General features: G+C 39.3%; 5 protein-coding genes across 7 annotated transcripts; 2 read left to right on the top strand and 3 right to left on the bottom strand.

The window, feature by feature from the left end:
- Positions 1-10,559: 10,559 nt before the first annotated feature.
- On the bottom strand, positions 10,560-32,552 carry LOC103177797 (snake venom 5'-nucleotidase). The gene is made up of 8 exons (XM_042331783.1): positions 32,413-32,552; positions 29,521-29,672; positions 24,077-24,660; positions 20,612-20,759; positions 18,940-19,105; positions 15,259-15,406; positions 12,284-12,467; positions 10,560-10,886 (listed from the first exon to the last, which is right to left on the bottom strand). The coding sequence occupies exons 1-8, from the start codon at positions 32,550-32,552 to the stop codon at positions 10,693-10,695; spliced, it is 1,716 nt and encodes a 571-aa protein (XP_042187717.1). The 3' UTR covers positions 10,560-10,692.
- A 7,106-nt stretch (positions 32,553-39,658) lies between these two features.
- Positions 39,659-65,729, top strand: rgs7bpa (regulator of G protein signaling 7 binding protein a). Of its 2 annotated transcripts, none has more exons than XM_007892128.1 (6): positions 39,659-39,866; positions 40,861-41,027; positions 57,409-57,539; positions 58,877-59,018; positions 59,464-59,534; positions 65,491-65,729. In XM_007892128.1, the coding sequence occupies exons 1-6, from the start codon at positions 39,690-39,692 to the stop codon at positions 65,580-65,582; spliced, it is 780 nt and encodes a 259-aa protein (XP_007890319.1). In that variant the 5' UTR covers positions 39,659-39,689; the 3' UTR covers positions 65,583-65,729. The 2 variants fall into 2 exon arrangements, with proteins under 2 accessions (XP_007890319.1, XP_007890320.1); XM_007892129.2 differs by lacking the exon at positions 39,659-39,866 and adding an exon at positions 40,307-40,525.
- A 10,186-nt stretch (positions 65,730-75,915) lies between these two features.
- On the bottom strand, positions 75,916-86,990 carry srek1ip1 (SREK1-interacting protein 1). The gene is made up of 5 exons (XM_007892127.2): positions 86,684-86,990; positions 82,623-82,670; positions 81,157-81,300; positions 78,177-78,249; positions 75,916-76,246 (listed from the first exon to the last, which is right to left on the bottom strand). The coding sequence occupies exons 1-5, from the start codon at positions 86,694-86,696 to the stop codon at positions 76,054-76,056; spliced, it is 471 nt and encodes a 156-aa protein (XP_007890318.1). The 5' UTR covers positions 86,697-86,990; the 3' UTR covers positions 75,916-76,053.
- Positions 86,991-87,107: 117 nt separating this feature from the next.
- On the top strand, positions 87,108-206,605 carry cwc27 (CWC27 spliceosome associated cyclophilin). Of its 2 annotated transcripts, NM_001292337.1 has the most exon segments (15): positions 87,112-87,460; positions 93,163-93,259; positions 94,744-94,856; positions 96,892-97,035; positions 97,510-97,608; positions 99,378-99,481; positions 100,748-100,849; positions 102,593-102,662; positions 103,734-103,813; positions 107,585-107,624; positions 108,052-108,188; positions 162,984-163,090; positions 178,506-178,615; positions 187,451-187,551; positions 206,258-206,605. In NM_001292337.1, coding segments are annotated over 15 exon segments (1,509 nt in total). In that variant the 5' UTR covers positions 87,112-87,418; the 3' UTR covers positions 206,421-206,605.
- Positions 206,606-238,334: 31,729 nt separating this feature from the next.
- Positions 238,335-274,454, bottom strand: LOC103177863 (A disintegrin and metalloproteinase with thrombospondin motifs 6). The gene is made up of 13 exons (XM_042331774.1): positions 274,447-274,454; positions 272,862-272,925; positions 270,144-270,246; positions 267,820-267,953; positions 261,823-261,946; positions 257,193-257,273; positions 256,742-256,905; positions 252,707-252,845; positions 251,391-251,520; positions 249,292-249,496; positions 247,584-247,760; positions 243,358-243,514; positions 238,335-241,686 (listed from the first exon to the last, which is right to left on the bottom strand). Exons 1-13 carry the CDS (start codon positions 274,452-274,454, stop codon positions 241,577-241,579), a joined length of 1,596 nt encoding a protein of 531 aa, XP_042187708.1. The 3' UTR covers positions 238,335-241,576.
- Positions 274,455-281,968: the final 7,514 nt, after the last annotated feature.

The raw sequence follows: 281,968 nt of genomic DNA, 5'->3' as shown, positions 1-281,968 counted from the left end.
CGGAGCCGGGCGATGTTGAGGTGGGGGAAGGCAGAGTGGGTCATGGCACAGAGGTGGGCTAGAAAGAATAGTTGAGGGTCAAACAAGATGCCAAGGTTTCTGACTGGCTCAGTGAGGTGGAGTGTGCATCCATGGATGGTGATGCTGTCAGCGCCTGAGGTGTGGAGGTGCTGACGTGAGCCAATCAGGAGAGCTTCGGTCAGAAAGTTCGCTCTTATCCAGGATTTGATGTCTGGCAGACATTCTGTCAGGACAGCAGTGGTCCTGGAGTCAAGGCTGGGGGCAGAGAGATAGCTGACCCCATGTCTGCGTATAATGTCACGGGAGCATATAAAGCATATAAAAGAATGTTTTTCTGATGTGCTTAGTGAGTGACAAAACCCCAACTTGAATACCAAACTGGAACCAAATTGCAGGCAGATTGTGACTTGTTTAAGATCTGCTCTCTTCGGCCAATGGTTACAGAGCACTTTTGTTTGTGAACTTCACATGTCAGCTGTCAGTCACTCCATGGGATGAGACTTACAAATGTGTTGATGAAGCCTTTTTTTAAAATATTGGTATCAAAAGCCATGGAATTTGCAATATTTAGTGAAACGGTTATTTGTGATTCATCTTTTTAATTTTCAGCAATTTAAGGTGCAGGAAATCCTTGTGGTTTGCCTTAATAAGAACTATAAACTGGACAGAAGTTGCCAATATTTGTTCTCTGATGTTCACTATGCTTACCTGTAATGAGGTACCTGAGCTATTTTTTATTAACAAGGCTAGGCATAGGTACATGGTGCAGGACACCATCAAGGTCCAAAGAAGAGGAAAGGTAAGTCAAGTGTAGGGGTTAAGTGACATGAAACTAGAGTTTTGGAAGTGTGTTTGAAGGAGCAGGAAAAGATTGAGGGAAACTAGGAAAGTTTTCCTAAATGAGGTACTAATGAGTTAAAGCAGAAGACAGTTCAATACAGTAAGGATATAGAAAGGAGGAGAAAGATTGGGTAGGATGATGCATTTGGAAATTAGAAGGAATAAGAAAGGAATGTTCAGAGAAGCAATAATCTGGAGTATTGATAAAGAGAGTAAGACTTGTGAACAGAGAGAAAAATACTAATCCATGAATGGCAAACCCCTTTTTGCACCTATATTTTTGGATCAACAAACTATGCCAATCTCAATCCAGCACTCCAAGCTTTCAGCGGTGAATGAAAAGAGCATTTTATTTCAATAGCATAACAACAACAACTTGCATTTATATAGCGCCCTTCACATAGGTTTGAAACTTCAAGGCTCGACCACGGAAACTCCCCAACTCTTCCCTCCACAAGCTGCAGATCATCCAGAAATTTGCAGCTCGTGTCCTCTCCCACACCAGGCTCTGTGACCCCATCACCCCCACCCTCACCCGGCTCCACTGGCTCCCCATCCCTCAAAGGATTGAGTTCAAAATCCTCATCCTCACATTCAAGGCCCTCCACGGCCTCGCCCCCTCCTACATTTCTGACTTGCTGACCTCCTATCAATCTGTCCGCTCCCTCCACTCACCAGGCTCCGGCCTGCTCCAGGTCTCCCGACCCACCCTACCATCGGCAGCCGGACTTTCAGCCTCTCTCCCCCCTCTTTGGAACTCCATCCCACAATCCCTTCGCCTTGCTCCCTCTCTTTCCTCCTTCAAGGCATGACTCAAGGCTCTCCTTTTCGACCGTGCCTTCCGCCACACTCTTATTCCCTCTGCCCTCCCTAATCCCAACCCTGTCCCCCACGCATGGGTCATGATCCCTGACTGTTCAGCACCTTGGGACGTCCTCCCAACATGAAAGGCACTTTACAAATGTAATCTTGTGGTTGTTGTAGTGCCCCAGAGCGCTTACTACCACTTACAGCATACTGCCTGCCCAGTGAACAATGTAAAAGGACGGCCTGCCTAGTAATTCAGGGTTTTCCATTTACTTGTTGAATCTGTTCTCTCAAGGTTTGCTTGAGCTGGTTATTGTTTTGCAAGATTGTAATTGAAGACTTTAAAACCAGGGTTGCAATTATCCTCTCTCAGAATCTGATTTGATGCCTTTTGTGTCTTGGAGTTATTAGTCTTCTCAGCAACAGTGAAAGGTTCCTCTGATCTGGAAGCAAGAGAAACTTGAAAACAAATGTGGAAATAAAGCTTTGATTTTATTATTTAAAAAAACTATTGATTGATAAAAAGGAGTGCTGAAGCTGCTGTTTACCTGGTAGAATATTTAAGAATGCTGTGTAAAAGATGCATTTTTTTTATTTGTGGGAATTTCTTGAATGCCAATGTATTCTTTTCATTAAAAATAACTTTCAGAACATCTTCTCTGTTTGACTCATAGAGGAAGGTATCTCATACAGGGTGACCAAAATGTTGTGAAAACTACCCTATAATCAAAAAAATAATAATTTCTTTAAGACTTATTAGATATTGTAAGGGTATCATAACATTTTGGTCACCCTGTACTTCACAATGTAGAAAAATTATTTAAACATCCTTTATTGTGAAGTCACCAGGTTACAAAACCTTTCTAAGATAAAGAATCCAGTTCTGATAATATTCTCAGGAAATATTCTTCAAACACATAATTCACATAATTCAAACAGATAAATGTAATGTGAGCTATATGTGAGCTATATTTCAATCAATGTTTTGTACTCTCAATTGAAACCCATTCATTTCTGCATTTTATTGATTCCATTGTATAATACATCTGGTACATATTGTTGAAGGAAGTGTTTCGCATGTTCCTCATATACTTTGGTTTGGAAGAAATAGTGTTGAATATCCAAATAAACAGCTGCAAACATCCTCATCGGGCTGCAGCTGTTGCATTGAACTCTCAAGAGAATAGTACAAATGCAGTGTTGATTTTCTCTGTCACAGTAGCAAATCATTGCTCTTTTGTTCACACAAATGACTGAAGAATTCTGTTCACTGAGTTAATTTGAGTGCTGTTTATACTTTCATTGTAACCTGTAGAGTTTCAATAAATATGTTTTGCATAAATAGATACCTGCTTTTAACTATTGGGGGCCTTTTGTTTTTAAATTAATTTTATAACCTTCCTCAAAGTTCAATGTGATTATGAACAGCATTAGATTGATTCTTAATCTGTGCTTAGTTAACTATGTCCACTTGGGTTTACAGAGAGGCGATATTATAATTATCCTTAGTGTCTTCAGGGGAAGAACCAGTGGTTATTCCTAATGGGAGAAAATCAGTAAAAAAAAATTAAATGTAATAAAATGAATGAATGCCATAATGAAATGTTTAGCTAGTGATGGGAATGATTGTGACATTATTAACGGTATCTCTTTCACTACATAGTGTTATTGTGGTAATTGCAGGTAGTATTGTCCATTTTGCTGCTCTGTAATTTTCATTGAATTATTCTTAAGGGAGCAATAGAAATACAGAATTGTGCTTATCATATCCTTTTTCAATTCACAATCACCTATTCTCACCCAGCTGTTGGCACAGTAGGATTTTTGAATGTGAAAGCCAGTCCCTGTTTAATAACTGATCTCCCTGTTCACCTCAACTCAAAGCTCCCCAACTCAAAACTGTGCTCTACTTGGGAATGATCCAAATTCTCTCTCACAGACTCTAAAATTAGAATTATCTATATTTCTAAATTGGAATTGAACAACAAAAAATACAAATTTAAAATGAGTATCAGAACTCAGAAGTGCTATCATACAAAAATATTATAGAAATGAGTTGAACAAGAGGTGCTAAAATTACATTCAATGATTTTAACCAATGTCAAAATATATCTCTAGTCACATCACACTCTTGAGATAGGAGGTTGGAAAAGCCTACAAAACTTTAGACAAACAGCAAACCTAAGCATTCCAGAATGAAAATGAGTCAGATTTGTTATGCATCAATTTTTGATAATAATTATAATTACATTTATATAACATCTAACTGTCGCAAATAATTTAAAGTAGTTACGGATAAGAAAGGTGACTTTGTATTTGTAGCAAAAACATTCAATTTTTGCACACCAATACCTCCCACCAAAAGCTAGAAGGTGAATGACCAAGTTATGCGGAGGAGTGTCATACAGGACTTTAGGACTAATTTTTTTTCGAATAGTGTCATGGGTTTTTCAACTGCCACTTGAACAGACAGACAGAACTTTATTTTACATCTCATCCAAATGATGACACCTCTGACAGCTATCTCCCAACTGAAATGTCAGCCCAGACTGTCATCTCAAAATCCTGAGCAAAGGCCTTGAACCCACAAACTTTTCAACCAGAAATGAGACAGCTACCATTTGAACCATGATACCATTGATATTGCAGATGGATGAGTGGGTATCCAACAACTGTTAGTTGTGTTGTCAAAATGTTGGAATCAGCACAAGTCAAGTTAAAGCGAAATCACTAAAAGGCTGTGGTTTGTTAAATCCAGCTAATCCAATAATCTGCCACACGTATTCTCACCCACAACAAACTCCACATCCCCAATCCGTCCCTGGCTCCCTGATCCACTTGAACAGATCCACTTGTAGGTCCTGATCCTCACAAATAAATCCCTTCACACCCAAGCATCTCCCTATCTCTCTGACTTGCTTGTACCCCAGTCCTTTGCCTGCCCCTTCTGCTCAACTAATTGCTGATGTCCACTGCCCCTTCCACGCCACCATTGGTGGCCAAGGCCTGAGTCATTATGCCCCACCCTTTGGAACTCTCTGCCTCTATTCCTCCACTCCAGCCTCTAATTTCACCACTTTGAAGCACTCCAAGATGTTATTCCAAGTGAAGGGCACTATATAACTTGTTGCTGATACACTACAGCACTTGCTTGCACACTTAATTTGCTGTCTTTCGTCTCAAAGACACTGGGTGAAATTCAACTGATCTGATGAAATATTGATCTCAAACTGAGCTCTTCAACCACAATTAATTCCATACTAGCAAAGCAGTTTAGCTCAGTAGACAGAAATATATTTCGTAAAATTATGTTAAATTTTATAATGTTGCATGAGGCGCTCACAGAGCAGAGGATTAAAGGTTTGAAGAAGGGATTTGTCATCTATTGTAGGAGATTCAAAACCGGGATCCCATTTCCAAGGTATCCATTAACAATTCTGCTATATCCTTCCTGTACCATCAATCACCTAGATTTAGAATTAGCAAGATACTACCAATACAGGAATGAATTCCAATTCCAGTTGAGCGGCATTGCACTCTGTTTGCTCCATAAAATTCAAGGAAAGTACTACCAAAGCTGCAGCAGATGTTGCCTGAAGCCATCTATGAAACCAATACATTATCAAGAAATAATTTCTAAAATGGAGAGATTGAACTGAATCGGATGATAGCAATGTTCCTCAGTTTGATTAGCTTGTTACTTGTTTCTTAATAAACAAGAACAGTTTGCATTTATATTACGCCCTTCACGTGGGTTAAAATCTCAGCAAGACCCAAGTCATAGATTACCAAACAATAAGATTACATTTGTATAGCGCCTTTCACGTCGGGAGGACGTCCCAAGGCGCCAACAGGAAATAAGTTGTCCCATTGTTATTACACAAATAGGGTTCATATCTTGTGGTTATCTGTCAGGATTTTTAAATATCACAGGACAGAAATTGAAAATTAGGAATAGGTAAGAAACTAGGGTGGAATATTTTTATGCATAGGATAATAGATTTTTGGAATAAATCACCAGGGAAGATCACTGATATGGATTGTTCAAGCAGGTAGATGCATTGTTTGAGTAAGAAGGGATTGAGGGACATAGTGAGAAGGTAGAGATGAGACCAATTATAGAAAGAAACTCAATTGTCAGGCCAAATGGAGTTTTCATGTCCCTTAAAAAATCCTATGTCCCTTTAGGATTTTACGTCTATAATTAGAGCTTAATTTATATTTTTGAATCTTGTGGGAAATTAGATGGATAGTTTATAAATGGGTTGATAATGCTCTACTGCCTGAAATTCTTCCTCAGTTATATTTACTTGACTCCAACTCAATTTTGGGAGAAAATTTTATTAACATGCTTTTTCTTTTGGACTCTTCAATGATAGATGAGCATCATGAATCATTTTTGGTGCAATATAAATAAGGTTGGGTAAGGGATCACACAGAGTTGGACAGTTACATAGTGATTTGAGATAAAATATACGAACAATCCTTGCATTTGATACAGCAATTTATCACATCAAAAAGCATTTCAAAGAGTTTTCTATAAAGTGTAGTGATTGTAAGCAAATGCAGTGTCCCACAAATGTTGAGAAGGTGAATAATAATCATAATAATGATCAATTAACCAGACGATTCTAGGCCAGCACCCCAGCAAAATAGTGTCATTAACAATCTGCAGTGAATAGATGATACTATTATGAAGGCCTTTGGGATTTTAGTTATATCCCAGAGAAGAAGAGAAGAGAAGAACAGCCTCTTCTCGCTCATTGCACAACGTTGTTAGGTTTTAGTGGAACCCTCTTAAGCAATTAATTTCTCAAAAGTCTTTCAAGATACTTGTGTAATTTCTATCGACAACAACAACAAAATTACATTTGTATAGCTCCTTTCATGTCGGGAGGAAGTCCTTAGGCGCTGGACAGAGTTACGGACCCGAGCTGAGGGTTGGGGTGGGGGAGGGGGAGGGCAGGGGCGAAGCTGTGAGATCGAAAGCATGGTCGAAGAGGAGGGTCTTGAAGGTGACGAGGGAGGGAATGAGACGGAGGGACTGCGGAATGGAGTTCCAGAGGTTGGGGGCAGAGTGACGGAAGGCCCAGCTGCCGATAATGGGGCGAGCAAAGCGGGGGACGTGAAGCAGGCCAGAGCCCGCTGAGCGGAGGGAGCGAACAGGGTGGTAGGGTTTAGGAGGTTGGAGAAGTAGTGGGGAGCAAGACCGTGGAAGGCTTTGAAGGTGAGGACCAGGATCTTGAACTGTATCTCTGTGATGGAAAGCCAGTGCAGTTGGGCAAGGATGGGGGTGATAGGGTCGTGGAGCTTAGTATTATCCTGCAAAGCGTTATTATTGAATGTTCAAACCACAGAATTTCATTTTTGTTCACAATAATCAAAAAAGTATAAAGCATTGTAATATTATTCTTGTGAAAGTAAATGTGATGAGGGTTCAAGCACCAGAGGACATATGTTAAGAATAAGAACAGAAACCAGACAACACAATTTTTACACAAAGGTTAGTAAAGTGCCTGAAAAAGTTAACAGGCGGACCATTAAAGTAGACGGTATACAGTAAAGGGGTTCAAAAGGCAACTAGATATCTTTCTGGAAAGGGTTTGAGGGATATTGTGAGAGGCAAGTTTCTTAGGATAGTAAATATCCTATTGGGCCTATTGACCTTATCCAGTTCTAAATAAGATCATGTCTGTTACATAATTATATATGCTGGTAAACGTGATGAAGCAGAGATATCAAGAGAAGCAAGAGAAACGATATTATTTACTTTCTATAGCTTCCTGTTTATTCTGAGTTAAGTGTTGCCAATAAATCCACATTCTGACACATTTTCCCCAAGAAGCAGTGAATAGATGATACTATTATGAAGGCCTTTGGGATTTTAGTTATATCCCATTGGGAGCTTATAAGATAATTTCTGAATGATAAAGTCACAAGGAAGTCACGCTCAATGTCACTTTGTGGGATGTAAATCACACCCAATAGGTCTTGATAATCTAATGTTTTATAACACAATAAATGTTTATTCAGGTAAAAAAAAACTGGATACAGTTAATTAGATGAGGATGCTAAAGGGTTTTTATGATGGTCCTTAGGGGATTGATTCTGAGAGTATATAACTGACAATTATTTCACTTTTCCACTGAGGGTTTGGAATATTCAGTCCTTTATGCTTTATTCTGTTTTATTGGTCAGCCAGGCACCTAATATTGGCCTAGACCATTTAATCGTAAAAGAAGACATATTTTTAAGTACAGTACTTCAGAAAAGAGGTTTCCAAATTAGATTGAATTTCAGAATGTTCCAGAATCCTTTGCAATCTTAAATTTTAAAGCTACATGATTTTTTTTATATGTGTCTAATACTAGGTGGAAATTTGGACATCAGAGGAGACAATTGGGAGAATCATGTTCATTCTAGGAATGTTACCTGATGTTGATATCAGATTAGCTTCTTTGCACACTAAAATTGTTTTTGCCAAATGTTTAAACTTTAATCTCCAAACAAATTTGTAATTAAAGAATCGATTAAAATCGCTAAAAAGAAAAAAAAAAATGGAAATGCTAAAATCAAAACAGAAAATGCTGCAGGCAGTTCTTGGTATCTGGCACCCACATAATGAATCCTTGCATTTCTTTCAATCCTTGCATTTGATATAGCGCTTTTCACGTCGGGAGGGCGTCACAAAGCGCTTCACAGAACACACTGTAAAGTGAATTGACTGTATATTTGTGGGCGAACGTGACAGCCAATTGCGCACAGCAATGTCCCACAAAGAGTCATAGATTGAAAATGAAGGCTCAAACCTGCACTCCAAGGCGCCATCCAGCATGAAGGGTATTATGTAAATGCAAGTTGTTGTTATTGTACTTGTTGGATATCAAACAACTCCTGACTATCCTTAGAGGGGGCGGTGGCGGTGGGGGGGAAGTAGGCTGTCCTTAGACTGAACTACATTTGTTTCACTAAATATAAAGTATTGTGATACTTAGTACAAAGCATTGATTACTTAGGTCTTAGTCTAGCCACAAATATTTTATGCCAAGAAAACAATTACTGAATATTTCTGGTAATTTCAATGAAAACTTAATTGTTTCACTCCAGGCTGCTAAAAAAAAGGGCAAGATCATGTTTGCTTATTTGTAATTAATTTTTTGCACAAAAATCCACTCATTTTACACACCACAGCAGATGCTATTACAAATAACAAAATTTGTTCTTGAGGCAGATGTCAAATTCACTTATATCTAGCTCATCTGTCGTTCATCATTTATATTTTGTTATACAATGTCTCCACATTATGGTGCAGATGTCCACATTAAAATTCATCTGCCACTCTGACCGCTATGCTTAATTTACTGAAATCTATGTGAACGTTAAATACCCTCATACATTATTCACTTACAAAACGTCATCAAAAAGGTTAATGGAGTGTTGGCCTTTATCTCAAGGATGCTGGAATATAAAGGAGAGGAAATGATGCTTCAGCTGTATAGAGCCTTGGTCAGACCCCATCTGGAGTACTGCATTCAATTTGGGGCACCACACCTCAGGAAGGATATATTGGCTCTGGAGGGGGCTCTGGAGAAAATGCAGCGCAGATTCATCAGAATGATCCCAGGGCTAAAAGATTGAAAGATTAAAAATTGCTTCCTTTTGCTAAGATAATTTTGAATCAATCAAGACAAAAATGTTTAATAAATTATTAGAAACAAAGTTACCACATTTTGCTAAGGGTACATTTTGTCTGACCAACCGCAGTTTCTTTGAGGTGTAATTTCAAATTTCATGTGGGAAGCCATATTGCAAAGGTGTTGGACAAAGTATCCCATGGAAGACTCTTTCACAAACTTATGCCTGTAAATATTAAGGGAAATCCAGTTGTATGGATTTGGAATTGGCTGAAAGTAACAAAGCATAGTTGTCAGGGGAACTAGGTCAAAATGTGAGGGGTTTTTAGGCAGGTTACCCACCTGTTCATCTTATTTCCATTAATGACCTGGATTCACAAACCCAATGTAACACAATTCATTTTGCAGATAGCACCAAGTTGAGGTCAAGGGGAAAGGAGGTAGGGGAACTGTGGAACCAGAGTGGGCAGCAAAGAGCACACAAAGAGAACTTGATAAGGAATGCATATGGGCTGATATGTGGCAAATGAAGTTCAATACAGATGCTTCAAGGTACTACATATAGCAATGATTAGACAAGTTAGTTTTCTTCAATCTTGAAACATACATTTCAGAAGAGACCTTGTAGAGATACAAGATCTTAAATGGGATTGAGAAAGTAAACTCAGTACTTGCAGATGCAACCAAGACTGCAGAATAAGAGAACTGGTTTGAAAGTGCAAAGGGCAACTTCAAGGCAGGTACCAAAAAGTGTTAATTACCTGGAGGGTAATTAATGACTGCAGCAAATTTACAAGGTAGGGTAGTTAAGGTAAAACAATGGGTTAATTAAAAAAAACAATAATTATTCTGGAAGGATGAGATCAAATAAACTAAAGGGCCTTCTCCATCTAAACCTCTTTTCTGAAAAGTGCACAGATATATCAAAGAAGGTAGACAACAGACAAGTGACACAGGATGTCACTAGATTCAGTAAGAGCCAAGCCCTTCTAAACAGATAATGTTGTGATCAGCCATTATGCTGTTATCAGGCACTTTGCCATTACATACTGCTTCTCCCAGAATCTACAATGGATGAAGAGACAGTAATTTAAACACCTAGAAATGAGGGTGCAATGCTTTCAGATGCACCACACACGAGAGAAATTGTCACAAAGGAAAATGGTAAAGAGTAAAATGTGTTTATTAGACTTTTGCTAAGTCTAAAAGAAGNAAAAACATCCAACTGGCAAACATTTTTTTAACCTTTAGGTTTTTAAAAATGTTTCAGCTAGTTTTATATACAAAAGAACCATTTACGAAGTTTATTAGTTTACAAAATACAAAGGAATATTTTAAATTTTGGTACATAAGTGAACAAATTGAGAATACAGTGCTTTGAGAACTATTCTTATTGCTTGAAATCACAATCAAGGGAGTCGTCGGCATTTGATAAACCCAATGGAAATGTTCTTTGGCCTTGTTCTCGCACAGATCGTAGTTGACTGAGATGTTGTTTCATTTCCTCAGTTACATGATATATTCTTCCTTCCACATCAGGGACAGCAGCAACTGCAAGCGTATCATCTGTTTTCTGTTCAAAATCTAGTGATTAATTATAATTAATTATCATCTTAAGAAAAAAAGCCCTGAAATGTCTCTACTCAATAAGTAGACAGAATATCATTCTACAATAGAGAACTATCCATAGGACCAGCCGTATAGTGGCGCCCGACTCCGCCACTACCTCACCCCTCAGGTCGCTGGGAATACTTAGCAAGTCAGGCAGCATCTATGGAGAAAGGAAAGTAAGTAAACGTTTTGGATCCACGACCCTTCGTCAGAACTCAACAAAATCAACTTCTTCAGTTCTGACGAAGGACCCGAAAGGTTGACTTACTTTCCTTTCTCCATAGATACTCGCTGACCTGCTGAGTGTTCTCAGTGACTTCTTTTTGTTTCAGATTTCCAGCATCTGCAGTATTTTGCGTTTTGTTTATATTAACTAAAACACATTCATTCAAGTTCAAAATCCTCATCCTCACCTTCAAGGCCATCCACGGCCTTACCCCTCTTACGTCTCTGATCTGCTAACCCCTTATCAACCTATCTGCTCCCTCCGCTCAGCTGGCTCCGGCCTGCTCCATGTCCCCCGCCCGGCCTGCCCCACCGTTGGTGGTCGGACCTTCAGCCTCTCTGCCCTACCCTCTGGAACTCCATCCCAGATTCCCTTCGCGTCGCTCCCTCCCTTGCCTCCTTCAAGGCACGCTTCCAGATCCTCTTCTTAGACCGTGTCTTCGGCCACCATCCTATCCTCTCTGACACTATTCGAAATGACAAAGGGGTTTCTCTTGGTGTCCAAGCCAACAATTCCACCAAATAAAATTGGTTACTTGCTTCTTAGGTGTTTGTAGGACATTACTGTGTTCAAACCAGCTGCTGTGTTTGACTGCAAATGCAAAGTCATTATACTTTACAGTAATATCCTGTGAAGTGTTTTGAGGCATTTCGACGACATAAAATATATAGAATTGAAGTATTATTATTAATAATAAATAATTAGTACAAAACTCCTCAACTTAGAAGTTTCATCAAAAAGTGAATTTCTAATCAGGTTAAATCTAGAGTTGGTGAGGATTATTATTATATATTATTATGATAAAAGTAGTGCAGGGAGTTTTGTGTGTTTAATGTCTGCCTGAACAGATAGATCGGTCCTCAGTTTAACATCTCATCGGAAAGACATCACCTCCAATAACGTAGTATTCCCCCGGTACTTTATTAGTTTGTTACTTTAGATTATAAGCTCCCAAATCCTGAACTGAGGCTCAAATTTATGTCTGACCCAAAGTCTATCAACTGTGCCAATATCAAACACTTTTGCACAGGTTATGTGTGTAAATCACAGGTTCATCATTAAATTAATGGCATAATTACATTTAGGCAGAACAACTTTAACTTGACAAAATAAAATTTAACAAAGTTCCATGTGAAATATATACCTGTGACCGATGCAGATTTGGAGATCTTGATTAAACTCATCCGATGTCCTGATTTACATTTCTTCAGCCCCTGAACAATTTTTACTGATTCAAAATGGTTAATGACAACACTGGAGAGACTGGGGGCAGTTTCTGTATCAATCAGCCAATGACAATTCCGGAGCATCACATAACCATCCTTTCCCTGTACAAACAAAACAAAGTTTGTTCATTGTAAATAAGAAAACTGTGGAATATTACGTCACTACAATGTAAAGTATGAACCCCAAAAATGTTTCACTGATTTATATTGTCAAATTGTACTGCATTGTCAGGAGTTTGCTCTCTCCTTTCCCCCGAAAGCTGTTCTCCACTCCCCGCAGTGTGGAAGGAAGATGAATTTTTCTTGTTTGAATCCTCCAGAAACTCTGTAGCTTCTATGCCATTTCAATGCCAAAGTGCTATATTATATTCCAAATATGGTCTGATCAACGATTTTCATAAGGTAGAATGACGAATTTATCAAATGACTTTCAATGAAGGAACAATAATCAATCACATGCACATACGTCTACCTCTGCTAATCAACATCCATTTATTGTTTACGGTTTCTTTTCAATTATACATTATCTCACATTTATCTACATTAAAATCCATGTAATTTGTTCATCCAACTATTAAATTGGATCGTCCAGATCTTCTGAATGTTATTTATATCACTAATATTATTCACCTGTCCATACATCTTGATACCCGCTGAAAAGCTACACCAGGAGATGTAATAATAACCTTTGCATTCAATGTCATGCCTTAATACATCGTTGAGATGTATCAGAGCACTTCTCAGAATATATTGTAACATGGATTGACTCTTCAGCAGCCAATTGTGTGGATGAATGACCCAATTTTTTTTAAGCGATTATTATCCCCGGAAATCGACCTGCTAATCAACTAACAACCGGGTTCCTACTTATTGTGAGGGAAATAGAGGCGGGTGGAGTAAGGTTTCGGCCCCCGGGAATTGAACCCGGGTCCTCTCGCTTGCGAGGTGAGCTCACTAACCAATACGCTACAGGACTCCAATGTTCTCTCCTACATTACTTACAAACAATGAAAAAAACAGGGAACATGCAAATAACCCGCAGAGGGTAATGAGATTGTAGCATTCACATAGTGAAGTGGTGGTTGAATCAGATATTGTAGATGCATTCAATAGAAAGCTAGACCTTCACATGAGGGAGAAAGGAACAGAAGGGTATGAGAGGGAATAAGAAATGGATGAAGATTCATGTGGAGTATAAACACCGGCATGGATTGGTTGGACTACATGGTCTGTTTCTATGCTGTACATACTTTGTCATTTGGAGTCCTGCAGCTCAGCGGTTAGAGCACTCGGTTCGCAAGTGAGAGACCTGGGTTCAATTCCTGGCAGGGTGAAACATTGAGCAAATTTCCTTATTCCACAATCCTCTGTTTACCTAGCAGTAAGAAGGAACCTGGCTATTAGTCGATTGGTGGGTCGCTTTTCCGGGGATAATAATGCCTCAAAAAAAATAGTAATTGTTTGTGGGACACGACTATTTGTGGGACACTGCTGTGCGCAACTGGATGTCGAATTTCGCCCAGATATAGTCAATTCACTTTACAGTATATTCTGAGAAGCACTTTGAGATGTCTAGAAGACGTGATAAGGTACTATATCAAAAATGTAAGGATTGTTATTATTATTAACATTGAAAACTGAAAAATTTTAGAATGCCTGTTGACATCCTGAGTTTAGAAATGCTTCATACAACATCTACATATCTATTACGTCATTATTCCTTAAACAGCAGTTTAGTTACCATCAACATCAGACCCTTTCATATTTAAAAGCTATTATGCAATAATAAATCAGCTCTCCATAGCAACATCATAGCTCAAGTACATGATCTGTTTTTATTTCTAAGTTTATTACTCCCAAATCTTTAGTAATTCAATTAATTCAAATGCATGGGACAGTCAGCATCATTCATGCTGCTATGATTTTTGTTGCGCAATTGCAAATAAGCAGAAATCCAGACACAATAATCGTAATGATGGTCCAGAATCATGCAGAATTACCCATAGCGGAAAGTCAGTGGTTGAATAATCCTATCTTGATTACTGATGTACCCTGATTTAAAGGCATTAGAAACATAACACTATGCTGTTTGAAGCAACTGCTTTTGTGATAAACATTAAAAGACTCAACTGATATATTTAAAAGCTTATTAGATTTGGGAGAAAATCCCAGCAAACTAGAAAGTAGAAAACATAATTTTATCATAAAGAAACCTGAAAGATATCTGGAAACTATACACTAGTCGCCACCCATTTCTAACAAAAATCTTAAATATTAAAGGCTGAGGTAGAGGAATACTAGAAAATACTACTAATAATCACTCTTGCATTTGATAAGCTCTTTATCACATCATCAGAACACCTCGAAGCACTTCACAAAGTAAAATGACTGTATTTTTGTCAGAGAACACTGCAGACAATTTAAGTACAGCAGCAACATCCCACAAGAAAAGTGAATAAATTGTTTCCAGAGAATTGTTGACAGGAACATGGTGAGAAACTGCATTGTCATTTTGTCGAATAGTGTCATTGGATATTTAACAACCACATAAAATCACATAAATGACAGACAGTCTACTGTCTCAACTGAAGGACTACATCTCCAACTGCACTAGAGGGTCAATCTAGACTCTGCACTCAACTCCTGACATGGGGCTTCAGCTCACAACTTTCTGACTGAAAGGCAAGATCTGCAAGATTAATAAACGACCAATTCAGGAATGGTTAGTTGTGTTTCGTTTTACTTTTTTTTAGATTTATTAGCTTTATAACCCAAATAAAGATCTAAGCATGAAGTATACATTAATACTTAAAGTTCAAATCGTATAATTTTCTCACAAATCAACATTTAGACTTTTCTCTAGAACAATAAATGGTATATGATTGCAGCTTACTTTTGCTAGATATTCTTTAATTGCAAGTAAGTAGATTCTATTCGAGTCTGGGTACTGTCCCTGTATCTTCACCGAGTCTACAACAATCCTGTGGCCTGGTTGTGCGCTTGGGTCAAATCCAAACTCTAATCCTGCCACCTGAGGAAACCTTTAAAAGTTGCAAACAGAATTCGCTTTTAAACATCTAAGTGGATATTGTAATAAATTATGAAAAACTTCTTATATTTGAATACAAAATGTTTTATTTTGATTAGCTGAGTTTCTGACACACATGTAATCCATCACCACGCTTAAAAGTATCCAAACCAAACAGCATTCCTTGCATACATGGAAATTCCCTTGTGCTGGAATGGAGTGTGCACTCTCTCCCTGTAGGTACGCATCCTGTTTGCCGAATTCCTTAGAGTATTAAGCATAGCCTGGCAAGAGCCAAGATTTGGGGACCATAGAGTATGTATTTAGTTTTGCTGGAATCTAGCCAGCTAAAACCACATAGTTTGCTATTGAAAGCACTGTCTGCAAGCTTTTCCACTGCTTCTCCAGCTAGGACCACCCTATCAGTTAGGGCTTTAACTTGAAGGGTTAACAGAAGCTGAGTGGGAAGAATCCCTGCCCCCAGTGACTGGTCTGCCCCTGCAAGTCTGCCCGATGAGCTAGTCTGGCTGGGCTGTCATCAGCAATGCCTTGGTGTAAGAAACCGCCAGGCTCAGGAACCAGACTACTGAGATCGCCTCAGAAGGTTCAATTCCGACATTCCATTGCCAAGAATGTCACGTTGGAGTCAATTCAGTTTGAAGAAGACCCCACTTACCCCACTTATGAAAGACATATAATCACAGCTATAACATGGGATTGTTCCAGTCAAATCTATCTGAATATAAACAAACTATTTTTAATAGACTAGAACAATGGTGTGTACATACTAAATTGACATCACTAATATCAGATTAGATATTTAAAGAAAATAAAACAAGTTTGACATGATATCAAGATAAAGCATGTTATAAATTTAATTTATTCAATCTGTATGGTTGCGTATGTGCAAAAGAGACACGGCACACAAGGAGGCGAGGGGAATGTGGGATGGTGTTCCAAAGGGTGGGGCAGAAATGCCATTGAAGGCTGTTATAATGGGGTTTCCCGTGTATTAAATAAAGTAGTTTATTGCCTCAATATTTCAGCTTGCTGATTTGCCCATATAATACTTAAATTCTAATCAATAAAATGGTTTGTTAGAATCCACAAAATGCAAACAAATTTGCAAGGAGAAATACTATTAGATGGCCAAAGCAGCTATTTGATTCTCCAATTAATGTATTATTATGCATGCAAACATTGCTAACCAGAATGACTTTGAGGATGTAAAAATGATGGTAAGCAAAATTACATCAACTTTGAAGAAATATTTTCTACTTAAATCTACAAAGTTTCCAGAATGGACAGAGGGAATGAAATGCAGCAATTCAGCATTACCACTCAGCACATTACGGACATTTTCATTCTGAAACCGCACATCGACCCATCCAGAAATGAATGGAAATCAGCCAACACATAATTGACTAGTACTGATATATACTTAAGTGATGTCAGTAAGTACGTACATATTCATAATTCCTAATTAGCTGGCAACAAGTTGATGGACTGAGTAACAGCTTTGTAACACTTAAGAATGCTTACTGTGTGACAAATTAAGAAAACACTTAGCAGTGCAGATTCCAGTCTGCTTTTGGAACAGCAATGACCCCGCCCCCCCCCATTTGTTTTCTCAGATTAAGAGATTTTGAGATTAAATTAATATGGGTCTTCATTTCATATTCTCATTAAATACTGAATGGCACATACAAAAATTGGTGGTAAACAGTTATATAAATTGCAAAGGGATTTGTGGCCAATGTGCACTGGGCAATTCTGCCTCACTTGCCATGTTTAGCATATTTGTCTGTGTTTGTAAATACCTAATTAAAATTAAACATATAAAATTCTATCAGTGATTTATAAACGCGGAAACAAAACAAATGTAAAACAAACATTGATAAATTTGTTATATTTAGCAAACTAAAATGAACAGTATAACCTCCCCCAATACTGACATCAGAAACTATTCACGATTTTTTTTCATACCTTGCCAAAAAAAGTTTCAATTAACAGAAATATCTCATAAAATATAATTTCCTGAGTTATAATTAGAGGCTAGAGGCTAGGAACAGATAAAGAAACATCTCAGGGGAAATATTATTCAAGTACTCAAGATCCTAAAAGTTAGATAAACTAAACTCCAATAGCATATTGGTCAAATAAATTAGCACAAGGGTTCAAAAGAGGGAAAGTGAACATATAGTTCAGTTTTATTGATTTAAATACACAGAGAGAAGCTGAATATGTGGAATAACTACTCAGGAGGCAAATAAGGTGGATTTGTCAGCAAATTCAAGAGGGAATGACATGTAGCCAGAGGAACCAAGAAATTAAAAAGAAAAGGGAGCAGTGATAGTTACAAGGAAGAAGATGAAGGAATTCAATTCTCCCAGCCATCAATGTGCCTCAAACAAGGAATGAGACAGAGGCAGGCATGCAAAGGATATTGTTGATGTACACTTATTTATCTTCTTTATTATTGATAATGTTTACACACACAATAACAAAACTACATCTGTATAGCGCCCTTCACGTTGGGAGGATGCCCAAGGAGCTGGACAATCAGTGTTTTGGACTGTGTACGCAGCACAGGAAATGCTAAATACACAAATTTAACACAACCAGAATTTCCCCCCCTTAAAGATTTAGTCAAGGTTAGAATAATTTCTTTCAATTTACAAACAAATGACAATTAGGGTTAGGTTATACAACCTAATATTTGATAAGCTTTCACAGCAGCTTAACATTTGTGGAGCCCTGTAGCTCAGTGGTTAGAGCACTCGCTTTGCAAGCAAGAGACCTGAGTTCAATTCCAGGCAGGTCAGGGCCAAACCTTGGGCAAGTTTCCTTACTCCACACAAAGCGCCTAATAATAACCCTCCAAAACCCAAAACAATAATAAATTGGTCATTTTCAATCCACGACTGTTTGTGGGACATTGCTGTGCGCAATTGGCTGCCGCGTTCGCCCACAAATATACAGTCAATTCACTTTACAGTGTGTTCTGTGAAGCGCTTTGGGACGTCCTCCTGATGTGAAAAGCGCTATATCAAATGCAAGGATTATTTTTATTTTTATTGACCAGAAACTTTCAATGAGCAATCACAGTAGACAGGGGCTGCTGGATAAGAATCATGAGTAGGAACCATGGCTGATTTCTCTCTCACAAACCTGGGGCACTTATCCACATGACCACAATTTATGTGTTCACCTGGACAAGTAAGGGTCAGCAGGCTATTTAACTATGGGACCACTTCACCTGGGCCCAGTACCGTCCTTATCTGTGACCACACTTGTAAGTGTCTGACAGGTGGTCTTAGGTAATACTCATAAACCTTGGCTGATTTCCTCCTCACTAACTTGGGCACTGAGTTAGGTTGTAGTGTCCCTGGAGTGCAGGCTTAGCACAGTTAATTCAATGCAGACTGTGGATCAAATTTGGGATTATTCTAATGTGGGATTTTCAGATAAGCTACTTGATGGACCATTTTTTAAAATTACTTTTTCCACTGGCTAAATCTAGAACAAAGACTCAATAAGTGTTACCTTCCATCAGGTTCTGGATACATGCTGACTCCATTTTCTAAAGCTTCTAATAACTGTTGAGTTGTCACCTGGACCACGAGAAGTGGATCGACAATAGGTAGAACTAACAAAAGATCGTGCATGGTAAAATCACCTGGTGGGTGTAACCGATCTGAGCGTAGTGTACCTAAGAATTTAAAAATGTTTAGATTCATTTCCAAATCATTTTCTTCTTACAGTTGCATAAATTCCTCCCTCAAGCTAATCTGATTTACTTTGAATCCACTCATAATATTTACCAAAAAAAAATGTGTTATTACCTAGAGAAACAACTGCAGGGAGAGGTGGGTAGAGATATGGTCCACTGAGGAATTTCAGTCTAAGTGTAATTACAATGTCGGTACCGTGAATCCCATGAGCAGAAGGTAGCGGATAACTGTCTAAGTGAGTCATTTTTGTTTGAGAAGTGTAAGTCGATATCCCTGGCCACTGAATGCCAGCAAGATGATGATGCAGGGATGCAGACTAGGAAAGTTGGACCAGTGGGAGTCTACACACGTGGGCCCAAGAAACTATTTTTTAATTTCCATTTCGGGCTCAATTGGCAAGGTACAAATTTTGGGTAACCAGAATCCAATAACACTTAGTATAGTGAAAATGAATCAAAAGAGCATTACTTCTGCAAAGCCTCATTCAACTGCAGCCGGAATATTGCCAATGGGTGAGTATTCACTTAAGACTCTGAATTTAGATTTAGTTTAATACAGAAATTAAGTCCAACAATAAAGTACAAATCAGATGGCTACAGGACACAAATCAGCATGGTGTACTTAATGATAGTGAGGAGGGTCATTAATTTGTCTAATTCCTGATAGACAGTGTGTGATGAACAGGGATTTAAAATTTAAAATGATTGCAGTTCTTACCCACGCTCCTTAGACAGATGAAACAGCTCCATAACCTTACACAGTGGCCTTTCATATACAAACAACAACAAAATTACATTTGTAAAGCGCCTTCGTATAGGGAGGATGTCTCAAGGCGCTGGACAGTTCAAGCTGGGGGTCGGGTTTGGGGAAGGTGGAGGGTAGGGAGGGTAGCTCAAGCTGTGATCGAAGAGGAGAGTTTTGAGATGCGCCTTGAAGGAGGTAAGGGAGGGAGCGAGGCGAGGGGAACGTGGGATGGTGTTCCAAAGGGTGGGGCAGAAATGCTGAAGGCCCAACCAGCGATGGTGGAGCAGGACACAGCCTGCTGAGCAAGAGGGTCTGGACAGGTTGAAATGGAGTCAGCAGGTCGCAGAGGTAAGAAGGAGCTAGGCTGTGGAGGGCCTTGAAGGTGAAGGCGAGGATTTTGAACTCCAACTTCTGGGGGATGGGGAACCAGTGGTGAGGGTGGGGGAGATGGGGTCATGGAACCTGGTGCGGGAGAGGATACGAGCTGCAGAGTTCTGGATGATCTGCAACTTGTGGAGCGAAGAGTTGGGAAGGCAGACAAGCAGGGAGTTGGTGTCGTCAAGCTTAGATGTGATTAATGCGTGGATGAAGGTTTTGGCGACCTGAGGAGTGAAGCAGTGCCAGAATAATAATGGGGAAGAGTGGAAAAGAAACGCCACTCTAACAACCCTGTAAATCTTACCTTGAGTGACTTATTTTTAGAATTGAGCGTGTTGCAAACAAGATGAATTAGAACATACCTGAATTAAGCAATGCCACATCAGCATGAGTAGCTTCCAACATGGCATTTGTAACGAGATTTCCTAAACTGCTCTCTGATTTTCGCACGGTGGTAAAGCGTCCATCCAATTCTACATCTATTTGACAGAGCACTTCTGCGAATTGGTGCTGGACAAATAAAACAAAAGTCTATTTGTAGCAAGTTTAGACAATTGTTCCTTATGTTATTTATTGTCAAGGACTATTCAAGAAAACAAGTTTACTTCAATGTTTATTATTGACAGAAAGTATGAAATAAACAAATAATAGGAAAAAACATTTATGTTGGTGTTTGAGACAACCCAATGGAAATGGCTCTAAGTTAATTTACTTAATATATGTTCCACTTGCAGCAACTCTTCAGTTGTATACTCAATAGTCTCTTTAGTGAAATTTTACTTAAGATTTTTTCCAAGAATATTTTACATCAGTAGCAGATAGTATTCAAGGATCTTCCGACCACTTTATCAACAACTTCAATTATGGATTACTTACATCTCTTTTTATTCAAAACCAAAATAAAAATAACCAGCATGAACAACATGATCCTATATACCCAAAGTAGATAAGAAAACATAAAAATGCCATAAAAACACCAGATAAATGGGTTCCACTTGCATCTTTTTGGATAACAGTAATTGCAGTTTTCCTGCATGACCTGTTTGTAGGAAAAAGGGTCATCTACCCATTTGATCCAATGCACTTCACTATGAACCATAGACAGAATCAGATAATCAATTAAGATGTTTAAATTGTTTTGATCAGCTCGTTGTGCGACATGTAAAACCCCATCACAGTACGTAAAAGCATCCAAACTGGATAGAATTTCATAGAATTCCACATATGTATACGATCCTCACATAGAAATTTCTGTGTGCCTTGCAAGGAGTTTCACTTTCTCCTTGAAGGGACACACCCTGCTTACCTAATTACAGTGAATATTAGGTGCACAATGGCTAGAGCCAAGGCTTGCGAGCCCCAGAGTGTGGGTTGGGGTATTGGTGGAATTGAAGCAATTAAAACTGCATTGCTTGTCATTGAGAACACTCAGGTAAGTTATTCTCTGCTTGACCACTTGACTCACTAGGACTTTGGCTTGCAGGGCTATCAAGAGCCAAGTTGGAAGAATCCCCATTCCCATTGATTGTCTGGAATTCTGTCCCTCTAAACCTTGAATGATGAGCCGAGTTGGCTGCTCTGCCAACAGCAATGCCTTGGAGTTCTGTTAACCCACCTGGCTCAGGAACTAGACTTGCGAGCACCAAGAAGGTTGACTCAATTCCAACATTCTGTTCCAAGTATATCATATTACAGCTGTCTCAACACCAAGGATATTGCCACCATTCGGCTCAGACACTCATCCGTACCCATTGAAAGAACAGGTTAGAATTGCAGAATTTGTGCAACGGCTACTTGCCTCTCTGCATACCAATCAAGATGGATGCCAAGCCCAAGAGTGTATGTCACAAATCCAGATTTATAACATGAGTCACACCCTAAATATGTTCTTCCATAACACAAATGGATAATATGCACAAAATGTAACAAAATACTTGGATCTTTCGGAATTCTCAAATTGGATACAAAATTTGTCAAATATAATTAAAAAAATACATTCCTATCTTTCTCTTTCATTATATCATGGTATTAACACATTGAAGTTAGTGATCATTCCCATTAGTTCATTAAATCCTTTGTGGTTTCAAGAACCATTCAATTAATTGACAATCATTTGTTAATAAATAATCTTAATTACAAGATAATAATACTATTTGACAGTTAATCCTTCTTTGTATTACTGTATATTTAAAGATAAAAAACAAGCTTAATTTCTCATTCCAGTTCCAAATGGTCTTAATTTTAACTGACAAGTTGGGCTATACATCGATTATGATGTAAGAGTCAACTGAGCTCACAATTAAATGCTCAAGTGAAATTTTCAAAGCAATAATCAAACCAAATGAAAGATAATCACTGCAATGCTACAATTATATGGGTGCTGGAGAGTGGTGCTATGTTGTCGACTGTGTCTATGGTTATCTCCCTCTTCCCCATTGCTCAGTATCCAATCCAGCTACTTTCCAGTACTCCAAGACTCTTATCTGAGTGAGTGAAACTGAGGTACTGAATAGTACTGAGTGATACTATTCAAAAAGTGAAGGGAGTTTGTCCTGTTGTTGTGGACAATAATCCCCCAAATATTAGAATTGGTCATTCACCTCATGGCTGTATGTGAGAAATTGTTGTGGGCAAATTGTAGGTATTAGCCTATAAATTATGCAGTTGTTACACTTTATTCTAATCCTTATAGAATATGAACCCTAAATTGCCTTTCCATTACAGCAAGAATACTCAAAAGATTTTATTTTAGTGAACTATTTACTTGGTTACTATGGATTCTGTGCGGCACAATTAATTACAACAAAATACAGTGCCTATTGATAATGACCTGCTTCATGATCTGCCTCCATTACCCTCAAGGAGAAGGAGCTGAGGAGATAGGGAGAAAGGTGGCTAAAAGCACAGTCGAAAAGGATGTGTCTTTAGGCGAGTTTTTGAAGGTGGTGAGGCAGTAAAGTGCGCTTTATCCTAAACTATGATGCACCTCTTAGGAATGAGCTTGAACTTAAACGAAGCAAGGCAAGGTTGAACCTTCAATTTTATTCAAATTCCTTTTTGAAGGAAAATAGACATCTTCTGATATCCTGGCCATCCTCCAAGTAAAATTGTCATTCACTTCATGGCTGTTTCTGGAAACAGTGCCTGGCACATTTGCCTACAAATACAGTCACTGAACTTTATAGTAAAATCCTTAAAGCATATTGGGATATTGAGATCTGGTAAGCTTAATATCAAATATAAAGGTTCTTATCTGGTTAATATGACTTCCCATTATATAAGCGCACTATAGAAGTACTCATTGTCAAACTGTGTCCAGGTTTCTAACGTTGTTAAAAAGGTATCAAATCATATTTTATTTAAAACATTTTTAAAAACAGTAATGTTTTCATTTTGTGGCATAAATTGCTGATGGTTTGAGCTACTGTGCCATGACAGATTTATTTACCTATAATGTTTTTAATTAATCCAAAAAAGCAAGAAGTGTCATTATAACACTAAATCATAACTTGATGTTACATTTCTAATGTGAGTTTTTACTACTACTAATAATAATATATTATTAATAATATAATCGCTCAAGAAAAAAAAATTGGTCACTTCAATCCATGACTGTTTGTGGGACACTGCTGTGTGTAATTGGCTGCCTTGTTTTGCCCACAAATATACAGTCAATTAACTTTATTGTATATTCTGTGAAGCGCTTTGAGACGTCTAGAAGACATGAAAAGCGCTATATCAAATGCAAGGATAATAAACTAAAAAAATTAGGATAAGATAGTGTGAAGAAAGGATACAACTGATACTTAAAATTGTTACTAACGTACCTCAAGATTGAAGGTAAACTCTTCGACAATGCTTTTCACAAAATCATCTTCTTCCAAATCTTTTGTAATAACTATCTTCTGTGTTGTGTATTTGAAACTGTTTACGGGAGTTCTTGCAATGTCAATTTTAGTTAGAGTTCTAAAATCTGATCCACTTTTCACAATAAGAATTCCATTAACCTCTTTGATGCCATAGTCATGATCGTGACCTCCAAGCACCAAATCCAAACCCTGGGAATGCTTTGCAAGTCTTATATCATTACTCCATTTCATGTGCGTCAAAGCAATCACAAGTTCTGCTCCTTTGACTCGAAGTTCTTTGGAAAGTTGGTCAGCAACACGAACATAATCAATGTAATTCACATTTGACTTATCAACAGTTGGTAGGGTATCAAGCCATTCTTCTTCCACTAAGCCTATTAGGCCTACTTTTACACCATTCCATTCAATTATCCTGTTCTCCAAACCATGTCCTAATGGCCGCAAAGTAAATAAGTCAAATACATTGCTGAGCAACCAGGGGAAATTCATCTGCGATGCAGATTCTTCCAGCAGATCGACTCCAAAGTCAAATTCATGATTTCCTGTAATTGAAAAAATTGTCTCTGAAATTTTCGAAAGTATATCAACACAGTATTTCTATCAATAACACCGAAATAAATACCGTAATCTTTACATTAATATCAAAGTTTGCAAGCAATGGGAAATCAAGACACATGCAAAGTGAATAGGGAATACTGCTGGATATTCAATAGACCATCCACATAATTCAGTTGAAAATGTACTTTTAAATATTTACAGAAGAAAATAAGCTCTACAGGAGAGATTACTTACCTTTATACGGTATTTTTAAAAAACAATTTGTTGGGTTAAGGTCCTGCTAAGAATCAAAACGTCAGAAATAAAAATCATGTGAATGATCCCTTGAGTATCTCCACATAATAGGGACTGTCAAAAGATTACATCTAAAAAGTTAGTTCACTTTATCCTTAAACAATAAAGATGTATTCTCACAATTCCAAAAACCTGGGTAAATGATAGGATGACGAGGGGTGTTTCAAAGATATCCTCTAAAGTGGTGACATTTAATATGAGAACTTTGCTTCTTGTGGGTCTATAAGACCTCAGCTGTCAAAACTGACATAACAAAGGCAACATCATCCATGCTGTCAAGTCCGAGCAATACTGTTTGATGAAGGTATGAGAACTGCATAATAATCCCTCCAAAAAAAAAACAATAATAAATTGGTCATTTTCAATCCACGACTGTTTGTGGGACAGTGCTGTGCGCAATTGGCTGCCGCGTTCGCCCACAAATATGCAGTCAATTCACTTTACAGTATATTCTGTGAAGCGCTTTGGGACGTCTAGAAGACGTGAAAAGCGCTATATCAAATGCAAGAATTATTATTATTAAGGTATAAGAACTGCAGCCGATCAACAGAAACATACAATTAAAAGGTGCTCAAGAGGCAGCAGTAAACCTTGTACAAGGGTCCATCACTGAGCCAAAAGGCTTCCTCACTGCAAGACGGTAGCAGTGATGAATGAAATTAATTATTCAGACATTGTTTGTTAATGGCTTTGCTAAGAGCAAAAATTAGGTTGTTCAGCTCATTAACTACATTTCACAGTAAAACCCTATGAAGTGCTTTGGGACATCTTAATGTCATAATAAAATGATATCAAAACCAAGGATTATTATAAAAGCAGAATCCACGAATGACTAGCTAAAAATTGGCTCTTCTTTCCTCTCTCCCATTCAACTCCTCTCACCCCTCCCATAACTGAGTTGATATCTTGTGTTTTGATTTTAAAAAATAAAAATTAACTTCATGCATATATTGTTTCGGTTTAAGATTATCATTATTTTGTTAATTTTTATGGATATTAAATTATGTGCATTTTAATTCACTTAATTCTTTCACTCTCATTGTTTTCTCACTATGTGCAACATTGCTTTAAAATTTGTATGAATTTTTACATTGCTTAAAGTTTGCATTGCAACTAAAATATAGTGAAATTAAGTATACCATTACACAATTTAAACCAAAGGATTTCTATGTGATTCTTACAGGTTACATTCAGGAAGGGAAACACAAAATTATTGCTTATGTGTCCAGCAGACGTTTCTCAAATCTAATATCTGGCCTTCAGCAATCAACAGATTGGATCACCCTGACATATACCGATTAACATTCACATTCTGATTTATAGTACAAATCATCACACTAATTGATCCATTTGCCTGTTGACAACCATTTCACATTTATTATATGCCATCAAGGTTTCAATAATAACATCCTGGTAGATATCCTTGTTTTTTTTACCATTTCCTCTTTCTATGTGCATTAGTTTTCATTTATCCACATTAGAAACTATCTACCATATCTCAGCTCATCCACTTATGAATCTTAACCTCTCTTTTACTTGCCATTTTGCCAAAAAAACTCTTTACCATCAGCAAATGCTAGAATACTTTCCATAGGCATCCTCTGCCAAACAACTGACAATTAAAGAGTAAAAATAAAGGCCACCCAGAACATAACCTTACAGAAGTCCATCCTTGTCTCCCATTGCTGCACTACTTTTCAATCAATCTGAATAATCTGATATATATTCTGTGAATCTTAACCCTTCCTTACTTGAAGACATTTGTCAAATTGCTTCTGAGAATCCAATTAAACCATCAGTTGAATAGCCTTCATCCATTATCTTAAATTACTGCCTCGTAAAATTCCAGTAAGTCTGTCAGACATCAACAATTGCTTCAAAACCATGCCAACTGTTCCTTACATCAATTGTCTTCAGATGATCTCTGATTACATCCCATTTATGATCTCAAATTATTCCATTTATTCCTTCAGCATTGTTAATGTTCTAATTAATGCAATTTCCAAATCTGTACTTTACTCCATCTTTAAAATTGGAATAATATTTTCTGCTCTCCCATTACTAATCTAATGTACTGCAAATTGATCTCCTAAAGTAATATCCAGTGAAGCACTAATCTCCTTGTTGTTATTGTTTGAACATCAGGCCTAGGTGTCTTGTAATCATTTAAACCTTTAGAATTTTGCACAACATATGTAGAACTAACTTTCATATACACTAGTTTCCTTATTCACACTTTCTGTATTAGGATACGAAAATCAAAAATCAAATCCATTGCATTTGATATAGCACCTTATCACGTTTTTGAGATGTCTCAAAGTGCTTCACAGGTTATAACAACAACAAGATTACATTTGTATAGTGCCTTTCACGTCGGAAGGACGTCCCAACTATATTTATATTGGAAAGTGTAATGACTGTATATTTTGTGGGTGAAACATGGCAGCCAACTGCACATTCATGGATTGAGTGACCAAATTATTGTTATTGTTTTTAATTATTTATTTTTTTGAAGGGATTATCACCCCTGGAAAAGTGATATGACAATTAACTAACAACCGGGTTCCTACTTACTGCTAGGTAAACAGAGGCTAAATCCAATCACTAAATCGGCATAAGTCATATACAAATTTTACTTAATTGATTCCTCATAGATCTGTGTGCTTTAACACTCACATTCTACTACAGTATTTATATAACCTGAAAACTCTTTAGGGTCTTTCTTGCCATCACATGCAATTTATCTTTCATTTGCATTCATACCTTTGCCATTTTTATTAACTAATCTCAACTGTTTTTGTATCAATCCAATATGTAAGATTATTCCAGCAGTAAGTAGGCACCAATTGTTAGTTAATTGGCGGATTGCTTTCCAGGGATAATAATCCCTCCCCCAAAACAATTTGGTCACTCAATCCACGATTGTTCATGGGAAATTGCTGTGTGTAATTGGCTGCTGCGTTTCACCCACAAAATACAGTCAATCCAATTTACAATATATTCTGTAAAGCACTTTGAGACATCTTAATGACATGATAAGGCACGATATCAAATGCAGATATTATTATTATTCTCATAGCTCCAAATTTTCTCTATTAAAATCCATGCACCGTAATATTGTTGTTGATTTACCTAATCTATAATGATACAACAACCACTAGATCCCAGGTGCTTCTGAACTTCCAGGTCATTAATCAACCCTGTGCATTACTAAATGCTAAATCTAGTACAGCTGCTGCTCCAGTTGCCTGCTTCACACATTGTGTCAAGTAGCAATCAATGATTGCCTCAGTGAAAATGTATTTTCAAACCTCCTCCCAGTTGTCACTAATCTATCCACTTAACCTTTAGGGTGTTGAAATTCCTCATGATGAGCTTATTATGACTCCAATACTTTATAAAGCATTGGCACAACCATAAGTGAGGCAGTAACGGAATGCTAATGGCTTCCACACATCTACATATTTAAATAATGACATTTCATGGAGGTGGATAAATGATAGAATAACCAACTTTTGGTAAAAGTGTTGTGTACAAACAGGGATTTTGATGAACTACCATCCAATCAAGCTGATTGAAGGCAAGTAGCTACATTTCATGAAGACTCCTTGCTGAATGCAAAGCTATAATAGGAAGTATTTCCATGAGAGAAGCTTTAAGATCACACAAAGCAAGAGGTTTGAAGAGCAACTGTATCAATTTGTGCACAATTAAATATAAGATTCCATCCATGGAATTAAGGAAAAAGAAAAATTTTTGAACAGAAACAGTTTCCAAGAAAAGTCATTTCCACACTCCTTAAGAAAAAATATGAATTTTGTCAGTTTCTCAGCAATTGTGACATGATTGACTTGCAGATAACCCAAGTTTGTAAGACATCTTGGCCAAACTTCAACAACCACAACAACTTGCACTTAAATAGCGCCCTCCGTGCAGGGTGGCGTCTCAAGAGCAGTTAACAGTGGCGGAGCCTGACTCCGAGGCGGGGGGGAAAGGTGGCCGTAAGCATGGTTAAAGAGGAAGGTTTTCAGGTTGGACTTGAGAAAGAGGAGACAGTGGCCAAGGATTGAGGAAGAGTGTTCCAGCAGGATCTTCCAATTATGAAGTCAAACCATCTGGTGGCTCACGTGGCTGAGTTGTTTAGGATAAGTGAGCTTGTGCTAAGAGCCAACTCATGGATTCATGCAACAATCCATGACATCCAAACAAAATGACATCTAGGCAGAGGGAAGATGTACCAATTGATGTGCCATGCTGATTCTGTCATCCACTACTTGGACCCAATTTTTCTGATGCTGACCTCTTTAATCACAAAGTATTGAATCCATGACCAAAGTCAGGTAAGAAGGCAGCGGTACTCACTCAAATTCATTATTTTCCTGTGCCCACTGAACTAAATCTACAGCCAAGGCCTGATCTATTTCTATCAGGTGCTTTTGGTATCATACAGTAAGAAAATAGACCATTGGTGGATCTTGTGGGATTCATAAATAGCTTCTAGTTTTCTACTAGAGTCATAAAGTTAAATAAGTTGTTCAATATTTACTCACCAAATACTGCACACTGTACTCCAAAAGCATTAAGAATTGGTATCATGTGTTGTCCTTTTGTTGTTGTGCTTAACAGTGAGGGGTTTAAACAGTCACCACTAAAAAGAATCAGGGGATCCTGTTGATTAAATTGTCGTAAAGCTGTAGCAAATCTGTTTTTTAAAAAAAAGTTTGCTCAGTTTATGAAAGTAACACAATGCACACCATCAATACATTATTTTACTACATTTAAAACATATTCTCAAAATTAAACAGCAATAATAAACTTAAGAATTTTCCTTTATTACCTATAAAAGAGGACAGTACCGTGTCCATTTCCTATTCCTATTCAAAGTTTAGAAGAGTAAAACAAACTACACAAAAATCAAAGCTTGCAAGCAAGAACCATAAAACTAAAAAAAATACAATTCCAAAAAAGTAAAAGTTAATAAAAGTTCAAATAATTATTCTGCATGTTGAATTTCAGTAATAATAGAAACTTCTCCCATCTGTTTTCAATGGTTTGCATGTTTTGGGTCTGTTCATATTTAGGCTACATTCATCATCAAGATCATATATCTCATACTGTTAATTTAATTATGACCTTAATTAATTTTATTCCAAATCGACATCCACCATAACATAATGAATAGTAATTATTACATGTTATTTAGTACCTTATTACATAATTGAAATGTTTCAAAGCATTTCACAGAACATTTTACAGTAAAGTGTATTTTGTAAGCTCATGCGCCAGCCAATTTGCAAACAATGTCAGATAGCCAATTAAGTGAATGACCGAAACTAAAATAATACTAATTCTTGCATTTGATATAGCACCTTATCACATTGGTGAGATATCTCAAAGCGTTTTACAGGATATACTGTAATATAAATTGACTGTACATTTTGCAGGTGAAATGTGGCAACCAATTGCGCGCAGCAGTGCCCCACAAATGGCCGTAGATTGAGTGACCAAATTATTTGAAGGATTATTACCCCAGGAAACTGATCCGCCAATCGACTAACAACCAGGTTTCTACTTATTGCTTAAAGACTTCCCCCCCACCTCATCATAAGACTTTACCCTGATATTCCCTAGAATCAACAAGTGATTCTATTTTTCTAAGTCCTGCCCTTCACTAAGAATGCCACACACAATAACAAGTTTTGAAGACATTGGCTGTGGCCAGCGTTCATATAAAGAGCTCTCACGCATTTAACATAATAGCTTTAATCCAAGGTAACTTTAAACATCTATTTTTGATTTTAAGGGTAATGAACACAACAAAGTTGCAAGAAAAGGGAAGCAGTGAATAAATCATTCACACAGATAAAATAGGGAGTGCTCAGGGCCACAGATTGGGAAAGAAAAATTAAAGCATCAGCCAGAGGAGTGCTGAAGCAAGAAGGGAAGATTGAACGGGAGATGTTGAGACATTAAATAGTCTTATGCCACTTTTTTCTCATTTTGTTGATAGTAAATTGTAATGAAAAAAAATAGAATTTTCCCAGCGGTTAACTTACTTGTTACCTTTTTTGCAGTTGGATCTTCCAATTACTTCAGAAGTAAGTTGTCATCAGCAAACAAGGAGCTATTGGCCTATATATATGTGGTGTGCTGCAGGTACCAAAAGTAGTAGGTAGCAAACATACGCTTGTATTGGTATTGCTGCATGTTGTTGTTGACAATTTTGTAAATATGATTTTGGTTCCAACCATATCTGGTTTCAACTGTTGTTTCCCAACAACTCCTCTACAAATTGTTCTTCACGTGCATGGGGAAAAAATTCCAAATGTAAAGCGACAGCTCCCTTACAGGGCATCGCTTCCTCTTAAGTGTCACTTCGGCACACTAACAGTGTGATTTAAGGAAATGCTTCCTCTATGATATCCTTTGTTGTCACAAGAGATGAAGATCCTTCAACCAATTTGATCTCATCCTTCCAGAATACCCATCCAACCATCAAACTGTGTCTAAAATGAGTCTAATCTTCTCTCTCCTTCCCTGTGACCTGATTCAGTCATTAATTACCTACTAGGTAAATAAAATACTTCCTGAAGTCTGACCTGAAATTGCCTTTTGCGAACCTGAAGCCTGTGCTATGTTTTCTCAGTGCATCTGCAAGTATCGGTTTCGGTTTACTTTCTCAATCTCATCAAAATTCTTATGTTCCTCCATAAGGTCCCCTTGAGGCTGCATTAATGTAACTTGCGGTCATTAATGTGACACCAGCAAGTAAGTAAGTGCATCTACGGGAGGTGGTATCCTTACGATAGTTATATCGTGTCCTAAATTGTGTTTGTGAGACACCGATGTGCGTAGTGAGCTGCCGCTTTTCGCCAACAAAACACAGTCAATTCACTTTACAGTATCATTTCCGTGAGGCGCGTCAAGACATTCTCAACGATGTGATAAGGTGCTATATTAACTGCGTGGATTATTATTATTATTATTATTATTTGTTATTTATGGGCCTGCAGTTAAGTACCGATGGCCCGGATGGGTTTTCTTCTCGACGACTCCAGGTGCAGGAGGGCAAGTTATTAAACTCGGGAGTGAAATCCGCGCGGCCTGTCAGACCCTGGGAGAGAAGGTGGCGCCTTCCCTCCTCTCCTCTCTCCCTCCATCCCTCCCACTCCCCCCTCCCTCTCTCTCTCTCCCTCCCTCCTCCCCTCCCTCTCTCCCTCCCCTCCTTCCCTCCCTCTCACTCCTCCCCTCCCTCCCCTCCTTCCCGCCCTCTCACTCCCCCCCTCCCTCCCCTCCTTCCCGCCCTCTCACTCTCCCCTCCCTCCCTCCCCTCCTTCCCTCCCTCTCACTCCCCATTTGGGGTCCTTTTATTTCCAGGGAAAAAAAATGGCTCCCTTTCGAAACCTGTACGCGGCAATTCGCGCAAGAAGTGGGATCGTCACCTCGCCGCGCCTCCCACGGGTTCCTCCGAACGCGACTGGACCTCGTAGACATCGTTGAAGTGGAGGATGGTCAGCAGCGGCGGCGGCGGCGGGGGCGCCTCGCACGACGCCGGAGGCAGGTCGGCTCCCCTGGTCGCCATCTTGGATCGCTGCCCTTCGGCGCCTCGCGCGACGGCCAACCGTCCCTCCGGCCGTCGCGAGGGCAACGCGCCTGCGCTCGAGGCGCCCCGCCCGGCATCAAAATGTAGCCCGAAGCCCGCCCAAACGCTAGCCCAAAATAGCCCGATGTGAGGTGTGGCAGGAGGGGATGTCCCCCATGGCGCTCCACAGTCAGGGGGTCCACATCCGAGCTGGTGGCCGGGATCAGGAGGGTGAAGGGAGGGCAGAGGGGGGGGGGGGGGGAAGGAGGTTGACCAAAGGCGCGGTGGAAGAGGAGGGTCGTCAGACGGGTCTTGAAGGAGCCGAGGAAGGGGGGCGAGTTGGAGGGACTGCGGGAAGGAGTGCCGGTGGGCGCGGGGTGGTGGTGGTGGGTGGGGGGGTGCAGAGAGGCTTACGAATTAGGCAACCTGCACCCTCCCCCACGCGGTGCAACAATAAAACACCCAACTGGATCTGAATCCGCCCCTAAACGTTGACCAGGAGCCCAGGGCCAGCCAAGCAGGAACGTTTATTCTTCTATTAATGTTCTTTTTTAACCTGTAGTTATTTTGACGGTTTCATATTAAACGCAAAATACGCGTGACGGTCGTGTCGATGTCAACCCCCACCTTTTCACCAACCGCACCGGCATTGCACGTTTAATAACGATCCTTACTTTTTGTTTTTACATTTATTCCAGAAGGGAGTTTTTCTCCTGGTGTCCCCGGTGGACGGGAATCCTCCAAATAAAATTGGCCGTTCAATTCCTGGCTGTTTGTGGGGCAAATTGGCTGCCATGTTCGAAAACATACAGAGTCACTACGCTTCATAGTATTTCCAATGAAGCACTTTGAGGCAGAAGGTGCTATATCAAATGCAAGGATTATTATTGTTGTCTACTAGTTTTTATAGGTTTTGCAGAATGACAGTCAAGCCCAGGAGATTGTCAATCATGCAACCATTTGTAGTGGTGTAATGAGCAGCCTAAGCATTTTGAAGAATGGTCCAAAGGGACCTATTCATCTGAACCTATAGTAATCTTACATTTTATTCCAACACCAATTGACACCAATCGATTTGTATACTCCTATCACAATGGAATTGAATTCCAAAAGTCATCAATACATAAAAGACCTTATCAGTACCTGCGGCCCTGCAACATTTATATCATGACGTATGCACAACTTAACAGTTACTTTAGACAGAGAGAGGCAAGGTTCACAACGGTGATTGCTTTTAGACCAAAGATATAGGACGAGAGTGAAAATAACAGCAATCTGAAGAAAGTTGCAACAGGAACATGGATGCGAGATAATTGTTTTTGTGGTGGTGTGCTTAATGGGTGAGCATGGTGTTATAATCATAATAAGTGGGGGGGAGAAGCTTTCTGTCAAGAGATGCATTGCTCAGCTTGAGTCAAACAACGCATGCAAAGTACTATTTCCAGGGAGATTTTTTTGTTTCAAGTATGACCAAAAGGAGTTTGTTTTCTTTGTAAATTTGTCTGCACTTCACCAGGCACCTTAATCAACAAGCATTTCCCTGGGCCCAACAAACATCACACAGCCCATAATGAACAAGAATCCTGAGGCAATCAATTAAGATGTTCTCTACAGCGTTTTAAGACATCTTGTCCTGATAAGGTGCTGCAAAAGTGCAACTTTTGATAACCATTATGATTGAAGGATAAGGGAATGGGAGACCAAAACCAGAGGCCATCAATATGAAATAGTCATAAATTGATCAAATAGGGAAGTTAGAAGAAATTTCTTCACGCAGAGAGTAGTGGGAATGTGGAACGTGCTACCACAAGGAGTTGTTGAGGCAAATAGCATAGATGTATTTAAGGGAAAGTTAAATAGGTACATGAGGGAGAGAGGAATAGAAGGTTATGCTTGAGGGCTTAGTTGAGGAAAGGCAGGAGGAGGCTCATGTGGAGCATAAACACTGGCATAGACCAGTTGGGCCGAATGACCTGTTTCTGTGCTGTATATTCTAATGTATTCTGATGTATTCTAATGTTACAGATCTATCAGTTGCAGCAGTTTCTGCAAAATAAAGTGTTTCTTAAGTAGAAATTTAATATTGGATATTAAATGAGGTTAAGTGATGTTAAATGATCGTTTTTGTTTATTTTCTCATTTCTTTTCACTTTTGTTGCAAAACTGAGACTATGTTTTATTGGAAAATTGTGAAACATAATGAATACTTTTGTGAACCATATAAATATTTGTCAATAGCCTTCATAGGCCGCAGATCATCCAGAACTCTGCAGCCCGGGTCCTCTCCATGACCCTATCACCCCCATCCTCGCCTGACTCCACTGGCTTTCCGTCACACAGTTCAAGATCCTGGTTCTCACCTTCAAAGCCCTCCAGGGTCTTGCTCCCCCCACATCTGTGACCTCCTAAACCCTACCAACCTGCTCGCTCCCTCCACTCAGCAGGCTCCGGCCTCGCTCCCCCACTATTGGCGGGCGGGCCTTCTGCTACTCTGCCCCCACCCTCCGGAACTCCATCCCGCAGTCCCTCTGCCTCACCCCCTCCCTTGCCTCCTTCAAGACCTATCTCAAGACCCTCCTTTTCAACTGTGCTTTCGATCTCCCTGCTTCCCCCCCTGCCCTTCCCCTCCCCAACCCCGACCTCCAGCTCGGGTCTGAAACTCTGTCTGTTTCATGCCTGTTGTATAGCGTATTGTATTTCTCGTCTGTTGTGAAAGGCATTATACGAATGTAATTTTGTTGTTGTTGTTATAAACACGGTGTTCCTTTTGATTTATTCATAGTAAGAAAGATATGTAGAAAGCACATTTTATCACAAAGTTAGATGTATCAGAGTTAAAGATTACTTTTTTTGCATGTGGACAGTTGTAAGATCAATAATAATAATCCTTGCATTGATATAGTGCCTTATCACATCTTTGAGACATCTCAAAGCGCTTCACAGAATACACTGTAAAGTGAACTGACTGTATATTTTGTGGGTGAAATAATAAATGTATTTAATAAGTAAAATCATTCATGGAACATGTACTTTCTGACAGATTATCCTTTCAATTTTGATTATCCACTCAGCATTAATGATCAGTGATAATTCTTGCTGCCAGAGCAATTAAGAGTCAATCATTTGCAAATTGTACTTACAAATTCTAGCACTAAACATCGGTGTTATTGTTTTTGATCCTATCGGAAGCGAGCAATACTCACAAAAGTGCATGCCACACATAATAGCAAAGTAAATATATGGAACAGGCTCCCTTGGGAGACAGTGGAAGACGAAAGTGTTGATTCTTTCAAATTAGATAGATTCCTTTTAGGAAATAATATCTTGGCATACAGTATATAGTTTGGGACATGACATGTGCATGTGACTGCCAGGATGGAAGACAATAGCTTGGACGTCCAGCAATCCTTAGGTCCTTCTGTTCTTAAGAACATAACAATGAGAATTTATTCCAGAAAGAGGTGAAAAGCACCAATGTTGCAAACGCTCCCCTTCATCCTATCCCCCTGTAACTGCTACACCTTCCATTGAGCAGCAGTCTAATCCAGAAAGCCTTCAGAAGAAGGTTTAGCAAAAAATTATAAATTAAATAGTGTGTGCAGAGTACCATTAGAGATTCCATTGGGCTATCGGATGCTTTTTTGTGACATTATTTCCATCAATAAATTGACTAATCGAGCAGTTTCATGCCCTTACATAGACAAGTGAATCAGAAAAGAGCAGATCAGAACCTGATAGAGAAAGCACAGCAGCCAAACCTTGGGGTGAAAACAAATGAACAGTGTTACAGTGCTGCACTTCAGAGCACTTCTAGATTCTTATCTATAGAAGAAGTTACTGAGAAGTTACTAAAGAAAGCTTTGTTACACTCTATGAATAAAACAAAAGTCGCAAAAAAAATTAATCGCCATCCAATACCAAAAAAGGCAAATAATATGAACACTTCAATATGTGACCAGTCCATTCTGTTGCAATTGCAAACAATATTGGTTGTTAGGTCCAGAGTGCCCGATATCAAGGAAATATTCCAGTATTGTAACCAAGGTAGCATTTAATGCACAATAAATAATAATAATAATAACCCTTGCATTTGATTTAGCGTTTTTCATGTCGGGAGGACGTCCCAAAGCGCTTCACAGAATAGACTGTAAAGTGAATTGACTGTATATTTGTGGGCGAACGCGGCAGCCAATTGCGCACAGCAGTGTCCCACAAACAGTCGTAGATTGAAAATGACCAATTTATTATTGTTTTGTTTTGGAGGGATTATTATTAGGCGTGTGGAGTAAGGAAACTTGCCCAAGGTTTCGCCCTGCCTGGAATTGAACTCTGGTCTCTCGCTTGCAAAATACTCCCTAACATTCCCTGAGACAAGATTTACTTCTCTTGAATTCTCATCCCATCCAGCTGCTTGTTCACCACATTCCTCACCCTCGCTTCTCTCCAGAAACCCATAACGTTATCTTTTATACCTTGTACCCAAAATTGGTATTATTTGTCGGTGCATCTAACATGGCTATAGGTCGTCCCAACATATTCCAAAGTCAGTGGATGTTAAAGTTATCCTGTTGAATGCAGAAGTACAGTATTAAATCGGACTAACTCCATCCAATCTTGCTGAATATTCTTAAGTTTACAATTGCAAGTGGTAAATGCCTGCATGACTGTGGATGAGCACTAACGTTTAAAGAGATTAAAGCCTAACCATTTACTTGGCGACATATATCTTTCCATGTGCAGCACTGTGATCACCAGGAACAGCGGGTTTTAATGTGCGCCTATGTGTGTGTGTGTGTGTATCTGCTGTTGTTCAGTGAAAAGGATGAGCCATATCTCAGAAACCAGTGCTCAGCGGATTCTCATGGGATAAACCTTCATAGCAGTCGATTTACATTCTTAAATAGGGAACATCTTCGGAGAATGCCGACAAATGCAATGTGCTGGTCTTCAAATGAACTCTTTATCGTTGTCAAGTTATCAAGCAACGCCCCGCATATCTATACATATATACTCTCTCTCTATATATATATAATATAAAAACACCCATCGAAACAGAATCTTGGATTAAAACGATCGCAAGCATTTTTACAAGAAAATAATAACGATTCCAGATAGTTACCTCTGTCGAAATCACGTACTGTGCATATATATATATGTGTATATATAAAAACACACCCCAGCAGATCAAACGCATTCTCCTGCAAATTGCTGCAGTAACTAATAAGGGCGAAGACGTGGCTTTTGATGCTGTGAGAGTGTGCGGTAACCGCGGACGTCGCTTGATGCGGCGTCGGATGAATCGATCAGCAGCAAAAGCGTGACCGAAATGGGATCGCCTGTGGTATTCCTGTCCCTGTGGAGAGGCGGTGGGGAGTGGTTCCCACCGCGTCAGCTCTCGGCACAGCTTCCCTGCGCCTCGCGTTTCCAGCCAAGTTCCAGCGGCCACAGGGCCGGCGGTGGGGCACCAGCGGGCAAAGGCACCAACAACAACAACAACAAGATTCCATTTATAGAGCGCCTTTCACGTCGGGAGGACGTCCCAAGGCGCTGTACAGTTGGGTCAGCTTTGGGAGGGAAATGGTCAGGGTGAGGGGAGGGAAGGGAGCGAGGAGGGGGGAAATGGTCAGGGTGAGGGGAGGGAAGGGAGGGAGCGAGGAGGGGGTAGAGAGTCGGGAGGGGAGCTGAAGGCACGGTCAAAGAGAAGGGGCAAAGGCACCAGCGGGGCAAAGGCAACACTTTGCCCGACCACCCAGCCCGGCAGGTGATTTGTGTCTCTCTCTCTCCTCTCTCTCTCTCTTTGTGTTGTGGTTGAAAGAAAGTTGTGCAAAAATATATATATATATGATAAAATAAAAATAAAAGTGGCAATAAAAAGAGTGGCTCCGGCGAGAGAGAGAGAGGGATGGCTCCCGGTGTGGGATTTCTGGAGCTGTGTCACGTTCTTAATGGAAGCTCCCGAGTCCCCGAGATGTCGGTTTCTCGCCGGTGGCATCGGTGTCTTCAGGAGCACGGGGCAGGGCAGCAGGGGGGGGGGGGCAGCGGGGGGGGGGGGGGGGGCAGCGGGGGGCAGGGCAGCGGGGGGCAGGGCAGCGGGGGGGGGGCAGGGCAGTGTGGGGGCAGGGCAGGCAGGGCAGTGTGGGGGGGCAGGGCAGTGTGGGGGGGCAGGGCAGTGTGGGGGGCAGGGCAGCAGGGCAGTGTGGGGGCAGGGCAGGGAGGGCAGGGCAGTGTGGGGGGGCAGGGCAGTGTGGGGGCAGGGCAGCAGGGCAGTGTGGGGGGGCAAGGCAGGGGGGGGCAGGGCAGTGTGGGGGGGCAGGGCAGGGCAGTGTGGGGGGGCAGGGCAGTGTGGAGGGGGGCAGGGCAGTGTGGGGGGGCAGGGCAGTGTGGGGGGGCAGGGCAGTGTGGAGGGGGGCAGGGCAGTGTGGAGGGGGGCAGGGCAGTGTGGGGGGGCAGGGCAGTGTGGAGGGGGCAGGGCAGTGTGGAGGGGGGCAGGGCAGTGTGGGGGGGCAGGGCAGTGTGGGGGGGGCAGGGCAGTGTGGGGGGGGCAGGGCAGTGTGGGGGGGGCAGGGCAGTGTGGGGGGCAGGGCAGCAGGGCAGTGTGGGGGGCAGGGCAGTGTGGGGGGCAGGGCAGTGTGGGGGGGGGCAGGGCAGTGTGGGGGCAGGGCAGTGTGGGGGGCAGGGCAGTGTGGGGGGGCAGGGCAGCAGGGCAGTGTGGGGGGGCAGGGCAGGGGGGGCAGGGCAGGGGGGTGGGGTGCGGGGGTCTTCAGCTGTGCTTTGGGCAGTGGGGACTGTTTTGAAGCTGAGGGGCAAAAGCCAGTGTCCGCTCTACAGACTGAAGGTCATGTAGAGTCACCACCACCATCACCACCACCACCACCACCACCACCATCATCATCATCACCACCACAGGCAACAACACAAAGGATTATTAACTTCTTTATTTGGAAGGCGAGATTTTTGCTTCCCTTTCCCCCTCCCCATCACCACACACAATCCTGCAGCCCTCTCCCCCCCCCACTCCCTCTCTCCCTCTCTCTCTCCCCCTCCCTCTCTCCCTCTCTCCCCCTCCCTCTCCCCCCTCTCTCTACCCGCTCACCCGGCCCCGCAGCGAGGAGCAGCTGATAAGCGGATGTGTTTTGCATGAGTTCTGCACCGAATGGGCGCAAAAAACGCCCCAAATCGTCTGGCTCCATCTTCCAGATCGGCGAGACGACGAAGCGGCAGCAGCTGCTGCAGCTGCAACTCACAGAGGCTGAACCCACCGACAGCTCCGGGAGCATCGCTCAGCCCCTCAGAGCACTCGGGGAGTGCAAGATGGTATGTTGCAAAAAAGGGGCGGGTGGAAGAGGAGGGGAGTGGGGGGGGTGTAGGGTGGTGGGGAGGGGGATAACGATTGCTTTGATTAATTCTTAGATTGATTGATGCGCACACACACACTCACACACACTCACACAGAGAGACACACTGCACACACACACACTGCACACACACCCATCACCAAACCTCTTCCATTTCTAATCGCGTGCAAACTGCACCCCCACCCCCCCCCCCCCACCCCCCCCCCTTGACTTGCAATGGGGTTCGGCGGCCTGAGCGATGATGAGTGAATTGCAATGTTAATCTGACGTGTCTATTTATGGACGGACTTATCTGGGGTTGTGGATTGCGAGTTCGGTGGTTGCACATTGAATGAAGCGCTGGAACACTGAGCGGAGTGAGCTCCTGGGGAGGAGAGGACACCATAGACTCCCCTCTCTCTCTCTCTCTCTGTCTCACACACCCTCTCTCTCTCCCTGACTGTGATCGATCTTCGTGGTTTTGCAAAGGGGGTTAGCAGTGTAAACAGAAGTCCGAGGGTTCAGGAGAGTGGGACGTGCGAACATGTTGCTATTTTGCACATTTGTTGCCGCTTGACTCGTCCCCAACCCGTTTGCATTGGTTGCATTTGACGTGAAACTCAGATGGAAGCTGAACAGGTATATCTATATATCTATATATATATATCTATATATATGCATAAGTTACATTATAAAGCATTCTGCGATCTTCATTTTGTTTGCTGGTGTAAAGTTGATTTGATTTGTTATTATCGTGTTGGGTGTATATCATTCTTTACGTGTGTGTGTGTGTGTGTGTGTACATCACAGTTGGATCTCAAGCTGTTTCCCCCAAACCATTTGCTTTGAATTCATTTTTCCTCTTATGCATTGCAAAGCGTATCCAGAAAAAAAATAAAACCCTAAACCCGTTCCCTCTTTGATTTCTTTAAAACAACTGGTAATTCCACAGTGACCGGAATCTGTTCTTACAGCTGGTGCAAGACTTCAACACACAAGTGGCTCTGTACCGTGAGCTGGTCATTTCCATTGGAGATGCCTCTGTGGACTGTCCCTCTCTTCGAGCCCAGATGCAAAAGACACGGATCAAGGGTTGTGAGATGGCACAAAACGCACACCAGAAGCTCTCAGCTATCTCAGGGTGAGTGTGTGAGTGTGTGAGTGAGTGTGTGAGTGTGTGAGTGAGTGAGTGAGTGAGTGCCTTTGGGTTTGATTGAGCGACATGGGAACCCGAAAGAGCAATTTGTTTTACTGTACTGTACTGTACAGCAACTCTGGGAATCTCCATTCGCTGCGACCCCCAACTCTGGACAACATTGTCCATCGGATTTTTAGTATTTGTGCTGCAAAGATGAACGTTTTTAGTGCATCCGTGTAATCCCTGTGCAGATGGAGAACTTGAATCGTTTCTAAGGGCTGAAATGATGCATTATACTGTAGAAGAGTGGGGCGTTTCAACAAACCCACATCCCTACCCTGGTCACTTGCTCTGTGCTCTGCTCAGCTTGTTCAGGTTTGTATAGGTTTACACAAAGGGTTTCTGCATTAATGATAATTGTTTTGTTACAACCAGTCGTAATGCATTGCAATGCTTTATTTCTACGAAATACTAAGCACGAATACCTTAATTAGTTATTCTTTGTTAAACCCCGAATGATAGAAAATTGATTTTATTTCAGCAATGAAGTTGAGTCTTTCTCACTTCCCCACCTCTCAATTCACCTTTGCGCCATGTACTATTACTCAGAAGGGGAAAAATGTTCACAATCGACTCGAGTTTTTATAAGATAAATGCACGAGAATAAATGGAGATTTCAATGACAGCAAGGTGGGGTTACTTTTACATTAGTAAAAATGAAATCTATTTAGAGTGAGTAAATCAGGACTGTAGCAGAGGTTCCAGCTTGAACCAACCCTCAGATTTTATAAACATTTCTTAAAGTGGGATGTTCTATCTTTCAGGTTTTATTGTGCTGCAGTGTTTTGTTAAACATCATTCTTGCATTTACAGCACACACACCGGTGCCCTCATTTTATTCTGAAACTGATGTTAACGTACCCATCTATGAAGATTTTCAGAATCAAATTAAATGGAATATTATTACTCTAAGAAACAACCGAAATTTATTTTGTTTCTGTTTCGAACAGTAAATTTCCCTAAATGTAGAGGACAATTGAGCTCAGTGGGAGCGTATTTTATTAACCCTAGATTTACAGTGCTATTTAAATTTCATTAGTTTAAGATAACAATTAATTTTCATAAGTGTACAACAAGTGCTGAAAAAATAACTTTTGAAGAATTACTTATAAAGTTGTAGGAAATACCAAGTGTGAATACCTTAATAGCTATTCTTTGTTGAACCCAAAACAATAGAAAATCCATTTCTATCAATGAGGAAGTTGAGTCTTTTTCATTTTCCCATTTATCAGTTCACTACATGTTGGAGGAGAACATGTTTGTGGAGTCCTGTAGTTCAGTAGTTAGAGCACTCGACTTGCAAGCGAGAGACCTGGATTCTATTCCCAGCAGCGTGAAATGTTGGGCAAGTTTCCTTACTCCACAAGCCTCAGTTTACCGAGCAGTAAGTAGGAACCCGGTTGTTAGTCAATTGGTGGATCACTTTTCTGGGCATAATAATCCCTCAAAAAAAATGTGGTCACGCAGTCCAACACTGTTTGTGGGACATTGCTGTGCGCAATTAGCTGCCACGTTTCGCCCCACAAATATACAGTCAATTCACTTTACAGTATATTCTGTGAAGCACTTTGAGACATCTAGAAGACATGAAAAGTGCTATATCAAATCGAAAGATTATTTTATGTACATTATATTTCATGTTACAGTTGATTTGGTGCAAATTACCTTATTGCCAAACATAAAATATAATGGGCTTCCTGCTTCTGAAAAGTCATCCCTTGGCATTTGAAGCTAGACAACTTGGAGAATCACATCACTAGTGCTGCTCATTATCATCAGGATAACTGTATTTACACTGGAACTTACTTAACCAAAGCATTTTAAAAGAACTCAGGCAGTCTGCTCAACGACTTTTAAGTTCAAAGTGGGAAAAAAAGACCTAACTATTTCATTGCCTCTTTGCTAACATTACAAATGTCACTGTCAGTCAAAAGCTGGTGAGCAGAACCTAACAGATGCGTGTATAATGATCCACTGTTTCCTTTCCCTGATCCAAGAACAATGAAAGTAGGCGGCATAACACAAATGCACGCTTCCATTGCTCACAGAAATGGCCCAGCGTATAACTCAACAATATGACAGGCATAAAAAGTAATCAAAACAATCTGGGAGTAACAGATATCACATCTGGATAGTGAGAGTGCTGAACTGTTTCAAATAATAGGTGCTGTCTTTCAAAATGTTTGTGGTTAAAATTGTAGACATTTCATGCATTATTTCTGAACAAATCTCAGTATCCTGATTTGTTACTGTACTGAATTCTCTTCGCAATAATGTTTGTGTGTTGAGGGAGTTGAAGTGTTTATGTTACCACTCTAAAAGGTATCCGAGAATCAGAAGTGAAGACCAGAAAAGCATATTCATTTTAAAGCTGTTCTTTTATATATAAAAAAGTTTTACTGCTCTATATGTTGCACCACTTTACAGGGCATTAAAAACCTGTGTGAAGGTTTTACATTAAGTGCTGTGATACTTTTTATTGGACCAGTGTAGGTATTCATGCAAACAAGCTTTCAGATCGGCTTCACTAGATGGGTGACACATCTGACTAAGTCAAGAATTAGAAAATGCAGAATTCCATTGGTCTTTCATAAATTGTTTAAATATTTTCCATTCTTTCTTGATTTGGTAAACTATAACTTTTTAAAAAATGTGTATTTTAACTTTCCTGATTTGTGACCTAATGCAAAGAAATACAATATATATATATATAAATTTATATATTCACAATATATATCACCCATAAAATGCACAGTCACTACACTTTACAGTATTTCCTCTGAAGCGCTTGAGACATCTCAATGCCAATTTGTACTTAATTATGAAGAGTTTTGTGGTGTAATTCTGCCCCCACTGAGAGTTGACACAACCAGAATTAATTCTTCAAAGAACCTTCACTGCCAGCAGGAAGAGAAGACTTTCCAAAAAGCTTCCGTTGAATTTATATTCATTTATTTTTGGTCAGCCGGGTGTCCTTACACATGCGGAAACCCATCACTATGCTTAAGAGTATTCAAACCAAACAGAGAATTCCACGCATCCCACCTGCACATGGAAATCCCAGCGATAGATTATTGGAATGGAATGCACACTCTCAGTTACATTCAGATCCCAGAAGTGAAAGGACAGTGTAGTCAATCCACTAGGAAATTCAAGGCCCTTTTTATTTAAAGTTACATTTTTTAAAAAAAAAATCTGTTATAATTAATATTTCAGAAAATATACACCTGTAAAAATATACCTTTAACAAATGATTAATTTCTTGCATATATGAGGTTACGAAAATAACATTTGAATTGTGAAAGAACACAGAATTTTAAAAAAATCTTTTATTTGAGAGCTAAAATATTCAGGAGATAATTCAACATTTAGCAGAGCAATGATAATTGAATGTAACCATATACCACTCTTATTTATTGTGAACTTGAGACTGGTAAGTGGTTTTACTTATCCAGACTTGATCTTAACAAGGCTTTGGTGACTCTTATGGCTGCAATAGAATTTGAGCCATGGATTTTTTTTCAGACTACATGGCAGTGTCATGCGTTTTAAAAAGGAAAGGTGTTAAGTGCGGTTCCTGAGATCTGTTGCTTGCCAATCACAATACACTGTATCACACTCCTGAACATGAACAATATTTTTAATAGTTGTAAAATCTGTTCAAATAAAATGGATTTTTTTAATGATTGTGTGGTAGATTCTGTAGCCTCAAAAAATCAATTTAAGCTGTTCTTTGAGTTTGCGATCATTGTGATGTGGAAGTATAATTAGTTATTTCCACAATTATGTCTCCATAAGACATAAAAATAGAAAGTCTCAAATAGAAACCCGTAATAACAGGAGTTAGGAAGGCCTTGTAATTATGAAGGTCTTTCGCTTGTGCAGAAAATAAATGATATTTTTAGCTCTATTTTATGCCTTCTAAATCCCAGTATTTTATGTAATAAAACATCTAAAATGAAATGTTGAATTAAGGCAGAATACATGATATTTCATTTATCTAATATATGTAGGACGGCAAAACTGTATTACACCACCTCTACAGGTACAATTGAGAGGTTACATTTCCAGGATAAAGCTACTATGGTAAGGGGTGTCGCTTAAGGTGCTACTAAACAACCAGTAAACCTTCTTCATGTTGTTTTTCTTTAAAAGATTTTACTGCTGGTGTAAGAGCTCCATCTATAGGGAGGTATTAAATTAAGCAACAGGGTACAGATAGAAAATATGCTATCAGTATTTCTAAAGCAACAACACACTACCCCAGTTTCTAAAACATGAACAAGTTACCCCAATCCAAATAATTACAAGTTCAATTTTAAAACAAATTTCTTCCATGAATTCCATTAGTTAGCATTACTGATATTCACAGTAACAGTAAACATTTTAGGCGTTAGTAAGATTTTGGCCCATTTCGCCTACCCATTGAATTTGTTACACTGTTTGTTCAATATGTCTAATTATCTTTAGATTGAATAAATGTGAATGTTTTTAGATCACAGTAACTTGTCTGCTTTAAGACTATTTTGTCTTAAGATTTAAGATTGCTCAGAATTGTGTCTAATTCTTAAATTCAGCGCTAATTTGAAAGTTGGATCTTTAAGAACTGGAAAAACGCAACTTCCAAATGAAGGCTGATTTTTTTCATAAGTTTGTGACGATCTTATATTTTAAGATAAAATAATCATATGGTTGAGAGTAGATGGAATTTCAGACCTCAGGACTGGCAGCAGAGATCAGAATGCTGGAATAAGGTAGGATTGATATTCCAGAAGAATGATTTTAAATGGGCCAAAGTTCCTCTTTATAATTTCTTGTTCCACCATCTGTGCTGCTATTTTGCCCAGCACCATGGTACGTCCTTCCAACATGAAAGGCGCTATACAAATGTAATTTGTTGTTGTTATTGTTCCACAAGTCTATCACCCATGTCTCCTGCATTTCCTATACTCTTTTGAAGATATGATTTGATGTTCTTGAACTTTGTACATGTCAGAAAAAATTACCTGACTTCAAATTTTCTAAACCCTTAATGAACTCAAATTTTTCTATCAAAACCCCCACCCCTCTGCAGTTTATTTACAAGTTACTTTTCTGTGCTTTAAAGTTTTCTAAAATTCAAAGCAAGTGTATGCAGCTTCGTAGCACTTTTATACATACTTTATGGGAAAAATGCCAACTTGTTTTTTGATTATTCCGGTATCTGACTCGTGCAAAAAGCCATCACCATGCTTAAGAGTCTACAACTCAAACTATTTAGAGTTTCTCTTATGTAAAGTTTTATTTATCTGGTGTAGAATATGCACTCTTTCCAAAAGGACATCCCCTGCTTCCCTAAGCCTGGAGTGTTGTGGCATAGGATGGCAACAAAGGTTTGCAGACCCCAAAGTGTGCATTGAGGTACTGCTAGAGTTTAACCAGCTAAATGTGTAGTGTTTCATTGCAAATGTCATTTCTATTTACCTAATTCCAGAGAGCATGAGGGGCACAATGGTGAGAGCCAAAGCTTGGGGACACTAGAATGTTCATTTAGGGTACTGCTGGAGTTTAACCAGCTAAAACTACATAGTTTCCCACTGTCTGGTGAGCTTCCCACTGCTTTTCCAGATAGGATCACCTACTTTTGGGGCTTTAGCTTGCAGGGTTAATTGGTGAGAAGAATCCTGCCATCACTAAATTGTCTGCTCCCCGTAGTCCTGCTGATGAACTAAGTAGGAGGTCAGTCAACAGTGAACTGAAGATCTGGCTGGCTCAGATGTCAGACTTCTGAGACAGAGGATTAATTCCAATATTTCATTGTCAGGCACATTAACATGAAGCCAACCAACCTCAAACAAATAAACAAAGAAACTCTGCATATTTTATTCTGAAAGAGGAAAGTGTGGAAAGGTAAATTTGTGATTAAAAGGAGTACCTGATGTAAGAAAGCTTTCCCTTGGGGTATTCAATCTCCCTTATTAAATAAAAGGACATGCAAAGTTATTTTCTTTGCTGTGCTTTACCAGAATAATTTCCATTTTCAGTATACCTTATGGAATAAAATGTAAATATGTTTTAGGCTACAGCACAATTGTGTTCTGAAGATGGTGTAACACAGGTATTGTGTCAAAGCTGCAGAATGTGGATATTTGTGGAAAGTAAGACTGTCCCTGCTGGTCACATCTGTGAGAAGTGCTTGTGTCTTGAGTCACTCTGGCTCAGGGTTTTTGACCTGGAGTGCGCATTAGAGACCCTCTTCGACGCCTAAGGGAGGGGGAGGAATATTTGGACAGTTTACTACAGAACATAGCCACGCCACATAGCAAGGTACAGGAACAGGAATGTGAGATTGATAGCCAGGAGGGTAGCATTTACTTAGTAGAGGCAGAGAAGGAGGCACTGGTACTTGCTATATTGGATGAGGGAGAAGTCTGTGAGGAAGGAGGCCTGAATACAAATCAAAACACCTTAGAGCAGAGGGCAGTGTAAGTGGGGGAGGAGCAGAATAGAAACGTTGTAGTTTTTGGGCATGAAATAATTAAGGAGATCGAGGGTATCCTTTGCAGTCGAGATTGAGAGTCCCAGAGGACGTGTTTTCTTCCCGGTGCCAGGGAAGGGATATTTCAAAGCAGCTGGAAAGGAACTTGGAAAGTGAGGGGAAAGAACCAGTTGTTGTCCATGCTGGAACCAATAACATAGGAAAAAGCAAAAAGGAGATCCTGCCAAGGGGGTATCAAGAGCAAGGGGTTAAATAAAAAACAGGACCTCGAAGGTGGTAATCTCTGGATTGCTACCCGAGCCATGTGCAAATTGCCATAGAGATAAACAGATCAGGGAAATGAATGTGTGGCTGAAAGATTGGTGTGAGAAGGAGGGGTTCCATTGTATGGGACCTGGCACCAGTACCGGGACAGGAATGAGCTGAACTGCTGGGATGGGCTGCACCTGAACAGGGCTGGGATCAAGATACTAGCGAAAAGGATAAATAGGACTGAATAAAAACCTTTAAACCAGTGGGTGGGTGGGGGGGGTGTTGGTGGTTGGAAACCAAAACATAAGGCAAAAAGAGGATATGAGCAACGGTCAGAATACAAATAGTGATAAAGATAACATAAATACTAAAGGAAAGAAAAAGCTAATAGGAAGTTATCACAAAAGGTCTAACAAATCAAAAAGTGTGAGAAGAACATCGTCAGGGAGTATAGGCATGTTGGGGACAGTTATCTAATTAAGAGTTATGTATACAAATGCATAAGAAATAAACCAAGTGAGCGAGAAGCACAAATTCAGCTTAAAGGGTATGATGGAGTAGCGATTACAGAGATCTGGTTACAAGCTGGGCAGGACTGGGAGCAAAATATTCCAGGCTATAAGATCTTTAGAAAAGACAAGGACATTGGGAAAGGAGGAGGAATAGCAATATTGATAAAAGACACTATTACAGCAGTGGAAAGCAAAAATTTCAGTAAGGGCGAACAGGTAGTGGAAACTCAAAGGGTAGAATTAAGGAACAGCAAATGAGGTAAAACTCTGGAATAGAAAGGAAGGAATGGAAAGTTTTATATCCAAGTTTGCAGATGACACTAAGCTAGGAGGCTCAGTAAGTTGTATGGGTGGGAATAGGAAATAGGAGTCTGAAATGCTGTACACTGTCCAGCGTCTTGGGACATCCTCCCAACGTGAAAGGCGCTATACAAATATGTTGTTGTTGTTGTAGGAAGTTACAAAGGGACTTAAACAGATTAAATTAATGGGCAAAGCTGTGGCAGATGGAGTTCAATGTAGAGAAGTGTGAGGTCGTCCACTGTGGACCAAAATAAGATGAAGCAGAATATTTTCTTAATGGGGAGAAATTAAAAACTGTATAGGAGCAAAGAGATTTGGGTGTCCATATTCACAAATCACTAAAAACTAGTTCTCAGGTGCAAAAAGTAATCAAAAAGGCAGATGGAATGTTTGCCTTTATCTCAAGGGGCCTGGAATACAAAGGGGAAGAAATGATACCTTAGCTGTATAGAGAGTTAGTCAGACCCCCCATCTGGAGATTGCATTCAGTTTTGGGCATCTCAGGAAAGATATATTGGCCCTGGAGGGGGTGAAGCGCAGGTTCACCAGAATGTTACCAGGCCAAAACGGGGTTAAGTTACGAGGAAAGGCTGCGTAAACTGGGATTGTATTCTCTTGAGTTTAGAAGGTTGAGTTGTGATTTGATTGAGGTATTTAAGATAATAAAGGAATTTGACAGGATAGATAAAGAGAATCTATCCCTCTGGTGGGGGATTCCAAAACAAGGGGCCATAGACCTAAACCAGGCCATTTAAGAGTGAAATCAGGAAGCATTTTTTAACTCAAAGGGTGGTAGAAATCTGGAATTCTCTCCCCCAAAATGCTGTGGATGATGGATCCATCCACACCTTCAAGAGTGAAACTCCGCTCCCCGATCACCCCAGTCCTTGCCAGACTGCACTGGCTGCCTATCCCAGAGAGGATTGATTTCAAGGTCCTCACCCTCGTATTTCAAGTCCCTGCACTCCTCTGCACCCCCCTACCTCTCTGACCTCCTCTCTCCTCAGCACAGTACTCGTTGCCTTTGTTCCTCCGGGTCCACCGCTCCACCCTCGGCGGCCGTGCCTTTAGCCACTATGCCCCGAGGCTCTGGAACTGCCTTCCTCACTCCCTTCGTCTCGCTCCCTCCCTTCCTATTTTCAGGTCTCTACTGAAGACCTTTCTTTTTGACCGCGCCTTTGGTCACCTTCCCACCCCTCCCCCTGGCTCGGTCCCGGGATCCTAAACTGTAAAGCGCTCTGAGACGCGTTCCGGCGTGGAGGGCGCTATATAAATCCAAGTTGTTGTTATTGTAGTGAGGTTGATAGATTTTTGTTAGGTCAGGGTATGACGGGATATGGGGAGAAAGTGGGAAATTGGAATTGAAAGGATTAGTTGAGGTATAGATCAGCCATGATCTAATTAAATGGCAGAACAGGCTTGAAGCCTCCTCATGTTCCTATGTTCCTAATCGAAGGGTATGGTGGAAGGGAAAGTTAGGAATAGGTGTGGAATATAAACACCAGCACCAACTGGTTAGACCAACTGGCCTGGTTCTGTGCTTTACATTCTTTGTAACTTTTGTAGAGACACAACAAAAACAAAATTACATTTGTAAAGCGCTTTGCACATCGGGAGGATGTCCCAAGGCTCTGAATAGTCAGGGATCAGGACCCGAGCGTGGGGAGTGGGGCAGGGTTGGGATCAGGGAGGGCAGAGAGGTAGGAGATCGGCTGAAGGCACGGTCGAAAAGGAGAGTCTATATTATGCCTTGAAGTAGGCAAGAGAGGGGGCAAGGTGAAGGGATTGTGTGGTGGTGAACAGTAACTAGTAAGCTGTACCTAAGCAACAACTATTGCAGTAGTTAGAACATTAGTGTTCTGAAATACCCAAGTGCTGTAATAATATATACAAAAGTCAACATCTGGTATATTTAAATATGTTGCCACATGTAAATAGTAGCAATGCCTTTACTATATTCACATAGTAAACAGTCAATTGTAATATACAAGAGAATGAATTAAGAACTTATTATGAAAGAAAGGCTATAAAGATGTTTGTAGAATATATTGTATACAGGATTGCTCTGTACATAAAAGTGTTAGCATGTTATAAACATATCACACTAAGTTGTGTTTTAAACATCATGGTAATTGAAGAAAAATCAGTACCCATTTAGCAGAGATTTACATCTTTTTCTCAGTAAACAATATAGAACCATCAGATTAGTAAGAATACAGACTGTTTAAAACCTGTGATCTTCTCGTTTCTTCATTATCTCATTCAATGAACCAAGTAAGTCAATGATTGCATAGCTTTTACTTATATGAATAGTCTTCAGTCTTGAATTGTTGCACTTATAATAATAATCCTTGCATTTGATATAGCGCTTTTTACGTCTTTGAGACGTCTCAAAGCTCTTCACAGAATATGCTGTAGCAGCCAATTGCGCACAGCAGTGTCCCACAAACAGTCGTTTGCACATCATTTTATTGTTTCCACCCCGAGCTTGGGTGCTTTTCACAGAGTCTGTAGCTCAGTGGTTAGAGCGCTCGCCTTGCAAGCGAAACACCTGGGTTCAATTCTAGGCAGGGCGAAACCTTGGACAAGTTTCCTTACTCCACACTCCTAATAATAAGTCATGTGGAGTCCTGTAGCTCAGTGGTTAGAGCACTTGCTTTGCAAGCGAGAGACCTGAGTTCAATTCCAGGCAGGGCGAAACCTTGGGCAAGTTTCCTTACTCCACACACCTAATAATAATCCCTCCAAAAACAATAATAAATTGGTCATTTTCAATCTACGACTGTTTGTGGGACATTGCTGTGCGCAATAGGCTGCTGCGTTCGCCCACAAATATACAGTCAATTCACTTTACAGTGTGTTCTGCGAAGCGCTTTGAGACGTCCTCCCGACGTGAAAAGTGCTATATCAAATGCGAGGATTATTATTATTATAATCCCTCCAAAAAAACAATAATAAATTGGTCATTTTCAATCCACAACTGTTTGTGGGACACTGCTGTGTGCAATTGGCTGCCGCGTTTCACCCACAAATATACGGTCAATTCACTTTACAGTATATTCTGTGAAGCGCTTTGAGACGTCTAGAAGACGTGAAAAGCGCAATATAAAATGCAAGGATTATTATTACTATTATTAGAGCGAGGATGTCCCAAAGCTCTTAAGAGTTTTTGTACATCCTCCCTACGTAAAAGGCGCTATGTAAATGTGTATTGTATTTATATATAGAGAGAGAATCTTTGTAAAGGGCGATAACAGAGTGCTATTCACAATCGAGATTGAAAAGAGTAGAAGAGAAATAAATCAAGAAGTGAGTACATGAGGGAGAGGGGAATAGGAGAGGAGATTAGGAGAGCTGGAGGCTTATAAGGAGAATAAATCTTGGCATGGACTATTGCACCCAATAGCATGTTTTTGTGCTGTAATATTCTAGGGGATTTTATGTCATTGATGCCAAACTTGGTTTTCAAAAACCTGTAGATTGTGGGTGGAAGATTACAGATAATCATTTTTTTTGGGTGGGTTGGGATTTGTTGGCCAGGACACCAAGAGAAACTCCCTTCTCTTTTTCGGAAAGTGCCATGGGATCTTTAACATCCACCTGAATTAGACAAATATTTGGAAAGGGAAAGTATAAAAGGGAAAGACTTGGTGATATTAAACAAATCGCTCTCGCAGAGAGCTGGTATAGGCACAAAGGGTCATGGGCTTCTTCTGTCCTGAAAAAAATCTTTGATGAGCTGAAGCAGCAGTTCAGATGCTGCAAATTGGCTTTAAATTTATAAACACAAAATAAAAACAAAAAGCTAAACATTAATGATCATCATATTACATAATATTCCCACTGTCCAATCTCACACATGAAGAATGGCCATTTGGGTTAGATATCCCAGCATATGTTCATACCTTCAGGACAAGAGGAAAGAAAGGAGGGCAACCAAAATGATTGAGTGGATGGCAGGACTAGACTACAAGGAGCGATTAGTCAAACTGGTCATGTTCACACTGGAGAAGAGAAGGTCGCAGGGTGATATGATTACGGTCTTTAGGATTCTGAAGGGACAAGATAACTTAGACCATGATAAGCTGTTTTATCTTGCACTGAACAGTAGAACCAGTGTACACGGCCTCTGATTGAAAGGGGGGTAAATTCAGAACAAATCTGTGGAAACTACTTCTTTGAGCGAGTAGTAAATGTGTGGAACAGGTTCCCTAGGAAGATGGTGGAAGCAGAAACTGTTGTTTGTTTCAAGAATAAGTTAGATTTCTGTTAGAAAATAATATCTCGGTATACAATATATATAGATTGGGACATGGCATGTCAAGCGACTGCCAGGATGGTGGAAGGTGAACTGGATGGACTTCTTTTACCTAGCAAATTTTTATGTTAGGAGAAAATTGGCCAAAATAAATTTGATTATAAATAGATTTCAGGTCTCATTGTTTAGCATATTTCTCAATATCCTCTTTCCAGTTATTCAAATTATTGATTTAATTAGCTTACTTCAGAGCAAGTTTGTCCCATGTTTTAGAATTATTCATATGGTTACCCCCTTTACACTTTTGTCCATCCTTAGTGATAACGTAAATAATTCAGCTAGTCAGAATATTGTATAATATCTGGAAAATGTCTGAGAACCTGCCAAATGGATCACGTACATAATTAATGGAAAACTTTGAGGTAAAAAGAAAAACGGAATCTACTTAAAAGAGGAGCTATCACAGCCCAAGATTTCAAGATTGTATTATGGATAGATACTCATGCAAATTGTATTCTATAAAGTAACATAAAAGCAAAGATGTCACAGAGACAATTATTTACATTGTATTATGTTCATTACACCTAATGTAAAATTCATGACATTATTATTTAAAGCAATCTACTTTCTAACAATAGCTGGAACTTGAATAACCTATAAGATTCTTGTTAATTGGAAGCTCACAAGCCATGATATTTTACAGTGAACGTTGGGGAGAAAAAACCTTTAATTATATTCTGGAAAATCTCTTAGAGCGTTTTCATAGTGTCTTAGAACATTTGTTTGATCAGTTCACGTTTAATTTAGGTTTAATAAGAAATTAGCTAATCTTCTAAGCTTTTTCAGACTGATGACTGTTAACAGCAGTGAGTGAACAAGGGTGCATACCAAACTAAAATTATGTAAAATAAATGCCTCTACATTTGTCACTGTTGTACATGGGGCAAGCTTATGGTTTCCAGAAACTGGTCAATTTACAGAGAGATAATAATGTATTTCACAGAATTATAGAATTATACAGCCCAGAAGGAGGCAATTCGGCCCATCCTGTCTGTGTCCGCTCTTTGAAAAGAGCTATCCAAATCATTCCCGCTCCCCTGTTCTCTCACCATAGCCCTGCAAACTTGTCCTCCCCAAATAATTATCTACTTCTCTCTTAAAAGTTGTTGTTGAATGCATTCCAGATCCGAACAACTCACTGTGTGAAAAAAATTCTCCTCACCTCCCCTCTGTTTCTTTTAATGACTATTTTAAATCAGTGTCCTCAGGTTACGACCCACCCGCCAGTGGAAATAGTTTCTCCTAGTTAACCCTGTCGAATCCTCTCATAATTTTGAAAACTTCTATTAAGTCTCCTCTTAACCTTCTCTGCTCCAAGGAGAATAATCCTAGCTTCTCCAGCCTCTCCTCATAACTGAAGTCCCTCATTTCTGGTACGATCCTGGTAAATCTCCTTTGCACCTTCTCCAATGCCTTGACATCCTTCCTAAAGTGTGCTGCCCAGACTAAACACATTACTCTGAGGCCTAACCAGTGTTATATAAAGGTTCACCATATCTTCCTGACGTGTGTATTCTATGCCCCTATTTATAAAGCATAGTATTCCATATACTTTTTTAACAGTTTTATCTACCTATCCTGCCACCTTCAAAGATTTACTGATATGAACCCCCAGGTCTCTCTGTTCCGTCATCCCCTTTAAGATTGTATCATCAGCTTATATCGCCTCTCCTCATTCTTCCTCCAAAAATGTATCACTTTGCATTTCTCCACATTAAACTTCATCTGCCACGTGTCTACCCATTTTACCAGTCTGTCTATGTCCTCTTGCAGTCTTCTTCTATTCTCCTCATCTATTATTACTCTTCCTAGCTTAGTATCATTTGCAAACTTGGAAATTGTATACAATAATAATAATCATCCTTGCATTTGATATAGCATCTTATCACGTCATTGAGACATCTCAAAGTGCTTCACAATGTACTATAAAGTGAATTGACTGTATATTTTGTGGGCAAAACTAGGGGCAAGTTTTCCTACTCTACACGCCTCTGTTCACCTAGCAGTACGTAGGAACCCAGTTGTAAGTTGATTGGTGGATCACTTTTACGGGGGTAATAATCCCTTTAAAAAAATGATAAATAATAATAATGTGGTCACTCAATCCACTACTTTGCGGGAAACAGCTGTGTGCAATTGGCTGCTGCATTTTGCCTAAAAAATATATATATTCATTTTACAGTATGTTTTGTGAATCGCTTTGAATCGTCTCAAAGACATGATAAGGTGCTATATCAAATGCAAGGTTATTATTATTATATACTAGCAAAACATTTTTACTTTTTGGTGCACAAGAGAGATGCAGATGAAGGATTTTTCACCCATTTAATCTCAGCTTCAGAATATCTGCTTTAGATGACTCAATACGGTAACAAACTGTTTCTTAAATAAGTCCAGTACCCTAATCTCTACCACATTTCCTAGCAACCTGAGTTACTTTAAGTTTGCAAAGACGAGCCCAGTTTTAGTTTACCTTATTTTTATTACTGCGTTCTGTAAATATTTATTTATTATCCTATATTCTTCTGGAACTCCTGTCAGTTTGATGTTATTTCTACAAAATACCCAGTCACTATGCTTTACAGTGTTTCCTGTGGGCACATCCTCCTGATGTAAAGGCTCTATAGTAAACTTAAGGATTATTATTTTAATGGGTCTGATTCTCAAGACTTTTGCTTTTAGAATTGTGGTCTTTTTTGTTGCCACTTAAGGAGTAAGCTCCTCCACTTGGCTTACTCAGATTCCATGTCAAAGTTAATGCCTGTTTAATATCTACCTGTTATTCAGAGTTCCATTGTTTTCTGAATGTAAGAACAAAATAACTCCTTTAGGATTATCAATTATTATTTGAAGACCATTGCCTTAGCAAATTGTAGCTACAGGATTACTGGATGGCATCTTTGGCTCCATTCCATTGTCAACAGGGCGGGTTCTTAATACTGATATCTGCAAATGGTATAATTTTACTTTGCATTTCATCAGAAGTATATTGCTGTTTAGGTTGAATGTTTTTAGTAAAAAAAATTGTTAACATGTATCAGCTCAGCAGAGCGTAAACTCACATAAACTTCTAACAGTTGGGACTGCATCCAGTTAGAGGATTGGGAAATCTTGACTGAAATGGAGATGAAGTTAAAGAACAGTTAAAGATAGGAAACAAAAACAAAAGTCACTGGGAACACTCAGCAGGTCAGGCAGCATCTATAGGTTCTGATGAGGGTCATGGACCTGAAACGTTGACTTTCCTTTCTTCATAGATGCTGCCCAACCTGCTGAGTGTTCCCAACGACTTCTGTTTTTGTTTCAAATTTCCAGCATCTGAGTATTTTGTGTTTTTTTTAAAGATAGGGTTTGTTCTTGTTACCCTATGCGATTGCAGTTGAAAGCTCTACCACATATTCCATACTGAAATAAAATAAATATTTTCAATAACTACACAATTAAGTGACTATCTTGTAAATCTTTGTAAAATCATTAAAATGCAGTCCCAAATACTTGGATACATTTTCTCACATATTCCTTTTTCTACAATAATTACATTCGTTTCATGAGAGTTAGATTCTGGATAAAGAGCTAAACAAAAAAGATGTGCTTTGTGCTGATGCCAAGAAAGGCCTGTCTGTGCCTGTGCCTTGCGCTTTGTATTCTAACCTGATATGACCGATGGAGATTGTTGACGTTGCTTCAGCAGCACTCTTACGTTGCTGATTTAAATGCTCCCGTTAAAATGTTTTGCTGTTTGATTTTTTTAACAAATATTTGAATACATGATTTGTAGGGTCAGCAAATCTTAGGGGAGCAATCCCTAAATATAGATTTACTCTAATTTCTTACTTTTAGAAGATCTACAATTTGGCAAATTGTTGAATTCAATCGTAAATTGAAGCCTGTTTTCTGTTATTCTTAAATTTAGGCTATATTTAAGAATTTGCCAAATACCTAATATTCTGAAATGCCAAGAAAATATAATAAATTCTACCTGGAATTTCTCTATTTTAGAGAGATTTACTCAATTTTCTTGAAATTTGGCAAATTCTTAAATACAGCCTTAATTTAAGAATGACAGAATCAGGCTTCAATTTTCAACTGAGTTCAACAATTTGCCAAATTATAGATGTTCTAAAAAGTAAGAAAACAGTATATCTACAACCAGGTGGGATTTTTCTCCCACTGTATGCTCTACCATTTTAATTGTGAATTTACTTTTATTTAACTTACCAGAATAAATGTTCTGTCATTCCATAAATATACATTTTATTTTATTTAAAAAATGCAGTATGCATCCTTTTTTTAATGAAAATTAGCAATTAGCTAATCCAATTAGCAATGTTACAAGTTCAGAACTTGGCCTTTAGTGAACCACAATATAGACAGGGAATCCGTCGCATATCATTCAAGTACAACTCACTTTTTCAAACTAGAAACTTATTCATGATATGCACTGTTAATCTTGTGTTGCAGACCTGAAGATGGGGAAATCCATCCAGAAATTTGCAGGCTTTATATCCAGCTCCAGTGCTGCCTAGAAATGTATACAACAGAGATGCTGAAATCCGTCTGCCTGCTGGGGTCCCTTCAGCTTCATCGGAAAGGTAATATAATCTTTCAACACTTTGTTAAGGTCTACATAGGAGCTAGCCTGCATCAGTAAATTTACCAAGATTGGTGGCTGAGTATATCTTATTCTCTACACGCTGGCTTGTTCCCTCCTGCTGCTCTGTAAGATAGTGACAATGCTCTGTCCTTCATTGCAGCTCTCAATTCTTCAACTCAGTCGTTCTCTATGCCATTCAGTATAAATTGAGATGATTTGATGAAACCGTTCCTACATGATCAGGACTGCAGTCCTGCTAATTCACTCATTAGGATTGACAATCACTGATTGTGAGTCTTCTTTGATGCACGTTACTCTTTGATTGAAGATAACTCTGGATGTTCAATGGATTTGAAATCTGTGTCATTTGCTGATTTTAAATCCTTTCAGTCCTTTTAGTTCCATGATGTTCACAGATCTGGTGCTACTGTGCTATTTGCTACATTACGGGTATATACGGTATCTGATGTGCTACTTATCACCTATTATAGCAATCGGATACCACATATTGCCCCTCATCTAAATAACATCTACTATGACAGATTATGAAATGAAAGCAATGTATATAGTGCATAATTCTCGTCAATGTGCATGTCACAAATTTATGATTGTCTGCCTTACCCTATCAGTGGCCCCTTTGTTTTGCCTTATTCTTACCTGTTTGTCCCTCATCCCCTCCGGTCCACCATTAGCAGCCATGCTTTCAACCACTAAGCCCTGAAGATTATGGAACTCAATCCCTCTGTCTTGCCCCATTCTTTCCCTCATTTAGATCAAGACTGAAGACCTTCCTCTTCGACCGTGCTTACGGTCAATTCCCCCCCTCCCCCCCCCCGGCTCGGTGTCAGGCTCCGCCAATGTTAAGTACTCCAAGACTCTATCCACGTAAAGGGTGCTATATAAATGCAAGTTGTTATTATTCTTTCCCCATAACATATATTTGGGGGAAAATTCAACCCAGCTCTAGATTTACTCTATTTATGCAGCATTTTGGAACATTCAGAATTTGGCAAATTTGGGTGTTCAGTCTTAATTTTGAAGTCGGGTTTCTGTAGTTATGAAAAGAATTCACGGAAAACATGCTTCAATATTAAGGCTGTATTTAAGAATCTGCCAGATTTGAGACGTTCAAAAACTCTATATAAATAGAGAAAATCTAGACCCAGGTGGAATTTCTCCCCAGTTATTGCTTGACTATATTCAAATAATCTTGAACTTTATTTAAAGTGTTACTATAAATTGTAATCTTCAGTTATTTCTTTAACAATGTTTAAATTCTATAGTTAAAATGAGTATGAATTACTTTCATTGCATCCACTTTTTTTAATTTTAAAGGAAAGGATTCTTCAGCAGTATTAGACAGTAAAATGGAAGAAAGTTCCCAGGCTCCAATTTTAGAAGAAGCATCATCATCAACTCTGCAAGATCTACAACAGTATTCTTGGCATGTTTCCACAGATATAGAAAACACTGAAAGGTTAGTGAAGGGTATTGTTCTGTTATCATTGCAATTTGTCCTGTAGATTAGTGTGGAGTTCTGTAGCTTAGTGGTTAGAGAACTCACCTCGCAAGGAAGAAGACCTGGGTTCGATTTCCAGCAAGGCGAAACATTGGGTAAGTTTCCTTACTCCACATGCCTCTGTTTATCTAGCAATAAGTAGGAACCTGATTGTTAGTCAATTGACAGATTGCTTTTATGGGGATAATAGTCCCATCAAAAAAATAATAATAATTTGGTCACTCAATCCATGAATGTTTGCGGGACAATGCTGTGCGCAATTAGCTGCCGCATTTCAAAAATTATATTTTGTGAAGTGCTCTGAGACGTCTCGAAGATGTGATAAGGCGCTATATCAAATGCAAAGATTATTATTGTTACTATTATACTTTCTATATTTGCATTATTTCATTTTGTTTTCCAGAGACATACGAGAAATGAAAAATCTTGTGAGCAAACTCAGGGAGACTATGCCTTTACCATTAAAGACCCAAGGTAAGGAGCATCTTGCTTCAAGCTTTACTCACAGTATATTTTAAGATACTTCTGAACAGATTAATTGCGATTGCACAATCAAGAACAACTTGCATTTATATAGAGTACCATCTACCTGCCTGTGAATACCTGAAACTGACATGGCTGACAACTATAGTTAGAGCCCCGTGAAATTATTTTTATTTCAAATAATTTTTAATTTTATTTTTGGGGAACTTTGTGCGGTTTCAATTTATCCTTAAAAGATGTGTTATTTCTTTTTATTACATTTACCTTAATACCTCCACTCCGCGTCAATGCTTTTCCATCTCCAGCTGGTTCTTGCTCCGCCTACAGAGCCTTCCTTAAGCTGCTCGCGACAACATGCCCACCCCCCTTCCCTCCGCAATTCCCACTGCCATAACACCGCCCGCCATTGGCTCTCTCACCCTCAATCCACATGACAAGATCCACTGTAATGCAGCCACTGGTTGATCACAGCGACAGGCAACCACGTCACCTCAAATTAGTCCACCCTTCAACCCGTGATCTTGCATACAAAGACCAATGAGAGAGCGGGAGAGAGGTCACGGGGGGAGGGGGAGCAGAACTGAACAATTTAAGATTGCTTTGTTGTGCCCAGTGCTGTGAGCAACCATGGCGGACCCTTCCGTGTGGATTGGAGGTCAGCCATTGGGGGTAGTCTTATGCCTGTTGTTGTGTATTGTTACAGTGGCGTGAGCCCCAGTGGCTGGTGCGTGCTTTTTTTTAGTTTTAAGTTATTTTACTACTGAGCTAAACTGTGTGTCAGCCTGGTATAGTGGTTGCACTCTCGCCTCTGAGTCAGAAGGTTATGGGTTCAAATCCCATGTCAGAACTTAAACTCACATAGTCTAAACTGACACTTCAATGCAGCACTAGGGATGTGCTACATTGTCTGAGGTGCCGTCCTTCAGAAGAGATGTTAAACTGAGGATCCGTGTGTTCAGATGGGCATTAAAGAACCCATGCCATTATTCGAAAAGAGAATGGAGTTTCCCCTGGTGTCCTGACGAATAAATACCCTCAAAATAAATCAGTCAATCACTCAATGGCTGATTATGGGACTTTGCCATGCATTACAGTATATCCTGTGATGCGCTTTGAGACATCTCAATAAACCATAGTGCGGCAGCAGAGTTGTAAACGGTGTAAATGCTTGGAACCCAGGCACTTGTCTATTAACGTAAAGGAAAGCTCAAGGTTTTGTCAACTAAAATGTTTCAGGGCTATTAGATTTAAAAATAGATGCTAATGGGTTATCAGATAGAGTAGAAGAACCAGCAATTCTATATAAAATGCAAGGATTATTATACAATTTGTTTTTTTATTTTGTATTTACAAAAATACAGGACTCTAACTATAGCGTCTCAACAAGACAGATAGTATTTGGTGAAACGATAGATCAATAGAAGCAAAATACCAACTTTGAATGACAAAAAGCAGATGTCTTTCAAAGATGTACCTAGTCTTAAACTCTGGTCTATTTGGGGCTCTGTTAGCTCCAAGGTTACTGCCAAACAATGGATGATTGAAATCGATTCAATCCTTTGCGGTGACCAGTTTCCTGAGTCAAGAAGGTTCGCAGTACAACAAGGCTTTGTTGCTGACAGACGAGAAAGCTTGACTCCTTAGCAGAACTTGGAAAGAGCAGACCAGCCATTAGGGGACAAGATTCTTCTCACTCAGCAGCCTGTTAACTGTGTAAGCCAAAGCTCTAATGAATAGGGTAATCCTAGCTGAACAAACAGTAGGAAGTTGGCAGTGGCAATTTAACTGGCTAAATTCCAGCAGTATATTCAATATTTTACTTACTGGGATGTATAGAATGTGACTTTATACATTATAAGGGAGTGATGAAATAAACTTAATTCACATTTTGCATGGGAGCATGATGACATAAACCATGTGATGATATAAGCCAGAGTCTCATTATCAGGAATTCATTGTATTTATTTTCCGTGAAAGGTACTGTATAATTGCAAATTATTATTACATAGACTGAGAGGCAATTATATTATTATCTAGGTTGTTCATGTTTTTCCTCTTTTTCATTGTTCCCCTATAAGAATAATATAATAATAATGCTTGCATTTGACATATCAAGCACCTTATCACGTTGTTGAGATGTTTCAAAGCATTTCATACGATTTTTACTGCAAAGTTTAGTCACTGTAATTGTTGGCAAACATGGCAGCCAATTTGTACAGAGCACTATCTCACGAGCAGCCATAAGGCGATTGACCAAAACTGTATTCACTTCCACGCATCTTAATTCCATAGTGACAATACAGGAGTAGAATTGCTGGTTCATTTACTCTATCTGATAACCCATTCGCATCTATTTTTAAATCTAATAGCCCTGAAACATTTTAGTTGACAAAACCTTGAGCTTTCCTTTACATTTGTAGACAAGTGCCTGGGTTCCAAACATTTGCACTATTTGCAACTCTACTGCCACACTATGGTTTAGGCATAAAGAGGAGTGAGAAACAGGCAGCTTCAGCCTTGATACCCTAAACCTTCTAAGAGTTGAAAAGTATTAAAACTGTTTAACGCATACAGTAATATTGTGTATTACACCTGAATCTCAAACCCACAATCAGAATGGTGGTAAATTGATAATTTAACTAATTTAGAAGATATTTACTAAGCATTATTTTCTCATGTAGTTTAGAGAGCATAAAATCAATTAACATGTATAACTTGAATCCCATTGATAATTTTGTGATTGTTTACTGTTATAGTAAGGCCGTAAATAAGAATAAAATTTGCAATATGAATTGGAATAGAATTATCTGCATGAAGATTTTCTTCAACAGCACAGTAGTGTTGCCAAGTCAGTCAGATGTACTAATTGATTTTTTTTCTCTCTCCGTTGAGTACTGAATGTTCTTGGCAGATTGCAAAATATGCACATCTTTTCTTTTATTGTGCTTTAGAACATCTGCAAAATAGATTTTCTGAAGTACTTATAAGAGTGACTATCATCAAGTCAATTCAATATGAATGCAACATACAGTAAACCAGACAATTTGAATTCAATTCAGCAGGCTATTCAATATTCATAGGAATGAATGGGCCCGGATGTACATGTCAAATCCTTTTCTTTCTCCTCGCAATGCCTTTATTGAGATGGTGATGTCTGAAAAGCTAGGTCCCACAGCATTGGACTTCCGGCTTTTTAGGAAACAAAGTACTCAAAAGTTGGTGCGCTTCCAATGTTTGGAGAGCAAAGCTCTACAAACCAGCAGCAGTGCTATTCTGTAGGACCAAGCTTCTCAAACACTGCCTTTGAAAATCGCATCAGGAGTGAGTGGAGAGCTCTGAAAGCGACACATGCATTCAGATGCACACAATGAGCTAAATATTAAGGAGTCCCCTAGTGTAGTGGTTAGCCTGCATTTACACATTTGCATTAGAAAGGATCTCAGCGGAAACAGTGAGTGAAGTGAAACACTTTCCTAGTTCAGAACCATCTCCAGCTGCTGTTTGTAAAAATCAGGTGCAGTGTTTTAGATACGGATTAAATCTACTCTGGCCTTAAGGATGTGCTTCAGCCTCAATATCGGATCACGCCTGTTGCAGTGGAGTGACATTTTCCATTTCTCATACTAACCATGTTATAGCTCACAGAGTGTGATGAGCAATGATTGCTAAATTATAAGGATAGTTTCAGATCCACAATGTACATTGAATCCTTGTACCACTTTTGAAGCATGGGTTTATCAACAATGACACATCTGCCATTGTGGGCAGACAGCAATAAAAAAACTACAGAGTTATCTTGAGTCACTTACAGCACTGCTGGATCTCTTATTCACCCCACCTCGCCAGGTGCCACTGTCTCTTAGCACATTGACGTCAAGATCCTTGCTCTCAACTACAATTCCTTATACACTCTCACCCCTCCCTACCTCTACGACCTTCCGAAGCCTAACCCTCCTTCTCGCCCTCTTCTCTCAACTAACTTGGGCCTGCTGCGCATTCTTTGCCCAATTCATCCTATCTTTGGTAACCGAGCCTTCAAACACTATGTCTTTACCCTCAGGAACTCCCTTCCTAAATCCCTCTGTCTTGCCCCCTCTCTATCTGTCTATAAATGCCTCCTGAAAATTCACTTCTTTGACTGGACCTACCGTCACCTACCTCCTCCTTTCCCCCAACCTCCTTGTTTGGTGTCTAGCACTGTCTGTGTAAAGTGCTTTGGGACATTACAATAAGTGAGATCTCCTGAAACTCCACTGAACCAGCTGCTCCCTCCACTCAACAGGCACCAGCCTGCTTCGTGCCCTATCCAATTCACCCCACTTGAGCTTTCAGCCATTCTTTCTGGAACTGCATCTCAGAGTCCCTCCGAATTATCCCCTCCCTTCACACTTTTAAACCCTACCTTAAAACTTACATCTTCGACTCCCTTTTCTGTCATCTACCCCCCCCCCCCCAGCCCCCACTTCCACCACCAGCTCAGGTGTCCTGTCAGCTCTATGAAGCTTTTTGAGATGTTCTCCTGACGTGAAAGACACTATAATAAATATAATAATCCTTGCATTTGCTATAGCGTCTTAGCACGTCGTTAAGATGTCTCAAAGCGCTTAACAGGATATATTGTGAAGTGGATTGATTGTGTATTTTGTGGGCAAAATGTGGCAGACAGTTGGGCATTGTTGGCCAGGATACTGGGAGAGGGAAACTCTCTTCTCTTTTTGAACATGAGATCCTTATTATCCAACTGAACAGCCTGGCGGGACCTTGGTTTAACATCTCATCTAAAGAACGGCATCTCCAGCAATGCAGAACACTCCTAGCACTGCATTGGAGTGCCAGCTTAGAGCGTGTGATTCGAAATCGTGACATGGGGCTTAAACCCATAACCTTCTGACACAGAGGCGAGAGTACTACCACTGCACCAGGCTGACACATTCAACCTGGCGCAGTATGATATTGTAGAGGAGCTATATACATCCAAGTTGTTTATTCTGCTGTCCTCTCAAGTAGATAAATGCTCAGTGTCATAACTTCATGCTTGCAGGGAATCATTGAGCTGCTTTTGTCCCTACCCATTACTGCTACCTAAATAACAAGCAGCACAACTGAGGCAAAAGGTGCAGGAGCAAAATTATCTGATATTCAGTACCAGCATTACTCCTATACCAGCATTACTCCTATACCAGCCAGCATTGATACAAAAACAACAACAACAAAATTACATTTACAGAGCGCCTTTCACATCGGGAGGATGTCCCAAAGCGCTTGATATTTGATATAAAACATTGATTCTAACACAATAATTGGTGATTCATAATCATGGTCAATAAATGCATCGGTAACAAACATGCATTATATTAATCTGCGGGAACATAATCTAATTCTGGAGAGTTCTCACATAAATGCCATTGAAAGTAAAATGGTGGGAGAGCAGAAATTATATTATTCTTGTAATTCATTTTGCAGAATAATCCTTGGGTTTCTCTTTCCTCAACTAGTATGAATGACAGTTGAATATATAGTGAGATTTTCTTTTGAGTTTGCAGTGTCTTGTAGGTATTGTTTAAGTAATTTGGTCTGAGACCCAAGCTCCTGCTTAAGTTGTCTCTTTAGTGCATGAAGTCACCAGAAATCCAAAAGGAACATTTTCAAAATAATAAATAATAATAGTATGCAGTTTGGGACATGACATGTGCAAGTGACTGCCAGGATGGTGGAAGACGAACTGGATGGACCTCTGCCTTCTTTTGTCTGTTCTAATAATCTAATAATGTAATAATCCTTGCATTTGGTATAGCTCCTTTCCTGTCAGGGGAACAACTAAAGTGCTTCAATTTAGCCAATAGTTAATCAAAAAAACATTTGCTTCTCGATTCGTGTGGTACTCTGGAATGATTTGATTCATGATTCAAGAACACATTGAAACCGCAGTTGTTACTTTCTGTTACAGATGATAGCAGTCTCCTAAATCTGACTCCATACCCACTCGTGAGAAGGAGGAAAAGAAGATTTTTTGGACTTTGTTGCCTTGTGTCAAGTTAGGATAGTGAATGCAAAATGGAAAGTGGACAAGATTGTCAGAATAAATTCATCACAATACTTATGGTGAAAAGATATATCCCCCACTCTTTTACTTACTCCTATTGTTTTGTGTCAATATTTGTTTTAATTTTTGCTGTACAGAATGGTCAATTTTGTATTTTTATTTTTCTCCAAAGACTTTTTTTGAAGATTGTTGCAAATATTCATAGGTATGGTAGCAGTGTTTTGCCTGAACCACATTTAAGTCTGAATTACATAAACAGATCTTCTATCAGTTCCTTTTTTGTATGATTTAAATTTAATGGATGTTTCTCTTGTAGCGTTATGAATACCTGAATAAATGCTTTTTAAGAACACAACTCTGTTGAGACGAAACAGTACACATGTTATTTTAACAGATGTAGAGGGGTTTAATATGCGGGTTGTGCTAACTATGTGTAAACAGATGTGTAAAGAAAGAATTACCTTGCCCTTAATTATGTAATAATAATAATAATCCTTGCATTTGATGTAGCACCTTATCATGTCGTTGGGCCATCTCAAAGCGCTTCACATAATATACTGTAAAGTGAATTGACGGTTTATTTTTGTGGATGAAACAGACAGCCAATTGATTAACAACATTGTTAATTACATAATTAAGGGCACATGTAATTCTCCCTTTACACATAGCTTTAGACATAGTTTACTTCATTTAGTCTTCCAAATAATCAGTAATGAATTTTATTTATATTTTTAAGAGCAGTTTTATTTCATGCACGAGCATTTAAATTAAGGACTAGCTCAAATTGTAAACAGGTAACCAACATCACTCACTCCCACCTCAATGTATTCTCTCTTTAATTCCTTACTGTATTTTCCCTTTGCTGGTTTCTTCAAATGAAAAGGAGTGGTCAAATCTAGAGTGCAATATATTTAAATGTAAAGTGTATCTATAAATATATATATTATCTTACAACAACAATGGCATTTTGTTAATATCAGAAAATAAAAGCATGTTACCTGCATATTAAAAAGTTGTGTTTAATGTTCTTTGGCATGCCAAAGTTAGCTCTAACTGTAAAAATCAAAGCTATTTTACATTGTTTTAATTAAATACATTTTTATGTTAATTCACTCTTGTGGCATTGTCATTGTTGATTATTGTTGTCTACTCCCAAATAATAATAATAATCCTTGCCTTTAATTACAGAACCTTATCACATCATTGAGACGTCTCAAAGCGCTTCACAGAATATACTGTAACGTGAATTGACTATAAATTTTGTGGACGAAATGCGGCAGCCAAATGCGCACAGCAGTGTCCCACAAATAGTCAGGGTGGAAACTGGACCTTCAGGGTGGTTTAAGGAAGAAGTTACATTGACTGTGTTTGACTATTATTTAAAGCAAGGACAAATAATCTGCCAACCTCATTCAAAAAGACATACTTCTGCCACCAATCTAAATTCAACAAATAGAGACAGACAGGTCTGTCCTTTTCTTGCACAAATGACATTCTGGGAACGTGCTCTCCTGCTCTTTCTGCCATAACACAAATTTATTCCCTTATTTGTGCTTATTTACATCACCAAAGTGTACTTATATAGTGCCCTCCACGTAGGGTTGGATCTCAGAGAGCTTAACTGTAGCAGAGCCTGACTCCGAGCAGGAGGTGGATGGAGGGGAGAGGTGGCCGTGAGCACGGTGAAGAGGAAGGTTTTCAGGCAGGACTTGAAAAAGGGGAAAGAGGGGGCAAGGTGGAGGAATTGAGGGAGAGTGTGCCAGAGTTTCAGGGTGAAGTGGCTGAAAGCGTGACCTCCGATGGTGGGGCGGAAGGTGTGAGTGACGAGCAGGAAGCCGGTGCCAGTCGAGTGGAGGCGCTGGATTGTGGTTGAGGATTGAGGAGGTCAGAAAGATAGGGAGGTGCCAGAGAGTGAAGGGATTTGAACACGAGTATGAGGATTTTTATAAATGTAGTGCAATTTAAAATTATTGTTACTTTTACAGTTAATCTTATTCTTATAAAGGCACTTTATAAATTAAGATTGCATTACAGATATTTACAACTGCTTAGGGGCAAATCTGCAAAGGTCCTAGAGCAGCAAAGAATAGCTCAAAACTCACAGCATCAAATTTGGTACTTGGACAGTGTGGAGCAGCATAATCTCCTGTGCCCACCCTGCCCCACCCATATCATCCTGTAGCACATTCAACATCAAGAAATTGAGCTTCTCAATGCATCTCACTTTTTATTTCAATTGATGTTATGAGTGCAGCAACACAGCAAAAGACTGTTTTTTGGATAAGTGTAAATCTCTCTAAAAGACAGGTACTCTGTTCTGCTGCAGGAAATTAAGTAGAGCTACAGGGAAGTCCTACTTTAGCTCAAAGTTCACAATGAATGTGGCAGCTTCTCTGCATAAATTGTTCCCAATTCTCCATGCATTTGACTGGTGTTTAGGCAAGTCGATTAACAACATTAAAGCCTGAGCGTTTGAAATCTGGATGCCCTCCAGGCTTGTCAAGGCAGTGCAGATAGTGATGGGCTTAAGGAAAGAAAAATTACTGTGATTTTCAACTACTTTCAGGGCTCCTGCTAATAATAGTTTTGCACAGGAAATTGTTTTTAATCCCCTGCAGGTCACAGATTGCTTGTAATGCATAAAAACATATGGTGCACACACAGGTGAAATGTTATTTGTAGAGTTTATTTTTGATTGCAGTGGAGAACAGCAGGGAAAAGTGGCTTAAGTTCAAAAGAGATAATTATATGTGGTGGTAATCAATGTGCAATAGAGATAATCTCCCACAGAGAGAGAGAAGCATGTAAAATAAGATGAAAAAGGTCATTGCAAAACAATGGGAGAAAGCAAAGGATGCGAGGAGTGAGAGACAGGAAGATTGGGCCTTAAAGAAAAAAACAAGATTTATAGAATCCTACAATCATAGAATTTACAGCACAGAAGTAGGCCATTTGGTCCATAGTCTCCGCACTGGCTCTGTGGAAGATAATAATAATCTCTTTAATTTGATACAAGTCTTTTACGAGGAAAGACACTCACTTCACAGGATACACCATAAAGTGTAGTGACTATGCACTTTGTAGGATAACAGAGCTACCAATTGAGCACAGCAATGTCCCACAAACAGCCATGAAGTGAATGACCAGTTCTGTGGGGATTGTTGACCATACCACCAGGAAAAACTCTTCTTTGTTCGAATAGTGCCACTGGATCTTTAAACAGACAGGTGGAGCATCGATTTAACTCCTCATCAAAGATAGCACACCACTAGCCCTGCATTGGAGTGTCAGCCTAGACTATATGAGTTCAAAGTCACATTTGACTTAACTCACAGCCTTCTGACTCGGAGGTGAAAATGCTACCAACTGTGTCAGGCTGAATGCACCATCACAAATCCTTGCATTTGAAATTGCAATTTATGATGTTTTCGATTTCATCTGGAGGATTGACAGACAGGATTCTGCTTCAAACATAATGTTTGTTAGGCCATGTGCTAACAACTCTGAGTAAAGCACCTCTCCCTTAGTAGGAGATGTTTGTGCCTGGAATTAAAGATATTCTCAGCGCCTTGGGCACTGTACAAATGTAACTTGTTGTTGGAATTGAAACTGTATGAGATAGGCAAAGAATGTGAATGAACAAAGAAATGGGAGACATGAAAGAAACAGAATAAAATGATGTTGAAACAAAATAGAAATATGTTCAATACAGACAGACACATGCTCTCTCTCTCCTTAAAGTCTTTTTAAAGTAATTGAGTTGCATTTTGTTAACATTTGTTTTAAATTAATTATCTAACACTAGTATATAGTATATCCATTTAAAAAATATTGTTTCATATCTTTATATAAACTCTGAAGAATTCTTGCAGAAGGATTTCTTATTGTTTAATATTTTACATTTCCAACGTAATCTAAATTGGCAGTAAAATCATTAAGTAATTTAATTAAGAAGTATTTAGAAACCTTTCCAAACTAAATTAAAGGATCAAATATGTTTATTCATCATCATAGACAAGGCTAAAACACAAAATACTGCAGATGCTGGAAATCTGAAACAAAAACAGAGAGAGTTGGGAAAACTCAGCAGGTCAGGCAGAAAGGAAAGTGAGTCAAAGTTTCGGGTCCAAAACTGAAGAAGGGTCATGGACCTGAAATGTTGACTCCTTTCCTTTCTCCATAGATGCTGCCTGACCTGCTGAGTTTTCCCAACTCTTTCTGTTTTTACAACTGACAAGGCAGTCATTTGTTATCAGCAATTTTAAATTATCAAACATACTAAAATCAGGCTGTAGATGCATCTGGTCATTTTTTGGGGGCACTTTAGAGTCAAAATGTCTTTAGTGATACAATTTACAGGAAGTAGGAATCAGGTTGTTAGTTAATTGACAGGTTACTTTCTGGAGGTAATAAACCCTAAAAAAAATTGGTGACTCGATGCAATTGGCTGTCAAGTTTTGCCCACAAAATACACAGACAATTCACTTTACAATAAATTGTGTGAAGCACTTTGAGACGTCTCAATGACATGATAAGGCGCTATATCAAACGTAAGCATTATCATATTTATTATTAGAATTTGTCACATTTTTACTGAAAAAAAATTGCTGGTAGTTTTCAGAATTCTATCTTGAACCAGTAGGGGTCACCAATGCAACAATCAACACAGAGCAATCATGGAAGAGTCAGTGTAAATATAATGATTAAGTCTTTGTGCAGGTGACGTTTCTTCCTGCAGTTTAATCCTGTTGCCATCTTATGTCCTATACATCTCTAGCCAATCGTTTCAGATCTGATGACAATATTATCCAAAGTGTTAACCTATCTTTCTCTTTCAGAGAAATGCTGTGTATTTCTAACATTTTCAATTTTAATTTTATTTTGGGAGAACTCAGTGAGAGGACTCGGCGCTTTAAAAATGGAATTTTGTTGTTGCTGCGGCTTAGCTTCATCTGTTCTTTATTTTGTTCCCGCTGTGCGTGCTCTGTGACGCACAATACCACAGTGCCAATTTGACTCGGCGGCCACCAGGTGTAACTGAAACACAAAACTGAAAATAACCCATGAACGATAGGAGATACCTGAAAACAAATATGCCCTTGTCACTCCCAGTTGCAAGACCTTTGCGATGAGGTATAAATCATGTCCCTACGTCAATCAGTTATTGAGATCCTTCTTGGGAGTGCAGACAGACATTGTCATTTTATTAGTATAGAAGAAGATAGAAAATAGAAGATTCGGACATTGCTGTGTGCAAATTGGCCACCGCATTCACCTACAAAACACATAGTCATTACACTTTACAGTAAATCCTGTGAAGGTTTCTAGATATCCTCCTGACATGATAGGCACTGTATCAAATACAAGGATTTTTCTTACTACTATTATTTTAGATATAAGATTCTATTTAATTAATGGTACTGGAGTAAAGGGGTGGTGACAGGAGTGCCATAACTCTTTTGTGCCAAAATGTTAACAGTGTAATATTCCTCTTTTTGAGTGTTAATATCTGTTAGTAATCCCCCAAAACAGGCTAAAGATAAAACAATTAATGCATTGTTCCTGCTTAACTCCCCAAATTACGCTCACCATCTTACTCTACATCAGTAATGGTTTGTAAGTAATTTTGAACACTGAACATTCAAAAAAAACAAAATCTTGATTCATAACCGGAAAAACATGACAACTTATTGCTGGGTTGGGATACATCATTATTTGCTGTTAAAATGTCAAACCTCTGCACTATGATATCCTTTGCATTATGCTGTCATCTGCAGTGTAGTTTCCTCTCGATAATGGTGCTAAAGTACAATCCTGAAAACAAGTTATTTCACTGACAAAGGAGGAATACTGTATTGCAGTAAAAGATAAAGTAGAAAGTGGTTTAATGACCAATGTAAAAAAGTACAATTTGTTTCTCCTAATAATACTAATAGTAATTCTTGAAATAATATGTCTTTTGATAAATCAAGCATATAGTTAGACTAAAATAATAATAACGATAATAATCCTCGCATTTGGCAAAGCACCTTTCAGGCTTGGAGGATGTTTCAAAGAGCTTTACAGGATTTACTATGAATGGACTGTATTTGTAGGTGAACACAGCAGCCCAATTGGGCACAGCAATGTCTCACAAACAGCTGTGAAATGAATGACCAATTTTATTTGGGAGATTGTTGGCCAGGATACTGGGAGAAACTAAGGTTTTGCATCTCCAGAAATACTGTGTCCTGCATGGTCGTTTCTTTCTAGCTTCCCCCACCCACTCTGAAAGTGAGGTGTTACTTGTAGGATTTGGTTTATGTAGAAGTGGCCTGAGCCCTGATAAAGGCGGTGGTGAATCTGTGCAGTTGCCACACTTCAGGTGACTTGGAAGCAGTAAGCAGGCACATCACAAAGGCAATACTGGAAGCAGCACAACCATTGAGAAAGGAAAATAGTGGGAGAGTACCTGAAATTCCCCAGCACATTGTCAAACTAATAAAGTTAAAGAACAAGCTGTGGCAGGAATACATCAAATCTGGCCTCAAGGAAACAGACTATTGACTTCAGATCCAAATATGCCAGCTACTGAAAGCGGAGGATGAAAAACAATAACAACAATGGGATCTCTTCTGCAAGATCGAGCAAGAGAGATATCTCAAGTGTTTCTGGTCCGCAGTGCAACCATACAAGCACAGGAAAAAACACACCAGCACTGCATGAGGCTGGGTAATGCTGAAACAGACTGAGAAAGATGAACTCTTCAAAGAGCACCTCCACACCAAACTGACCCATAAAGACTTCAACAAACCCTGGGAAAGAGGAGTGGATGGGGATTTAGGAACCCATCCCGAACTCCTCCAACCAGTACACACAGCTTCAAGATGATTAAAATGTTAAGGATAATTTTTATTGAATTACATTTTAATTTAATAATTTTAAAATTACACTATCATATTTTTGCTTCACGGAAATAAACCTTTCCGTTTAACAAAAAGAATTTAGAGAAACACTATAATTTCTTCTATTTAGTAGGAATCGAAAGATAGATTTTGTTTTTGATGTTCTTACAATGGGTTAGATCTATTTAAAAAGTCACATAGGACATTTTATACTCAAAGGCATATAATAAGATATAGTTAATTTGAAATTTACTGTTTTCCTGGAATATCTATTATCAAATTCACAAAGGTCCAGTGGTTTAAAAGCATTTGAACACAGAGTGGATATGAATAGGATCATAAGATTCAAATGGGAGTGAATCCTTGAGTGATTTAAGCTTTAGGAATATGAGATAAAAGTTCAGAAAAAAATGTTTTATTAAAAACTTGTTCTTAAATCAATTTTAATTTGGTAACAATTGCTTCATGATAAAATAATCTTTTCATTTGATTTAGTGCCTTATCACATCAAAACATCTCTAAGCATTTCTAGAGTTGTCACAAATGTCATTTACCAATAATTTTTAGCAGAGAAATCTAGTACAAACCTCAAAATTGTTAAAAAAAAGCAATCTGTCTATAGTAAAAGCTGAAAAAACAGCTTTTCACAGCTGCTGAATAGAATAGCAAATAATGAAAGGAATGACTTGTCAAGTCTAGATTCCTCCTTGAAAAGGACAAATATGTATTGGGTATCTCAATGGTATAGATTACATTTTTTTTTATCAGTATCACAAACCAAACAGAAATTACATACACAAAGACTCAAGTATGAAAGACATCAAAAAATGCAGCTGTTGGTAAGGAATGAACATTTCAGTGGCCACAGAAGTTCTGACACTTTTCTCTTGAATACTAGGGGCAAGAAATTCCTCTTGTTAAATATAGTGACTTTGATGTTACACCTTTACACAGTATTTGATTTTCTTAGTGACAAGATGATTTTCAGCCCCAAGATATTACAGATGCAAAATAACAAATATAACATTTCATGTTCACTACAGCTCCAATGTTAAGACACCATAACAATCAACATATGTGATTAAACCACGGTTTAATTAGGAAAACAAATAGAATATGTGCATTTTCTGAAAATACAAACAATAGAGGATCAATTTTTCTCTACCAAATGAGTTTCACTAGTCTGAACAGACCAGTGTTCCTTCAAATACGATTTTAACACACACTTCTGAAAATGCTTTAGAGCAGCGCTGTCCAATAAAAATTGCTGACAAGCTACATATGTGGCGACACCATTTTAGCCACATGTACTAACTTTAGTAGAAAATGCCTTGAAATACACAGTACAGGTAAACATACTTCACATGTATAGTTGTTTAACAAACATCTTCTACTTAATAAACATCTATCACCATTCAATGCAAAACTTTGCAAGTCTCTTTTTCCCTCCCTGCTCTCCATCCAGCATGTGGTTGGATGCTGTTTGCCCTTTACCATGATGTGCCCTGCTGCTTGTTATTAGCTGGGCTGGGCTTTCTTTTGCTGACCTGGAGCAGTTATTCATGTTCACCATGATTGACATCTCCCCTCTCCACACAATATTGCTGATGTTGCAATCATTTTTAGCAGAAAACCAATAAGCAGTAATCAAGGAAGCACACACAACAATCCCAAAACTCACACATGCTGCTTTATGTCTTTCCATTTTACCAACAGATGCACAAAATTTCAAAGTACACATGTATACACTGTGTGAATTTGAATATTGAGATCACATACCCAATGATGGTGTCTATTACTGATTTTTTATTTACTAATCAAAAATGCAATTTTGCTATGTCTGGATTCTCAATTTGCCACAAGTGGCTGTTGACTAACATATTGGACAACTCTGCTTTTGAGTAATTACTGTCTAGGAGAGATTTTTATCTCCCACAAACAAACATGAGGTGAATAACCAGCTTATCTGGAGGATTGTTGGCCAGGTCACAGGAGAAACTGCCTTCTCTTTCCGATTCATGTCTTGGCATCTTTAACTTCCACCAAGACAGATGGGCCTGTTACTAATCTGAAGAATGGCACCTCAGGCAATGCAGTGCTCCCCCATATGCACTGGATTGTCAACTCAGACCATGGCTCAAGTCCCAAAGTGGACATCTCCGATTGAGAAGAGGGAGCTACAAACTGAGCCATGGTGCCCATAAGTAGAAGTACTCCTTGTGGTGACTTCAGGAATGAGGTCAATTCCCTCTGTAGAACATCGCTTGTCTTATTTTCCCACCCATTTTCAACTGATAATGAAAACCTCACGAATGATGGCACCTCACTATTAAGGGCTGATCTATTGCTAGCAAGCTTCCATTGTATTTTTCATTTGAAAACAAAATCCTTCTTTTGTGTTCTAAAATTGACTGAACAGTTCTAGGCTGACACAATAATGCAACTGAATAAATGTTATCTACAATATATGGCCTAAAACTGAACTGCTGAACGATGGGACATTCTCAGAATAAATTAGATAGACTTGACAAGTAGTTTATGTTACTAACGGGATGTGATGTTTTACACATTATTCTTAGATCAGTACCTGAGATTTATGAATGGTCCAGTTAAAATATGTATACAAATCAGGCCACAACATTTTTATCATAGCAGCTTTGAAAGAAAACAATCGTGATCTACTCATCCATTAACTATATTTCTACTTGCAAAGATAAATGAAACAGCAGTTCTATAACTTGCTTTACAGAAGATTGCACTATAATTCCCCTTAGCTCAGTGCTATAATTGTAGCACTTGAATTCCATGTTGAATTGATGTTAAAATTGCAATCTAATTGTATTTAAGGGAATCCATTTGACTCTCGAGTTTTGTTCCTGCAAGCACCTTCAGAATTGAATCAATGTCATTGCCTGTGTATAAAATCGTGTTTTATTGTGGGTGATTCCAAGCAAACTAAAAATGAAGTTTACAAGATCATGGTGGGCCACTGAAGTGCTCTAAGGTTACTGTTATTAGAGTTGAAGGTGCAGCTCTTTAATAACCTTAAAGGATTAACCAAGATTCAGTGCTGGTCAGAAGAGGTCTGCGTGTATAAAATCTAGGCAATCCTTTACTGCTTTGGTAGTACAAAAAGGAGCATAAAAGAATGCTAAAAATTCTCCAGTTTAAATAGAGTATTTTTTAAATGTGTGGCTACAAGTTCATTGTTTCCACAACTTGATAACATAATTGATCAAAAAGTGATTTATGAAATAAATGTCATCAAAACCACTAAATATCTGCTACCAGAAAGCACCAGAAAGCACTTCTATCAGTTGTTGTATTAGTGCCATTACAAAGGGTCAAAACATTTTCTGAGTAACAATCTGGTCTGAAAATTGCTTTAGTTTCAAACAAAATATCATAATTTGCTTAAACATACATTCTGTCACATAGTCAAATACAGTGTTTACACATTCACTCTTTTTATATTGAAAAGAGAACATCCATTGAATGCATGAGCAATCGACTTTATATACAGAACAGCTCTTTCTAAAAATTGTCTTGTGGCACAAATTCAAGATTGTAACATAGCATAGAATTAATCACTGTCTGAAGTGGGGCTAGGACTTTCTGATGATGAAGAGGAGTCATTTTTTGTTTTTGTTTTCTTAACTTTGTGGTGATGCTTGCTCTTTTGGTGTTTGCTTTTCTTCTCAGTTTTCTTTTTCTTTTTAATAACTTTTTGTTTCTTACTCTTTTTCTCACTTTCTTCCTCACTGGTTGAATAAGATCTGAAAGGAAAATCCGTATCTAATTACATTCCAAGGACACCGCACCATTTGAAGTATATCATAAATACATGAAAAATTTGAACTTATCTTTTCAGTATACTTTCTAAGATCTGTCTTAAAATTGTCCATCAAAAACTTGAAAAATCTGAGCCCTATTGACTCTGGAAGAACTGCTTTGGGACTAATATCTCTATTCCACTGGGAATTTATATACCCCTACAAATGTCCTCTGAGAATAATACTCATCCTTGCATTTGATATAGCACCTTATCACATCTTCAAGGAGTCTCAAAGCGCTTCAGAGTATACTGTAAAGTGTGTGAACATCGAATTTGCTAGGTCTCTGACAAAGAAATATACAATTAATGTTCAATCGACAGGACATACTGAAAAGGTTCATAAGTTGAAATTACTCTTAAGGACTAGTAATACAAGATTAATGTCCTTCATGGCACAAGCATATGGAGTCCTATAGCTCAGTGGTTAGAGCACTCGATTTGCAAGTAAGAGACCCGAGTTCAATTCCAGGCAGGGCGAAACCTTGGGCAAGTTTCCTTACTCCACACGTCTAATAATAATCCCTCCAAAAAAACAAAAACAATAATAAATTGGTCATTTTCAATCTACGACTGTTTGTGGGACATTGCTGTGTGCAATTAGCTGCCGCGTTCGCCCACAAATATACAGTCAATTCACTTTACAGTGTGTTCTGTGAAGCGCTTTGGGACGTCCTCCCGACGTGAAAAGCGCTATATCAAATGCAAGGATTATTATTATTATAAGCAGCTCTCCACAGCAATATCTGTGCTTTTTGTTTCAATTATGATATATTGCCCAAGATTTATTTAGCTTTTGGAAATAAACCACATTCCCACAGCAGTATGAATATGCAAGACAGTACCATTACACCTCCACATTCCAAGAAACAGTACAACATTGGAAGGATACAAATTTACATACATCTCTAGTTTAGAATACTAATGTGATGCATAAAATCACTTTAGCATGAAATGTAGTAACAGCTGTTAGATGGAATAAACTGAGCAAAGATAGAATTCATCACATAAAGTAACACTGTGACACCATTTTAATCACAACAGAACACAGATATTCTAACACTATCTTGTAACAACTACAACCAATACACTATCACCACATGTGGTGCTGTTTAATGCTACTGCTGTGATATGCATATTTATCTTTATTCTTGATACCCTTGACGGTAACTCTGATCTTCAATTGTCAAGTGTAAGAAAAACTCCTATTACACATCAGCCAAATGTAGTTTTGGCACTAAAAGCTAGTGTATAATCTTAGAATTGTGGAGAGGACGGTACTCTTGTTCTTTTAACTAATGTCTACTCTTAATTGCTGCTGGACAATGCTCTGATTTTGCAACAGCTGAAGTATTCGATACAGTTCGGGACACGGTGACTTAAAGGGGTTGCCTAAGCTCTAGAAGAAGACAATCCTGAGCTCAAACCCCCATTCAGACAGGATCTTGGACTTTGTAATTCAATTTAGTAGAATCATAGAAACGTACTCTTGTGCTCCTTGCAAGACTTCATTCAATATATACACTATTCAGTTTTTTTCCCCCACCAAAATGAATCACCTCACATTTCGCTTCATTAAACTTCATCCAACCATTGTGCTGAATCTATTTAAGCGTTCCTCACTATTCACTATACCTCCTAACTTGTTATCATCTGCAAACTTTGATACTCTACCCCCTATATACAAGACAAAGTCTTTAATATACAGTACATAAATAAATGCAGCTAGGATATTGACTGCATGATGATTTAGGTGCCAGTGACATGTTAAGCCACGATCAAGTTATCAGGACTTTACTCTATTAAGGATATTTGTTTGAAACTATCTATGGCTTACATTACATTTCATTTTCACTTGAGGCCACAAGTTTTACCTTTTTCTGTGTTTTTTAGTTCCAGACTTTTTGATTTTCTTTTTAGGAAGCTCGCTCTTTTCAGGTTTTATTTCTGGAAGCAAAAAACAAAATTGCACATCGTCTTTTAAAACAAATACAGCAGTTAAAGCAGTACCCCCAACGTGAGAGTAAATGAACAAAAATGCTAAGAATATTATTAAGCTTATATAAAAGCAACTACACTATAACAGTCCAAGTCAAATAAAGGGCTAATAAATAAAATTGATATTTGGTTAAGATTTATCTACATCAGGTTGACATAACTCCAAGGAGTTATGGGGTTATTTTTATTTTTAAATTTAGCAAACCTGGCTGGTGAGTGCACATTGTTCTCCACTTCTCAATACATTTACTCACCTTTAGTGGTTCAGACGATTATGACGGATAGAATAATAGATTCTTAGTAGGATAGATCAGGGATGGCCAACTTGCGGCCCGTGTGACTATATTACGCTTGTGTAATGTTGTCTGCAGGCTGCAAATTGGCCATTCTGGGATAAATCATGAAATATTATTTGCACTGCTTGCAAAAATCACTGAAGAGGGATATAACAGAATTGTTACTGGAAGCATCAAGGGGAAGATTAGAATAAAGTTTTTGTTCCACACGCAGTTTTATCAATCAAAATATGATTGGTTATTGCGGCTGAGAATGCAACATTTACAAGAGATTTCAATACATAAATTAGAGAAAACATATCAAAGGACGTGGGAAAAGATTAGGAAATTAGATTAAAGTAGACAGCTTCAGCTAGCACTATTTTAAGATCATGGATTTAGCCCTAGTTTAGTACTTAACGAATAGTTCATAAAAGTGGCCAAAAGGTACCCTTGCAACTTAGGCAAATGCTGGAATTTCTGATCTTGATATAGTATTTTCCCAAAATAATTTAAAATTTATAAGTCATCCTTGTACATTGTTATGTATTCGCTGACCTTAATTCCAAGGACGTGAAATCATTATGAATAAGTCATTCATAATTCATCCTCGCCAACTGATCTTTAAAACAAGAGTTTTAAAGATATTAAGTATAAAATTCCCAGACCCAGACTCCCTCACTGACAGAATTCCAATTCTCTAAATCCCTTTGCCTTGCTCTTCCTTCTCTCCTCCTTCAAAACCTCTCCTTGATCGTGTCTTTAAGCAAAACTCTTCTTAGAGTCATAAACATTTACAGGGCAGAAGGAGACCCTTTGGCCCACTGATTCTGCACTGGCTTTGAGTACTTCCAATCCCACTACTCTGCCCTATCCCAAAATCTCTTCAAAGCCCAACTTTAATTTACCTGTCCAAGACCCTTAAACCCTTCCTCTCTTCTCTGCCTCTTATTGTATCTGACACACTACATGACATTCACCCTAGGTAAAAGGAGCTATATAAATGAAAATTATTGTTACTGTGCATCCTTGCCAACTAATATAGTCTAACTCAGCAACGACCAAGAAGAGAAGCTTTGACCATTTGTCTGTGTGGGTCAGTGCTACACCAGGTGATCCCTTTGCCAACAAGACGATCAACAAAATTTCAAATTTAAAGTTCCTAAGGAAGGTTTGGAGAATCTTTTCATTAGATTTCATGTCCCTGGAATTAAGGTCAGCAAATACATAACAATATACAATAGACAGCAATAACTGCTATGTGCACTTTAATGGTGCACTTGTATTTGTATCTTGCATCTCTTCCTAGACACAAATTAAGTCTTCCCAGATGCCATAGCTGATTTTGAGAAATCATAGGGTGGCAAATTTGTATGCATTATCCACATTTCAGCCACCACCTATATCAACCAGTTGCTTAGTCCAGCTCAAAGTACTGTACAGAATCTCATTTTATTTAATCCTCCTCTACTTAAGCCTTTCATCTGAATAAAGTCCACTTCCCTCCATCGCAACAGCATCGCCTACCTCTGCGACTTCACTCCAAAGAAGCTGAAACCTTCATCCATGCCTTTGTCACTGCCAGACTGGATTTCTTGCCAACCCCATTTTGCTAATCACCCCATCTCCACCGTCCATAAGCTTCAGATCACGCAGAATTCCCAGCCCACATCCTCTTCTATATATGTATATGTACTCGTGTTGAGATTCCTTCACAAGTTTATTACCCATATTCTCTCTGGGGTTTACAGGCTTTCAATTCCCTAGCGGATCAACATTATGATTCTTTACCTTCAAATGCCTCCACAAACTAACCACACTCTGCAACCTTCTGCAGGTCCATTCCCATGCTTACACCTCCACTCTGGCTTGCTACATGCTTGTTCACCATCAGCAGGCAAAATTTCAGCCATTTTGCCCCTGTTATCTGGAAGTTTCTGCAGCAATCACGCCATCTCACTTCCCCCCTCTTCTATCCCAAAAATCTCTTCAAAGAGGTTCAAACCTTGGCACCTCTGTACCTCTGCGACTTGCTTTTTCCACTCCACTACCCACTGCGTCCGATCAGCTGACTCTGGCCTCGTCTCCTTCACCATCGGCAGCCGTTCTTGCAGCCGTTTTGCAGCCAGTGTCCCCCAAAGTGTTGGAACTCTCTTCCTCAAAACCTCCCCCTTACCCCCTCCTTCCCTTCTTTTAGATCACGACTGAAGACCTTCTTTGACTGTGCATACAGTCACCTCCCCTCGGCATCAGGCTCAACCACAGTTATGTGCTCCATGCGAAGGGTGCTATATAAATGAAAGTTGTTGTTGTTGAATCCTTTTAAGATGCCTAAAAACCTCTCCAACTGAGCATTCTGCCACATTTTCCCTAGCTCATGCTCCCACTGAGCCATTGATATATTCTCCTATGTGAAAGAAACTATATAAATGCAAATTATTGCAGTTATGTATATGTACTCATGTTGAAATTCTTTACAAATGTAGGAATTTACAGACTAAGTTTAATATTTAAGTTTTCATTTATAAACATTTTAATAGCAAAGGAAAATAGGAATCCATGAATAAGTAAAACAGTTTACCTTTTTTGTCAATCATGGCCCGCAGCTGCTCAATTTCCTCTTCCTCCTCAGTCTCCTCACTGCTGGTACTACTGACATCTAATACAATGTCTTTTTGAGGGTCCACTCGAACAAAATTTCGACATTCAAAGGTCAAATGGCCAGCTGAAATGTTATTAAAAGTTTATTATTCAAGAAAGAATAGAAAAACTGATTAGACCAACAAAATAACTCCAACATATTTAACAATACTTATGTCAAATGTGTATAAGCACTTCACAGTAATTACTGATAATGAAACAACTTTATATTTGTGGCAGGCAGTTAATTTGTACACAACAATATCTCCAAAACAGCAAAAAGGTAAATCACTAATTTATCTTACACTTGAGATCCCATGATATTATTCAAAAAGAGAAGGCAGCTTCTCCCAGTGTTCCTGCCAACAATTACCCAGAAAAAAAGTCATTCATTTCCTATCTGTTTTTGTGACACTGCTGTGTGCAAATTTGCACACACAAAAATACACATCACTCCACTTTGCATTACTGTGTCAGACTGGCTCAATAGGAAGAAAAATCACAGAAGTCACTGGGAACACTCAGCAGATCAGGCAGCTTCTATGGAGAAAGGAAAGTGAGTCAATGTTTCGGGTCCACGACCCTTCGTCAGAACCCTTCGACCGTCCTGACGAAGGGTCGTGGACCCGAAACATTGACTCACTTCCCTTTCTCCATAGATGCTGCCTGACCTGCTGAGTGTTCCCAGTGACTTCTGTTTTTGTTTTCAGATTTCCAGCATCTGCAATATTTTGTGTCTGGGAGAAAAATTAGTTTGAAGAACAATAAAAAAAACAGTAATCAAATTTATACTCCAGAAAGTTTATCACAACACAGCTATGTTTTACTTAGCATTGTGGGATTCCATAAAACATTTTAAAATACAAACAAATAAGGTGGCTAGCTCCCCAAAGATTCCAAATACAGATGTTTCAGAAACTTTGCAAACAGGTTACAAAAAGCATTGCTTGAAGTGCTAGGTTGTAAATATGTATATAACATTTTCCGAAAACTAAATCACTTAGGGACTGAATTGGAATAAGTTAATTATTGCTCCGAACTGAATGTTGAATGTTCAGGTGCACATTTCTACCAGAAACTATATTTAAATTCATTAATTTTGCACATCTCCGTATATACTTGCTCTACAGTACATACAGAGATAAGTAATTTGTTTAAGGACAAATCTTGTATGTGGATACAATAGTCATTAAAACATTACCTTCAGAAAATAGGGAACAAAACAATATCAAGGATCAGAAATACCCCACAAAACACTGAAATGTACTAAAAATCGTGACGGTGCAATTTGTGAAACTTTACTTGGTTGGAAAATGCATAACTCAGTTAGTATGGTTCTATTGAGCTGCTACAATATTTTAAACTGTAATTAATGATATAGATACATTTGTTATGTACACTACTTACGATATCCACACTTCTTGCATCCTGCCCGGATGCTGTCCTTATTTGGTCCTGGAAAAAAATAGAATTACTGTAGATTGTAGCATACTTTTACAATATTATGACAAATGGTAACATTCAGTTCATTTTTAAAATTGGTTCAGAAAACAAATTTCAGTTCACATCCATCACAGTAACACTCAATATTAATGTATGAGCATTGTAAACAGTTAAAACAAAATAAGCTTTCTATATTAAATATTTCAAAAATATAATAAAATAATAATATATTATTTCAAAAATATCCACATATTAGATATATTCTTTTGTTATAATGTAAGCATTGATGCTCTTCCCAGGAACTTTTTATTCTTTTCTTTTGCCCTTTCTTCTCCAATACGGTCTTTATCACGAAGCATTCTTTCTATGCAAGATTTATCATTTATGATTTAAAATCTCTTAAAACAGTTTAACTGCTTATGAAGGGGCCTTTTCTATCTGGTGAGGTCTATTCAAAGTCTCAGCTGTTTGTAAGTACACTGATCTCAACCTCCCATGTGACCATTTCCCCTATGACTTTGCTGAACTTCTAGACTTATTCAGTAGCCAGATATTTTATTTTTCATTCCTCAGGCAGTAGATCTGAACAAACCCACAACCTGTAGGATTATTATAATAATATCTTCAACCATAGCTGTCTTATTGTCCCACCCAATTCATTTTTTAAAAAAATGGGGATATAATTTCCTTATACTGTCTCACTCAATTGTACTTGTGTCTTTGTTTTATTAATGCTCAACCATTAGCATCCCAATTTAGAACGTATTAATGATCTATTAGCTTCTTCCTTGTCCACATAACTTCAAGTTTATTTTTACCAGATATTGGTTTCAGTCTTATGATCACTCATCTGCTCTATGTAGGTATTTCTACAGCCCAAATGGTCTAATATTGATGAAGCATCAAAGCCAAAAAATTCTAAAAGGAAAGTGTCGGAGCCAAAACTATCTTTCTCTTGATCTTTCTCGAGATGTTGATTTACCTGTTGTCCATTTCTAACTTTTTTTAAAAAAAGATATGACCTCATCTTAACAAAGACGGCTCTGACATTTTACATTTAGAATTTATATTAAAAAAAAGGAGTCCAGTCCATCCGTCAGCTTTGCATTTCAGAGTTTCGCTGTGGGAATTCAACACTCTGTTATTGAGACTTCTATTGCTCACAACGGTTCCAAACTGCCAATGACATCAACGGATGCTGGGAGCAGAGGTTCAGCAATGGAAACCTGCATTTCTGCAGCCGACCACTAGAAATACAGATACGACAGTCAATTGATTGGAACTAAGTACTCTCTATAAGTTTAGAAAAATAATTAAAATGTTTCTTTCAAACAATAACATTTTGAATAATGAGCTCAAGTCTTCTCCAGGATCCTGGCATGAACAGTTTGATTCTTTTTCTCTACTCTGCACTGATGCATAGCAGCCAGGTGGAATCAAACAGTACTGCCAAAATATACTCTATTCGGATCCAAATCTTCTGGAAAGTATATTAATCAGCCTACACAACATATTTGGTTACATCACAACAATTTACCTCAGTCGAAATACCTTTTCTAGACTACTGCAAGGCATGAAAACCTTTCTGGGGTAAATATACTATTTATAGACAGAGAAACAAGGAGCACAACAAAACTCCATGGTCATACTCCATATGAGAGGAGAAAAACATTTGGATAAATAAACTGCTTATATCTATCTTCATGTGAAATCATCAATTTTTTTTATACTTGGATTATTTCCTTCTTCCCCCTTTCTCCAATGAAAACTATGTTTAACTTTGGATTTCTGCCAGAACCACACAATTCAGCTCCAAGTCTCTTGTACTAGCATTGAACACAGGTCCTGAATTTATTCTCACAATTCTTCCCTTAAGACTACTAACACAGGACTTGTCTGAGTGATTATTCATGTGTTGCTGGACAATAAAACTTATTCAATTCATATTTAATGGTAAAAATGTCTAGAGTTTTATTAGAAAAAATATAGATGAAATAAGTCCTGTAGCTCAGTGGTTAGAGCACTCGCTTTGCAAGCGAGAGACCTGAGTTCAATTCCAGGCAGGGCGAAACCTTGGGCAAGTTTTCTTACTCCACACGCCTAATGATAATCCCTCCAAAAAAACAAAACAATAATAAATTGGTCATTTTCAATCTACGAGTGTTTGTGGGACATTGCTGTGCGCAATTGGCTGCCGCGTTTGTCCACACATATACAGTCAATTCACTTTGCAGTGTGTTCTGTGAAGTGCTTTGGGACGTCCTCCCGACGTGAAAAACGCTATATCAAATGCAAGGATTATTATTATTATTATTATAAACATTTCCAATGATGATCCTCTGTGAACTCAGCTGACATGAACGTGATTATACAAAAAAATGCTGCAATTTACTTTTGTATTTGATAGAAATAAAATGTAGTTTAACAAATTATAGCTTTCTTATTATCATAGCTCTGATAATTGCTTATCTTTAATATACTATGTGTCTGACTACACCTACGGTCACCCCACCCCAGTTTGGAGTCAGGCCCTGCCGCTGTCCAGTAGGAACCCGCTTGTTAGTCGTTTGGCGGATCACTTTCTTGAGGTAATAATCCCTTCAAAAGAAAATAATAATAATAATGTGGTCACTCAATGCACGACTGTGTGTGGGACACTGCTGTGCACAATTGGCTGCTATGTTTCGCCGACAAAACACAGTCACTGCACTTTATAGTGTGTCCCGTGAAGTGCTTTGAAACATATCAAAGACGCTGTATCAAATGTAAGGATTACTATTATTATACGGTAATTTTCCCATTTCAATGGAAGCCAGGACTTTTAGTTCCAATTATAATTTACATTTCCTGCACACATGAAATTTTATCTGACTTATACATAACTTTACATAAGTCATATTCGAAACAACTTGTGTAATTTTCACATAGCCATACTTTGCATAAGTCATATTAAATGTACAGTCCCAACTGATACGTTTACCTGTAAAACCTGCGAAGTGCTTTGGGACATCCTCTCAAATTGAAAGGCGGTAAACGATTCGCAACAACAGTAAGAATTACTATTAATAAACTTTTGTTTTAAAACCAATTTACACAAACTTTCACTTTGGGCCGAGAGTTGCCGCGTACAGCTTGCAAGTTTCATCATCAAAACCACAGGCGCTTTTGCTAAAGGTACTTCGCACGACCAACTGTACGGCGCCTCGGGACGTCCTCTCGACCTGAAAGGCGCTCTATAAATGGAATCTTGTTGTTGTTGTTCTTACCTGAGTGACTTATACCTTAGACCTTAGTGACTTATGCCACAAGGTACGACATGTTCATTTGGTACTGTATTTATCACGAGGTTACTTTGGTGACTTGTGGCACTCGTTGAAATATCAGAGCACACGAACGTGTAATATATAATATAATATAATAATATAATATATAATAGATAATAATAATCCCTCCAAAAAAACCAAAAAACAATAATAAAAAAAAAATTGGTCATTTTCAATCTACGACTGTTTGTGGGACATTGCTGTGCGCAATTGGCTGCCGCGTTCGCCCACAAATATACAGTCAATTCACTTTACAGTGTGTTCTGTGAAGCGCTTTGGGACGTCCTCCCGACGTGAAAAGCGCTATATCAAATGCAAGGATTATTATTATTATTATTATTATAACGTCAGAGCCCCAGTGCAGCCACACAAACCCAAACCAAGGAGGACATGACAGGGCCCCTCACCACCCACCGTCATTCTTCACCACCCACCCCCTCTGCCTTCCTTTAAGGTGTTGAACACGAATGTGCGCGGAGCCGCTCTCGACACCAGGGCAACGGGACCGCTCTCTTCGAGGCACTTTCCCCGAGTTTTAGGAACATTTCTGCTGCTGCTCTCAACCGACGCTCGTTTTCCTCTCGGTCCCCATGTTCCTTGTGGAGGACAGCAGTGGGGAGGGGAGTAGTGGGGGGGTGTGGGGGGGGAGGAAGAGAACGAATTTAGCAACAGACCAGACCCGAGACGGTGCGAGTTATTTACCTGCAGAAGTCATTTAAAACACAAAAATCGGGGTCCAACGAAGGAATGACCCAAACGCAGCCAAAAAAGGGCCGTCTTGTCTGTCGGCCGCCGCTCGGGGGCGGTTTGTAAATCGGGTGCACCGATCAATGCCGTCCCCCCCGTCCCCCCCCACCCGCCTCGGCTACAACACGCAAAACAGGGCTGCGACCATTGTAAAGAGCCACTTAAGCCGCTGGTGGATGTGGAACTGTCCACAGTTAGTCCGAAGTAAATAAAAACAAATAACTGCCGTCTTTATGGCTGTTGTTGGCCGCCGCCGCCGCCTCTGCCCTCACCCCCCAATGCTGTTGAGCGGCCGCGCGCGCGGCGCCAGTTGGCCTTCGGGACGCTTTTGAGCCGCGCACCCGCGGGTCAGCTCACTGCGGCTCCCAGCGGGGGGGGGATTCGCTCGAGAGTAACACGCGCGGTCTTGGAAGTTGGATATTCGGAGCAGACACATCGACTTTGTGAAGATATTAAATCTGGTGACTCGGGGGGGCGGGGGGAAACCACACACACACACACACAGGGCTTTTTATTCCCTTTTCGCGGGTCCTATCGAGAGCCGCTCTCTCCCCCCACCTCCCCTCTGCCTTTGCGCGGAATGAGAACGCTCCACAACATGGCGGTAAATTCAGGCCGTCGCTGAGGAAGGGGCGCGCGCTGAGCGGCGGGGGCCCAGGTTCAAACCGGTAAACGTTCTCAACCGCCGCCATGAGCAACATCTACATCCAGGAGCCGCCGAGCAGCGGCAAGGTGAGCGCCCCCCACCCCCACCGAGGCTCCCCCACCCCGAGGCTCTCCGTGGAGCTCAGTGCTTCCCGGCGTCAGGAATGGTGCGTTTCTGGGAGAAGGGAGTGGGAGGGAGAGAGGGATGGAGCGAGAGAGAGGAGGGAAAGGAGGAGAGAGAGAGAGAGGAGGGAAAAAGGGGAGAGAGGAGGGAAAAGGGGGAGAGAGGAGGGAAAAGGGGGAGAGAGAGGAGGGAAAAGGGGAGAGAGAGGAGGGAAAGGGGAGAGAGAGGAGGGAAAATGGGGAGAGAGAGGAGGGAAAGGGGAGAAAGGAGGGAAAGGGGAGAGAGGAGAGAAAGGGGAGAGAGGAGGGAAAATGGGGAGAGAGAGGAGGGAAAGGGGAGAGAGAGGAGGGAAAATGGGGAGAGAGAGGAGGGAAAATGGGGAGAGAGAGGAGGGAAAATGGGGAGAGAGAGGAGGGAAAGGGGAGAGAGAGAGAAGATGGAGGGAGAACAGAGAAAGAAGGAACGGTGTGAGGGAGAGGATAGGGGGGAGTGGAAGGGATAGGAGGTCAGACGGGGGAGAGGGGATTCAATTGCATTTTAATGCATTCAAACGTGTTGCGTCAATCTCTTTAGATGGGGGTGGATTCATTCAGTAATATACAGTGCTGGTGAGGAGTAATGCAATTTGTGTTGTGTCAAATGAACGGCAGTGACTGATGCTGCGTCTGGTTCGGTGGTAAATGTGCAGCTGATTGATTTTTGCTGTGCAGTTGAACTGCTTTGTGAATGGCTTTCATCAGTCAGAGCAAATGAAAAAAACAGTGGTACATGTAGAGACGACTGGACATAACACAGCATCTCAAAGAGAAGTAGGTTAATGTTTTGGTTCGAACCCTTCCTTGGATCTGCGTAATGAATTCTGTGCAATTACAACTGAAATGTTTGCCTATCTGGTATGGGCTTGAGGTGTTGTCCTATCTTTAGCATTTTCTGTTTTAACTTTAGAATTCCAGCATCTTTTTTTCCAAATCTCTATGCCCTAAAACATAAAAGAGAATAGAAACGCCCTTTTGCCCACCCAAGCAACTGGTTCCTTTCACGGATACTGATGTGCAGTTCAACTTTTGGTCATAGCCTTGAACCAACTTATCCAATACAAGAATAGTTTGCATTTATAGGCGGTGGTGTCCCGAAGCGCTTTACAGTGGCAGAGTCTGACACAGAGACAGGGGGAGGGGGGAGGTGATCGTAAGCACAATCAAAAAGGAAGGTCTTTAGGTGGGATTTGAAAGGGGAGGGAGGGGGCAAGGCGGTGGGATGGAGGGAGGGGGCAAGGCGGTGGGATGGAGGGAGGGGGCAAGGCGGTGGGATGGAGGGAGGGGGAAGGCGGTGGGATGGAGGGATAGAGTTCCAGAGTTTTGGGGTGGAAGTGGAATGGAGTGGTAGAGGTGGAAAAAAGCAGTTCTGGTGAGGGAACGGATGGGGGGTAAAAAGGAAAGCTGGGGATCGAACCTGAAGTCTAAGTTGCACACACGTTCAGTGAGTCTGAGGCAGAGCCCGGGGAGTTTGAGAAGTTCAGACCTGCAGGAGTGAAGACATTGACGGGAGCCAAAGAGTATGGCTTCCATCTTACTGACATTCAGTTGCAGGAAATTTGAGCTCACCCAGGCCTTGATATTCGTCAAACAAGTTGAGAGGACATCAGCAGACTGGGAGTTGCAGCTGGAGGAGAAGTAGATTTGGGTGTCATCCGCATACGTGTGGAAGTTGACCTCATGTCTGCGGATGACATTGCCGAGAGGTAGCATGTAGATAAAGAAAAGAATGGGGTCAAGGATGGAGCCTTGGGGTATCTTGCAAGTGACTGGGCGGTGGTGGGAGGAAAAAACATTTGCCGAGATTTATTGTTGGCGGTTTGTTAAATAGGACACAAACCATGTGAATGCGGTCTCACTAAGGTGGATGAGGGAGTAGAGGCATTGGAGGAGGATGGCGTGATCGATTGTGTCGAATGCGGCAGAGAGATCCAGGAAAACGATAAGGCAGAGGGAGCCCTGGTCACAGAGAGAGAGGATGTCACTTGTTACTTTTCATTACAATCTTCTAATAGAAAGTGGTGTAAAGTTCCTCTTGTAATAAACAAACATATAATAAACAAACCAGAATGTTTGTCACCTTACACACTTACAATATTCATCTCTGACTAGTTGCTGACCATGGCCTAGGCCTATGGCATAGAGGAGCACCTTTAGCTCTCTTGTCTCTCCCCAGCCTCTCTTACCCTTACAGCCATCAATCCTGTTTAATACCAGATATTGTCCCACTGTTTTCAGAATCACTACCTTTACTATCCTCTGGGGAAATGAGACAAGGTGATCATGGAGGTAGGGATAAAGGTAATTGGGGTAACTTTGGTGCCCTCCACCCTGCAGCTGCCGTTAGCTGCAAAACTCTGCTGCAATATTTCATGGTTGTCACTAAAGGCTCACATATAAGTACAAGAACGACAACTTGCATTTATGTAGCAAGCTTCACATAGGGTAAGGTCTTCAAGCTCTTTACAGGAACAGGATTGGATGCCAATTAAGGTAGAGAAGGAGAGGAAGGCGGCCGTAGGTGTGTTGGAAGAGGAAGGATTTGAGGCAGGACTTAAGGACAGAGAACATGTGAGATGGAATGGTAGAAAGAGGGAATTCCAGAGGTTGAGGGCATAGGAACTGAAAGTTCAGCCATGATGGTGGTGTGGAGAAGACGGGGTGCAGTGAGCCAGAGTTAGCTGAGTGGAGGATATGATGGCTTGCATCAGTAAGCTCATAAGAAATGAGGCTAGGAGAAAGTTGGAGAGAGAAAGCTACCCATCTGCTGGGAGCCAGTGGAGATTGGCGAGGACTGGGGTAATCAGCATGCAGAGGTTGTTGTGGGTGAGGATCTGGGCCTTGGAGGTTCAAATGAGTTGCAGCTTGTTGATGATGGAGTTAGGGAGACCAGTGAGTAGTGCAAATCTAAGCACCATCTTACTGTGAGTGTTTCAGTGGTGTTAGATGGACGTGGCGGCAGCAGTTGACATGATGGAGGTAAAAGAAGGCTGTATTAGTGAAGGACCAGATTTGAGGGCAAAAGGAAAGCTGGGAATCGAAACGGACCCCAAGGTTTTGCACAGGTTCGGAGAGTTTGAGAGACCTCAGGAAGGTTGAAAAGTTCAGAGCCAGAAGTGAGGTGATGTTGGCTGGAGCTGAGGAGGATAGCTTCCATCTTATGTATATTGAGTTGAAGGCAATTTTGTTCATTCAGGCATTGATGTCTGACAAGCCAGCAGACAGAACAGCAGCGGACCTGGAATTGAGTGGAAAAGTAATTTGTATATTATCCACATACATGTGGAAATTAACCCTGTGTGTGGATAACATAATTCTTGGTGACTCTTGCTTGGATACCGTTTTGTAAGGGCTGAAGCCATCCATTAGTTTGCCCAAATAACCATTAATGAGTGCGGATGCTGAGTGATATTGTACTGATCAATCATGGGGAAGGTTAGTGAGGTCTTCTTGGAGTTGAACTGACTTCATCGCTTTGGGACGCCTTGGGACTTTCAGCGCCTTGGAATGTCCTCCCAACGTGAAAGGTGCTTTACAAGTGTAATATTGTTGTTGTTGGTGAGATACTTGGCAGCAGAATGTTGGAACTTAGTCGACCCTTTGTGGTAGCCTTGGTAATCTGGTTCTGTAACCCAGACAGGTCCACCGTGCTCCAGGGCACTGCTGTAGACAGCCCAGACAGCCTGGCTCATCAGTAGGACTTGGAAGGGCAGATCAGTCATGGAGGACAGGAATTCTTCCCACTCAGCTCCTATTAACCTGCAAGCCCTAACAGGTAGAGGTGCTATCTGCACAAGCAGTAGGAAGCTTACTAGGTCATACTTTCAACAGCAAGCTATGCAGTTTTAAGTTGTAAAACTATAGTACCCCAGCACACCCCAAATCTTACATCTTGCCAACCTGAATCTAATACTCTCTGGATTTAGGTAAGCAGGATGCATCCCTCTGGGGAGAGAATATGAATTTCATTCCAAAAGATGGTAATTTCCATATGTAGGTAGCATGGTTAGATACTTTTAAGCATGGTGATTGATTTCTGCACTTGTTGGACTCCTGGCTGACACCAAAATACATGAAAGTTGTGTTCTTGTTATGTCCCCAGCAAACATATTTGAACAGGTTCACTAGATTGGAAGGAGTCCCGATCAGGAGTAGTGTGTTTTTTGTGTATGTGTAGAATTTTAGTCATTCAAGTGCACCTGCTGGCTCTCTTAAAAAGCATTCGCTTATTCCTCCTCTGCCTTTTTGCCCTCCTATCCTACGGTGTGTGTTTATGACCTTTCTCTTTTCAGCCTATGAATCTTAAGGATATTTGTAATTCCCTGGCAGAAATTGACAGAACATTCCCAGTTTTTATGGCTTAGTGCCTCTCACTAAAGTTTTTAAAATTATGCAAAGATACTATTATTAGGTTTAAAATAGTTAAAGAAAAACCTCCTCTAGTCCCGAGACTAAGAGAGAATATGAATACAACCTGAATAAGGTAATAATGATTGTTGTTGAATAATTTTGTGATTGTTGTTGAATAATTTTGTGACCTGTGTGAATAATCCTGTATGTGGAGCACCCAACGTGGGTGCGGATGACACCCAACTCTACCTTTCCTCTTCTACCCTCAACTCCACGACCACCGATGTCCTGACAGCTGCCTGTCCGACATCGAGTCCTGGACGAGAGACAATTTTCTTCAGCTCAATGTGCGCAAAACTGAGGCCCTCCTGATTGGCTCACGTCAGCGCCTCCGCACCTCAGGCGCTGACAGCATCAGCATCCAAGGCTGCACTCTCCACCTCTCAAAGCCAGTCAGGAACCTCAGTGTTCTGTTCGACCCTGAGCTGTCCTTTCTCCCTCATATCCGCACCGCAACTGGCACCGCCTTCCATCACCTCCGGAACATCGCCAGACTACGGCACTACCTCACCCCTCACGCTGCTGAAACCCTGGTCCACGCCTTTATCACCTCAAGGCTGGACTATGGGAACTCTCCTCGTCGGCCTTCCTGCCACCTCCCTCCACAAGCTGCAGGTCATTCAGAACTCTGCAGCTCGTGTACTGTCCCGCACCAGGCTTCGGGACCACATCACTCCCACCCTCGCTCGCCTCCACTGGCTCCCCATCCCCCAGAGGATCGAATTCAAGATCCTCATCCTCACCTACAAGGCCATTCACGGCCTCGCTCCCTCCTACCTCTCCGACCTACTATCCCCCTACCTACCTGCCCGTACCCTCCGTTCCTCTGGCTCCAGTCTGCTCCACATCCCCCGCCCCAACCGCCCTACCATCGGTGGCCGGACTTTCAGCCTCTCAGCCCCTAGTCTCTGGAACTCCATCCCCCAGTGCCTTCGCCGCTTCCTCCCTTTCCTCCTTCAAGGTCGTTCTCAAGACCTTTCTCTTCAACCGTGTCTTCAGCTCCCTTCTCGACTCTCTACCCCCTCCTCGCTCGCTCCCTCCCTTCCCTCCCCTCACCCTGACCATTTCCCCCCTGCTCGGGTCCCGACCCAACTGTCCAGCGCCTTGGGACGTCCTCCCGATGTGAAAGGCGCTCTATAAATGCAATCTTGTTGTATTTGTTGATTTTGATACACTTGTGTTGAGGCTACATTTGCATTGTTTTTATTTGTACTTTTCAGGTCCTTTTGAAGACCACAGCAGGCGATATTGATATTGAATTATGGTCCAAAGAGGCGCCAAAAGCATGCAGAAACTTCATCCAACTATGCATGGAAGGTAGTAATTAAAGATGAACACTGCAGATACTGTGAATCTGAAACAAAAACAGATGTCGCTGGGAAAATGTTGACTCGCTTTCCTTTCTCCATAGATGCTGCCTGACCTGCTAAGTGTTGCCAGTGACTTCTGTAATTCCCCATTTGTTTTGCATTATTACCATCTCTTTTCCCCATTTTGTTGCAATCTCCCCCACTTTGTTTTGCATCATTAACACTTCTTTAACCCATCATCCCCTGTCCTCTACCCCATTTTCTCCTGTATCTTCCTTGCCCTGCCTCCCCCCTCTCTGTTAGTCCTTAAAAGCCTCTCCCTCCCAACATGCCCCAGTTCTGACGAAGGGTCGTGGACCCGAAACATTGACTCACTTTTCTTTCTCCGTAGATGCTGCCTGACCTGCTGAGTGTTCCCAACGACTTCTGTTTTTGCTTTAGTAATTAAAGATGTTTTGTTTAAGATGATGGGGCATTTGTGTTGAATTATTTGGTGGTACAGTGAAGCAAATCTTAGTTTACTTGCCCATGATTTATGGAGCACTTTATTTAAAGAAAGACTATTGTACGTAAGGAAAGAAACCTTTTGTTTATCAACAAATGCAGCTTGTTTTTGCTGATTTAGGTGAGTTAAGTGGAGGGATCACTTTGCTTCATTTAAATCCAGCTATCTTTAGGTGATTAAACTGTTGCTATTGGACCAAGATATAAACTTGAAAATAATTTGCAGTTTTATCTTCCTTTATTGTGGAATCCTGTAGCTTAGTGGTTGAGCACTCGCCTCGCAAGTGAGAGGGCATGGGTTCGATTCCTGAACAGGCCGAAACATTGGGCAAGTTTTCTTACTCCATATGCCTCTGTTCATCTAGCAGTAAGTAGGAACCCAGTTGTTAGTTCATTGCCAAATCGCTTTTCTAGAGATAATAATCCCTTCAAAAAAAATAAAAAAATAATTTGGTCACTCAATTCACCACTATGACACAGGACTATGCGGAATTGGCTCCCACGTTTTGCCCACAAAATATACAGTTAATTCACTTTGCAGTATATTCTGTGAAGCTCTTTGAGACGTCTTGAAGATTGAAGATGTGATAAGACGCTGTATTAAATGCAAGAATTATTATAATAATAATCTTGCATTTGATATAGCGCTTTTCACGTCGGGAGGACGTCCCAAAGCGCTTCACAGAACACACTGTAAAATGAATTGACTGTATATTTGTGGGAGAACGCGGCAGTCAATTGCGCACAGCAATGTCCCACAAACAGTCGTAGATTGAAAATCACCAATTTATTATTGTTTTTGGTTTTGGAGGATTTATTATTAGGCTCTGTGTGGAGTAAGGAAACTTGCCCAAGATTTGGCCCTGCCTGGAATTGAACTCAGGTCTCTCACTTGCAAAGCGAGTGCTCTAACCACTGAGCTACAGGACTCCTGTTTGTTTCTTTAGGTCTTTTTCTGAAAAAGTGTTTTTTCCCCCTCTCTGGCAGGTTATTATGACAACACAATATTTCACAGAGTTGTACCAGGCTTTATTGTTCAGGGAGGTGATCCTACAAGAACTGGAACAGGTGGAGAATCAATATATGGACGTCCATTTAAGGTCTTTTGTTGTTAATTTTTCTTGTATTGCTGTAGTATTTTCTTTCCTTCCTGAAGCTGTTAATTCAAAGTCAGATACAGTTGCTAACTGTTCATGTCTGATTCTGACAGGATATTTTACCATTGAGAAGGGAGCATCAGAACTAAGTTTGAAACTTCAACTTACAACCACGGCCTGCTCTCTTCTGTAGGGTTCACTAGATAGGATATAATAAGAGCCTGCCTGACCTATTTTATGTCAAATCCCCTGCAAAGCCTGCAGCACTGATTCAGTTGTGATGTCTCTGCCTCCAACCATGTGGGAAAGACTAATAATTGAACCCAAACCAACAGCAAAACAGAACAATGTCATATAATTATACAGCACAGAAGGAGGCCATTCGGCCCATTGTGTCTTTTAAAAGAATTATCCAAATCAGTCCATTCCCCACTCTCTCCCCATAGCCCTGCAAAATATATAGTATGATAAGTACAATTAAACAAAACAATAAGAATGGCCTGGAAAGTACCACACAAACTCGAATGGAAAATATAAAACAAGTTAATTGGGCGTTGTTGTGGGTATCACTGATTTTGCACATTGAGGCCAATTTGACTAACTAATTAGAGTGCCTGCACAGAATACTGTGGTCAGGAAAAGTCCTTGGTTACATTGTGCCTTAGTTCAGGAATGCTCGATTCAGCAATTGTTTTGCAAGATCATCTTTGCTTTTTAAGATCCCATCCTCACCTACAAGGCCATTCACGGCCTTCCTTCCTCACTGACCTACTATCCCCCTACTTACCTGCCTGTACCCTCCCTTCCTCTGGCTCCGGTCTGCTCCACATCCCCCGCCCTACCATCGGTGGCCTGGCCTTCAGCCTCTCAGCCCCTAGGCTCTGGAACTCCATCCCCCAGTGCCTTTGCCTTGCCTCCTCCCTTTCCTCCTTCAAGGCCAGTCGCGACCTTTCTCTTCAACCATGCCTTCAGTTCCCCTCTTGACTCTCTACCCCCTCCTCACTCCCTCCCTTCCCTCACCCTGACCACTTCCCCCCTGCTCGGGTCCCAACCCAACTGTCCAGCACCTTGGGACGTCCTTTCGACTTGAAAGGCGCTCTATAAATGAAATCTTGTTGTTGTTGTTTTCTGGAGCCCACCCAGGGCTGCTCCTTTAAACAGTTCCCTTTCAATTTGTCTTATCATTACTCTGTGTAGTGCAGTATTTGTTTCAGAAAAACTGAACTCTTCTGAGCTCTGGCTGTGGAATTTTTGTGTCACTGTCCATGAGTAGTACAGTCTAAATAAACATTCACTGGGTAGCCTTGACATGTAGTGTCCGTTGTTTAAACGGGCAATACTCCTTTCTGCCTCCTCTATGCTTTGATTCACTTAGGCTTCAATTCACAACTATCAAAAACAGACCCTATTAAAATTAGTGAAAAATAATTTATCCCGTTGAAGCGGGGCTACATTTTCAAGATGCCTCATGATATGGTTGAGTGAGGTGAACCTAACTTCAATCTTATGAAAGCATTATAAGACCGAACCACTTTGGTTTCCGTCTCTGTTCTGCGTAATTCATCAGATTCCCTATTTTTAAAGTTTTTTTAAAAATTGCGCATCTTACTGGTTACCCATGTCACTCTGTTAAAGACAAGAGGTCAGTCTTCAGGGAGTATTTAACAATTGAAACAGTTTTTTAAAAAAAAATTGATACTGTGATGGGAAGGGAGAATGCTAGAGTAGGTATCCTGGAAGGATGAGATCACATGGGTTGAAGGGTCTTTTTCATCTGAATTGCTCTTGTTCAGACAGTATCATAGTATATTTACCGATTCAGCCTTTTTTAATTTTCTTTATTTTTTCATAAAATGCATAGTTTTGTTGGAACAGATACTGAATGTGGTTATCATTTAAAACTATTGTTTCATGCAGTATGAAGATTGCTAATTGGATACTTTTTCTTTTAAACTGTACATTTCTCTCAAAATCAAGCACATTAAATCTTACTGTTACTAATGCCTGAGTGTTCTTCTTTATTACATCTTTATTGCAGGATGAATTCCATTCTCGTTTGCGCTTTAATAGAAGAGGATTGGTTGCTATGGCAAATGCTGGACCTCACGATAATGGCAGTCAGTTTTTCTTTTCACTGGGGCGTGCAGATGAACTTAATAACAAACATACGATCTTTGCTAAGGTTGGATTATGAGTAAAATTTGCTTACTTTTTAGATTTTGGTTTAATTTCTGAAACACCCAAGGACAAGACCTAATGTACAGAAACATAATGTAGGCTGTTTAAAGCAAAGACGCTAAACCATTTAGATTTGGAAATATTGTTTCAATTCTTGAGATGTACTATAATGAAGCAATATAAATTTGGGTATAATTTCATTGGAGGAGAATGTTAATGAATACTGTACTACCTGGATGCTACATATCTACTATGTTTTATAGAAGTCTAATCGATTAAAGATCAGTCATTTTCAATTTAAAGTTTTTGTTTTAATATTAAAATCTAGGTTTTGAATAAATTAGAAATTTACATTTTGCAATATAAATGGAGTAGAGTATTTTCAACAATACATAATAGAATAAGATACCAATAGGGTGTTATTTTGCATGTGTATCTGGGAATTCCTGATGAATAACTACTTTATTTTATTTTCCAGGTGACTGGTGATACTGTTTATAATATGTTAAGGCTAGCAGAAGTAGAAGTAGATAACGATGAAAGACCACTTAATCCTCACAAGATTAAAACCACTGAGGTGAGATTACTAATTGGGAATTCACATTTGCTTTAACTGGCTGTTGCCCAAATACAGATATTGGATCTATGGTCATTAGTTTATGAATATTATGTGTGTACACTGCACACTTCCTACAGAATGAAGTTCCATGTAATTTTTTAGTTGTAATATCAGTTTCCTACCACTTGATGTCACTAATGTGGTTTGTGAATGTTTTAGATATCTACCAAAGTACAGCCTTCACTCATCTCAGTTTCCCTCGTCCTCTCCGCTCCATCATCGGCAGCTATGTTTTCAGCCACTATACTCTGGAACTCTTTGCCTCAATCCTTTCACTATGCTCCCTCCTTGCCTTTCTTCATTACACATCTGAAGCCTTTTCTCTCTGACCATGCCTATGGTCACCTCCCCAGCTTGACATCCAGGTCCGCTCTCCTAGACACTACTCACGTGAAGGCATTATATAAATGCAAATTATTGTTATCCAGTGATCCTACATTGAAACAAAATTCCATGTTGAAAGAACTATGACATTCTTAATTTACCTTTATTTTTTAATAATAAGTTGTAAATTTATAGTGTCTTATAATGACCAACCTCTCAAATCGCTTTACACAAGGTGTGAGCCTGGCTCAATTGGTAGAATTCTCATCTCTGAGTCAGAAAGTTGTGAATTCAGCCCCATCGCCTAGGTTGTATTGCCTTATTAAGTAAAAGGAAGCCAGACTGCCACTCCAGTCCCGATTCTGCCAATTAGTGGAGTCCTGTAGCTCAGTGGTTAGAGCACTCGCCTCATAAGTGAGAGACCTGGGTTTGATTCCCAGCCAAAACTTGGACAAGTTTTCTTACTCCACACGCCTGATAATAATCCCTCAAAAAAAAACAATAATAATTTGGTCACTCAATCCACGACTGTTTATGGGACACTGTTGTATGCAATGGGCTGCCATGTTTCGCTCGCAAAATATACAGTCAATTCACTTTACAAGATATTCAGTGAAGTATAGAAGATGTGAAAAGCGCTTTATCAAATGCAAGGATTATATTATTATTTAAGATGCTGTCCTTCAGATGAGCTGTTAAACCGAGGTCCTGCCTGTCTGTTCAGTTTGGCGTTAAAAGATATCGTGGCACTACTCAAAAAAAGAAGCCAGTTTTTCGTAAGTGGCCAACAATCCCTACAAATAAAATTGGTTATTTGTTTCTTGACCATGGGACATTGCTGTGCTACTGCATTCACCTATAAGTACACAGTCACAACATTTTGCAGTAAATCCTGTGGGACTTGAGACTCTTAAGATGTCTTCTGACGTGAAAAAGTACTACATATACCTAATGGAAGTATTATTATTCAGGAAATACCATGAAGCAAAGTGATTTTTTTGGTATACAAAAATAGCAGCCATTTGTGCAGTCTCATAGCTATGGGATTAGTACATTTGTACTTACTTTTGTTATAGACTATTTTTTATGTTTGTAAACAACTTGCATTTAGATATAACACCCTTTGTACATGATTGCATCTCTGAGCGCTGAAATTCTTACTCTGGCAACTTATTGTGTTAACTGTTTCCATGTCGGAGGATTCATGTAGGTAAGTGTTAATTCTGTTAATAGTTGTGACAGATCCAATATAATATTCACGAACAACGTGTGAATCTTTCAAAGCCAAAACGTACTGTCTTCTGACATTTGGAGATTGACCTCAGCCCTGACATTTAAAAATGTTGAAAACCCATTAGAAGTTATTTCTAAATATTTACATTTTACCAAAATGTTTTCTACAGGTGCTGCACAACTGCTTTGATGATATAATTCCCAGAGTACTCAAAAAGCACAAAAAGGAGAAAAAAGAGGAAGAAATGAAAAAATCTCTTTCCAAAGGCACAAAGTAAAAACATTTATTCCATCAATCCTACCATACTGAACAGTTATAAGTATACATATCAGCCATTCTGATTTATGTATGAAGCTACACTTTTATATTTATGGATGTTAAACAATCTTATTTTCATTTTGAGCTACGTTGCCTTCATTTTGAAACCTTGCATAAGGCTTTATTTTGTCTCCTGACTGCTGCCTGCAAATGGTTGAGATTGTTTGAACCTCATGGTCATGTTAGAGTGCAGGGTGTTGTGTACAGCACCAGTGAGCAAAATGCCATGCAGCTGCAAGAAGGGTAATCTGATAATATATTTTCATTTAACACTTCCTCATTGCGAGAATTGGTGCAGCCTTAGATTTTTTTTTCTCTTTTTCAGATACTTATGTATTATGCCTTTTTAATTAAAATTCCATGGTAAAGTTTCTGAAGTGTAAATTGGGACAGTACCATGAACCAGTATAACCATATTTTCTGAATTCTAAATAATTAGTTCTTTATGAACACACTATTAATTAGCTTATAAAAATGGAAATACGATGTGTGGCTATTTTGACAATTGCTTTAATGCCCCTTTCTGTAATCTGTTGCCTATTTATACACGTTAAAGTGAGGAATTTGTGTTTTAAATAAATGTTCACTACAGCAGCTAGCTGACATTAATTATGATTTGAGATACAGTTACATTCAATTGTCCAATTTCATTATTTTAATATTATTTTAATTATTATTATTATTCATTATTTTGGATTATTTGACAAATCTATGGATCATAATTTTAACACTTGAAACTGTTAAAGCCTGTAAATGGGAAAATCTTCAATTTAATGTTTCCCTCTCACTTTTTTAAAAAAAAATTCTCCTCCTGGGACTCAGTTCAACTAATTTCTGGAAACTCATGCAAATAACCATTATACCACCTGTCAGCCTTGATCGTGCATGTGATATGCATAGGTGAAATCTGACTGCAATGGGACATCACAGTGGAACCCAATATTGTCTTCAACTGACATTTATCTTCACATGTCTTCTAGCAATGATCTCTATATAGCAAGAACCCTGGTTGATTTTCTTTTTTTTCCTAATTCAGGTCAAATGTAATGGCCCCCCAAAATCGGCTAACTCAGCAAAGAGTGGAATTTCCAATCTGTATGGCCTAAAAGAACCATAGGAGATTATTGGCTCATCAATCTTATACATTTGTTAACTCTAACACTGGAGCTATTTAATCAATTCCTTTTTATATATTTATACAATTTTCATTTCCAAATCCAGTCTCCATTGTGTACACGTAAAGGAACATAGGAAAACGGGAACAGAAGGAGGCCTTCAGCCCATTGAGCCTATTCTACCAGTTATAGGTTTTGTTGGATATTTGTAAGTCCCTTTGCAATACCTCTAATACCTCCACTACCAAAATATCTCTTTTAAACATCCATATTGATTCTGCCTATACAAGTTTCTAGCGCATTCCACCTATTTGCAATCTTCTGTATGAATTTATTTGGTTCAGCCAGGTTTTTTTTTGGTCTGACACATGCAGAAATCCATCACGATGCATAGGAGTATCCAAACCATGTATTCCAACTATTCGTGGAAATTGCAGAGAGATTTATTGGAATGGAATGTGCATTCTCCTTAGTGGGATGCATCCTGATTGCCTAATTCCAACAGTATTAGGTGCAGGTTGATGAGAACCGATGCTTGGGGTCCCCAAAGTGTGCATTGGGGTATTGCTGGAGTCAAGCCAACAAAAACTGCATAGTTTGCCATTGAGAGAACTGTCTGTCAAGCTTTCCCACTGCTCTTACAGCCAGCACCGACTTACCAGTTAGGGCTTTGGTTTGCAAGATTTGGGAGCTGACTGGGAAGAGTCCCTGCTCCCATTGACTTGTCTGTCCTTCCAAGTCCTGCCAGTGAGGCTGGCTGTGCTGCAACCAGAAGAGCCCTGGAGTGCTGCAAACCATTCAGTACTCTGGCTCAGGAACTGGACTCCTGAGACTGCCACAGAGGGCTGGCTCGATCTGATGTCCCATTGCCAAATGGCACCTTGGTGCTAATTTCGCTACAAGTTAACCCTGGAACCTTCCTTGCAAGGAGGATAGTCACTAGTTGGTCATTTGAATCTGATAAGATTGGCTTTGAGCCCTAACTGGGTGGATGGCAGGCACCAGGAAGAGAGCATTGCCACCATCTTTCTGTCCGAGGCTTGGACACACATCCCATTCTTTGTATGAAGAAATGGTTCCTGACCTCGGTTCTGTTTGTCTCGGGTTAGGCAAGCTAATAACTAATAATAATCCTTGCATTTGATATCACGTCTTCAAGAAGTCTCATAATGCTTCACAGAATATACTATGAAGTGAATTCAGTGTACATTTTGTGGGCAAAACATGGCAGCCAATTGCACACAGCAGTGTCTCACAAACGGTCGTGGATTGAGTGACTAAATGATTATTTTTAAAAAACATTTTTTTTGACGGGCTTATTACCCCCAGAAAAGTGATCCGGCAATTGAGTAACAACAACGTTTTGCCACTCCCAGGAATTGAACCCAGGTCCACTCACTTGCGAGGTGAGTGCTCTAACTGCTAAGCTAAGCTACACAAAGCTCCTTTTCAAGACTGATCCAAATATCTATCATTCCTTATAGTTCCTGGAGGTCAAACCTCGTAGCTTTTCTCTGCACTGCCTCTAGAGCCTTGGCAATCTGTTTATATCACAGAGACCAGAACTGTATGCAGTACTCCAGATGGGGCCTGACTATACTGTGCAATTTAAGTGTGGAATCTGGGGATTTGAACTGAACTGATTTGCAAATGTATATAAATAAGTATTAAAGTCAATAACAGTTATGACTTGAGTTTCTATCACGATTTTTATAGATGCTCAAAATTACACCTTGCTGTAGACTGACAACCGGGTTTCTACTTGCTGCTTGGTAAACAGAGGTGTGTGAAGGAAACGATTCCTGGGCAGGGCCCAATGTTTCGCCCTGCCTGAGAATCAAACCCGTATATTAGAAAGCGAAGCAAATACTTAGTTAAGGGTCATGTTCAGTGATTTTTAAAAAAAAAGTGTTGTGTTTGATCATTGTAACCATTAACTTTTGTGTTCTAGAAATTTTAGTTTGCTTTCCTTTGGAGAAGAAGCGGAGGAGGAAGAAGAGGAAGTGAACAGAGTTAGCCAGGTAGGAACTCAGTTCCTTGTCAAATTCTAGTGATTTGAGATTTTTATTTGTAGTTGAAGTGGACAACTGATAGTTATAGAATTAAGTAGCTGATTTCAAGGCATTTTAGTGATGTAGTTTTGTTCATATTCATGTGAATATTCTATCATGGGGTAATGCAATACAAGGATTGGGATTTTTCATGTGGAAAGTTCCTGATTTGCGCCAAATTCTTACTGAGAAAGCCAGCAATAGCAATGAAACAAATCAATCAAAATATTTGAATAAATTTTGAATGAGGAAGTAATGCTATAGTGTCTTCAGCATCCGCCTGAACCATCTCACTTTAACATCTCATCCAAAAGATGATATATCCAAAAATAAGTACTCTCCCAGTACTGCACTGGAATGTCAGTGCCTATGTTATAAAATCAGGTCTTGGTATGGGGTTTTGAACCCACAATCTCCTTACTCAGAGACATGAGTTCTGCCAACTGTCAAATTGACGCTTGTGTTTTGCTGCATTCCGTCAACAACATTTAACCAGCATTTTTCAAGAGTTTGTGGTTTACCTCTTTTGGCTTTTTCAGTTTTGATGGTTTTGTACAGCTTAGGTTCTGTTGTACAGATATTATTTTGTGATTTTAGTATGGCGTCTGTCTGGGTCAGTTTTGTGAGTCTATTTCAACACTGGGTCTGGGTTTCAACACTAACAACCACCTCAACATTGACATTTCTTGAACTTCGGTGCTATTGGCACCAAATGGCTTTTCAAGCACCATACAGAGAAGTTTTCTAAATATTTTTGTACATTAATGAGAATTCTGTATAATGAGTTTTAATGCAACTGCCAAGATACAAATGCACTATGGCATACTTGTCTACAACCTCCAAAAGACATTAAAAAAACAACAAAAAACTTGCATTTGATTTAGTGTGTTTCACATTGTGAGAATGTTTCCTGCAGCCGTGTTTGCTTACAAAATAATAAATGACAATAAGTGAGTACACCTTTATTGTTCTTGACAAGTGCCTGTATTAAGCATTGACGACTGAATTCTATTTCATTAAACGATAAAACTTCCCTTTTAGAGCATGAAAGGAAGAAGCAAAAGCAGTCATGACTTGCTGAAGGATGACCCTCGGTTAAGCTCTGTTCCAGTTGTTGAAAGGTCAGTATGATTGTTAATACGAATAAACAATAAAATCCAACTGCCATTCCACAGCTAATTTTTTTTAAAATGGAACCGATCCCTAATCCACATGAATGCTATCAGTCTACCTTAAACATGTCATTTGGCCATACATCTTAGCATCATCAGCTAGTTTTGTAATATTGCAAGAGGCACTTGCATTTATTCATTTATGAATCATGAGTAGAGAGTATACAGGACTCTCCTGTGGAATTCCCACCCTTGTCCCTAGCCAAAGCTTTTTTTCATTTATATCTTTTGCTTCTCAATTCTAATATACCTTATCAGTCCAGCTACATTTCCATGAGCTTCAGCATTTTTTATGAACCAAAACCAGAATTTTTTTTATATGCTTTCTGAAAATTAAATTATATATACACTAGGCACTTCTTGTCCATTTATTTACTTGGCACATCAGTGAATTCCAGTATATTAGTGCAGCATAACCTATTGCTTTTAAATTGATATTCAGCATTTGTGGTCTTCATATTCTATGATGAGTTTGTAGTGGTGGGAACAAACTGATTTATACTGCTCACTTCATATAGGTTCCAATTTAGTCAGGAAAACAAAATAAAATGCCTATTTTGGCACTCTGCATATGGAATTTTTATTCACCATATTTATACTGCACAGTTGCAAATCACACCAATCCTGAAATAACCTCCTCCAAGGGATTACAAGAGTGCAGTTCTGGTATGATTTATGCTGTCTTAGATACTGTGTGTCCTGCATATTGACATTTATTGTAAATTGTGCAGTTTAACTGCAGGATTAGGTAACTATGGCATCTTTGCTGAGGATATTAAGTCAACTCCTTAATACTTCTCCAGGTGTGCTTTTGAATATTCACTATATCTTTCAGTCCTCAATTCAGCTTATATACAGCTGCCAAAGTATTGATCAGATTCTTATTAAATTCCTCACACACTTTTAGATACAAAAACCTGAAATTCCACCTAGTCTTGGCACATAAGGCTATTTTGTCTTAGAAACATGCAGAATTGTAGAAAATTCTTAAATTGCCTTCATTTGCAAACTGATTTTCTTCAATTCGTAAAAGGCATCGGCTTTCAAAATTAAGGCTGAATTTAAGAATTTTCCACACTTCTGCATTATCTTACATTCAAGATGAAATAGTCTATGGGCGAAGGCTGGCTGGAACTTAGGTTTAAATATCTAAAACTGTACTGGGGTGAGGATGTTAGTAATATTTGTGAGACATTTACACGAAGTACTGTATGCAGTTCAAGTGTTCAGGAGCTCATACTTGTTTAAACTGCAGTACTTCCAAAATTCTAGCCTACTAAAAGTATATAATGAAACTATTTTACAATAATTTTTAAGGCCCCAACTAAAGAGTTTAGTTGTGGGTATGAGATTCTGGATAATGTGTTCTGGATTCAATACTTAATTAGAAATATCTTTATGCAGTGTGAAGTTGCAAGTCAGAGCAAGTTTATACTAATGTTGAGGCCGATTCTAGTCACCATTTCTGAAAAAGGATATAGAAGAGTATCAAGAATGATTCCTGGCCTTAAAAAGCTAAGTTATAAAGAAAGTTAGGCGACTGGGCTTGCTTTTGCTGGAGAAATGAAGATTGAGGGAGACCTGATGCAAGTATTTTGAGTTTGATAGAACCTGGCTATTTGTCTTGGTTAGTGAATAGTGAGGACATAAAAAGAAGATACAAGTATGTCACATACTCTGTCCCCTAAGTGTAGATGAGTTCTACATGACTTGTGTACAAATGACATTAACCATACCGGATTGAGTGCCTTCTTAAGAAGCCATAGTTCCAGTCTAATTCAGAAGCTGTTGTAATTATGGAGACTGAATTGGTTGGTGATTTTCTACTAAATGTTACTTAATGGATTCCACAGGAACAGAGATGATAGATTTTACAGTGAGTCTTTGATGCAAGCGTTTTTGAGAAAGAATGAGCATTGCTAATGGAAATGTTACTTTAGCTTTTAGTTTACTTCTACAGTTCGAATCTACGCAAACACTATTTCAGTGAGCAAATAGGGAACCTGTGGAACAGGCTCACTAGAGAGACGGTTGAAGTGTTGATTGTTTCAAACACAGATTAGATAGTTTTCTTTTAAGAAATAACATTATGGGATATAGTACATAGGTAATTTGGGACATATCTGCATGCAGTCGCCAGGAAGGTGAAAGGCAAACTAGATGGACCTTGGTCTTTTCTCGTTTAGCATTTCTTATGTTCTCATGTAGTTTGAAAGTCTTGAGTTTCTCCCAGTTTCCAGAGAGATTTCCCAAACAGTTCTTCCGATCTTATATAATACATTTCTTATCATTCCAAAGAACATCTCTGGAATTTCCATGTATAGGTGGGACGTGTGGAATTCTGTTTAGTTTGGAAATTCTGAAGCTTGGTAATGGGTTTCTGTGTGTATCAGACACAAATCTGACCAAAAAAAGAAGATAAACAAGGCTGGAACTAGATTGAAGATTAGCAGATTTTGTTTTACCCACAGGGCAGTGCATTGGGAGCATCTGGCTCTTTATATGAACAATTAGCATCCTTTAAAAAGAAACTGATCAACATCAATTGGGGGGAAAAAAGGGTTTGAGCGTGGATAACAACAAACTGTTTGATTACTATGGGGCACAGAAAAGCAGAAAACTTAGGGAATTGGAGAGGAGGAAGGCACAAGTTTGCGCAACTTGCATGAGAGGGAACGCATTTGATGGGACTTTCCAGATTTTCTTATGTTCTGTAATTATTACATTTATGACTTTTTAAATTGAATTGAAATTGGGAATTTGTCTAACAAGTGGCCTGAACCCACTAGCGGAGTCCTGTAGCTCAGTGGTTAGAGCACTCGCTTTGCAAGTGAGAGACCTGAGTTCAATTCCAGGCAGGGCGAAACCTTGGGCAAGTTTCCTTACTCCACACGCCTAATAATAATCCCTCCAAAACCAAAAACAATAATAAATTGGTCATTTTCAATCTACGACTGTTTGTGGGACATTGCTGTGCGCAATTGGCTGCCGCATTCGCCCACAAATATACAGTTAATTCACTTTACAGTGTGTCCTGTGAAGCGCTTTGGGACGTCCTCCCCACGTGAAAAACGCTATATTAAATGCAAGGATTATTATTATTACAGCTTAGTGGGCCAGATAGTGTATTCTGTTCCTAACATTTGAAAATGTAGGAAAAGGAAATTCAGGTAAAATGAAACACAACATGCATTATTTACATTTTGTAAGTTGTATTTCGAGAAGCATGTGTGATGTTGGGTTGAAGAACGTCTAGGATGTAACTTGATCTTGTAACTTGATGTAAAAATTCCATGCTGTTTTGTCAGAGAAGAAGTGGTTTGTGGTGGAGTGATCAAAGGAGAATGTTGGCTTTTGCTTTTAAGTACATTCGTCTCCTTTGGTTCTCTATTCATAGGATTAAATATAGTGTGGGAGAAATTCCACTGGGTCTAGATTTTTTTTAAGCATTTCAGAGCATCCAAATTTTGGCAGATTGTTGAATTCACTCTTTAACTTTGATTTCAAAATTAATACTGTATTTAAGAATCTGACAAATTTTAGACTCTGAAACACTAAATAAATGAATAAATAAATAAAATAGATCTAAATCCAGGTGGACTATCCCTCAAAGTTGCCAAATCCAAAATGATGCCCGAGACATGTTAGCCAACATTCAAAAATCCTAAGCCATATAGTTACTGAATGTAAATATTCACTTACTTATTCTATTGTCTCCAGTGAACCAGCAACAATGAAGACAAAACGGGGCTCCGACAAGGTACGTTGCTTAGTATTATTTATAGTAAAACATTCACTAAATCAACACAGTATTTCATACAAGTGATTGAGGACCAAATAACTGAGCACAGTTTTGTACAAGGAACTAAGGAACACTTTGTACATTTTTGGGGACCCCATCCTAGAAAGCACATTAAATCATAATACATTGCAAAACATGAAATATGTATGATTTTGAAGGCATTAATTTGATTCTAAATCTTTATTTTGAAAGCTGCAAAGTTTGGAGTGAAATATTAAATGCCGAAGCATAGTGTGTATGTATAAAACAGATTGCTGAGGTAGACCGATTCAGGAATGCGTTGGCTATTTTTTTTGATGTGTGGTTAGGTATCCTATATTTCTGCGACTAGCTACATAGACCGCAATGGTCTCATACATCCCAATATTCTTAATTGCTGTGCCAGGAGGAGGATGAGGAGTCTGACAGTGATGAACTGGAACAAGTAAAGGAGCAGGTTGCTAAGAAATTGAAAAAAGAAAAAAACGAGGATCCTGAAGCTCCGCCTAAAGAAGAAGGCAATGAAGAGAAATCAAGTCGTAGGTGGGCACTTTTGTTGAATTATGTGCTGGATGTGTTGTTTAGTTTAAAAAGTCTGCTGAAATGCAATCTATTGATGACACTATTGCACTGCTCACTGGTGAGTTTTGTCACTTCATCTTAAGTGTTTGGGAGAGAAGCTTTATGGTTTCATCTTGCAGAATGTTTATCATGCATTCTTTCATTTTTTTTAAACAAATACTTAAAATTGCATTTTATTAGCAATTGTCTTTTCTTTTAAAGTTGTTTTTCCAAAGTTCCAAAACCCTTACTGAGTTATGTTATCAACCTTCCCTCCTGAAATGTTTTTGGTGTTATCATTTTTACCAATGAAACCAGAGAATTAAATCTTCCTATTTGGATTCATGACTTTTTATGCAATAAAATAGGGATGGATCAGTCTATTCTTTAGACTTTGCATAGATGTGTGCAGACAACATTTTCTAAAATGAAAATTCTGCCTTAGTAATAGTGGTTTAATCAATGTCTTTAACACTATCACTGTATCTTAATGTTCCATTTCATTATTCACTTTCTAATTGCTTCCAAAATATTCTTTGCTTATACAGCACAGCCACAATTGTTTGTATGTTGATTTATAAGTAAACAAACCAATTTATTTTCAGTTGATTGGTTTAACAGATCATTTGTTATCTGTTCATTTAACAGATCTACTTTGCTGTTGGATATTGGTGTGCTATTGTTGAATTGCATATTTGTCAAGTCCTGCTCATTATTGCAAAGTCAGATTGGCACATTTTGCCTGAATATGTAGTTTATATTTGTTGTAAGAGTAACTGCAGTACTGATGCTGAAATTTCAGGTTAATCCATGTATTTTGGGAGATTTAGAAATATAAAAAAAAACTACAAAATTATATTTATAGAGCGCCTTTCACGTCGGGAGACCGTCCCAAATTGCTGAACGACTGGGAAGAGCATGGGGGAGAGGTGGTGTAGGGGTGAGGGAAGGCAGAGAGGTGGGAGGGAGTCCAAAGGTACGGTCAAAGAGAAGGGTCTTGAGACCGGCCTTGAAGGAGGCAAGGGAGGAAGCGAGTTGAAGGGACCGTGGGATGGAGTTCCACAGTGTGGGAGCAGAGAGGCTGAAAGCCCGGCCACCGATGGTAGGGTGGGTCGGGCGGGAGTCTTATCGTATAAGCAGTCTTATTTCGCAGTAGAAAGTACAGGGCAACCTTAAAATAACATGCCTCGTAGAGAACAAGTCCACTTATAATTGTAACTAGAAGCATTTGCATGAATGTGCAGCTGACCATTTGGCTTCAGGAGGCTGGCCAGTCTGGGTTAGAAGTGACGTCGGCAACGACCTGGAACTTGAACCATTGACCAGTTTATTTTCATAGCCCTGTTATAATTGTGTTGTCTAATTATATTGGCATTATGATTGGGTGGTTCTGTACTACTAGCATTTATATAATGTCCTTCACTCACGATAATGTCTCCGAGAACTGCATGGGTTCGACACTAAGCAAGGGGCAAGTGAAGTGAGCAAGGAGGTAAGTCTTGAGGTGGGATTTTAAGATAAATAGAAAGGGAGCGAGACAGGGAGTTCTAGAAGTTAGGGGCATCGTGCCTAAAGACCTGGCTACTGATAGTAATGTGGAGGGTTCGGGGGAACACACAGCAGGTCTGTGCCAGCTGAGTGAAGTGGATGGGCAGAGGTGTAGGGTATGAGCCAGTCAGAGAGGAAGGGAGGTGCTATTGTGAAGGGATTTGTATGTGAGGGTCAGGAACTTGAAATCGATCCTTTTGGAGATGGTGAACCAGTGGACACTGACGAGGGTTGATTGTTGTGCAGAGTTTGGTACAGGTGGTGGTGGTGTTTCTGAACTGGACCTATGGATGGTGGAACACCAGCGACGAGTGTGTTTTGAGTATAGTTCTGCGGTACTGCTATTCAGTCAATAGATGGTGCTATAAAATCTTGGAGTATCATTTGGAGAGACTAATACTTAGAGAACTGTGGCAGAACTTAGTATGCAGTACTGTAGAGACGTTTATTCTCTGATGCAATACTGTATATAGATCACTGATTTTGTTTTGGTCAGCCAGGTGTCTGACACAAGCAGAAGCCCAGCACCATGCTTAAGTGTATCCAAACCAAACAAAGTTCCATGCATCCCACCTACACATGGAAATTCCAGAGATGTTTTTTGAAATTGAATGTGCACTCTCTCCCAGGAGAGACACATCCTGCTTACCTAATTCAGGAAAGTATTATGTGCAAGTTGGCAGAGCTGAAGTTTGGGGACCTCAGAGTGTGCGTTGGGTTCCTGCTGGAATCTAACCAGCTAAAACCACATAGCTTGCCATTGAGAACACTGCCTGGCAAGCTTTCCCGCTGCTTGTCCAGCTAGGAGCTGAATGGGAAGAATCCCTGCCCCAATAACTGGTCTGCCCTTCCAAGTCCTGCTGATGAGCCAGCCTGGCTATCAGCAGTGCCCTGGAATAGTGTGGACCCACCTGGCTCAGGAACTGGCAACATGGAATGCGTGCAAGCATTACTACCATCTTCCTGAATGCTGCTCAGCCATACATCCTTCCCATTGAACAATGGTTCCACCATTTGGAGGTTCGGGGCTTAAGCAGCAGCCGCTTACCTCTCTGTGAACCAATCAAGGTGGATTCTGGATGCTGGATGTACGAACCCGTGTTCACAAATTTGGACTCCAGGTAATGCTTTCCAGAAACCGTCCCAAGCCTCAAAGTTCCCGCATCAACTATCTGGCGAACATCTGCCTTAAGTGTGGTGGGAGGACTTTTACACGACAGCTTGCGACGTGACAGCCACCTTGATGTTGTTGAGGTCTAAATTCAATGCTGCATAAAGGGTTGCTCAGCACCAGCTGCTTAATCCAGGTCCCCATGTACCAGCTGTAAAGCCACTTCCGCCTCCCTGCAGCCGCTTCCCTTGTTTAAAACAAATCCACCTCACTGCTTGATCAAGCTAGTTCTTAGTTGCTTAGTTCTGGTGAATTTGTGACTTACCTCAGAGCTTCTTTCTTTTTATGATTTGGACTATAATGGATTGAAACCCAAATAATTAACACAATAATATAGAAATAAATTCGATTATTTTCAAAATGATAGTATCAAACCATGTGCAGTTTATGGTAATGAAATCGCTATTGTTGATTCTATCTCCCTACATTATAAATGGGTGACTTTTTGGAACAGCATGATGAAATGGAAGATCAGTTGCGGAGGATTAGGTGCCACAAATTTTGCACTTTAATGCAACAAAGTCCCTGATTATATCAGGAAATCATGAATATTAACCATGGTGCATAAATTGAATTATAAGGCTTATTGTTTGGCATGTGGCAGACCTCCATAGGCGTGGATTATGCTGGAACCTATTGACATGATAATCTTGGAATGAGGATATCCATGGTTTGATGTTTTCATAGTCATGGAAATTGCAAATCTGGAGAAATGTATCTGCAGGACCTGGGTTACAGTATCACAAATCACTTCTAATTAACATTTAACTCAAAGGTACCATAATATCAGTGTTTAAATTGAAAAACCGCAGTGAACAAGTACAAATTACTTTTAAAGAGCATAAGGGTCATGAATGATTTTTGTTTTGGAAAAACAAAACTGATTGACGGTTGATAATAATGTTAAAACTCAATTTAAGAAAAACTGATTAGATTTACAGTTGTTGAGTCTAGAAAGATGAAAAGATAAAAGATGAATACAATACACTTGACATTTACAGTAAACTCCTGACAACTCCTAGGAAAGGAATTCAGTGACAAGTGATCTGGAATAGCGAGTCAGACATTTGTAAAAATACATAAATAAATGCATGACATGGTATGCAGAAATGCTTGTACGGAGTATAAACACCGGCATGGACGTGTTGTACTAGACTGTACTGTTAGAATCCAGTTATAATACTTGGAATTTAATTTAATTAAATGTAAGCACTGAAAGGTTTGGGGTAAATATTAGGTATTGATTATTTATGATTTAAACTAATTACAAAACATTTGATTATTTTGCTTGTTGACAAAATCATTAACTATCAGTACAGTGCAGACTCATTAAATAATCAGTATAGTAACCGTCTGTTTAGATCCCCAGATGTCTTCTCTGGCTGTATCATGCTGTAGTCGGGCCTCACCTACTGTATTCAGTTCTGGTCACCACAACATAAAGGAGCTGCCAAGGCCCTAGAGAAAGAGGAGAGCAATGAGGATAATGCCCAGTTCAGACAAATTAGCTTTAAACAATGATTAGAAATCTAGAGTTCTTCATTCTTGAGAAAAAATGACTCAGTGGGGACCTCACAGAGATGTGTAAAATTGTAAATGGCATTGCAAAAGTAAACTCAGAACAATAGTTTAGGATGCACCAGAACATGAGGACATGAGTTTAGAGTTGTAAAGGGCAAATTAAGAACTGATATCAGGTCGTGTTTCTTTAATCAGAGGGTAACTTAACTGCTGGAACAGTTTGTCAGGAAGTGTGGTTGAGATCAGGACACCAGTTTAGTGCTGTGATGGGAGGGAAGGGCCTTCTTCATCCCATCTTGTGATTTTATTTTTGTATTTGATTTGGCGGAGACCCAGCAGAGAAAGTTACAATGCCACTACTCTTCAAAATTCTTTGAAGCAGTTAAAATTTGAAATTTCAATAGAGAATCTATTTCTTCAGCAGCATGTTTCCACTTGAGCATCAAAGGTGAATAGCCATAAATGGCATAAAGAATGGAAGTGGCTATCTATTACTCTTTCCTTTGCCCTTATTCACAGAACATTGTTTAAATGTTCTTAAACATTTATGAGTGCCAGTGGAATATAGAATGTGACCACTGGCTCAGTGGGGCTGTAGGTAATGCATGTGTAGGTAACAGTTGTATAACATAATTTGGATGGACTTGGGTTGAAATTCATTGAGGCTGATGAGATTAAAGTATTTTTCCGTCTTCTGGCTGCAAGGATCCTAAGTGAAACAAGTTTAGACAGTGTCAACCCAGTTTCTAGTGGCTTTCATTCTATAGCAGAAAACTACCTGTAATTCACCACTAATTAGCACTTTCACTGTTAAGTAAATGCCCCTCAATATTCTGTCTCTTCTAGCACTTGGTTCATGTAGGGGAGGTGACTGTTCATGCTGTAAGGTGTGTTGCTTCTTTAATGCAGCAGGTGATCACTGGGTTCTCCATGTGCTGTGAAGATAGCAGATTGCATGTTATCTGTAAAAATGAACACCTATCTATTTGGGCATTGTAGTTCAGTTGCTGAATTGTCATTACATGTGCTTTGATGCATTTCAGCCTAATTTGTGTGTGGATGCATTCATTTGTCCTGTTGTGCAATATTGACTATATAATTTATGAATCAGTTGCTAGCTACAAGTCCTCCTCTAAGTCCACAGTTCCAAAATCTTCTAAATTCACCCTCGCAAACAGATCAACCATTACTTCCGCTCGTTTTGCCTTTTGAATGAAGGTGTAGTAAGTATTGAGACATTGTGATCCTCCCTGTACATCACTCTCACCGTGGTATGTTTCTTGTAATCTTGACAACACTACTATTTCGTAATACTGTACTCTGTTTGCCTCGTCGTGGAATTTCTTTGTCAGTGCAGCTTTTTGCACATAATCAAACTTTCGTGTATATACTTGTCCTATGGCCTTATCATAACCCACAATAATGTTGGGTAGCGTTGTTGCTTCAAATTTTGTATTTACTTCTGCGCCACTTGTTACTACACCAACTGCCTGCTCGCTGGACTTCCCAAATGCTCCCACACTCTGGAACTCTATCCCGCAATCCCTCTGCCTCACTCCCTCTCTTGCTTCCTTCAAGTCCTGTCTAGAGGCCTTCCTCTTCAATCGTGCCTTCGACCACCCTCCCAGGGCACGTGGAGTCCTGTAGCTCTGTGGTTAGAGCACTCGCCTCATAAGCGAGGGACCTGGCAACATTGGGTAAAGTTTCCTTACTCCACACCCCTCTGTTTACCTAGCAGTAAATAGGAACCCAGTTAGGAATTGGCAGATTGCTTTACTGGGGGTAAAGGAAAAAATAATAAATTGGTCACTCAATCCACGACTGTTTGTGGCACACTACTGTGCGCAATTGGCTGCTGCGTTTCGCCCACAAAATATACAGTCAATTCACTTTACAGTATGTTCTGTAAAGTGCTTTGAGATGTCTCAAAGATGTGATAAGACGCTATATCAAATGCAAGGATTATTATTATGTATTCCCATAGCTTCCAGTTTCATCATGAGGTCTAGGCACTAGGTCAAATGCCTTGCAGAAGTTGATCAATGCAATGTAGGTGGATTTTCCCTTTGGCTTACAATGTTCTGTCATCTTGTACAAAGCCACACCCTATCACATACATTCCTCAGGAGAATGGCTACCAGCCTGTTCCTTCCTGATGAAACTGAGCCTCTGGTGAGTGTGATAGACGTGCAGTGACTACTTGAAGCACCACTATGAGCTCAAGGTGCCTACGTGGAGCTTGAACCCACAATCTGCTGACTCAGAGGCGAGAATGCTATCAACTGAGGTAGGTTAACAGAGTTTTGATATCTATCAGGAGACGAGTGAAGGGACTTTGTCCTGCAGACCTGGTAAACAATCCCCAAAATAAAATTGGTCACCATAGCTGTTTGTGGGACAGCTGTTTGCACTGTGTGCAAATTGACTGCTGTGTTTCTTTTTTAGTCAGCTGTATGTCTGACACATGCAGAACCCATCATTTAAGACTATCCAAACTACAGTTCGATGCAAGCCACCTACGTTACACCTATGTTGGTCTACAAATATACAGTCACTACACTTCACAGTAAAGTCTATCAATAGTGAAGTGCTTTGAGTTGTTTTCATATGTGTTATATAAGTGCAGATTGCTTCTCCCTTTTTTCCTGAAAAGATCAATTCCTGGAGAAGTACCACTCCATGGGTACCAAACTCCTGTGAAACACTGAGATGTCTCACCAATGTGATATGATGGTATATCAAATGATTATTACAATAATATAGTGGTCCTTGGTTGAATCAAAGGTTGAGCGTTCCTAGAGCCAAAAGTGAACTGCTGAACATTTGCACTTATCTAGGAAAGTCTGAATGAAATCAATATTTTGTTTCTGGTAGCTACTGAGTAATATTTATGGCGTGGCCCTAAATCTAGAAGTATCCAATCAAGAAAAAAATATTTGGTTGGTTAACCAAAAAAGGTTTGGATGGTCCTAGCTGGACAAGCAACAGGAAAGCTTGCCAGACAGTGCTCTCAATGGAAATCTATAAGGTTTTACACTCTGGGGCCCCCAAGCCACGACTCTTGCCAACCTGTGCCTAATATTTTCCGGAATTAGGAAAACAGGATGCGTCCCTCCAAGAAGAACATTTCATTCCAATAAATATTTCTGGAATTTCCATGTGTTGGTGGGATGCATGGAACTCTCATTTTGGTTTGATACTCTTAAGCATGGTGTATTTGTATGTCTCAGACACCCGGCTAACCTAGCTCATAGGCTAGGCGGACAGTTCAGTCCAGGGCTGGGGCAGTGCTGCATTATCTGAGGTACCATTCTACAAATGATAGTTAGGGATATGCTGTGACATGTCGAGTGGTACTTTAACATGATTTCTGTTCCCGGTGCTCCATGAGCTGGAGCTTTAATTTACCTTGGGCCACTCGTACTGAATGTGGTCTCGGAGTAATAGTTTTGTTTAAAAAAAACATTTGAATTTGCTCTGGGGAGGAAAATCTTTTTAATTTTATCTGGGTTAGGTAGCTTTAATCTTTAATTTTCGCCTTAGGCTTTAGACATAGGGGTGTAAGATGAGGGCTAGGGGGTTTTGGTTAAGCTTTGTCGTAATTTAAAGCGTTTTCCTCTTTTAGGGTTAGTTTTGTGGTTCCAATTAAGGTTAACAGTCTAGACTGGGTTCAAAGCTATTTTATTAAAAAATTTTGGGGTTGGGGAATTTGGTAGAGGTTAGTTGTAATTTGAAGCGTTAGGTAATATGGTTCACGTTAGCAGTCCTTGGGGGTGTTTGATCTTTTGGGGGTTAGGTTTTGGGGTTAGGTTTTGGATCTCGGTTAGGCTTTAACAGAACAGGCTTGGATTTTACCAAAGGGGGCTCTTTCTACATTTTATTAATTTAATTCTTTTCAGGTTAGTATTAGAGTCCAAACTGTAAAATTCACGAGCTGCTTTTTGGGGGGCAGAAACTACTTTAGCTGTTTACAGGATTTGTGCAGCCAGCCAGCAGACCCTAGGGACTGCTGCCATCTACCAGCCTGTCTGGTTTAAAGTTCAGGAGTTATCCCAAAGGTGGAGGCTCCTGTGTTGGAGATATAAATTTTTATAATTTAAAAAATCCTTTCTCTCTCCCACGCTCACTATCCCCAAGGCAGGTTAATTTAATTTAAATTTAGACTGACGTCCTATCGGAGTATTTCAAGGGCTGGAGTTTAGCATTAGACCAATACCTCATTGGAGTACTCGTAGGGCTCATAATAATAATAATAATAATAATAATAGATAATTGGTGTGGAAAGGTGCAGGTTAGTAAAAACAACAACAACAAAATTACATCTGTATAGCGCCTTTCATGTTGGGAGGACGTCCCAGACGCTGGGCAGTCAATGTTTTGAACCTGAGCTGGGGGTCGGGTTTGGGGAGGGTAGAGGGCAGGGGTGAAGCAGGGTGATCGAAAGCACGGTCAAAGAGGAGGTTCTTGAGATGGGTCTCAAAGTAGGTAATGGAGGGGGCGAGGCGGGGGATTGTGGGATGGGAGCAGAGTAGCTGAAGGCCCGCCTGCCAGTGGTGGGCGGGTGAGGTGGGAGATGTGAAGCAAGCCGGAGCCTGCTGAGCGGAGAGAGCGGGCAGAAGGGTAGGGGATTAGGAGGTTGCAGGGGTAGGTGGGAGCAACACAATGGCTTTGAAGGTGAGGACCAGGACCTTGAACTGTATCCTCTGTGTGATGGGAAGCCAGTGGAGTCGGACGAGGATGGGGGTGATAGGGTCACGGAGCCTGGTGCGGGAGAGGACACGGGCTGCAGAGTTCTGGATTATCTGCAACCTATGAAGGGAGTTGTTGGGGAGGCCGACAAACAAGGAGTTTGCAGTCAAGCCTCGATGTTATGAATGCGTGTATGAGGGTTTCAACTGCCTGCGATGTGAGACAGTGGCGGAGCTGGGTGATGTTGTGGAGGTGAGGGATGGCAGTGTGGGTCATGGCATGGATATGGGGTAGAAAGAATGCTTGAGGGTCAAACAGGACACCAAGGTTCCGGATTGGCTTAGTAAGGTGGAGTGTGCATCCATGGATGGTGATGCTGTCAGCACCTGAGGTGTCCAGGCGCTGACAGGGAACCAATCAGGAGGGTCTTGTTGACGTTCAACTGAAGAAAGTTAGCTCCCATCCAAGACTTCATGTTTGCCAGACGTTCTGTCAGGACAGCAGTGGTCCTGGAGTCGAGGGTGGAGCCAGAGAGGTACAATTGGGTGTCATCCGCAAACATGTCTGTAGATGCACCAAGAGGGAGCAGATAAATGTTGAAGAGGAGGGAATCAAGGACAGAGCCCTGAGGAACGCCGCATGAGATGGTGCGGTGGCTAGATGATAGAAGTGTTTGGGTTAAGGTTATGCTTGGCCCCTGATTCTGTCTGTGAATTATATAGAATGATATGGCACACAAATAGGCCTTTTGGCCTAAGTAGTCTAGCGAAGTTTTTGAGTTCTTTTCCTATGTGTTTGTATAAGTGGAAGTTTTTTTCTCTCCTTTTTTTAAGCACTCTGAGACAATACCTTTGTATTTTTAATGCAAATTGTTGTTTGTTTCTTAAACATTGACTTGTGCTGAAGTACTACTCCAGGAGCACCATCTACCCTCTGAAGTTTCACCCAAATGGCCTTTCTTCATGCATGGGTCCATACAGTGAGTTTCGCAGGCATATTTGTTTCCCAAAATACCTACTGAGGAGCACAGTAGATTTGGCAGCAGACAACCAGGGAGAGGGAGAGACAGCTGAGTTAGAACTGCCCTCAATCTAATGCCCACACCTACATGTTTTCAAGCATCAGTCACTTGATAGCAATCAAACACTCTACTTTCTTTTTAATCCCTGACACCACCACAAAGGAAATGGTGATAATTTATGTTGTATTAAATTTCTTTTTCTTCTGGTTGTACAAGGCCAGACAAGTAAATTTTTTTGTTACATCAAAGCAGTGAAAATAAAGTTTTCCTTCTCCTCCTCCCTCTACGCTGCAGGAAATCGCCAGAGGCACCAGGTGAATTTTGTATAACACTTGTCAAAAAGAATCAAAATAAGATGCCTTCCCTAAAAACGCCATCTTTTGGTAATGCACAGAATTAAAACCTTTTTAAAGTTGGTGTATGAGAATGATTTTGCACAGTTTTGAATTTCAAAGACATTTCATATTTTTAGATATTTGTGGTAAATGGGTATTCATGTGGTGAGGTTTTTCTTAGATCTGGCTAATTTAGCTGACTGCAACTTCAGGTCTCTCTACTTTGTTTGCTTGTGCTCCTCAGTTCTCCTCAAAGTAAATAAAATTTAGCCATCTATCCGACCTCTCTCTTTTTCCCACCCCACTTCCTCCCCCGGTTGTCCGTGCCATATCTGCTGTCCCCATCAGAAGGTTTTGCATGTGCACAAGTGTAGTTTAAGGATCAATGATGATGCATTTGATTTTGCAACTTTATTATTGTATTTATAAGTATCACAGAGGAAATATTAGTTTGTGCAAGTAGGGCTTTAAATCTTTTTGAAATTGGGTTTAAAGGATTAAGTTTTGGTCCCTTGAATTATTTTTCTTTGAGTACAGATCTAATTGAATAGTCTTACACAAGCAAAGTAAAACTTATTTGAAATCAGTGTTTGAAATTGTTATATAAAGAAAGGAGAATAAGACTTTTTGTGAACCTCATAGAAAAAATACTTACTATTTACTGTAAATTAAATCACAAATGTACTTGTTAATCGAGACAATATGCCCTTGCAGATGATTGGCAGTGACTTTGAGGCAGACAGACTGAAGTATATTAAACACAGAATAGATTGTTTGGGTATGAGTGCTGTAACCCTGCACAGAGGTTTTTCTTGGCTATGCATCATACGTTCTTATTGGGTATAATATGGGCCAAGGACAAAGACATAATTGTAGCCTTGATGTACTTCATCCTGCTGCTGTTTGGCAGTATTCAATCTGTGTTTAGGTAAGACTGTGTTCACTTGTCTGGTCACCTGGAAAAAAGATGTTCAGATGACCAGTGAATAGAATACCTATGTGACTGGAGACAAGAATGTGTTGTCTTACATACAAGATTAATTGATCGTGTGGAAAGGAAGCGTATGTTATTTCAAAGCACTGCGGGACCTTTTACACTTGCTTCACTGTGTATTTCTGACATTTATGGTGTCCTTTAGAGCAGGAAGCTGGGTTTATGCCGCTTGCTCCAAATTGTTTTTAAACCGCCATAAAATTCCTAACCAGAATGGGTATTCTGTGTGTGATTGACTGTTACAAATCCATTGTTCAGAGTTCCAGGGCTATCTAACATTTAATGTGTCCTGGCTCAGTCCAAATTGCACCCACCATGTATATATGCTAAATAAATAGAATGCTAAATAAATGCAAGTTGTGGTTTCCACAAGTAATTGCTGTCAAGAGTTGTGACTAATTTTAGGCAAATGCAGTAGCTCAAATTGTTCAATAGAGTGCTCTTCCAGTTCAGCATGGAAGTGTCAGATTGAGAACTCAAAGTCCTGACATGGGTTTTGGACTCTTCTTACCTTCTAATCCAGAAACAAGAGTACAGCCGAAGGAACCAAGCTGCATCGCTATATTATGCGTAGTACTATAATTACAAGCACCACAATATTATAGTCAGCAAATATGGGAGACATTCCCTGTGGTTTTATCTAGGTTTTTGCAGCTTGCATTTAACAATGGCTTAAATTAAATTAATGTTGGTTATCTGTAATGTATTATGAACTATATGAATATGCCATCTTGTATATTAAAAATAATTCCATTTAGAAGTTTTGAAAGTAAATTGCACTTTTTACAATGTCCTTCAGTATACTCTTGGTATATTGTCTAGTTAACTATTTTTTGTGGAAAGCAATTTTCAATTTTATAGACTAATACTTTTTTAAGTTCTTATAACGACATACAGTATGGTAACACTACTTGGGCTAAATCTTAAATTGCTTGGCCATTAGGTAACCACTGAGCTACAGTGGTTAGAGCACTCGCTTTGCAAGTGAGAGACCTGAGTTCATTTCCAGGCAGGGCGAAACCTTGGGCAAGTTTCCTTACTCCACACGCCTAATAATAATCCCTCCAAAAAAGACAATAATAAATTGGTCATTTTCAATCCACGACTGTTTGTGGGACACTGCTGTGCGCAATTGTCTGCCGCGTTCTCCCACAAATATACAGTCAATTCACTTTACAGTATATTCTGTGAGGCGCTTTGGGACGTCTAGAAGACGTGAAAAGCGCTATATCAAATGCAGGATTATTATTATTAGGTAGAAATGTAATTGTTTACTTCAATGGTTTTATTTGGTAAATTTAATTTTCACTTTGAAATACTGTTTGAAATAAACAAAGATCATAGCTATGTGCTTTAAGCAGACTGCTTTGTCAATACATGCTATACACTGCTTATCCATTATCTGTCCAATATTTGGGGTACTCAATGGAAGTGCCACTCTTGTCTATAAATATTGTGCAGCAAACTAATACAAGCTTGAACTTCTGTAGCCAGTAGGGGGCACTATTAATATGCTCTATAGACTTCCTGAATAGGATCATCACAGAATAGAACAGTGCATTGTTTATTTGGCTTCACTAAATCACTGCTTACATATTGGTTATGTGCTAACTAATGCCTAAGATTGTGTAACTGAAAGTGTGTGTGTGTGCAAGCAAGCACTTTTGCAATTAACATACAAAGGTTTGTACAACTTTAAAAAAGTAATACCAGAAGACTGACACTGTCACAAATTAATTACTGCAATTTATTTTGTAGGTTGTCAAATCTGTCTTCTACATGTAACGTATTTAATTACCAAACATTTAAATAAAATGTTTAAATTGTTCATGATTTACTTGACCATATCCCTGTCTTATAGTAAAATTTTATTTTACTGATCCATATTTTCAAAACACTCTTGATTTATGAAATTAACACTCCAGTTAAATCAAATGCTCCTAAAATATTGCAGTACGTTTGTGTTTGACCATCTGGAATATCAGTATTGTAATCCCTTTTAAAGTCGCGAAGATAATTGTATTTTTCAATCACTGTAACTTCAGTTAACATAATGAACTATATCACATGTGATAATAAGAGTTACATAAAATGTTTACCTACCTGTATCTTATCCTGGTTTGCTCTAAACAAATTTGCTTTCTGCAAACCTCAGAGGAGTTGATATAAACACTTGCTTTGAATCAAAGCGTACTGAATGCTACACAAATAAGTTAGGTTCATGGAACGTTCTCTGGAGATCACCACCTTTCTTTGTGCACAGAGTAGATCTGGCCTTCACATCCATCAGAACTCAATCCCTGTAATTTCATCGTTTGGGATTACCAGAAAGAGCATGCTTGTGCTGACATTTTCAATACCCTAGAATAGCTTAAGGCCAGTATCTTGCAAGAAATCAAACAAATCCCCTTAGACATGATTTTGACCGTTCGTGCAGCTGTTATCATCTAGCAGACAAATCCTGGATTGCGTACGTTTTGAACAGCTGACTCTGTGTGGATTTTACTGGATTTGTTTGAGTTTCTGTAATTAACTACACACTTGCAGGGGAAACCACCAAAAAACATTCCTTTCAATAGAAGTTTATAATTCTGGTGAGTGCATATACTGCCTTGCTAAATACATTGGAACGTTATGCTGATTCTAACAGAACACTTACTTTAATACTGTTTGATGTAACATGCAGTAGCCAACTTTCTCTTCAAATTGGGGCCTTTATAACTAGAACACAAATACCAAAAAGAATTTCAACAATTTAAGATGTAATGGCTGATGAGCAAGCAGTACTATAATTGCAAACACGGTCAGCACAGAAAGTATCAGTGGCTTGGATCACCATTAGCAGTGACTGTTTTCACTTTAAACATTGCTGCTCACTAGAAATAAGTGTGCTTTGCCATGGTTTAACTCTTAATACACTATTCATCATGGAGAAAAATTCTCACCTACTTGAAATGGCTCATCTCAGTTCAGTAGGTGCTCTCAATGATTCATAATTCAAATTAAAATATGCTGAAGTAGATTAAAAATGTATAAAGGGTATTTTCTAATTATCAATAAAATTTCAATAAGAAAAATTAGAATCCTATTTGAACTCAAGACTCCCACTAGTGCCCTCATTGATATTTTCAAAATGTCGCAAACTTTCTTATTCATTTCCCAAAAGATTCCATGGCCTGCCCTGCAGACTCTCATTCAGTGAAAGTGGTAGTGTTAAGAACTGGTAGCTTCTCTATGAGATAAGAATTGTTGTGTTTTTCTGTGCATTTGTGTGTAGTGTTAATTGAACTTTTAATTTGGACTTTAGTGACATTTACAATGTTTGATCTTTCATTTTCTTTACAAAATGTCATCTGGTAATTTTAAATCTTTTCCTTTTATAAAAATGTTCTTGACATGTGCTTTGCAGTTAGCTCAGTATTGCCACTTCTCTCACTGAGAAATATCAAAAGAATAATTTAAAAAATCTGTTTTACTACCAATGAGAATTAGAAAAGTTAGGAAACTCCTTGATGTTTTCTTGAGGGCTCCAATGTTAAAAGATTCCCTCTTACTTTTCACTTGGGGATAGAGTACAAATAAAAGAATACCTTAGTGATTCATTCTCTAATAAGGAAGTTGTCAACATCACTTCAGTTTAATACAGGAGATCCATTAAGGTCACACTAATGCTTTTAATCCATTATCATGGATTAAAAGCATTAGTGTGACCCTAATCGATCTCCTGAGATTTAAAAAAAAATTAAATTTCACAATTTTTGTCGATGAGTTGCAGAAAAAGGTTATTACTGCAGTTTGCCTCAATTTGATTCCAAAATTTACCTCCTGTGGTGGTTATGGGAATAGAGTTCAGAATCAAATTGATTCCTCTCAAAACTAATTTGTAATTCACATTTAGCATTAAATTGGAGCCAAATATAAATCAGTATAAATATTTTGGAAGTTTAATTGGGTAGATATGAAAATAAAATTCAAATACGTCAAAGTAACTGAATATTTACTGATATTTCACATGTATTAATGAGTGAAATTACTTCATATATGTTTTCAGTGAATTATTTGGGTAATACTAAATTAGGAAGTGTTAATGAAGAATGCTGGAAGCTACAGGCAGATTTGTGGAAAATAGAGCTCAATATAGAAAAATGTGAAGTGGTCAATTTTGGGAGAAAGATTAGGGAGTAGAATTATATCCTGAGTAAAAGAATTTTCATGGAGTGGAGGAACAGGGGGATCAGGGAGGACTAATGCATAGTTCATTGAAAATGGGAATGCAGGTAGAGAAGGCCATCTACCTCTGTAAGGAAGTGAATCTGTATGGCATAGGTTGGACCGCACTTGGAATATTGTGTGCACTTTTGGATACCACAAAACAGAAAGGAGATTCAATCTATGGAGAGTGCCTAGAATATGTTTACAAGGATACTGGGGATCTAAGGATATAGCTATGAAGAACGTTTAGAGAGATGAGATTATATGATAGAAATGTTTAAGATAATTAAAGAGAGCATTAATCATGAAGAACCCTTTCTGATGGTAGAAAATTCAAGGATACAAGAACATAGATTCAAGATCATGTCGAGGGGAGTAAAAATTCCCTAGATCTCAAGGTCCTCACCTTGACCTAGAAATCCTTTCATGCTCTAGTTACCTGCCTATCTCTGGGATCTTCTCCACCCTCTTTTGCTTGCCACTTTGCTCAGCTAACTTAGGCTTGCTGTATGTCCCCTGCATCCTCCGCAAGCCATTGGTCGCTGAGCCTTCAGCAACTATGCCCCTATCCATTGGAACTCTCGCCCTCTGTCTTCCTCCTTCCATCTGTCTAAATCCTACCTAAGAGCCTATTTCCTTGACTGCTCTGGCCACTTTGCCCCCTTCCTCCCTTGCTCAACATTCAACCCCATCTTTGTGAAGCACTCCAAGATGTTATCCTATGTGAGGATGCTATATAAATGCAAGCTTTGTTGGAAAAGCAGAGGTTTAGAATAACTTCTCCAAGAGAGTTGTCTGGTGGCTTTTAGAGCAGAGTCAATTGGAGGCATTTAAAAGAAAAATTGAACAGGTACAAGCATGTATGGGAAAAGAGCAGGGAAACTGGGAATAGGATGGCTTCTTGGGGGAAATAACATCAACACAAAATAATGGACAAATGTCCTCCAACTGTGTTGTATTTTTTTGTGGTTTCATTGTAAGTAACGTTTACGTTTCTCATCAAAAAAGTTTCATAATATTTAATAATTTATCTTAAAGGCTATTTTAAATTCCTATAATTTTTGTGTCTGTTTTTCTATTATAATTCCAAAGCAAGCCACATATGTTATAATCATATTCCAGTACGCTCGTAGTCTGACATTGAGAACTTTCCTTGATCCTGTTCTGATCCTTTGTTCTCAACAAGTGCCTGATTCTTAAAATTTCATTGCCATCAATGCCCCAGATAAAATTGGTAATTCACTTCTTGGCTGTTTGTAGGACAGTCCTGTGCGCAAATTGGTTACCACGTTTGCCCACAAAACCACTACTAAACCAAGTGTAAGGAGTATGATTATTTTTACCCTGGTGTGTGTGTTTTTCCCATAGGTTTACCAAAGAATTGAGCAATTGATTTTTTGAATCTTTACTTTTCCTTTAATTAAAATGNTTTTTGGTTGGTGCTTACAGTTACCTCTGGTCAAATCAGTATTGCCTCTTTTCCTACAGATAAGATTATTTTCTAAAAGTCTAAGATTAGAAAATGAAAAAAATAAGTTTTCTATATTTTCTTGTGCACAAGAATTGTAAAGGCCAGAATATTCCTTAATGTCTTTGAAAGTTCCCAATGTTGAAACATTCCCTCATATTATGCATTATCCTACATTTTACTTATGATATTATCTAGATGTCCTCCTGACATCAACGGTGCTATATTAAATGCAAGAAATATATTTAAAGAATAATAATAATAAAAACCTAGCTATGATAGATGATAGGTGCCCCTCCTTCAGTTCCAGCAGCACAGAAACCATTGTGCCCCCTGTAGGATGTGTTTAGCACAGTTTATACCCATCACTATATCCTCCAATGCTCTCCCAGTGGGATATTTTACAAAACAATTTTTAAACTGTGAATCGATAAGCATTAACTATTTTTGTTGGAGACTGTTTCCCCAGTCTCAACAGAAGAAAAACTAAATCTTTAGTCTGTCTTCTCCTCTTCCCCTCGCCCCCCACCCCCTGAGCCTTTTCCATTTTAAACCTTGGAGGTAGAGAGGACATTCCAGTTCTACCCTAAGCAAGCCATAGCTTGCTACATCAATCCTATTAAGCCTTCCTGAAATTGTGTGGCCACCTGTTAGCCTACGGACCTAAGGTCAAGGAAAACCCAACCACCAAACATTGAACTAGCAAATTCTTCCTTGTAGTCTTGTGCTCTCCTCATACTATTTTACTAAAGTGACATTGAGAAAATAAGGTACTTTTACGTTGTGTTTTTAATTAGCAAGTTTTTTTTACATTTTGACCCCTTTGGAATTATTTTCACGACTGTTCATCTTTTCTTACGGAAGATTTTTGTTTATAAGCATTTGTTTCATTTCTGACTCTTAAGAGCATGGAAGTGAGAAAAATCTGTTTAGCAATGAAGCTCACTCCTCCACAGACTTATGTTCAAATCTTCTCTGTAGAGTTTTGTTACATCAGGACAGAACATCATTAAACAATTTGAAAAAGTCAGTCTAATGGTGGTGCACATTACACAAACAAATATGAGTTACACTGGTACCCACAGCACTCTAAACACTTCCAAGTAGATTCTTGTGACATAGAGTTCTAGCTGTTGCTTTGAAATGTCTTTGATGTGAAACAAGCTATATAAATGTAAATTTGTATTATATTAAACTTGGGTGGGTTAAGAGAGCTTGACAACACTATTCTAGGTATTACCTGGATGTAAACTAATTATTATTATTTTCTGCTCTTTGTAGTGGTTTATCTAAGATTTTAAAATATGCCTTTGAAAGAAGAACATTTCAATGTAATCTATTTGCATTCTATAACCAAGCAGTTTTTTTGTCCTTATATGTTCAGTTTATGTTTAAACTTAAATGCTTGAGCAAATGTTTCCATGAATTGGCATGTACTGCCAAAGTTACAGAATGGCTGATGCAGTACTGGATTAGAGCCCTTTTGATTTTGATAATTAGTTTGTAGACTTTTTTCCTCCTTGTACTCTGATGGGAATTTTATAATTAAGTAGCTATTTCATGCTTGACACGTGTGTTTACATGGATGTTAGTTTATTTCTTCAAACTCTTGTACAAACCTCTGGTCACCAAACCATTATGCAGTTTGGTTTTCTAAAGTTGTTAAATCTTTGTAGCTTTGTACCTGTAACCAAACTACATTTAGTGCAAATAGACATTGGCTATTTAATTGGAATATATTTTAGTATTTGTCTAAAACTCCACAACTGCAGATTTGCACTCTGTAGTTTAGAATAGTCTAGGCAATGTTATTATTGTTCATTGCTCTTTAGTTCTAGACTAAAATAATTTTGAGGTGGAGAATTACAAGGAAAACAAAGACCAGCAAAATGTTTCTAAAGTTACAACCTAGAATAAATTTTAAAAATGTGGTATACTGGTGTACAGATTTTATTACATTAAATTATAAGCATCATTCACAATTGTACATTTATGGTAATTTGCCCTGTTGTGGAGCCTCCAAACTATTTCAAGAATTATGGTATTAAATCAGTCTGATTTGGATTTTTTTTTGTTCTAAATATCTATCCTTTTAGAACTTACATGACTAATAGGCATTGTAGAAATGAACCTGTAGTGTATTTGTTTCCTCAAGTAAAACAACTCAGTTGTTTGATGGAAACTCCTACCAGTTGTGTTGTGGTTGCAGACGAGGGGTTGAGATGTCTAGGTCACCCATCAATCATGTGGCCAGATGTTTTAACTAACCATTCCACAAACCAGCATTCTTGTCAGAACTACACACAAGTCTGCATTTTCGTTGGCCTGTATACCTGGCTGGTAGTTCTGATAGATACTGAAAGAGAGTGAACTGTGAGGAGGGTAGAAAGATTTTTTTAAAACAAATCTGCCACAGGCATTGCATTGGTTCACAATACATTTCCCTGTAATAGTTCTTTGAAATAAAGACTTCAAATTAAATTCTTCCTATCCTAGAGGGAACTGTTGAGATATCAGCTAGGCAAAATAATTAGAATTTTTGACTATGGGTCAAATTGTTGCCCTCCTGTCACAACAATCCAGTAGTTGTACAGTACTTCTGCAGTAGTTTTAATTGCGTATTTTTGTGATAATTGGAGTGGTCCAACCATTTGGCTGCTGAGGGCCAGATGTCCTCTTTGGGAAACATCCGCGGGACGCATAACGATATTTTTGTGTTTCCCCTTGAGAAGCATAACATAATATTTACGAGTTATGGAGGGAGCAGGTGGGCCGGATGAAATGGTTGGATGCGGCCCACGGGCCGCCAGTTGGACCACACAGTCTTAGATAACAAGTGTTCCAGGAACACGTAATAATGGTATTTCACTTTTCTCTGCTCATTTTTTAACTTCTCATAGGTAATTTTGTTGATAATTGATTCCCACAAAAACAATGACCTCCTCTGCTCTCCCCCACCTTACCAGAGGTTGTAGTATCATTTTATAGCAATAATGAATTTTTCTATCATTCCTAAACCACAAATTATTTTTAATGGTTTCACTTTAAAATGACAGAATATGGTAGCTGTGATTTTTTTCTTTCATTTGAATGAATCCTTTTACCATTTATGAAGTTATTTTCATTTGATTGTAAAAAAAATCTTAAATTAATGTTAGCGTCCAAACATTTAATCCATAGCTACAGATTGTGTGCATTAGATTTTTCTACAGTTCTGCAATGAAAACTCTTGTCATTGAGAGCGGCGGNAAAAAAACTGCATTTCTAAAATTACTTGAAAATTACTGTGTGTTGAAAGGCTATTATTAAATGAGTCTTACAGACTTAGCTAACAAATAATAACTTCCTGAGCCTGATCTATCCTAATTTTAAAATACAAAACATTTCTTTGGATGGAAGAAAGAGAAGTGCAATACTGGGCCCTTTCAAATATGGTTTTAGATTATTGCTAAGTTTTTGTTTTTTTGTCCATTAAATATGTCAGTCATGTACTTTATATTCTACCCCATCCGGGCTGTATAATTAGCCATCTTCAGGAAATCTTCTCTTTCTACCACCCTGCTCCAATTAATGTTCTGGCATAGAAAGAATCAGGTTATTCTGATTCAATGATAGTTTGGTATGAAATTTAAATTCATGCCTTTTGGATGAGTTATTTTACTGCTAAAACTATAGGCCTGTTTTGTTCCTTTATTCTGTAGTTTTCAAAATTAAAAATCTTATGTTAATAACTTGTCAATCTCAATGGTCAGGAACTGCAGATGTAGATTCTCACATTAATAAGAATTTAATCTATTTCCTCCAGACTGACACCCCAGTGCAGTGCTGGGGCAATGCTGCTTTGTTGGAGGTACTATCTTTCAAATAAAACATTAAGCAGAGGTCCCAACCTCCTGTTGAGGTGGACGTTAAAGGCCTTAAAGATTCAATGGCTCTATTTAAAAGGAGAGGAGAGGCCAACAATCCTCCGATACAAAATTGGCCATTCACTACATGGTTGTTTGTGGGACATTGTGGACACAAATTGATTGCTGGATTTGTCTACAAATACACAGTCACAATACTTTGCAAAAAAAACTCAGTGGTGTTTTTCAATGATTTAACTTAATAAGCCTGTATACAATGCAAATGCAGGATTTATTCCTCATTTATGTTGTAGAATTAATTACTTTGAAATGTGATGTTTTCATACTATATATGCATAAAGTCATTTTTGTTTTTTGTTGGAAAAGGAGATAAAAAAATAGGTTTATAAATTCTTTATTGTCATTGTTGAGTTGAACATGTGTTAAATCAGATTTCGTACAGGGCCTATAACATCATAGTCTCTAAAGTGCTTCATGGATAATTGCTGTCACATATAGTGACTGTATTTTTAGGCAAGCCTAACAGTTATTTTATACAGAGCAAGGTCCCGCAAACAAACATGAGGTGAACAGTAAATTTATTTGGAGAATTTGTTGGTCAGGTCAAACTAAGAAACTCCCTTCTCCACAATTTGAACTTTGCACTGGTCTTAAGTTGCTCTGTTGAATGCTACCTTGTAGCTTGCTGCCGACTATCTATTATCCTATACATAGATTTTGCAATTTTTCTGCATTATTTGAAGTAATTTCATTGTATTTTGGTAAAAGTGCAAATTCTGATTTGTATTAAACAACTAAGCTACGAATATTATTATTAGAATGACCTATGTACACCCATTTTGTGCTCAGTAATTGCAAGATCATCAAATATCTGCTTACAGAGCAGAGGAATTTTCTTTAGTTCTTTATTTGAATTATGCGAACTATTATACTTGTATGGGTTTGATTTCAGGGAAATTAAATAGAATTTGTTTGTACTGTATAAAGCCTTCCAGATTTGTCTGTGCTTTGTTATTGCAGTGATTGGTGAAATGATAGTTGCTGCCTGAATGCAGAATAACAACCTTTAAATACTGCTTATTGTTTTCTTTATTTCTGTTCCTCTGGCTAATGGATAGGAGGAATGTTCCCTGCAAAAATGATGTTGCTTTCTCCCGTATTCTAGAATTTGCTTTCTAATAAATGAATTCCTAGAGTTGTAGTTTTATTAAACCAACATATATAATGTTGAAAAGGAATACAACAACTTGCATTTATAAAGCACCCTTTTCATGCAGGATAGGGTCTCTGTTCAATGGCAGGATTAGACAGGAAATAGTACAGGGCTTCTAAATCAAAAAAGAAAGCTGTTTGGGATCCTTGGCTATTGACGTAGCCTTAACAATTTGCATAATCTATGCAAATAATTTGAAGAGTTATAGTTTTTTATTGGTAAAGGTTAATGATAATAATCCTTGCATTTGACATAGCACTTTATCATGTTGTTAAGACGTCTCAAAGCCTTCACAGAATATACTGTAAAGTAAATCGACTGTATATTTTGCGGACGAAACATGGCAGCCAATTGCTCGTAGCAGTGTCCCACAAACAGTTGTGATTGATTGACCAAATTATTACTTTTTTTAATTGTTTTTCTTAAGAACTTATTACACCCAGAAAAGAGATCGCCAATCGACTAACAACTGGGTTCCTACTTACTGCTAGGTAAATAGAGACGTGTAGGGTAATGAAACTTGCCCAACATTTCGCTCTGCCCGGGAATCGAACCCAGGTCCTCTCGCTTGTGATGCAAATACTCTAACCATTAAGCTACAGGACGTAATGGACAAATAATGATCTATAAAGGTATTGTAAAGTAACAGTTCTTGCTTGAAGAAGATAATTGACATAGCTAAGCATCAGCTGCTTTAATTTTAAGTCACTGTGATATTCCTATACATGCATCCCTTATGTAAAGACTGTGTTAAACTTGTGTTAAATTACCTCATTGACTTGTGAATGGTGGGAGGTCCCAAAGAAGGATGAAAATTTTGTGAACCTCCATCTTGGACTACATTTATTGTAGGTCCAAAGATTTTTAACGAGGCCTCCAATTGCTGTGTGCAAGTGCAGAAAACTGCTTGATTTAAGCCAGTATTCCCTGAATAAATTCAGGAATGCTTTGCTGCTAAAAAATTATTTGTGCTAGACTATATCAAGGTTGGCAGCGCCCAGGATTTTTCAACCTGCTTTGTCTGTCTCCCAAAGCTTCAGTGAGCTTTTGAAGTTCAAATGTTCAAACGTACGCATATTCCAGATGTAGCTTTGTTATTAATATTATACATAAAGCTTGAAATAATGTTTTTTGATTGATGGGTGTATTTCTTCAGAAAGCAAACTAGAAAAGACTACGAAAAGACGTATGTTAAAAACAATTTACATTTATATAGTGCCTATTATGTCGGGACGATAATTCAAAGCATTTGATATTGCTGGCTGGGCATCTGAGCTGGTGGTAGGCACCGAAAAGAGAAAAAAGAGGGGAAGAGTAAAGATGACCGAAAGTGCAGTCAAAGATGTCTTAAGATTGGCCTTAAAAGAGTAGACAAATCAAGCGAGTAGAAGCATTTATCTGTATTTATCTATTGTGATTGTCGTCATGCTATATTACCTTTCTCCTCATAGGAATGTATTTTTATTCTTTCCCTTAAAATGGTCTTAAAATCTATTTTCCACTATTTTAATGTCTCGTTCATCCAATTTAATTCCTCGGTTGCTTTGAGTTACTCCCAGGGGCAAACTGAAACAGTAGCAGTTCAGGAAATTAAGTCCTAAAGGAAGCTTTGATCTCCTTTACACCTGCAGAATGATGAAGTGTTCCACTCAGTTATTGGTCGTTCTCCTTGAGGCCAGAACAGTTCGTGCCCCATAATCTGTACTCTGTAGATTGTTATTGAAAGATTAAGGATGCTTGTATTTCAAGACAGTTGATTTAAATGATTGCACATGTTAGCTGCTCTTTGTGCATTTTTGTGTAATGATATAAAACCTGCTGTTTCTTTTGTGTGCCTTTTCTGGGGGTACTTAGTGGATTTTAGACCAAGTACATTATGTGAACAATGTAAGATTCAAGCCATTACTTAAGATTTTACCCAATCCAGAAAAATAAAAAAATATAATTTAGATCCATTAAGATAATCCACATCCGTTTGGGCTATTCATTTTGGAATGTATCAATAGTTGAGGCCAAAGTGCACACTTAACAGATGAGACTTTTCTGGTGTGTGTCATATTTGCTTGACCTCAGCTCTAGTTTTTAGGGATGTTGTTAAATTTGGTTGCATATTTCTATGTTCCAATGTACAGAGAACATTAAAATACAACCCAAACCATTTATTATAAGCCTTTTTTTGTCTTTCTCTGCCGACTATAGTTTCAAATATTCTTTTAATTACATTTCTTTCCACTACGACCCCAGACATTTCAGTAGAATATTTTTAAATTGTTAAAAAAAATTATCTCAAATGACACCATCAAAATTCATAAAAAGCTTCATCAATATCATCTTTTCATTGCATTCTGTATTTGTGATTATTATTTGGTGCCAAATCACGTTTCTAGTAAGTAGTCTGGAAATTTTTGAAATGCTACTTTACTGTAAAGTCTCTTTTTTGAAAATCCTTTAGGAATTGCACAATCAACACCATGAAAGAGGGAAGGATTACGAGCATTGCTTATTTTAATATTTTATCTAATATTTTATCATCAATAGCCTCACCTTTTGTCACTTTTCTTTATTGAATTTCAATTGATGGGTTTTCAGCCATTCTGCCCATGCTCTCTGGAACTCCACCCCAACAACAACATCTTGCATTTGTATAGCACACAGGCTAGCATCCCAGAGCGCTTAACTGTGGTGGAGCATGATGCCAAGCCAGGGGGAGGTAACCGTAGGCACAGTCGAAGAGGAAGGTCTTCAGGCGTGATCTGAAGATGGGGAAGGAAGGGGCAAGGCGGAGGGAGGAATAGAGGAGGTACTTTCCAGAGTTTTGGGGCATAATGGCTGAAAGCGTGACCACCGATTGTGGAACGGAAGGCATGAGGGACATGCAGGAGGCTGGTAGAGCTGTGGAGACCAGTGAGGAGGGCATTTGAATAGTTGAGGCGGGAGGTGGAGGGAAGTGTCCCTGGTCAGGAACCGGATGTGAGGTAAGAAGGACAACTGTGGGTTGAACCTAACGCCAAGGTTGCAAATTAGTTTAGTGAGTCTGAGCGATAGGCTGGGGAGGTTGAGGAGTCAGAGCCACAGGATAGAAGATGGTGACGGGAGCCAAGGGTCGATATTTAGTTTTAAGAAGTTTGCGCTCATCCAGGGCTTGATGTCTGCCAGACAATTTGAAGACTCCGCAGGGCGGAAGCAAGATTGGAGGAGCTTGAGGAGGGAGAGGTGTGAGCAAAGCTGGTTAGTGACAACTCTTTGCAGAGGTTTGGAAAGAAAGGCAGATTAGAAATGGAACAGTGTAAGGTTGAAGGGGTCAAGGGTGGATTTTTTGAGGAGTTATGACAATTGTTTTAAGGGCAAAGGAATGGAGCCTGAGGAGAGCTGTGACTATTGGCCAGCAGCGGGGAGAGGCAGGGCAGTTATAATAATAATAATAATCCTTGCATTTGATATAGCGCTTTTCACGTCGGGAGGACGTCCCAAAGCGCTTCACAGAACACACTGTAAAGTGAATTGACTGTATATTTGTGGGCGAACGCATGGGTTCAAACTTCTTAAAACTAAATTTTGGCAAGACGGAAGCCCTATTCCTTAGTTCCCGTCAACATCTTCTGTCCTGCAACTTGCTCTCTCCCTCACCTTGTTCAAGGCCTGCCTTAAGACCTAACTCTTTTCTCTTTGACCGAGCCTTCAGCTTCCCTCTCGACTCTCTTCCCCCTCCTCGCTCCCTCCCTTCCCTCCCCTCACCCTGACCATTTCCCCCCTCCTCCTTCCCTCCCCTCACGCTGACCATTTCTCCCCTGCTCGGGTCATGACCCAACTGTGCAGCGCCTTGGGACGTCCTCCTGACGTGAAAGGCGCTTTATAAATGGAATCTTGTTGTTGTTGTTGTAACTCTTTCACTGTGTTTTGGTCTCTTTTCCCCTCTCCGCCCTCTTCAGCTCCCTCCCACCTCCAACTAGGCTGCCCAGCCAGTTGTGTTAAATGCTTTGGGACATCCTCCCAACATGAAAGGCGCTACATAAGTGTGTATTGTTTTGTATAATTATAGGTTCACCAAGGACAAATCATGTCTCAAAATTGATGCTGGAAGTTGCTGATAGCATAAAAAGATTTGGCGAAAGTGTACTGGGTTCCTAATGAGCAACTTTCAGATTTTCCATAGTTTAATAATCATGTTTTGTGCAGGAATCCTTGTTCCATAAATGATCGCTATCTGAGAGTACATCAGGTTCTCAATAGCATAAAAAACAAATTCGCCAAAAAGCTACACCATGTTTGTCTGAATAGGTTTCTGATGTATGTGCATACATAACTGCCACTTTTCAAACACTTATAGCCTTCTATGTCTGCTATACAGTTGGAGATTATAGAGGTTTCTATAATGGAAATATCAACCTGGCACTGGTGTACCAGTCTCGCCTTGGGATCAGAAGGTTTTAGGTTCAAATGTCGTGTCAGGACTTTTGAAACTGATAGTCTAGGTTGACACTCCATTGCTGCGCTGCAAGAGCACTGCATCGTCATAGGTACCATTTCGAATGTGATGTTAAACCAAAGTTCCTTGCCCCGTTCACTGGTTCAGGTGGACGTTAAAAATTTTGTTACACTAGTCAAACATTGAAGGTAGTTTCCCCCATTGCCCTGCCCAACAATTAATCCTCCAGATAAAATTGGTCATTCATTTTGTGGCTGTTTGTGGGACATTGCTCGTGTGCAAAGTTTGTGCTGCATTTGCGATCACTACACTCAACAGTGAATCCTATAAAGCATTTTGAGACACTTTAAGATACTATATCAAATGTAAGAATTATTATTAATATATTCCTTGATGAGAAAAAGATTATTTAATCCATCATATCTTTAGTACATCATTTTCTCATCATGGCATTTGTTTAAATAAATTGCTTGGAAGATTATTCCAAACATTTATTTATTGAGCAAATACATTTTTTCCTAATTTCTTTGAAATTACATCATTACATGCATCACAGGTAGTGTTACTATCTACCTTATTTGAAACAATATTAAAGAAGTCAAGTAGGTTTAGTCAGCCACTCTTTCTTTCCTCAATCCTCACAGGTTATTAATTTATTATTCCAAGGGCACAGCTGGATTAATTTATCGGTAAGTTAATAGACATGTAATTGCTCAAGTCTGTTATTTGCCGTTTTATTATCAGTACAGTGCTGACCTAATAAATGTGGTAGATTTACTTCTATTTTATAAAACTCTCGCCTTTAAAACTAGTTGGCTCCTCAAGTGAAAACATTTTATATGCAATCTATGCTGGCCAGCAGGTCAAAACTATAAACATTGAAACAAGTATAATGACTATGTAAAAGTTCATGATAATTTCAAAGTTAATATGCATGGTCCATTACAGCACAAAATGAAGAGTACTGAAGATTACTAAGTCCTTGGTTAAATTTGTAAACAAGCTGTTACTCATCTGTTTACAATGGAATTGCAAAAGTGATAGTCAACCATAAATAATGAAGTGTTAATCTAATAGACCATAATTTGAGTGTGTGAGTAATGCTATTCACTAGAATATAGTTTGCAACTGGCCTTAAGGCGCAATATAAATAAATATGTTTATTTTGCTTTGTAAATGTTAAACTTGAACTGAATAGCTTTTCAAAATGAAACTCTTTCATGTCCAGGGCTGAAATCATACTTTAACTTGTACTTTTATTCTGTTATTTAATGGGAAAGTAGGGAAATGCTAGCTGTATAAACTAGGAGCTGAGATAGTGTAGATTAATATGACTTACTTTAAAGTTTAAAGAGCCTTCATGCTTGTATAAACAGTCGACAGATTTTGTTCCATGATGAGCAAGACATCGACTTCAAGTGTCAAGACACTAGGCCCCAGGAATTTCTCATGAATTTATACTTACGCACGATGTCTTAGTTTCAAGTCCATTATCTTGTTTTGAACATGAGTAGGCAAATCAGCTCATTGAGCCTATCTTCCATTTTATTACATTATGGCAGATCTTTTAATCTCATTTCCCTGAATTTTTTTCGATAGCCTGATGCATCTCATGTGATTCTCCCCCTTTGTTCTTTTGGAACAGTGCATTTCCAATGAACATCTACACAAATCGAATGCTTAACAAGAACTTAATGTAAAATGCCCAAATGGTTGTTATTTGCTTTCCCGCTTGCCCCACCTTATACGGGACAACACCATTATAAGACACCTTGGTAAAGTGTGGGCCGTAGAACGGATGGATGCGAGCACAGGAAGCCAGTCAGTCCACGCTAGCAGTGAAGTCAACAGCAACCACAAGTAGGATTGGCAGCCTTTTTTTTTCCAAACCCATTAGTGCATGGTGTTTAGATGGACTCAAAAAACACATTATAATGTGGTTATCTTGTATCTGTTTTTTTAATTGGGTTGGTCTAACTCTGAATGCACAAATATCTCAATTACATGCGTGCAATAGATCCCTATAATACATTAGAGACTTAGATAAAACAATCACTATTTCTGCCTCCGTCAGAAAATGAAAAATTATGCCCTCTCAGTATAATGTTTATTGTATAGCTCTCGAGGTCAACTTTTATACAGAGGGTTAGAGTTAAATATTGTCTTAAATGCTGAAGTTCTTTTAATGCAAGTTAATGCATGTTCTATCAACTTGGCTTGCATTAGTGATGATCTCATTTCAAACTTGTACGAACATACTGGCATTGTGTTAAAGAAAAAAAAGTTAGAACAGTATTTTGCTTGAAGACTGTTTCTTTGTTTTTATGACAGGCTAGATTTAAAGCCAACTTATCCTTGTTGCCATGGGTGAATGTGAAAATCATTATGTATGGCACAGTGATCAGCTTGTTCATCTTTCACCTGCATATTGTCAGAAAGAATAGTTTCTGCCAGGGAGAGTAGTATACAGCTCACTTTTGGATGTTGAACAGAGAAGGTTTGAATAAGCTCTTGTTCTTCTCTTGGATTGCCTTTTTTGATCTCCAAGGGTGATAACCTCTCATGCATGAAACAGGTGTAAAATGAAACATGACAGCCAAGTTGAACACAAAATCAATAATGGAGTAGCGCTGAAAGATGCTACTTTCTTAATCATAGTGTATAGTCGTATCTATAAATTATTATGATATCTGTTTACTGAAGTGAGTAAACCTGTGGCAGTAACTTGGTGCTTGAACATGGTTGCAGTTCTTGAATTAACATAAAACAAAATCATTATTTTGTACCATACAAATGAGCTCTTTTGATTGCATTGGCTATAAATTAGCATGTACCCATGATGGTGAGAAAGCTCATTGTAACATAATGGCACAATGACCTGCATTATTTTTGAAGTTTATTACTGTAATTTAAAAGGGAGGGCAGTTGAGATATCTTAAAGATCTTTTCTTAATTTGATAGTTGTTTTTGATAGATTTATTATTGAAATTTTAAGTAGCATTGTTTTGGTTTTTGTGTGACCAACCATAATCTGGGCATTTTACATTAATTCTTGCTAAGATTACTGTTTGTGTGGAAGCTCATGTGAAACACATGCACTTGCATTTCACTGTATTGATTTGTTACCAGGTGGTATTTTTGTTCTGAACAATTTAGAAATTATTACTGATTATTACAAAATCAACCCAAGTGCTTTGCATTTACTGGTATTTGTTTTCAAACAAGTACCATTGGCACATTTGTGAAGTCCAGGATCAAGCAGTGAGGTGAATTTAATGGAGAAGTGGCTGCAAGGAAGGAGGTCTCTCATCCACACTGAGCGCAATTGGCTGCCGCGTTTCTCCCACAAAATATACAGTCAATTCACTTTGCAGTATATTCTGTGAAGCGCTTTGAGACATCTAGAAGACGTAAAAAGTGCTATATCAAATGCAAGGATTATTATTATCTGTTGCTGGGCATAATGGAGGTAGAGTCAGGTTCATGGCAGGCTTGTCTGTTTGCCAAAGCCTCTCGCATAAGAACCGAGGTTAAGCAGTTGGTGCTAAATAAACAACATCAGTCTTAGATTAGACCTCTAGAACATCAAGGTGGTTGGCATGTCACAAACTGTCCTGTAATCATCCTTCCACCATGCTGAAAGCTGATGAGGAAACTCCGACGATTAGGACAACAGATGCTAAAAACCTAGGTTCCGGGTTCATGAACATAAATCCAGGGCTTGGTATCCGCCTTGATTGGTATGCAGAGTTAAACAACTGCTGCTCATGCACCACACCTATAATTGATGGAACCATTGCTCATTGGGTAGGGATGTATGTTGGAAGATGGTATTGGTGGCAGAATTGCTACCATATATATTCTGAGCTGTTCTGGCTGCACAGTACGTCTGGCATCTATGGTGACAGTCTAGCCCACTTGGCTTGTCAGCAAAATTTGAAGGGGCAGACCAGTCATTGAGAGCAGGGATTCTTCACATACAGCTACTGCAAGCCAAAGTCCCAATGGGTAGCATGCTCTTAGCTGGACAAGAAGTAGGAAACTTGCCAAGCAGTGAATTTCAACGGTGATGCAATGTGGTTTTAGCTGGTTAAACTGCAGCAGTACCCCAAAACTTACTCTTACCAATCTCCATCTAATACTTCCCAAAATTAGGTAAGCAGAGTGTATCCCTCCAGGGAGAGAATATACATTTCATTCCAGACATAGGGACATTTCCATATGGAGGTGGCATATGTATGTGGAATTCTGTCTTCTGGTTTGGATAATCTTAAGCATGGTAATGAGTCTCTGCATGTGTCAGACACTCGGTTGAACAAAACATAGTCTTTTTTTCCTGTATTATTAATGTTACTATTTCATATAATAACCAAATATTAGAATGCATGGATTGCCCTATTCAGGGGTATCTATTCCTATGCTTTCTCTTCCATCTACTTTAAAAAAATAACAGAAATTTGTATTTTCCAGAATCCTTACATCAATGCTCAATATATACTATCAAATAATATTGGATTGATTAATATTTTTAAGCATAACAATGTTACTTAATTTTAAAAAAAGTATTTTAAAACATTGTTTTGGTTTTAGTGTACAGTTTGTGTACAGATTTTGAGAATGGACAAACCAAGTATTGGGTTTTTTTTAGCCATGGATTGCAGGAATTGACTGAGTCAATACCTTACTAAATGGAGAAAGAAAACTGGAAGTGGCAATCTCCCTTTAACGTATTTTGACAATAATGATAAAATTGGGTATCATCCTGAGTGTTCAAAGCAAAGTATGTGTGATTTTCTGTATTGCATTTCTACATTACATTGGTAGTTCTACATCAATAATGTTTTTGTATTCATTTGTTAAACTGATCTTTTTCATTTTTTCAGAATTTTAGTTTGTTCAACTGGATTAAAGTTGGGTTTCAGGGTGCTTTGACTGTGCCTGGTGCTTGAGGCTCACATCCTCAAACGCCAACATAGCAGCCTGCAGTATATTTCTAGGCGCTTCATTCTACACCCACTGGAACTGCCTATAATAACAGGCCGTTTTGAAGAATGCCTTCACTGTAATAGTAAATGTACGTGGTCTTCTACTTCTATTGATGTGTTTTCCCTGGCATCTGTTCGGTGCCAATTGATTTCAACATATCAGCCCTGGAGAAGGCCTGGGAAATGTCGTTGACCACTGATAAAATCCAGAGAGCCAGCTCTATGCCAGCTGGCACTGAGGGGTATACACCAGTGAGAAAACAATCCATTTATATTTTTTCATAATTGTATGTGTTCCATTTATATATGAAGTCATTCTTGCAAAAAAAAGAACCTAGACGAGGTAAAAGATCAACAGAGCAGGCCCCGGATGAGGATTGATCAAAAAATCAAATTTGGTGGCCTTTTTTCACCAATAAGTGTTGCAACTCTTTGAGGGAGAATATAAAGATTACATATATCTTTATAAAAAGAGACCAGATGCTATCAAAGTCATCCCTGGGATGAACAATGTATTTGTCCATCCTTCAAATTAATAATAATCCTTGCATTTGTGTCGAAGTATCTTGAAAAGTGTTTCACATGTTCGAGTGAAATGCCTATTTGTAGATGAACATAGCAGCCAATTTGTGCACAGTCAAGTCCCATAAACAGCTATGAAGATAATGACCAATTTATCTGCCAGACGCCAAGTAAATCAGACAAAATGCTTGGCCCCGATGGGTCCGCCTTAAGCAGCTTCCACTGTATTTTACAGATTAACTGGAACTGTTTTGAGGTGGTAATTTATCTGGATACAATTTTTTTTAAAAATTGAAGATGTTGAATGAAGCTTCTCTTGTGATTTTTGACAAAATATAAGCTCGTGAAATTATTGGCAAATTTGAATTGATTATTATAGGATTTGCATGAAAATTATCTTAGCAAAGGAAAGTAGAAGACAACAATCAATGGGATCGTGGAGTTCTGCAGGTTTTTGTTCTGAATTTCTTGTTCTTCACACTATTAATGAGATTGGACTGGTGTCCTTGTACTTTTTTTTTAAAAAATTGCCAGTGACACTGTTATGTGTCTCAATGATAAATGTAATGATGTTTATAACTTATATTTCACCGTGAAAGCCTTGCTGCTGAGACTGCCTTGAGGAGGAAGTTTCAGTAGCGGTTCAATTTCAACCGGTGCTATGTTAATTATATGTTTGGTGGGTTACATGCTTTCTGTATATAACTAGTCATTGCTTAGGCAAGGCTACTTTGCCACCTAAATTACTAACTTTGAGTAAATCGTTGGAAAAATAAAGACTAAATCGGCATCATAAAACGTACTTTGCTTTGTTGAAGGGTACTCGAGAGTTGAGATCACTCTTCGGTCAAGTTGGTCACCTTAGACAGTATTTGTTCTAATCTGATATAGAACTCAATTCACAGAGGGCAGCCATTTTATTTCAACATACCTGCAGAAAATTATTCAGTTTGATTTACAAGCATAGTTGGAACACTCAAACACGCAACCACAATTAGTTGTGAGGGTTAGATGAATGGGGTCTCCTTGGAACTGAACTGGTTCCAAGGTGACATGTTTGGCAACAGAGTGTCCGAATCTTCTGTTGTGGTCTCAGTAGTCCGGTTCCTGATGACAACACAGCCCAACCTAACTCATCGGCAGGATTGTGAAAGGCAGACTAGTCACTGGGGCAGGGATTATTCCTACTCAGACCTCATGAACAATTCAATCCAAAGCCATAATGGGTAGACTGGTCCTAGCTGGACAAGCAGTGGGAAAGCTTGTGAGACACTGCTTTCAATGGCAAGCAATGCAATTTTAGCTGGTTGGACTCCAGCAATACCCCATCACATACTGTCCAAAGCTCAGCCTTTGCCAATCAGCATGGAGAAATGCAGAGTGATTCATTTGGGAGGAAGAATGAGGAGAGGTAATATAAGCTAGGTGATACAATCTTAAAGTGGGTGAAAGAACAGAGACCTGGGAGTTCATATAAGTAAATCTTTGAAGGTGGCAGGGCATGTAGATAAAGCTGTTTTTTTTTAAAAAAATTAAAAAAACATACGGGATTCAAGGCTTTATAAATAGGGGCAGAGAATACAAAAGTCAGGAAGTTATGTTGAACATTTATAAAACACTAGTTAGGCCTCAACTAGAGTTCTGTGTTCAGTTCTGGGTAACTATACTTTCGGAAGGATGTCAAGGCATTGGAGAGGGTGCAAAGGAGATTTACCAGGATCGTACCAGGAATGAGGTACTTCAGTTATGAAGAAAGGCTAGAGAGGCTAGGATTATTCTCCTTGGAGCAGAAAAGGTTAAGAGGAGACTTAATAGAAATTTTGAGGGGATTCGATAGGGTGAACAAGGAGAAACTATTTCCAACTGGTGGGTGAGTCGGTAACCCGAGGACACTGATTTAAAATAGTTGTTATTAGTTGTTAAAAGAAACGGGAGGTGAGGAGAAATTTTTTCACACAGCGAGTTACTCAGATCTGGAATGCATTGCCTGAAAGGGTGGTAGAAGCCGATTTGATAACAACTTTTAAGAGAGAAGTAGATAATTAATAATTATTTGGGGAGGACAAGTTTGCAGGGCAATGGGGAGAGAGTGGGAGAGTGGGATTGATTTGGGTAGCTCTTTTGAAAGAGCCGTCACAGAAACGATAGGCTGAATGACCTCCTTCTGTGCTATATAATTCTATGATTCTAAAACTCTCTGGAATTAGGCAAGCAGGATGTGTCCTTCCAGGGAGAGAGTGCGCATCCCATTCCAATAAATATCTCTGGAGTTTCCATGTGTAGGTGGGATGCATTGAATTCTGTTTGGTTTGGATACTCTAAAGCATGGTGATGAGCTTCTGCCTGTGCCAGACACTCATCTGACTCCAAAAATTGCACACTCTTATGATGTGCAGCCTAACCTACCAGGGTGAGCATGATAGCTATACACAGCTTAACCTACCAGTGTGCGTAGGTTGGGTTGCCACAACCCTGTTAAAGCTAAACTACTAGCACGAATGGCCAAAACTCTGCTCTCCACACGCCTAATAGCACATTCTTTACCAGGTTCCATTGTCTACCTATCTCCCAATGGATCAATTTGAAGGTATTTGTCTATAAATCTCTTCACGTTCTAGTATCAGTCCAACCCCACACCTCTGCTTGTTCTCTATGCTTGGCTAATTCTTGCTTGCTGTATGTTCCCTGCCCTCTCCCTGCCACCATTAGTGGGTGAGCTTTCAAATTATATGCCCCTAACCTCTGGAGCTCCCTCTACCTCTCTATCTTTCAGTCCTGCCTCTCTTTGCCACGCCGATGGTCACGTTCTCCCTGCTCGGTGTCCAACCCCACCTTTGTGAAGAGCTCCAAGACATGATCCAAAGCTATATAAATGCAAGTTTTGGTTTGCATTGTCACCCTCCTACCCCTCACCCTTTCTGCCCTCCACCCCTCCTGATCCCAATTCGCAACTCAGATGCAAATCCTTGACTATCCAGCACCTTGGGATATCTTGACGTGAAAGGTGCTATGCAAATGTAATTTGTTGTTGACGGGTAACCAACACTATTTGAGCTATCTTGTGATAACACCGTTTACCATTTTTAAAAAAAAGTTATGTAACCTTTAATCTGAAATTGTTTGTGAAGCAATTGCCTGAAAAGTTTTAATTTGGTTGAAAATAAGTTCTGTTCTGTTTGTTTTGGTTAAGGTGATGCTATACTCTTGCGGCCTGTAAAATGCACCTGTATTAGAAATACATATAAGATGGAACACTGTCAGTTAATATTCAGTAAGGATGAGATCAAATTTGTCATACACACCTCTCTTGTACCGATATATTTTGTCTGTTGCAAGCACTTTTTAGTTGTACTAGTAATATCAAAAGAGCAAATACGTCCCAAAGCCTCCTACTTTAGGTTGCAGATGTGAGAAACAAAACTAGAGATTGTTTTACTGTGGGATTCTTTCAATGCTGTGAACTTTTGGCAGACACTGCAGCTTACCTGTGTTATGTGAGTAGGCCATAACTGAGTACAAAACCAGAGCTGTTAGACCATTTGAAAATAACATTGGTTTTCTGACACAAGATCCCTGTTAAGTGACTGGGAGTGATTATACATGTTAAACTGAACAATAGATGTAAAACTTTGGCAGCCTGCAGTTGAACAGACTTTCTTTTACCTCTTTCCAAACCCTTTTGGCAACATGATGAGTCTTGCTGCTCTCCAGAGAGACTGCACAGTGTCCAGTTTTTTTTGAATGGATCTTCAACCTTTCAAGGAGATTAGTTCAGGTTAACCAGGTTGAGGAGGTGAGCTTTGGGATGGCGGTTTCAAACCTGCATTACCTTGAATTAATTCAAATCTTTTAATCCAACTGAACACCTCCAACCTTGTTAGAGGTAGGTGGGAGGGTTCGACCCATTTAAACATTCTGCGTTCATTATCCTCTATTTAACACAAATAAAATATTAAACAGTCCAACAGAGGATGCCTTTTACTTTAGATATTATTATCTTCATCCATGATAAAGCTTTATGATGGAATATTGCATAGTGAATATTGCATTAGACTGCTGTGGTTAGTCTATGAATCTTAACAACACCATGACTAGAGTAATAGCTTAGGAGCTGGTGGTATTTAAACAGGACTGTCATGTTTGTCGCAGACTACAACTCCCTGTCATAGGAACAGGAGTCGGCCATTCAGCCTTTCGAGCCTGTTCCGCTTCTCTTTATCTATCCCATCGAATTCCTTTATCATCTTAAATACCTCAATCAAATCACCCCTCAACCTTTTAAAACAATGTATTATTGTTTTTTTCTTGAGGGATTATTATCAGGTGTGTGGTGTAAGGAAACTTGCCCAAGGTTTTGCCCTCCCGGGAATCGAACCCAGGTCTCTCGCTTGCGAGGCGAGTGCTCTAACCACTGAGCTACAGGACTCTAAATTGGTCACTTCAATCCATGACTGTTTGTAGGCCACTGCTGTGCGTAATTGGGTGCTGCGTTTCGCCCACAAATATACAGTCAAATTCACTTTACAGTATATTCTGTGAAGCGCTTTGAGGTGTTAAGAAGACATGAAAAGCGCTATATCAAATGCAAGGGTTATTATTATTATTGTAGGTACCAAGAACTTTAATGACGCAAAGTCTAATTTCTAATATGAATGCCAGGGAAAGAGTGTCTCTCTTGGAGATCTCTTATAATGCCCAAAGGCCAATCTTTAATACATTTGCCAAATCAAGCAGCTTGTTGATGTCAACAGCACTTTATGTGCATAATCATTTGAAATAAATTAATTGATTTCCATGTTTTATTATATAAGTTGTCATCTAAACAGGTTGGTACATCAAATAAAGATTTTTTAAAAAAAATATGGGGCATCTTTTACTGATTGCAACAATATCCCTTGGAAAAGCAAAAATGATTGTTCATAAAATCTACTTTTTTATTTGTATTTGTGATGATTGATTAAAAGCCTTCAAAGATAAATGCTTTTCCTGAACAGTGTGTCTAATCTAATCATATGTGATAATTGAGCTGTAGTTTGAAGAACCCCACATTTTATGGAAATGGTATCAGTTTAGAAAATATCTAGCATATTATTATAGTTCTTTGAATCAAATGTGTTTCTAACGATGAATGATTCTCATAGAATCATCGAATCATCCAGCACAGAAAGAGGCCATTCGTCCCATCGCGTCTGCGCCAGCTCGTAAAAGAGCAATCCAACTCAATCCCACTGGCCCACTTTCTCTCCATAGCCCTGCAATCCTGTCTTCCCCAAATACCCATCGACTTCTCTCTTAAAAGTTGTTATTGAATCAGCTTCCACTACCCTTTCAGATTAGCAAGGTATTTTTTTCTTTATTAAACAAAATTTATGTTTTGCAGCGATTGATTTATGCTTGCCTCAACATTGCAGGTTTCTCTTATTAACTTTACATCAGATATCATAAAATGTTACAGCATGGAAGTAGACCTTTCAGCCCAACTAATCCACGTGAGCCTCCCCTCCTAATTGCCTCTCCTATACACCTCAATTTCCATAATCTCCATTGCAATAATCAAACATCATTGATCATAAAAACTGAAGAGAAGTAAAATGGTGACTGTTTAAGGATCATAGCGAAAATAATCATGATAGGGTGGAAGTTGTGTGACTCATTGCTGCTAAAAACACAGCACACACATTTCTTTCCCCATGGGAGTTACTGACAGCACACCTAGGAGGTTAAGTGAAAGGTATGTTCAAATGAGACTGAGTGCATTATAGCAAATTATTGCTACTTTGTAAGGGAAAAGCATAATATTGTAAAATAAATTTATTTTAAATTCAGGATTTTGTTACACTAAAGACATGCGTACCTTAAAATGTTGTATCTTTTCTTTCTAATTTTGCTGTATTAGCCAGTATTATGGAAGCGAAACCGTGCCCATTATTATAGGTTCATGCACCACAGATAAACATAAATTATAACTAACTCTTCTTGCAAAAGATTGCAAATAATAGGAATATGGTTCACAGTTCAGAGAAAGCTGGATGCAATTCGGAACATGCAAAAGAGTTTATATTATTTTTTGGTATTGTGCCAAAATCATAGAACCAGGTGCTCAAAGCTTCGTGGATTGTCCTGAATTTACGTAAATATATGAAGTTTTAAATAAACATAACCAAGTGTAAAGTACATGTTTGACATTCAGATTTGTCGGTGTCTGTTTTTCCTGGGATATTCAATGATCTCATTGACAATAGAGCTATTGTTTCATTATAAACAGATCCAAGTTTGTGTGATTAATGCTTTTGAATACAGAGCATGAAGGGTGCTGTTCATTTTCCAATCATTTCCATCTGTTATAAATTCTTATCAGATGGCTTGCAGCAGTGTTTATTAACACACTGTTGCACTTGCATCACTGTTAAAATAAACAACAATACTTTAAATGTAGGCACTGCTGTTTAATACCATTTTGTCTCTGGTAGTTGGTGGCTACTAGTTCTGATTTAGTAACCACATTATCCATTTTACTCTTTTTAAAATAAGATCTCAATTTTTGTATGGTATTAGTTGAGCAATGGTTCAGTTGATAGCACAAGGTTGGGAGTTTACGTCCCATTCCAGAAGGCTATGGATTCAAGACATTCATGCAGTATGGAGGTAGTATTGCATTGCCAGAAAGGCCATTTTTCAAACAAGATGTTAAATCAAAGATCCTGTATTTGGGGAAAAAAAATTCCCAGTGTCTATTAACTAACAATGCTGTAGATTAATTTGGTCATTTGCCTCACAGTTGATTTGCGGGATCTTGCTGCATCAATGGTTGCCATGTTTACTGCTAAGGCATTATAAAAATACAGTTTCCTTCTACCTGTAGTCTTTTTAATTTTAAAAGTTTCAATAATAGTTAATTTTTATGTCTTGATTTGCCTACAATAATGCACAATTTGAAAAAAGTATTTTTTCAGGTGGATTAATTGATTATAGTGTATTGAAAGAGAGCAGAGTTCCATTCATGAAAATATACAATTTGTGTGTGCTCATTTTAAAACCCAATAATAAAATGTTTCACTTAATGCAAATGAATATCTTTTAATATTTTAATCTTACCAGATTCCCTGGGATATACATACTGAAGGCTATACGTTGAATGGTGGTAGGGGGAAGAGAAAAGTCTCAACACCAAAATTAAAACTAATCAAGATCTTGATTGGCAAATTAACCTATTTTTTCCAAAGGATTTCTCTTGGTGTGTTGAGACTCGAACATGAGAAAGCCTATTTGGCATAGCAGAGAAAAGCTACAAAAATCTCTAGGAACAGAGACCAGTTTAATCCTCTCCTGTAGCTTCATTGACTTTATTTGTAATATACTATCTAAATAAGTGTTTGAAATTTATGGTAGCAGCATCTAATGGAAAAAAGTATTTCATAACCTTTTAAGATACTAGTTTTTATCTGTCTGTAGTGACAGTCTTTCTTTGAATTTTAGTGAACTTTGTACAGTAGTGTCTTCTACTCTAATATTTAGAAAATAATTTAGAAACTAGAAAGGAGGGAAGAGCCCACTTTGTCCCACAGTGTGTCCATTGCTTTTAATGGGAATCTGGGCACTGATTCAGGGTTTGATATACAGTATTGTAGCATTGTCTCGCATCACATTGTCTAAAGAGGACTTCACAGGTAATTACTGTCAAATATAGTGACAATATTTGACAGCAGCCAATTGAGCCAGTGAGTTCCCATAAACAGCCATAATAATAATCTAATAATCCTTGCATTTGATATGCAAGGACCCCATCATGTCATCCAGGTGTTTCAAAGCGATTCACAAGATGTACTGTAAAGTGACTCTGTATTTTGTGAGTGAGATTGGTAGCCATTTTCTACACAGGAATGTCCCACAAACAGTTGTGGAGTGATCCATAGGGAAAATGACCAATTTATCAAGAGGATTGTTGGCCAGAACACAAGGATAATCTTCCTCATCTTTGTGTGTACAGTAGGAGAGCTCCCTTATAAGGCTGGTTTGCTGATCAGCCATGTGCTCCAGGAACTGCTGTTAGTTTAACAGATGGACCAACCACTTGACTTCTGACATGCTGGCTAGCTTCCTGTGTGCTTAAGAAAGATATTCATTGGGTTGTCATGTTGCCTCCTGCGCATGTGCAATACACGGTAATTGATGACAGCCTGATATGAATTTGGTTTTTTTTTAGCATAGGAAGCTTCTTCCTGTGCATATATTAAAATCAAGGAAAAAGCGTGTGGGAACAAGAGGAGTGTAGTTTAAAACACTGACGCAGACTTGATGGTCAAATAGCCTGTTTCTGTGATGTAACATTCAAAGCCCCAACATTTGCGTTGAACTCATAACATTCTGACACAGAGGCAAGAGTGCTACCAACTGGACTTACTCTATACATAGTAATTATTTTAGGCAAGAATATAACATCGAACCTACCTATCCAGCTTTCTTAAAATATTCCCTCCACGCATCTATCCCTATTCCCAGTTAATCAAGACAGCAAACAGAATGTTGGGTTGTATAGTTAAGGGAATAATGTATGATTTGATACAGGTGATATTAAAATTATATCTGGCCTTGGTGAGACAAATTATGGAATGTGCAATTTTAATCTCCACGTTTCAAAAAAGATATTCAATTATCAGATGCACTTTAGCAAAGGGTTTCTAGATCAATTCCAGAATTTTGAGCTATGAGGAAGATCACTTTAACCCTAATCATTTTAATCACCAGAATCTTATCCAGGTTCTTTTTGGAACTCTTTATAATTGCTTGTTCCATCAATGACGTCAGTAGTTGGTTCAGCATGCCTACTATGTTTTATTCAATATTACAAAAAATGTTAACAGTTTAAACACCATTATCAAGTTTCCCCTTTTTTAAAAGACCAAAACGTTCTAAGGGAGCCAATCTTTCTCATAGCTCAGAATTCTGGAATTGATCTAGAAACAGCAGAATACAACAACAAGATTACATTTGTATAGCGCGTTTCACGTCAGGAGGACGTCCCAAGGCGCTGGACAGTGTACAGCATTTCAAACCCAAGCTGGGGTTGGGGGGCGCGGAGAAGGGAGGGGGGGCGACCGATGGTATAGTCGAAGAGTAGGGTTTTGAGGCGGGACTTGAAGGAGGCTAAGGAGGGGGCGAGGCGGAGTGACTGGGGGATGGAGTTCCAGAGGTTGGGGGCAGAGTGGCTGAAGGCTCTCCCGCCAATGGTGGGGCGGGTGGGTCGGGGATGTGGAGCAGGCCGGAGCCGGCTGAGCGGAGGGAGCAGGTGGGTTGGTAGGGGGTTAGGAGGACGCTGAGGTAAGGTGGGGCGAGGCCATGGAGGGCTTTGTATGTGAGGACCAGGATCTTGACCTGGATCCTCTGAAGGATAGGGAGCCAATGGAGTCGGGCGAGAATGCAGGAGATGGAGTCACCGTGTTTGGTGCGGGACAGGACATAGGCTGCAGAGTTCTGGATTATCTGAAGCTTGTGGAGGGAGGAGTTGGGAAGGCCGACAAGCAGGGCGTTTGCATAGTTGAGCCTGGAGGTGATGAAGGCATGAACAAGAGTTTCAGTGGCCTGAGGGGTGAGGTAGTGGCGGAGTCGGGCGATGTTATGGAGGTGAGGGAAGTGCAGAGCGGGTCATAACTTGGATTTGGGAAAGAAAAGACATTTGAGGGTCAAACAAGACACCTGGGTTCCTGACTGGTTTGCTGAATTGTAGTGTGCAACCATGGAGGTTGATGTTGCCAGAGCCTGAGGTGCTGAGGCGCTGGTACGAGCCAATCAGGAGGGCCTCAGTCTTGTTCACATTCAACTGTAAGAAATTTACCCTCATCCAGGACTTGATGTCCGACAGGCAGTCTGTCAGGACAGCAGTGGTTCTGACGTTGAGGGTGGAGGCAGAAAGATAGAGTTGGGTGTCATTCGCATACATATGGAAGTTGACCCCATGTCTGCAGATGATATCACCAAAGGGGAGCATATAGATATTAAAGAGGAGAGGGCCAAGGACAGAGCCCTGGGGGACACCAGATGTGACAGTGCGGGGGCTGAAGGAGAAACCATTAGAGGCAACAAAGTGGAGACAGTGAGAGAGATAGGAATCGAACCAGGCAAGGGTAGATCCACAAAGATTAAGTAAAGAGGAGAGGCGGTGTATGAGGATGGAGTGGTCGACAGTGTCAAAGGCGGCAGAGAGATTGAGGAGGACAAGGAGGCAGAGGGAGCCCTGATCACAGATGTTCAGAATGTCATTAGTGACTTTGACCAGGGCTGTTTCCATACTATGGCCTGCACTAATAATTTCAGTGACCCACCCATCAAAACCCCAAGTTTTCTCTCTTGCTCTGATACTCAAGTACATTTCCACTCAGCACATATTCTATACTATCCTGCCTTCTAGTAAGTATTGCATTTTCCTGGAGTTGGCCGATACTTCTCATATTCTTTCAAAGCTATTACCCTCACTAAACTTGGTGGAACAGCAAGAGTGAGAATATATATCTCACAGAACAAGTCTAGTCCAGGAAGAGGCAATCCTAATGACATGAGAATATTTTTTAAAAATCTTTTTCCCCTATTCCCTGCTTGTCAGTCTCCCCAACTCCCTCCTCCATAGGCTGCAGACCATCCAGAACTCTGCAGGCCATGTCCTCTCCTGCAACCGGCTCCACGCCCTCATCAACTCCATCCTCGTCCGACTTCACTGGCTTCCCATCACACAGATGGTACATTTCCAGATCCTGGCCCTAACCTTCAAAGCTCTTCATGGCCTTGCTCCCCCCTACCTCTGCGACTTCCTAACACCCTACTAGCCTGCCTGCTTCCTCCGCTTAGCGGGCTCCGGCCTGCTTCAAGTTCCGCGCTTTACTCGCTCCACCATTAGCGGACGGGCCTTCTGCCACTCTGCACCCACCCTCTGGAACTCCATCCACAGGCCCTCCATCTCGCCCCCTCCCTTGCCTCTTGCAACACCCGTCTCAAAACCCTCCTCTTCCACCATGCCTTAGGTCACCCTCCTTACCCCCCACCCTTCACTCTGCCCGATCTCAAACCTCAGCTCAGGTCCGAAACATTGACTGTCCAGCGCATTGGGACGTCTTCCTGACATGAAAGGCTCTATACAAATGTAATTTTGTTGTTGTATTACAGGAGTTTGAATAAAAAATGTTCCTTTTATACTCCATCATCCATTTAATTTTTCCATTTTAACTCAAAATTTTGAAACTGATCAGTGTGTAAGCAATTTGTGTGTATCCACTTAATGAATCATCATGAATTCAAAAACTGATATTCAGCCACATCGGTTTCCTCTTTTCCAACAAAAACAAGCTCAACAAATTTCCTCAAACTTTTTTCATATCTTAAATTTCTGAGATCTGCTCTCATCTTGGTATCAGCTAGTTTGATACCCACTTTCATCAAAGCGGCAATTTTTAAAAGGTCAATATAGAATTCAAATGGTAATTCTGACTTATTTGCTCCTACGTGTGTATTTATTGTTGAGAGAGTTAAGAGATGAGAAAGTAACAAGAAATATAAAGTATAAATTATGCCCAGATTGGTGTTTCCATTCTATCATGAAGATGAATGAATGCCGGAGAACTTGTTTGATTTGTACATAACAAATTTAAAGTTCTAGAGAGACATGAGCAGAGCTGTTTAAAAATAGATTGTAGCATTTTACCTGTAAGAAAAAGATGATTTTTTTGGATTATTTATCATTTTTTCACAAAAAAAATTCTGAAAGAAGATGGATTAATCATAGAAATCTACAGCACAGATGGAGGCCATTCGGCCTATTGAATTGCTCTGGTTCTTTGAGCAAGCTGCACTTTCAATCCCACTGTCCTGCCCTATCCCAAACCCCTTCAAGCCTCTATCTTTTATATACTTCCCTCTTGAAACCAACAATGGACTCTCTGCCTCGACCAATGGACTCTGTCTATAAAATACATAGTCACTTTACTTTAGAGTAACCCTGTGAATCTCTTTGAGATATCCTCCTGTCATGAAAGGTGCTACACCAAATGTCAGGATTATAATATATTGTTTTGGTTATTGTTATAATAATAGCTTTTGCCTACTACGCACCAGAATTTAGTAAGTAGGGTGTGTCACCTGGAGAGAATGTGTTCTGTCATTCCAGACACACGGAATTCCCTGTGTAGATGAAACGGTAGAACATATGTAGAACTCTGTCTGGTTTGGATACTCTTAAGCATGTTGATGGGTTTCTACATATGTCAGACCAAAAATAATACATGGGTGATATGTAGCATCCTATATACCTTTTCCAGATTTTAGCCCTTGCTATGGCATCCACTGCTGCTTCCTTAAGGTTTTGCTTCCCTTTAGAAGTAATTTCCCAGATAAACCCACTCAATTGCATAGGAAAAATACAGTTGGCAACAATAAAATTCCACATTGAAAATATTCCTGTCCACTATTACACATTGCATTCAGCGGTGGTTCTAGCTCAGTCACTTTCACCCCTTCAATTAAATAAATAATAATCACGTCCTCCCAATGTGAAAGGCGCTCTATAAATGAAATCTTATTGTTGTTCAGTTAAATGTCTGACAAATGCAGCAACCCATCACCATGCCTAAGAGTATCCAAATCAGACAGAGTTCTACATATGTTCTGCATTTTCATTTAAAATCTAAGTAGTATTATTATAATAATAGTATTGTATTATTATGTCCTAACCAAGCTTTTTGTTCTATTCTATGAAGATGTGAGTGCTTTATTTGGTTTTCTCAGAAAAAAAAACTCCAGGTGACACTCAACGTAAGCAGATTCTGCTTTGCATTTTACTCAAAATTTACTGTAGATCCTACTATCTGTTGCTGTCCTGAGTCTAGCCCAGTTGTAGAAGTTTTTCTAGAATACCTCCAGTTCATTTAACTCACCCCACATTTCATCCTACTTGGACACATTTTCTATCTCACCCACATCTTTCAGTAGCCAATGAAATAAGCAATTCTCAAGCAATTTGGTCTTTTAAGTGATCTGTCCATGTGCAAGCTCTCTTTTGGCTTCCTGCTCTCAACAGTATGATTGTGTAAATTATTTTTTGATAATAGTATGATTGTGTAAATTATTTTTTGGTAATAATATGATTGTGTAAATTATTTTTTGGTATAGTTTTCCCTTCCATCAATGCACAATGTCTTTTTTTATTTTCCCCAATATTTAGTATATATATATATATATTATACTAAATCCCTTGTCTCAGTCCTTTGGTCTCAATTTAATAGAAAATGTGCCCTTTTTTTACATCTCATCCATATCTTTTTCTGTTGTTACACACTAGACACACTCAAAGCTGATCAACGCATCTATTATTGATGCATTTAAATACTTAAACAATGTGCGTGCTACGTTGTAGACAAATAGGATTTTAAAATGCCTATTTTCTTTCAGCGTTGGCAGAGACTACTGTAATCAGTCAAATGAAGCTGAGAGTGCAAAAAGTAAACCCAAATGAATATCTTTCATTCTGCAGTTATTTACATTTCATTTCAATGTTCACAGTTATGGGGAGAAGTTCTTCCTGGGTCTCAATTTACTCTATTTATGTACCATTTTAGAGGTTCCAAAATTAGGCAAATACAACCAATTTTAAGGCCAATTTTCTGTAAGTTCTTACCTGATTAGTTCCAGCTCTCATCTATATATTTTCTGCATTGGTGGGGGAGGGGATTCCGATTCTTGATTGCTCTCCATTGATCTCTGTTGAAAAATGGACATGTGTGGACATTGGGTAAGGACAACATAACTTTTAACTCACCCAGATTTTATTGGGCCACCACATGCACACATATGTCAATAGGGTGGGCTTTCGCTTACGGGGAAGAACCCAATCAATCTTAAGCTATATTAAAAAAAATTCCCACCTGCTGGTTTCACATTCCGACATGCACAGTTATCCCAGCATTCATACTGTGCATGTACAGTTTCTCCAGAATTTTTTTATTTTTCTTCCTCTATGATCTCTTGAGTCTATTTTTCTTTCCTTCGCTCATTTTTCTGTCTGGCGTGTTTTCTTTATTATTTTTCACTCCCTGTGTGATTGGTCTATCTCTCTCTTGAGCCTTTTTCATGTGCTCTTTTACCATGAAACCTATTTTTGTTTCTTGCTCTTTCATTCTCTCACAAATGCACAACATACTTCTCTTATTCATCATTAACATACACAGCAGAGTCTTCAACAAAATGATGGAAATAAAAATGAAAATATTAAGATTTCAGTTGCCTGTGAAATATTTTGAGACTTCAAGCCCCAATGTGGAACTTAATTCCCCAGTGAAATCACAGTGACTATGTATGTGCAACCAATTTGCAGACAGCAGGGCCAACAAACAGCTAAATAGAATTTGGGAGAATTGTTGCCTGGATTATTTTCGAATTATCTCATGGGATCTTTAATATCTTTAACATCTGTCTGAACACCTTGGTTTTAACACTTAATTCAAAGGACTGAATTAAGGACAACTCAGCATTCCTGCAGTACTGCACTGGAGTGTTTGGCAAGATTGTGAGTCTGAAAAACTGACACAGGACTTCACTTCTGACCCAAAGCAAGCATGCTGCAAACTGAACCAAACTGACACCTGTCAACTGACTGGTACCAATTTAAGCCTTCACTTGGCAACTGTCCTATATCACCACTACCACAAAAAAGTTTCTCTCTTGTTCTGTGTACTAATGTGATCGTGAACAATCACCTTGGGTGTAGAATTACTCTAGACATCAGATATAGAATTACTAGAGAATTACTCCAGTAATTATACGCCTAATGTCCCTGTTGTCAGATTTTTATGTAATTGGAATACCTGGTTAGTCCTAACTCTAGCACTGATCTATTTACTTTCTGCACCTAGATAGAATATATATTAGAGTATATTTTAGTTTATGCAGTTCAGAAATGTGGAATGAGCTTGCTCCTAGTTTCTACTCTGAACAAGCCAGTACGTGTCAAAAAGGTATTGCACTGACTTTTCCTATCCCCACTTTAACAAATGTAGGGAATTTATAGTTAGCCTCACTCCCCTTGGATCAGAGATACGCAAATCAACCAGAGTTTCTGCTCCTGAGTTCTACTCATTTGCATCTGGTGGAAAGTGCTCTTGCATTGGCAATTTGTGGATTGCACCTAGCTGTGATTCCCCAAAACAGCTAATTGAAAATAATAATGAACATGTGAAATAGACTCCAATCAAGAGTTGGATGAATTTTGGTTAGGAATGCCATTGGGGAATATAAGGATAAGGCTATCAATTAGTAATAATAATAATCCTTGCATTTGATATAGCGCTTTATCACGTCTTTGGGATGTCTCAAAGCACCTCACAGAATATACTTAAAGTCAAATTGACTGTATAACTTGTGGACGGAACACGGCAGCCAGTTGTGCACAGCAGTGTCCCCCAAACACTCATGAATTGAGTGATCAAATTTTATTTGTATAATGGATAGTGATGAGGAGTTGGGGCTCAGGTTGATTTCCTCTCCTTTAAGCTTGGGACATGCTGAGACCAAATAGAGCCTCAACCATTGCCTTGGCTGAGATCAGCAAGCTCAACACAGGTCAGGAATTAAACCAGATTATTTTTATGTAGAATAGTATAGTTAATGCCACTGGAATCCAGCCTAGCAGCAATACTCAGCAATCAATAAAACCAGTAAAGAGCCATTGTTTTTATCAGAGACACAAGGGGCAACTCTTCCTCCTCAAAACATAAAAAAAAGAACAGATGAGTGGGGAATTCTGTCAACGGCCTCATTTAGTCCATCTGACTTTGAGGCTATCATAGAATGAAAAATGCCATATCCAGATGACTGTTAAATTCCTCCACGCTCTGCTTGTGCGTTTTTAATGCCTTCTTCAAAATTTGCTGCTTTTCCTGCACTTTATCTAATGCTTTCTGTGTTGGACTTAGCTAGTCCACGGTTGCCTTTTTCTGCCCAGCGTCATCCTCCTTTTTGGCTTTTGCTAATTTGCCCGAGCATCTTCTTGGCATCTTTAACCTTCTTTTTCTTTGGAGGTCATATTAAGAGGATTTATTTGACTCAAGGAGTTGTTAGGGTGTGCAATGGCCTTCCAGATGCAGTGGTTCAAGAGGGAAGTTGATAGATTGCTAAAACAGGGTCATTTTCAGGCGTATGGAGAATAGGCAGGAAAATGGGACCACATGGGTTGCTCTTTCAAACAATGAGGACAGATATGATTGACCGAATGGCCTTCTGTGCTGTAAATTTAATTGGATCTATTGGTCGACCTCAACGATTAAATACTGCACAGAAAATTAAATTCCAGCTCAAATAGATGTATTTGTAAAATATAGACAATAAGGTTTCAAACTTATTTAGTTTTATTTTCCTGGAAGTATTAGTCGTTCATCCAATAAATTGTGGATAATCTATGAGAGAGCAAATTGTATGTGATAGGTTCAATGTTTTCAGTGGGTTGAATAGCATTTTCTTGGTCCATACTATATTAAATTGCAGTTTGGTATTGGCTATGCACTTGTATATGAGCTCATGAAACATTGAAATAAGCCAAAAAAACAGGTTTTAATAATGTCAGTGGGACATGTTGAACATTTTCTGAAAAGGCAATGGGTTAAATCAGTGAGAACCTTGTGGTGTGAACATTTAATTACATTTAAGAACTGTGTGCACTATGATTGGGTCACAGATGGAACGTTTTTGAGCTGAAGTAGTAAAAGCCAAAGTTTCGCAATGTGTTGAGATTAGAAGAGCACAGATAATTAATTCAATATGTTTGGTTTTTGTCTGGCATTATTTCTTTTTTTAATGCCAAATGCAAGTAGAGGTCTTTCAGCCTGTTTTACGTAGCCTTTCATTATATTTGTGTGTACAGTAGAATGTCGAGTTCTTGTCTAGGTCAAATTTATTTAATTGTAGAATGATCTAAATACTTATAAGATATTTGCCATGATGAATTATGTAGAATTTACTGTTTGCCATTAGATGTCCCTAGCTCTCTTTTGGAATTTAAAGAATAATGTTGAATGGGCCACTTATTAACTGCAGGGCAATAAACAAAACGTACACTAACAGAGAGATATTTTTATCCTCGGAATGTGTAAAATAATATTTTGGGATAGCACTCTTGTTTCTGGGACAGAAGGTGTGGGTTCATATGAAAACTCCCTTTAACCTTGCAAACTACGGCCACCTCCGGCCTTACTTCACATCCAACGCAGCTGAAACCCCAATCCAGCTTTCTTCACTTCCCCCCTCGATTCTTCCATTGCCCTCCTTGTTGGTCTCCCCAGTTCCACTATCTACAAAATCCAGTTAATTCAAAACTCTGCCGCCCATATACTTACCTGCATCAAACTCCATACCCCCATCCCACCAGTCCTCCCAGTTCACTGGCTCCCTATTACAGAACGGATCAACTTCAAGATTCTCACAGTCGTTTACAATTTGCTTCATGTCCTGGCACCTCCCTACATCTCCAACCTGCTTACTACTCACTCAACTACCCGCTGCCTCCAGGCAGCTGACTCTGACATCCTGCATGTACCTTGTACCCTCTGCTGCATTGGCGGATGTGCTTTCGGCCACTACACCCCAAAACTATGGAACTTTCTCCCTTATTCCCTCCGCCTTGCCCCCTCCTTCCCCATCTTCGATCACATGTGAAGATCTTCTTCGACCGTGCCTATGGTCACCTCCCCCCAGCTTGGTGTCAAACTCCACCACTTAAGCACTCCAAGATGCTACCCTTGTGAAGGGCCTATATAAGTGCAAGTTGTTGTTGACTTTATACTCACAGTTTAGGCTGACATTCCAACGGAGTGGAGTACTGAGGAGTGCTGAGTTTGAGTCTGAAGTGCCATCATTCGAATGAGACAATGTTCATCTGTCTATTCAGGTGAACATTAAAGATCATATGCTGCTATTTGAAAAAAGAAGGGCCAACAATCCTCCAGTAAATTGATAAAATAGCCATTCATTTTATTTACTGCATACACTTCTGGTCGCTGCAACATAAGGGCCCAATGACAGTTCAGAGGGGAGCACTAAGGATGATTTGCATGAGCAACAATTAGATAAGTTAGGACTCCAATCTTGAAAGAAGACCTTATAGAAACTGTTTCATGTAAACTACCGGAAAATTAAGGAGTTCTTTGTCCTTGAAACATCCAGTATAATTGTTAAAATTTGTGAATCGTGACATTACCTGAATACAATAATAATAATGAATTGGGTTCAATCCACGACTGTTTGTGGGACACTGCTGTGCACAATTGTCTGCTGCATTTTGCCCACAAAATATATAGTCAATTCACTTTACAGTATATTCTGTGAAGCGCTTTGAGACGTCTCAAAGATGTGATAAAGCACTATATCAAATGCAAGGATTATTATTATTACAAAATGTATTGTATGCATAATAGAACCTTCACAATTTGGTAAGTGGCTAAAGCAGTTGTGATTTAGTCATTCCTCCTGACATGGGTAAATTCTATATTCAACATCTCTATTAAATTAATAATGAATTAAAACCTTAATTAAACACCGTATTTCTATTTTGTCATTCGTTTTTAATGGGTGCTAGGATTTAGTCTCCCTCAGAGATATCTAGATTGATTTGTATCCTGATTAGTCCTGCGTTTTGAAGCAAAGCTCATACGCCTGCGTCAAATTCCCTAGCAAATTTGCCAACAGTCTGTACAGGGACCTTGCAAAATATATTTTCTAGTCTTTGTAGCAACGTAGAAATCAGTAGACAATTGACAGTTTAAAACAATTTTTTTTTACAGGCATAGGCAAAGGCGTGACAGAACGAAACATAAAATTACAACATATAGTACTTTTTAATGTCACTTTAACCAGTAACAGGTCGGTTCCCTTTTCCAAAACAGCCGCTTCATTTTAAGATGAAATTTTAGACTTTCCCTTTTGCGTAGCAGATTCCACTGTAAACAAAAATTCTATTAAAGGCAGATTCCACTGATTCTATCAGTGACCAAGCTCTTGTCAGTATTTAAATAGTCAAGCTTTTCTCACCCAGATGTGTGAAACCAAGAGACCCAAACCAAGTGGGTTTGTGACAGTGAACTTCACTTTTTCATAGAAAGTGCTTCTCCTGAGCAGCCTGACAAGTGCTGTAGTGTGATTCAGTCCTTTTCGAAAATATTGAGATCCACTGAAGACTAGTCAGGGATTTGGGACAAAGTGCCCTCCCTTTGCCTCAGCAATTCTTTTCAAGGCACATTATGTTTCAAAGTTAATATATGCTATACTTTATTTCAAAGTAATGTAAATGAGGTGTCAGCTTGGCTCAGTTAGTAGCACTCTCGTCTCTTCAGTCAGAAGGTTATGGGTTAGGGACCCCCTTGGGACGTCGTATAGACAGTCTGACATTCCAATATAGTGCATTGTTGGAGGTGCTGTGCTTCAAACAAGGTGATACACCAAGGTCCTTACAACAACAACAACAACAAGATTCCATTTATAAAGCGCCTTTCACGTCAGGAGGACGTCCCAAGGCGCTGCAGTTGGGTCATGACCCGAGCAGGGGGGAAATGGTCAGGGTGAGGGGAGGGAAGGGAGGGAGCGAGGAGGGGGTAGAGAGTCGAGAGGGGAGCTGAAGGCTCGGTCAAAGAGAAAGGTTTTGAGACCGGCCTTGAAGGAGGAAAGGGAGGAGGCGGCGGAGGCACTGGGGGATAGAGTTCCGGAGCCTAGGGGCTGAGAGGCTGAAGGCCCGACCACCGATGGTAGGGCGATTGGGGCGGGGGACGTGGAGCAGACCGGAGCCGGAGGAACGGAGGGTACGGGCAGGTAGGTAGGGGGATAGTAGGTTGGAGAGGTAGGAGGGAGCAAGGCCGTGAATGGCCTTGTAGGTGAGGATGAGGATCTTGAAATCAATCCTCTGGGGGATGGGGAGCCAGTGGAGGCGAGCGAGGGTGGGAGTGATGTGGTCCGAAGCCTGGTGCGGGACAGTACACGAGCTGCAGAGTTCTGAATGACCTGCAGCTTGTGGAGGGAGGTGCCGGGAAGGCCGACGAGGAGAGAGTTCCCATAGTCCAGCCTTGAGGTGATAAAGGCGTGGACCAGGGTTTCAGCAGCGTGAGGGGTGAGGTAGTGCCGTAGTCTGGCGATGTTCCGGAGGTGATGGAAGGCGGTGCCAGTTGTGGTGCGGATGTGAGGGAGAAAGGACAGCTCAGGGTCGAACAAAACGCCGAGGTTCCTGACTGGCTTTGAGAGGTGGAGAGTGCAGCCTTGGATGCTGATGGTGTCGGCGCCTGAGGTGCGGAGGCGCTGACGCGAACCAATCAGGAGGGCCTCGGTTTTTCGCACGTTGAGCTGAAGAAAGTTGTCTCTCGTCCAGGACTCGATGTCGGACAGGCAGCTGTCAGGACATCGGTGGTCGTGGAGTTGAGAGTAGAGGAGGAAAGGTAGAGTTGGGTGTCATCCGCATACATGTGGATGTATGGGAACTTACTGCCCGTTCAGGTGCATATCGAAGATTCCTTGGCAATTGTCAAAAAAAATTACTTTCTCCCCAGTATCCTGGCTAACAATCCTCCAGATAAAATTGGTCTTTCACTTTGTGGTTCTTGGTGAGGCATTTCTGTGTGGAAATTGGTGGCTGTGTTCACCTACATAATACGCAGTCACTACACTTAATCTTGTGAAGTGCTTTGAGATGTTTTAACAAAATGATAAGGTGCAAATGATCAAATGCAAGAATTATTACTAATGCAAGGATGGATTGGATACACACATGCCACAAAGTAACCCAAGGCAACCAGTTTTTAATAAGTAAATGTAAAGAGGATGCTTGTAATAGAAGTAGAAAAGGAATGAGTGTGAATGTAAATCAGTAAACAGCTTCAGAATAAAATGTCAGAAGGAAACTGAGAAGAAATGTGAAAAATATTTAGAGTTAGAAGAAACACTAAAGACAAAAGTTATACTATAGAGACATAAAAGAAAATTTTTGGTAACTAATGGAAGATGAAAAAACACAAATAGCACACGATCGAAGAATTAAGTTAAACAAATTTACGATGAACGATAAGGTAAACTGGGTATGTTCATGCTGGAGAAGAGAAGGTTGAGGGGCGATATGATTACAGTCTTTAAGATTCTGAAGGGACTAGATAATGTAGACCATGATAAGCTGTTTTATCTTGTATTGAACAGTAGAACCAGAGGACACGGACTGATTATAAATTCAGAACAAATCTCTAGAAACACTGAGTGAGTAGTAAACTTATGGCTCCCTAGGGAGCCAATGGGAGCAGAAATTGTTTGTTTCATGAACAAATTAGATAGATTTCTGCTAGAAATGAATATCTCAGGATACAGTATATAGTTTGGGACACGGCAGGTCAAGTGACTGCCAGAATGGTGGAAGGCCAACTAGGTAGACCTTGGTCTTCTTTCTCCTAGCAAATTGTCCATGTTCTTATTTTCAAAACTTTTGCTATCCCGGCAGGGCAAAACCTTGGGCAAGTTTCCTTACTCCACACGCCTGATAATATTCGCTCCAAAAACCAAAAAAACATAAAAAATTGGTCATTTTCAATCCATGACTGTTTGTGGGACACTGCTGTGCGCAATTGGCTGCCGCGTTTCGCCTGCAAATATACAGTCAATTCACTTTACAGCATATTCTGTGAAGCGCTTTGAGACGTCTAGAAGACGTGAAAAGCGCTATATCAAACGCAAGGATTATTATTTGTGGAATCTTGTTTTTCTACATTACTGTAAATTATCAAACTACACATTTAAGGTGTTAAGCAATAGTTTCAATGTGTTTTAACCATAAGTATCTAACAATTAAAATATGTTGATTATTGAAATACATTTTGCTCATAATCCAAAACATTATCCAAATGGAATAATAGACAAAATTCAATCCACTTGAGCTTTTTGATTTGATTTATCAAAATGTGTTTGGCGCAGGGAAGGGGGAGGGGAATCTAATACATAGAATCTTCCAGAATTAGGTCTGCTTTGAATCCATGAGTCATCACAGCTTGTAAGTTTGAATATTATTTGTGTAATAAGAAGATTTCTGGAGGTTAACCTTTTTACATTGAATTTGAATTGTATTTTGGGTCTTTTACCTCTGTGAATTTGTATTCCTGCAGCGCTCTAAAATGTCAAAACAACCTTACCTTACCTTGCCTTCCGAATATGATGTTTTCTTTATAAATGTGTAAATGCGTATTTTGGAAAAGATCAGCACTTTGCAGTACCAATTTCCAATGAATTCCTTCCAAGAAAATGGTTTGATGATGTTCAAATTCATCTGGAAGAAGGTTGCTGCTTTTCCAGGCCTCTTGCAATCTCTGCTGAAGCACAAAGATTCAGTACCACTAATGGCTCCTCTTTTATGATCTAAGACGTAAGAAATATAGTTGCAACATCATGCACAGTATTACAAATGTGTTTTAGGTGTCGCTAAGATTGATGGAAGAGGCAGCAGAGCAACAAGTAGTTGGATTGCATGCTTGGATGTCAAACATGGCAGCAACATTGCTGACCTGAAGAAGTACATTAAAATATTTAAAACGCAATGACTTTTAAAATTCATTATTATGGGTCTGAACCGCTTAAAAATAATAAAATCTGCCACAAATTCTTGAAGTTTTCTGAATAATTGATGGCATGTGTTCTTAATAACTACATTCTCTCAGTTTACAGCTCTGATTTTCTAAGCATCTGCTTGGAACTTTCTCTTCTGCTAAGTGGTTTTATTACAGAGTAAATTATGTGCTTATGTAAACACTGTTCTCATTGCAGTGAAGAGTTGCGCAAAGAAGTGCGTCAGTTGAAACGGGAACTTTTGGCAGCAAAACAAAAGAAGGAAGAAATTCCTACAAAAGAAGAAGAAGACAAAGAGTTGTCAGGTAAAGACTAACAAGAATAATATGTTTCTAGCTACTTCCTGACCTATTTGAGATGGGTAAAATCAGAATATATGGTTACCTCCAGACATTTTTGTTGTGAATGTTGTGTTGTGAATGTTACAATTGAGCCACTATTTACTATGCTATAAATTGACTCAATATAAAATCATTGTTCCTGAAGTTCATTTTGGGAGGGGAGGTTTCTCACCACGTTTCCTCCTTGAATTCTAAAGGCTTTGAATTGTTCTTTTTCCTTCTGCTCACAGTATACTTCACAGACGTCAGTTACCTTGGACATGTGGCCTTCATTCACGTATGAACTTTTATGGTGAATGTCAAGGGAGTGTATAGCTTAGACTATTACTCAACCGACTTCCATCTCTCATCTCCAGCAAGGGTTTCTGGGCAGGATCCCTGACTGTTTTTTCTTTTTCTAAATTTGGATCCAGCCATGCTGAGAACTAGTAGACAGTTAGAAATGCACTGAAAGTTATTCTGTTATCAAAAATGGGTGAACAATTTGGATTGTAAAGGGTTAAGCTACTAGGAAAACAATATTAAATTGTGAAAGAGTAGATAGAAGCAGAGAAAGCCAAACAGTGTTGCTTATTTGTGCAGAGGTAAAAATACTGGCAGCTAGCTGTTCACTGGGCTGACTCAGGGGTTCCATATATTTTACAATGTCATTGTGCCCTGCAGTAAAGAATGAAATGTATATGGATGAAGAGAGAAATGTGTTTATTTTCAATACTTATTAAATATAATAATCCTTCCATTTAGATATATCACTTAAGTATAATCCTGGACGAGTTTTGTGTCAAGAGAATGGCAAACTATAATTTGTTTGAAACTGAGCTTGAAAAACTTTATTGACAACAGAAGTTTAAAGGAGTGGTTGACATAGCAAGTTACAATGCTGAATTACAGTTCTAAAAATTTAGGTAAAAATCCAGCTCAAATTGATGGAATAAAAAAAATCTCCTTGTTACCTTTGTCTTTAACTGAAATGCATTTTACTAGTCTGAACCAGTTTCTCAGTGGGCATGAATCCACAGCACAAAATTGCCCCTAATTGGCACCTCATTTAGGTCACAAGGATGTCTGGAATGGGAAATGGAGATGTCACATTGATATGGTGCGAAGTGCTCACTTGAGGTTGGATTAACAGCAATTTTGGATCAGAATAGAGAAGGTTTTGCTCTGCATGTAACCTGTATTGTTCCTGATGTAAGCATGTTTGGTAGACTCATTGTGTGCAAATGTTCAAAAATCATTGTTTCACCCCAGACAGCTTTCACCTTAACGAACACACAACTCATCCAAAGCTTTAAACAAAAGCTCCTTAAAATTTTGATTTGTTTAATGTAAACTGTACATTTGCAAATAAAAAAAAGTAAAACACCAATAACTAAGTTGCAGTAGTTTGTGATCTTTAAACTATCATCTGTAAATGTTATCAGTTTAATTTTTTGAATAATATTGGTGAACACAGTATAATATAAATTATAAATCAAACACCACTATATAATAGTTCTGTTACAATTTTTAATTTTTTTTACAGCAATCAACCTATATTCTTAATACTTTACCACTATAGCCATTAATAAATCCATCTTATTTTAACACCCACTTTTGCCAGGTAAGAAGTTTTTGAAGAACTATTTATGTATGTTGAGCTGAGTTACTCAATCCATTTGATGATTTTACACTCCCCTGCCTATCTTTCAGAAAAATAATTCAAGTTCTACTTGAACAGACACATTTTTGGCCTGAAGGAAAATCCCCGAAAGATTATAGGAGTAGACATTGGAACAACTTCAAAGCCTTTTAAATCGTATTAATTTGTTGCATTGAATGCAACAATGCACAACCAGAAAATGTTCAACAGCCTTAATTAACACCTATGGTTAATAAAAGATTTGAAACTCCCTAGTATTACAACACTCATTTCTAAACTCATATATTTACTAATTTAACAATGATTGCCAGTTCTATACACATAAATAATTTGTGCATAAACAATTTATAAAAGTAATATTAAGTCCCTTAGCACATTGAATTGTTTCACAGAGCTTCACACTGCGAGTTACTTTGTTACACGTATAGTTTAGTTTAACTTGTTTCTTTTGTATGATTATTGTTTGTCATATCAGGAGATGGCTACAAGCAAAAAATACTTTGACACTTGTTATGTACAAAACCTACAGATAATCTGTACTATCAAATAATTTTCACTTCACATTCTTTCAGTAATCCACACGTTTATAATCTGTTACATCCTATAATGCATGTAGAGACTCTGAGTAAGATTCTAGAGTAAACCCAATCAGAGCTCAGTAACTGCTACCATTTTTCTAGCTGCAGAATTCTTCATTGAGACCTATTGCCTAAATACTGTACCTGCTTAGGGATTGAACATTCCAAGGACTCTTGCAGTGGTAGGAATGAAGTCCTGGAGAAAGAGCAAGCAAACAGGCTGCCCTTTCTGTCCCTCCCTCCACGCTTTCAATCCCGCCTCTCCCTCTTCTCTCTCCTCTGTCAGCTCCTGAATGAATGAACCCTATGCTCCGTTGATCCCATCCCTACCCCTAACTATTGTCCCATCTCCAACCTCCATGTCTCCACGTTACTGGAATGAGTTGTTGCTTCCCAGATTTGCTCTTTCCTCTCCCTGCATGAACTCATCCAATCCATCTTCTGCACTGCCCACAGTACCAAGACTTCCCTGGTCAAAGTCACAAATGACATTCTCTCCATCTGTGACCAAGACTTTTTCTGCCTCCTCTCCCTTCTTGACCTTCCTGCCACCTTTGACACCGTTGACCATTCTATTCTTCTCCACCGCCTTTCCTCTCATCTCCACTTTCAGAGTTTGTTCTCTGCCTGGTTTCATTCTTACCTTTCCCAGCCACTCCATTTCATATTTGCCATCGGCTCTTACTCCTGCACATTGGAGGCATTCCTCAGGCTCAATCCTTGGGCCTTTCTTTAATATTTACATACTCCCGCTACATGTATGTGGATGACACCCAACTCTCTTTGACTCCAACTTCAAGTCCAGGATCACTGCTGTTCTGACCGATAGCCTATCGGACACATCAAGTCCTGGATGAGAGTTAACTTTCTCCATTTGAATGTCAACAAAACAGAGGCTCCGTCAGCGCCTTCTCACCTCAGGCACTGGCAACGTCAATCTACATGGATGCCCACTCCACCTCACAAAGGCAGTGCCGAACCTTGATATCTTGCTTGATTCTCAACTGTTCTTTAAACCCCACATATGTGCCATGACCTGTACACAGTGATGGAGTCTGGCAATGTCCCACCTCTGCAACATTGCCACACCGATACCCGCAGGCTGCCGAGACCTTTATCCATGCTTTTATCATATCCTCGCTTGACTTTGTCAACTCTCTACTGACTGCAGTTTAGAAATCATATGCCACAAAACAATTCGATATTGTTATCTATGCTTACCCTCAGTCTATCCAGATGTTCATCCAAATATTTAAAAGGTGTTTTTCAGCACTGCATTAATTACTTTTCCTAGGAGCTACTTATCCACTTGGGAGAGACCTAGGTTCGATTCCTGGCAGGGTGAAACCTTGGGCAAGTTTCCTTACTCCACACACCTGATAATAATCCCTCAAGAAAAAAATAATAAAATTGGTCACTCAATCCACGACTTCTGCTTCTGGCTGCCGCATTGTGCCCACAAATATACAGTCAATTCACTTAACAGTATATTCTGTGAAGCGCTTTGAGACGTCTAGAAGAGGTGAAAAACGCTATATCAAATGCAAAGATTATTATTATTATCCACTACTAATTGGGGAAGAATGCCTTCTTATGTCAACTCCTGCTTAAAAATTCACTCTGAAAGCAGAAATTTGATAATGAACGACAGGTTCATGAGCATCTGAAAAGCAGAAGTAGGTTAAGATTTCGGGCTTATTCTTTCATCTGAGAACTGAGGGTTTACTAATTTGCTTTAGGCACTACATATTTCATTAACAACTAGCACTTCTACAACAACTTTTATGTAGAATAAATATCGAAGAGCTTAAAAAATATGATGGGATGTTCCAAGTCAGGAAAAGGGAGAATTGAGCATGTTGATCAAAATATGATCAAAAGATAATTTTACAAGTGTTTTGAAGATAGTACGTGAGTTGGGGGAACAAATAGGTTTTGGAAGGGTATAGAGGGTGAGCGTGGGATGTGTCAGAAGGCTCAGTTGCTAATAGGGGGATATAGGGAGTGAGGAAAGACTAAAATAAAAGGAGTGGAAGGAGAATAGAGTTCAGAGCATATTCCATAGCTAGTCCATGAAGGGATTTGAATGTCAGGGCAAAAAATTTAAGTTGATCCCCTGTGAAAACGAGAGTCACTGGAGTCTGGCAAAGATCGGAATAATGGGTATGTAGAGCCTGGACCAGGACTGCAGAGTTTGAATCAGTATTGAGTTGTGGAGGGTTAAAGCCCAATAACTGCATTTTAAATGTTATAAGAATATTATTCTGATTAATGTGTATTTAAACCTATTTTGTTGTAGGTCAGTCCAGAAGCAATGGAGTTGTTTCTTTGGTTTAACAAACCTATTCACTGAAGACTCTGAGGATTATGTAGACTATTCAGCAAAATTAAGTTTATAAGATTGCAATAGTTTCTCTGTTGCACATCAATTCTGAAATATGGTCCAAAATATAATCCATGTGCTTGGCGAGATAGCTACTGTGATGTGATGTATGCCTGTTTCGATTACTGGCAGATTACTAGCAGATAGACTGGAAAAAGAAACATTTTGAGCTTCCATTGTCTAGTATTTTATCTAATTTTATATATTTGAAATTGAGTAAACCTTAGCATGATAGTTCTAAGGCAGGGTGCTTTTGGCTGCTGAGGGCCAGATGCCCTATTTGAAAAACATCCGAGGACCACATAAGCAGTATTTTTGTGTTTCCCTTCCAGAAACATAAGATATACCGGTTATAGAGTAGTGGATGGGCTGGATGAAATGGAGGGGTGGGGGCATCAAAACTGTGTGTATGTGGGGTGAGGGAGCAGAGATCAATTTATGAGGTTGACCTGCCTCTAGTTGTAGTTTATGATATTAAAGTGATTTGTGAAACAAAGGGGAGAGATGAGATACAGAGAAACTTTGATTTCCTTGAATAGAATCTTTTAATTAATAAATTGTTTATATCTCTACTAAAGAAATCAGTCTTTTAACGAATAACAGGAAGATTTCCAAAGTTTCTCTGTGTAAAAATAATAAAATTGGTCGCTACAATGCACGACTGTTTGTGGGACACTGCTGTGCGCAATTGGCTGCTGCGTTTCGCCCACAAATATGTGTAAATTTGCTAAAGTGATTAAGATATTTCTTAATTAGCAACTCTATTTCCATTATACCTCACAAAAGGTATAGCTACAAGTAGATTATCTGTGTAAACGTTACCATTTAATAATATGTTACTAATAATAATCCTTGCATTTGATATTGCACCTTATCATGTCTATAAGATGTCTCAAGTGCTTCATGGAATGTATTGTAAAATTAACTGACTATGTATTTTGTGGGTGAAACGTGGCAGCCTATTGTGTACAGCAATTATCCCACAAACAATCGTGGATTGAGTGACCAAATTATTATTTTTTTGGGTGAGGAATTATTACCAAGGACGAGGAGGACGTCCCAAGGCACTGCCTGTCCAGCGCCTTGGGACGTCCTCCCCACATGAAAGGCGCTAATACAAATGTAATCTTGTTGTTGTACCACCAGAAAGCGATCCGCCAAATGACTAACAAGTTCCTACTTACTGCTTGGTAAACCGAGGCGTGTGGAGTACAACACTTGCCATAGGTTTCACCATATGACTAGAAATGGCCTGATTTCTGAATTGGATTGAGGCAGTTGTTAACAGGGAAGCCTAAAGCAGGGTTGAGGTTTGCTACAGCCTTTACTTTGTTGAAATGGCTTGATTTACTTTCCATGGAGGAAAATGGATGTGACCTGACATATGCAATGCCATGATGTCAGTACATTTCAAGGACTCGCAGGGAACTTGGTTTGAAGTTAAATAAAGTTAACAGGGTGAGAACACTACCAGTTCCAAGCAACAAATAGCCCTGAGCATGATCATAGCAAGCAACTCATTACAGGGTCTGAAATTGCTACGGAAGGCAGTACCATTGAAACAGAAAAAGGGAGGTTCAAAGGTTATGTGGAGAATGGGCTAAGACAAAATATTATTGTAAATAAACAAAATCAAAGATGTTTCTGTTATATTTGTGCTAGCAACTGTACTGTCATCAGAATTCTATCATTGCTGTTCTCACTAACTTTAAGTTAATTTATTAGGCAATGATCTGAAAGTCATTTTAAGCTAATATTTATATGACAGGGTACCGCAAAGATATTTCCTTTGACTGTGATTATGCTCATGCAAGCAATTTTCATGTTGTGAACAAATTATGCTGCAATCCCACAATACTAGGAAATACTTGAGGCTGCCTAAGCTTCTTTCACTTCGCATTCTTAAAACCATTTGAGAGATGAGACTGTCATCCTATCAGTTTCAGATGAATTTGAACTGGATTGCCTGGTTAAAAGGACAGTATGCTGGACTACAGCACTACAGTCCAAATCAGCACCATTCACTCAGTGCTAAAATGTTCATGAGCATTATGAAGAAACACTTCAGTTCACACTGGGCTGCTACTCTCTGACTAGATGTTTGAGACTGTAAAAGTTTTCTATGAAACAATTTTACTGGTAATAATTCAGTCACCAAACAAGCTAAAAGAAAATGCTATTTCAGAGGCTACTCAATCTAATTTAATAATGAATAATTCATGCATTTGATGTAGACCATATTACATCGTCCAAACGTCTCAAAGAATTTCCTAGAATTTTAAGTGCAATTCATATGTATTTGGAGGCAAATATATCATGCAATTAGTGCAGAGTAATGTCCCACAAACATCCATTGAAATGACTGTCCAATTTTATCTGGAGAATTGTTGGCCTGGACATCGGTAGTACTTCCCATCTCTTTTTGAATACTGCCATGGTATCTTTACTGTCCACCTGAACAGGCAGACAGGATCTTAGTTTAACATCTCACCTCAAGGATGGCATGGCCACCAATGCAAAGCTGCCGCAGTACTACATTGGAGTGTCAACCTAAACCAGGTGGTGCAACTGACAGGCTGTGGGCCACAACTGGCCTGGGGAATGATTTAATTGGGCCCACAAACCATTTCCAACTTTGAGTTGTCCGTTTCCTCCCTCCCTGACTAACCATCTGACACAAAGGCTTTGGTTCCAGACGAGTTCATATATTATATTTATAACTATATAATATGTATATTATATATTATACATGACATATATATTATATTATATACAACATCTGACTGTTCAGCGCTTTGGGACGTTCTCCCGACGTGAAAGGCGCTCTATAAATGTAATTTTGTTGTTGTTGTATTCCAAAATTATTTAAAAGCAACTGAATCATTGTACTCATCCATATAGTACCTCGACAAGTTCTAACACAAAGCTCTGGAAAGAATTGAAATATTACACCACTGGATTTCATAGAATCCTAGACATTTACAGCGCAGAAGGACTTTTTGCCCCCATTGAGTTTGTACTGGAATTAGAAATACTGGATTAACATTTGGAACTCCAATGCCATGGAACTATGGTAGAATCTGGAATTCTTTGCAGAATTTACAAGTTTTCACAGTCAAAAAAATAAAAAAAAAAAAAAAAAATGCGATAAATTCAAATTAAGTTTTCACAGTCAAAACAATGCTGATAATAATAATAATAATAATAATAATCCTTGCATTTGATATAGCGCTTTTCACGTCGGGAGGACGTCCCAAAGCGCTTCACAGAACACACTGTAAAGTGAATTGACTGTATATTTGTGGGCGAACGCGGAAGCCAATTGCGCACAGCAATGTCCCACAAACAGTCGTAGATTGAAAATGACCAATTTAATTATTGTTTTTGGTTTTTTGGAGGGATTATTATTAGGCTCTGTGTGGAGTAAGGAAACTTGCCCATTTGTGGTAAATGCCAGAAGATATATATAGGCTAATAGACAAAACAGACTTGGTAATGAAATAGTTATTCTAAAACTGGACCAGATGGATTGCATTTAAGGATGCTTGAGGAAATAATGGTAGACATAGGTTCGGCTGAAACATTCCACTGCTTGTACAGGGTTATTACTAGAAATTTCAAGATATTCCAGTTCCTAGCAAAAGTCAGGAGTCTAAACCTGGGAATTCTAGTCTGGTATTAGCTCGAGATCTATGGTAGAAAAAATAATGGATCCCATAAATTTTTAAAGAAACTGTTCAACTTCATTTGTGAAGAGTGAAGGTAATAATTCCAAAGTGACAGAAGTCTGAAAGGATAAATCTTGGCTAACATATTTTGTAGAATTTCTTGAGGATATGTAGTATCTGCCACGCTTGCATCCTAAATCAGCTCTTACTCAGTTTGCTTTTGCAAAACAAATAAAACGTTCGCTTGTCAGCAGACAATGGCATGTTCCCTCCATTATAGCAGATAATCATGGTTCAACTGTAGGGTAATACAGTAATTTATGGATATTGTCTATTTTTTAGAAAATATTTGATATTTTACCTCTTCAGTTTGTGATTAAAATTAAATCTCTTGCGATAAAGGAGTAAGTCTTAAAGTGTCAACTTTAAAAAAAAAACTTCTCAGGTGATCAGATTCCCCACCTCAGAACTGTACAGTTCATGTCCTCTCCCAGACCAGACTCCACAAGCCCAGTTCTTGCCGTGGCTCCATCGACTCCCCATCCCCCAGTGGATCGAATTCAAGATTCTCATCCTCACATTCAAATATCTCATTAGCCTCACCCCACTCTACCTCTGCAACCTTCAGCCCCAGCTACTTGCTCTGCTCAACAAACACTTGCCTGCTTCATGTCTCTAACACACTTACCCCATCATCATCATCATCATGTAGGTGAGTCTTTAGCCATTCTGTCCCCACTCTCTGGAACTCCACCTTGCCCTCTCCCTCTTTGCCTACAAAACCCACCTTGAGATCTATAAATTGGCTGCCACTATCTCCTAAAACTACACAGTTGTTGCTCTCTACAGAAAAGTCCTGTGAAGCACTTTGAGATGTCTTGATAATGTGAAAGGCACCATATAAAATGTAAGGATTATTATTTATTAACTTTTCGACCATGCTTTTGGCCACCTTTCCTCTCCCCACCTCAGCTTTCCCCCTTTAAGGCAATTCTTAAATGTGAATTCTTAATCTAAATATGTTGTAACAACACAAAATGCAATACAATTTACTATTAATAATATAAGGCCATTGACTTCGGGCTTGTCACAGTGCTGAATAGGCACTGGTGTTGGGGAAGTAAAAGATGATCGAAAGCGCAGGCAAAGAGATATGTTTTTGAGATGTGCCTTGAAAAAGGGGAGGGAGGGAGAGAGTCAAAGGAAGTCCAGGGAGCATGGGCAGAGTGGCTGAAAGCCTGCTTGCTGATGGTTGGTGGAAAAGAAGGGGATCAGGTTAATTTGTTTGGAGATGATAGTCATGTCTTGACATCATATGACATGACCGTGATACAATTTCACCATTTCACACAAACACTGCCAATGATCATGGAGTTGTGAGTATGGTACATAGTTAACAGATCATTGTTCTTACCCAGCCAACCCAGCCAGCTTCCCAAAATATTCCTAACTACAGATCTATCTCACCATCTAATAATCCTGGAACTCATTATTTCTGGATTCTCGAAATGTATCAGAGATAATCTTTCTGTCAGTGCACCAAATACTGTAACAGCAAGTTGCGTTAGAATAGGACCCTTCATGTAAAGTAACCTTACATTGCTTTACAGTAGCAGTGGACCATCAGTGCACTCTCAAATCACAACCCCTTGTTTTATTCCCCTCACCCCACCCTTGGTTAATTGATTTAATTGAGGGGTAATAATTCCTCCAACAAATAATAATAATAATTTGGTCACTCAATCGGCAATTGTTTTGGGACACTGCTGTGCGCAATTGACTGCCACCTTTCTACCACAAAATATACAGTCAATTCACTTTACAGTATATTATGTGAAGCGCTTTGAGATGTCTCAAAGATGTGATAAGGCGCTTTACCAAATGAAAGGATTATTATTATTTTATCATTTCTGTTTCATGCAGTTAACAATAGAAGGTAAATGAAGCATTCAGATTTTTTTAAGAAACCATGATCATACAAAAAAGCACTTAAATACCAAATAATGATTTTTAGAAGTAATGGATAGTATGATAAGGATATTTGGTTGCACAGTGACCCTCACCATAATTGTTTTGCTTAGTTTTACACCTTTTGGCATGTTGGTTGTATTTAACAAGTATGAAAACTGTTACCTTGCACACTGTCCAACTTGTCATCGCTGAATTATACGAACTGGTTGAGAAGAATAATTGTTTTATTTTTCTATGTATTGTGTTTGATAGCTTACAGAGTATTCTGTCATGATGCTAATGTTTGATTTTCATCCAGTAATTTAATAAATCAGTATTCAAACTACATACATATAGAGGCACAAGATCTGACTTTTACACATATTATTAGCTACTTTGTTTCAGTAATGAGGTATATTCTAAATACAAGTGACCGTTGCATGATTATCAAACTGTCATTTTATTTTTTAGTTAATAGTTTAATTTCTAGCCAAGTGCTACATTATAACATGATGGAAAGGTTTTTGTATCACCTTTCAGATTGAAATGTCCCAAACTGTTTTGGAAATAATTAAGAGGGAGAGGGCAGGACACAGAAGAAGCTCCTCTCTGCTTTGTTAGAGATTTTTGAAAAGAGAGGATTTTCTCCTGGAGTTGTGATCATCAATCCTCCAGGTTTTTCACTGCATAGCTGTTTGTGGGACATTTTGCTGTGTCCAAAATGGCTCTGCATTTGCCTATAAAATCCGTAACTAGACTTAACAGTAACTACTGTAAAGCTTCTTGAGACATTTTGAAGTGATCCAGCATTATAAGAAATGTGTCTTGAATTGCCACAAATTTGGTTTTAGCATTATTAACAATAAACATTTTCACTGTTACAATTTCGCAATAGAGTATTAGAAGGGGGAAAGAAATATAGATTTATGGAGGGGTGGGAGGGGAGATGGCGAGAAGAGGCTAGGAGGTATGGTGGCTCATATGGAGTATAAATACTGGAATATACTGTTGAGCTGAATGACCTGTTTTGATGTTTTACAGTCCATTTAATTTATGTATGTAGGGTTATTAAGGCTTTATAATAATAATAATCCTTGCATTTAATATAGCACCTTATTGTTGAGATGTCACAATATCACAAAGAATATATTGTAAAGTGGATTGACTGTATTTTGTGGGTGAAGCGCACATTTTATTTCTAGTTCATATTTTATTGTGACTGTTTTCATTGCATTATTCTTCCATGTGTAGGTGGGATGCATGGAAATCTCAGTTTGGTTTGGGCTTGAAGGACTTTATATTCTGGTGAAAATTATTTTAGGAAAAAGGGAAATTTATCAGTCCTTCACTACCAGGTTAAAATTAATTCAACTCTTTCCTAAGTCATTTGAAAGTGTGAATTGGTATTAATATCCACATTTCAAATTCAAATTGTAGACAAACATGCCAGTCATTTGTACTGGCAAGATTCAAAGCCAGTGAAATCAGTGCCCAATTAATATGGAAAATGGTTTGCAAGAACCCAGAACACTTATTTTTGAATTATGTCATACAATTATAAAATAATTTACTACCTTCAAGTACAATAGGAATAATAATCAATCTAATGGGGAAAAAATAACAGATTGTTGGTTAATATTGCTATTAATAAATCACTATTAGTATGTTCTCCCTTTTTGTGAACTATTTTGAGCCCCAAATATATAAGGCTTCATGCTTAATTCTCACTTGCATCAGATTCTGCTTGGAAATATTAGGATTTTTTGTTATTTGAGTATTAAAACACTTCTGAATAAGGCCTTATAAAGTAGACAGTGAAGAAGATCACCTGAACAAAATGGCACTGCAAGGTTATGAATTTCTTAATTTCTCATTATCCTGAGGTAATCCTTCCCACATCCCCATGGATGACATCAAAACACTAATTAGATTTTCCTCCATTAGGAATAAAGGACTACTGGAGTAAAGTAAATTATGTTTTCCTCAAGAGATAAAGCTGTCAGTGTGAGCGACTATAAATCGCTACTTCATGTTATAGACAAACATCTAGAGGGAAAAAAAAGTAATTGCACTAAATTTATTGCTTTAAGAGATTTCATTTTATTACTACATTTTAATGTTTTTTCCATGACCTACTGTTTAATCAGAAACTGTCTGTAACCAAACAGTAATTTGCAGTATTATTTGACACCTATGCTAATCCACAAGAACATATTAAGCTATTTATAGGAGCAGCAGCCTAGGGTGTTCTGAAGAACACTCCTTTGTTTCTTTACTGATGTTTCTGATTGGCAAGATGAAATCTGTTTATGGTAAAGAATTCTGTGTTTTTTTTCTTGTTGCCACAACATCAGGGGTATGATTTGTAGCTGTCTTAGTCTGAGTGATAGGACAAAGCAGGAATGCTGTCAAAATGGCCTTCAAACTCCAGAATAGCATTTAGCGACAACAGCTGGAGTGGTAAGATATGTGCCCTTCCGTAGTGCCTGTAGGCAACATCATTCAGCATCATATATGCTAAAGTCAGTTTGTAGTACTAAAGACAAGACATAAATGGGTTAGTACAAAGATGTAGAGTATTGCTGACAGCTGTGAAGGATCCTCCAACAAAAAAGAGTTGATTATAGCTGGTCTTGGCCTCAACACAGTCCGGACGCCTGGATTCGATTATGGTATCTCAAATGTATGTTGTGAGGCAGGCTAATTTCACAGCTGTTCTCAAGCTGTTTCCAGAGTCAAACATTGTTGTTTTGGAGGTTTGGAGTGGCTATGAATTTTGAGGGGAGTGTTAAAGAAAAAATGGGGTATGAGAATAACTATATTGTCCAAACCAGGTGCTGAAATCCTTAGTGGACTGGAGTAGATTAGATCATGTAGGCCACAAACCAAGCAACATCAAATGATGCAACTATAAACCATATTTCCTGCAGACATTGTGCATTGTAAACATTTGGATTAATTGATGGACAATTGGAATTGCCTGAAATACTCGTATTTCTCCAGTTTCACTGCTACATTTTTCAGAGACAGAATATAAATTTTAGAAACATTTTTGGTTGCTGGCTTCTCTGGTCTCTGCCAGTTGATGAACATTAACATTGCCAGATATACTTCCCTGTTGCTGGAGGCAGACCTGTTTTGGGGTTTATTCTTTCAGCCCACTTTGTCACATAGTAAGATTATCTCACAGTGCTTTACCAAGCTTCCTGATATGGTCAAAAGAAAATCCCTGTAAATAGAAGGCTTTGTTACATTCTGCTTCAACAATACAAATGCTTCAGATGGCATTAAACTTGAGAGCATTGAATGAAACCTTTTCTGCTTAAGTGCTGATCTAATAAGAGTGATTGTTATGCTGAATAATTTGCACATACAGTAGTAGAACATTATACGGCAGTTTGCTATTCACACTTGTCACTGCAAATACTCAAATTTGTTTTAAAAACTCAGATGGGAAATTATTCTATCCCCAAGGTATATTTCAAAACAAGTTACTCTCATGTTGTCTTTGTTGTATTCCTGGCCATTGTAAAATGTCCAAACATTTCAGAAGATGTTTTCACTGTAAAAGCAGCTTGATTTTCACTGTAGCATATCATTATGATCGAATATAAATTACTTGAAAGTTGAAAAAACATCTGGATAATGATTTAATCTGTGGAGTTACTGACTGATAAATTGGGTCACTTTAGAATGTAATTGACAGTTAATTGTCTTTCTCATCATTCAATTTAGGAATTCCTGGATAATCTTTATCCTTTTTGTTTACTCAGTTGATGGTATTTGTAAGAAGAGTTTGAAAAAGTAACTGCACAATATTCTCAGTATCATGGTGTTTTTGTCATTTATTAAAGGTTTTCTTGTATTGTTTCCCTTCCTTTTCTAACCCTCCCCCCATGCTCAGTGCATTGAAACACTTGAAAGGTGGTATACTTTGGTAAAGGTAGTAAAGGAAACTATTTGCAAATTAAGCTTGAGTTCCTGAGTGGAACATCCATGCTGTTATAAGAAGCAATGTTATGTGTTTCCTCCATGATATTAAAATTAACTAGATATTTTATAAGGAATTTTGTGTCTTAACACCGAAAAATAGCCATTTTCATAATGACAGGTATAATAATAATTATCTTTGCATTTGATATAGCGCTTTTCACGTCTTCTAGACGTCTCAAGCGCTTCACAGGATATACTGTAAAGTGAATTGACTGTATATTTTGTTGGCAAAATGTGGCAGCCAATTGCACACTACAGTGTCCTACAAACAGTCATGGATTGAGTGACCAAATTATTGTTTTTTTTGAGGGATTATTATCCCCGAAAAAGTGATCCGCCAATCAACTTGCAACCGGGTTCCTACTTGCTGCTAAATAAACAGAGACATGTGGAGTAAGGAAACTTGCCCAACATTTCGCCCTGACGGGAATAGAACCCAGGAATCTGGCTTGCGAAGCGAGTGCTCTAACCACTGAGCAACAGGACTTCACATATTGTGAAACTCGGTTAGATGCTCAGCTGCTTTCTACACAAATGTCTAGCAATATCCAGTAACTGGGTTGCCGTTACTAGTTCTAAAATGCTAACAGATGATAAATAATACTTGCATTTTGATATAGCACATTCACGTGGGAATGTTGTCACAAAGTACGTCACTATTGTGCTAGAAGAACCAATTTGTGCACAGCAATGTCCCACAAACACTCATGAAGTGAATGACCAATTTTATTGATCAGATGAACACTAATGTAGGTAATGGATATCAGGTATGGGTGTGTACCATTTTCCTCCCTGCAATTTGTAGGTTTGATGATATAAATACAGCTAAAGCCATCTGTAACAAGATCGAATTTGACCCTGGCAATTTCTGTTAGCACTGCAGTTCTGTGTATTAACAGCTATCATAGGAAGGATAAAAAGTTTCTTGAGTCTTTATTATTTTCATTTTCTAACTACAGTATTGATTTATGATATCAACGGAGACCTACTGTTGCAAAATATTAAGTCAGTTGTTTGGACCCAATGGTATTTTTCTGTTCACAATTTCATGTTCTTATAGGAATTTGAACACAGAATTGTGTCTGATTGCAAATTTACAACATAATACAAAATGTAAAAAAATATAGATTGTATGTAATAAAGTTGGTTTCTCTTTCTTTGACAGATAGTGAACATCCCCCTAATAGTGCAGTGGCAGAATATTTAAATGAAAGAAAAAAATATGAAGAACTTCGAAGACAAAAAACAAAGAAAGGATCAACCCGTGAGGAACAGGTAGTGCATATTAATCTAGTTTTATCACATTTTCAGCCTAATGCTGAGCGAGAGAACTGGCATTATTAATAATAATTATAATAATAAAAGAAAATAAGAACATACCAATAAAAGGAGAAAGAGGTCTGATTGAAATTGAAGCATCTTATAAATCAGTAATTGTAGGTTAAGTTTAATATATCAGAGCAATTTCCATTGATAATATCAAAATGGTAGAAAAACATGAAAAGCAGAAAAAGAAAATTTCCATCATTAAAGAAGCAATCAAGATCAAACAAGAATATAAAATCCATCNAAAAAACAGACGGTCAGTAGTTCATCCGCACCAACAAAAATGGCACATGGAAGTGAAAATTGTCCTTAAAGAAAATGATATCTTGTAGAAAACATGAATGGGAGAAGAAATTCTTGCATGGTCAATTTCCAAGCGAAATTAAATAACAAGAACCAAAGCTACAAATGGTTTACTATCGGAGATCTAAAAGCCGAAATAGAAGCCCTCATAATATTAGCCCAAGGCCAAGCTATTACTACCCGTTATTATGAAAATAAGACAAATATGTCATCAGCCAGAAACAGTAGATAACATATTGTCACCATGTCAAGCCCTAGCACAATCAGAATATCTGATTCAGCATAACAATGTAGTTAAATATATTTACTGGACAATTTATAAACACTTTGATATTGATGTAAACTGGTATGAACATCAACCAGCGAAAGTGACATCAAAAAATAACATTACAATAATCTGGGACTCACATGTACATACAGATAGAACAGTAATCTGTAACAAACTAGATATCATCATAAAGAACCAAATAGATTGTACATTGTACAAGTATTATTGATGTGGCTATTATCCAAAGTGATTACAATGTAAGAAATGAAGAACTAGAGAAGATCAACAAATTTATCGATCTACAAATTAAATGCAGATATATTTGGCAATGTAAAACAAACATAGTTCCTATAATGATTGGTGCAACTGGGACTGTTATTAAGATTATCCAGAAATGGCTTCACAAAATACCTATTGGACAAAATATCAATCACATGCAAAACTTGAAAAGTAACATCCATTCATATGTAATGTGGCAGTGTTACTGGTCTGACTGACCCATCACTGAAAACCATTTAGAAACTACCTGTAGAGAGGAATTTAAACGATAATAACATAATAATAATAATCCTTGCATTTGATATAGTGCATTATCATGTCGTTGAGACGTCTCAAAGTGCTTCAAAGGATATACTGCAAGTGGATTGACTATTTTTTTTTGTGGGCAAAACAGGTCAGCCAGTTGCACACAGCAATGTCCCACAAATAGCCATGGAGTGAGTGACAACATTTTATTTGGGTGATTGTTGGCCAGGACACTGGAAGAATATCCCTTTTTTTTTCAAAAAGTGCCATGGGATTGTTAACATCCAGTTGAATAGGCAGACGGGATCCATCTCATCTGAAGGACAGAAAAAATAGGATTCTAAGCAATGAAGTGTCGAAAATATTGAATAGCCTGAATTTTCAACAGAAACTTGTGGAAGAAAGTTCAGTGTTAGAATTGTAAAATGTTTACAGCACAAAAGGATATCATTTGGCCTATGTTCGTACTCCATTGGCGCTATCTACTGTAATCCTTTACCCTTACCTTTTTAATATTTAATAATTTTCCTAAGTATTTTTGAACTCACTTTTAAATGTTTTACTGCATTTGTTTAAAAATAGTAAATAAAGGACTCAATTCTTTTTATCATAAAAAGGTTCCTGGGATGGTGGAGGGGGAAGCTTACATTTTTCTAAACTTATTTAACAACCACATGCAAATGAGAAAGCAAACACATTACCTGTGTGTTCCCTTACAATAGGAAAATGTTTTGATTTTTATTGCTTAGTACAGTATCCAACCTAAGATTAGTTTCATTCCCAAGGGAGAATAAGCAACTTCAGCCAGAGAATTTTGTGGGTTTCTTTTTAAGTTTTAGTTACTTTTAAATCCAGGTTGTTGTTATTTTAAAATCGAACAATGCCATTGTTTCTTCTTGGGCCTTTGTACTGTTGGTGCTGCACTCAGCCTGAGCTCAATTTTGATCTCTCTTTGCAAATGTAGTTTTGGGTTAGTGCAAGCATCGGATTTTAAAATTTGAGTGGAGTGCGATGAAGCATTTGTAGTGTCAAACACCCAACAACAACAACCTGGATTTCAGGTGGGCTATCATCTTGGAGTGCTCAATAATGGAGGGTGTTGATGCTAAGCTGGGGAGAAAGGGGCATAGTCAAAAAGGAAAGTCTTCAGGAGTGATTTGAAGACGCGTGCATTGGGGCAGGATTGAGGCAGGGAGCTCAAGGTATTTGGGATATAGTGGCTGAAGGCACAGTCGCAGTTGGTGGAGCGGAGATATTGGGGGCCCCACAGTAAACCGAGCTGGCTGAGTGAAAGGGGGGGATAGAGGGGTGTGGTGCAGTGTGAAGAGGTTGGAGTAATAGGGAGGTGATTTATGGGTGAATATATTGAAATCAATACGTTTTGTGACAGAGAGCCAATGGAGTCTATTTAGCAAGGATGGGGTGATGATGGTGAGGAATTTGGTATGGATGAGAATGTGGGAAACAAAGTTCTGAATCATTTAGACATAACTATTTTCTGCAGTACTTTCTCTCTAGTTATCTCTCTTCCCCAAACCTCTTGGCTCCTTCCTCACTGATATCTCCTCGCTCCTCTCATCGCTGTCCCTCTGCAGTGAACACCTGCTTATAATGGGTGATTTCAACCTCCATCTAAACTCCCCTTGCACCACCTCCTCGGATTTCACTGCCCTCCTCTCCTCCCTAAACCTCACCCTCCACATTAACTCGCCGACCCACAACCGTGGCCACTCCCTCGACCTAGTCATCACACATGGCCTTGCTATTTCCGACCTGTCCATTACGGACAAGGCTATTTTGGACCACTTCCTCATCTCCCTCATCTCCCGTATCCTCCTCCCCTCTTCAAAGCCCTCCATCATCTTTTTCCACCCCTGGAAAAAGCTTCCCCCTGAGTCTGGATTACTCAAACGCACTCTCACCGATCTCCCCAGCTCCACTATTCAAACAATTCCAGCTCATTCAGAACTCTGCTGCCCGAATACTGACCTGGACCAAACTCCGTACCCCCAACTCACCAGTTCTGGCCAGGCTCCAATGCCTCCCCATCACTGAACGGATTGACTTCAACTTCAACATCCTCACACACGCGTTCAAGTCGCTTCATTCCCCTGGCACCTCCCTACCTCTCCGACCTCCTTATTCACCAATCCACCATCCAGCACCTCCACTGGACTGGCACCGGCCTCCTACATTTCCCTCGCACCTTCTGCCGCTCTACCATTGGAGGTCGCAATTCAGCCACTGCACCCTGAAACTCTGGAACATTCTCCCTCAATCCTCTTACGGTGCTTACAGTCGCCTCCACCCACCCCCGCTCCTGGCTCGGAGTCAGGCTCCACCACTGTTAAGCACTCTGAGACCCTACCCTGCGTGGAGGGCGCTATATAAGTACAAGTTGTTGTAGTTAGTTGTTATTTGAAGTAGTTTTGGACCATCTCAAAACTGAAATCTAAGACTTGCAGATATTGCCAAAATCAATGAAAAGAAATTTCTTCCACAAAAGTATCCAGATTTGATTTCTCTATTTTAATGAGAAACTTCAATTTCCAGGTTAGAGATAAATTCAAGTTTAAATCAGAAGCACTTACCCAAGGATCCCTCTCTTGGCTGGGGAGAATGTGTTTTAGTGCCAATCAGATGACCAAGATATGTTCAGACAACATTTTTGTCTCAGGATAGTCCTCTGTTTCAATTCTCTATTTCAACTGAGGCACTGCACTGTCTTTGTGCTTGAACCTATGCCTACACTCTTGAAGATTGATTTATCAGCACATGTCACCAATTTTATTCAATCAAGGAATTGCCTATACAGAAACTTAACATTTGGCTCAGTGTCTTCAAAGTGTTGCTACGAAACAAATAATGACCTTGTTCCAGACATCAACAGCAGTCCAGATGGACCCTTCAGAGAATCGTCAATCCTAATGCCTTCTCCAACCAGCAGCCTAAAGCTTGTTCAAGATATGGTGGTATAGCTTAGCAATTAAAGCTATACCACCATAAAAAGGGCAAATTTCCACTCTTTGGAAGAGGATGTATGTTATCAGTGAGGAGGATGCAATCAGAGAGTTTATCTCCAGAGATAATCATAATGAAAGTGAAAGTGTGATGTGGACCAGCACACATTTTGTTGACAACTACAACAGCCAAATTGCAACCCAGATTTAGATCCAAATACCCATAGCCAAAGCTCAAGCACAGATTCCATTCAGGACATGGTGGATTTATCCTTGAGCCAAAGCTTTGTTCTGCTGCCCCCATGTGGTCAGCATGTCAAACCTTCAGGGAGAACTTATTGCTTCTGGCAATTTCTTCTTGGACACTTGGATTACACTATTTGCCTCAAACTTCGGGTAGAGCCTTGATGAACCATAAACTGGCAGATTGCCAAGTGCTTTCTCAGGTGTAAACTGGGGGTTGCCAGTCCTCTCTTCCAGGGATGTATCTGATATCTTCTGAGAAGTCCAAAGCTATTAGTTGCACCGAGCAAGAGATTATACGTGCAAAGCACATACAGATTTGGATAACTCCTTTCCAGGCCCAAAGGGTGAAGATAATCCACACAATCTCATATTTCCTCAATGGGACGTTTTAGCCAATATAGATAAAAATCAGCTCGGTGGTTCACCCTTTGCAAGCCACTGGCTGTGAATAGCCTAATGAAGGCTAGGATGGAGACTATTAAAGCCATCTAAAGGCTAATGTTCTGCGTTACATGGCTTGGGATCTTGGTGTTTACTCAAGATGTCAATGAAAACTGATTGTGCTATCTTTCTTGGGGAATATCCAGCTAGGGGATAAGATTAAAAGCAACAACAACAACTTGGATTTATATAGCGCCCTCCACGCTGGATGGCGTCTCAGAGCGCTTTACAGTTTAGGATCCCGGGTCCGAGCCGGGGGAGGGGGAGGAAAGTGACCAAAGGCACGGTCGAAAAGAAAGGTCTTCAGCAGAGACCTGAAAATGGGAAGGGAGAGAGCGAGGCGGAGGGAGTGAGGAAGGCAGTTCCAGAGCCTCGGGGCATCGTGGCTGAAGGCACGGCCGCCAAGGGTGGAGCAGAGGACTCGGGGGACAAGGAGGAGGCCAGACCCAGAGGAACAAAGGCAATGGGTACTGTGCTGAGGAGAAAGGAGGTTAGAGAGGTAGGGGGTGCAGAGGAGCGCAGGGACTTGAATACGAGGGTGAGGATCTTGAAATCGATCCTCTCTGGGATAGGCAGCCAGTGCAGTCTGCAAGGACTGGGGTGATCGGGGAGCGGAGTTTCGTGCGGGTGAGAATGCGGGCGGCAGAGTTCTGAATGAGTTGGATTTTATGGACGGTAGTGGATGGGAGACCGGCGAGGAGGCCCTTTGAATAGTCCAGCCGAGAGGTGACAAAGGCATGGACCAGAGTTTCAGCAGCTTTTGGGGAGAGGTATTGGCAGAGACGGGCAATGCGTCAGAGGTGGAAGAAAGCGGTGCTGGTGAGGGACCAGATATGGGGGAGGAAGGATAATTGGGGGTCGAACCTGATGCCTAGGTCGTGTACGGGTTTGGAGAGTTTTAGGGGGAGGTCGGGTAGGTGGAGGAGTTGAGAACCGTGAGATTTTAGACGTTGACGAGAGACGAAGAGTATGAAGGAAGTTTGCGCTCATCCAGCCCCTGAGATCTGACAGGCAGGCTGACAGAACAGGGTGGTTGAGGCTGATTCGACAATTACTTTTAAAAACACGGTAGACAGGTATTTGAGGAGGATGGGTTTGCAGGGTTATGGGGAAAGGGCTGGGTAGTGGGATTGACATTAATTGCTCTATTCAAAGAGCCGACACAAATTCGATGGGCCGAATGGCCTCTTTTTGTGCTGTATAATTCTATGATTCTATCAGGGGACTAGGGTTCGTAAAGAGAGGTGGAAAAGTAGAGTTAGGTGTCATCTGCATACATGTAGAAATGTACGCCATGTATGCAGATGACATCCCCAAGAGGGAGCATGTAGATCAGAAAGAGGAGGGGACCAAGGATGGATCAGGTGACCGGGTGAGAGCGGGAGGAGAAGCCGTTTATGCAGATGTACTGCTGGCGGTTTGTGAGGTAGGACTCGAACCAGGTGAGTGCGGTCCCACTGAAGTGGATGATGGAGGAAAGGCGGTGGAGAGGTCCAGGAGGACAAGAAGGCAGAGGGAGCTCTGGTCACAGATAGGGAGGATGTCGTTTGTGACTTTCACAAGCGCAGTCTCTGTACTGTGGGCAGGGCGGAAACCGGACTGGAGGGGTTCGAAGAGGGAGTGGGAGGAGAGGTGTGCGCGGAGTTGGTTTGCAACAACGCGTTCTAGAACTTTTGAGAAGAAGGGCAGGTTAGAAATAGGGCGGTAATGGCTGGGGTTTGAGGGATCTAGGGAGGGTTTTTTCAGGAGTGGGGTAATGACAGCAATTTTGAGGGAGGCAGGGACTGATCCGGAGGAGAGGGACTGGTTGATAATGTCAGCCAGTAGTAGGCAGAGGAGGGAGAGCTGTGTGACCAGTAAGTTGGTGGGGAGGGGGTCGAGGCAGCAGGTGGTGGGTTTCATGGAGGTGATGGTGGGTGAGAGGGAGCAGGGAGAGATGGGGAGGAAAGAGTGTAGAAAGGCGGTGGTGGTAGGAGTAGATGATGAGGAGGGTGAGGGGGACAGAGAGGGCATGGTTGTGGGTGACAAGGGGCAGGTGGATGAGGCTGCCTGGTGGATGTTCAGTATTTTAGTTGAAAAGAAGTCCATGACCTCCTCGCACTTGGCATTTGATACGAAGATTGAGGAGGCCTGAGGGGGGACAAGGAGGAGGTAGTGGGTGATGGAAAACAGGATTTTAGGGTTGTGTTTAGTTTCCAAGATGATGTTGGAGTAGAAGGCCGTTTTTTGGTGTGTCAAAGAACGGCAGTAGCTGTGGAGATGCTCGAGCCACAGTTGGCGGTGAAATGTCAGGTCAGTTTTCCGCCATCTGCGCTCGAGCAGATGGGTTTGGGTTTTTTGGCAGCGGAGATGGTTGTTGTACCAGGGAGATTAGGTGGGTTTGGAGGTGGTCCTGGGTTTTAGGGGGACGAGGAATGAAAGTGGAGGAGAGGCGATCATGGAGCAGCTGGATGGCTGCTTCAGGATCTCCACGAGTGGAAGGCCAGACGGATAGGATGTTTGAAGATGAGAGGGCCTTTGTGAGGGTCTCAGGGGGTAGCCTTTTCCAAGAGCGGTAGAGGATGGTTGAGGGCTTGGTGGAGGAGAGAGGGATGTGAGAGAAGAAGGAGATGAAAAAGTGGTCCGAGATGGCCTTGTCCACTATGCTGAGGTCGGAAATGTCAAGGCCATGGGTGATGATGAGGTCAAGTGCATGACCACGGTTGTGGGTAGGTGAGTTTATATGGAGGGTAAGGTTTAGGGAGGAGAGGAGGGCAGTGAAATCGGCAGAAGTGGTGCAGGGGGAGTTTAGGTGGAGGTTGAAATTGCCCATTATGAGTAGGCGCTCGGAGCAGAGGGACAGGGAAGAGAGGAGAGTAGAGATGTCTGTGTGGAAGGAGCCGGGGGGCTTACGGGAGCGGTAAACAAGGAGGATTTTCAAAGGGAGAGAGGAGTGGAAAAGGGTGAGGTGCTCGTAGGATGGGAAGCAGCCAGAGGAGTAGGGGGTGAGACCAAGGGAGGCTTTGGAAATGAAGGCCACCCCGCCGCCACGTTGGCAATATAAAGTACCAGCAAAATATTGGTATAACTACCAAGGTCCAGCCTAAGCAGACTTGACATCTGACCTGAACTCTTGAGTCCAGAAATGATAAGGTTTATGACCTCTACGGTGGGTTCAGTCAGAGAATTAAATATGCCCTAGAAAGGGAAAGCCCTCTGCCTCCATAACCCAATGATTGCTCACTGCCGTATCATGTGGTGAGAATGCAGATGAGGGATTATATCTGACTATAATCCATTCAACGGAAATAGAGCATGATTTGATTTACTGACCAAACACAAACACTATGAGGGAGTGTTTCCCCTTTACTTTCAAGGACCTCTCCAAATTCAAGAGAGTGGTTCATAAGGGGCAGTTCAAGAATTCTCTAACACAACATATTCTGTACAAATCATTCTCCCTTTCTGAGACTATGAAAGCAGCATCACACTTTGTATTACTGAAACGTTTAACCTGAATCCACAGATACATTTCACCTGGAAGGAATAGTTCATGATAGTTACTCTGTCACAGAACTGGCAAATGGTTTAATGATACCCGACTATCAACAGTTCATTAAAAATTGGCAGAATGAACTATCAGAACAGGGTTCAACTGTTTGGTCTGTCATCACAAAGTGTTTCTGAGTGTTAGCAGCCTCTAATTCAAAGGGACTGCAAAATATCTGAATTAAAGTGTTGAGACATAATTATGATTCTCCATTTTATTCAATTTCCAATCTTAGGCTCTGCTTCTGTGGGGAGAACTCGAACAGAGGCATCAGTTGCAGAATCTTCCAAAATTAACAATAATAGTTCATTGTCTTCACAAGGACTATGTGAAGAAATTAAACTATTATTATTATTAATTATGTCCCACAGAAAAAAGAATATTTGTAAAAGAAATCAAAAGGGTTTTGGTAGTGGGGAATATAGGCTCTCTCTCCCAGTTTACATTTTTATAGTTTTGTATCACATCAATGCCTCAAAATTCTTTACAGTTCTTATAAATTTCTTTGGCAGACTTTGGCACTCCTTGATCAGTTCAAGTCAAAGCTAACGAAGGCCATAGAAACTCCTGCTGAAGAAATAATTGAACCCGAAGGAGAAGATGATCAAGGCTGGTAAGTACTAGTTCCAGCAAAACCGCCTATTTAGCAGTATTGAATTATTTTTAAGACTTAATGTTTAATTGGAGAACCCGCCAAAATATAAGTTAATCATTTGACCCAATATTTTGAGAAAAATACATTTTCTGTAGTGTTTTATAAATGTAAACAATTTTTGTGCCAAACATATTGCAGTTTGTATTAACAAAATAATTAAAATTGCACATGTTCTGTATTGGCAGTTGTGCTCAATGAATTACCATTAATTTACTTTGGGGTCTAAAATATGGCATTCACAAATCAGACGTCATTGCACTGGTTGTAACTTGTGGTTTGTGACTGAAATTGTGGTATTTGGTAATAAATTTGCAAAATAAATGTATCAGCTGAGAAAAAGTGCAAATGCCAAAGGCTGGCCGCAATCGCAACCAGACGTCAGGATTGTGGCCAGTGAATTGCTTTTGGACTGTTTCTTGGCCGAGAAAAGGCCTGAAAAGTCTGACAAAATGTTGGAAAGGAAAGACCAGTCAAAAAACAGCCATTTTTTTTTCAGGATCACAATTCATTAAGAAATCTTGCAATTTCATTCTTAAACCAGAAATATTAATTTGTCCAGCAGTTTTGAACACTGCTTTTTTAAGCCCAGTATGTCTCAAGATACACAAGAAGATTATGCCTCTGGTTATCCTTAGCCATCTATAAGAGCAAAAGGATAACACTGGCATTATCATTTGTTACAACTTACAACTGCATCAAAATGAAAAGATCCTGCTGGAATAAATAAAACTACAAAATATATGTGATGCTGTTTCATTTCCTCTTGTTCAATATGCATTCTGGAACTCTCCCCCAGAAGGCTGTGGATGTTGGATCCATTCAAATTTTCAAGACAGAAGTGGATAGATTTTTGTTAGGTCAGGGTATCAAGGGATATGGGGCAAGGGCAGGTAATTGGAGTTGAGGTACAGATCAGACATGATCTTATAGAATGGCGGAACAGGCTTGAGGGGCTGTTCCTATGTTCCTAATGTGTTCAATGTAATTTCCCGCATTTTCCTTTTTATTCTTGTTTTTCAGCATAATTTTTTTCGTGGAAGTTTCAACTTTCTTTTCTTTTATATTATACGTGCTGTGGAATCATTTTATTATTTTTGAAAAACACTACCATCTTAATTGTAGAAAGTTTGGTTTCTGTATTGGGTTAGTTTGGCGATTTTTAAAAAAAAATTCTGTCAAGTTTTCAACCCATATTACGATTTATCCTCGTTATTTATAAGTTTTTAAAAAAGTATTGAAATAGTAATTAAAATTCTGAACTTGGTTTCCTTGATGATTAGGAAGTAAAGTTGTCATTATTATTATTATTAAAGGAAAGGTTCAGCATTAAGCCTTATATAGAAGATTGCAGGCCTGTGCTGAATTATCTGATTTTAGCTAGGCCAGACATTGGGTGCTACAATTGGACTCTGGATTAGGGAAGGGAAAATTACATTCTCAAGCTACTCCAGTATTGTTTTGTTGCTGTAATATTAATCTTAATCTACTTTACAAAAAGTAATTTTAGCTAAATATAAATTAATGAAATAAATTCCTTTGTCTCACAGGCAAGTTTTAAGTTTTTCCAATGCACACCTTACTGGTCGGTCTCCCCAGTTCCACTATAAACAAAGGCCAAATGATGCAAATGTGTCCTCGTCAATACCAAGCTCTGTGCTCCTGTCATCTCAGTTCTTGCCAGGCTCCAATGGCTTCCTTTTGCAGAATAGATCGATTTCATGATCTTCACTCTCACTTCCAAATCACTTCACGCCTTGTCACCCACCTCCTTACATCTCCGATCTGCTGACAATGTACTCCACTTCCCACTGGCTTCGCTTAGCCAGTTTGGGTCTTCTGCGTGGGCTCATCCTCTCCACTCCACCATTGGTGGCCTTGCTTTCAGTCACTAGGCTCTGAATCGGAACTCCCTGCCTCGATACCTCAGTCTTTCTTCTTCAACAATGCCTTCGGTCACACACACACAAGCCTGTTAAGAGCTCCAAGACAGTACTTGTATGAAGGGCCCTAAATAAATTAAGTTGTTGTAATAATAACTTGCATTTATATACCACCTTTCATGTAAAAATAAATGCCCTGTAGCCAACAAAAACCTAAAAGATGGCTGATTGACTGACACGGCCACATCATATTCTTCTGGAAGTGATTCATTGTTTTCCAAATCTCCTTTCCACTGGAAGGTATTTTGTCTGATCTCAGGTCAGAGACAGTAGCTATCAATTGACGGCTTGGTCCAGATATTTTGGTCCAGTGTCTTGGAAAGCACCTTAATCCATTAACCTGCTTTGTTCTGGAGTACCTCCAAAATTTGGCGTTTGTTTGTTTGAAAATTCAATCTGTGTTATTCGAGGAATCATTCTTTCATTTACCATTTTCTGAAAAGTGTCTGGAAACCCAACTTCTTATTCATATTATTCGTTGTCTTAATGTTGGAGACTTTAGGGGTTGTTCTGCTTCGTTTGTACAATATGTTGAATCTTTCAATATGGCTTATATTGGGATGTCTGGCCTTTTGCATAGGTCATATTAAGTTCTTACACATCAGCATGTGTGGCAGCTGGCTGTAGGGCAGGTGCTAAACACATTTAAAAGCGGTGAATGGTGGGTTACATTCATCATTGTTACTACCTGATAGGATGCCCTCCTGTGAAGTCATGGGTCATTCTACAATGATTAGTATCTGGGAAAACTTGAATGAGTCTCAATAAGAACTATATTTTTAAACAGGGTTTTATAAATTTAAAAATACACAGAAAACCATCGAAACATTCCTACACAGAATAGGAACGGCTATGATTTGAGAATAGAATTTTATAATGTCCACAGCTAATCGCTACCAATTGTGTCCAAAAATGATAATAATCCTTGCATTTGATATAGCCCCTTATCATGTTTTCATGACATCTCAAAAGCGCGTCACAGAATATAGTGTGAAGTGAATTGACTGTATATTTTGTGGGCGAAATGATGCTCAAAAGGCAGGCATCATGTGTATAATATATACACACACAATATTTTATATCTACCGGATAGATTTTTATATATATATAACCATAATTACTTCAATGAAAGATATTATTAGTATTCTGTGATGGAGCCAAGAAGAGGAGATCTTAAGATGTTCAACATACCCAGTGGGAAAGTGACCTCAAGCAGGTGAGGAGGCTAGTCAGCTGAAGCTTTGACTATCCAAGGAACCAAATGTCACCCTTATATGGATTAATGCAGTCAACCTGGGACTTCTCTTCCAGCCATTCCTAGTGCAGGAGGAAGTAGAAACTATTTTTAAAAGCCTATACATTGGGTTTCTTCTCACTGGCATCACTTTTAATTCTTTGGTAAAACACCTGCTTGTGATAATGCCAGTAGTGCTTCCTAACCACACATTCCAGCTCCTAATGGTAAGCAGTCTAATAAGGTTGAATTCAAGTACAAATTCTTTATTATTAGTCTGGATTGATCTTTGATCTTCGTTGTATTTCAGCAGTTAATGCTCTGATTTGTTTTATTTATTTTTGTTGCTAGTAAATTGCAGTTCTAAAAATTATGGTATATTAAACATAAGTATCTGATTGTTTTTGTGTCTGGGTTGTTGTTTATACATGTGACTAAGTTTAAATAAACTTAGTCAGTTTGGTAAATTTTATGCTATCGTGATGTGGTTTTTCTAACGGAACAGTTTAAGGCATTTTGTTCTTTGTTTATACTGCTGGAAGTGATGTTGCATTACTTTGGAGCGAGAAACCTGATTTATATTTCCCGCTTCTAATCGCTATTGCAAATTGCTTAGATCAGGGTGGTCCAACGGGCGGCCCATGGACCTCATCCAGCCCAGGGATGATTGCATCCAGCCTGCGAACCAATTTTGCACCCAGTACCCATAGCTCCATTTCCCGTGACCCATTGTCTGTTATCAATGCCCCCAGCCCTCAGTCTATGTACCTCCGTGCCCCATTTCTCGTGCTCCCTAATCCATGCCCGGCTGTTCGCCCCTTGTGCCAGGCTACCAAGACACATGGCCAAGTCATATTGCCAACCCTGTACTCAGTGCCTTGCAATTCCATTGACTCCATATGCTGAGTTGATATCTTGTGTTTTGATTTTAATACATAAAAATTAATTTAATTCCAATGTGAAAGGCATGATATAAATACAATTTGTTGTTATTATTGATGCATCTATTATTTCAATTTGATATTATCGTTATTTTGTTCATTGTTAGGGCTATTAAATGGTGTGCATTTTAATTCACTTAATTATTGATTTCATTGTTTACTGGGGAATAGGCATTTAATGATTATTCTTACATATATGTACTCATAAAAGCTGTATTGATAAAATTGAATTATTGTTTTAAAATTGGTATGAACTTTTGCCTGAATTGCCTATTTAAAGTTTGCATTGTAACTAAAATATAGTGAAATTAAGTCATGGTTACACAATTTAAAATATAGGATTTCTATATTTCTATACGATTCTCATGGGTTATATTTCTGGAAGGGAAACACAGAAATATTGCTCCTACGGTCTGCTGGACGTTTCCCAAATCTGGCATTTGACCTTCAGCAGCCAAAAGTTTGGACCACCCTGTTTTCGATGGTGATTGCTTTTGTAAAAGAACTGGTCATGTGATTGGCCCTTTAAGACCATTAAAATTATTGCCTTAAATAGACAACTTTTTAAGAGATTTTTTCGGAGCAATTTAACTGTACTGCATCCATTTATATTGCAGTGCTATAAATTGATATTCTGCCAAAACCACTTTCTCAACTTGGGAGAGAGTTCCAGAGAGCGGGGTAAAAGTGGCTGAAAGCTTGCCTCCCTAACAAGGGAATGAGGGCCATTTGAAACATGCCTGTGTCAGCAGAGGGAATGGATGGGGTGGGAGGAGGATGGTGGGAGATCACAGACATAATAATAATAATAATAATAATAATCCTTGCATTTGATATAGCGCTTTTCACGTCGGGAGGACGTCCCAAAGCGCTTCACAGAACACACTGTAAAGTGAATTGACTGTATATTTGTGGGTGAACGCGGCAGCCAATTGCGCACAGCAATGTCCCACAAACAGTCGTAGATTGAAAATGACCAATTTATTATTGTTTTTGGTTTTGGAGGGATTATTATTAGGCTCTGTGTGGAGTAAGGAAACTTGCCCAAGGTTTCGCCCTCTGCCTGGAATTGAACTCAGGTCTCTCACTTGCAAAGCGAGTGCTCTAACCACTGAGCTGCAGTGTTAGGTCAGGGGCACGAGGGCATTTGAAAGTTAGAATGAGAATTTTGAGCTCAAGCCACTGGGGAATAGGGAACAAAGATTGTGTAAGAATATTTATTATCCTTCCCCCATTACATAATTTTTCTTGAAGGAGCAAATACACATTTGCAGATAGAATTAAATCAATATACAGTCAAACCTGTTTTCAGCAACCACTGAACTGAAGTGTCCCTTTATGAAAGGGTGGCCTCTGAGTAAGGGATCGTTGTTGTGTGTAGAATTTCTAAGTATATAGAAAAATACAGTGTATAAACAAACCCAGAAATCAAACAACCATTTGAATAAAGTAATAAATTGTTACTGTATGCTGAAGTCCATAATTATTTTCTGATGGGCATTATATCTCTTGTCCTCAAACTTGGAAGTGACAGCTGCATGAAGGTACTGGAACAAATATTTATCTTTTAAATTGCCTTTTAACTATTTAATGAGATTCATGTTGGAAAAGGGTAATTTTGTACATTTATGTTGATTCAAACATAGTCAATAAAATCGTAGCAAGTTTCTTGAGAGAGCAATGGCTGTTGCATCCAATAAGTTTCATGCAGAAGCGATTGTCCTGAGCACTTTCTAATCCTGATCACTATACTTGCCTGCCTATGGTTTCCAGTGAGCAGTGAGGCAGGAAGCTGTGGGTAAATGGGATGCTCCGTACAGCATTGGTAAATGCCCTTGGAGTCTACAGGCAGCTCTGCAATAATTGTGCATTGACCCTTAAATTCATTTAAAACTGGCTACTGAAAAGGTGTTTGTACACCGACAGGCCTAAAAAAGAGTGGCCTCTGGTTGCATTAGCCAGCTTGCTGTATAGAGGGTTTTACTTCATGGAAAATCGTTCAGGACTGTTAATGGTGGTTGTTGAAAGCAGGTGGTTGCTGAATAGAAGTAGTTGCTTTAAAGGGTTTGACTTATCAAAATTACTCATTTCTGTGATTTAAAAACATCTATTTATCATTGATATTTTGGTTATTTTATATACAGTTAGAATAAGTAATAAATAGCAGAGAGTAGCCTGATTGAGACCCACAGTCTAGACAAACAGCTGTGCATTCTGCCATACCTTTACATAGTGAATGATTTTGTCTGACCTTACTATCCAGATACATTCATTCCTGATTCGGTTACTATGTAGGTTTTAACACTAGGTTTAACTCTAAAGATTTGACTTTAATAAAAGGAAAAAGATAAGTTTTAGACATTTCAGTTACTTGAGTAGCACTATTCATGCTGCCTTTGCCTTGATTTTCAGTGAAAACCAGAAACAAAATAAATCTGCTAGACTGTATTTAAGTGGTGTCACTTACATTTTGGTGTTTGTGTTACTAATGAAAATGGCTTAGCTGTTGCCCCAATCCTTCATCTTTAACTTCAGCCATTGTTTTAAATTTTGACAAAGTAAAACTAACCTCAGAAATCTGAAGCACTGTTGGGCCACAAACAACTTTGGAGTCACTCTAGCGTTACAATTCTCTGTGTTAAGATAAATAAAACAACAAATTATATTTGTAAAGCACCTTTCACATCGGGAGGACATCCCAAGGCGCTGAACAAAAATATATCAGTCATTTTGAGCACTGCACTAATTAAGCAATATATTAAATACACTATTCAGACATTCTGAATACTGTTCAAATTTCCGTACAACTTCAGTTTTGAAATGCATGTTCCTTTTTTTATTTAATGTCACTCTGACATAAAATTTAGCAAAAACTAAGCCAGAAGAATGCAATGTACTTTTTCTGCACTCTTCTGATTAACCCATTCCTTGAAAAGGGACAATTTGTTTGTACCAAACAACAATCACTAATTAAAGATCGATAAATAAGATAAGTATGGAATAATGGTATTAAATGAGCAGAGAATTTGTTTAACATTGTATTTGTAATATAATTTCCCTTTAGCAGGAAATGGATTTAGTTTGCTCTGGCCTTTTAAACAATTATTTTATTATTTGGGAGTAATACATTCATAATTTGATGTATGTGGCATTTATACATTCATCTTGTATGTTTATAATAATAATAATAACCCTTGCATTTGATATAGCGCTTTTCACGTCGGGAGGACGTCCCAAAGCGCTTCACAGAACACATTGTAAAGTGAATTGACTGTATATTTGTGGGCGAACGCGGCAGCCAATTGCGCACAGCAATGTTCCACAAACAGTCGTAGATTGAAAATGACCAATTTATTATTGATTTTGGTTTTGGAGGGATTATTATTAGGCGTGTGGAGTAAGGAAACTTGCCCAAGGTTTGGCCCTGCCTGGAATTGAACTCAGGTTTCTCACTTGCAAAGCGAGTGCTCTAACCACTGAGCTACAGGACTCCATGGGTTTGTGTTCTGATGAAATACTGTGCTGATACATTATCCAGCATAAGGAGGCTAGTTTTTTTTCCATTTGAAGCTACGAAAAATGCAAGCCATCAAAGAGGCTTTGTGGACAATTAGGTGACCAAACAATGCATATTTGAAACCTAGAAATGCACAATTAGCATATGGAAAAAGTGACCTTACCAGCATTCCCCAGCGGGTAGCTCTCCCACCTCTTAGATTCATAGAAGATACAGCTCAGAAATGGGCCATTTGGCCCATCAGTCCAGCTGGTGTTTATGATCCACCCTTGTGCCAATCCTAGATCCTATCCCTAGTTCCATATTCCAGTCTTTCCCCATATCCTTCAATTATATTCTCCCTAAGCCATGTGTCCATTTTTGATTGTGCATATGGTTGCCAGCCAAACAACTGACCTTGGTAGAAAATTAAGGGTGTAAGTTCAAGTCCCATGTCACTTGGAGATCATAATCTAGAATGACACCCCAATGCAATGCTGGGGTGGTGCTGAATTGTCAGAGGTGCTATCCTATAAATAAAGCAATAAACTGAGGACATGTCTACCCATTCAGGTGAACATTAAAGATCCTATGGCACTAATCGAAAAGAGAAGGCAATTTCTCCCAACATCAACAACCTCCCTGATAAATTGATCATTCACTTCATGGCTGTTTGTGGAACATTGCTGTGTGCAAAATTGGCAGCCACATTTATTTGCAAATACAGCATCACCTCACGTTACAGTAAAACTTGTGAAGTGCTTTGAAACATTTTGATGATGTGATAAAGCACTATATCAAATGTAAGGTTTTTTTTAGGTTATTGTTTCAGGTATGAGCTTTCATGAAAATTGATACTCTTGTGAAACATTCATTTTCTAGTTCCTACATTCTCTTATTCTGTTTTTGATTTTTTTATGTTTTTCTTTCACATTGCTTTAATTAAATCATTATTACAACCATCAGATATGCGGAAAAATACAGTAAATTCCTGATAACTCAACCCTGGCTTAACTTGTCACTACAACTAAATCATCACACCATCAATATTCCATTACGTATTTATAGATACGCCCAACTCGTCACTCGGTTATCTCATCACTGAGACCTTTTCCATTGGAGTGGAGTTATCAGAAGTTTACTGTATTTACTCAGCCACATTATTCTTGTAGGATTCTGTGATGGCAATCATAAGGATATTTATGTAATTCACTAAATTAAAGTTAACATAATAAGCACGTTGGAAAAATAAAGGTGGAAAGCAAATACAACAGAAGTAACATTTCTATAATTTGTTATATATAATATTTAAAATGGTGTACCATAGTTTGATCCATCCATGGTTGTACACTCCACCTTGCTAAGCCAGTCCGGAATCTTGGCGTTTTGTTTGACCCTCAACTATCCTTTTTACTCCACATCTGCGCTATGACCCGCTCTGCTTTCCCCCATCTCCACAACATTGCCCGGCTCCGACACTGTCTCACACCACAGGCCACCGAAACCCTCATACATTACATTTCATTACATCAAGGCTTGACTATGTAAAACCATTGCTTGTCGGCCTCCCCAGCTCCTCCCTTCATAGGCTGCAGATCATCCAGAACTCTGCAGCCCGTGTCCTCTCCCACATCAGGCTCCGTGACCCTATCACCTCCATCCCTGCCCGACTCCACTAGCTTCCCATCACACAGAGTTCAAGATCCTGGTCCTCAGCTTCACAGCCATCCATGGCCTTGCTCCCCCCCTACTTCTGCGACATCTTAACCCCCTACCAACCTGTTCGCTCCCTCCGCTCAGCGGGCTCCAGTCTGTTTCACACCCCCCGCTTCGCTCACCCCACTATTGGCGGGCGGGCCTTCCGCCACTCTGCCCCCACCCTCTGGAACTCCATCCCGCAGTCCCTCTTATCCCCTTCCTTGTCTCCTTCAAGACCCATCTCAAGACCTTCCTCTTCGACCGTGCTTTCAATCTCCCTGCTTCCCCCCCCTGCCCTCCACCCTCCCAAACCGTGACCCCAGCTGAACTCTCAGAGCCTTGGGACGTCCTCCCGACGTGAAAGCCACTTTACAAATGTAATTTATGTTGTTGCTGTTGTTGTTGATATCTGAGTAACATATCTAATATTGCAGTTTGTTTCTGCAACAATAACTTGCATTTACATTGCACCCTTCACATGAGTTATAATAATTCTTGTATTTGATATAGTGCCTTTTCATTTTTCTGAAGTCTCAAAGCGCTTCACAGCACTACTGTAAATTGGTGTGACTGTGTATTTTAAGATTGGACACTGAGCAAGGGAGAAGAGGGGAAAGGTCAGTGATTATAGACACAGTTGAAGAGGTAGGTTTTAAAACAGGAATTAAAGACAGATGGAGGGAATGAGACAGAGGTATAGAGGGAGGTTGTTCCAGAGATTAGGGCATACTAACTGAATATTTGTCCACTGATGGTGACACAGAGGAGTGGTCGACCCTCAGTATGTGTAGTGAACGAGGGGGCAAAGCAAAGGTGAGTAGAAGCTCAGAGCGATAGGGAGATGGTAGAGCATAAAATACAATCCACAATATAATACTACAATTATATAGTGATTTCCACATCAGAAGGATATCCCAAGGCACTTGGGATTCATAGGTGAGGATGAGGACCTTGAAGTCGATCCATTGAAAGACAGAGAGCCAATGGGACTTAATTTGAACTGGGGAGCTGGGCGTGCAGAATTGAGTGTGGGTGAGGAGTTTGGGATTAGCTGGATTTTATGGATGGTGAAACTGGGAGTAATGAATTGGAGAAGAAGAAAAGCACTCAGAAACACCATGTGAACTGAAAGCAAAGAAAAATGGCACATCTACTGAGCATAAAATTTTACTTTGCAGCTGCTAATAGCATAGCTTGTTGAGCATAGAATGAGAAAAGTTATTTGGACCATGAAGCCCCCTCCTTCAAGAGCCTGAATTAAACCACCCTATCATTCCACCTTCTGTTATCTCATTGATAAGGCTCTGCATAGTAAACTCAAAGGGAAAGAAAGCGTTTGAGATAGAAGAGACTCGGCGTGCACTACGTAAAAATTCTTGTTCTTCTCTAGTTCGTGGATCATTCTGTGGAGTTCTGTAGATTAGTGGTTAGAGCACTCGCCTTGCAACCGAAAGGACCTGGGTTTGATTCTCAGGCAGGGTGAAATAATGGGCAAGTTTCCTTACTCCACACGCCTCTATTTACCTAGCAGTAAATAGGAACCTGGTTGTTAGTCGATTGGCAGATTGCTTTTGTGGGCCTAATAATCCCTTCAAAAAAACATAAATAATTTGGTCACTCAATCTACGACTGTTTGTGGGACACTGCTGCGTGCAATTGGCTGCCATATTTTCCTGCAAAACATAGTCAATTCACTTTACAGTATATTCTGTGAAGTGCTTTGAGATGTCTTAAAGACGTGATAAGGCGTTCTCTCAAATGCAAGGATTATCATTATTTGACAAACCCCAAATTCAATCAATTAAAACCTCAGAATCTTTCATGTCCAATATTCTAATCTGGCTCATTTCAACAGAGGATGTTTCGTATTTATATATTATTCATCTTGAGGATATCTGCTATAAATAAAACTCAGTTGTTTGAATATCACGATCGCGAGTTGTCAAGCAATTATTATGATGGCATCAAATTTACCTCTTTCACTGAACGTTTATGCCTTTAAATTGGAAGATTTCCTGGTATCAAGAGTATATTTGCCAGTGAAATAGAAAAACAATACCTGACCATCTGTTCTGTATAAAGCCCAATTGTTTGCTCACTGCAAAAGGAACTATGCATATTTGACTGGCCGTGGCTCCATTTTACGAAAGAATCAACCAACATTTATCTCCAAAAGATGTTGGAAACATTTTTTTTTATAGTCCATCTGGCACATAATTGGCTATTGCAAACTATGGTTGATGAGTCACTTGGTGGTGTTTAGAGTGCTCGTCTCAGAAGTGAGAGGACCCAGGGAGGTCAAAACCTTAGGCAAGTTTCCTTACTCCACACGCCTCTGTTTATCTAGTAGTTAGTAGGAAGCCAGTTGTTAGTCGATTGGCTGATTACTTTTCTGGGGGTTATAATCCCCCACCCCCCCAAAAAAAAATTGAGTCACTCAATCCACAACTGTTTGTGGGCCACTGCTGTGCGCAATTGGCTTCCGCTTTCACCCACAAAATTTACAATGTATTCTGTGAAGTGCTTTGCGACATCTTAGCAACGTGATAAGGCACTATATAATTTGCAAGTATTATTATGTTGGTGGTCACAGGCTGGGATGTGCTGTTGAAGCAAAATTGGGAGGGAGCACGGGGATCTTGACATGAATGGCTGGGTGTCTATCTAGCAAGCTGCTTTCTTCTGGTTGATGTCGAGCTTCTCAAGTGTTTAGCTGAACCCATTCCAGGAGTATTAATAATAATAATCCTTGCATTTGATATAGCTCTTTCACGTCTTCTCAACGTCTCAAAGCGCTTCACAGAATCTACTGTAAAGTGAATTGACTGTATATTTTTGGGCGAATCAAGGCAACCAATTGCGCACAGCAGTGTCCCACAAACAGTCATGGATTGAAGTGACCAATTTTATTTTTTCTGAGGGTTTATTATCAGGTGTGTGGAGTAAGGAAACTTGCCCAAGGTTTCGCCCCGCCAGGAATCCAATCCAGGTCTCTCGTTTGCAAAGCAAGTGCTCACACTGAGCTATAGGACACCACAGTAGTAAGTATTCCATCACACTCCTGATCTTAGCCTTGAAGGTGGTGAAGAAGCTTTGAGGAAATAGGAGATGTGTGTACTCTGTTAATTAAAAATCCAATGAAAAACTGCCAATTCAGTCTCCAATTACAACAGCCACAGACTTAGACCGGAACTGTGACTTCTCTGTGAGAAAGTACTCAATCCTATAGCATTAATAATTTCCGCAGATGCCCAAGCTGAGCAAGACTGTCAGATAGAATTCATCCTACCCAAGTACAGAGTTTTTAACAAGATGAGTCGCACTTCACATGGTACCTCTGCCCTGCTCTTGTGGCCATGATGTTGATGTGGCTGGCCTGTTTCAGCTGAGGTAAGCAGTAGAGACGAGGGAGGAGAGTGAAACGGGAAAAATGCAAGGGTATTGGGCAAGATTGAGGAAGTAGAGAAAGAAAATAAGAGGTTTTTGTTATTAATAATAATAATAATCCTTGCATTTGATATAGCGCTTTTCACGTCTTGTAGACGTCTCAAAGCGCTTCACAGAATGTACTGTAAAGTGAATTGACTGTATATTTGTGGGCGAAACGCGGCAGCCAATTGCGCACAGCAGTGTCCCACAAACAGTTGTGGATTGTAAATGACCAATTTATGATTGTTTTTATTTTTGGAGGGATATACGCTGAGAGAAAAAATATTTCAGATATACAAAGCACACGACTACATAGAATTTCTGTGATTTATGCGAATTGTGGCATGATGATCTGGTGACAAAAGATTGTTCATGATTCCTCCACAGTATATAATATACAATAATAATAATGCTTGCATTTGACATAGTGCCTTATCACGTCGAGACATCTCAACGCACTTCAGAGAATATACTGTAAAGTGTAATGACTGTGTTTTGTGGGCACTATTTGAAAAAGAGAAAGCGGTTTCTCTCTGACGTATTCAACAGTCTTCCAGATAAAATTGGTCATTCACTTCATGGCTGTTTTGGGGACATTGCTGTGTGCAAATAACTGCGTCATTTGTTACAGTCAGTACACTTTACAGTAAATCCTGTCCAGCAATTCGAGATGTTTAATATCTCGACATTCTCAGTTTTCTTGCTACGTGGAATTAATAGTAATAAATTATTCCAGGTATATTTTTGCATTGTGCAGTATAAATTGGAGTTGAACCAGTCTGAATCACATTAAGCCTGACGCTTTGCAGAGGAGATGGTTTCAGTAGCAGTGTGATTTGCACCCACTGTAATATAAACGCAGGAAATACAAATCAGACTGGGTTTGCTACCTCGTAGTCCATTGGAAACTCTTATGTGGTCTCGTGGACAGTACAAGAGCTTTCAACATAGATTTTATTGTTATCAATAAACAATGGCTCTTCAATAGCATTTAGAGAAGCTACTACCCAGCGTTCTGCACTTATGCAAAGTATGTTTTTAGGCCAACTAAGTTGCTATCGAGCGACCAACTTGTGGCTATCCTCCTTGGGGGGAGGTAAGCCGGGTCTCCTTGGGGCTGAACTGACTCCAAGGTGGCATGTCTGACAAACGAATGTTGGAATCGAGCCAGCCCTCTGTGATGGTCTTGCTAGCGGGTGCGCAGTATTCCAGGGCACTGCTGATGGCAGCACAGCCAGCCTGGATCATCGGCAGGACCTGGAAGGGCAGAGCAGTCACTGGGGACAGAGAGTCATCCCACTGTTAATCCTGCAAGCCAAAGCCCTAACGTGGTCCTAGCTAGACAAGCAGCGGAAAAGCTTGCCAGACAGCAATATCAATGGCAAACTATATGGTCTTAGCTGGTTAGACTCCAGAAATACCCCAACGCACACTCTGGGGTCCCCAAGCCTTGGCTCTTGCCAACCTGCACTTAATACCTACCGGAATTAGGTAAACAGGATGTGTCCGTCCTGAGAGAGTGTATTTAAAATGTATTTGTAAAGTGTCGACCCAGTTTCTTGTAGGATTGGATCTGCAACATAAAACTGCCCCTAAGTCGATACTAATTGTGTGCTGCAGTAAACTGTGCTCATCAGTTCTTAAAAGGAACTGTAGAAAACCAGCTTCAAAGTTAGGTAAAAATTCAAGAATTTTCCAAAATTCTGCAGAATATTACATTTTAAGCAATAGTCTGAAAGCTAAAACCTTGAGGATTTGGGCCATAGGTGGCTGACTGACTGATGACACAGCTGCTTTTGTTACTCTGTTTCGCTAGTATATTACCGTGATTTATTTAACAGGGTTTATGGTAAGGTGTAGTGACTGTGTATTTTGTAGGCGAACATTATGTTTTTCTACTGAATATATTAGTCTTTCTAAATGCTATTGAAGAGCCAGTCATGCAACAGTTTCTTAAATAACAACATAACATTTACATGCAAAGTAACTTTACTTAAAGGATTTAAGCTAAACATTCACATTACTGCTTATGAAGAGACATAGACAACATTGGGAAGGCAATGGAGCACATAATGAAACACAGGAGGGGATGGTTGAACGGAAGCAGTGAAGAAAGCACTGGTGGGAGGTTTAGAACAAGAAGCATTCAATGACTCTTGAGGCCCGCTAACAGAACATAGGTTATAGCAGGTCAGACACTGGAAGTCAAGTCTGGGCCACGAGTGTAAACTATTCCATCTGTGTCTGTCTAAATCTTCTCTCAAAGGAACTGATTTTTTTTCTTCAAAAGCAAAGAAAACAAACTGTGTGGTTTGAGGCAGCGTGTCATAGTATTGCAAAATTAACCATCACCCAATTCCGATAAGCATGTGTAACACAGTAGGATTTCTTAAGGAGCTATAATTCTAGGAGATGAAACTTGGAAGCTGTAGGCAGTGTGACTGCTAGACAAATTAACAGGCCTGCCTACTGCCACAGCAGGAGCCTAGAGCCATCGAGAATGCAGTCATGACATTTAAAGTGTAGCCTGTACATGCAAATATTTGGCACTATACAACATTTATACTTGTTGAAAGTGACAAATAAATACTATGAATAATTGCAAACATTTTAAAATAATCGGTCGTGGGTTCTTTTGTAAAGCAAAATGACATTGGTATGGCACAGGGAAATGATTACTAATACAGTAATATGGCAAACATACCTTTTAAACTCAGAACAGCAGGAATGTGCTTAAAACATAGTTGGAGAATGTTAATTTGAAAAGGCCATTGTCAGCTGAATCAATGCCAAAACAATTTAGAAACCAGAAGACTAGAAAAATTGTATGTAACAATGATCTTTGTGTACTTTTATAGAGTATGGAATATTTCAGGTCTTTGCAAAATTCAACATGCTCTGTGAATTATGGCAGCTTAGTGGTCAGTACTTAAAAGACTTCTTCTATTTTGAAAATTTCTTTGCAGTCCTTCAAGGTTTGAGGTTTTTTAAATTATTTTGGTACAATTTTTGTTTCTCATTTTTCGTTGTGTGTACATTGGCTGATATTCTCAAAAATTCACCAAACTCTTTCCAGCTGAGTTGCAAGAATCATTTTCAATGGATACTTAACAATTTGAGGAACCAAGGAGCTTTATAGCACAGAAGAAGGCCATTTGCCCTATTGTGTCTGTGCTGGCTCTTTAAAACACCAATCCATTCAGTCCCATTTGCTCAGCTTCTCCCTATATCCCTGTAAATTATTCATTTTTAGATATCTATCTAGTTTCCTCTTAAAAGCTAATATGGTTTCTGCCTTGACCACCACTCCTGGCAGACCATTCCACAACTTAACAACTCTCTGTGTAAATAAACTCTCTCTCCCCCTTTACTTCTTTGGTAATTATCTTAAATTGATTCCCTGGATGTCAGAAGGTTGAGGAGCAATCTACTAATCAAGGTATTCAAATGATAGGGTAGATACAGAGAAACTATTTCCTCTGGTGGGGAAATCCAGAACCAGGGGGCATAATCTTAAAATTAAGGCCAGTTGGGAGTGGAACCAGGAACCATTTTTCCTACACTAATGGTTGTGGAAATCTGGAACTCTTGCCCCAAAAGGCAATGGATAATGGGTTTAACCTTTATAGATTTATATATGTTATTCCCTAGATCTCTCTGGTCTTCTATTCCTTTTAGTTAAATTTATAACTTGAACTCACACAAATAGACAAAGCATTTGATGCTATTGATTTCATGGGTGAATTTGTTATTCAGCATTCATCATTACTACAGGAACAATTGCCGTCTGAGTAAATCAGCATAAAGTGGATGCAACTAAAGTTCAATGGAATGGGTTGACCCTCCATGGAACTGGAAATTGACATCATTCAGATGAGGTGTTGAACCATAGAAGAGGCAGATGTTAAAGGCCCAGTGGGCATTATTCAAAAAGAGAAAGGAGTTTCTTCTGGTATCCCACTTTCAATCCTCCAGATAAATTGGTCATTCACCACTGTTTATCAGATTTTGCTGTGCTTCAAACAGCTCTTATGCTTGCCTATAAAGAAAGTGATGACTCAAAACAGTAATTATTGTAAAGCTCTTTAAGTTATTAATACTCTGTTATTATTAAACACTTGCTCCTACTCTTGCAAATTGCTTCTATTCTTTCACGCAGCATATAAATATAATCAGTGTAGACTGTTGTATTTAATTCGATCTTGCAGTTCATTCTCCAAAAAGCAGCTTATCAAAGGAATGAGCCTAGCCTGGTATCATCTCTCCCGCTAGGATATTAGCACCTAAGATGACAAGTTCTCCCAATAAAAATATTACTGCTTGTTTGACTTTAGTCCAGTAGAGCCAATGTGACTGCTACAATTTCGTGACTCAATTTTGTATGTTAATGTAGCCTGCTTGTCATGCATGTTAACAAGTCTCAAAAACTGGTGTGTGAACTTCGGCTCTGATGAGATCTTGGGTTTGTAACTCGACCCTGTTCTACCGGCAAAACTTTGTGTCACAGGTTTTCTGGAGTCCACAGCAGTTACTACTATTACTAATAATAATCCTTGCATTTAATACAACACCTTATCACATCTTTGAGATATCTCAAAGTACTTCCCAGAATACACTGTAAAGTGAATTGACTTTTTTGTGAGTGAAACGTAGCAGCCAATTGCTCACAGCGGTGTCCCACAAACAGTCGTGGATTCAGTAACCAAATTATTTGTTTTAAAATAATTTTGAGGGATTGTTATTACGAGGTATGCATTGGAAACTCCAGTGGTCTTCAGATGAAATTAACAAGTGCTGTTGATAGGAACACTTAGCATGAATTAGGACATGATCCCACAACTGTTGGTATCTCTTGCAAGCACTATAAATGGTATTATCATGCTGGTTATAACTAGCAAAGAATTGGCTGTAGCCTAAATTTTATTTCATTAATGACTACGGAAAAGGTAGTTATGAGAACCAAATTGCAAGTTGTATATTCTTTTGCACCAAATATAAGATATTGCTTTGAAATTAAAATATTTGGTATATTTTCAGGTTATGGCTTAAGGATTTGTGGAGTCCTGTAGCTCAGTGGTTAGAGCACTCGCTTTGCAAGCAAGAGACCTGAGTTCAATTCCAGGCAGGTCAGGGCGAAACCTTGGGCAAGTTTCCTTACTCCACACGCCTAATAATAATCCCTCCAAAACCAAAAACAATAATAAATTGGTCATTTTCAATCTACGACTGTTTGTGGGACATTGCTGTGCGCAATTGGCTGCCGCGTTCGCCCACAAATATACAGTCAATTCACTTTACAGTGTGCTCTGTGAAGCGCTTTGGGATGTCCTCCTGACATGAAAAGCGCTATATCAAATGCAAGGATTATTATTATTATTATTTCAACAAAGTATTGGAAATTTATCCATCGTACATCTTCCATTCGCTACTGGTACAGCATTTATTGGTGCATCTTGTTGAGGAAGAAATATCACGAGAGTGATCTCCTTTGGGGCAGTTGTGAAATCTTCCTGGCCAGGTTGCCTGGCCAACAATCCCCCAAATAAATAGCTATTTGTGGGACATTGCTGTGTGCAAATTGGCTGATGTGTTCACCCACAAAACCACAGGCACTCCAGATTACAGTATATCATGTGAAGTGCTTTGGGACATCCTCCTGACATGAAGGGTGCTATACCAAATGTAAGGATAAATATTAGGATTATTATTAAGCCATACGCCTTCAAAATGAAAATGTCAGCATGTAGTATCTATGTAGGCACAGGAACTCAGCATTAGAATTTTATGTTACAGTACTGAACAAGATCCATGCATTTTTAAAAAATATCGACAATGCTCTACTTTCTACTATATTGATTAGATGTGAATAGTAAATCATTCATGATTCATATAATCGTCAGTGTTTTCTTGTTTTCCTCTATTCTAGGATGTCCCATGTCCTTCAGTTTGACGACCAAACAAGAAAGGTGAAAGATGCAACCATACAAGATGAAGATACCTTTGAGATATATGATCCCCGCAATCCAGTCAATAAAAGACGGAGAGAGGAAAGTAAAAAGATAATGAAAGAGAAAAAAGAGAGGAGATGAACTGTTTTCTTATCTGTGAATAGCAGTTGCATGTAAATGTTAATTTTTGTTCTGCACCAACTTCTGATAGTGTTTAGCCAGAATAATTTGATCTATTACTGTCACAAACTTGCAAGAGAACTTTTACTGAAATAATGTTTTCTAATTTTCTTTAAATGCCTAGAAAATAAATCTTAGTGAATCTGTTTTGCAGTATGTTTCCCTGTTATGCAAAATAGCCATTTTTCCTCCTCATGAGAAACATTGAATATACTTACATCAGCTGAATACGAGCACAATTGATAAGGTATTAATTCCCCCATCACAGAGTCTACTGGAGGACTGTGTATCACTGTCACCACTGTTTGGATGAATCTTGACATAATAGGTTGTTTGCTGTCTGTCAGTAAGAGGAAAATATGTTATTCAAAGAAATCAATGTATTTTTTTATTGTCAATTGATTAGTAATGCTTTCAGAGCTGTTAAACCTAATAGGACCAATATCGAAATCACATTTACAAACTCAAAACAAAATCAGTGTAGATCATCTCATTCAAATTGTTTCCAGTAGTGTGAGAAATTCACTGTGATATAATAATTTAAGTGAACACCAATAAGAAAATAACTGAAATCTATTCCTGAAATTAATTATATTATGTGTGATATCCTTATCGATGTACCAAAAGGATTTGATACATTCAGAAATATGAATATATAATTTATCATATAATATTTCCCCTTTTCTCCTCTATACAGCTATAAGAGTCCTGTAGCTCAGTGGTTAGAGCACTCGTCTCGCGAGCGAGAGACTTGGGTTCGATTCCCGGCAGTGCGAAACCTTGGGCAAGTTTCCTTACTCCACACACCTGATAATAATCCCTCAAGAAAAAAAAACAATAATAAATTTAGTCACTCAATCCACGACTGTCTGTGGGACACTGCTATGCACAATTGGCTGCCGCGTTTCGCCCACAAATATACAGTCAATTCACTTTACAGTATATTCTTTGAAGCACTAGTAAACTTAAAAAGCACTATATCAAATGCAAGGATTATTATTATTATAAATATTAACAACAATTGTGAATGCTGACAGAATATACATAGCTCAAAGCTCAATTAAATGCCTCCTTTGATCTTGTTTGTAGGGTTAGTGGTGTATATTTTTTGACTGCCCTGTGTTGCTGGGCATTTTGAGGTTGCACAATTGTAGAATCTCAGAATTTTAGGGTTTTCATTGAAAGTCTTCCTTATTGGTTATGATATATAAAACAAGACAATAGTGTAAGAGTGACAATAGTGTAAGAATGTAATTCGTGTGGTATCCAACATGCAATGTTCACAACTAGTTCCCCACCCCGTCTCTATGGTCATTCATTGATCCATTAGAAAGAACATCAAAATATTTTCAGACACAGAAGCATGCAGGCATTGATATGCAATACCTTGAAAGCATGTTTCTGATCATTGCCATATTGTATGTATGAGCTGATAGTTGCAGTACTAGAATCGGTTAAGTTTCAATATAAAAAAAAGGCTGGAAGAACAAGAAGAGAAACATACACGACACGTTAAATTATATTAGCTGTCATTTAAAAGAAAACTGACAAAAACTTGCAGATCATCCAGAACTCTGCAGCCCTTGTCTTCTCCCGCACTAGGCTCCGTGAACCTATCACCCCCATTCTCACCCAACTCCACTGGCTTCCCATCACACAGAGGATACAGTTCAAGATCCTGGTCCTCACCTTCAAAGCCCTCCATGGTCTTGCTCTCCCCTACTTCTGCGACCTCCTAACCCCCTACCCTCCTGCTCGCTCCCTCTGCTTAGCGGGCTCCGGCCTGCTCCACGTGCCCTGCCTCGCTTGCCCCACTATCGGTGGGCGGGCCTTCTGCCACTCTGGCCCCACCCTCTGGAATTCCATCCCACAGTCCCTCCGTCTCACCCCCGCCCTTGCCTCCTTCAAGACCCATCTCAAGATCCTCCTCTTCGACCGTGCTTTCGATCTCCCTGCTTCCCATTATGACACCCACCCACCCCGACCCCCAGTTTGGGTCCGAAACGCTGTCTGTCCAGCGCCTTGGGACGACCTCCCGATGTGAAAGGCGCATTACAAATGTAATTTTGTTAACGAGAAAGACATGTAGAGAAGGTGTCTAATCTAGGAATTATATAAGGTGATAAAGCACTATAAAAAGATAAATCCTTTCTCAGCGTTCATTAATGGGTGTGAAGACCAGGTAGCTTCAATTCCTATAATAATATTACAAATGAGTTATAAGATTTTAGGCATGATGTTGCACAGAACAGTATGGTGTAAGTTCATATTTGCAGTGTTCTACACATTATGAGAAATGAAGCTGATATTATAGAATAATTTTAACTATTCTGGTGCACAGTTGGGTCAGATATTTCATAAGCACATATTGTAAATACATGAAATCACATACATGTTTTCATTGGTTAATTCACAAATGTGAATTTCTATAAACTGCTTTTCTGATCCACTTACAGTAATTGACTCATTTTCATATCATTTGATTGTTTTCTTAATTTCAGATTTAGCTGCTATTCTGCATTTCTTTGTTAACCGTTAAGACACTGTGTGTCTGTGTATGTCTAAAAATATTGTGCAGGCAACAGTAGTTGTTCTATTACATCTGGAAGATTGTCTTCCACAGTCAGTTCACACTCAGGTGAAAATTAGCTGAGGCTTTAAGATGGTCAAGTTCTTTCACATCGCAAACTGAATAAGTTCTTTGAAACTTCCCAAAACTCAGATCAGTGAATTGCTAAGATCAAAGATTTTTACCTTGAGTGGGCATACTCCCAAAATAATTTCCCTTGGGAGGCAAACTTGAGAACACAGATAAGAACATCAGACAAGGAATCGAGGGAGAGAGAGAAGAGGCCTGTCTGATTGGTTAAAACTGTAGCGCTCGATTGAAATGGTTGTTTTTGTATTGTGAAGAAAAAATACTGTACAGTACGATACTGTACAACTTTCCATTTATTTCCATTGTGTTTAAAATTAATAACTAAAATAATTTAAATTTGTATACAAATTTATAATATTTGTTTTGCATTTGGAATTGAAAGCTCATTCTTTAATTAGAAAAAGAGCTGGTTTGATTGCTGATATATTTCAGGCCATATTTTATGGAGACTGAAGTGCAATTTCCCAGTGTTTCATTGTTGGCCCTAGCTAGTCTGAGCTTGATTGTTTGTGCCTGTATAAACTCGTAGGGTAGGCTTGGACAGAGCAAAGCCAGCTGTAACTGGAATTGTTAGTGGCCGAGAAAGGGGCTACTTGAGGTCAATCGATAAGAGATAAGTGGACAATCATAAAATTGTGACTGTTGGCAGCGGAGCTGTGGGTTATAAATTAGCAGTCTCCAGTAACCTCTCTCATGTAACTAGGGAGAGTGGATTGCTGAGTGATGATCACAGCTCAATAGGCAAACGGGGGCCAGGCGGGAGGATTACCACTGTTCATCTGGGTTGAGGCCTCTGGTTGAGGTCGGAACATCACTGCAGGAGAAACCTAGAAACGGGAGTAGGTTATCAGCTCCTCAAGCTGATCTGTAACCATGGTTGATCGGTAACCCAAGTCCAATTACCCACCCTTGCCCCATATCCCTTAATACCCTCACCTAACAAATATCTATCTACCTCCATCTTGAAAATGTGAATGGATCCAGCATCCACAGCCTTTTGGGGGAGAGAGTTCCAGATTTTCACTACTATTTGGATGAAAAACTGCCTCCTAATTTCACTCCTACATGGTCTAGCTCTAATTTTAAGATTATACCCATTTGTTGTGGATTCCCCACCAGAGGAAATAGTTCCTCTATTACATCCCAGAGGAGTGGGATCACATGCAATAACTGTGGCAAGATACACCACATAGTTTTCAAATGCTAGTCTAAGCAACGAGGTGCAACTCAGGGTGACAGACTGGACCTAGCAGCCAAGGATATTGTGTGCTGTGTGTGTATCCAAACTATGGGCTGGACATGGAGTGTTACACATATCTGGTTTTAGTAAACAGACATTTGACGTCCAACTGGAGTAATACATGTTGAATTCTCACCCAGTAAAACAAAACTGGTACCTAGACAAAGTAGTGTAATTGAGGGTCCTTTGGGAAGCAACATGAATTGTGGGACATTGCTGTGCGCAAATTGGCTGCCAAATTCGACTACAAAACACACTTTACAATAAATTTTGTGAAGCATTTTCAGAAATCATCCCATTGTGAAATGCAAGAATTATTAATTTTTTATGATTAGATAGCATACATAAGTGGAACTCTCAGTCTGGTTTGGATATTTGTAAACATGGTGATAGGTTTCCACATGTGTCAAAAGCTGACAAAAAAAACATATACACTACAAGAGCTTGGACTTTCAGTGCATGAATGAGTTATTTGAGATTGTTCAACTATTGATCTGGTTAGTTGCAAAATATAAGCTGAGTAGCAATTTTTAAACTATCATTTAGGGAGGAAAACCTTCACCTTATATTCAGAACAATATGGTTAGGTAATGAGGTATTATAAAACTATGGTGGTCTGTTGAAATTTCCACTTGCATGAAGTGGAAGGACAAAGTTTCACACAACAACTTTTGAATTTTCACTGTACTGTTGGGAAGTAAAGAGTAGGAACAAACTTCCCTGCAGAAAATAAAGGTAATCTGAAGGTGAGTCTCTCTGGATTCCTCTCTAAACATCTGGATAGCAATGAGGCATAGGAAGACACCTTGCTACAAATCCGTTCACTCCCTCTTGCACCCTGTCTGAGAGGGACCCTGTCAAAAAAAAAATAATAAATTGGTCACTTAATCTACAACTGTTTGTGAGATACTGCTGTGCACAATTGGCTGCTGTGTTTCGCCCACAAAATATACAGTGAACTCGATTTACAGTATATGCTGTGAAGCACTTTGAGATGTCTCGAAGGCATGATAGAACGCTATATCAAATGCAAGGATTATTAGTATTATAAAGGTGATTTTGAAGAACCGGGAAATTAAAAAATCTTATGAATTCCAATTCTTGGTATTGGTAAACCTTTAATTTGATCTTTATTTGCATCAAAATTCCTTAATGTTCTTACTGTTGTAAATTATACAATAAAAATGCAAAACTGTTGGGATTCAAGGTCATTAGAAGTTACACATGAAACAACGTGTTGGCATGTTTTTGAGACAGGAGTAAGAATGAATAAGAGGTTTATCAAACTGTTGAGAGGTCTGAAGCATGAGGTACATAAACCCGCCTTGACAAGGCAATACACTTGCGATACGAAGGTGACAGAACTGTGACCATACATCTGTTGGCAATATGAACACGTGCATACAGTATTTACTTTCATATAACGTGTAAAATAATTTTCTATTGATGTGCAATTGTTAAGAGAAAAATTCCAGAATTTTTCATTAATGAAAATCCCATAGACTGGTCATATAATTAATTCTTAATCACATATTGTTACGTATCTTACTGATCTGCTTTGTCATGAAAAACAATTCCAACTATGTGCTAAAGGTTCTTTATTAATTCAAAAGCTTTGATTGATCATTTTGTTGATCGCCTATTGGTTAATAGTTGAATAGTTGTCTTACAGAGTGGAGGGCCACAGTTTCAGAATTCCAATTTCCATTGAATCCTCATTTTTGTCTGTGCAATCAGGGAGGTGCTAATAATAAGTAGAGACCAGACATGTTTCAAAAGAAAGACAATTGGCAATCTGCCATAGGAGGCTTGAATCCTAAGCAGGTGGCTTGAGTAGCATTGGCATAGTCTCAGAGGTAAGACATCTGCTTTGCTTTCTTGGCAGCAGATTTGCATTGTGTCCGAGGAAACGTGGAGAGAACATAATGTTTTTTATGCTGCTTCAAATTATGTGTTAAGGACAGAAAAACATTCTATGTTTCTGATAGTCATTATTGTTTCAACAGCAACAGCTTACATTTGTATAGTGCCTTTCAGGTCTGTAGAATGTCCCAACAACAACAACAAAATTACATTTATAGAGCGCCTTTCACGTCGGGAGGACGTCCCAAAGCTCTGAACTGTCAGGTGTTGGGGCCCGAGCAAGGGGGAGGGTTGGTGTAGGGGTGAGGGAAGGCAGAGAGGTGGGAGGGAGACCAAAGGCACGATCAAAGAGAAGGGTCTTGAGACCGGCCTTGAAGGAGACAAGGGAGGAAGCGAGGTGAAGGGATCGGTTGGATGGAGTTCCAGAGTGTGGGGGCTGAGAGGCTGAAAGCCCATCCACCGATGATAGGGCGGGTCGGGCGGGAGACATGGAGCAGACCAGAGCCCGCTGAACAGAGGGAGTGGGCAGCTTGGTAGGGAGTCAGCAGGTCAGAGAGGTAGGAGGGGGAAAGGCCATGGATGGCCTTGAAAGTGAGGACGAGGATCTTGAACTTGATCCTCTGGGGGATGGGGAGCCCGTGGAGTCAGGCGAGGATGGGAGTCACGGAGCCTGTGCGTGAGAGTACACGAACTGCAGAGTTTTGGATGATCTGCAGCTTGTGAAGGGAAGAGTTGGGAAGGCCGATGAGGAGGGAGTCTCCATAATCAAGCCTTGATGTGATGAATGCACGGATAAGGGTTTCGGCAGCCTGAGGGGTGAGGCAATGGCGGAGTCTGACAATGTTGCGGAGGTGGTGGTAGGCAGTGCAGGTCATGGCGCAGATGTGGGGGAGAAAGGACAGTTCAGGGTCAAGCAAGACACCCAGGTTCCTGACTGGATTAATGAGGTTGAGTGCAGCCGTGGAGGCTGATGCTGCCAGCGCCTGAGGTATGGAGACGCTGGCGCGAACCAATCAGGAGGGCCTCGGTTTTGCTGATGTTGAGTTGGAGAAAGTTGGCCCTCGTCCAGGACTTGATGTCGGACATTCAGTCGGTCAGGTTGCCAGTAGTCCTGGAGTTCAGGGTGGAGGCAGAGAGATAGAGTTGGGTGTCATCTGCATACATGTGGAAATTTACCCCGTTTGCTGCGACGAAGTGGAGGCTTTGTGAAAGGTAGCACCTGAACCAGTCAAGATCAGAACCTTGAAGATTGAGATGGGAGGAGAGGCAATGGAGGAGGATTGAGTGGTCCACAGTGTCAAAAGCGGCGGAGAGGTCGAGGAGGACGAGGAGGCAGAGAGAGCCCGGGTCGAACATGGTCAGGATGTCGGTTGTCCCAAGGCGCTGGACAGCCAAGGATTTGCATCCAAGCTGGGTTTGGGATTCGGAGGGGTGGAGGCCAGGGAGGGTGAAGGTAAGAGGGTGACTGAAGGTGCAATTGAAGAGCAAGATCTTGAGATGACTCCACTGGCTTCCCATCACTCAGAGGATACAGTTCAAGATCCTGGTCCTCACCTTCAAAGCCCTCCATGGTCTTGCTCCCCGCTACCTCTGCGACCTCCTAACCCTCTACCATCCTGCCAACTCCCTCCGCTAAGTAGGCTCCGGCCTGCTTCACATCCCCCTCCTCGTTCCCCGCACCATTGGCAGGCAGGCCTTCTGCCCCTCTGCCCCTACCCTCTGGAACTCCATCCCGCAGTCCCTCTGCTTATTGGGAAAGTGCCCAATAGTTAAGCAATTTCAAATAGCATTGGGGATTCAGACCCTAAGGACATAAATAGACACTTTTGGTGTATATGTTTAGAGTCTTTGAAATGCAGACTACAAGACAAAATTGTACAATTCAAAGGGGCCAGAGCTCAGCCATTGACATGGTTAGAAATGGTTCACTGCCAGTCTCTGAAGCACATGGAAACAATGATACTCAAATCTCACAGACCTCTGAAAAGCATGTGCGTATATCCTTTGTCAGACAGGATGGACCAATTATCCCAGAAGAGTTGAGAGCTGTAGAATCCAGTCGCAACTAGTATAAATTTGATAGATTGGTTATTGAATGAGGCAGGCCGACGTCTGAAGGCCTGAGTTCTTGGATCATCCAAACTTGTGAAGCAATGATTAAAAAGCTTCACAACCACATTTTGGAAAACATTTTTATGACTAGAATTAATACTGCACACCCACCTGGTGTTGCCTACACTAAACAAACCACATTCAAACTGCTTATTCAAAACTAAGGGAAAGTTTGAAAATGACTATTCTCATGAAACTCCTGGCAAATGACCTAAGATTGCATTAGTGGGAGCCTGTAAACAAAGCCAAATGCACAGAATAGACAATAATCCTTGCATTTCATACAGTACCTTTTATGTTGGGAAGACATCCGAAAACGCTTCACAGGATATATTGTAAAGTGCAGTGACTATGTTTTGTGGGTGAACAAGGCAGCCAATTTGCGCACAACAATGTCCCACAAACAGCCATGGATTGAATGACAAATTTAATTTGGGGGATTGTTGGCCAGGACACTGGGAGAAACTTCCTTCTCTTATCGAATGTGCCATGGGATCTGAATTTTTTTAACGATTACCACAATATAGTGAAGAAAGGACAAGGCAGTTTGTTATTGCTTAAAATGTTTCTTAAAAGAGAATGTTGCCCTGTGTGTTTTTCTTGATTAGTTGTGCGATCTAACTATGGTCTATGGAGTGTGACTATTCCAGCTTTATGAGCTCTGTTAAAGATGGTGTTGGGCTAGAATTCACAGACACAGTATGGACGTAGCTTTGTAAAAGTGGAAATCATTGTGGTGCAGTAGTTTGCTGAGATTGAGGATAAAGGTACTTTAGTATATTAAGTGGTGCAAGAGGCATTCGGAAAAACTCTTTGACCTATTTAATTAGCATGGACCCTTGCAAAACTCAAACTAGTCACCAACCTCTGCCCTTGACAGAGCTTTTTCCAAATACCAATATCAGTACCGTCTTCTGCTTTTAACTTGCTCACCTTTCCCTGAAGAACTAAATAAATGAATCAATCAATCATCCTTCCAGAACAATTCTTCAGTCACTTTCAGGGTGCAAGTGGACCTGCTCGCCATAGAAAAAGAGTCTTGAATCAGTATCGAGTTAATGACTTTGACTATTTATCTTGTGTGTCAGCCTGGCTCAGTTGACAGCACTCTCACCTCTGAGTCACAAAGTTGTGGGTTCAAGTCCCTTTTCTAACCCACAACTTTGGGTTCCGCTCTAAGATGCTACCATGCGTGAAGGGCGCTTTATAAATGCAAGTTAATAATAATAATAATCCTTGCATTTGATATAGCGCTTTTCACGTCGGAAGGACGTCCCAAAGCGCTTCACAGAACACACTATAAAGTGAATTGACTGTATATTTGTGGGCGAACGCGGCAGCCAATTGCGCACAGCAATATCCCACAAACAGTTGTAGATTGAAAATGACCAATTTATTATTGTTTTTGGTTTTGGAGGGATTATTATTAGGCGTGTGGAGTAAGGAAACTTGCCCAAGGTTTCGCCCTGCCTGGATTGAACTCAGGTCTCTCGCTTGCAAAGTGAGTGCTCTAACCACTGAGCTACAGGACTCCACAAGTTGTTGTTGTCAGGACTTTGTCAGGAATTCACGTAGTCTCAGGTGATGCTCCAGTGCAGAACCCAGGGTGTCATTGGAGGTGTCGTTCTTTGAATGAGATGTTAGAAACCAAAGCCTCTTCTGTTGGACATCAAAGATCTCTACTTGAAAAGATTAGGAAGTTTCTTCCGTTGTCCTGGCTAACAATCCCCTGAATAAAATTAGTCATTCACTTCATGGCTGTTTGTGGGACATTGTTGTGCACAAATGGGCTGCTGAATTGGCCTACAATACACAGTCACTACAATTTATAGGATATCCTATGAAGTATACCTCACATGATACTATTCTATATATCATAATAATCCTTGCATTTTATGCAGCACCTTATCATGTTGTTGAGATGTCTCAAAGCATTTCACAGGATTTACTGTAAAGTGAATTGACTCTGTATTTTATGGGTGAAACGTGGAAGTCAATTGCGCACAACCATGTCCCACAAATAGTCATGGATTGAGTGACAAAATTATTATTTTGGGGGGCAGGGGGGAGTTGAAGGAAATTGAGGCAGAATGTCTGAATATCATAGAATGTATGAAAGTACAAGGTTACTGAATAACAATAAGAAACTGGCTGATTTCTCTGCCTAGCCATGGGCACGGAAGCCACTTGTTTTACCATACCACAGACCCAGCTGAGATCAGATAACCAAACACGGACCAGGAAATGTGCTGGACTAAATCTTTACATTCTGTTGTATACTGTTGTCTAAACACAAACTAAACACATAACACAAACTGGGATTTGAACAAAAGAAGAAACTATAGTGGAATGTTGAATATACATCCTGATGGATGGGATCCCTTCCCAGTGAACTATTTGAATTGATTATAATTGAGGTGCCAAGGTCCTTTTCAATACCAATTGATTCATTACACCCGTCAACTCAACAATGTCAGGATTCTGTCTGATTATTGCTAATTCAAAGAATGACAATAATACCAGCTTTTAGCGACCTGAGGTGCAGGATGCCCATCGTTCAAGAAGCAGAACCAGTCTGGGGTGTATTGTGTACCATTTGTTTTATGAGGAGATTTCAAAGTTGATGAGCAAATTACTATTTAAGGGCTCTGAGACTCTACCCGTGTGAAGGATGATATATCAAAATTGTTTTTCATTTGAAGTACTGTTCATTTTAGGCTCACACTACACTTTTAAGACATTTCCTCACATTCAAAGCATTATATAAGTGTTTGTTGTTGAGCCTTTAAAACCTAAATGGTACGCCAACAGAGAGGTAAGCAGGTATTGTGCTCATGAATGTAAACATTTGAACTTCCAAACCACAGTGTTCTGTGAGTTATCCCCTTTCTTGATTGGTGCAGTTAGTTTTGGTTCTACTTGCATGCTTACCTTACAAAAGCGTTACATTATAGCCGGTGGTACATAATTGGATGGTGCCCCGCATGAAGTGCTCCAAGACGCTGCTCTACATGAAGAGTGCTGTATAAATGCAAGTTGTTGTTGTGATCTTTGTTGTTGGAAGTTTCTTGTAACAATAAATTTCTGAGCCAACTTTACTTTCATTATACCAGGTTGTCAATAAAAACCTTGAAAACTGGTCTTCGAAGTATTGGCTCAGGAGCAAATAGTGATAATAATGGATTTTATATCCATTGCATTTTATAATGTGTCAAAACTGTCAAAGATCTTTATGGGGAACTGCTATCAAGCCCAGTGACCATCTGTTGATCACACAGGAAGTGAATGATCACTGGAGAATTGTTGGCCAGGAGACGACGAGAAATTCCATTCTCTTACCAAATAGTGTCATCCAGCTGCCTTTCCAGTTAGGACCACTCTAAAATTAGCCTTTGACTTGCAGGGTTATCAGGAGCTGAATGGGAAGAGTTCCTGCTCCAGTATTTGATCTGTCCAAATAGGAATCTTTTAATATCCACTTGAACAGGTAAAGAGGACCTCAGTTTACCATCTCATCTGAAGGATGGTACCACCGATACAATGATGCAATGGCTTTCTCGTGTTCCTGTGTTACTATGTTGTTTCTATATTACTATGTCCAATGCCCTGCTCACCAATCTCCCCAGCCCCACTGTCCACAAAATCTAATTCTGTAATTCAAAACTCTGCCGCCTGTGTACTCACCCGCACCAAACTTCGTACCCCAATCACACCAGTCCTAGGCAGGCTCCACTGGCTCCCTATCACAGAGCGGATCGACTTCAAGACAATCACTTCATACCTTGGCACCACCCTACCTTTCCAACCTGCTTACTCCCCACCCCATCATCTGCGGCCTCGCCTCAACTTGCTCCGGCCTCTTGTTTAATCCTTGTCCCCTCCGTTCCACTACTCCCCGAAACTTTGAACCTCTCTCTCTCAATCCCTCTGCCTTGCCCCCTCCTTCCCCATTTTCAAATCACGCCTGAAGATCTTCCTCTTTGACCCAGCCTATAGTCACCTCCCGCTGGCTACGTGCCAGGTTCTGCCACTGTTAAGCGCTCCAAGACGTTACCTTACTCAACGGGCACTATAAAAATGCAAATTATTGTAATCTTATAATGTTTGTCTACATATTAAATGGTTTTAGTTAATCTAAAAGCCCACCTCTTTCACCTCTTCAACTGTTCCTTTCATCATCTCCTTTCTACTCCCCCACCCCCACTCCCGTTTCCACCCTGCCTGAGCTCCCACTCAAATACTCGCTCTGTCTCTGAAGCGATTAGGCATTTTTCTATGAATATACTGTAGCTTAGTGGTTAAGAGCACTCGGAAGCGAGCGGATCCGGGTTTGATTCCCAGGCGGGACAAAACCTTAGGCAAGATTCCTTACTCCACACGCCTCTGTTTAGCTAGCGGTAAGTTAGTTGATTGGCAGATCGCTTTTTCAGGGGTAATCATCCCTTCAAGAAAAATAATAATAATTTGGTCACTCAATCCACGACTGCTTGTGAGACACTGCTGTGCACAATTGGCTCCTACGTTTCACCTACAAAATACATAGTCAATTCACTTTAAAATACATTTTGCAAAGCGCTTTGAGACATCTGAACGACGTGATAAGATGCTATATCAAATGCAAGGATTACTAATATTACTATCAGTGAAAGTTGCTGATTTTCAGAAATCTGCTAATCTGCGTGAATTTTCAACTCCCGTTTTTTTATTCTCTTGTGGAGTTTCACACTTTTAGTAGTGACTCATCTGTTGAGCTTTAATGGAAGAAAATAAAAGACAGATACACAATTATATTGTTTGCACTTCTGGAGGGGTTTATCTTAAAACTATTGCATTGTCCTTTTCACTCTTCAGGTATTTATTTCCCCCCACACTGGAAATCACAGGCATATGATAACAGCCAATTTAAGTGTTAACTTTTTCCGATAAGTGGGTATTAATATAGCAGCAATAAGAAAATCAACTCTTTTCACGAATGGCTACAAGGCAGATTCCCCAGGAAGCTGCATGAGAGGAAGGGGGAGGAGGGGACGTGATTACTCGAGCACAAGGTATATCACCTCAGGGAGGTATTTCGGGGCCATTCAAAGGTACAGGTCTTGCATAGATTTTGCCCAGATAAGCAGTTAATAGGTGACCTACGTGAGGAATGGATCTGGAGAGCCCACAGCCTCGGGTCATTGCACCACCTACAGCTATCAAGTTAACTACAGCCCTCAACTTTTATGTCATTGACGCCTTTCAAATACCAAGGTCAGGGTGTAACCGGGATTTGGGATTTTGTACGATGCTACAACCCACTGTCTGCAAAGAATGTTGGAATATACAGGCCTGTGCCTGTGAATTACCACACATTGTGCTGACCCCAACCAAGCTGCCATAAGAGGTTTCTGAGGCAAGGCACATCCCCAGACAAAAGAGGAAAAAAGAACAATTGCCTTTCATCTGCTTGCATGCACCTCCTCATGCTTGTTTATGTAGTAGTACTACTAGAGTCTTGGAGCACACCTCCATTGTATTAGATGGAGTTGGTGCGATGATGCACAGAAGAAGAGATGGAGCAGAATTCTGCCTATTTTTTCCTTTTATGTTTTCTCTTACTCTTTTATCACCTCCAATTTTCTTTCTCTGTATCTTCCCCTATTCCTGTTTTCTTTATTCTTCTCACTTATGTTTTCTTCCCTTATTTCTGTCTCTCCTCAGTCGAATGGTTTCTATAGATCCCATTTACTTGCACTGTGGATACTCATCATCCCCACCACAGAATATCTTTCTCTCCCTGGAGAGATGGGAAGAGCACAGGTGACATCTAACTTAGCAATCAGAAACGAAAACTCTCTGAATCCGTCTATGAAACATACAGATTTTCTTTCACCTTATGTCCCTACCCACATCTTTGAAACATTTGGGGATGTGGTAAATTCCAGTCTTATGTGACATAATCAAGTCTAAAATGTAACATTTGCACACTGGAAATTGCTGCACTAATTTTGTTCCTGAAATTTCTCCTGGGAAACTTGGAAACCAATTCACTAAAATGACATGTTCTTGAACGTCAAAGTAATTTTGCAATCTGCTGTTTGCTCTCTAGCGTTTTATTGGACTTTTTGGGGCCTCTTCACACCCGGAAAGTAAAACGATTGCTGGCCACAGTTGCAACGTGAAGATTGTTTGTCAGGCAGTAGTAAATCAAGGTATTTAGAGTACTAATTCTACCCTGACCTAACTGATCATTACTTTTCAGCTTCTGCTGTTTAGCAATATCCTTAGATCTACTGGGACACATCACCTTCAGACAGTGTGCATGTTTGCCAGAAGAGGAATAGTTTTCAGTGAATGAACACGCAGGGACTGTTGTTATTTCAGTGCACACCTCTTTCCTAGTTAATTCCTTCTGGGTTTGTCCTCTATCGACCTCCACCCAAAATCTTTCCCTGGCTCCAGGTTTGCAGGTCAAATATGGCCTTTACTGATCCAGTTTCATTACATATTATGTTCACAGCATTCAGGTTTACTGGCAAATTGCTGCCATATCTTTGTTTTTCTTTTGGCCGTGAAGGTCCCCTTTGAGCACTTTATCCTCGTAAGTATTTCTTCAACAAGACATCAGTCTAGCAAGGTATTAAAACAGGAAGTGCTTCAGTAAAGAAAACAGCCAATATGGCATAAATGGTCTGTTAAGTGTCTGTGGTTATACCATTTTACATAATACTTGGGATGAAATTAATATCCATACAAAGAACATTCATTATTAATTATTTAGGCATCCCTCCCCCCTCCCCCATTTGAACTCTGATTCTGGTGTTTGCTGATGACTTAAGGTTTATTAAACTTTAGCTAGAGTACCTTATACTGTATGGGTTATTTATTTCACTGGTCAGCTCCCTGTCTAGCCCCTTACCTTATTATTGAACCTGCATCTTATTATGAATTAATCCTCGCTTTGATGATCTCTTCCCAGATTTTTCATTTCTTCCTCCAAGAAATTGCCTTTAGAACACTGTGGGAAAGCTTCCTCCAATCATTTTCTAGTTATTTTCCTCTAATTCAGTGTGACAGACGTGCGTCACAAGTCGCCCCTGACATCCTGTTTCTAATTAGTCTCCTGGAAAAGAACTATTTTCACAGCTTTCCATTAAATCCTTTAAAAGCACCGTATTTGTGGAAAATCACAATGTTGTCACAACAGAAGTTTTAGCCAAAGTTTTCTTTCCAGAAATAAAGACAAACGTCCTATATTCATGCCTAGACTAGACATCAGCAAATGCAATATCTGTGCATTTTGCTTTTTGTTTCTTCCCCAACGTTAACTGATTCAAAGTCTTANTTTTTGGAAAACACTGTTCAAAGAATGTTTTGGCACATTAAAATTTTCATACTTTGGAGTGGACAATGACTAGCATTGAGGCATTTGCTCTCCAACACTGATTTTTACGTTATAATTTATCCATAGAATTGATCTTTACATTGCAATGAATCCAAACTTTTTTTTACTGAACTGAAAATGATTGGGATGAATCTGTTATATCTGTTATATTTAGGATTAAAAATATGGATTTTATCATCCTAAATTGCATGATGAATCAGAGGTCTGATATTTCTCAAGGTCTTAACCTTAATAATAAAAATGCTTGCATTTGATATAGCGCCTTATCACATCTTCTAGACGTCTCAAAGTGGTTCACAGAATATACTGTAAAGTGAATTGACTGGGCGAAACGCAGCAGCCAATTGCGCACAGCAGTGTCCCACAAACAGTGTCCCACAGTGCCTGTAGACTGAGTGACCAATTTTTTTCTTTCAAGGAATTATTACCCCCCAGAAAAGCGATCCACCAATCGACTAACAACCGGGTTCCTACTTACTGCTAAGTAAACAGAGGTGTGTGGAGTAAGGAAACTTTACCCTGTTGGGAATCGAACCCAGGTTTCTCGCTTGCGAGGCAAGTGCTCTAACTACTGAGCTACAGGACTCCACATAATATCATTGACTTAAAAGAAATAATTGGACAGAATTTGGGAAAATTCTTAAATTCAAATTAAAACTAAATTTAAACAATTTCCAAAATGCTGCACCATCTTAAATTCTAACATAAATAGTCTTAAGGCTAATAAGACCTTTTCAGACTTCAGATGAGGCTGAAACTGTTCATACAAACCAAGGATGGTTTCAGCAAGGAAAAGTAGCACAAACCAAGAGATACCCTGCTGGTAATCTTGACTGCTTCCTGCCTCTTGTAGCCTGCTGAACTTTCAGCGATTCACTGCAAAGGACACAATATAATACAGGGTTAGGCATCACAATCCTAGACAGAATCATACTGCAGCCCAGCTGCTGGAGAGTTCCCTGAGGAGGTGATTTGGGTAACATGTCAATTCATCCCTATATTCATAAATGTAGATAATAAAGGTTATTTCATGCTCTTCTGGGAAATGTCCTCTTAAAAGTTCATAGGCGCTCAGAATCATTGTACTGCTAGAAGTGTTATTGCTTCCAGCCATTTAACTCTAGCGTTACTGTGACCTCTTCAAGATTTAATTCCTTCCATTAAGCTTTTATTTCGAAACCGCTGTTTGAACCTGATGAACTCGTCATTTTCAGTGTGTTAAAATCCACACTTATTGCACCATCTTTTACTCTACCACATTCTTTACTGAAACCTCAAGCCCATAAAATTAATTTTCTCCCTCTGTCTTCGAAACCCTCTTGACAGCATTACCGCTTTGACTGTGTCTTTGCTGAATTTGCTCAAACTCCCCATCCTTCCCACTCTACTTCAAGCTCCAAATCATCTTTGTGAAGCTCTTGACGATATTATCCTATGTGAAAGCAGCTTGGTCGATATTTAATCGATCGGCGGATCGGGGTTAATAATACTTCAAAAAAATAATAATAATAATTTGGTCACTCAATCCACAACTGTTTGTGGAACACTGTTGTGGGCAATTGGCTGCTGCATTTGCCCACAAAGTACACAGTCAATTCACTTTATAGTGTATTCTGTGAAGCGCTTTGAGATGTCTCTAAGATGTGATAGAGCGCTATATCAAATGCAAGGATTATTATTATTATTAAGATTAAGTTATTATCTTTTTCAGTGGAGTCCTGTAGCTCAGTGGTTAGAGTACTCGCCTCACAAGCGAGAGACCTGGGTTCGATTCCTGGCGGGGAGAAACCTTGGGCAAGTTTCCTTACTCCACACGCCTAATAATAATAATCCCTCAAGAAAAAAAACAATAATAATTTGGTCACTTCAATCCACGACTGTTTGTGGGATACTGCTGTGCACAATTACCTGCCACGTTTTGCCCACGAAAATGCAGTCAATTCACTTTACAGTATATTCTGTGAAGCGCTTTGAGACGTCTTGAAGAAGTGAAAAGTGCTATATCAAAATTCAGGGATTCTTCCCATCTACAACCTTCAGGCTTGTAAAACACAAAATTTGTGTCACTTAACTTACCTTATCGTAATGTATTTTGCCTTTGCGCTAGTCTTTCTAAATATGATTATGTCCTGCAATATAGGCCTCAGCTATTCTTCTTGGTCACTGAATAGGAAACATTCACATTTTTCAGTTCCTAACAATGCATCCCATTTGTCTTGGCTGACAATGAGGAGTTAGGGGAGTGCTTTGTCAGAGATTACATCTTGGGTGAGATATTAAAACCAAGGTGCCATTTGCTTATTCAGGTGGACATTAAAGATCCTACGGTACTATTCGAAAAGAGAAAAAAGTTTCTCTCATTTCCCTGACCAACAGTCTCCCCAAAAATGTGATTTATTAAGTGGGAAGTTGCTGTGTGAAAACTGGCTATCATGTTTGCCTGCAAATACACAGTCGCTGTATTTTAGTCAAAAAAACTCTGAGACACGTTGATGTGATCAAGCTCTTTATCAAATGCCCTGCATCCTAAGCAGTGTAGTCAGAATCTTTCCAAAATGCCAGCAAGAGCTGCGCTAAAATGTGATGAAAACATTTTGTAAAGGTTTCGATTCCTGCGACAATACTGAGGCACATTTAATATCTGAGACCCAACAATTGCAGTGGAAGGTGGTAATGGATTCCAAGCTTCTATTATGAAGTGCTAATGCTCACAAGAGGTTTGGCTAAAGAAGTCTCTTTGGCCAATTATTTCATCTCATCCTGCCAGAATACCTCCCCACCCATCACAACATCAATCTGTTATTTAAATGAGTCCAGCATCCTGGCCTCAACACCCTTCTGGTAACCTGTTCCAGTTGTTTGGGGTGATAGATTAGCAATTCACTGGAGATTTGCCTTTTCCTTCTTGATTTGTGTTGTTCTTTTATGTTGTAATGGCAGTAATAGTTCCACATAAAACGGTCTCGGTTCCTAGTGGGCATGTGTCCACAGCACAAAATGTTCTATAATTTGTTCACATTCAGGTATTTACGTCTGCAATCTCACTCTAAAAGCCATAAAATCCTGCTGTGGTGTGGTACAGTGTAAAACGAGCTTCTATCTGTACCTAGCCTGTGCTACACCTGATCCTGCATGTGATCAGTGCTGACACAGAGTGCCAAAAGCACCATAAAAATGCAGCAAAAATATAAAAAGGGCATTTTCTGACCACATTGTTGTTTTAAACATTTTTTTAAAAAAATTCCCCACATTTTTAAGAATAATATATTAAAGGACTATTTAAGGAATCTCTCATGCTAAATGGAGGTGTATTGTGGCAGGAATTTACTTTCCATGTTCTGAGTAGTTTAACAGATGATGGTTCATTTCTTACTCCAACGTGTAAAAGTATTGAGCCTCTGAGCGGCACAATGCACGAGTGAGTTTTGACATTCATATGGAGGGCACAGTGCAATCTCCCGCATTGTTGTGCTCAACAACAACAACAGGATTGCATTTATAGAGCGCCTTTCACGTCGGGAGGAAGTCCCAAGGCGCTGGACAGTTGGGTCGGGACCCGAGCAAGGGGGAAATGGTCAGGGTGAGGGGAGGGAGCGAGGAGGGGGTAGAGAGTCAAGGGGAGCTGAAGGCACGGTTGAAGAGAAAGGTCTTGAGACCGGCCTTGAAGGAGGAAAGGGAGGAAGCGGCGAAGGCACTGGGGGATGGAGTTCCAGAGCCTTGAGGCTGAGAGGCTGAAAGCCCGACCACCGATGGTAGGGCGGGTGGGGCTGGGGATGTGGAGCAGATCGGAGCCAGAGGAACGGAGAGTATGGGCAGGTACGTGGGGGGATAGTAGGTCGGAGAGGTAGGGGGGTGCAAGGCCGTGAATGGCCTTGTAGGTGAGGATGAGGATCTTGAATTCGATCCTCTGGGGGATGGGGAGCCAGTGGAGGTGAGCGAGGGTGGGAGTGATGTGGTCCCGAAGCCTGGTGCGGGACAGTACACGAGCTGCAGAGTTCTGAATGACCTGCAGCTTGTGGAGGGAGGTGCCGGGAAGGCCGGCGAGGAGAGAGTTCCCATAGTCGAGCCTTGAGGTGATAAAGGCGTGGACCAGAGTTTCAGCAGCGTGAGGGGTGAGTGCCGTAGTCTGGCGATGTTCTGGAGGTGGTGGAAGGCGGTGCCAGTTGTGGCGCGGATGTGGGGAAGAAAGGACAACTCAGGGTCGAACAGAACACCGAGGTTCCTGACTGGTTTTGAGAGGTGGAGAGTGCAGCCTTGAATGCTGATGCCGTCAGCGCTGATGCTGTCAGTGCTCAGTGTTGTCCAACTGTAGGCAGGCCCCAAGGAGTGCCACAGTATCTCCTAACAACAACAACAACTTATATTTATACAGTGCACTTCATGCCATACAGCCACAGGAGTAAAGAGGGCAAGGGGAGAGGCACTACAGTAAACCTCACATAAGTTGCATCAGTTGGGACCATACATTTAATATGAAATGCAAAATATGTGTTATGCCAAACTTGTATAGCATATAAAGCTTTGAACAGGACTTGTGCAGACATCCGATTTAGACGCAGATTATATGATTGATACAGATCAGACTTCTGCGAGTTTTACTGTACCATATCAACCCCACCTCTAACCTGACATAGTTGGGGGTCTGGCAGCAGATTACCTACCACCTGGTGTCTGAGCCAGAAGAGGATGATGAGCCCACAGGGGAAGCAAAAAAGGAAGCAAAAATGGCAGGATACAGAACACTCCCCCAAAAAGTTGTGAACCTTAGTTTTTGGGTAACAACCAGAAGAAAAGGAAATGCTTTCATACCAATTAAAACTTCCTCAGCCAATATTTCAAATTACCTAAGAAGCTATCACCTGCACAACCTCACTGAATTGTTTTTTGCCCAGTAACAACAATATAAGCCAACAATATATAGTGTCAACGTCTGAGGCTACATTTTTACCATATGAGGATTATAGTATCAAACATTTCATTTCAAATAATTGCAATAGAACCAAAAGTTTATTCTTTACGCACGGTTCATGAATTGTGGTATGTAACCTCTAAACTCAAGCCTACAGTTGATGGACACTGCCTGGGGCTTTATAAGTGAAGTGATTAATGTGTGTAAAACAAATGGTTGCTTGTTTTCTATTGGTTGTAAAACAGGAGTAGCACTCGCCCATAATATGCACCCAAAATGGAATCTTGGCCCATATATCTGGGGGGTAGATATTTGTAAGCCTGTACAAGAAGTAAATCAACACATCCTAATATCCCATATTACTGGAAGGTCTCCGGATTACTTCTAATAGGTAGCAGTTAATCTGGTGATGACCTACGGATTGTAGTTTTCTGTCTGACAGTGTAGTTAGTGCTGGTTATTAATAATCAGTAGACAGTCAGCTTTAGCTCATTCATTTAAATTCAACCCAAATCAAACCAACTGAAATTCTGAGCACTGTTTGACTAATATTCCACATATTCCAGAATATGAGAGTTCTGATCCTAATTGTTTCTGCAAAGATTAAGGGCTAAATGTGACAGGCTTACTGTGACAGACATGGAGTTAAACCAGCCACTTGGCTGTATGGTGACTTTCAGGATTTATTGCAAGGGCAATTCTGAGAAAGAAAGCTGACATCTTTCTCCCAGGCCTTTAAGAGATTAAATTCACTGTTTTAAATGGTTAGTNGGGGGTGGAATTGAATCAGTGACATGAGACATAATGAACTCATCTCTTCCCTGCGATTGAATGACTTAAATACCCATTGTAATATGGGGGCAGGTTTATTTCTCGTCTGCTCAAGCTGATACCTGCACTATCTTCCCGCAAGCCTCTACAGTTCTACAATAGGATCATACTGCACAACCAATCAATCAATCCATATAAGTATTATATGTATTGCTTTAGCTCATGTCTAAAACATGCTCTTAGAACAAAGCAATTTTCATATTATCATAAATTATAGAACCTGGGCAGGTTCTACATTGTGAAATGGATTGAATCCAGACATACACAATGGGTTGGAAGTGATTTTTAAAAATTCCCAGGAACAGGTTTGTGTATATCCGTTTCGCCCACAAATACATAGTCAATTCACTTTACAGTATATTCTGTGAAGCACTTTGAGACGTCTAGAAGACGTGAACAGCACTATATCAAATGCAAGAATTATTATTGTTATTATATTATGAATGGTAATACCAAGTGCTTGATCCATCAGGAATAAAGTGGGAGCATCCTGCATTCTGGTTACATTAAACTAACGTGTCCACAATCTATGAATACGTGCATTCTTATTATGGTCATAAGCCGCCCTCAGAGCCGGACAGAGAGTGAGGTATGAACTTGGGACGTCCTCCTGACGTGAAAGGCGCTTTATAAATGGAATCTTGTTGTTGTTGTTGTTGAACAGGGTTTCCCTCCACCCGCCAGGCAGATTTCAGTGGTTTAACAGAACCTGCTGATTTGAAGCGTGTGGAGCTGCAAGATATACACATCCTTATCTTTCTGCTTGAGCCTCACCAAGCAAGTCTCCAAATGTTTCACTTGGCTGTCGACATTTTTCGGTCAGCTTTTTATTTATTCGGTTCTGTTCTGCGTTCTGCTCTGAGGATAGAAGCTGCACATTCCAAAACTCAGTATCAGTTCCTCTGCAGTCTATGCTTCTTAAAAAAAAACTAAATAATATCTTGTTTGTGAATCTCAATGACCTTAAATGCAAACAGAAAGCACGTCTCCCCCAGAGACATGGATTTATGACGTTTTACTGACTGTATATAAAAGAGGTGATTAAAACCAAACACTTGTCAGCAATAGTGTCCAACTGAGAACAGCTGGATCCCACACGATACAGATCAGTTACTCCAAAACAATCCTTTAGAGGAGAAATCTACCAAATGGAGAAAACATAGCAGTCACTAAACAATGTCACTTTGGCCTTTTCTTCTTCAGTTCACAAGTTACTCACGTACCAAGTTTGGATTCATTTAACTCTTTACTGCCCCCTCCCCTTCCCACCAATTTTTCTCCCTCAATTTTCTGCCACCTCATTTGTTTGAAGTAGTATTTTTCCTTCATTAACCAGAGCGTGATTCAACAGGCATCCTCGCTCAAGAAGCCACCCTTCAGAGCATTGAAAGTGAGTGTTGGCAGACTAATCGAATGAGGTGATCATCGTAGCTGAGCCTGAATTAATGGCGATATCCTCACCAACTAATGGTCCTATCCTAACCAACTATTGCCTTGGCTGAGATCAATACCTTCTGCTCCATATGGACGAGTGTTGTTGCTGGTTCTGGCTGTACCTTTATGAGATCATCAGTGTATGTTCACTTATTTAACACATACAATAAAATTTGTATAAGTCGTTTCAGTCGGGACCATAACATTTAATATGATTTACGCAAAGTATGAGTTTATAGGCAAACTTGTGTAACTTGGAAGCTGTGGCTGAAGCAAAAACAACATATTTAAGTGAAAATGTGATGCATATATATGAGGGAGAAGGGAATAGAGTGGTATATGCAAGGGGAATGGAGGCTCATATTACACATGGCATTGGCACTAATTAATTGGGCCGAATGGCCATTTTGTAATGTTCCATGTAATTTATTAATGAGGCAGTCATTGACAATGGGGTTTAAGACCTGCTAGCAACCTAATATATATATTGGGATTCATAAATTAAGAATAGGAAGTTCACTCGCATCAAGCGAACTATGTTTTGGAGTCGGTTGTGGATTAAAGTGAGAGTCCACAGGGCAGAGAGGTTGCACAGTAAATGGTATTGCGAAGGCAGCTCGGTGCACTTGAGGATTCCAGTAAAACTAGGTCCTAGAGCGGGATCTTGATGCTCAAATACTGAATGGTTGATCTTAGCTGCATTGCTGTGATCAGCCTATATGAAGAGGTGCAGGGAAGATTAGATTTAGTCATCCAGTGCCTGATACATCTGTCTCCTGGCATTCAGTTCTGTAAGATGATCAGTGGATAGTTCTTTCAGTCCAGTTGGCTAAGAAACTATATTCTCAGAAGGAGAACAGAAAAAAATGTTAAGTAATTACTGAACGTTTAACTAGTAGACTACAGAATAACTGTTTTTCAGGGTTACTAAATCACTAATTTCTCCCTCCTCATTTCCTTGCTCTGAATGCAGGTGAGTGAATAAACAGATGAGCTGGCAACTCTCTGCCTCTGTTAATACTATCAGGAACCAACTGGCAGAGGGCAGGAGATCTTCTATCATATCCTGGTTATGCAATGCAGGCTCAACTTTTGTTTGCATGTTCCTATCTTTGATATTCCTATGGGTTTATATGATTCTCCTCAAATTCCTCAACACCTTATGACATGTCCTGTGGGTTGAATCCACCACTACTTCCCCTTGGTCTTGCACACCACATTGCCTGCAATTGACAATTATACCTCTCAGTTTCTTCTAACTCCTGTATGATGTGAAAATCTTCTCGGTTTAAAAAAAAGAAAACTCATTTGAAATCCAATAAATTTCTGTTGAGGCATTGCACAAGCATTGTGGAGGCACAGACTGAAAAGTAACTTGGAGACTCGATTGATCAAAGTCAGTTTCTACAACTGTGATCAGAGCATTTCACAACACTACAACAACAACAAATTACACTTTTACAGCGCCCTTCACATCGAAAAAACTGACATAACATGGGCACTATTAAGAAATGTCCATGAACATTTTAAAAATATTTAGTTTCCAGACACACTCAACATCATTACTTCAACCCTGGAACTAAGCCAACTTCCAAAACCAACTACAAAAATGTAAATTTCATCTGAACTGAGCTGATCTTCACTGATTCTCTAGAACTTATTAGCCTCATCTGTGTAGAATGCTTTAGATCATTCTCTCAGGTCTGGACTTTACAATAGCCAAGGAAGTGTTTTTACGCAGTCTACTTGATTAATGGATCGCTTAAGTACTTAAGTATTAAATCCTAAACACATGTGAGCACTAAGAATCCATTTAGACACCTGTTTCAAGAAATGGAAAAGATTTGATCTGTTCCTTCATAATGAACTAAAATGCTAAATTTGCAGTATTCCTTTTACCAGATCCTTTTAAAAGGTCTTTATTGATGTGAGTTGTGTGTGAGTTGGTAGAAATAAAAAGGAAAACTAAAAATATGAAATCAACAAGTGAAAACAGCAGGTTTCCATCAGCATTTGAAGAGAAAAATGAGTTGACATCTTGGCTGTGACGTTTCATCAGATCTGAAATCTTGGGCTGGAAGCCATGATATGAGCAAGTGAAATCAGCATAACAATTAATATTCTCAGAGAAGTGATCTTCCATATGGTGGAATAACTGAGCATTCTGCACATTTACTGTTTGTTTATGTAACAGATGTGTTGAATTGCTTTTTTTTAAATATATTTTTTAGTTTGGGATTTTTAAATTTTCACTGTGTGTCTGACACATGCAGAAACTCTTCACTATGCTTAAGAATATCGAAACCAAAACAGAATTCCATGCATCCTACCCTAAACATGAAATCCCAACAATAGATTGTTGGAATGGAATGCACACTCACTCCCTGGAGGGATGCATCCTGCTTACCTAATTCCGGAAAGTATTAGGCACTGGTTGGTGAGAGCCGAGGTTTGGGGACCCCAGAATGTGCTGGAGTGTAACCAGCTAAAAAAGCATTGGTAAGCTTTCCTGCTGCTTGTCCAGCTGGGATGACCCTTCAGGGTTAACATGAGCTGAGTGGCATGGTTCCTGGAGTATGTTGTATTGATTTGTTTGATTGTGAAGGTGAAATGGAAGATCCTTTAGTGTTTTTTATATTTATATGGTTGGAGCTAATGCAACAGCAATTGGAGTGGGCCACCTGTCATATATTTCCTGTTTTTGGAGGGAAGGCTGAGAAATCGTCTGCACTTGCACAAAGCCACCATCAATAGTCATTACATAACGCTTAATGTCATTATCAGCATAACAAAATACACTCACAAAGTTTGCCCACAAAATATACAGTCAATCCATTTTACAATATATTCCATAAAGCGCTTTGAGACGGCTCAATGACATGATAAGGCTCTATATCAAATACAAGTACTATTATTATAATTATTATTAAAGAGTTTTGGCTCCCTAAGGTGTTTCAAAGTGACTCACAGGATTTATTCCTGTGTTTTTCTCAAAGTGTTAGTAACTGTAGGCAAATGCAGCAGGCAATTTGCACATAGCAATGTCCCACAAATAGCCATGAAGTCAATGATCAATTTTATCTGGGGATTGTTGGGCAATATAACGGGAGAAACTCCCTTCTCTTTTTGAATAGTGGCATGAGATGAATCTGAACAGGCAGATAGGACCTTGGTTTAACACCTTATCTGTAATACTGCAGACCCTCCAGCACTGCACTGGAGTAACAACAACAACAAGAACAGCCTAGATGTTGAGATCAAAATCCCAATGTGGGTTTTGAACTCCTAGCATTCTGACTCATAAATAAGAGTTCTACCAACTGAGCTAGGCTGATACCAACAAATAAAAAGCAAACTGTCCAATTGATCCATCAATCAATCGAAAACTCTGCAGCTCATGTCCTCTCCTGCACCAAGCTCCGTGAGCAGTCATCCCCACCCACTGGCTCCCAATCCCCCAGAGAATGGAGTTTAAAATCCTTATCCTCACCTTCAAAGCCCTCCATGGTCTTGCTCCGTCCAACCTCTGTGACCTCCTAAAACTACCAACCTGTCCACTCTCTCCGCTTGGTGTGTAATGGCCTGCTACACATCTCCCTCCCTCTCCACTGCATATCAGAGGTCGAGCGTTCAGCTTTTCTGCATCCACCCTCTGTAATTCTATCCCAGAACCCCTCTCCCTTTCCCCACCCCTTGCCTCTCTCAGGGCCTGTCTCAAGATCTTCCTCTTCGACAGTGCCTTCTGTCATCCTCCTGCCACCAACCCGTTTGCCCTCCATCCCTCCTGATTCCAGCCTGCAGCTCGGGTGCAAACCCTTCACTTTCCAGCACCTTGGGATGCCCTCCTAATGTAAAAGATGCTATGTGAATGCAATTTGTGGTTATTAAGTTGAAAAGTTTGTTGGAATTAGCCACAGTTGTACCAGAATTACAGAGCAGCCATAATAATAATAATATTCCTTGCATTTGATATAGCGCTTTTCACGTCAGGAATACATCCCAAAGCGCTTCACAGAACACACTGTAAAGTGAATTGACTGTATATTTGTGGGCGAACGCGGCAGCCAATTGTGCACAGCAGTGTCCCACAAACAGTCGTGGATTGAAAATGACCAATTTATTATTGTTTTTGGTTTTTTGGAGGGATTATTATTAGGCGTGTGGAGTAACGAAACTTGCCCAAGGTTTCGCCCTGCCTGGAATTGAACTCAGGTCTCCCGCTTGCAAAGCGAGTGCTCTAACCACTGAGCTACAGGACTCTACAGCCATGACAATTTGAATCCAAATCCAGAGATGATGTCAGGTAAGGGGAAGGGGGTGCCCAGAATCTAACTGATGCCCTTGGACCTAATTTAAACTACTTTTATTGTTGATTCAAGGCACAATTGGACTGAACTAAAGCTAAAAGTACAGTGGATGAGCTAGGACAAGCTTAGGCTATCAATCAGCTGAATGGCTTCCACCTATCCTACAGTTTTCTAGGATTCTATGTATAAATAGGCCATACACATCTCATTACCTCATGTGAGCTTTTCAGATATGAAATGCAGCCTCTGGTGTGAATATTTAGCTCCATGACTACATGCAAGACAGGCTGAGAATTCTGTCAAATCCTCTGTTGGCCTCTGTACAAAAAGAAACATCATCTACAATATGTCACTTCAATTTTGTGCAGACGATCAGACTTGTGACACAACTATCACAAAGAGCCTTAACCTGGTATTTAAGGCAGTCGTCACAGAAGATAAAATAGACTACTCAAAATATTATCACACTGAAGAGTGATAACTTGTCATCTTACAGGATTTACCAAAATAGCAGGTATATAAACGGAAGCAAAATACTGCAGATGCTGGAAATCTGAAATAAAAACAGAAGTTGCTGGGAACACTCAGCAGGTCAGGCACCATCTATGGATTGAGGAAAGTGAGTTAATGTTTCAAGTCGAAACATGTCTGGGTCTCAGACACATCTTTTCCTATAATCTCCCACTATTGCCTTCTTGGCACCATCAACACCTCTGATCTTATCATCTACTGTCCTCCATTTAATTTTGTTCCTATGTCTTTCTTTCCCTGACCCCTTCTCCACTTACGCTTATAATCTGCTCCTTCCACCATCCCCCATTTCTGATGAAAGGTCAACAGCCTGAAACGTTGACTCACTTTCCTCTCTCCATAGATGCTGCCTGACCTGCTGAGTGATCCCATCAACTTCTGGTTTTATTGAAAGTATATAAACGGTTTGTGTTCCTATTCAAAAATTTTCAAAGCTAGATTTTTTTCCTTTAAGATTTTTAGTTTTTCATTCACCAAATCAAAAGATAACATAATATTATGCAAAAAAGTCACCTTATAATATTCTTCTGTTAGTTACATGACATATGCAGCACATTCTTCGATGCAACACTTGTATACTACAGTATACTACAGTATACAACGACAATGTTACATTTGTATAGCGCCTTTCACATCCCAAGGCGCTTTACATCACTACCTGAAGCAACTCTTGAATCTGAAAATGGGAAACTTGAAAAATTTACCGCTTAAAAGAAACATACATATATTAAAATAAATTGGGAGCAAAACAAAGGTGTTCAGATAGCCGGAGGAAAAAAGTGATTGTGTGTCAACCTTATGATGTTTTGTAGCTCTCACCAATGAATGTATATTGGTTGATGGTCACCAGGGACATTGCATTGTTGAAACAAAATGTTATACGCTTGGCAGTAAAGTCACATTTTTTAAAAAGAAATCTGAAGAATTATCCTGATAGTTCAGCAAGTTCATGCAATGAGCAGCAAGTCCATAAATACCAGGAATGTTGTAGGTTTGATCCCAGTCTACTCTGCATTAGCTGATCTCATCACACAAATGAAACACCATTATCTTTATCCTCTGGCTATCTGAGTACCTTTGTTTTACTCCCAATTTATTTTAATACTTTTTTTTAAGTGGTAAAACCTTAAAGTTCCCGTTTCTGATTCAAGAGTTGTCTCAGGTGGTGATGTTACAGCGTACAGCCAGATATGCCAGGAGAGGACTATAAGCCAAGGTTCCCACTGCTGATCATTCATGGGTGGATATTGGGTGAGGATAAAATCAAGTTTGTCTGTGACACTCCTGTGGATACCTTGCCAATACTTACTGTTGAGACTCAAGCAATAATAATGGCTATTTGGGAGAGGCTTGTGGAATTGTACTAATAGAAGAAGAAAAAGAAGGCAAATGGCCACAAGGAGAGGAGGGCATAAATTAATGGAGAAAATGAATAAGAAAAATATCTGGAGAAAATAGAACTTCATCACATGAAAATAATTCAGCATCTTTTGTGTAATATATGCATGTAAGGCAAATCAACAATTAGCTTTACTTTAACAGCTAGTTTATGGATTATGACTCTTGTGAGGTTTGATGTAATCCCAATCCATGTCACTTCATATTGCATACCTCACTCTGAGAGGTAAAATGGCCTCTACCTCAGCTCCATGGTAACTTTCCCCTGAAAGGACGTGAAGTTATATCACTGGGTCTGCAATAGTGATCAAAAACCTAACCCTCTTGAAACCAAATCAAAAACCTCTCTCAAAAACTTTCAAGGTGCGTCTCAAAACCCTCTTTTTCAACCGAGCCGTCAACCACCCTCCTACCCTCCCCAGCTTGGGTCCAAATCCCTGATGTCCAGCGCCTTAGGATATCCTCCCGACGTGAAAGGTACTATACAAATGTCATTTTGTATTGTATTGTGTAAAGTATAGACCACAAAACCTTACGATCCATTATATATATTACATAGAGATCTCATCTTGATTATGAATGAGTTTTCTTGTCAGGAAGTCATTTCAAATATCAAAATGTGAAGAGATGGAAGTGTAGAACCTGATCAAAAATGTGATGTTTCATCAGAAACTTGATGTCATCACACCAAATCTTTTCTTAAACATCCAATTTTCCATTCCTTTATATGAAAGTCAAAAGACTCTTTAGTGACATAAGAGAGGCAATACTAATACAGAAAACAAAGCATCAGAGCTGCAGATTTGTGATTTAATGAAGGGTACACATGAGAGAATGAGCATGAATGACTGAGATTCACAGAATGAGGTGAAAGAAACCATGGCAAGGTGAAAGTAACTGGAGTGGAAGGATGATGTCCTTGGATTGTCATGGAGAATGAATCAATATCACCTGAAGTAATTAAAGGGAGAAAGAGGCACTCACATCCTAACTTCAACATAGCCTGAATTATTAAGTTACATTTCAAAGTGGAATACATTTCATCTGTTTCCACTGCACATTTTGTTTATACTACATGATATCTTTGTAATTATTTCATTTAAAAGCTACCTTTTAGCTTCCTCCCCCATGACAAAAATGGCTTTCCTTTACAAGAGAGATGTTGACTGATCTCAAAATGTTCAGATGCGGTATGGTAGGAAGAACTTGCATTTTTGTTACACCTTATCATTTTGAAACATCTCACAGCGCTTCACTGTTAATTACTGTCATGTATAGTGACTCATTTGTTTAAATAGATATCCCTTAGTATTATCCAAGAGTTGCAGATAGCTTACACATTGGGTAAGTTACATACTGGCTTGCAGTACGTTTCTCTGATCTGTACCTAATAGATCACTCTCTTCTACAGCAGTCAGGAATCTTTGAGAAAGTGGAGCCAAACAGCGTTACAGAACTGCCCACAGGTCTACTAAATCGCTTCTCTCATGCACCAGTTAGTAAGAGCTTTCCTTACCAAAAGCAGGTATGTCGACTAGCACAATTTTTCCTATTATTTGACTGATTCAATACAGTTCAACTTAAACAAGATAGCCTGTCTCAAGATCCCTTTATAACATCACTTCCCAAGTGTGGGTATCGATTAAACATTGCAATCAATTTTGCAAAAATATTTTGAGTTACTAATTTTATTTAAAAATATGTAATAAGCTGGAAAAGTTTATACATGGTGTACTCAAAGGACATTCTTGTGGTATACTTGGGCCAGCTTGTCATGTCTTCTGAATATGTGAACTGGATATGTTTCATCCACCAGAAGAGATGGTCTCAGATTCACATCTCATTCCAAGAACAGTTCAGTTCCCTCTAATACTGCTCTGTGATTTTAAACTGCCCAATGAGGCAACAACCTCATGGTGCCCAAATGATTGTCAAAAGCAAATGAAGAAACAATAGCAAAATGCCATTATTTTCAATTCAAATGGCAGTTCAGTATTTCTGACACTTTGACCAAATGAAATGAGACACACTCAACAGACTTCTATGATCAACAGGCCATTTGAAAGGAGCATGTTTTACTTTGGACAAAGGGTTAATGAAAATTAACAGAACTATCACCGTCCTTGGCAGCTTCCAGCATGTTTCCCTTCATTTGCAGCCCACTTGTCCTTGTGCGAAGAAAACCCCATATAAGAAAATCCCAAATTGAAGACAGGCTAGGTGACTTGATGAATAAGATTGATGTCACTTCTGCCAATGCAGCACTTTAACTTTTGGCAATACATACATCCATACATACACGCACATACACACATACAAACACACACACGCACATACAAACTTGCATCTAAACAATATATTTTAAAGTCTTTTACATTTCACTTTCATTCTTTTAGTAAGGGGATAGTTAAAAAAATTTTTAACAGAACAGCAGCGCTGTTTCTAAAGTCCTATTGTTCATGTCAAGCATGGAATCAGTATTCTGACAGCATGATGTTTGCAGTCAGGTTCAATGGTCAATCAACAGATGATGCTGTTAAGTTAGTTGTCACTAGATGAAATGTTGCTGAATCACAGAAAATGAATATCCTAGTCCAGAGATATTATAGACTATGAAATGTAAGTACACACTTAGATCCATTACAAGACACATATTCAGTGAAAGAAAACTGTATTGTTGCAAATATGCAATGTGACAATAAATAAACAGATTTATAACTCAGGGTCAAAATCATTTGTACAGTGGAAAGGTTTATACCTAATGTTAATTGCACCCCTATTTTATTTCTTTAGATGAGTTAAATAAATGTGAAATAAATTTGCTAGGTCAATAGGGCTAACACGTTAACAAATTATCAAATATTATACATAGATAGATAGCTTCATTTAGAAGAAAATATCTTTCAGAGAATGTCCTTCATATCCATTAACTTTACAAACTTCAACAAGTACAGAACTACCTGCAAAAGGTGAAAGGTTGGATTTCGGTTTCCACAGGATTGCATTAGAAAATTAGCTCTTGACTCCACATGCTTTTAAATATGGCTCTGCAAGTGAAGTCTGAACAAGGGATCATACCAAAGAGTTTGAGTGTTGCTTCAGGACACATATTTCAACTACGTATATACATTACCAGGCTGTATTACTCAATCGATGCTTCATATAACTGCAGGTCACCAAATAAACAAAGGGTAACAGGAATTCTGCTACATTTAGAAGCTGCATTTTTATTGTTTTAAATTACCTAGGAAAGAACTGATTCTGTGTCACAAATGAGGAATACTACTTCACTGCATTTAGTATTACCTTTCATTATATACAGTGAAATAAATGTAGAACAAGTGTCTTGAAACATGGCAATAAATTAGCATATAATTTACAAAAAAGGAAAAATATTTAGTAACAGTGTACCACATTAATACTGAATATAAAATATAAGCAACTAATCACAATAATACAATGCTAGTTCCAATCTGGATAAGGATACCTATGTGACATTCAGTGATTAATAGAGTCCATAATTAACTGTACCAGTCCTTGAAGTATGCACCTTGGGGTATATCTGTGGACAAGCCTTTTCTTAGTCTGTGACCAGATGCTGATAATACGGCATTGTAAGCCTTGGGCTCTTCATTATACTTGCTACAATGCACTGTTCATCTCAGCATGGAAGAGCTGTCAAACTCCTTTACAGCTTGCACAATTAGTTCTGTTATCAGTTTGAAAACTACAAAAGGATTCAGCTTTGATATTCAGAGTGGCTACAAAGTAGCAGCAGCAATGCACTGTGCTATTTGAACACTGGTTTGTTTTCTTTTATTCTGGTCTCATTTCAGTTCCGCTTATTTAGGTCCCAGATTGAAGCTTTTTTTTCATGTTCTAGTAATTCAAACACCTTTTTCGTGTTCTGTTCCCTTTAATAATGTAATCCAATGTTGCTCGAGGGAGTTGATTTAATTCCACTCTCAGTGCTGTTCTATATTGTAGATATACATTCAACTCCCTGCTTATATAGCACCAGCACCACAGAACAAAAAAAATCTGTGGAAACAGTCTTTGCAATGTAAATACCTAATCTGAGGTAAAGAAGGATTCTTTAAATAAAGTTCCTTGATGTTGAAATGAAACATTTACTGATAAACATACTCATGCCCTGGAGTGTTAAGTACTGATATGAGGGCCCCATTCTTGGGATTGTCATAGCAACACAGTTCCCTTTATGATAACTTAGACTTCCCAAGGCATTGACAGCACCAAGATAGACTGACTAGTTTTTCAGAAGGTTGTCCCAATGTTCGGAACTAGTTTGTTAAATAAGCCTGATGATAGGCATTTAAATGAACACTGAGTTGACATAGCCAGTCTTATTGTGGAAGAAAGCAGTTTAAAATACTGTCGAGAGGTAGTAGATGACAGATAAGATTTCCATAGTCATGACTAAGTGTGCAGCACAACATCCTATACAGATTGTCAAAACCTTGTTGGTCTACATTTATGTCAAAAAGGTTTTGGTAGCTATGACTTCAGACCAAATGTGCGACATGAGATGCCAGCCTGTATGGTTGTTTTGTGTAGCAAATCATCTTTGCTCATGTGCATCAATTGGCGGAAGTATGATTTAGCAGGTTCGTATCTGTTTTTTTTTAAAAATCACATTTTTCATGAAAATTACTTTAAAATAATTATTTTGAAATGAAAATAAATGTACTCTACTAAACATCTGTTCATTCAAGATCTACAGAATCTCACCTAACTGATGAAAAGTGCCCTGTTTTGCATGGTAATGGATTTTGTACACAATGATTTACAAATATTCTCACTTAAGATAGGTTCATTGCACTAGNAAAAAAGAGGCACAGTTCAACACAAATGCACATTCATTTAAGTACCTGCTGCAACCTGCTAGTGTTCAAGTACTGTAGTAATATGAACAAGTACCTCTTTTATTATCTCAACATTGAGTCTTTAATCATGCTAGGTCATTTGCTCTTCTAGCACTGGACTTTGGAATCATGTCTGTTTCAGCTTTAATGTAAGAATACTATGTGGTTTCACATTTAAATATAATTAAGGTAACAATACAATGTCAAATCTAAGAGTAATGTTTTGCTTTAATATTCCTAGTGAGAGTAGTGCTACCTAAATAGTCTAAAATCATTTATATTCTGTTTTACGAATTTTCTTTGGCTGCAGTTATCTGCTTAGCAGCACAAAAACAATGTTTTTAAATGCTTTTAAAACAGGTGTCTCCCATGTCTAAACTGAGAAGCATCTGGAGCGCTGTTTTTTCCTTTTTTTTTCACAAGCTCTGCTGAAAGGTGTGCCTCATTTCATAGTAGATAGTCTGTCTCTTTACATTTTGTCTAGCATGGTGGTCTTGATCAGACCTGCTGAAGGAAGCATGACATAAGAAATTGGATTCCTGTGTGGTCGAGGCCACTTCAACACTAGTGGCATAAACAAAGGCAGTTTGAGTGGTACAATTCAAGCCCTAAGCATCATTTACACTGGCAGAGCAGTGCCTGAGGATGTGATTTCCGCCTCTCTCCTATTTCAGAATGGCTTCAACAGGAATGTCCTTATTCCCTTTTATTTAAAAATAATTGTGAATTGAAAGGTGTTGAATTTATTTTGCTGACAAGATACCATTCAAACATCCAACTGCAGCTAGTACAAGAAATCTTGACTGATTTTGGTGCACTTCTCTATCCATCCTGGATAAAATGGTTTAGTTCGCTTCCATTGACGGAATGGACTAGTTACCTTAATGGGATTTGCAATGATGATATTAATTTTTTGCAGATATCTTTGAAATATAGGAATTTCACTGGACAATACTAGAATTTTAGGACAATGTACAGAAATCCGTTCCGTGTTTGGTTCCTACTGTTTTCTTAAATAACTTATCGGTTGATAGTATAAAACTTTTTAGGTCACCATTGAGTGAGATAAATAATTGCGATGCTTCTAAAATGTGTTGAAAACATAATATCTTTGTCGGAGTTTTTCCAATTCTTTATATTGACACGTCAGGCAAACTCAGATAATTCTCATTCTTTCTGCTTTACCAGCTTTTGAACGTATATGTAATGTTCTCTCTCTCTCTTATTTAGGTCCACTATATTACATTTAGCTTCCTGGTCCCTGGAGATGAACCAACTATTCAATTTGTTCAAGCGATCGTGCATGTTCTGTAAACAGCTGAGCTGTTTTTCATGTTGCAGAGCTGAAACCTCAGAAATGGCATCTCCTCCTCTCTGTGTCCAGCACTTCGTTAAAAAATCCCACTTCACAGAAGTTAAAATAACAGCAAATTATTGTCAGCTGAGGCTGACCAGTGGTTACGTTTTCCACAGGGTAAAGAGTTTGTGGGATGTCAATCCCATTCTTTTGTGTGAATTCAGGGCAGGCACGTTTTCCATGGTAGAATTAACGAGGCTTGCTGTGGGTCAGTGTCCTTGGCAAGTCTTACAGCACATCTGTCTAAAGTACGCTCTGCTGCAGAACTTGAACTTCAGCACCAGTGGGCAGTAAGCCACTTTGTTCACATCTTTGCATTCTGTTAAACAAAGAAATTGAAAGCAATGAGTAGGGCAAAGAAACAGATAGGACTCATATCCAGCATTAACATGTTTCCATTGATAATACCCACCTTACTCTCTAGATTTACAAAGCATTTATTTTTGCTATTAAACTATGAATAGTTGGTGTGTGTTTTTTTAAAACTGTGAGAACCTTTCTTGATAAGTCAGATAAAGAAATTTTATTTTACAGTTTCCAAATATATTTTCAAAAAACGTTTTTCAAGGAGTCATCAAAATGCAGATAGTTTTTTTTCTAAAATGCATATTACATTTTTTGATTTAAATTTTTTTTATCATTTGGTCAGAATACAAGATTCACTATGAAAGCTATAACAAACCTAACCATCCTGACTAATGATTGTATAATAACCATCAGCTGCACACATATAGGATTTGATTAATTGTCGGTCAGTTTACTAATTCTAGAATCAATGAAAACACTGGAATATCCTCTTCCTGATTTGTAGATGTAAAACATACCAAGGATATATGTTATGGTCGAAACAATAAATACCAAATGACAAAGTGCTTGCAGCTACTGTGAGAAATTCATAAACACAATACGTGAACCGTAAGGAAACACAAAACTGCATGAAAGACTATTTCAAATGGCATTTTGGCTCGAGTTTCAGGTGACCTTGAGCTGTCTGGATCTGCAACCACATAAGCACTTCAAAAAAATGGACAGAACTGTATTTCATGTATGGTAGTTCAAGCTGTTCGGAGCGAGTCTGTAGTATTCTTAAAAGCAAACGTAATGTTAAATTTAACACAAGTAATCTTTCAAACACGGGCTAAGGAAAAACTGTAGTTCACAAAATACAACTAACTCAAGAACAGATGTGGAGCAAGACGCCCTCTTCTCTATCTTTGCTATAAACTTTCACAAAAGTTTGAAACTGTTCAGTCAGCTTTGATGTAATCTTACTTCTGTCAGCATCTGAAAAAAAACATATTTCCTGAGAAAAATCTTTTGATTTATTTTGACTGTTTGCAATCCCCTGACCTATTCGAAAGTAAAATATCTGACACTGAACATGACATTTTGAAGNAAAAAAAGCCTTTGGTAATAGTTCAAATCAGAACAAAATGTTCATAATTTAGAATTTCTTTCACAGAATTTCCTTTTTTATTTAAATAGTGACCTAGAACTCAAGAATAAATTGTCAATGTTTTATCTTTCTTGTCAGTAAAATTGTTTTGGAACTACTCAAAAGAAATTATGCATGTCAAAGAAACCAATCAAATTCTTGAATCGAATGACCTTTACTGGCTCGTTTAATTCATTTTAGCCACTTGACATTTGGAACAGAAAGACAGGTTTAATACCCCGGCATCAATTGACATTAATCTGACATTTCTTCACAGAATTAAGCACATGCACAATCAGCAAAAATGTTTCCACTGTTCAGACAGATTGATAGAAAACCCTTTGCAATATGCCTCCTGACACAGGACTTGGGAAACCATTGATGTTTTCAATTTTCAAGGTTTTCACTCGGCAGAAATTCTGTTAATCAGCAAGCAAGCCGGTGAAGGATTCAGTAATTTCCAAGAAACACATAAAAACACTTGGAAATGTAAAAACACCTACTACGGTTATTGCCTAAGAAAGCCAAGCAATGCTGCATTTTTACAATACCCACCTTCTGCATTGGTGATGGGCATCGCATCACATTTACTTTCACACTGTTGCATTGAAGGAGGTCGAAGAGTTTCAGGACACTCACTGGATGGTTGACCGGTATATGAGAGACACTGCACTGTCCTCATCTGTTGCCCAAGACCACATTGGGCAGAACACTAGAGAAAGAACAAGAGAAAGAGATGCATTGTGACTATTTAAATTGTACATAATGTTAAAGCAAATGCTGTATTTAGTTTTAACATTGTTTGGGATAACAGCATAACTGGCACTCAATAATCTTATTATATCAACATACCAACATTTGGAACAAATGTAGTATTTTGCTCAGTAAAAAGCAGACTGTCTCAAAGTTCCACTATTCAAATGGGCACTATATAAATGCAAGTTGTTGTGGTTGTGTTCAAGCCCTATGTTGAAACTTTTCACTCATAATCTGGGCTGACACTTCATTGTAGTGCTGGGGGAACACTGCATTATTAGCGGTGCCATCCTTCGGAATAGATGTTAAAGATACCACGGCACAATACAAAAAGAGTCTCTCCAGGTGTCCTGACCAACAATCTCTCATATTAAAAATCAAATTAAGGATGTTAAGTCACTTATGGCTATTTGTGGGTCATTACTGTGTACAAATTGGCTGTTGCGCTCACCCACAAATTACACTTTATGGAGAACTCTGTGAAATGCTTTGAGACTTTTCAATATAAGGTGCCATATCAATTTAAGGATTATTATTAAGAAAGATATAAATAACTTTGTTGGTTAAAGTTCAAGGACTATACAACATAGAAACCCTACATTAACATTTTGGAGGTTAGCCTGAGAAATGCAGAATGGGTAAATGTTCCTGCCAATTGATGGCAATGAATATTCACTTCATTAACCACTTGGCAAGCATTTGTTTGCAGACAGGCAAAGCTTGGTTCCAAGTTCCACAAGAACTGAGCAATTGTCTAGTTTTATATAAGACTTTTATATAAGTTTCCTTACACAGCACATAAAGAACTGACATAATAATAATTGTGCTGGATTTCTGATTAGTGAAGTAGATGAAGATAAAAAGAGGGTATAATTAATTGTTGAGATGGAACTCAGATGTTATTTTAAGAAAGAATTTAGACTAAGGCTTCAGTACTGTCCTACATCCATGCCATGTGAGATAGGGTTGATCAGAGAGTGTGGATTTCCCATTAAAATCTGCAGAAAAGTGGATTCTAAATGAAGTCTAAATTTTAAACAATACCAAAATTCTGCATGATTTTAAATGTTAAAACCATGGCCAAGGATACGACCTTGAGGAATTTCACCAAGCTGCTTTCCAAGTAAGCTCATTTAGGTGATATGTGTGCAGCAGCTCAAACCATGGGAATAAGAATTTGTGTAAAACCAGGTTAAATTTCTGCAGCAGCAATAGTGGTTCCCTGTTTTGATTAATTTACCATGCTGACTTTATGAATCGGGAGACAAGGGAATGTCTGCGAAAGACCCTGTAAGGATAAGATGGAAAATCACTTCTGCTGCCATACACACACCAAACTCAATTTCAATCCAAGGCCAAGAAGCTGTCATACATATTCAAGATTGGAGGAACCTCAGGGGATTCACCACAGCGCCATAAGACACGTTTCTTTCATCTCTGTATCACAAACCACACTAGCAGTAGCTTTCCTTACGGTAAATACATTCTTGATTATGAAGAACAGGAGTCAGCTATCTCAGAATCAAGTCTGTTCAAGAACCTGACAATCAAAATAAATTTGTCTAAAATGAATACAACAACAACTTGCACTTATATAGCACCCTCCAAGCAGGGTAGAATCTCAGAGCGCTTGCATGCCACACTGTACTTGTCTATCCAAGTAGGAGATTGACACCAATAGGTTAATACGATTTGGGTTCAGTGCAGAGATGCACTACTTATAAAAGAACAACCTTTAATCAGTTGGGCACATCCCGAATCAGTATTGCTCTGTCCGTTTGCACTTTCTTCAAAGCAAGAGGATTAGAAAAAGACTACAAAGTGAAGAAAATAAAAGGAAATGGTTGCTCTAGAAAAACAACGGACTGTTTTGTCCACGTCACAAAAATCACAGTGAAAGGCAACCACGATTTTTGTGACGTGGACAAAGTATCTTCATGTTTGCAAAGGTAAAAGAGATTTAATTCTGAATAAACGCACAACGAGGAACTGAATAGCAATAAACTCCAAGAGTAGATTTCACTTGTGAGGTAGGTAGCCATCCAGCTCAGGATATCAGCCACCATATGATGTCAGTCACAGATATTTGATGCTTCTAGGTGAACATTCCAGGAAACAGGTGTCCAGAATAAAAAGGACAGAAAATTGGTTACAACTTGAGCTGTTTAATATGGCTTTTTGACACTTTGTGGGTCTATTTGACCTGAGTCTATCCCCTTTGACAGTAGGGTTTGATCTCTTATCAAGGTGGGACATCCTCCCGACGTGAAAGGCGCTCTATAAATGGAATCTTGTTGTTGTTGTTGTTGTTGTTGAGAGACTGAGCAGTAAAATGTGTATTTTGTTCTACAATCTACTACTGCAGGTCTGAAAATAGATTTTGTTCAAAAGAGATGGATATCATAAGTGACGATGATTAAATCAGTTCTTTTTAAGAGCTCCAGTTGAACTTTTCCTACGTTTTGCTGGACACATCTGTCAAAAGACATAGTTATTTTAAGACAGCCTCCTTCTTGAAAGGATAACTATTAAACCAATCCTTTACAAACTGATTGGTGTGCATGTCAAAGATGTGTTGAGGTTGTTACAATTCTAAGAGACATTTAATGAATAGCATAATGTAAACCTAAAATCTTTATAGAGTGGTGATACCACAGAAATCAATAACACAAGCAATAAATAATTCAGAGCAAGGTTAGAATCATAAGGAGAAACTGAACATTTGGTTACTTACATTCTAAGTAACTAAATGTTAATACAATATATGTATAATAATAGTGTTTTCCATGTCTTCCCTTCCTTGGATGGACATTTCAAAGTGCTTGACAATGCTGGATGGGCAACTGAGCCCTCTGTATAAATCAACAGATAATACAGAATCTGCCGAGATCCACAGATCTGAGCTTCAATATAAATCACTCTCTTCTTCGGGAAGGGGAGAAAACAGGGGGAAACCACTTTTGGTATGAGTAGAAATTGCACAGAATTATCTGGCATCTTAGCAACATTTATTAAAATATTGCTTCAGAAGGGAAATCGTACAAGCAAGTTTCTATTAATATTTGATTTTAGCTTAACTGTATGGAATGCAATCATTTAATGACTGCATTATTTAATCATTACATTGCTAGATATGTGTAATAGTGAAGGGCATGGCTCCAGATGGGAAATCCGATATGATCCAAATTGAGCCAGAAATTCAATTATTAGGTAAAACCTAAATTTGAATTCAGTTTCGGCAGTCACAGTTTTGGCAGGGCCAGTTTTGTTTCTGTGCGTTATGCACCTCTGGAATTTCTCTCTTGAATATTTTGGATAATTCATTTGTCATCATCTTGGACTTCCAAACAAGCGAACTTCTAAACAAGTTTGGTTGTCCGCCAAAAGTATAATCATGGCTATCTAATTTCTTCCTAAAAAATCTGTCTAGTTCAAGCATGACGTTCATGAACTAAGAGAGTAAGGATCATGAGGGCCTTTATTCTGATGCCTGGGAGCGTCCACCTTGAACTCTATTTGCCAAAAACTGGTTATGTAATTATTTTAAACGTCAAACTTAAAAGTGAAAGATTGGAAATAAAAATCAGTGATTTTTGCTAATTAAAAGAAGCATAGCCGTGAAGCAAATGACCAATTTTATTTGGAGGATTGCTGTTGGCCATAGGGGATCTTTAATATCCACCTAAACAGGCAACGGGACCTCAGTTTAACATAATTTATCGTTGAAAGATTTTAATAAATCAATCCTTGTAATTAGTAACAACATAAAATGTTCAGCGGTAAGCAACCTGTTTCAATTGACTACTGCAGTACTTGCTGGGATAGTCATCTTTAAGCTATCACTGCTGAAGTTATTTAGATGAGTGTGAATGAACATAAAATGATCTGAAGGGTTATTTTAACTTCAATGGTATAATTGGTAATTCATACACACTTTAAATCTTTGTTTAATTCCACTTACCCATTCCATGCAGATAAAAGCACCAGGACACACAGAGTAAAGCTTTAGAATAGTGCTGACTTACCAGACCCCATTCTCCAGTGACCCAGCGAGGGGGAGGGCACCGGCCAAGGCTACAGCGGATCCGGACCGGGGGCTTGCTTTCGGCTGAGCAATGGGAGGGTGGGAAGGTCTTGCTAAGGTCGCTGCTCTTACACAAAACAATTCGATGCTTAAATCCTGGGCCACATTTTGGAGTACACTGCAAACGAGGAAGCAAAGCAGTTAAGAAGTCATAGTTGAAATCCTGTTGAAAACCACTGAAGCCAATCAGATTTTTGGAATTTACGCCACGGATTACAATATTTATCTATCGCCAAAAATGAGTAATCACATTAGCACTGTGCAGGGAGTGGGGTGTGTGTGAGATTTAGTGTCGTTTTTAATGTATTTAGAACATTTATCAATTCCTGTGCATAAATATTTGAAATAAATATTTATGCAATGGCTATGACCTCCTGACATTGCTTTTTCATGGAAATACTTTCAATCACTGTGACCTAACCGTTGCATCATGTAAACATATTTCAGGCTGGTACAATCCCTGCGTGCAACAGATTGAAATAAACAGTGAATTTTAATCACAAATGGAGGGGAAATGCTTAGTCCCTATGGTGACTGTGGTGCTGAGCCATAGCAGACCAGGAACACCCAGGTTTAATCCCTGCTCTGCATGTGGTAGATTTCCAGATTAGAATGTATGGGGGAACTATAATTGCCCCTGAGCAGAGGGAAAATCAGTCAGAAATCCTTCTCCACTGAGCCCGATAGAGCGGCTCCAAACTCACCATGGTCAACCACAACAACTTGCGTTTAATATAGTGACCTTCACCCCGGATGGCATCTCGGAGCACTTAAATGGTCACAGTGCTGTTATGGTCATAGCCTTAAATCCATTGTCTTAAAAAGAATGGTGGAAAACACGCTTCCAAAAACACTGTTGCTCTAACTGTTTTACATGAAAGCATTTTGTGAGATTACCCAGTAACTAGATTTTCACAAATGTTGCTGCCCCATTAATGCAGATATCAATTGTTCTACTGCAGACACATATAATGCTCATCTTTCAGCAAAAATACTGAAACAGCCATTTGTTGTTGTTTTTCCTGGTTAAGATTTTTTTTAAATTTTGGAGTAATTTGAATAAATCTAGTAAACTTCATTACCCGGCAATGGGTTTCTAAAATACAATTATTTCCAATGGGATTCTTTAACAAGAATTCCAAGTCTCCTTCCAGTAAATAATAATAATAATCCTTGCATTTGATATAGCGCTTTTCACGTCGGGAGGACGTCCCAAAGTGCTTCACAGAACACACTGTAAAGTGAATTGACTGTATATTTGTGGGCGAACGCGGCAGCCAATTGTGCACAGCAATGTCCCACAAACAGTCGTAGATTGAAAATGACCAATTTATTATTGTTTGGGGTTTTGGAGGGATTATTATTAGGCATGTGGAGTAAGGAAACTTGCCCAAAGTTTCACCCTGTCTGGAATTGAACTCAGGTCTCTCGCTTGCAAAGCGAGTGCTCTAACCACTGAGCTACAGGACTCCACAGAAGCATGTCATGCCAATCCGTGCAAACTCTGGTGTAATCTATTGAGTGACGTTCCCACAGACCGTTGTGATGTGCAGCTGGTTTCTCAATTGCAATTTGGAGACAATGTAAAGAATCCAGTTAGAATTCAACAAATTTTAGACTGCACTAGTAAAGAAGTATGATGATTGTACCTCTGACCAATCCAGCGCAATCCACTGTGGTGGACAGGACTGGTTGTTACAGGACTCTTTCTCAATGGGTCTGTGTGTTAGACAGTGACTGTCATCAAGAGTTTCTTCCTCGGACGGTCCTATTTTCCTGATACACAATACAGTTCGTATCCGCATTCCACCATCACATGTTTTACTGCATTCTGACCAATCTCCAATAAACCATCTGAAAGGTAGAGAAATCAGTCATAATCCTGTCCATCTGAGATTTGCCCACCTACCATTAATAACTAATAGGGGAATATTGTTAGCTTGTCTGAGTCAATAATATACTAGTACAGACGCATAGTGACTGATTTATGTATAAAATGCTGTAATATTTACGTACAATTCCTAAATTTAATCCATCTGTTGATAGACGGAGTGTTTCTCTGATAAGAGAAAATCCAAACAATAAAAACCGCAAAGATCAAGTCAGAAGACAGACAACGTAATGTAAGCATTGTTTGTAAATTCTGGGTGAATGTAACAAAGGTTATAACTTTAAAACTCACTTTTTCCCTTTTGTATTAACATCCAGAGTGAAACTAACACACCCTAAAAAATCTGGTTAATGTAAACGATGATAGAGGCACATTATTTTGTAATACGAGTTACCACAAATTCCATTTTCTATACAGGATTAAGTAGACGTTGACAAAGTCAGAAATTAAGTAGGTCAACTTATTTATATGTTTTTCCCAAAGAGACAACTCTACGTTTAAAATAGGCCAGCAACATTGAGATGACAAATAAGGGCAAGTGTGTTACACATCATTTAGATAAAGATGTTATTTTGAATTGTTTTCATCTTAATCAAAGCTCAGCAATAGTGGGAACCCAATGTGCCATGAGCATTCACAGTCTTTGCGAATGCAATGACTGCTTGAAGCACCTGACCAAAGCACAGACAGTTTTTTTTGACGAAATTGTTTACTCCAAACATTTAGGTTTAATCTCTGGTTTGTTGATTTTTTTAATGCCTGATATTGGTCGCAGGATTCACTGTTGCTCCTTTTCACATTAAAACACAAACTTCCATTTGGTGGCTGATCTATTCCAATCCTTGCGATGAGAGTGAAAATGCTATATCATCCATCCATAAGTTTAAGGCAGCCCTTTTGATGCAAGAGGTAGAGGCTAATATGAAAACCAGCTTTTCAATTAGGGGATAAACTCTGAGGAACGATTGGTTAAGCTAGGGCTCTTCAGCCTTGAATAGTAGAGTCCCACTGGGGACTTATAGAGGGATATAGGATTAAAGTAAACCCAAAACAATACACAGTCACTACACTTCACAGAATACTCTGTGACCCGCACTGTGACATTTGATGTGAATGCAAGGATTATTATTATTTTCAGATATGCCAAGGCAGTAAAGCAAGAGAGCAATTTCCGGACAAACACCGGAAGTATTTCTTTACACAGAAGGTAATTATAGGCTGGAATGGGTTTTCCTGGTTGTGGCCAGGACTCTGGATTAATTTAAGAAACAGCTTGTTGCTTTAATGGGAAAATGATAGATTGGCTGAAGATCATAAGACTGAAATGTTCGGATTTGTCATACAATACTGAGAAAGTATTAGAGCAACATCATATTAAAATTAAATACAAGTGAAATTTATATCACCTCATTTTAGCATCACCAAAGAATATAGAAATAATGAGGGTTATCAATGGTAACATATGGTTTCCATCTTAATATCATGCAATGTAAGTTTCAGTCAATGTGTGTTTAATCCTAAATGGAAAGTGGAATCTGTGGTAATTCTGGAAAGCTGAGATCATAATGGGCTGAAGGATCTTCTTCATCCGCACCACCAGTAGTCACATGCCTCTGGTATAACTTACAATAACGTACACCAGAAAGCAGAAATCACTCCAAGTTTAATAAGGTAACTTGTGAAAGGATTGGAATAAAATTGGTGAAGAGTTATGAGGGTTGTCAATGAATGCAAAGGTAACATATGGTTTCCATATTATTATCATCCACTGCATGCTGATTAAAGCAGAAAGCTTTGTGTTAGAAGAAAACAATGTGCAAAAGTGTAAAAGACCAAAAAAAGGTTTTGCTAACTTACTCTGGCGGGCACGGTTCAGTGTTGCAAGCTCGCTGAGTTTCAGGTGGCTTACTTTCAGGATCACAATAACTATTCTGCACAATGGAGTTGTCATCTAATCTTTTACATATTACTTCTTGTTTCTGTGTACCTGTAAAACAGGAAATAGTTTTTCTCTCTTTCTATTAAAATTGCAGCACATATTTCAAGTAACATTCTTTTCATAGGGATGAAAAATGGATGATAATTCCTGAATTCTTAACACATGATTTTGCAGAGTTCTTCAAGTGGTTCACTTGGTAAAGGCACTGAAACTGCACGACTCAGATAGAAAGCACCTCGATCTAGTCTTTGTAGTGTCAGCAGATATCAGCCATGATGGCAGCAGTGTAATCTTGCTGTTACTTAGGTATTGTTTCAAATGGAAAAAGGTAAAAATAAGAAGCATTTCATAGAAAAGTAAAGAAAAACATTTACATACATTGTCAATTTTGTGCCTCATTTCAACTTACAGGTTAAGAATCTGCAATAGTGCAATAATCTAGACTGATAACGCCAAGAGTTTTTGTATGGAAATGTTTTATAAAAACTTAGTGGGTCTAATTTTTTTTCTGATTTTCTCCCCACTGACATATGGCTCTCTGCTCCTGGTCTGACCTCCTCTTACTGGGGTTCGGTTACATGGACGCTAGTTACCTTCCGCTACCTTGCCCGAGTGGCCATTATTCCTGTGTGAGCCTTGTCTGTGAGCATTGACACACCACTCGACTGCAGTGGCCTCACAGCTGAAACTAACCTCACCCCACCCACTCACACATACACTACTAGTATAGGGTGCGCTGAAGAGAAACCAGGAGCAGGAATCCTGGCTGGCGTTCCCCTCCCTAAGCCTGGGTAGACTAGGAACAATTTCGCCCACCCGTGCACCTGAGATCAGCAAACACAGTGAGGATATGATTTGAATCAGACAGCTAGTTGTCCATGAGCTGCAGCTTTATCGGCCCCCATCGAGTATTCTGAAGCACAGGGGAGTGATCCCCGTGCACACGTACACACAGCTTGTTTACGCTGAAGCAGGTATGAATCCCTCACTTCTGAGACTATATGCTCCAGATGGATATCAGAAATGAGACTCCAGTGCAATTCGTACTAACTCAACTCAAATCCCAAATCAAGTACTCATAGGAGCAAGCTACCCAGAATCAGCTGAATATAATTTAAGGAACAGCAATTGTAAAGACTGTACTGAGACACACATAAACTCGGTGCATAGTCATTAAAAACTGAGCTAAAGAATCAGTGATGATAAATAATTCTGAAGTGATTCTGGGTTCTACCTCCAGCACAGGTGGCCGAGCACTCTGACCACGGCAAGTGATGCCATACAAATCCCACTTCTGTGTCCCCACTGCCAGTACGAATTATTGGGACGTTAAACTTGTACTGGATTCCCTGGTTTGGTTCCTGTAGAAGCACCTACAATAAAACAAAGCATATGAAACAGATATCAGTCTAAAAACTCAGCAGGTTTATAGTGCAGTTGAAAATGTGTTTTCAGAAACTGCATTCACTGCATTAATTGTAACTTCTGGTTTGTGAATATCATATTGTCAGAATCACCAGGCGATCTGCCAAGCAGAAAACCCCCAAGTCAACAATGTCTAAAGAACGGTTTGGGAGGAAATTGTTGGCCTTGCTCACCACCCTTTTTTTGGATTTTGTCAGCTTGCAAATCAATTCTTTTTTTTTACAAATCTCACCGTGAATGTCACATGATACTTGTAAAATCCAAATCGCAATGAACACAATTTATCTGATTTGCACAATTAATCACTTTTTTTAACCCGAATATACATTATAATTTGAAATATTGCAAGATCTGGTCCAGTTCACAGTTTCATTGTTTCAGCAAATCAAGGGATAACATTATGTCAATCCACAATTGTTTGTGGGGCACTGCTGTGCGCAGTTGCCTAGCGTGTTTCACCCACAAACTACCCAGTCAATTCATTTTACATCTGTGAAGTGCTTTGACACGTCTCAACGACGTGATAAGGCGCTACATCAAATGCAAGGATTATTATTAGTATTATTATTATTGTGGGGGTGATGTTTGTGCTAAACAAAGGGAAGGATGTAAGGGAATGAAACAACTTTGCTGCTTGGTCACACATTGGCCCCTCTGAAGTCAGGTACAGCACAAATGGATTGTAAATCAAGGCCTCTATATCTTGCCCTGACCACCAGATTCTTTTCAACATCACCAGTGTCATTTTTATCACTTCTCAGTCATACTGAGGGCTGAGGGAGTTTGTCAAATTCCAGCCAAATTGTGGCTGAGTTCTGGGCAGTTATATAGGTCCACATCCTCAATTAAAACTATCCACCAATTTCCTATAGGAACTCAGTTTTTAGATGAAAATGTTGTGAGAATGCTTTATATGTGCCACTATTCTGATACAAATGCTTCTGATCTTTGGCAATGTGAATTACAAAGAAGTTTAACAGAGTGATGTAACTTGAGTTTTACTTTGAGAAATGTCCAGTAAAAATCACAAGATTCCAATTCTTATTACAACAGACTACGTAAAGAGATTAGGCTGTACCATGGAGGCAAAGTCTTCGTGAATGTAAAGCCATATTGTAAATTACTGTAAATTTAGATCTGCTGCCAATGTTAGTCCTTTATAATTTGTTCCTCAAAGGTGGTGTGAATTAAGCGTATTGCGAAAGGTTTAATGATAGCAAAACCTAGATGTGTTGGCCAACTCTGTAATTCCGCTCATACGCAGATTTGACAGAAACTCAGACCGACATCCGAGCAGAGTTCCAGAGGGTCAGACATAACACATCTGGGATTAACTAATTACCAACCTTTTACCAATCTCACAATTTAGATCCACTTTCAAAAGTGAAATGAAGTTTCACAGTCCAGGTGCCACATCTGACAAAATTTATTTGTCTCCCCACTTTATCTCTGAATGCTTAATTTTAAATTCAGCAGAAATAAATTCTTACTAAAGGCTGTTAAGGACAATGATTAACTGACTTCTGGATTTCACCTAGGCCTCCATTGGAAATATATCAAAGAATGTTTACAACACAGAGGGGAGACCATTTGGCCCGTTAGTATGTTTGCTAGCACTTATTTTAATTAAAAAAGCATGATATCAGGGATGAGAGGTTTTACTTATGAGGAAAGATTAGAGAAACTGGGGCTGTTTCCCCTGGAATAAAGAAGGTTGAGAGGAGGCCTGATACAGGTTTTTAAAAATTATCAGGGGTTTTGATAAAGTAATCAGGGAGTATTTACTTTCCACTGTTCCTTGATTCAGTTACTAGATTGTGTAGATTTATGGTAAATTACCAACGGAACAAAGGGAGAGGTTGGGAGACATTTTTTTTCACAGAGGGTTGTTAGGACATGGAATGCCCTATATGGAGCTGTGGTCGAGGCAGAATCCTTATTGACTTTTAAGAGGAAATAGATAAATATTTGAAAAGAAGAAATATAAAAGGGTATGAAGAAAAGGCAGGAGAATGGAACTAAGTGAATAGATGTTTCAGTGACACAATGGACTAAGTGGCTCGTTCTATGCTGTAAATTTCTATAGTGCTATGTTTCTAATCTTTATCTGCATTCTTTGTAGTTATCCTGTCTCTGATCACCCTTTCTAATTTCAGACAGAGATGTAAACACTGAAAATTCCCTGATTCCCCCCACCATGAAAACTGCTGATAAAGAAGATAGTAAAATTCAATCAAAAACCAAATATGTGAAGAAAAAAAACATGCACTGCTCATTTTGAAAATCACAAAATATGTTGGTCTTATGCTATTTTTAAAAGTCTTTGTACTTGCACGAAGTTAGGGCATTTAATATCATAGTACGTATTAATAAACTCACACTAAAGAATATTTTCACTGTGCTATGGGAAGCTATTTTTAAGCACTTCAAGAGTCCGAATAAGAAGCTACTTAGAAATTTTGTCATAACCTAAACTAAAGTCCTGAGGGAGTACTTTACAATCAAAGAATTTCCACAAGAAACAGAGAAAAATAACAGTTCTAAAAATGATTCTTACAGCAAGGAAGCTTCGCATTACTATTGTACCTGTGGGCCTGCTTCTAATTTCACTCATCTGCTCTGTGGCATATGTTACAGGGAGGAATCGGCCATGACCTAACTGGCTCCATTGAGGTTAGTGAGCATACAATACCCAGCCAAGAGCTGAACTTTCTCAGGGTTGGGCAACTCAGGATGTGAGCTTGTGTCAGATCAAAGCTCTCACACCATTTCGTCAGATGTAATAACTATCCTCCGGGGGCGGGTGAGGGGGGTGGGGAGAGAGACCATTGCGCGCAGGGTCTCTTGGAATTGAACTGGATCCAAGGTGATTTGCATGGCAACGGAAGTGCCAGAATGAAGTCAATCCTCTGTAGCAGTCTCAGTAGTCCATTTCCTAAGCCAGGTGGGGTTACAGTACTTCACGACACCGCTGATGATAGATCTGCCAACCTAGCTCATTGACAGGACTTGGAAGGGCAGACCAGACACTGCGAGCAGGGACTCTTCACGCTCAACTCCTGTTAACCCTGCAAACCAAAGCACTAATGGATACAGTAGTTCTAGCTTGGCAAGCAGTAATAGGAAGCTTCCAAGACAGTGCTCTCAATTCAAGCTATATGAATTTAGCTAGTTAAAACTCCAGCAATATCCCAATGCACATTCTGGCATCCTGAAACCTTGGCTCTTACCAATCTACATCCTGATACTCTGGAATCCAGTTTTGGGCTCCCACACTATAGAAAGGATCTCAATGCCACAGAGAGCGTGCGTGTTGCTGGTTACTAAATGTTCATCTACTCTTACATTGCTTAATTGCCCCATTTTATTTCCTAGCATTAGATCAAGCACTACTCCTTCCTAGTTGGAATGGAAACATACTAATCCAGAATACTGCTGGACTTAAAAGTGTGGTATGGGATATGGCTTTCCAACAGAGTAATAGTTCCACCTTCATTCTGTATTTCTATTCACCTACATCAATCCTTACTCTAATGCTGCAATGGAATATTTGATTAATATTGCCATCCTCCTCCTCTTTCCTACTCTATCTGTCCTGAAAATGTGAGAATGTAGTGAGCAGCAAATCACAATGATGTGTAAAATGGGATATTCCACTAGTCAATGAAGCAATGATGAGAAAATTCCATTGTAACCACATTCGGCCAATGTCAGTAACACTTCTCGACCAACAGGTTATCTTGCCTCTAGTGGAATGATGAGAAAAAATAGCTTCCTCTGTCTCCTAAATGTAAGCAGAATATTTAAGCAATATAAACACAGGATTATTTATTGGATAGATTACCATGACGACCAGATTTTCTGTGGTCGGCCCTAACGCCTCCAGGGACTCTGGCTCATCTGCAGGTCTCCTATAGTGGAAAGCTGTGCCAGCGACATCAAACTTTCTTGGCCAGTCGATGGTCCATGCACCATTTATGTAATATTCATCACCTTCAGATTTCAAAGCTATAAGCAAAAATTATTACAAATGATTCTGTAGCCAAAGGATTTCAACAACTTGCACAAACCCAAATAAATGTTGTCATATTTGAAATTTTCATGACAGACCAGTTAAAATTATATGTCTCCCTGGATTAACAAACAATTTTTTTTGAAAAGAACACTCCAAGTTGTTTGTTTAAAAGTTACAAGACTTTTACATCCAATTTTATTCCTTGTAGAAAAGATGGAACACATAAATTAAACGAAGATCCAATCTCCACACAAGTACTACATCATCACTTAAAACTCACCAATGTAGTTTTTTGACATTGCCAGTTCCCGAATTTCAATATGCACTGATCCTCTCGGAATCTGGACTACTTCCATGTAGCCTGAAAGCATAAAGTTTTAATATATGAACTATTTTAACTGCATAGAAAGGCCAAAAGCAGCTATTCTATTCGATTTATTTACAAAAAATGTCCAGACCTATTTGCTACCGTTACTGATTCACCAACCAGCAGAAATATTCTTTGACTATTTATTCTCTCAAAAGTTTTCACATTTTGAAGACCTCGGTTGGATGCCTTCTTAATCTTCACTGTTTCAGCAACTCAATTTTTCCAAGTCTATCCTCATAACTGTAATTGATAATTCTTGGTACTGTATCGTTTGTGTGAACCTACATGATTCTAATGTTCTTTCTATAGTAGGACATCCAGCTGTACCTTAATCAAGACCTTACATAAGTTTAATATAACTTTCTCGCTTTTGTATTCAATGCCTCCATTTCCAAAACTCAGGATCCAATTTGACTATATGTATGGCCTTTTGTACCTCTATTCTTCTAGATCTCTCTGCTTACAATATCAAGTTGTGTTCAATACAAATATAAATTGCAATATTATGGCAATGGAACTGATATCGGAAGCAGTGGTAACCTAAGCAATATTACAACATAAAACACTGAGAAAAAAAAACATTGAATTTAAGATGCATTTATAACTGAAGCATACCTTCTTTTTATGGAGCTGAAACTCTCATCTTAATGACTAGTTTGCAAACAATCCTATCTTTGATGGTTCCTCTCCAGTTTTTCTCCACTTACCCTATTCATCGTTTTCCTGCACTTAGATATTTCTTAATACATTGTCCCACATACCTATAGCTCACTATCTTCATTTTGGAAAGTTTATGTTTCTTTGCATTTATAGCACGAAATATTGAACCCAATCTCCTTTGCTTCCATTTTGATTTTGTGCTCAGCAAACCGAGGGAAACATGTAAGCTTGCTTTGAATTAAGACCAGATGTAGCAACAGTAAAGATGCTCGGTTCTGTCCTACCAACTTGCCTTATCTTAGAGGATCATCTACTGCACCAGTATAAATTATTTTCCATTTCCCACATCAGTCACTTTTGTAACCTCTGATCGACATTACCAATTCTATGTTAATTAAGCCACATTAAGGACACTTTTTTGATGTGCACCAGTGGCTCATTTGTTCACCAATGATGTGCACATCACAAATGTTTCCAGTATAACTCTTTCAGAACTAGCATGTGCTTTTTTTTGTCTTGATATTATTATCAAAGAATCTTACAAATGAATATGTGTGATTCAGCCAAATAAAGATTTTAAACCATCTGAGCTTTACAGATTTATTTAGGTCACAGCCCATCTGCATTTTGGTTAACCAATTTCCTATGAAACTAGTAGACACATAGAGTAAACTGCACAAAACATGTTCTAGGGCATGTCTCTCCATAACAAGATAGAGCCATCAGTTTATTCCAACTTTCACTCTTAATCCTGATGCTTAAAGAAAAGTGCACTGGAAATTGCTTTTCAGTATTTGTTTCCAAATTGTGCTTTTTTTGTTGTTTTCTGAGTTTACTGCCTGACTAAGTATTGAAGATCCTTCAGCTGAATCACTTAGGAAGTGATTTGTTGCATACCTAAAATTAGCCATGCCTGAGCCAACAACCAATACCCTCACAATCACTCATTTCTAGTCCTTGCCCTAGAACAAGTTGAACAGGCCTGAGGAGATTACAGAATCCTATCTCTATCTTTCTAAACCACAAACCATTCCGACTCATTTTGCTCTGAATGCATTTTTCAGTCCATTTTAGTCATTATGAGGCCAATCCTATGTTGGGAAACACAGCTGTTGGTGCATAATGGACATCTTATTGTGACTGAAGGAATCCAAGTGGTTTATTTATTTAATGTTAAAAAAACAAAACGTTCACCTCTTCTGCCTCCTCCAGAATATATTGTGAAGTAGTAACATTTTTGTCTCTTGCTTTCTGCTAACTGCTTTAACTGTCATCCTATATACTTTACAATGGAATTAATTGTTGTTATTTTAACAGTTTTACATGGCAAATGGAGGAAATATGATTGTCCATAGCTGCATTAAATTCACGTTTAGACAAGTTATGATTTTGAATGTCAGGCCATTTCCCTGCTGTCTGTACCATAATATTACCATGGTTAGTGCAATATATGTATTTTATTCTGTCCTATCGATTTCATGAGGTTTGCTGCCAATTCCCATTTCACTGCTTCACTATCTTGATAAAAGGAAGTCATTTCTTCATGCAAGCCATGGTTAGAATGCAGATTGCACTGTTCCAGGTGGCCACAGATGCAGAATTGATTTGAATGCTTAAAAGACAGATAGATACTTGGGGAAATAAATGGGCACACATTTAAGATAAATACAGGGTGACCAAAAAGTTGCGATACCATTATGACGTCTATTAAGTCTTAACGAATTGATATTTTTTAGATAATAGGGTAGATATCATGAGTTTTTGGTCACCTGTACAAAACTTAGAAAAAATCTTTACACAGAGGGTGATTGGAATGTGAAATGACATGCCACAAGATTGCTCAAACAGAATGTAAATTATTTTAAAAGGAAATTGGAGATAGATGCTTGAAAAATATTGTTAAAGGTTATGGGGAGGGACCGATAGAGTGGAATTCAACTTCATATCTCTTGTGGAGAAGATCACCAGCACAGACTTAATGGGCCAAATGGCTGTTTCTGTCTGTTACAATTCTATGATTCTTAAGAAAGGTATTAAGAAGTAAAGACAATTGGTAAAGAAATATAAATAGGATATCTGCCATGTTCTATTACAATGATGGAACAGGCCAAATGGCCTTCTCTAGTTTCTATGTTCTTACATCTTGTAATATCTTCATAGCCCAACAACAATTTATTATCTGGCTCCTAGTAAAAATTTCCTAAACTTTTGATCTGACAGGGATCTTGCATTTACAGCTCTCAAACCCAGCCTCATTTCACAGGTGACACATTTCTGAACAATATGCGATAATGCACTCACACTCGTGTTATGATATGCATGCGAGTGAGGTGCAGGTACATGTGAGTGATGTGTGTAAGTATGATATATGTATGTATTATGTATATGTGACACACATGCTCCCTGCCTGAACCTCTCCCTCTAGCCCCTTCTTTGCCCATCTTCAAATCACAGCTGAAGACTTTCATTTTCAACTGTGCCTTGGGTCACTTCCCTCTCTTTCCAGCTCGGTGGGAGACTACACTGCTGTGAAGTGCTCTAAGGTGCTGCTCTCGTTGGCGCTATATAAATGCAAGTTGTTGTGTCTGTGTGATGTGTGTGTTAGCCATGCGCATGTGATGTGTGTGATATGCTTGTGGCTGTGATACTCGGGTGTGCTGTGCATGTGCAAGCAATGCAAATATCTGCATGGGATATGTGTGCATCTGATTTTCAGATGTACAGCTACAGCCTCAAAGGCATTTGGGATGTTGATGTTCCTTACCATTGGCTAGATTTTCTATTGATCATCCCAAATGCAAAAACATATTTTGGATTGTTATGGCTGAACCTTACCTGTGCTATTTCACAATATTCTTCATGATTTTTGTCTTACCATTCTTGTTTTATTTTGGTTTATTTTTAAAATAATTACATGAATTTTACACTCATTTTAGTGACAGGTGATAGTGCTCACGAATGGAGTGAATGAGCTAGTGGCAGCACATCAAACGTCCAATAGACCTGGTTAATATGAGCCACATGAAGTTTAAGAACCCCAAGGCACTCACTATACTGATCTAAAATATTCTGTAACCTCAACTTCAGAATAACATCCTTGGTTATACAACAATTTTTGTTTAAGTGCATCATGAATTTTTTTTCTCTCAGTCCAAGAATCTATTATGAAATGGATTTTTTTTTCAACTTTCAACTTTAACTGGAATACTTGTTCCTCCACGACTTTAATATAGTTGCTTTTGCTGGTAAAATATCTTAATAAGGCATCAGCAGTGAGGGAGCTAATTGTTAATTTCTATTCCATTGTGAATGAAGAGCTTGAAATATCTGAGTGTGTTCAAATCATAAATTATGGGCATTAATATCAGGTTTTAGTTCCTAAACCTAAATCCTCTTTTGTAATTTAACAGATTGTGGTCTCTATTGCTGTGTGCGCCTGCATTCAACTTAACATTCTCATTGTCCAAATTAAATTCACCAGAATGTAGTCAAATTGCAGTCCAGCCATCCAGAAAAAATATTGCTTATTTCTGTGTCCATCATCTTCCACTGGAAATAAGACATGTTATTAGTTATGCTCAACTGAACGTAATAATATGATATTCTAAGCAAACAGGCCTCAGGTAGGAATAATGTTTTGGTTAAAATTCTGACTGGTGCAGTCAGCTTTCTTAGCAAAACAGTAATACCCTGGAGTTCTGAAGTTGGCATGTTGCAAACACCTTCATTTAATCAAAATGTCATTCGAATGTCATAAACCATTAAAATCCAAGCAACACTTTATATTGTTATCCACAAAGAAAAATTATCTTTGTGCTACTGGACTATTGAATATCAGAAATTGTATTATGGCTGCAGAATGCCCAGTATGGAGACCTACCTCCCCGAGGCAGCGAGTCGTTGAATAGACCTTCAGTTGCTTCACAAGTGCTTCCGTCACCCCCACAAACACGACATCTGTCTTCTTTTGCATCAGAACCCAAAATGTGATCGCAGCCTACATGCTTTAGACACAAATAAAATAGGGAAATCAAAAACAAGATAACCTAGAGTGGTCACTAACAATGGATATTGTTTACAGTTACTTAACGCACAACGGCACCATATCAAACACCCACTCTAAAGCATACTTTTGAACAAGCTCCCAAACAGGTTGCACATATTGTCAAAGTAAACTTAATGCATTATTATTTTGGACACAACACTGCTATGTGTTCATCAAAGTAGGATAAACCATTTAGAATGAGGAAGTTCTGAACTGGTCATGAATGAATAACAAGAGGTTTCCAAATTCAATATTCAAGATATGAACAAGTAAGATTTGCTGTGGCACAGGTTATTATGGTAGTATGCTGCTAAGGAAGCAATGGGGGTAATCTTGGTATCACTGCACTTTATGCCCTAATCAGGTATTACATATAAATGTATCCTACAAGTGCTAGAGTCTCAAAGCCTTGCCTCGTCTCTTTCCTAAATATAACATTTTGTTAAGCCAAACACTTTGATTATGGTGGGCACCTTCAATGTGTAGAATCCATTACAATAAGGTTCAATATCCTAGTAGAAAGAATTTGTACAGCTAGGAATTGGTGGTGGGGGGAGGGGACACATACATAATTTAGCACTTCTTTGGTAACTTCACCTCACTCAATATCTTGAATTTTGTAATAAGGGAGATGAGGAAAAATAGCCCATACAATTTACTTTTGATATATCTGCTATATATCTGATATATTTGATATATCTGCTACAAAGCTAACATTTCTCAAAGGGCTGCACAAGGAACTGCTGTAAAGTGTATTGACTATATTTATAAGCATACTGTGTATGTGTATTTATAGGTAAACGTATCAGCCAATGTGCACACATCAACATCCCACAAACAGACATGAAATGAATGACCAATTTTATCTGGAGGATTATTGGCCAATATACTTCGGAGTTTTAACTCCCTTCTCTACACTATTTCTGCCCAGGGATCTTTAACATCGCGCTAAACAGACAAAAAAATAACTTGGTTTGATTCATCATTAACCTACACCTCCAACAATGCTGAGCTCCCTCAGCATTAAACTGGAATGTGAACCTAGACTGTGGACTCAAAGATGTAACGTGGGGTTTAAACCCAAAACCTCCCCACCCAGAGACAAGAGTGCTGAGGCAGAAAAAATAGACAAAGGCTTAAAAGTTTGTTTGAGGTAGTTTTCAAGCCACATCAATAAAATACATTTTATGACTTTAAAACAATAAATGAGTATTAATATTGATGATTTTTTGGCACTTGAGGTTCAAGAGAAGAAAGATACCCATACTTTCAGACTTACATTTTTTAAAGTAAGGTAGACAAATCTAATATGTACTTAAATAGACAAGTACAGCTTGCAAAATAAATATATCAAATTAGACAGCTGTGGTATGGAGCCTAGCCACCATATACATTTTGAGTCTTGAAATGTAATAAGTACATTTACTCCAGCCGGACAGGTTCACTTATCTCGGTTCAATCTCTCTGGGCTACTGACTAGTTTAATTGTTTGCAGCTCCCACTTCCTATTTCTGATGTGACTTTTGCATCAAAAATTGACCTGATCACCCTGTCAATCATCAAGGTCTGTGATTTAGATTGGCTGGAAAACCAGCCTCGAGCCAGTGAAAAAACTTTGTTTTTAAATAAAGCGGCTCCGATTTTCTGAAACAAATGTTTTAAAACAAAAGCTGCAAGAAAGGATAAGGGCAAGAAACTAATTTTAAATTCAAAATGCTTACAAAAATGTTTAGAATGGTTGGTCACAAGTAGCAAACAGTAAAGAAAAGTTAAAAATAAAAAGAACGATGAAGAGACAAGCTTGAGGCCAGGATTTTACCGTCTATTTTTAAAAACCTTTAATGTGTCCAATTTTTTTCTAATTTTCTCCCCACTTGCTTTATAATAATGGAGACGAGGAAAAATAGCCCTTACATTTTGCATTTGATACATCTGCTATAAAGCCAAAATTTCTCAAAGGGCTTCGCTGGGAAATGGTGTAAAGTGTATTGACTGTAATTATATTTATAAGCATACTGTGTATGTGTATTTATAGGCAAACTTATCAGCCAATGTACACACATCAATATCCCACAAACAGACGTGAAGGCGCCTTTGGTCACCTTCCTCCCCCTGGCTCGGCCCCGGAATCCGTTACTGTGAAGCGCTCTGAGACGCCGTCCGACGTGGAGGGCGCTATATAAATCCAAGTTATTGTTGAAATGAATGACCAATTTTAGCTGGAGGATTATTGGCTAATATATTTGGGAGTTTAACTCCTCTCTCTATGCAAATTCTGCCAAGGGATCTTTAACATCCATCTGAATAGGCAGACAAAACCTTGGTTTGATTCATCATTAAACAACACTTGTCTGTCTTTCTCTTGCTGGGATGCAGCTTCTTAGGTGCTTGTTGACTGTCCAAGTGACCATTGTTCATGTATGTGCCTTGGCAGTGACTGGAGAAGGCCACTCAAGATTGCTTCACCTTGCCCCACCCAGCTGCCACACACATGGACAACCAGTAGAGGATGCCAAGGAGACACCAGGGACAGGAAGGGTTTTTCCCCTTCCCAACCCTCGCTGGGGCCAATTTAGCTCCCTCCCTCTGCACATCCATACCTAAGACCAGCTCACTAGGCTAGAATCTCAGCAAGCTTCAAATGGTCTATAAGCTTTAGCTAGTTCTACTTTTCTACCTAGTCTTTGCCTATATCTGTTTGTGGGACACTGCTGTGCGCAATTGGCTGCCGCGTTTCGCCCACAAATATACAGTCAATTCACTTTACAGTCTAGTCTGTGAAGCGCTTTGAGACGTCGAGAAGATGTGAAAAGCGCTATATCAAATGCAAGGATTATTATTATATATCCATTTTGTCTTAGAATTTAAGATCATACAGAATTGTAGAAAATTCTTGAGCAATTCAGTCATTTTTAAGCTGTTTTAGGGAGCCCTTAAAAAGACCAAATTAAGACTGAATAGTAATAATAATCCTTCCATTTGATATAGCGCCTTATCACTTCTTCAAGACGTCTCAAGGCACTTCACAGAATATACCATGAATTGACTGTATATTATGTGGGTGAAACGTGGCAGCCAATTGTGCTGAGACTGATAGATTTTTAAAAAATAGAGGGATTAGGGGATTTGGGGATAAGGCAGGTAATTATAGAGTTTGGTCAGAAGATCAGCAATGATCTTATCAAATGGTGAGGCAGGCTCAAGGGGCCGAATGGCCTACTCCTGCTCCTAATTCTTATGTTCTTATGTTCTTATAGCAGAGTGTCCCCCAAACAGCCGTGGATTGAAGTGACCAATTGTTTTAAAAAATTTAAGAATTTCCCACAGAGTCCAAAAATATTTAATAAAAATTCCAAATTCATATAATTATGAATAAATAATAATTTCAAATACAAGTAGTAGGGTAGTCAACACAAATTTTTATCACCAGTTACTTTAAAATCAATACTGACTATCATTATTCCTCTGATTCTGTGTTAAATTTCAAAGTATTTCAAAAGTTTTAATTATGTTTTTAATATATGAAAATTAATAATTAATAAAAAAATCCTTGCATTCAATATAGAGCCTTTCAACCAAAGAAATGTTGGAGGATATATTAAAGCACTTCACTGAATTTACTACAATGTGCAGTGAATTTCAACTTGTAAGTGAATGTGCCTTTATGTTAGCATTTCAGGGTTACTGCGATAGGTGCAAGCATACAAAACAGGTTGTCCCAAAGAGAAAGGAGTTTCTATAGACCTGATGCAATCTGAGCCTTTCATAGCTTAACAATGCCTTACATATTTGTTGATGGTTTTATTGACACACTATTTGCATAAACAGACATTATTACAAAATCTGCTGTTTGAAGGGATTTCAGAACGATGATGGGGATGGGGGGGTATACTTTAAATAGGGACAAAAGCAAATAAAACAAAAACTTTGCTCACTAAGATATTCTCTTTATCTTCCAAAGAATATAATGTTTGAAATTGTTGAAAATTAGACCATCTTAAAACAGCTGAATGCTATCCTTCAGCAGTTAAACCTAATCGCTATGTAAATACATTGATAATCTCAGGTTAAAGGTCTAACCTTTGCCTTTTACTCCCCACGTACATGTGTTTGATAGCAAAAAAAAGCAATGGGATAGTTTTGAGACGTAGTAATTAGAGTGTGACCTTACCCCATTTGTAGTAAACATCAGTGAACATAAACTGCTCTAACATCTCTTTCACCAAAACAAATGTTTGCAAGAACCTTCCTGTAGATCTAACCTAATCCCTACTAACATGCCCCATAAAACATCCTAGGATATTTATCCAGCTTTGACAATGTGAACGACAAGACAAGGAACACTGATTTTCAGAGCAGTTTCAGGAGTATTTTGAGAATGTATCTGTTCTGTGCAAAGCCGCTGGTGAGTTTGTACAGACAATGCCTTCAATGGCATCAGGTTTGGGCTCACAAAGAACTTGCAGATTTCCCTACTAAGGAGACAAACTATTTTAAAAAGGGGGAAATTTCTAATTGTTTTTTTCCCCAATGAAATGAGATCAAAATGAACACATTCCCCTGGTTCTGTCCAGAGACTTTAAAATGTGCAAATTATCTACCAGTCGATTATTTTTTTCAATAGGGAAAAGTTAAGAAAATCAGAAAAGCTTTATTGCAATTTACTTCAATTAAACACATGCAGCAATATATTGCATATGTTACAGGTTTTCTTAAGATATATTGTCCCATTATCATCAATTTTAAAATGGCCAAAAGATAATAATAATGATAATAATAATAATCCTTGCATTTGATATAGCGCTTTTCACGTCGGGAGGACGTCCCAAAGCGCTTCACAGAACACACTGCAAAGTGAATTGACTGTATATTTGTGGGCGAACGCGGCAGCCAATTGCGCACAGCAATGTCCCACAAACAGTCGTAGATTGAAAATGACCAATTTATTAATATTTTTGGTTTTTGGAGGGATTATTATTAGGCGTGTGGAGTAAGGAAACTTGCCCAAGGTTTCGCCCTGCCTGGAATTGAACTCAGGTCTCTCGCTTGCAAAGCGAGTGCTCTAACCACTGAGCTACAGGACTCCATAATGGTCAGAGAATGGTTCAAACAGCTACATTTTCATATTTATTTTACACCATGAATTCGGTATTTTGTTTAATACTGGAAACACAGTATTTATTGAGGTCAGAATGGCCATGGTTCTTGCAAGCATTTGTTTTGGTGAAAGAGATGTTGCAGCAGTTTATGTTCACTGGCCATGGAGTCCTGCAGCTCAATGGTTAGAGCACTCGCCTTATAAAACGAGAGACCTGGGTTCATTTCCCAGCAGGGTGAAACCTTGGGCAAGTTTCCTTACACCACACACCTGATAATAATCCCTCAAGAATAAATAAATAATAATTTGGTCACTTCAATCCACGACTGTTTGTGGGACACTGCTATGCGCAATTGGCTGCTGAGTTACACCCACAAATATACAGTCAATTCACTTTACAGTATATTCTGCGAAGCGCTTTGAGACGTCTAGAAGATGTGAACCACGCTATATCAAATGCAAGGATTTTTTTTGTGGAGAATAAAATCAAATCTATAAAGGGGTTGGTTTCATTTATTCTGAACGGACCAAATTCACTGTGAATATAGTTGCAGAAAAGAACCAAATCACAGAGATTTTGTTTGGAGATTTGGCTTCCAAATATAACCACAAGAAGGTATCCATTTACACAGACTGCTGAGCCTCCTTGCCAGTTCCTTGAATAAATTCTATAAAAGGTGTTGAGAAAAACCGCCAACAGTTTTTGAATGGTATAGCAATAAAGTATGTGTAACCTTGCACTCTCCATTGATACAGATGTCCAGCGAGTCAGCATGGCAACGAGTTCCATCAATAACTGCGGGAGCACGTTCAGTGTAAAAATTGTATCCTTCAGCCAAGCAGTTTAACGCACACGGTTTAACACCACCTGTTACAAAAAAAACATGCAGTTTATATTTAAAACACAGTTGTGCAGGGCCTAGTGCTGTCCAAATGTTTAAAAAAGACTTCATACAGATGGATTCATGTTTGACTGACTAAACGTGCTAGAAAAACAAAGCGAGTGGCTTGTGACGGTGGACATTGAATTTTACATTGGAGGAATTACTGTCTGGTAGACCATGGAAGCAGGAAGTATCGATTCTTTCAAGAACAGACTAGATAACATTTCTGTTTGGAAACAATATCTCGGGATACAATATGTAGTTTGGGACACGACATGTCAAGTGACAGCCATGATGGTGGAAAGCGAACTAAATAGACTTTGGACAAAACAAAATACTGCAGATGCTGGAAATCTGAAACAAAAACAGAGAGAGCTGGGAAACCTCAGCGGTTCAGGCAGCATCTATGGAGAAAGGAAAGTGAGTCAACATCAGAAGGGTCGTGGACCCGAAACGTTGACTCACTTTCCTTTCTCCCTAGATGCTGCCTGACCCGCTGAGTTTTCCCAGCTCTCTGTTTTTGTAAATAGACCTTGGTCTTCTTTCACTCAGCAAATTCTTATGCTTTTATGCACTCGGTTACTAACTGCCTGTCACTTATCTGCTCCAGGCTCCAAAGCAGAAGTGTGATCCTGGCAAAAAAAATCTTACACGAATGTGGGGAACATTTCTGGGAATGGTGCTGCCTTGACTATCCCTCAAACTGGCTGTGTGTATGTGTATGGATATGGATTTCTCTCTCTTCTTATCTAACTAAGTTCATTTCTCTCTAATCTTGATGTGTTGGAGGGGATCTGCTGTTCAAGTCGTTTGTGCTCTACTCAATTTATGATCCTGGACCTCACACACAAAGTAGGACAAGTTAATAAAAAGTCGTAGTTTGAGGCCTGATGTGCATTTTCCCTGGTCTTTCCTTAAGGCTTACCGAATCCGTACGTAACCTAGTGGTCAGGTTCAATCCCTTCTTACCGCACATCCGGTTCCTAACCAAGACCGCTTTCCTCCACCTGCGACACATTGCCTGCGTGAAAGCTACTATATAAATTCAAGTTGCTGTTGCTGTTGTTTACCAGACTCCACACCGGGAACACAATAACAACAATAACCCTTGCACTTATATAGCCCCTTCACTGAGGATAACATTGTAGAGTGCTGTACAAAAACTGGTTCCGATGCTGAGAAAAGGAGAGATGGGAGGGAGTTGTGGGGGGGGGGTGGGGGGGTTGACTGGGGCTAGACTATAGGGCAATTAATGAAGTAAGTTTAAGACAAGCCTTAATAGAGTGGTGATGAGAGGAACAGGGAGGGAATTCCAGAGTTTAGGAGAGTAGAATCTGAAGGCTCAGCTGGTGTGGAGAATACAGCGTTGGTGACTTTGACAAGGACTGTCCCAGCGCTATGGGTTTGACAGAAACCAGACTGGCAGGGCTTGAGGAGGCGTTGGAGAGGAATGCGGGGTTAAGTTGATTGTCAAAGGCATGTTTCAGGACTTTGGATAAGGTGCGCTGGAGATCAGCTGGTTGTTGGGAGAGGTTGAAGGGATCGAGAGTCCTTTTTTGGAAGAAAATGATGACAGCTCTTGCACTCCTTTGGGCACCTACCCAGAATACTATCCTGCTTGGGGGGGGCGGGGGTGGTGGTCCAGTAAGCAGGGTCTCCTTGGAGCTGAACTGGTTCCAAGGTGATATGTTTGGCAACAGAAAGTTGGAAGCGAGCCAGCCCTCTGCGACAGTCTTGGTAGTCCAGCACAGCCAGCCAGGCTCATCAGCAGGACTGGGGAGGGCAGACTAGTCACTAGGGACAGGGAGTCATCCAGCCCAGCACCCGGAATTTCCATGTGTAGGTGGGATGCATGAAATTCTCAGCTTGGTTTGGCTACTCAAGCATGATGATGGGTTTCCGCACGTGTCAGACACCTGGCTGACCAAAACAAAAATACCCAGAATCATCTTACGATTTCAACTCTCCATGAAAGATAACCAAGGAGGTCTTATTCCAGAAGGGGCGGAGCACTGGTGGTACTGTGAGCAACTGCAGCGGGCTGAGAGAAGGCCATCTGTCTGCTCTGTTGGCTTGGGCGGTGCATGGTACAAAGAGACGGCAAGATGAAAAAGGTTGGAAGATAATTAAAATAAGTGACAAATGAAAGAGAAATCAGAGAGAATCCCACTAACCTCCAGTGTATGGCTTCCAGTTGTAGTACTTTCCCCGAAAAGGTAGGTTATCAAAGTCTGCGCACTGTTTCTCACGAAAGTCACGTGAACCTGTCGGACATGGCTAATTGGAGGAAGAAAAATAAATTAATCGCTTGTGTTGTTAGTGGCCTTTTATTTTTTTCTGTTGAGGACATCAAAAGGTAGCCATGATCACTTTTTATAAATTTCCCCTTCTCTTTACCCCTGCATGAAACACCTCACTTCCACTTAATGTCGTACTGCAATAACAAAAAAACTTTGCTTTTTTCACAGTGGGAGGACATGTGAAAGTGTTTCACAAGATGCACTGTAAAGTGTAAGTGCCTGTGTATTTTATAGGCGAATTTGCACACAATAATGTACCACAAAGAGCGAAGACCAATTTTATCTGGACTTCTGTGCCATAAATTTCTATGGTTCCATAGATTGTTGGCCAGGACAACGGGAGAAAGACTTTTCTCTATATTATAATTTGGACCATTAATTGAGAGATCAAACCAGCATTCACCCACTTGTGGTTCTGTATACTGATGTACCAAAACACAAACCATTGCATGTGCAAATTGACAAGATCAAAACAGAGAAGTTCAAATTCACAAGATCACAAAAGAAAGGCTGTTTGGACCATTTGATCTCTTCTTTTTGGAACACCCACTCATTTTCCCCATTATAAAAACGAGCTGTTTCTCCCTTAATGCCTAGTGTCACAATCTATATACTACATTATCCTGCAACAGGAAAACGAACATCAGGGTGTCAAACGCACTTGGCCTTTGGGATTGGATGAGCAGACAAGCATGAACCATAGGATAGGCTGGTTTTCTGTAAAAATGATTAGTAATAACATCACTCCCTGTGAAAACAGTCACCACTGATGTCACTTGCTACGCAAGAAGCTCTGTTGTTCTCATTCCCTGCTTGTTGCATATGTATGCAGCACACATAGAGGCGAGCAAATTGTCCCGTGGGTCCATGAGACACTCACATCATAAGCAATGTACACAGATATCTTAAGTATAAGAGTCTAATGGAATAATTATGCTGTACTTTGCACAAAAAACGAAAATTGGACTCTGCAACATTTATTGTTTCCATTGCAAATAAAAAAAAACAGCAATAGTAATGAAACATTGGTTTGTCATTGGAGAGCATACAATGTCATCACACGAGCCAGCCAGCATCCACAATGGCAGTGCTTCACACAGAACAGTGTGGTTACTTAATGGCCAACCACCAGATCAGAGACAATAAATAAATTTTAATGTTTGGAAGATTTTTCCTTTCCACAAGAGCATGTTAACATTCAAAATAAGCAAGCATAATGAATATAAAGTGAATTGCACAATCATTTGCAGAACAAAAGGAGCCAAATTGGCTGTTCTTTTGTGCATGATGCCATTTAGATGCATTGCTGTTGGAAATAATTTGAACTGTCACATACTGTTCTAAACATTGAGGGGAAAATGCCCCAGCAAGCTGTCAAAATGACAAGAGAGTTTCTAGAGAGTAAATCAAATCTATGTTTTTTGCTCATCTTTGGTAAGTATTGTGTATTCTGCAGGCTGTAACCAGGGCAATAGTTCAATGAACAGCTTTTCTTCCACATCCCCAGTCTAAGGCACTCTGCAAACAATTACATTTATGCCAAGCAAAATACATTGATTAGATTTAGCACCATGTCTCTCTCACTCAATAAGGACGGGCGATTAAAGATTCAGCCACAAACAATGGAGAGTATTAAATCAATTTTATAAATCTTTGATAATCAAAGTTTCTAAATACAATAATTAAAAAACAATGTTCACTTAGATTAGCTTTGTTAAAAGTTAATAGTGATTTATTCCTGGTTTTAGTCATTGATTTATACATCCGTTATGTCTTCTGCATCAACTGTGGCCACTCTTTAAACAAGAGAATAGACTTGCAACTCTGAGAATTTCAATACATTATGTATTACCAGATTTCTAAATGTTACTTTCTGGAAGGTGACATTTTATAGAATGCTTTACACTAGTGCTCTCTAGTCTAGTACCACAATATGTGTGAGTATTTGATAAAATATTGTAAGAAATGTTCAAAATAATCATAAAATAATAATAATCTTTGCATTTGATACAGTGCCATATCACGTCATCAAGACGTCTCAAAATGCTAACAGGATTTATTGAAAAGTGTAGTGACTGTGTATTTTATGGGCAAAGTAGGGATAAGAAAAGCAATTTCATAATTAAAATTCATTAAAAGTGAAATTAATCCAGCCTGAGACATTTCAATCTATCCAAATTTATCTGGCTATTACCAATTTGTATCGCAGATATTATACATTGGTCAGTTTAATTGAATGTAGCTTTCGGTTTCTTTAAATTAACTTTTAGAAGCTTTAGCAAACATGCATTAACTTAACAGGAAGAGTCAGCTTTTATTATGTCCAGTCAGCACTTAATGCACTGATATGTTATACTTGTGCATCGAGTATGTAAAGCTATGATGGGTTGGGATTTTAAATGAGAGAGTTGGAATGGAAAATAGACTATAATTGGCTGGTGAGAATAAATAAGCAAACATTTCTTTGCAGAATATTCCCTCTGTGGGGGGTGAAGTAGGGTGCTACTTCTGGTCAGCATTTGCCCTTATAAGTTCTGAAGTGGGTAAAGTAAATAAATCCAGATAACATTAGCCTTTAAAGATGTTACTTACGTCAGTGTTACAGGAGCGATAGCGTTTCCTTTCTCCAAGGCAGTACTTCCCACCACCAGAAGGCCTGGTTTACGGGTTTAGAAAAATGAATGATTAAAGAAATAGTATCCCATTCTCTCAACGTTAGCTGCATATAAAATAAATAATATTTGTTAACATCTGCACAATACAACCCAACCAGGTCAAACTTTTTCTTAAAATAATTACTTAGAACGTGTTTTTTTTAAAAAAACAGTAGGTGATTTCTGTCACCTAGGTGAATAGTTACAGAAGATATGTGATACTTTCTACCACACAAAAAAAACATATTGAATTGAAAAGGTTGAAAACTGTATGGGAAAAAAATATTTTTGAGTCGATCAAAAAAGCCTAGAAAGATTGAAAACAGTTTTATAATATTCCTCACAAGCTAGCTGGAGGATATTGCCTTTTTGATCCATAAAAATAGCAGTAAAGTTCAGCAATAATGTAGGTAAGCTCGCAATTTCTTTGCTACGTTATCCCTGCAGAAAATATCTTTGTCTCATCCTACAGAATGCAAATTCTGCTGTGGCAGACAGCAGGATGCTCAGTACATATTTGAGATAAACCAAGTCTCTTCCCTGACAGTCTTATTTGGCCATGTGAATGTTTTCCAACTCCACTCTGTCTTGTTCTATTGCCTCAAGCTTAGCTTTTTAAAATCTTTTTTGAAGCTGTAATTAATAATTCCCTTTCCAAACTGCTGAGCGTATTCTCTATGGCGGGATTAGGTTTAGTGTTACTGAACCTGGGTTTCTGTCACTCCCCCGCCATCTTAGTGATAACTTTATTTTCTAACAAAAGGCAATAAACAGAGAGGCCAGCTACTTCATCAGTAAGTGATAATGATCCTCGCAATTGATACTGCGCCTTTCACATCTCAAAGTGCTTCACATGAACGTGACTGTGTATTTTGTAGGCAAAGCGATACTTAAATAACTAAAGCAAAACACCCAGAGGATTTACAGTGCTGTACTCAGAAAACTTTTCAACTCTGACCTTTCAGATAAGCCAGAAATGCTGCAAGGAGAAACACTAAAATAACAAGTACTGGAAGTGAATAAAACTTTACAAATTGTTATTTATCTGCATTTCACATAGTGTTATACACATTATAAAATGCTATTGGCTCATATATCTGGACGATACATAGTGTTATATTATCTGACCTGCTTTCTCTCCACTCCACTACCTGCTGCCTCTGCTCAGCTGGCTCTGGTCTCCTGCTTGTCCTTCATTCCCTCCACTACACTCCAAAGCTTTGGAACTCTCTCCTCCAATCCCTCCAACTTGCACCTCCTTCCCTTCTTTTAAATTACGACTGAAGACCTTCCTCTTTGACCGAGTTTATGGTCACTTCCACCCTCCCCCAGTTCGTGGTCAGACTCTGCCACTGTTAAGTGCTCTGAGACCCTGCCCCGTGTGACGGTCACCATATAAATGCAAGTTGTTGGTGTAATAGATTTTATGAAATTCTATTAGGTAATTTATCTGCACTTCACATAGTTAACCTTTAAATCCCTCCATGGTCTTGCCCCATATTACCTCTGCCATCTCCTCAAACCCTACCATGCCCGTCCGCTCCCTCTCTCAGCGGCCTGCTTCTCATCCCTTGCCCCATCATCGGGGTCAGACTTTCAATGTATCTGCTCTGTTCCATACTCTGGAACTCCCTGTCTCCTTCAAGAACTTCCTCTTTGACCTTCCGTGCTTCAGGCCATCTATCTGCCTCACCTTTCTGCCCTCTCCCCTCACCCCCTTGCCCTATCTCCAGCTCGGATGGAAACCCTGGACTGTCCTAGTGTCTTGGGACATCCTCCCAATGTGAAAAGCGCTATATAAATGTAATTTTTTTATTGTATTGTTACAAACTTTATAAAATGCTACTAGGTCATTTTTCTGCATTTCACACTAATTGCGATGACGGCAAAATGAAAAATGATTAAAACTAGAAATCTTGGCTTGAAAATAAGGAGGGTTTCTAAACTTGAAGACGTGAGTACATTAATCTTCATTTGAACATTCTACCTAGCACTATTAGAAATTACATAAAGTAAAAGATTGTCTGGTTTCTATAAGTTATTCATACATGTACCACAGCAATGTATTATGCAATTTACAGAGACCAAGAACTATATAGGTGCAGAAGAAATATACATGTGCAGGATACAGAAAATGTTTCATAAGTTAATAGCACATATGGGAGTGAGTTCCACAGTCTGCTCGTTAATAAAAGGTTTCCTGTATCCCAGTAAATAGCACGCAGCATTCGATTATGCAAGCATTCTGTTTTAAAAGCTTGTAAAAATAGAAAAATGAGGGATAATCAAGAATTTACTTTCCAGGAAGATAGAAGACTATTATAATATTATGTCGTGCCTATACTGTCAATTTATGCTTGTGGTGGCTCTGTGTGACACTGGTGTGTGTCAGTGTGACACTGGCATGTGTCAGTGGTCACTAGAGTGCATGTCAGTGGTCATTGGTGTCACTAGCTTGTGTATCATCGTGTGTGTTAGTGGGCACTGACAAGTGTGTCAGTATGTTACTGTCATGGATCAGATGTCACTGACATGTGCATCAGTTTGTCACTGGCACATGTCACAGTGTGTCACTGGCCTGTGTCAGCGTGTCACTAGCATGTCTATTAGCATGTCACTGATGTGTATCACGAGCATGTGTACACTGCTCCCTGGAGTGAATGCAGGGAACGTCTCTAACTGAAGCAATATCTGTTGCTGCCTGTGTAGTGAGACTTTTTTTAATGGAAATATTTTAAATGTGGAGAACTGTTGCCTGTCTCGTTCAACAGGTTAGAGATGGTATTACAAGTATTTAAATATTCCCTCAGGGAAACAATAGTCACATCGATTTAGAAAAAAGGGTTACTGAATAATGACAGTTCCTTACTCAAGGAGGCTGCTTTCACTGTTAAAACAGCAGTTGTTGAATATCTAAGTCATGTTGCTAACTATTTCTGTAACCACCAATATGACATAAAGAGACAGCACTATTCAGAGGTGCTAGATCCCAGTTAAAGAATATTAACATAATCTTTCCTATTCTTCTATACCATCTTCCGTATCCCTTTCTGAGATAAAAATGTGTTGTGTTCAAAGGTGTCTTGTTGCTCTGGCTTACTTTAGCTACTTACGCTGGACTGTCACAGTGCCTTAGGGATGAGGAGACTCCTCCCCCACATGTCCTACTGCATTCTCCCCATATAGACCATGGTCCCCAGGCCCCATCCACACTCTGAGGCCAAGTACCGAAAGGCACACACTCTCCTTGATAACACCACTGCAAGAGACCAGAAAACAGAGAATTAGCTATTCAATGAATTAGAGAATCAGTCTAACACACATTTATAACCATTTAGGCTGACATACTATGAATCAGTCAAATCCTCTGTTTAAGTCAGTGGAGTTTGATGTGCTCCACTTACTCTTGCAAACTTTTCTGGCAAAACTCTGTGAATATTCAAAATATGTCTGAAAAGGTTCCTTACCCCTTTTATAGTTAGCATTGCATGGCAAAGCTAACTCGAAGCATTAGCATTCCTTATCCTGAAAAATGTGTACTTTAGCGGGCACCAGATATCACTTAATAATATAATAATAATCCTTGCATTTGATATAGCGCCTTATCATGTCTTCAAAACATCTCAAAGTACTCCATAGAACATACTGTAAATTGAATTGACGGTATATAGTTTGTGGGCGAAATTGCTTGTCTTATTTAACCTATTAATAGTCATATTCCCGACTGCTGACTGTGGAGTCCTGTAGCTCAGTGGTTAGAGCGCTCGCTTTGCAAGCGAGAGACCTGGGTTCAATTCCCGGCAGGTGAAACCTTGGGCAAGATTCCTTACTCCACACGCCTAATAATAATCCCTCAAAAAAACAATAATAAACTGGTCATTTCAATCCATGACTGTTTGTGGGACACTGCTGTGCACAATTCGCTGCCGCATTTCGCCCACACGTATACAGTCAATTCATTTTACAGTCTATTCTGTGAAGCGCTTTGAGACGTCTAGAAGATGTGAAAAGCGCTATATCAAATGCGATTATTATTATTATTGAGCAACACTCTTTCATTTGTATGTGCAATATGTTATGCTCATTATGTCTGTACATTGAACCTGAGTAAAGAATATAACATTGTTGAAGGCTCCTTTAATTGAAACTATTTTAATTCTGAATAAACATGTGATTGTCTCATTGGTACACTACTATCTTTGCTATCAGCCCTTCACATCAGTAAAAAATAAACCATATGTTGAAAATGTTGCCTTCCTGACCTGAGTAACTGTCTTTGTTTTATTGGAGACCAAACAAGTACAATCTTTCTCGGATAAAAAATAACACACTGGTATTTTTCAAATCAGCAGCATGTACTCTTTAAAGCATTTTTAGTCGAGACCTGAATTTTGCTTGATGGAATAATGTGATTACATACAACATTAGTATTTTCACAGACTATTTCTACATCCACCTTGTAAAATTTGATTAAATGAAAGCGTGTTATACCTGTGTGCCTTATTTTATAGCTATAGTTGACGTTACATTTAACGTAGGAGGATTTACCAAAGTACCTTACAGGCAAGTGTGTGCAGAAATTGAGCCTCAAAAAGTAATAGCAGTCACAAATGATCTTGCTCCCATGACACACATCTACTTCAGCCAATGTAGCAAACTTCTCATTGCAAACCTTTTTCTAGTTGTTGAGACTGAGCCAGGACTGACTCCCGATTCCCATGTGCCACTTAAGATTACAAATCTAATATTGAGGTATCATTTACACTGATCCCTAAATTTCTATTATCAAATGTGTAGTGAAGAAAATCATTATTTCAGTCATTAGAATAAATTATATTCTGCATGAAACATTACTTATAAGATTTTACGCTAGAGCCCCAAAGACAGAATTTAATTAATAGGAACGGATCTGAGACAGTACGATCAATAAAATTCCAAGCAGTCAATTCTCCTTCCATAAACTTCCTGCAGGTTTATAAATTTCCTAGCAGTCAATTCTCCTTCCATAAACTTCCTGCAGAAACTAGCAAAAATAAGAGTCCTGGGTGCTGCCAAGGCAATTAACAAGCACAACTGTGATGATATTCCAGGCTTTATATTCTGCCTGCACATTAATAAAAAGGAAACCTTTACTATTACTGTAGACACAAACATTCTCAACATGCACAAATGGGTTCCTGGGAATCATCAAATTCAAGATACTGGGAAAGTTAACAACAGCAAAGAATGCCTGTGTTTCTCTGTTGAAGCTCTGTGATGTTGGGAAGCTTATGTGGCAAAGATATCTTCCTGACAACCCAAATCTTCTTAGTGCTTCACAAAGCTCAGATGACGTTTGCTTATTAATTATATCTATTAAATCTAAATCTTCAAAAAAATTGGGAGTCAGGACAACCAAAACAGTTAATCTGACACCTATAAATAGTCATTTATGCTTTTTATTCTGCTAGTCAAATGTGCCTGCATTTCACTGTCATCTGTGAACTCAAATAAACACATTTAAATGACAGTTGTTTTGCACTCCGAGTCTATTATGTAAGGTGTGTAAACACATGTGTACAGAGGGAACTGGAAGTGCCCTTAACTGTGTCATTTAAAAACTAAGGAAAAGGGTTAAAGATTAAGAACCGGTGAAAAGGATTCTGTAATCTTTTACATTGGATGTTAATTACATAGTTAGGCCACCTGTGATTTCTTCCCATACACATGTTTTTACACAACCTTTACACAAATTGCATAATAGACCTTCGTCATCACTTTCTCCACCACAAAGAAAGGTAGAAATCAAGAAGCTTCAGCACCAGCTTTTTGTGAATCACCCATATTATGTACTGTGTTCTTCTGAACTGTCCTTTCTCCCCCACATTCGCACCATGACCGCCACTTCCTACCCCATCTCCGCAACATTGCCAGACTCCTTCACTGCCTCACCCCTCAGGCTGCCGAAACCCTCATCCATGCATTCGTCACATCAAGGCTCAACTACAGGAACTCCCTTCTCATCGGCCTTCCCAAGTCTTCCCTTCACAAGCTGCAGATCATTCAAAACTCTGCAGCTCGTGTACTCTCATGCACCAGGCTCCGTGACCCCATCACTCCCACCCTCGCCCGACTCCATTGGCTCCCCATCTCCCAGAGGATCGAGTTCAAGATCCTCGTCCTCACTTTCAAGACCATCCATGGCCTTGCCCCCTCCAACCTCTCTGGCCTGCTGACTCCCTACCAAGCTGCCTGCTCCCTCTGTTCATCGTGCTCCGGTTTGCTCCATGTCTCCCCCCGACCCACCCTACCATTAGTGGCCGGGCTTTCAGCCTCTCTGCCCCTGCACTCTGGAACTCCATCCTACGGTCCCTTCGCCTCGCTTCCTCCCTTGCCTCCTTCAAGGCCGGTCTCAAGATCCTTCTCTTCGACCGTGCCTTTGGTCTCCCTCCCACTTCCCTGCCTTCCCTCACCCCTACACCAACCCTCCCCCATGCCCGGGCCCCGACACCTGACTGTTCAGCACTTTGGGACGTCCTCCCAACATGAAAGGCGCTCTATAAATGTAATTTTGTTGTTGAATAAAGAACACATTATTATAGTTATATTTGGGAAAAAGTAACAAGTGCAATATAGTAATTATAGAGCAATCAAAATTATAATTTTAGAACAATATTATAGTACATTAAAATTACTTTAATAACAGTGGATGACATGCTTTCTAAAATTTAAAACAATTTAATATATTCCCTACGTCTGTCACGACATCAGATGTGCCAGCCTGCCCTCCTCTCTTCTCACTCCTCTCTCTAAATCTCTCTAGCTTCTTGATCTCTCTTGTACTTGTTCAATTGACAAAATTACCATGGAATCCTAATAACACCATTAGGTATAATGCCCCCAAGAGTCTAGAAAAAGTACAATTGCACCTGGGCGCAATGGATACACACTGAAGCAATGGACACACAGAAACAATATGTACTTCATAAATTCTTCCAACAGACTAACGTTTTCACTTATTGCTAACATTCTTTGTTTAATTTCATCTAATAACAAAACATGAAGGAGCATAGTCCATCACTATTCATAGAATCATAGAATTATACAGCACAGAAGGAGGCCATTCGGCCCATCATGTCTGTGCCAGCTCTTTGAAAAGAGCTATCCAATTCAATCCCACTCCCCTGCGCTCTCCCCATAGCCCTGCAAACTTGTCCTCCCCAAATAATTATCGACTTCTCTCTTAAAAGTGGTTATCGAATCGGCTTCCACCACCCTTTCAGGCAATGCATTTCAGATCTGAGTAAAATTTCTCCTCACCTCCCCTCTGTTTCTTTTAACAAATATTTTAAGTCGGTGTCCTAGGGTTACCGACATATCCAGCAGTGTGTACCACCAGTGGAATTGGCAGCCACCAATTGAAACTCGCCACTGTTCATTGTTATAAAGATTAATAACAACTTGCATTTATACAGTGCCCTTCACATGGGATAGCATCTCAAAGTCACTTAAAGTTTTGCCCATAAAATACAGTCTAAATACTTTCCAGTGTATTCTACAGTGTATGAAGCACTTTGAGACGTCTCAACGATGTGATAAGGCACAATATCAAATGAAAGATTATTATTAATAAACTGGGATCAGTTATGCATAGTACCACATATGCCATTCAAATTTCTGATTCTGATTCTGTAATGGCATCTAAAAAGTACTCGAGAATTCACAGAAGTGGATTTACTAACTGTTGCAAAGGAAACTATCAACCAGAGAGAAGAGTTTGGAGAGGCTGCTAGACAAGCTGGTGAAAATGGAAGTCCATGTGTGTACATGTATCTGCATTCCTTTCATGTTACAAGATTTTGACAGTATTTTAATAGAATGCATCTCATATCATTTATGATTCATGATATGTATTATCTGTGTGCATGACAATTTTACTCCAACAAAAGGTAAGGATACTTGGTTACAAAGGAGATGATGTATATACTAAGCACCGACCATCTATAACAGACTATAAGAATTTATAGTCTTAAATGTAAGATTAAAACATTCTTTAAATTCTGTCTTCATTTAAAAGCCATCCTTCTGCAGTTCTACTGTTCTGATGTCATTGCACATCTACAAGATGACACAAAAGGTTCTTGCGAGTATGCAGAATCACACGTGTCCTTGCTTTGGCACCAACTCATCTTCATTACGGATCCTGGCCAAATAGCCTGCCAAAAATTCACTGTCAAAAGCTCACACATGACTAATAGGGCACTTGGCTCACGACTTGAAGGGAAGATGGTTTGCATTTAACTATATTCCATTAGAAGACAAGTGGAGTTAAACTCCTCCAGGAGAGAAGGAAATAAAATCTGAAGGAGATAAAGATGGTGAGAGAAAAAAAGAAAATGTAGCAGGAAATTCTGCTAAAGTATGAAGTTTGACCAGTGAGAGAGGTGGGTGGGAAAGAATGAACAACATAATGTTTATACGTGGGAATATCCTAACTTGGACAAAGACACCCACAATTAGTTTCAAAAAAGACAAGTCACCAGCCAATTATGAACTCACATATTATAGCTGGATATAAGAGCTAGAGCTGAGATGACTTGATGATCTGAGATTCCTGATTTAATTTGGTCTAAACTGAATCAAAACCTCAGCTCCCTTCTGCTCTGTTCCACCATTCTACAATGACCAAAAAGTCATATCTTCCCTATTATCTTTAAAAAATCAGCATTTCTTCAAGACAATTATGAGATATTGTAATGGTATCATGACTTTTTCCTCATCCTGTACATGGTTATTAAATGTGAAAAGGAAGGTGGAAATCCAAACTTCCCAACTTCAAACTTTTTTTTATTCACGTTGCAAGCACTGATTAATGCTGGGAGCTTTGCAGGGGAGAAGGAGAGGGAGAGAAAAAAAGTGTGTGTAACTGTTGTCTAGGTTCTACTTTCAGTTCAACCTTAAGACAAGTAGAGCTTAATGGACTGCTTTACATTGTGAACCTTTCGCTGGATTGAATCGAGTGTGGAGTAAAACGTGTAATGTGAAAACTGTAGCTTTGCGCATTCA

This window comes from Callorhinchus milii, unplaced genomic scaffold (genome assembly GCF_018977255.1).
Source record: "Callorhinchus milii isolate IMCB2004 unplaced genomic scaffold, IMCB_Cmil_1.0 Scaffold1, whole genome shotgun sequence".
In the NCBI taxonomy this organism is placed as follows: domain Eukaryota; kingdom Metazoa; phylum Chordata; class Chondrichthyes; order Chimaeriformes; family Callorhinchidae; genus Callorhinchus; species Callorhinchus milii.
The sequence above is the reverse complement of the archived record's forward strand: the minus strand, read 5'-3'. Positions and strand labels throughout refer to the sequence as shown.

What these genes read in the sequence shown, in the direction of transcription:
- LOC103177797 (XM_042331783.1), bottom strand. Translation starts at nt 32,552, where the DNA reads ATGGCGACCAGGGGAGCCGACCTGCCTCCGGCGTCGTGCGAGGCGCCC. An exon ending in CCCGTGGGAGGCGCGGCGAG is followed by an intron (nt 29,673 to 32,412) that starts GTGACGATCCCA and finishes TTTAAAAAACAG; the next exon opens with ATTTGCTACAGCTTTACGAC. An exon ending in TTAAAGAATATCTAGCAAAA is followed by an intron (nt 12,468 to 15,258) that starts GTAAGCTGCAAT and finishes TTGTTTGTACAG; the next exon opens with GGAAAGGATGGTTATGTGAT.
- rgs7bpa (XM_007892128.1), top strand. Translation starts at nt 39,690, where the DNA reads ATGAGTTCTGCACCGAATGGGCGCAAAAAACGCCCCAAATCGTCTGGC. An exon ending in CCTTCAGCTTCATCGGAAAG is followed by an intron (nt 57,540 to 58,876) that starts GTAATATAATCT and finishes TTAATTTTAAAG; the next exon opens with GAAAGGATTCTTCAGCAGTA. An exon ending in TTTACCATTAAAGACCCAAG is followed by an intron (nt 59,535 to 65,490) that starts GTAAGGAGCATC and finishes TTTCTGTTACAG; the next exon opens with ATGATAGCAGTCTCCTAAAT.
- srek1ip1 (XM_007892127.2), bottom strand. An exon ending in GGCCATGATTGACAAAAAAG is followed by an intron (nt 78,250 to 81,156) that starts GTAAACTGTTTT and finishes TTTTGCTTCCAG; the next exon opens with AAATAAAACCTGAAAAGAGC. An exon ending in ACTAAAAAACACAGAAAAAG is followed by an intron (nt 76,247 to 78,176) that starts GTAAAACTTGTG and finishes TTTTCCTTTCAG; the next exon opens with ATCTTATTCAACCAGTGAGG.
- cwc27 (XM_042331891.1), top strand. Translation starts at nt 87,419, where the DNA reads ATGAGCAACATCTACATCCAGGAGCCGCCGAGCAGCGGCAAG. An exon ending in TATATGGACGTCCATTTAAG is followed by an intron (nt 94,857 to 96,891) that starts GTCTTTTGTTGT and finishes TCTTTATTGCAG; the next exon opens with GATGAATTCCATTCTCGTTT. An exon ending in ACAAGATTAAAACCACTGAG is followed by an intron (nt 97,609 to 99,377) that starts GTGAGATTACTA and finishes TGTTTTCTACAG; the next exon opens with GTGCTGCACAACTGCTTTGA.
- LOC103177863 (XM_042331774.1), bottom strand. An exon ending in AATGTCAAAAAACTACATTG is followed by an intron (nt 256,906 to 257,192) that starts GTGAGTTTTAAG and finishes TTTTGCTTATAG; the next exon opens with CTTTGAAATCTGAAGGTGAT. An exon ending in TCACTGGAGAATGGGGTCTG is followed by an intron (nt 243,515 to 247,583) that starts GTAAGTCAGCAC and finishes TTCTTTCTCTAG; the next exon opens with TGTTCTGCCCAATGTGGTCT.